Source organism: Schistocerca nitens, chromosome 5, assembly GCF_023898315.1.
Source record: "Schistocerca nitens isolate TAMUIC-IGC-003100 chromosome 5, iqSchNite1.1, whole genome shotgun sequence".
NCBI lineage: Eukaryota > Metazoa > Arthropoda > Insecta > Orthoptera > Acrididae > Schistocerca > Schistocerca nitens.
Genome location: NC_064618.1, coordinates 252,522,784 through 252,811,141, shown reverse-complemented (window position 1 = coordinate 252,811,141; position 288,358 = coordinate 252,522,784). Strand labels below are relative to the sequence as shown.

General features: G+C 41.8%; 3 protein-coding genes across 7 annotated transcripts; all 3 read left to right on the top strand.

The window, feature by feature from the left end:
• The first annotated feature begins 11,010 nt into the window (after positions 1-11,010).
• On the top strand, positions 11,011-20,342 carry LOC126259880 (uncharacterized). Its single transcript, XM_049956948.1, has 2 exons — positions 11,011-11,042; positions 20,008-20,342. Exons 1-2 carry the CDS (start codon positions 11,028-11,030, stop codon positions 20,242-20,244), a joined length of 252 nt encoding a protein of 83 aa, XP_049812905.1. The 5' UTR covers positions 11,011-11,027; the 3' UTR covers positions 20,245-20,342.
• Positions 20,343-55,835: 35,493 nt separating this feature from the next.
• On the top strand, positions 55,836-192,831 carry LOC126259879 (uncharacterized). Of its 5 annotated transcripts, XM_049956947.1 has the most exons (4): positions 179,451-179,573; positions 192,372-192,498; positions 192,547-192,570; positions 192,643-192,831. In XM_049956947.1, exons 1-4 carry the CDS (start codon positions 179,559-179,561, stop codon positions 192,726-192,728), a joined length of 252 nt encoding a protein of 83 aa, XP_049812904.1. In that variant the 5' UTR covers positions 179,451-179,558; the 3' UTR covers positions 192,729-192,831. The 5 variants fall into 5 exon arrangements, with proteins under 5 accessions (XP_049812901.1, XP_049812904.1, XP_049812902.1 ...); XM_049956944.1 differs by lacking the exon at positions 179,451-179,573 and adding an exon at positions 55,836-55,860 and having other exon boundaries at positions 192,372-192,570; XM_049956945.1 differs by having other exon boundaries at positions 192,372-192,570.
• A 23,791-nt stretch (positions 192,832-216,622) lies between these two features.
• Positions 216,623-232,463, top strand: LOC126260369 (ctenidin-1-like). The gene is made up of 2 exons (XM_049957698.1): positions 216,623-216,700; positions 232,206-232,463. Exons 1-2 carry the CDS (start codon positions 216,623-216,625, stop codon positions 232,461-232,463), a joined length of 336 nt encoding a protein of 111 aa, XP_049813655.1.
• Positions 232,464-288,358: the final 55,895 nt, after the last annotated feature.

Here is a 288,358-nt window from a genome sequence, read left to right as displayed (position 1 = left end):
CCATAAGTGCTACAGAGTGGCTCAAGGAACACTCTTCTGAGCTTAAACACATCCGCTGGCCACCAAACTCCCTAGAAATGAACATAATTCAGCATATCTGGGATGCACTGCAACGTGCTGTTCAGAGGAGATCTTCACTTCCTCGTACTCTTACGGATTTACGGTCATCCCTGCTGGATTCATGATGTCAGTTCCCTCCAGCACTACTTCAGACATTAGTCGAGTCCATGCCACATCATGTTGCGGCACTTCTGCGTGCTCGCGGGGACATTACACGATATTAGACAGGTGTACCAGTTTCTTTGGCTCTTCAGTGTATATGTGTCTCACTCGGAGTGTATTTAACAATAACGTTCATGTTATGTTCCATCGAAGACACTGAACACACTGCTGGTCTACTTGAAGACGACGCTGTCTTCTTAGCCCATGATCCCCGACTGGGTAGAGCGGTCCTGTGCTTGGCCGTAAGTAGAAGAGCAGTTGCAGTGACATAGCAAAACTTTTCCGTTGTGGCTGTGTCGGTGTCGTTACTCGTCGATGAGTTACAAGATACCGAACTTTGAACGGCAGCACACGTACGAAAAACAATCCTTTAACGTTCTTTCAGCTCGTCATCAACGTTGAAGTGTTGACCACCACCAAGGACAGACTTTATGTGTAAGAAGAAATGAAAGTCGCTAGGAGCGAGGTCCGAGCTGTACGGAGGATGATCAAACGCGACCCATTGAAATTCCCGTAAGAGTCGTTGGTCACATTCACCGTGTGAGGTCAGGCATTATCGTGGAAAAAAATAACACCCATCTTCTAACCATTGAATCACTCATAGCATTTTGTCCGTAAACCTCGCAGATTTTCCGATGAATTACGTTTGGTTTAACTTTCTTTTCATTTAGAAAACGAATCACAGACCTGATTTCACACGCGGTGGAATTTTCAATTACGGCTGACATTACAAAGGAGCACTACAAAGCAGACGTCGGCAGCAGCGATCTGAAAATGGCGTACGTGTCTTCTCCTTGAGTCAGAGTAACTGCCGCGCATGCTCGGAACTGCGATCGTAGCGCTGCCGCGGATAGAAATAGAAACGGAATTTACTATGTGGACGAGTTGCTACGCAACAACGTATTTGCTTAAAATCGTTTAGTCCCATGCGTTGAAGGCTATGCATACCAGCTTGTGATGTTGATATGTGTTCCTGAACTCTTGTTGTTGGCGTTGGTTCATTTACATACTTTCTAGAATCACAACCACGTTCTGACAATCCACACTTCGAAGTCTATAATGTTACTGATTCGTTGGTTATTCAGTCTTTCTTTCTTATCAATCGTGTCCTGGATATCCGCATGGGGGAATAAACCGTAATTTTTTTAGTAGTGGAGAGGTCATCAGGAAACTTTTGCACGTGTAGGCCACAAGTACTCTGGATACAACTTACGTATTTTTATTACTGCTGTTTCCATCGCGTCCTGTATCCTCATGCGGTTGATCATTCCTGACTCTTTCGCTTATACAGGCAGTCACCCATCGCAAGGGCAAGAGACTGCCCTGAAGCTCTGCCCGCTCCTCTACACTCTTTGACAAGACTGTTGACAGAGCCAAGATGATTCCTTTTACCGGAACTCGTTGGCCGCAGATGCTGATGGTTGTTCAAATGGTTCAAATGGCTCTGAGCACTATGGGACTTAACAGCTATGGTCATCAGTCCCCTAGAACTTAGAACTACTTAAACCTAACTAACCTAAGGACAGTACACAACACCCAGTCATCACGAGGCAGAGAAAATCCCTGACCCCGTCGGGAATCGAACCCGGGAACCCGGGCGTGGCTGATGATTGTTATTGAAAATCTAAGTATGGACTAGGTTCGAACTTGCTACACAGTCGAATAATTTAGGCCACACTTCAATGCCCAGAAATGTATTTAACTATGACTGTTCAAATAAATGCCTCTTACTTCGGCCTAGTTCCTCTACGACTTTTCCTTGTTGAATAGTGTTGTTTATCACTTTAGTAAACCATTTTTTGGGGGTTTTCATATTGTATTTTTCTCTTGTCGGACATTCTCATGCAACATTTTTAACTAACCATGCACATTGACGATTATCTTCTCTTTTTTATATTTGATGTCGAGAAAAAATTATCTTCATCAGTACATCAGGCTCCTTGTCAAAGTGGTGCCTTAATTTCAGGGAAAAGCAACATTAACTGCGTGCCACTTGATGTTACTTCTTTGTAAACCGGGAGAAATTAAATTAGAGATATTGTCATGCTGGAGATCCCATCGCTTCAGATGTATGCCGAGTTCAGTATGGCACGCGACTCTTTTGTGTAGCGGATGAAACAGTGTCGAGGAGTGACATTAATCGAGATGTTCGCACATTTGACAGAGGCCAGATATTCTGCCGCCGCCACAATTGTCGTCCGGTATGGTCAGCAGCTGGTAGATGACGAGATCTTTCACCAGCAAACCTGAAACAACGCATCAGGTCATTCTGCTGTTCAGCACTGGGCAGAAAACATGTGACAGCGGCATCAACACTGATAACTCCTCCCTATTCTATACCGGAAATACCGGTTCTCTGATGAACATCAGCTGAAACATTACGACTGAGCGTGCAAAGCGTAAGAACAAAAAAGCAGCAGGATTGCTATTTAACGTCCCGTCGACGACGAGCTCAATAGTGGCGGAATACAAGCTCGGATTGTTTCAAGGATGGGGAAGGCAATCGGCTGTGTCCTTTTCAATGAATCCATTCTGGTATCTACCTAGAGCGATTCAGGGAAATCATGGAAAACTGGAGCTAGATGGCCGGACGGGTATTCGAATCGTCGTTTTACCGAATGCGAGTCCATTGTGTTAACCGCTGCGCCACCTCACTCGGTTCGTTTAATAACCGATTCTACACTCCTGGAAATTGAAATAAGAAACCGTGAATTCATTGTCCCAGGAAGGGGAAACTTTATTGACACATTCCTGGGGTCAGATACATCACATGATCACACTGACAGAACCACAGGCACATAGACACAGGCAACAGAGCATGCACAATGTCGGCACTAGTACAGTGTATATCCACCTTTCGCAGCAATGCAGGCTGCTATTCTCCCATGGAGACGATCGTAGAGATGCTGGATGTAGTCCTGTGGAACGGCTTGCCATGCCATTTCCACCTGGCGCCTCAGTTGGACCAGCGTTCGTGCTGGACGTGCAGACCGCGTGAGACGACGCTTCATCCAGTCCCAAACATGCTCAATGGGGGACAGATCCGGAGATCTTGATGGCCAGGGTAGTTCACTTACACCTTCTAGAGCACGTTGGGTGGCACGGGATACATGCGGACGTGCATTGTCCTATTGGAACAGCAAGTTCCCTTGCCGCTCTAGGAATGGTAGAACGATGGGTTCGATGACGGTTTGGATGGACCGTGCACTATTCAGTGTCCCCTCGACGATCACCAGTGGTGTACGGCCAGTGTAGGGGATCGCTCCCCACACCATGATGCCGGGTGTTGGCCCTGTGTACCTCGGTCGTATGCAGTCCTGATTGTGGCGCTCACCTGCACGGCGCCAAACACGCATACGACCATCATTGGCACCAAGGCAGAAGCGACTCTCATCGCTGAAGACGACACGTCTCCATTCGTCCCTCCATTCACGCCTGTCGCGACACCACTGGAGGCGGGCTGCACGATGTTGGGCGTGAGCGGAAGACGGCCTAACGGTGTGCGGGACCGTAGCCCAGCTTCATGGAGACGGTTGCGAATGGTCCTCGCCGATACCCCAGGAGCAACAGTGTCCCTAATTTGCTGGGAAGTGGCGGTGCGGTCCCCTACGGCACTGCGTAGGATCCTACGGTCTTGGCGTGCATCCGTGCGTCGCTGCGGTCCGGTCCCAGGTCGACGGGCACGTGCACCTTCCGCCGACCACTGGCGACAACATCGATGTACTGTGGAGACCTCACGCCCCACGTGTTGAGCAATTCGGCGGTACGTCCACCCGGCCTCCCGCATGCCCACTATACGCCCTCGCTCAAAGTCTGTCAACTGCACATACGGTTCACGTCCACGCTGTCGCGGCATGCTACCAGTGTTAAAGACTGCGATGGAGCTCCGTATGCCACGGCAAACTGGCTGACACTGACGGCGGCGGTGCACAAATGCTGCGCAGCTAGCGCCATTCGACGGCCAACATCGCGGTTCCTGGTGTGTCCGCTGTGCCGTGCGTGTGATCATTGCTTGTACAGCCCTCTCGCAGTGTCCGGAGCAAGTATGGTGGGTCTGACACACCGGTGTCAATGTGTTCTTTTTTCCATTTCCAGGAGTGTATAATATGATCATTCGTATCCATGTAAGCGTAAGGTGGTGTAATAATGCTAGTACATCTATACAGAAGTCACTATTAAGATTCTTGATATCTCTGAATGGAAAATTCATTTCGGTTGAAAAAATAAGGAATATTCCTGCTTCAGCCTCTTTAGTTTCATGAAATTCCGACAGGTGGCAGAACTATACATATCCTTCAAAACTGTTTCCGTTACGGCGGTGCGTTCCAACTAGAGAACTGCCACTGAGTTTCTTTTAGCGGAAATATAGAGCTTCGAATATATTCATAGGCGCTTGCAGAATGTCTACGAAGTCTGAACAGAAGCACTGTGAGTCGTTGAGCGAGGCGTCTGTCATCATCGCAACGAGGATGCGCAAACCTGTTCGATTTCCCGCGCGTCGGTCGGCCGCACACAACTGTGACCCCCTCAGTGCTGGAATATGCGGATAATCTCATTCTAGACAGAGCACATTGAAACACCTCTCTGCTCAAGTGGACGTCTCTGCTGGAAGTGCATACACACTCGTCCACCAGTTGGGGTACTCAGAGGTTATGTGAGCACTGGGTTAATCCCCGCTTACTGGAAGTCTATAAAGAGCAATCTGAACGGAACTGCCTGAGCGTTACGACGTTGGTCATGAAAATATTTTGCCGAACATCGTCACAGGTGATGAAATGTGGTTCATCACTTCGAACCGGAAACAACACGGCAGTCCATCGTGTGGTGCCACTTCACGTCTCCTCCGAAATAAACGTTCAGACCCATACGTTCAGCTTATCAACTCATGGCGACGGTCTTCGGGACTTTGAAGGAGTTATTCCTCCCTCATGGTGCAACGATAAACTCTGAGTGAATTGTGCCACCAACAGAAAATTGAAGAAGACTTCAGCATGTTTGTCGTCAGAAAAATACAATCTTCTCCTTCCCAACAACAACGCAAGGCCTGACACAGGTCTGTGCGTCCCAGAGGATATCACAAATTCTCACTGGACTGTTCCTTCTCATCCAATCCACGGCCCAGATCTCACACCTTCCGACTTCCATCTTTTGGTTCAATGAAGGATGCACTCTGCGGAAAGCAGTGCACGTATGATGGGGAGGTTACTGATTCAGCAAGACGTTGGTCCCGACGTCGACCAGTAGAGTAGTACCATGCACGCATACAATAAGGTGGCTTAAAGCCGCTTAATTGAACATAGATTATATTGAAAATTAGGGTTTTTTAGCAAAAAGAGTGAGAAATAATGTGACTTATAGGAATCCTGAACAGAACCAACCTGCTTCCAGGAAAAAAAAAATGGGTCGCAATTGTATAAGTGCAACGTAAATCGTGGTACCTCTACCAACGTTCGTTAAAAGTTAGCTATTTACTCGACTATACTGCCTGTTATTGAAGAGCTGTGCAGCATGAAAACAGAACGTTCTATTGCTCTTGAAAAGCATCGGAGTGGTTCGATGAACTCTTCACATGGATGAAGATGCTTGCCTAGTACTGAAGGTCAACGATTTTGATCATACATGTGGCATTAGCGAGAAGAAAGTTACGTGACTTGAATTGTACTGATATATGTTCGCGTAACTTTAGTGACTGTTACGCGACAAATCAGCATGGAATGCTAAAGTTTTCTTTTGTATTTCGGATTCACTATTGTAACGAGTCGCTGTCGTCAGTGAATGTAGTGTTGCCGTAGGTCTCGGCTTATCATCAGTGAACTATTGAGACCAACATGGAAAATCTATTGTAAGAGATCAATCACGGTTCACTTTACTCTGCTTATGGGACAGACAGCACTTGAAGCAGAGGCATAAGGAACCCAGCAGTGAACTTCATGACAGCTTAAAATTTTCAGAATCAGTCTTCACTCTGGATGGAGTGTGCGCTGACGAAACATCCTGGCATATGAAAACTGTGTGCCGGACCGGAACTCGAATCCGGGACCCAGAAGTTAGGAGATAAGATACTGGCGGAAGTAAAGCTGTGCTGTCGGGTCGTCATTCATGCTTGGATAGCTCAGCTGGTAGAGCACTTGCCCGCGAGAGGCAAAGGTTCGAGTGTCAAGTCTCCATTCGGTGCACAGTTCCAATATGCCACGAAGTTTCGCTTAAAATTTGTCACTGATCTAGTCATCTACGGCACCTCCCACACTAACATGCAAAGACCCCTCACGTAATTGGTACAGGAGAAAGATACTGACTGAATGTTGGATCCAACAGTGACAGATGCTTAGTTGCCTTAGCTCGTCTGAACTTTGGCCCCAAATAGTAAGTAACTACAAAGCACAGTCTAGTTTCAGCTACAGGTGTATAGGTCTGACATCCGGCAGTTAATTTTCTAATTTTTTTAAATCTTTTTCATGTCCTCCAAGACAGAGTGGTCGGTTCGAGTAGTGACCCATTGGAGAAACAGGGCAGTTTCTGTTAAATACGCGAAGGGCGGATGGTGAGGCAGAGGGAATCACAGTTGAGAATATTTTAGAGGGGCTTTTCAGTCCTGGCATATATCTTAAAGCCAATGGAAACCTTCAGTAGGCCGGTCGGTGTGGCCGAGCGGTTCTAGGCGCTTCAGGCTGGAACCGCGCGACCGCTAAAGTCGCAGGTTCGAATCCTGCCTCGGGCATGGATGTATGTGATGTCCTTAGGTTAGTTAGGTTTAATTAGTTCTAAGTTCTAGGTGACTGATGACCTCAGATGTTAAGTCCCATAGTGCTCAGAGCCAGTTGAACCAGTTGAAACCTTCAGTAGACCTTAGGCAGAACTGAGGAATAGAAACTATTGTCATTCTGGGACTAAACTTCCACATAAAAAAATGGAAGTCTAGTCTATGCGAAAGTGTATTTATTTATGTGTATAAAAAATACACTCGATTTCTTGGTCGTCATATGCAGAATTCCCAAGATTGAAGAACGAATCTCTTTGGTTCTGTCCCTTTTTTTCCCTTCGTCTTTTCTTTCTCCCCTCCTGGAAGTTGAACGAGCTGTTCGAGATCCGACTTATTAACAGTCGCCGGCCGCGGTGGTCTCGCGGTTCTAGGCGCGCAGTCCGGAACCGTGGGACTGCTACGGTCGCAGGTTCGAATCCTGCCTCGGGCATGGATGTGTGTGATGTCCTTAGGTTAGTTAGGTTTAAGTAGTTCTAAGTTCTAGGGGACTGATAACCACAGCAGTTGAGTCCCATAGTGCTCAGAGCCATTTGAACCATTATTAACAGTCGTGACTCTATTCAGCCAATTATTAGACAAGCTGATTGTGGGGCAAATGGGGGATCCCAGTTGTTAACAAGCGGGAGAGGCTTACCACTTACGGCATACGCCTTACAACCAAGGGAAACCTCCGAAAACCGTGGTCGGAAAAGGGGGATTGGAACCATATTAATTTATTTCATCATTCATCATCATTTGTTGACGATGTTGTCCCAGCCACAAATTAAAATGATGGATGTGAGGTGCGTGCGTGAATGTATGTATGTATGAACGTATGTGTGTGTGCGTGTGTGTGTGTGTGTGTGTGTGTGTGTGTGTGTGAGAGAGAGAGAGAGAGAGAGAGAGAGAGAGAGAGAGAGAGAGAGAGAGAGAGAGTGTGTGTTTGTGTGTGTTACTAAAAAGTGACGTGCTCTGTCTCGTTTCGTTAGACGTTATTTATACGGGAATGTACTACAATTCAACCCTAAGACAACGTAACTTCTGGACTAAGACACAAGCTTGGACCTTCCCTTTTGGGCGGCAACACCAATTAGAGTTACGGCACTTGAGCACCTCTCACGGCTGGAATCAACCTATAGTCTGACAGTACTTGTCTCCTTTAGACGAAGCCTTCTTGGATACATAAGTTGGAGTCGGATTTCTCATAGATGCCAAGATCAGATCAGTTTATGAACTGAAAGCTCCAGAATGCGTAAACCGCTCTGTTGAGGGAAAAATTTGTTTTGGAAACCTTAATTTTAATTCCAAAAATAAGGAACAGTGTTAGAGTCGCTCTTCCGATATTCGTTTCCGAAACTGAATGTCTCTAAGAGACCCTAGCACTGTGGTGGTAGACTCAAGTACTTGTGTTAGTCCATCCTTGTTGTGGACGTGAGACAGTGGCTGACAACTTAAGTAATGGAATCTGAAGACCACAGCCTTACTATCACAGTATTTATTGTTCAGACGACTAGTTTCAACACAGCATTTGCGTCACCTTCAGGTCCTGTTTATCAAAACACTACTTATATAGTTACAAAATCTATCTCTAATAAATTAATTGATGTAAGATGTACGATACCACACTGCTTAAAAATGACTAAAGGAACAAAACGCAACTACACACACACACACACACACACACACACACACACACACACACACACACACACAGTCTTGAATCATAAAAAGGATAAAAGTATATAAACATAAAAACACAAAGTATCAAAATGCTTCAGAGTAACCATATATGTGACTATTAGCATATGTGAGAAAGCTGGAATCTTCTAAGTTAAATATTGGCCTTACAACAATATAAAACAACACAGTATCAAACAACTGTGACTTTTGAAAAGGGAAAAATATCAAACATCATCCAACGTAAAATATACAGAGCTGTACAACAAACGTGTTACGTAAAAAGTTATAGAAACGGTGTAAGACATGTAAAAAGGCAGCAAGGAACCCGTAGGATGCAGGTCACCCGCAAGTAAAGTAAAAATCCATAACAGCATACGTAAATACGATATTTCGGATAGACGACCTCCAAGGAACAAAAGTAGCAAGCTGATTTGAAGCCCTTCGCTTAATGTAAAAGAGCCGTAAGCAACTGTGAATGCTGAAATCTCAGATGTCACGTGCACAATCTGATCTATACATAATAAACAAAAAGTGATAATGGTAAGAAAACTGAAATTATAATAAAAGTCCAAAAATCATCCTTTTGTATCTAATCTAAATTTAATAAAAATCATTAAATACTGCTACAGTCAACGTACCTGCAGCAGTATTAGGAGGGAGTTTTATCATTGTATCTGGCTGCCAACTCTTTACCATAAGTGAGGATCAAGTATGGAACGCTATCCGGTACCCCAATAAACGTTTATCATACATGGCATACACAAAAATGATCAGTCATTTGTATAACAGCATACTCTCGAATAAAGGTGTAGATGGCAATAAAAAGAAAAAAAATGGGAAATACTGATGATGGAATAGACTGTCGTCATTTTCCGAAATGCGGCAGGTGTTAATGTGCCGTTCCTGTTCACCAGATTGTGTACTAATTTTCAGGATTAATAACTAAACTTCTCTGCAGGAGCCTGTCGGTTGGACCCATGCGTCACTGTTGATAATGATCAGAGTCTTGGATGGAGATGCTAGTTTGGTAGCCTCCTCGTCACTAATCGCTAGTTGTTTCAGTACCAAATTTCTCCCTATCGATCAAAACGATACCGCCTTGTACTCTCATAGATAGAATTAACTGTTACACATAAAACACAACACTTATGCAAATATAGGGAAGGATGCTAACATACAGTCAGCAAGTATGATCGTGGTCAGGTCAATCAACAGAAAAATGTATTTGACAACAAACTAAATCATATACATACATAATATAAGAAGGAAAGAATGATGCAATTATAAATAATAATACGTCCAGTCACCCACAATCGCAGGCATGCTGGAAAACAAGTTTTCAGTGTATTCACATGAAAGAGACCTTCAAATGAGACGATTTTGCGTTGACAGCTTTTTTCAAAATGCATTTTGCTTGCGCTTGTTGCATTGTTAAGAATGGTATTCCCCAAAAAAGGTTAACAATCATATTTTTCCGATTTTGAAGTCACTTCACCGATTGAGACACGTTCTTCAAAGACATGTACGTTTTTAATCAAGTTATTGCGTGTTACCCTCTTTTGTACAAATGACTTTGATTTCCCCATATATTTTGAAGCTGCGGCATGACTTATTTTCGGACCTTTGGGGTGGCTGCAGAGCATTCCAGCCCCAAAATGCGATGCGTAAGCTATACTAATGTCTCCTCTTGTGTATCTCAGCAAAAAAATTCGAAGTAAACTAATTCCTTTATGGACAATTCATGAAGGACAAAAGTTCCCCCCAATTCGGCTAGGAAAGAACTAAGGCAATATCATTTACCATCTTTGTGTAATTCCAACGACGCTCTTGCTTAACAATCTGTAAAAGAAGAACGAAAATCTGTCAGCATACGCGGCCGCATACTATAATTTTTGCGTTCTTCATACTGCAGATGATCTTTAAAATGTGGAGCACCATTCACTTTCCTAAACTGAGTGAACCCCGTCACAAACTTCGCACAACACTTGAAATAGAATTTTAAAACCATCTGCTCTAGTTGTTGTAGAAAAATCAAATATTTCATTGCAATTTCTACATATGTAATGTGTTAGAAAAGGTGTTTTATCTCGATGATCATAAATTTCGAGAGCCGCTATCCTCAAGGAATGAGCTCACAATAGCTCTTACCACACACGTCAGTGGAAATGGCTGCTTTTCCACTATACAATGAAACTCTTCTTTGACACCTGCTGCCTCCGGAAAGCACCACGGCTAGGAAATCCCCGCTGAAGTCGCGAAAAGAATCCGCCCGGTACACTGTTAGAACAGTTAATATTTACTAAACAGCCTACAAGGTTACGATACTGTATATAAGCCGGGTCCGGCCGCCAAACGCCACACGGTGTTGCTAGCTGCGGACCACGCCATGGCTAAACTACTGGTGAGTGCCTCTGCGACTTCGCCACGCATACACGAATAAGTTTTCGTTGCCGAGACTGTCAACACTTCGCTTAGAGTTACAGATCGTTGATTACAGTCTTTAGTGGAGACGAATCTAGAATGGCTTTCCGGGTCGAGAGTCTTTAGTGGAGACGAATCTAGTATGGCTTTCCGAGTCGAGAGATGAAATAGTCACCATCTGACCATTTCAAGAGCGTTAAAATTATCGTTTTATTATGATGAACTTATTTTTAGACTTACTTTGTAGCAGTCTGGCGCTACAGTTGAGCGTCTGCTACTGCTCCATAGGTATTGATCACCAGCTCACAGTAGTTACTGTCCTAAACCACATTATGTCTTACAAAAAGAAAGCTTTTTCCTCTTAATATCGGAAAAAATTTCTACTTGAAAGAAGAAATAGGAAAATCATATTCCGTAACCAGTAACAGTTTGTTATAGGGTACATAAAGTCAGATCTAAGATATGTTATACCTGTCAGGTGTAACTGGGTATTTCGCATATTTGAAACCATAGGCATTTCAGAAGCTAAACACTGACAACACTTCATTTGGTAAAAAGAATCTTATTTAACATTTTGATGATACATTGATAGGTTTTACATTATTAAAAATAATAATCCGGATTTAATACATGTTAAATAATTATTTGTAACAAAACATAACCGTATTCGTCGAATTCTTGGAATCACTTTATTCTCTTGTTTAGACACAGACGAACATTAGTTACTTTTACTGCACACGAATATTGTCTGTCTTTTACAATTTGGTTCAAATGGCTCTGAGCACTATGGGACTTAACTTCTAAGGTCATCAGTCCCCTAGAACTTAGACCTAATTAAACCTAACTAACCTAAGGACATCACACACATCCATGCCCGAGGCAGGATTCGAACCTGCGACCGTAGCGGTCACGCGGTTCCAGACTGTAGCGCCTAGAACCGCTCGGCCATCCGGCCGGCTTTTACAATTTGGTTTTGTGGCTCTAATGTGAGGCCAATGACGTATTGCACTAATTTGTACGGAACCGATCTTGTTAGGCCCTGATGCTTTTTGCGTAGTAAATTTGGCTCTGTACTGGCTGAAGGCCTATTTCTCTTCATTTTTGATTTCTTTTCCCTACTTACAAACTGCTACTGCTATTCAGAATTTTAATTATAACAGACAATCGTTTTTATTACGGTGAATTTTGGAACTGCCACGTCCCTCTCCGCATGTGGTACTTACTTTTGAAATTTCCATTTCCATTTCCTGGAGCATAAAATCTGGGGATCCATCGCTATTAAAATAAAAGCTTCAGAGTACTAGCAGTTGATTAGAATTTACACATCACAATAAAGGTGAAAAGTAATCAGTCAAAAGAGTGTTGAAATCGAATATTCAAACGGATTATTGGAAACTTTTAATAAATTGAAGTATATGATGGTACAAACAAACAGAGATATTTGATTTCACTTCACATGATTTCATCTCTTTCATGCGCTGACGGTGACACACAAACACCCACTGATGCGTATTTTAAACAGAAAGTTTTCTCCTGTTTACTTACACGTGCAACTAGTTTGTTACGTTAAAATGTGATTCACTTCTTGTCACGGGTACTATAAGCAAACAATTTTCAGAATTGAACTTACTTCTTTATCTAGCTGTATTCGTCCAAAGAAAGGCGATTACTTCTCGTTTACGTGCGCGCGGGTGTGTGTGTGTGTGTGTGTGTGTGTGTGTGTGTTTGTAGTGAACAATGGCGCGAACGGCAAGTCGCTCAAGGAGATCCCAAAACACTCAGGAGACGGTAACACAGAGGCGTTGGTAATATCGCCTAGAAACAGCACACACTCACTGGCACTCAAAAACAATTAACCTTCCACTCATTAGCGTCTCTTCGGCATGATGCGGATTCGCGACGCTCGTCATTAAGGGTTTACGCATCAGCTGATAATGCAAAATGTAACTGTACTAAAACGTTCCACCGCGTTATTAAAAGTATTAGTAAGGGCACAAACCATCGTTTGCGGAGAATACGAGGGACATTTTGACAGTGCTTAGGAAGGAATCTTTTGTGGCAGTGCGGAAAGAGAAAATGCTGTTGCATAGGTGAATAAGACCAACAGTTAACAGCCTACAATTTTGTTAGTTTTTTCTGGTTGTTGGTTTGGAAATCTCTGTCTAACCGTTTTACGGAGTGATTTCGTGACTATGTTAAAAACTTTCAGGGATGATAGAAAAGTGCAAATGTGTCAATTTGAGGTAAGCGATCCTGGTTCGGAAACGACCGAACAGGAAGTTACAAGCGATACTCGTGCTGATAACTCTGATAGTGGACCTAATCTGCTCGAAGTTCTTTGCTTTCCATGTTTTGGAAAGAGGGATTACGGGTCAAAACAAGGAAGAATTATCTATCACACATGAGTTCGAAAATGAATGCCCTAAGAGCTGCGAGCACTTGTTCTGTAGAAGAGATAAGTTTCGCAGTAATAAAGTTGGGTGAGTGCTCTTAGCTCTTAACTTATACACTTTAGAGGCCATGTTTACAGGACATTTCTTGATTTGGTCCATACTCCCTCCTCCCAAAATGTGGAAATCAAAGAGCTTGTATTAGAAGAGATGTACTGTCAGGGCCATTAGAACAACTATACCGGCAACTTTCGACATCGCTGACATTTTGTTATATCATAACTGAATCATCCTGTACAATCTATTAAAAGCTTCCGGTGTCCCCAGGTGTTTTCTCCCTAATTGCCCTCATTTGATGATTCTTAAACTATCAGTAGCCATGTAACTCTTCTCCGTACCCGCCAGGTTAGCCGAGAGCGCTAATGCGCAGCTTCCTGGACTCGGGTAGGCGCGCCAGCCCCAGATCGAATCCACCCAACGGATTAACGACGAGGGCCAGTCTGCCTGCCAGCGTGGATGTGGTTTTTAGGCGGTTTTACACATCCGAATAGGTGAATACTTGGCTAGTCCCCACGTCCCGCCTCAATTCCACGACTCGCAGACATTTGAAAAAACGTTGGCAATATTTCATGGCTTGCACTAGACGCAGACAGTTGGGGTACTGGGGTACACTAATTCCGTTCCGGGGGGAGGGGAGGGGAGGGGAGGGTATGGGTTGGTGACAGAAAAGGCATCCAGCCACCTTGCGACACTAACATCGCCAAATCCATAGTAACAAGGCCGACCCCGTGTTGCAGTGGGACAAAGGACCCAGCAAACGATGATGATTTAACTTTTCTCCATGCATAATTCTACTAGGCTGTTTCCCCTTTCATTCCCTTCTCCCAGTCCATGTATTCCTACTATGTTGCTTCTTTTTTCTGCTATTGAATGATAGTCCTCCATTAGTATTAAAATGTCGTCTCCCTCAAAAATCTACAAAATTTATTTTACCTCATATATTATTTCAATTTCTACATGATCTGCGAACCTAGTAAGGATATAAACTTGTACTATAAGGAATGGTGCTGCCTTTGTACCTAACTTCGCTACAGTAATCCATTCACAATGCTGATTATTTTCTTATTCATTATTAATCCACTCCTGCATTACCCTTATTTGATTTTGTAAACATAATCCTGTACTCACCTGTTCAGATGCCCACTTCGTCGTGTCAACAACACACACTAATTCCTACTGTGGTATCACCGCCACACTTGCTAGGTGGTAGCCTTTAAATCGGCCGCGGTCCGTTAGTATACGTCGGACCCGCGTGTCGCCACTATCAGTGATTGCAGACCGAGCGCCGCCACACGGCAGGTCTAGAGAGACTTCCTAGCACTCGCCCCAGTTGTACAGCCGACTATACTAGCGATGGTTCACTGTCTACATACGCTCTCATTTGCAGAGACGACAGTTTAGCATAGCCTTCAGTTACATTTGCTACGACCTAGCAAGGCGCCATATTCTGAACAGATAATATTGTGAATCATGTACCGTCAAGAGCGACGTTCATCATTAATGGATTAAAGTTAAGTATCAAACTAATTACGTCCGTTTTCTGAATTGTAATTCCTTGTCATGTTCCAGACCTCACGTCAGTATAGTTCTTCCCTCCTCACGCCAGCCTGCGTGAGCTAAAACGCCTCCCCTAGTAACACGGTGTTGGCTCTTCTGCCAACACAACACCTACAACACATTCCAGTGAGCTATTACACATTTTGTTTTCTGGTAGTATGTAGCTATTCCCGAAGTTCTATCCGACTTCATTTATTCTTAAAACAGTGCTACTGATATGTCAAATTGCGCGCCAAACATAAGTTCATACAAATCACAACTGTTTTGCTACGAACATTAAATGATTAATTTTAATAATGAACGACGAATAATGGTTGTCTACTGTACAGAAGACGAAATTTTTGCTACTGTTCTCACACAAAGAAAATGTTTCAGTGATAAGCGTCTTCAAGCATGGCAAGCATTCGTGATCAAGCGCTTTATGCAAATATGTACATATTCATTGTTATCCGTATGGATTCCAAACACGGGTAGAAAAGCGCTTATTTGTACTTGGCATATGTAGAGGTCGGATGACGACGATGTATTAGTTGAGACTGGTGTTATTGCTGTTGTACCATAAAGAAAGAAACTGGATGTGTGGCGTACGGAAGTGCCGACATAAACATAGTAAGAAGAAAATAGATACTCATAGTTGCCGTAATTGAGAAATGTATGTGAAATATATGTGATTCGCCTAAGAAGCCCAGTTATTTCACCAGGCAAACTATAATACCAGGTGAAAGACGTATTGCAATACTGGGAAATCTCATTAACATAGGTAGTTAAGGAGACTGCAAACACTCGTGTTACATACGTAACACCGATGTATTGGTTTATGTAGCTCATCTGTAGCTGCCACAATTTGATAAACTTCTTCATTCTTTTATCGTCTCTTTGTAGTTAGTCTGCAGGAAACGTATCTGTTGTGGCGTAACAAGCGCGCTACGCCACACTGAGAAGGAAGCCGAAAGGCACACGTACACACACGCCGACTGGCGTCAAGTCTGGAACAGGATACGTTATGACTGCTATAAAGAAAATACGTACCTTTGGAATAAACTTTTAATGCTTCCTTTGGTACATCTCTCTTGACTATACAGTTGAGACTCGTAAGATACATGCACTGTGACAATTGGCGCCTTGCTAAGTCGTAGCCATTAACTTAGCTGAAGGCTATTCTAACTGTCTCTCGGCAAATGAGAGCAAAGGCTTCGTCAGTATAGTCGCTAGCAACGTCGTCGTACAACTGGGGCGAGTTCTCGTACGTCTCTCGAGACCTGCCGTGTGGTGGCGCTCGGTCTGCGATCACACAGTGGCGACACGCGGGTCCGACATGTACTAATGGACCGCGGCCGATTTAAGCTACCACCTAGCAAGTGTGGTGTCTGGCAGTGACACCACAGTATCGTATTAATAACGACATATTTGTCTGCACCATGTTGAGTAACTGTTGTTTGAAGTAGGTATTATACCACGTATCTGTTTGCTTTGACGTAGACTTCCTATGCAGGGGGTACCGTCATCAAGGCTGCGTTTCCTGTGTTGGAACAAACACTCCCAGCAATTCAGTACTGATATACTTTATGTCGCTATATGTAGTGTCAGTAAGGAAACTGCATCACAACTGACGTGTGCATAGTTGATAAATTATGTTTAACTATGCGCGTCTTGGGAAGAGTATGTAACTGAAAATCCGTCATTCCTGAAGCCAGTTTCAGTTACTTGCATAGCCTCGTTCATAGGTGAGGGTCCCTAACTGTTAACAATATATAGTCAGTATGACATAATTATCTGAATGTAGTGTGTTCTGGAGAGGAACAGCCGGCTTGCTGCCAGTGTCCGCACCAGCGGGAAACGTTGAAGCCGCGCAGAAAGATAAGAATAAAAGCCACTGATGAACTGGGATGTTTACGCGAACGCATTATTTATAACGACTTTCATTCGTTTCGTTCAATGCGAACTACAACTCATACGTTTTTGGTGAGAGAAATGTAACGGAGATTACAGTTTGCACACTGCACAAACGAGGAAGAGGCTATGTTACAACATGAGAGTTTTCCGATGATGACTACTTTTATGTGAGTGGTATAGCAAGGGAATATAGCGCTCCATTCTGAACGAAGTACATCCTACACGAAAGAGATGAGCCAACGAAACGTAACGGTTTAGGTCGCGATGTTAAATAATGAAATGTCTGGTTACTTTCTTGCAATGGCACTGTAACCACAAAACAGAACTTCTCCATGTCTATCTCCAAACCACTGATGGTTTTACTCATTTGTGGACGAGCTATTGCACTTAGTCGTGATGTTCGTGTAATGTCATAAAACTGGCCAATTATGGAAGGCTCGCATCTAAGTTATTAACCAATGTGTGAACCCACATTGGCGTTTTGTCGAAGGAAGGTGAGCTGTGCATCTCAGGAGCACAGTTGTGTGACGATGTAAAACTACTTAAGACTTTTTCTGCTGAATCGTCGAAAATTGGCAGCTGCACCTAGAAGAAGTTGAGAGAATAAACGCAATATTTGAGATACGTTATTCGATAGGGAGCAATTCCATGCTGGAGTGATTACCGTAGTTATGGTCTTGAGACCAAAGACTTATTTGATGCAGCTCTCCACGCTGATCTATCTACTCAATCCTATTTATCTATACGTAGCTACCATTTGTACGTTTGAATCTGTTCATTTAAGTCGAGCCTTTTTTTCCTCCAAAAGCTATGCCTCCAAAACCTCCTTGTATTACCAATATAGCCGCGCGGGGTAGCTGTGCGGTTTGAAGTGTCCTGTCACGGTTCGCGCGGCTCTCCCAGTCGGAGGTTCGAGTTGTCCCTCGGGCATGGGTGTGTGTGTTGTCCATAGCATAAGTTAGTAGTTAGTTTAAGTTAGATTACATACTGTGTAAGCTTAGGGACCGATGACCTCAGCAGTTTGATCCCATAAGACCTTACCACAAATTTCCAAAAATTACCAATATGACTATTCCCTGACGGTTCAGGATGTGAACCTCTCCTGTTAGTAAAACTGTACCATAATCTTAATTTATCCTCAGTTTGATTCGGTACCTCTGCTTTACATGTTCGGCCTACCTATCTAATATTCAGCATTCTTGTGTAGAGCATTACAGAAGCTTGCTTTCTCCTACTGTCTGAACCGTTTATAGCCCACTTTTTACTTCTCTACAAAGCTATACACCAGAAAAATATATTTTCTACTTCTTGTAGTTCATTGCTTGAGAAAGCTATTGTTTTTTACTTGAGAACTTATATGAGAGGCACTAAGCTGTAACTCTATGTACTGAATCTTTTTGAAATCCAAGGATGATTCATTTTCAGCCAAACATCTGCTGATGTTTTCGAATATTTCCACCATTATTCATGCACTGTACCCAAAGTACACATAGGAAAGAATTTACTATATTTTTATTGTTTTTGCGATGAATAGCAGTAGTGGGAAATCCTATTAAGAAGCAAATAATACACACTAAGACAAAAGAAAGGACGCACCACGAAGAAATTATACAATTGGGACGAAAATCAGTAGGTGTCATATACCTATATAGACAAACAAATGATTACAGTTTCAGAAAAAAACTGGATGATTTATTCAAGAGAAACAGCTTTACAAATTGAGCAAGTCAATTACGCGTTCATCCACCTCTGTCCGTTATGCAACCAGCTGTTCGGCTTGGCATTTATTGATACAGTTCTCGGACGTAAATCTGAGAGATGTTGTGGCAAATTCTGTCCACTTGACTCAATGGGACTTCAAAATTCCGAGCTGGTTGGATAGCCCTGCCCATAATGCTCTGAAAGTTCTCAGTTGGGGAGAGTTCCGGCGACATCACTGACCAAGGTGGCGCTTGCCAAGCACAAAGACAATCAGTCTTTTGCCCTGTGCGGGAGGACATTACCTTGCTGAAATGTAAGGGCAACAAAACAGGACGTAGAATGTTGTTGACATACAGCTGTGCTGTCAGGATGCAGCAGATGATTACCAAAGGCGTCACACCCCTGTCTGAAGCGTCTTCATGCACTTCTCGGACGGTCATCAGGCTCAGTGGGAAGGGAATTAATCACTGAAGACAACTGTACTTCAATCAATAAGACTGCAGGCCGACGACGTGTCGGGAGACACAGCGGACAGCGCCGAGATACCAACCTTTCTGCTGGCTGGCATATGGCCCAACAGCCAGGAGTGATAGCATGTCATTTCTTTTCATGGCAGGACACTTTTTATTGTCATGCACGGCATTCTTATAGCACAGCGATATGACAACGATGTTCTACGCCGAGTTTTGTAGCGCTTCATGGCAAGCCATCCTGGGCTTACATTTCAGCAACATAACGCTCGTCCGCACAGGTCGAGAGTTTCTACGGCCAGTCTTCGTGTTTGCCAAACCATAGTTTGGCCAACAGGGTCTCTCCACAACTGAGAATGTTCGGATTTTGACGATCTAACGCTCCAACTGCTCAGAAACTGGCACGATATCCCTCAGGACGACATGCAAAAACTCAGTCAATACAGAGCCGAATAAATGTGGACCACCATGTTATTGATTTGCCCAATTTGTGAAGCTCTTTCTCTGGAATAAATCATCCAGTTTTTCGAAAAGTTAATCATTTGTTTCTCTGGCGATTTCCATCCCACTCAGATGATTCCTTCATGGAACGTTGTTTTCTTTTTTCTTAGAGTGTCAAATCGCACGTAAGTGGACGTTAGTATTACACGTTAGTGTTATGTTGTTTTTACCACACCTGAGAAACCGCTCAGAAGATAACCGACCTCTCACGTCGAAATCAGTAATCATTTATAAAACAGTAATGAAGACAAGTTTTTTTGTGTGGCCATCCTCCGCAGCAAGCATATAAATACTTGTTTTTCAATCATGTTGAAACACAACTGGATTGAATGTACTTGATTCGATGACGCATTCACTATTCCTCTGTCGGCAGGCACTGTTCACGCTGCTGCTGTGCGTTGCCGCCTTGGCGCATGCGCAGTTTGGCCAGGGCGGTTTCGGCCGTCCTGGCGGAGGTTTCGGGAGGCCCGGTGGTGGTGGTGGATTTGGCCCTGGAGGAGGCGGCGGCTTCGGCCCTGGAGGAGGTGGCGGCTTCGGCCCTGGAGGAGGCCGTCCTGGATTCGGCGGTGGCGGCTTCGGACCCGGTGGTGGTCGCGGCTTTGGCGGGTGAACGAAGTTTCCTTCACGAAGCTCCTTCACCACCAAAAACTGTCCAGAAACTACATCACTTCTTGGTTTTTGTTAATTTGTGCGCACTTTAACAGTTAATAAAACATAACAATCGTCACTGTATTAATCACTTTGTCGAAATTTCATTATAAAGAATATTTAACTGAGAACTGAAATAACCTAACTGATGTATCTGCAAGGTGAGAATGGTAAGCCATTGCTGGTGACGTGTTGTAGTTGAGTCCATGACCAAAGCTTACATGTATCCGCCAAGTCAAAGCCTGAGGGCTTTTCAAGAACGTTGGAGTGGTCCCTTCACCACAGAACTGCTATGGAAACATGAGAGACAACAGCAAAAGTGCTTTCTTCTCCCATAGTGGGTCAAGACTTCATTCTGCACTTGAAGTATCCTCCCCGCAGAGCTGCAATACAAAACTGTTAAGGCTTAAATCCTAGCTATAGGTGAAAAATTTTTGTTTGTTGTGGTTCAAGCATCCTTATAGCACAGAGACATGACGACGATGTTCTACTCTGAGTTTTGTTGCACTTCATGACAAGCCATCCTGGGCTTACATTTCAGCAAGATAACGCTCATCCGCACAGGTCGAGAGTTTCTACTGTCAGTCTTCGTGTTTTCCAAACCCTAGTTTGGCCAGCAGGGTCTCTCCACAACTGAGAATGTTCAGATCTTGACGATCTAACGCTCCAGCTGCTCAGAATTTGGCAAGAAATCCCTCAGGATGACATGCAGCAACTATCAGGTAATTTTGAAAAGGCTAACTGTCATTACTACAGCCGATGTCAAACCTGATTAATTCACGTAGTACCGACAGCAAAGACGAAGCATTTTAATAACATTCCCGCAGCTGGTAGCCACAGTCTTTTAATCTTGTTTATTCAACGAATCACTTTAGTGCGTTACTTTAATTGGTCTCGCTGACTACAGTTTGTTACACTTAAGTGTATTGCTTCTGGATTTTGATATGGTTAACTTAAATTAGCTACTCGTACCACGTTGCCCAAAGTCCTCAAACAAACTGAACTGGTAATGAAATGGGATCTAGAAATAGAAATTCGCTGAACAAAAATAACATAATATTAGAAACAAAATTCTTTATTATTATCCTAGAGGGTGATTTTTTAATCACGAAACAAGTGGTACCAGCTCGCCATAGAGACTAAGTTTGAAAACAAATTTTTAGGTTCTGAGAAACCAAAGTTAAGTAACACAGGAAATAACACTTATACATATGTCTGTGAAGCAGGCAGGATACAGAATAGACTTGCATGAAAAATACCAAAAATTTAAAAACTTCCACACACTGCTGAAAGAAAAACAGAAAGAAAATGTTACCTAACTTGTTTGGACAACCAGGGAAAGCAAAAATTTTAATTAATGTACATGTTCGTTAAGCAGTCTCTTACAACAAGTAAAATCAGTCCTCAGATCGGAAAATTAGCATTAAGATTTTTGAAACTTTACTTACTTGGCGGGGAAGTAGCAAAAGGAATTACAATTCCTTGATACGCATGTAAAATAATGTACACGTCCTTGAAGCAGATTTTAACACCATCAACCACAATGTTTATAAATTCACTCAAAACTTATAACGTTGTATTTACAGCTGCGAAACAACCAAAAGAGAACTTCTGTTTCACTAATACACATACTCATAGTAAGCAGAGATTTTATACATCTGTGAAGCAGATTTTCACTTTTTGACTTTACACACACAGCTGTGTAGCACCCTATTTCACTAATATGGGTAATCACAGAAAGTGAAAAATTTAGCATGTACTCATCTGTGAAGCAGACTAAGGGGTTAACCAAGTCGTTTCATGAGCAATGAAATGTCAGGCAATTAAAAGGCCTGAAGCATACGAAATAGGCAAATACAGTAAGAGATCCATTTCGGTTGACTTCCCAGACAGTTACTCGACAAATTATAAAACAAACACACAGAAAACAAATTAAACTGACAAAGCAACTGAACACTATGGAAACATGGGAGTCTACAACTAAGTCCATTAGGTCAGATCTTTCAAAAGAAGATAAATATTAAGAGGCATTTAGACCATAGGGAAAAAGATACAAAAAAACTTCAATTTTAAGAAACAGATACGCCTCCTGAAACTGATACCCTCTTACAATTAAACGAGTATTTGGCTTAGACAGATTCCTATCGCCAGAATAATGATCCACACAAAAGCATCGGCCAAACACGGTCCGTAGAAAATGTCGAAACAGTTTAACATCAGAATAACACATGACACTCACAGGTGACTCCATACGGAGAGGGTGTTGTCTCGCAAATTCCAATCAACACCTAAAAAGGAAACCAAAGCTGTTCATCGACGTTTTTGCATCAGGCCGAAGCGAATTATGGACAATGTATGAGGCCATATCTCCAGCTATGGCTTCTGGAGCACTCCCAAAGTCTAACTGCAATATATGGACCATCACGACACAGGCAGCGTACAGTTGCTCGAGCCACGAAAGAAACATGAGGCGTGCAGATGACAACAGCTCTGAGGTACCAGATGGTATACTGAGCGAGGTAACATCGAAACAGCCAGACCCCAGCGATCTTGTCTAAGCTGCCTACTTGCTCAAATTTCTTGTACAGCTGCCTCAGGCACCACCATTCGAAGCTGAAGAAAGCCATAGCTAAGCAACGCTAGGCGAGTTTATTCAAGCAAGGAATCGATATCGCCGCTCACACGGCTTGCAGAGGGCAATATAAAATGGAACCCAACGTGCACTAAAAAATATTCGCAACAGCCTTGAGAATTTGTGTTCACGCTACGTAATCATTTTCTTCATGGGGTCACCACAGTCACATATTTGTTGATGGACATTTTGAAGTTTTCCACGTCAGCTTGTTTTCACAAGCATTTAATTTGTGATACCTCGCACCATTGGCAAATTTCGCCTTTATAGGCAAAGAAATAGATCAAAGATACAACAAGTATATGTTCGGCTTACTGAGAATCAGAAATAATAATTTACAAGAAACAGCATAAAACTTTGCTTATAAATGTCGAAGTGTTTTTCTATCTTTGTTGTTATTTCATACCCCCACACCCCATATGAGTGAGGAGGCTGTAAGTGGTACAGCCAATCCACTCCTCAAACAAATGGCAAAAAAACTAGGTGAAAGAAACAGGAAGGTGAGGTATTTACAATAAATTTAAAACTTATAAAGGTGAAATTAAAATGGAAGTTTTGATATGTACAAGAGATATGACTTCTTGCACTCACAGTTAAAAACACCAATAATATAAGGTAAAACGATACACAATAGAGCACATCATGCTGAAACTCTGAGAACTAAAACAAGTATTTTCCTAGCACTCAAAACTGGAAGTACCTGTCCTGCAGTAGGTCGTATGTTGTTAAAGGGGAAAAGGTTGGTCGGTGGAAAGGGTAGGAATGTGGTGGTATAAGGATGGAGGACTGGTGCATAGTATCAATGGAATAGGAGTGGTTATTGTGACAAAAGACAGGATGGACTAGAGGTGGTACTGGTGAGGCTGAAAGTTGACAGGGAAAGGCAGGGATATTAAGAAAGGCAAAAGGGGAAAAATATGTAAGGGAATATGGGGAAGGGAAGGTAGGGGGAGCCCTAAGGAGTTAGGGGTGGGGTGGACTTAGAGCTGGTAGGATGGTAAATGTTGGAGGAGGAGGAGATTAGTGTTTAACGTCCCGTCGACAACGAGGTCATTAGAGACGGAGCGCAAGCTCGGGTGAGGGAAGGATGGGGAAGGAAATCGGCCGTGCCCTTTCAAAGGAACCATCCCGGCATTTGCCTGAAGCGATTTAGGGAAATCACGGAAAACCTAAATCAGGATGGCCGGAGACGGGATTGAACCGTCGTCCTCCCGAATGCGAGTCCAGTGTACTAACCACTGCGCCACCTCGCTCGGTGGTAAATGTTGGGTCTGGGTTCATGACCTGGGAGGGGGAGGTGGTTGAAGTTGCTTTGGGGGATCACATGGACGGTGTGTAGGTTTGGAAATGGTGAGTGTCTTGGTAAAGGTGCAGCAGCATATGAAGATTGGAAACTAGAAGAAAAACAATAGGATTATTCGAGCTGAGGTTTCAGATGGCATAGATTGTTGAGGTGTGTTCATTCTAAGGAGAGGGAAGAATTTGATGAGCTGATAAAGGATCCTTTTGGGGGAAGTAAACAGATGCATAAAGTGAGGCGGAGTGTCTGGTGTTCCAGGATTTGGAAGGAGTTACAGAAATTGGGTGAGGTAGAGATGGAGGCAACGGTCAGATAACAAAAGATGGGTTGGATCAACGTTTTGTGGGTGTGGGGGACAGTGGAGGGATGCAATCCCAGTTTTGGCCATTTAGTAGATTTAGTAGATTCGGTCTATTGAAGCCTTCCTGTTGGATGGCTAGTAGGTGAGGTTTCCATGTTAGTTGCTGGACATTGGTTAGTCCAAGATATTTTACTCTATTAGTTAGCTGGATACGATAGTTATAAATGGTAAAGCAGAAGTCGTGGTGACAGGAGGTGCTGGTGATGTGCCCAATAATTAGTCTGGATTTTGAAAGGGTTGATTTTGAGGTACTTTTGGTTACACCAGGAGGTAAACTAATTGTGGTAGATCTGGAGAGATCATTGCGATTTCTGGAATGTAGGACAGAGAGTGAGGGAAGTGGTGTCTTCAGCAGAATAAGGGATGTGAAATGGTGAAGGTTGTTTGAGCATGTCACTCTTTAGAGGAGACAGAGGAGAACAGAGGAACAGAGCTTAACAGAGCCTTTGGACCAGCCTGCAATAGAATAGAAGGTGTGGGAATTGGTGTTGTTAATGGTGACAAAGGATAGGGGGACATAATTAGGGGAAACTATCATAGTGGATTTACTGGTATTGATCTGGCGGGATAGGAGATGAGATGCAGGAGCTCGTCATTAGAAGAGAAGGAGAGGCGGAAGCCACACTGGTTAGTCGGAAGGAGTTGGTGTTGGTTCAGGTTTTGATGGATGTGGTGGGAGAGGATAGATTCAAAGACCTTGATAAATGCTGAGGTGAAACGTATGGGATGGTAGGTGGAGGTATTGGTTTGTGCTATTTGAGGAAGATTTTCCACACTTCACAGCAGTAGCCATTGGAAAGGACATTGGTTTAATGGTTGCAAGTGTCACTACGAGGAAAAGGGCATACTTTGTGGTGTCAGTATGTAATGTGGTCATGACTAGGAGATGTGATTCGTTTTCTGTGAATTACGTGTTTCACATCATGTGCTGTGATTGGAGTGTTTAATTCTGTTTTTGGTATCTTGTCCAAGTTCTGAAAGCTGGGCGCCAGGGATGAAATGGTGGAGTTTGTTCATTCATTGACGATAGAGAACAGGGAGTAATCAAAATTAGGGTCGTTGTGGTTGGAGAAGATGTTGGAGAGATAGGATGCAAAATTGTCAGCTCTGCACAGTTTGTCAGGTAAGGGCCGACTGTTATGGAAGAGCAGGTAGTGAGAGGTGGACTGACGGCCAGTGGGACAGTGGAATGCTTTGCAGTACTTGGAAAAGTTAATTTGGAGCACAGACTTTGTCTGGTACCAGCTTCAGTGACTTTTTTAGATGTCTCTCTGTATTTGTCAGTGGCAAATGAGTGTATCCTCGTTATCAGTCCTTATGAAGAAGCCATTTAAGCAATGGGATTCTTAGAGAATGAGTAGGACTTGTGGATGGAGAGTGAGCGATGGGGCTACATGGCCTTGGTAGGGATTTGGGAGGATATTGCACCTGATGAGGTCTGCTGCGGGAAGGTAGTGGGATGGGAAATATTATCAGTCTGTTGGAAGGTTAGGGGTGGCTTCCAGTTTGGGTTCCTATGGATTCCTGGTACACATTTAAGTTGGGAACGGAGTAGTTATGTATGGTTTCCGAATGGAGATTGGGATGTGTTACATGGGTATAAGGTTATGTGTAGCAGATGGTGAGTAGAATAGGCAGGTGGTCACTTCGAGAAATATTGAGGACTACTGCTGTCAGGCATCCATTGATTTTGGGAGAAGCTAGGATGACATCTGGGGTGGTGTAACTTTCAGTACAGTGTGTTGTAGATTATGGACAGTGTCACCTTGGAGAAGTCGGAAAACAGGAGGACATTAGGACTGGGGGAGAGATTTAGGAGTTTGTCTTTCTGACAGCAGCTGTAAATCAGGACTCCTTCTGTAAATATGTGATTGAAGGAGGGAGCAGACTCTGTGAAGACTCAAATGAGATAGATGGGACCTCAGTCATTGCAGATATAGTGGGCTGTGCAGGTCCAAGTACTCGCCATGATCTCAGGACCAGCCTTCACTATGATGGCAGGAAACCTGTTGTTTCTATGGGGTAGGTAGTGTTGAAGAGAGTGAGGGAAGGATGAGGAAAGTTTATGTGAGGATTCGAAGAAGACCTGAGTGGAATTTGAGATCTGAAGATTTAAGGAGGATGGAATCTTTGTGGGGTATGATCTGGGTGAAGGGAATGTGAGGCATATACTTTGTATTTCATTTGGGAGGGAGTTGACATATAGAAATTTGGGGTCAGAGAGGGATAGGACAGAGGTGTGAACAATTGGGAGAGAAAGTGCAGAGGGGTGAACAGTGCCCACATGTTAAGTAGGATGGGGAATTGATTGTGATTGTTTGGTTACAGTGCTGGGAATGGGATATGTACTAGAGCGCTTTGGAGGTTTTTGAGAAGACAGTAGTATCGAGGGAAGGTTGAGGAACTAGAGAAGATGGGTTATCACCTGGGGTAGGTCTTTCCAATAGGCTTGAGTAGGTGCAGTTACCTGTTGATGGTAATACAGTTTCAGGCATTGCGATGGCAGCTCGGTGAGTTGCTATTTTGGCTGGACTTTCACGGGAGGTTGTTGGCGTCAGAAAAATTGGGAGTGGCTGGTAGGTAAAGGATGTGGTAGAAGACGTGGAAAAGTTTGTGGGAAGAGTAGAGTAGACAAAGGAAGCGACTGCAGATGGGATGAGACTTTTGAAGGGGAGGATGGACGTAAGGTGGTGGACCAGCGGATGTGCTCTGTATAGTGAGAGCGGCAGCAGGGAAAATGGTGGTACAAATTTATGTATGTTTTCACGAGGGGATATTCAGCCGCCGAATAATTTTTATAATTCATTTTGAAACCTTCACCTGTCATTTATTTCGCGCAATTTACTACTAGTTTCGATCAATGACCATTATCAAACTTAGCTGCCCGGTATAATTTTCCTACCGTTTATGCCAGCTATGCTTGATAATTGTCACTGACCGAAACTAATAGCGAATAGGCCGAAATAAATGACAGCTGAGGGTTTCACCATGAATTTTAACAAGACGGTATAAGTGATGGAGATGGCGGGAAGATCTGTTCTGGCGTAAGACGAAAGGGAACTGAGTTGATGCTTCTCAACGGCGAAGTGTTGCCGAGATGGTAGAGGATGACGGCAGCGACTTCTGGTGTGATGAGGTGGCAGATGAGGATGGCGACGGCGGCGATGAAGACGGAGGCGGCGAGTAGACCGCGGCTGCGGCAGTGGCAAAGACGGCGAAAGCCAAAGCGACGATGTAGGGGAGGCGGAGGCTGTGGCAGCGGGAAGATGACTGGAGCGGCGGTAGCAGCGGGGGCGGTGGCGGCGGTTGTGCTACAAGGGTGAGGCAGCGACAATGAACCATGATAAGCAAAATGATGATGTCCAACTGACTTGCGTACAGACGCAGAAGACAGTCTCGGCGACGTAAGCAAATTACACAGACGAACAGATAACAACGCAAAGCATAGGGGAGAGGCACCTGCCAATCTTTGCGATGACGATAGCAGTAAAGAACGAACACTAAACTGGCCGAATCTGTTATACAACTATATACCATTAAAAACGGCGATACAGCAGATATAAAAGTGAGCATATAACGTACCAGCTTCAGAATTAAAAGCAGAAAGCTCAATGCATGCATTAACAGTTATCTTATTATTAATGCTACGTCATAGGATACTGCATGTGTCCGCATCGTTACTGAACACCAAATGTCATATCTGCCCACGGGGGGCCGGCCGAAGTGGCCGTGCGGTTAAAGGCGCTGCAGTCTGGAACCGCAAGACCGCTACGGTCGCAGGTTCGAATCCTGCCTCGGGCATGGATATTTGTGATGTCCTTAGGTTAGTTAGGTTTAACTAGTTCTAAGTTCTAGGGGACTAATGACCTCAGAAGTTGAGTCCCATAGTGCTCAGAGCCATTTGAACCATTTTTTTGCCCACGGGGGAAACAATTACCGCACAGATACAGCAATATCAATCAGTATGTCCATAGATCGATACAGAAGTCAGAGATTTCGCGTATTGTGTGCTATTATAAGCATATAGAAAGTTGGACGTTAATATTTCTTAGGAAACTTGGCCACTGATTCTGTTTGGTGTGCACAAGCGAACTCTGAATCTGACATATTAGTATAGCGAGTAGCGAACAGGTACTGCAAGTACTCGTAGTTGGTAGTAGTCGGACGCAGTCTGCCGTGCAGAGAAGCCGCAAGACAGATGTCACTGAGACCGTGCTAATAGCGCCGGAGGAGACTGGTGCTAACTGAGGATTTCTGGTAATTTGCCTTTTTGGTGCATGTAGTTGTTGCTTGGTTGTACACTGGAGGGATTTTGTCACATCTGTGTATGCAAACACTGAGTGTAATATTTGTACCTCTGTTGTGAGCAGGTATGTGATAACTGGTTGTAAACACTGTGGAATAAATAAAGTTTTTGCCAATCAATTTTTCAAAGAGAAGGAAAGAGCTGTGTAAAGTTTGTCAATGTTAAACTCTTCAATTTTCTGAAACAGTAAATTATAAGCTATTATTGTTTTTTTTTTCATTTTTTTACTCCGCTTAAGCCTAGTTCGCCAAACCCTTACTAACCATTCATTTTCTGTATAAAAAAGCACAGTAGTTGTAGTTGTGACCATGCATTGCACTCTGCATGGACCGCAGTATTTCTTTTGAATTAGTTTAGCATGTTGTTGGATGCCGAGTATTCACGCAGTTGCTGCGGCAAGACGAGGTAAGTTGTCTGTTGCATGCAAGAGCATTGTTGGTTGGTTGCTTGGTTTATTTTGGGGCGAAGGACCGAACCGCTAGGACATCGGTCCCATCAGGTTAGGGAACGATTCGGAAGGAAGTTAGCCGTGCCCTTTAAAAGGAACCATCTCTGTATTTGCCTGAAGCGATTTAGGGAAATCATGGAAAACCTAAATAAGGATAGCTGGATGCGGGTTTGAACCGTCGTCCTGTCGAAACGAGTCCTGTGTGCCAATGACTGTGCCACCTCGCTCAGTGGACAATTATTCTGTCAGGTTTTAGAAGATGTTCGAAAATATTTTTACAATCGTAGTAAGATACAAGAGAATTTTATTTTTCATAACTAATAAAAAAATAATAAGTGTATGAATTTCTTTTGTTCTCAGTCAGAATACTCATATTGTCAGAGATGGAGCTTTACACATTTCTGTACGTATTTCCCCAGAACAATAATAATTACAAATACTCAAATAAACCATTTTCAGTATATGAAAAGGTCGACATTGTGCCAAGGTATCAAATGCGTCTGCAGGGTGTGCTGAAATCTGGGAGAGCAGGGAGAAAGAAGTCTTTATTAAATTTGGAACGCAAAGAACTTATGAATACCCTCTGTCAGACGGTACATCATTGGAAATATAACCTGTGATAACATAACTACACATGTATAACAAATAACGTTTACTGTAGCTAGAAAGTGACATTCATGACTGGCGATAGCTTACATTCGGAGTCAGAACAGTTATGTGATACATGGCACACTAGATGACGTACAAAAGATTTTTTTAAAGAAGAAAATACAAACGTAAAGAAATGTTTAAAAAAGTGACAAGAGTGTTCGCTCCAGCATAACAATGATAAGTTGAAAAGAAAAAAGAAAAAATAACGAGTTTACAATTTAGCATCATGACCTAGGGTCATCTTACGTAAAAGGGGCTACTTGCAGGAACAGAGGCAGCAAAAATTAATTCCATGGCAAGACACGTGACAGTAAAACGCGTAACCTATGAGAATGGTATTTTACTCTCGTATTGTGGTTTAGGAACATCTTATATAAAGTGTTACTAGCGGTAAAAAACAGCGAGAGGGGGTGATAGAGGTTAGTGGTAAATCTATTAAAAAGCATAACAAGCAAAATCATAAGGTTATAGACATTTCAATAGTAAATAAAATATGTTTGATGCAGCAGACGATCTGACATGAAAGTACAGTGATACAATACACAATAAAACGATTAATATTTGATTTATAATCATTGTCTAATGTGAACTGTTCTATCAGTGTCAAACCAAAAAGAGGACAGATACTCAGTCATCTTATAGTACAAGTCAAAATGTAACATACTGGTGACATTATTAAATATACGAAAATATAATGATACCTTATTTAGCACATCGACATCGAACAATTTATGATGTATAGAGCTAAGGAGCAGTAAAAAGCAAACACAGGCTAAGAGATCTCTGGAAATCTATATGTAAGTCGCAAATACGATTTTCATCAGTTACAAGACGGCAGATCATGACAGGAGACATCCAACGCCCAGTCTCTGAGCTGTTACTGCAATAAATGGCTTTTGCCAGACGGCAGCCGAGTAACGAAGAACAAACATAAAACAGTAGTGTGAAAAGTGGAAAGAGAAGTTTGCTGTAGCAAACGAACGACATGCTGAAGAATATAATATAGCATAAGGTCGTGATCAGTTTATAATTTAGCACCATAGACCTAAGGGCAGCTTAAATAGAAGGTGGCGCTGGCAGAAAAAAATATGGCAAATGGTCCATCAAGTAAAATAAATATAACAGCCTAAAATATAATTATATAAAATGTGAACAGGGGTAGGTTGGAACAGCAAAAATGTGTCACTAGGTGTGATGCTCAAGTGATGGTAAAATATATAATATATAACATTCCTGCATATATGACATATATAACATGACACTTATTCTCGTACTATGATTTGAGAAAATGTTACATAAATTGCTTGATGTGAGTAAAAAGAGAGCACTGAGACACTGGTTAAAAGGTGTAACAGGCTAAGACATAGGGTTGGAATAAAGTAGCGTTTAAGAAAAGTGAACAATAATTGTTTGCTGCAGCAAAGGTAAGCAATTAGGTGTGAGTCGCATAGCGTTAGAATACACAAAGTGTGCGCCAGTCGCAATGAAGAAAGAGAATGGGGGACTAAGTGATGTTATAATGGCAATATGAAGGGTAACATACAAGTGATGTTGTAATATACTGAAAGTATAAAGATACATTATTTAACTTATAAACATAATAATATCTTCATGGACAAACTCATAAACGTTAAAAGCCACACATAGCATAACGGATCACTCAAAATTAGACTATCGTTAACATCCTTGAAAGTGGGCTAATTAAGATAATAAGACAACCATCGATTTATAAAGAGCATAGGTCCATAAAGCTGATGTTAAATATAAGATGTAAATGAATGTTAGAACCAAAAGAGGTAACAAGGGGAGGGAGCAGAGACTAAGAAACAAGTAAATGTGTGAAAATAAGCTGAGGTCTTGCCGAAGTGTAACGATTGGTGCATGAGTACCTGGGGGTTCGCTTAACCTTATATTAATGAGACTGTAAATTACATTTCAATTTAACAGTAATCTTTGTCAGATATGATTGAAGTTACCCAATTTTTTGTTGTTGTTTCATAGATCAGTCTGTTCATTAATTATGTGTTCTTGTTGTGTTTAAATGTGATTTCATATTTCAATTTCTTCTATTATATTCTATTTCTTCACTTTCTTTCCACAGTTTAGAATTTTTAAAGATTTGTGTGTACCTGAAACGGTATGTTTATTATTCCTGAGGTGAGAAACGAAACTACATTAATTGTTTTCATTAAGTTTTGCATGTTCGTTGAACCAAGTCTGAAGGTTCCTCCCTGTCTACCCTGTACACACAACTTCATAATGGTCATGATTTATATACCCTTGATGTTAGCGGGTCTGTCCTGTTGGTATTCTGAAAAGTTTACCAGTCTGAAATCCTATCCTGACTTTGGTATTTTTGTACAAGCACACTATTTTGTTAGTGTATCTAGGTTTTTCTTTAATTAATTTAATTTTTGGTAATGTTTCGTTGGTCTTTCAGATTGTGGTTATGTATGTGGATTACAGTGTCAGGATTCTAACCGTCCACTGGGGCTAAATGGTGTAAAGTCGCGAGTTATTTATAAATTTCACCTTTGTCAACTTTAATAAACTAGGAAATCATGAAAATGATTGTTTAAGGGGGTTAGGCTGGCAAGATTCATTGTATATTAATGAGTCTGTAGTAGTTGGCTTCCAGTAGATGCCATATTTGCGCTTGTAACTATTGTTCATGAATGTAATATCTAAGCCGGCAGGAGTGGCCAAGCAGTTCTAGGCGCTACAGTCTGGAACCGCGTGACCGCTACGGTTGCAGGTTCAACTCCTGCCTCGGGCATGGATGTGTGTGTGGTCCTTAGGTTGGTTAGGTTTAAGTAGTTCTAAGTTCTAGGGGACTGATGACCCACAGTACTCAGAGCCATTTCTTTGTAATATCTAAACATACTAAACTGCTTTCAACCTCTAATTCATTAATGAAATTTGTGTTTGGGTGCAGAGAATTAAACTATGACTGCAGGAAGCCATTTGGTAGGTCCAATGTGTCATCAACATTCTGCTTGTAGATGGTAACCTTGACTGAATTTTTTTATACTGCTTGAACAATTTCCCTTCCAAATGACTTATGAATTTGTCTCGTGGTTCCCTGAAGGATCGCCAAATTCTAATGCTGTTTGTATATCTCACCATGAAAACGGCAAGAGTTGTATTACAAAGTTACCTGCAGAAACTCGACAAATTCGCTTCTTTCACCAAAGCAGGCCTTTTTATGTCTAATTAGATTTTCTTTTATAATTTCACTGGTGTTGGTTACTGGTATATTGGTATATAGATGAGTAATATCAAGGTAACCAAATTTACCTTCCTCTTGGATATGGATGTTTCTGCTTTGATCTACTAGTTTTCCTGATTTATGAACTGTGAATTTTCCTTCATAAGTGTACCACTCACTTTTCACATATTCAACTTTTTCTTTAATACAGATTCTGAACTATCCATACCGTTAACAATAGGATGAACAAGAATATCGTTCATGTGACATTTTGGTTGTAATCTAAGTGTATGAGTCCTAGGCTTCAAAACCATACACTCTATAGTCTCTTTCTCAGCGAAAATGAAGGTACACTTCATAAGTCTTTTGTTGATTAGGGTGTTAAATTTGTTAGTTGGATCGTAATTTAGTTTAGTAATGTTGTTACTGCTAAAACGCATGAATGTTCTGTTCATAGTTACTAATTGGAATAATAACTAGGGCGTTGGCCATCTTCCCTTACGATCCTATGGCTGGATTGGTTTTCAATTTATAGTTAATGTTACATAGAATACAACCATCATTCATTTAGTCTCTAACAGCTACAGTATCGCGCTTAATCTCCTCAGGAACCATTCTGGCGATTTTAGCTCTGAGTTCCTTTTGTTGTAATATACTGCACTACTGTCTTAGAATCGATGTATGTTAAACAAATGTATAGAAAAGTGGCGCATATGATAGAGAATATTGGTGCTGCTAATGTGAAAATTATTTGTAACACTTACATGGTTATGTTAACGACAGATAGTCGACCGATATACTGGGATTTGGAAACCCGTTAATACATCAGTGCATTTCGTTGGATATCTACTAAGTCACCAGAAGTTAATCTGTACCTAACAAACAGGCTCCATATTACATCACACTATGCATGGGACGGTAATGTGCATATACACAGTTCATCAACATGTTTTCATCATATCGAACGAACGTAGAGAGTTAAATGAATTCTGAAAGGGTTTGATGGCTGAAGCTCATAAGTTTGAACTTCCCGTCAGTCAGATATCTCCGTAACTGCAAGTGGTCAGAGTAGCTGTTGAAGTGACGTTATTGTGAAGAGATATTCTCAGAGAAGCACTATCCCAAGCTATGTCCGAGATACTTTTGTATCAGTCTTTAAGCACGTGAATAACCCAATCAACAATTATCGTTTCGCATTTAGTACATTCGTGAATGCCAGTTCTTAAAATACACTCCTGGAAATTGAAATAAGAACACCGTGAATTCATTGTCCCAGGAAGGGGAAACTTTATTGACACATTCCTGGGGTCAGATACATCACATGACCACACTGACAGAACCACAGGCACATAGACACAGGCAACAGAGCATGCACAATGTCGGCACTAGTACAGTGTATATCCACCTTTCGCAGCAATGCAGGCTGCTATTCTCCCATGGAGACGATCGTAGAGATGCTGGATGTAGTCCTGTGGAACGGCTTGCCATGCCATTTCCACCTGGCGCCTCAGTTGGACCAGCGTTCGTGCTGGACGTGCAGACCGCGTGAGACGACGCTTCATCCAGTCCCAAACATGCTCAATGGGGGACAGATCCGGAGATCTTGCTGGCCAGGGTAGTTGACTTACACCTTCTAGAGCACGTTGGGTGGCACGGGATACATGCGGACGTGCATTGTCCTGTTGGAACAGCAAGTTCCCTTGCCGGTCTAGGAATGGTAGAACGATGGGTTCGATGACGGTTTGGATGTACCGTGCACTATTCAGTGTCCCCTCGACGATCACCAGTGGTGTACGGCCAGTGTAGGAGATCGCTCCCCACACCATGATGCCGGGTGTTGGCCCTGTGTGCCTCGGTCGTATGCAGTCCTGATTGTGGCGCTCACCTGCACGGCGCCAAACACGCATACGACCATCATTGGCACCAAGGCAGAAGCGACTCTCATCGCTGAAGACGACACGTCTTCATTCGTCCCTCCATTCACGCCTGTCGCGACACCACTGGAGGCGGGCTGCACGATGTTGGGGCGTGAGCGGAAGACGGCCTAACGGTGTGCGGGACCGTAGCCCAGCTTCATGGAGACGGTTGCGAATGGTCCTCGCCGATACCCCAGGAGCAACAGTGTCCCTAATTTGCTGGGAAGTGGCGGTGCGGTCCCCTACGGCACTGCGTAGGATCCTACGGTCTTGGCGTGCATCCGTGCGTCGCTGCGGTCCGGTCCCAGGTCGACGGACACGTGCACCTTCCGCCGACCACTGGCGACAACATCGATGTACTGTGGAGACCTCACGCCCCACGTGTTGAGCAATTCGGCGGTACGTCCACCCGGCCTCCCGCATGCCCACTATACGCCCTCGCTCAAAGTCCGTCAACTGCGCATACGGTTCACGTCCACGCTGTCGCGGCATGCTACCAGTGTTAAAGACTGCGATGGAGCTCCGTATGCGACGGCAAACTGGCTGACACTGACGGCGGCGGTTCACAAATGCTGCGCAGCTAGCGCCATTCGACGGCCAACACCGCGGTTCCTGGTGTGTCCGCTGTGCCGTGCGCGTGATCATTGCTTGTACAGCCCTCTCGCAGTGTCCGGAGCAAGTATGGTGGGTCTGACACACCGGTGTCAATGTGTTCTTTTTTCCATTTCCAGGAGTGTACATAAAGAGACCACAGCCGGTTGGAATTTAGTTCCATTTTTTATATTAAGAGAATCGCTTCAAACAAAATGCCTAATATAAAATGGCTTACCACAATTTTACATAACAAAAATTATAAAAATTATTCAAATACCAAGATTGCACAAAATATTTTTTTATTCAAGACAAGCGGTTTGAAATGTCTGAGTTGTCATCTTGTGGTCGTAAACACTTTTTGTGGTAAAAGACGTTCATTTTACACCGAACCTCGTGCACGAGATGCCAAGCGGATAAAATTTGGCACACTAAAAACGTTTGTAGTCGCTAAAATATTTAAAAAGTTTAAAAACACGCAAAACCTTGCCCAAAATGTTATGTCCATAATACATATTGCACACACATACTTGTTACATGATTCAACTATGGTATGTAACAGCACATCTGTTTACATATGCTGGACACATAATAAACAATGCGTTCCACTATTTCAGTGGATTTGCAATCAAAGAAGTTCCTTCAACTGAATGACGGAAAGGCACTACATACATCTTCAGAATAAAGCATATAAATAGCCAAAGACGCTAGCACACCTGTCTAATATCGTTAGGGCCTCCACGAGAACGTAGAAGTGCCGCAATACGATGTGGCGTGGACTTTGCTAATGTCTGAAGTAGTGCTGGAGGGAATTGCCGCCATGAATTCTGCAGGGTTGTCCACAAATCCGTAAGAATACGAGATGGCGGAAATCTCTTGTGAACAGCACGTTGCAAGGCAACCAGATATACTCAATAATGTTCATGTCTAAGCAATTTGGTGGCCAGAGGAAGTGTTTAAACAGAGAAAAAATGTTTCTGGAACTACTCTGTAGCCATTCTGGACGTGTGGGGTGTCGCATTGTCCTGCTGGAATTGCCCATGTCCGTCGGAATGCACAATGTACATGAGTGGATGCAGGTGATCAGACTGTATTCTTACGTACCTGTCACCTGTCAGAGCCGTATCTAGATGTAACAGGGGTTCCATATCACTCCAACTGCACACGCCCCACACTTTTACAGAACCTCCAACAGCTTGAACAGTGCCCTGTTGACATGAAGGGCCGAAGGATTCGTAAGGGTGTATCCATAACCGTACACATCCATCCGATTGACACAATCTGAAACGATATTCGTCCGACAAGGCAACATTTTTCGAGTCATGGACAGTTCAATAACGGTGATGACGGGCCCAGGTGAAGCGTAAAGCTTTTTGTCGGGCAGTTATCTAGGGTATACGAGTGGGCCTTCGGATCCGAAAGCCCAAATCGGTGATGTTTCGTTGAATGATTCGCACACTGACACTTGTTGGTGGCACAGCATTGCAATATGCAGTAGTTTGCGGAAGGATTCACGTCTGTCACGTTGAACATTTCTCTTCCGTCATCGTTCGACCAGTTCTTGCAAGATCTTTTTCCTGCCGCAGCGGTGTTTGATGTGTGTTGTATATCCGGATTCCTGATATTGACGGTACACTAGTGAAATTGTCGTACGGGAAAATCCCCACTTCATCGCTACCTCGGAGGTACTGTGTCCTATCGCTCGTGCGCCGACGAGAACACCTGGCACTGTAGCAGTAGTAACCGATATAACAAATGCGACAGACACATGTTGTCTATATAGGGGATGCCGACTGCAGCGCCGTATTTTGCCTGTTTACATATCTCTGTATTTGAATGCTCATGCCTATACCAGTTTCTTTGGCGTTTCAGTGTAGAAGGCGAAGGACAACGAAGTGTTTGCAATTAATGGAAGACGCCAAGTCGGTGGATTTACTTCAACTGTATGAGAAAAGGCACTATGTAAGTCTTCAGAAAAACTCATACAGTTCCCATTCATTAGACATTTTGTTCTAGTAAATCTTTAGCATGGCGTTTAATTGTGTAGACGGAAAGCTTCTAATAGCAGCCATGGTTTGATGAAAATTCACTTACACATAGTGGCAAATTTACTCACTCCCTACATTACAAGATCATAAATATCACTCTAATGCTTGAATGATACTCGTTTATAGGTATACGTTTTCAACTTTTTTTCTTTTGGAGAAAAGATGTTTGCGTCTGGGAATTCCTCCATCTTGGCCTTCCTCCTTCAGCTGGTAATTTCCTGCATCCTGTTTGACTGTTGCAGACAAAAAAAATTAATTCCCAATTCCGCTTCCTCGCGGTCGCCGGAAGACTGCTTCACCAAAAAATTTCCACATGCTAAAAATCATCTTCGTTCTATTCCAAAAATGTTACTTGTCGAAAATTTCAGTCTATGTTAAGGGGATAATCAGTAAACCTCACTATCTGAATAAGGAGTATTCAGTAATGAACTTCCAAGGTTATGAAACAGTATATAAAAGAGGTAAGACAACCACCCAGAAGCGTTACTTCCCGGGACAACTTCATGACTGGACTGCTGGTGAGTGTTTCTGTATCTTAGCATTTTATGTTTAAGTCCTTGCAGGACGCTCTTAGAAAAGCTATGTTGTGTGTAACGATTCTACTACGTTTAGTAAACCTGTTTTCTACTTCCCTGTGTCTGTTGCACAGTTTGGCGTTATAGAATCTGTGTGTAATCCCTATAGTCGGGATTGATACCATATTTACAAAGGACTCATAACTGAAAAACAGGAACCCTTACCAGTATTTGATTCATATATTCTGTTGTCAGTGACGGGAGAGGTGCAGAGTACACTGACAATACTGAAGGAGGGTTCGAAAAAGAATTTTTAGTGTTTAATGTTGAATAGACTTCTGTGATCATGCATGTGAAACAGAATCGATTTTCCATTGAAGTAACAGTGACAGTAGTTGTTCGCAAGAGTTTTTTGGAAGCTCTATGTGTGCCAAGCATACTAGGTCTGTACTGTGAAAATCACTGTAATATGTGGGAAAAGAATAAATTTTGTGGTGACACTTATTGATGATCTTTTCCCTCCAATTCACAGAAGAGCCTGCGAAATTGTAAATTTCTTACATAGGCAGTATGAAAGCGATTCATACGAACTATAGGATATTATTCGTTATACTATACAAACTAGTTCCTGAAATTGTGTAGGTACTTTTCGAATGAAATTAGATGCGGTTTTTTGTATGTTGTTAAAAGAGTTTTGGTTTTTATGTAACAGATGCAAGCCAGTCAAACCAACATCCATTCCGGTAGATGATTCTAATTTTAGGATTAACGTATCACACATTTTAGCAGTTTTTTCAGTAAAAATGGTGATTAATTATCACGTTTTTAGATAATCTGCATTTCACAATGAAAGTTGATTGTTTTTACTTAATTTTTTAAAGAGAAATATTAACATATTTATTCTTTAACGGATTAGCTTTAAAGTTACTAACCTAAAATTTACTTGTTTTGGAATATAATAGTATGCTTTAAATGAGCTATCTTTACAATTACATTTTGTTTCGTATTTTATATTTTGATTTTATAGTTATTTTAGTTTTTGATTTAAGAGTCTTGATTTAATTTAATAATCTTTCTAATAATGATAGAAATAGTATATTTATTTGTATAAAAAATTTACCTTGTTAACTTATTATAAGGAACTAGGCAAATTGATTTGCGCCTGTTTATAAAATGAGAATTGAAAATGTTTTAAGGTCTGGCCTGCTCAATGAGTGAATTTTTAAAGACGCCCGTTATTTTGAACTTGCAGAGGTAGCATAATCATTAGTCTCTTAATTAGCGCCTGAAATGAATGGCTTGATGAGAAATCAACCGTCTCTTGATAAATTTTTGAATTTTGCTTTTAAGTCAAAAGGCTTAAATTTATCTTTAGGACTACAAGACCCTATAGAGCTTAACAGTTTACTTTCATATAGTTTATTGTTGATCTTTCTATATTTAATGATAATATTTTGTTGGTTTGATATGAAGAATAAATAAACTATTCATTATTATATCACTGATATTTTTTCTTGTTTTGATCCATAATTTATGATCACAAGATTAAGTTACCTTAGGGATAACAGAGTATTTGTTTTCAAGAGCTCATATCGACAAAACAGATTGCGACCTCGATGTTGGATTAAGAAAAGTATTATGTGCAGGAGCCTAATAATTAGGTCTGTTTGACCACTAAATTCTTACATGATCTGAGTTCAGAGCAGCGTGAGGCAGGTCGGTTTCCATCCTAAGATTATTTACCTATATTAGTATGTAAGGACCATATGGTTAAAATATTTTTATATTATAATTTATATTAATTAGTTACTATATCGACAGACTAATCTGTTGAATTTAGAATTCATTTATGTAGATTTTTCTACAAATAGTATTGATACTTTATGGTTTATTTATGTTTGTTTTGCATTTTCTTTATTGGTTATTTGTGTTTTATTTTGTGTGGCTTTTCTAACGTTATTGTAGCAAAAGGTTTTACGTTATATTCAAATTCTTAAAGGTCCAAGTAAGGTAGGGTTTGTTGGGTTTCCTCAACCTTCTAGTAATGCTATTAGATTGATTTATAGGGAGGAGTCTACTTCTATTATATCTAATTATTTACTTTATCATTTTTCTAATGTTTTTAATTTAAAAATTTCTTATGCTGTTCGAGTGATCTTTTCTTATTTAACTCACAAGTGTTCCTTTTCTTATGGTTTTCTGTTTTTTTATGTTGTATTAGGTTAGGTGTCTATACTGTAATAATTGTTGGTTGTTTGCATAAGTCAAATTATTTTTTGTTAGGGTTTGCTCAAGCAATTGTGCTTATGAACAGGACTACACTTCCGTTTTTATTATTATCTGTTTGTTTTGATTTTATTTTCTTTAAATATTCGTATTTCTTCCTATCTTTTGAGATATTTAATTGTTTACACTTTATTATTTTTTCCCAGAAGCTTTATTCCTTCTTATTTATTCACTTTTTCTTTGTATTATATGTAAGTCCTGTTAAACTAAATGTTCTTTTTGCAATAATTTTATTTAATTATCAAGTGATCTTGGACTTAGCAATATTTAATTGTTTACACTTTATTATTTTTTCCCAGAAGCTTTATTCCTTCTTATTTATTCACTTTTTCTTTGTATTATATGTAAGTCCTGTTAAACTAAATGTTCCTTTTGCAATAATTTTATTTAATTATCAAGTGATCTTGGACTTAGCAATTGATTTAGTATCACCAGAACTCGTGCCAGCAGCCATGGTTATACGATAAATACAAGTGAATATTATTGGTTAAAACAATTATTTATATTATGTGGAATAAGATATAAACTTGTAACGTGATTTTTAAAAATTGATTTATAGCCCTTTTATGAATCTGTGTAATTTAAATAATAAACTAGGATTAGATACACTATTATTTTAAATATTAATTATACTTCCCCTAGGGTAGTGTTAGTTAAGGTCTATAAACCATAAGAATTTGGCAGTATCTCACTCCATTCAGAGGAACCTACCCCATGATTGATAATACATGATTTACTTTATGTACATTACTTGTTTGTGTATCTCCATTGCCAGAGAATCTTTTTAGAGTTATAATTCTCAGGATTTATAATTATAATATATTTCAGGTCAAGGTGTAGCTTATAATTAAGAGGAGGTGGGTTACAATAGATTTTTGTTTACAATGGCTTTGATGGTGAAATACCTGTATTGTTGATTAAGGTGGATTTTATAGTAATTTAATTTATTTAATTTAACTGACATTGTGTCTGATGTGCGTACACATCACCTGTCACTCTCATTATTGATTATTCTAGAGAAATTATTTTAAGGTAGCTTGACTTTACATTAGAAGTTGTAACATAGTAGATGTACTGGAAGGTGTGTCTAGGAAGAAGTTCAAGATATAACTTACTAGTAAAGTATTTCACTTACAGTGAAATTTTTCTGTGCAAATCAGGATGTCTTGATTATTAAGTATATTATATTGGTTTTTTGTTTATTTAATTGTTTAATATTACTAATATTCCTACTCCTGTTTCTATATGTTTGCTTGGCATCGAGGACTCCAGTTCTAAGTCGTGAACCCTGTATTCAACCAACTTACATTAATGAGTTATTACATTCTCTGTGTTTGAGCTCGTCTTTCGTGTAACGTTAATGCCTAATAATATTTTCTTATTTTTTTGTATCAAAGAAGTTACCAGCCATTACACCATGTGATACAAAGGAAACATATAGCTGCATGTTAATTAATTTTTAATAAGTATTACTTTCTCATAAATAATGGTGCTTCTGTGGGAAGTCTCAGGTGTAGTTCGTTAAACAGCTAATGAAAAATAGTAGTTTTATCATACTTATGTATGGAACACCGCGAAATCATTACCATGTGCCTAACTGTTCGTTCATTCCTGTAGTAGTTGGCGTCTGTGCTGCACTTTTTTTTTTGATTGAGATCAACTGCTAGGTATACCTGCTTGAAGGAGGTCCCTCTAGCTAATGAATGACCTTCAGAGGACGTATTGTTTCAAATTAGAGAACGAATTAGCATATTTCATCAAAATATAAGAGATGTTAGAGGTAAAATTAGTGAACTACTTATAGATATTGACTGTGAGATTATTGGTATATCAGAGCACCACTTAAATAATTCGACAATTCAGACGCTTCCTTTACCAGGATACAGATCAGCTGGCTGTTTTCCAGGGAGTTCCCTGTGGGTTGGGGGAGTGGCCATGAACGTAAAAGATAGTATTACATTTGAGTCCATAAACGTATCACAACACTGCATTCAAAAGATATTTGAATGTAGTGAAACTAAACTTCTAATTTTGATCGTATATAGGTCCCCTAACTCTGACTTCAGACCACTTCTGCTCAAGGTAGAGAGGTTCACTTTATGGGATGTACCAGAAATTAATTACATGTGGTGACTTCAATATTAATTTTGTATTTCATTGTGCAAGAAAAAGGATGTTGGTAGGTCTCCTAAATTCATATGATCTGATGCAGACTTTGTTTTTTCCAACTAGGGTGCACAGCCATAGCCAAAATTTTTATTCATTCTTCATTACTAGAAGATTATTCTGTTAGTAAAAGTGTGAATGGCCTTTCACACCATGATGCACAAATTTTAACACTAAAAGGGTTATGTATTGAAACAAATCTCACATATAATTTCAAACTATGTAGCAAAGTTAATCCAACAGCAATAGAGAGTTTTTAAAGCTCGTCAAGGAACAAGTGTGGGAGCATTTTATAGTGCCGATAACATAGATGACAAATATAATGCTTTCCATAACACATTTCTGATGCTCTTTGAGAGTTGCTTTCCATTAGAACGCTCTAAACGGGGTATTATCAGTGAAAGGCAGCCTGGGTGGATGACTAGTGGAACAAGGGTATCATGTTGAACAAACTGGGAATTATACCAAAATGTTAGTAATCACGATCAAGCTACAGTCCCCTATTACAAACGGTATTGTAAGGTGCTTAAAAGCATTATTAGGAAGGCAAAGAGTATGTGGTATGCAAATAGAACAACTAATTCATAGGATAAAATTAAAACCATATGGTCAGTTGGGAAAGAAGTTTCTGGTTAGCAGCTCAAGGTCTATGATATGAAGTTAGTTTGTAGTATAAAATTTCTGTTACTGACAAATCAGATATATGTACATTATTTAAGAATAGTTTTTGAGCATTGCTGGTGAATTAATTAAAGATTTAGTTTCTACAGGGAATTATATAACTTTTTTGAAAATGCCTTTCTGTGAGCTGGCCGGAGTGGCCAAGCAGTTCTAGGCACTTCAGTCTGGAACCGTACAACTGCTATGGTTGCAGGTTCGAATCGTGCCCCAGATGTGTGTGATGTCCTTAGATTAGTTAGGTTTAAGTAGTTCTAAGTTCTAGGGGACTGATGACCTGAGATGTTAAGTCCCATAGTACTCAGCGCCATTTGAACGATTTTGAATGTTTCTGTGATTGATGTCTGAAATACTCTTCTATGATACAGACAAGGGGGAGATTGAGTCAATAATTAAATAACTGAAGACTAAGGATTCTCATCGATATGATTGAGTGCCTAGCAGAGTATTAAAGTACTGTGCTGCACATGTTAGCCCTGTAGTTAACCATATTTACAATTTCTTCTTTAAAAAGATCACTTTATTGAACGATTAAAGTTCTCAGTAGTAAAGCCAATTTTCAAAAAAGGAGAAAGGGATAATGTAGACAATTTTAGACCTATTTCTATGCCATCAGATTTTGCTAAAGTTATTGAAAAATCTGTGTACATAAGGATAATTGATCATTTTGTATAACATAATTTGCTATCAAATGTACAGTTCGGCTTTCGAAGTCGTTATATTCTCTTTTCTCTTTGAGGTACTGCATGGGTTAAACAAAAGGTTTCGAACGCTAGGCATATTTTTTGATTTAACTAAGTTGTGGTGTTGATCACAAAATATTGTTCCAGAAGATGGACCATTACAGAATACAGGGAGTAGCTCACAACTGGTTCACCTCATACTTTAACAACACACAGCAAAAGGTCATTATTCAGTGTTGAGAAGGGCTGTGAGGTGGGGTCTGAGTGGGGTACGATCAAATGGGGGGGGAGGGGTTTCCAGGGATCAGTGTTGGGGCCACACCTGTTCCTTATTTATATAAATGATACGCCCTTTAGTATTACAGATAACCCTAAAATATTTCTGTTTGCTGATGACACTAACTTGGTAGTAAGGGATGTTGTGTGCAACATTGTAATTTTTTGAAATAGTGCAGTTCATGACATAAGTACATGGCGTATAGAAAATGAACTAACGTTACATCACAGTAAGACTCAGGTTTTATAGTTTCTAATACACAATTCAACAAAACCCTACGTTTCAATTTCACAGAATGGGCATATGACTAGTGAAACTGGACGGTTCAAAATAGTTAATTGTCGTGGAAAGCCCATGTTCAGGATCATGTTCAAAGACTTAATGCTGCCATTTTTATTATTCGGACGGTATCTAAAGTAAGTGATTGTTCGACATGAAAATTAGTCTACTTTGCTTATTTTCATTAACTTATGTTGTATGGTATTATATTTTAGGGTCGTCTTCCCATTCTAAACAGATATTTTTGGCTCACAAACAGGAGGTTTATGCACTAAGTGGTGTTAATTTGCGAACCTCTTGTCGACCCCTGTTCACTAGTCTGAGTATTTTGACATTGGCCTCTCACTTCATATATTCTTCATTGTCGTTTCTTGCTAACAATATCAGCATATTCGCAAGGATCAGCATATTCCCAGTCAGAAATCCAACCTGCATTTGTATCGGGCTTCGTTAACTCTTATGCAGAAACATGTGCAGTATACTGCTGCATCCGCTTTCAGTAAGTTACCACACGAATTAAAAAACCTTAAAAGAAATCCACGCGTTTTCAAATCGAAACTGAAGAATTTTCTCATGGGTCACTCCTCCTACTGTGTTCCTTGAAAAATTAAGCTAATTCTTATGTTATATTGTCGACTTCGTGTACTTACACTTATGGCTTTACTTTTTTGGTTTCATAAACATTTTATTTTTATCTGTTATTTCTTTTATGTTGTAATTTCATGTATTGACGTGTTCCATGACCTTGGAGATTTGGTCCTGAATTTAGTACTACGGAATTTGATACATAAAAAAATAAAGGAATAAATGATAACTTACTGCAATATGTCTTTTCGAATTCCTGCAGATCAGTGGTAAATTTGCTAACAATGTCCATAGCAGCGTATAATACTGGTAAGATTGGGTCTGACACTCATGTGGAAGTTTTCTGAAGTACATAAATCCGAAAGCCTAGTGTTTTCATCTGCAACGACAATAAGTACTTGATTTTTTTTCTTTTAGAGGGAGCTGAAGGGCGCTCTGGTTATTCGATAGCCAAGATCGCATAAAATATTCTTTTATTTAATACAACCGGTTTCAACAGACTACGCTGTCATCTTCAGGTCTTAAAATCTTTTTGTTGTAAGACTTTTTCATTTTACGCTGACATCACACACAAAAATTGTACAAAAACAGCACATTATAAAAGATTTGTCACTGCTAAAATACTTAAAAAAAACATAAAGCACCTTGTGTAACAGGCTATATACATATACAAATTTCTCACAGTTGCTTATTGCATCACAAAAACACAGAACACTAAAACACAACTGTTACTGCTGCTGGACATATTCTAAACAGTGCAGATCCACTTTAAATGGTGTATAAGGTACCTTACAGACCATTTAAAGTGGGCTGCTCTGTTTAGAATAAGTCCAGCGTATGTAGACAGTGTGATAAGGTACCTTATACACAATTTAAAGTGGGTTTGCACTGTTTAGAATATGTCTAGCATATGTAAGCAGTTGTGATTTTAAGATCTCAAGATGACAGCATAGTCTGCTGAAATTCATTGTTTTCAATAAAAGAAAATATTTTATGCAATCTTGGCTGTTGAATGGTTTTCACGTAATAAATACATCATGTTCGAACGGTTAGCTAGTATAATTCATGAAGGATACAGAAACAGAAAATAAAGGTAACATTGAAGATAAAAAAACCTGAAAATGTTTCTTCTGTATGCTGTTTACGTGTGTTGGGAAATGACAATTAGTACCACTGGAGACAGTTTCAACAAGAAAAACATAGAAACGTTTTGAGTGATCCACAACAAGCGTGTTAATAATGACTGTTGCTTTCTCTTCTTTGACGAGGGTTACAGTGGATGGAAGATAATTTTCTACTAACGACGTTGAGTCCTATATCAAGATTAGGAAGAAGGTCCAACCATACTTTAGTGCTTCATATAAATATCGAGTATGTATACTTTGCTTACATTAGATAAGAGAAACCGGCTTTAGATTAAATGCACTAACGTAATTTCACTATACGCTAAGCCTTCATTCTTGAGAAGCAGAAAGACAGCTTTCCTACCACTAGAGCAGAGGCACACTAACTTTTCCCCTGACAGAACACTATGAGAATCCTGGTAGTTCGATGGAAAAGCTTGTTTATTTTGAAAGTTAATAAAAATGAACAAAATTTTAAAACATCAGAAAACTTGTTTTTCATACTCATTGTTTCAATTTTAAATCATAACTAACAACATGGAAATCATCATAATATTTTTAAAAAATAATTATTTATTTCAAACTGCTAACTCCAAGTCAATAAATTAACCCCCACTCTATTGCAGCCGAAATATCTCTGATGCATCGTGAAACAGTATAGTTAGATATTTGTAACACTTCTATTTTTTGACAATCTGCTCATCAATAGCCCATGCCATTATATCTTTTACACATGGCTTAATAAGTTTCTATACAGTTGAGTTAGCTTCATCATTAAGCGCAATATGGTAACTTACATGTTAAAATGCTTCGGTTACATGTTCATTTTGAGTTTTTGTAGAAGTAGTTATCTGATGTTCAGATTTTCCTATTGAGTCCTGCTATATTTTAAAATAGTATCGTTTCATTTGTGATCAGCATGCATTGTTTCTAAGTGGCTGGGGTAGAAGAACTACGAGTTTTCTTTGACACAAAACACACTGCAGCAGGAGCATCTGATTCGGCAGTGCAAATAAACGGAAATTTTAAATCGTACTCTCTTTTACGTCTATTTATATGTGACATGTCTTCGTTAACGCTTCATTTTGAACAAATCGCTCTTGCCGTATCTTCTTCAATAGTAGATGTAACAGCTGAATTACAACCTCTATCCATCAAAGTTACGTTTAGAAATATGAATACAGGAATGTAATTAATTTTAATCGCAGAAACAACAAGTATTTACTTGTGAATCAGTTATTACTACCACAGATAATTTTCCTCCAGAATGTGGACGTATGTGTGCTAAACACTGAACAAGAAATTTACTGATTTATTTTAATGGAATAATATTTCGGAAATACTGTCAGCAGTAGGACCTACTTATGCTGCCACGTGCCACACTAATTAGCTCTTTGCCATGTGTAACGCTGGCAACAGAAGAGAGAAAACCAAAGCGATTGTAATAAATTGTAGAGTGGATTGGACGTGCGGTGAATTGACTTTCCCCGATCTTCATCCTATGCCAACACAATCGCACCTTACAGATCACCTGGATCCCGTGAAAGTGCATCACAGGTACGTTCTTGTTGAAATATGGTGCATATTTGTGGTAATTATTATAAAATTAATTATATGGAGGCTGTTGTAACTGAATGATCCAACAAGTGAAAGAGGAATACATTTTGAACATCTATTCAACATGCACGCAGACAGGTAGGCAGAGCAAACGACTATGGTTACAATATTAGAATGCATAGTTTGGCAGTTGTTCCAATAACGACGACTTGCAGCTTCTACTGAGCATTATTAGTAAGAAGCAAGGACCATGTTAATGGTGGTTCCGCAATATAAGCTACTTTCATGAAGGATTAAACTTAAAGAAATATCTAATGTTATTGGTAATTACAAGAATATGATGTGTCAGCAGCGCTCAATTATGAAATTTACATCCGTATATATATATATATATATATATATATATATATATATATATATATATATATATATATATAAGCCAAGGTCAAGTCCATTTTTGCAAATGATAACCTCTATTCTTTATTCCATAATCATATTCTACGTCAAAAAATACGCACTGTTTGTAGTAGAACATTTTTTTCGAAAAACCAATTGTTTATCTCCAGGGGCACTTCATTGTAACTTTCCCAGGTTACCAGTATCTCGAGAACGAAGCGAGAGCGGGATGAATTTTCAGTGAAAATTTGTATGGTTTCTGAACTCTTTCCACTGGTGAAATTTTTGTTACTTTGAAATGGCCTTGAAATTCTTCAATAGTGACTGACCAGGAAGAAAATATCGTCGGAATTAGCGGAACACAGTGAGCACCATGTGGACGTTGCCCAGCAGACTTCGTACACTGTTAGGCCTGGAAAGGGCTGATTAACATGGTTTTCACTAGAAATTTAGGATCTCAGATGCTCGATCATCTGCCCATTTTGCCTAATGCACATTTGCACTCTCTGTCGGAAACTGGTCTCGACATCATTCAATGTTTGATGGGTGATTGCCTGGAAAAACGCCACAATCATTTCTCTCGTATCTTCTTCTTCTGGCGTCGCCGGGAGAGTGGAGTACATCTTCTGCTCCAAAGCTCCCCATAAAAAGAAGTCGAATGGTATTAAGTCTGGCGATCTTGGCGGGAATTCATGAACTGCGCTACCAATACCAATCCATCGATTCGGGTAAGTTGCATTGAAGTACCTTCTGACAGGTAAGGCCTGATGTGCAGGGGCGCAGTCACATTGAAACCACATACGTGCTCGTATTTCTGGGAAGATATTAGTAAAGAAAGCACCAGATTCCGGAGCATATGAAAATGGCGCAAGCCGTTCAACGTTACACCATAAAAAACAGGACGTATCACGTAGTCTCCAACAATGACCGCCCAGACAGTGATTGATCACAGTCTCTGTGTAAGGTTGGTTGTTTTGGGGAAGGAGACCAGACAGCGAGGTCATCGGTCTCATCCGGTTGGAGGAGGACGGGGAAGGAAGTCGGCCGTGCCCTTTGAAAGGAACCATCCCGGCATTTGCCTGGAGCGATTTAGGGAAATCACGGAAAACCTAAATCAGGATGGCCGGACGCGGGATTGAACCGTCGTCCTCCCGAATGCGAGTCCAGTGTCTAACCACTGCGCCACCTCGCTCGGTTTCTGTGTAAGGTGATCTCGTAGCCAGCGAGGAATTGCTTCCGCCCAGTAGTGTGCATTATGGAGATTGTCTCCTCTCATATTGTCGAAGTTCGCCTCGTCTGTAAAGAGAATGGGTGCGAAGAGAAAGGGATCACAACGTATGTGCTTATCGACCCATTTTCAAAATGCCTGGCGTCTCTCAGAATCCCCATGCTCAATTGCTTGCGTGATATGTGGGTGGAATTTAAAGTAACTTAAAACACGAGATACCGTCGATCGAGGCACGCCATGCATTCTCTGAATCTGACGAGTGGAAAGTTGTCGATCTTCAGCGACGATAGCACGAACTCCCAGCGCAGTCGACTCTCTTGGGCCCGTCTTTCGTCCGTGCCTTTTCAAAGTCTCTCGTTCAACTCGTCTTACCTAATTGTAACCTTCGTGGAATGACGGGCATCGGGATACCTTTCGGCATACAATCTTCGCGCGGTTGCATAATAATCGCGACACTCGCCAACAATTTTTATAATTCTCACTATTTGTTCAAATGGTTCAAATGGCTCTGAGCACTATGGGACTAAACTTCTGAGATCATCAGTTCCCTAGAACTCAGAACTACTTAAACCTAACTAACCTAAGGACATCACACACAGCCATGCCCGAGGCAGGATTCGAACCTGCGACCGTAGCGGTCGCGCGGTTCCAGACTGTAGCGCCCAGAACCGCTCGGCCACCCCTGCCGGCTCACTATTTGTAACGGCGTGTAATCAGCCATTTCGGGCAGATTACAGTCGGAAAATGAATTACACTGTTCACTTTTACTATTATAGGTTTTCTTAGGTTTTTCCTTAAACGAAACATCCAGCAAGCTTGTTGCAGGACAACTGACTTATTACAGTGGACACTGTTTACGCCACAACGTGAAGCCAAAACATACAGTATTCAAGTCCGCTCTTTCAGAAAATGTGTCTTTCAAGAGGGCAAATTTACATATCTCGATACAGACGTTAACAATAAAATAATGAAATACCCCACGTTAATCCGTCCATTTCAAATATGGAGAGAAGCAGAAACGAAAGACGGGTCCGAAAAGTTGGTTGCGAGACAAGGTGACTCAGATAAATTTTTCTCTTGTGGAGTCCAAATGTTCGTTGAGAATAATTTTGCTTGTACGGATTTGGAAAAATTTCACTTCGCAGGAACTCATTAGTGTCTCGAGAGACGAGATTGTTGTGAGTTCCACGAGACTAAATTCATCAGAGTTTGAAGAGGTGGAATTTTTCTAAATCCCTTAGCACAAAGTCCATAAGAGAAAAATTTATGAGCCAAGCCAGTCAAGAATCGTTCTAAGTGAGCACAGCCGAGAAATTTTCAGTGTCTCCAAAGGTAAAATTTCTCTGAACCGCAGTCATGATGCCAAATTCCCCGACGGTGACACTTATTAATTATCCTCAAAGCTCCACCCGTCTCTTCTCTGATTGTGTCGGCGAAACCACAATGCTGGTCCTAATTCTGCACCCTCCAAGTAGTGCACATTGGGTTCTGTTAATGCCTATGGTATTTGCTTTAGGTTAACTCCAACTGAAGAATTTCAAGGCCATTCCTAGTCCACGAGAATTTCACCAGTGGACGGATTTCATAAACCGTACGAGACTTTCACTGGAAGGTTTTCCCGATCTCACTTCACTCTCGAGATAATGGTAAGCTGCGAAAGTTACAATGAAGTGCCCCCTGGCGAAAAGCCAGTGGTTTTTCAGAAAAAATGTTCCCTACCAACAATGCGTTTTTTTTTCAACTGAAAACTGAAGTTTTGTGCCCCGTTTCGTTAGATGTAATTTATACATAAATGTACTAAAAGTCAAATCTAAGACAATGTAAGTTCTGGGCTGAGATACAAGCTTGGACCTTCCTTTTTGGTCGGCAACCCTGAGTAAGCTAAGGTATGGCATTTGGGCACCTCTCACAGCTAGAATTAACGTACCTACGTACCTATTCTTTGACAGTACTTGTCTGCTATCCAAACGCTTTAGGCGAGGCCTTCTTGGATGCCTAAGCTAGCGTGGAGGTTCTCATAGAGATAAGTTCATTTTATAATCTGTCTGGAAGCTCCAGATTGTGTACTCAACCCTATCGAGGGAAACATTTCTATTGTGAACCTTAATTTAATTCGAAAATAAAGAACACTTTTCCTTTAAACATTATAGTCAGTATTAAAGTTCCTCTTCCACTATCCGTTTCCGAAACTGAATGTCTCTAATAGATCCTAGCACTGCAGTGGTAGACCCAAGTACTTGTGTACTGTGTATTGTGGACGTCGGACTGAGGCTGACAATGTAAGTAATGGAAGCTGAACACCAAAGACGTATTTTCAATGTATTTATTATTCGGACGACTATTTTCGACGCTGCATTTGCGTTGTCTTCATGTCCTGTTTATCAAACTTGTACTTATATAGGTACAACACCTGCGTATAATAATTTAATTGATGTAAAATGTACGATACCACACTACTTCAAAATCACCCTATGAATGTACACATCAATACATGGAAAGGTTTCAAAACATATAATTTTTTACAGAACCTCGAATCATAAAATGGATAAAAGTGCATAAACATAAAAACACGCAGCAGGAAAATGTTTCACAATAATCATACGTATGGTAATTACCTTGTGTGAAAAAGCTAGAATCTTATACGGCAATTACTGGCTTATTTTAAACCCGTGACAGTGTAAAACAACATAGTCTCAAACATATGTAAATTTTGAAAAGGGGGAAATATCAGACAGGATGCAACTGAACATATGCAGTGCTGTACAACAAACATGATATATAAAAACATATCTAAACGGTATAATATAAGTAAAAAGGCAGCAAGGAACCCACATGGTTTAGGTCGCCCGCAAGTTAAATAAAAAGTAATAACATCTGTAAATACGGGGATACCTCCAAGGATCAAAAGTAGCTAACTGATCTGAGGCCCTTGACTACTGTAAAAGACCTGTAAATAACTGTGAATGCTGAAATCTCAGGTGTCATGCATGTTATCTTATCTATATACGTATAATAAATGAAACATAATAATAAATAAAAATAATAAATAAAAGAAAACTAAAATAAAAATAAACGTAGAAAAACCATCCATTTTTATTTAATCCAAATTTAATGAAAATCATCCTAAGTAAAATGGGTTAAATAATGCCATTGTCAATTTACTTGCAGTAATACTAGAACAGAGTATTACCATTATATCCGGCTGCCCATAGTCAACGTCGCATCAAAAGTAGATATCAAGTGTGGAACATTTGTCTGGTAGCACACTATACTCCTGTCGTATAAGGTATACATATGATGTCATATGTATAACAGCATGTTCTCCAAGAAAGGTGTAAATGACAATAAAAATTATAAGAATTTAGGAAGTACTGATGATGGAACAGACTGTCGTCTTTTTCGAAATGCGGCAGATATACGAGTAAATGTGCCGCTCCTGTGAACCATTTTTCTGGATTCGCATCTAAATTTCGCTGCAGGGGCGTTTCCATTGGAGTCATGTGTCGCTGTTGACAATGATCGGAGTTTGGATGGAGATGCTAGTTCGGTAGCCTTCTTGTCACCTAATCGCTAATTGTTTGAGCAACAAATTTTGTCCCTATCCATCAAAACGACACCGCCTTATACTATCAGAGATACAATTAACGGTTACACATAAAAATACAACACTCATGCAAAGATAGAGAGTGATGTTAATGTACAGTTTGTCAAGTAAAATCGTGACCGGGTTAAACAGTAAAAAATTATACACACATCAACAAAAGTTTAGCATCACCCCGGCTCCCAGAAATCCTGACGACAGACACAGTCCCTTTGACTGTTCAGAGATGTCACTAAATCCGCCCAAAGATGTAAACAATCATGCATGAGCAGCGCCTTGTAGACGGAGGGCGTCAGTCAGCCTATCGGTTCCAGTCATTCCACCAGGAAGGAGGTACACAAGTCGTGTTGCCTGTAGTTCAACCATGGCTAGACGTTCAATACCGGTTCGGTCGAGTTGTTACTTTGTACCAGGAAGGGCTCTCAATAAGGGAAATGACTAGGCGTCTGGGAGTGAACCAAAGGGATGTTGTTCGGACATGGAGGAGATACAGAGAGACAGGAACTGTCGATCACATGCCTCGCTCGGGCCGCCCAAGGGCTACTATGGATTATGGCTCGGAGGAACCCAGACAGCAACACCACCATGTTGAATAATGCTTTTCGTTCAGACACAGGACGTCGTGTTACGACTCAAAGTGTGCACAATAGGCTGCATGATGCGCTACTTCATTCCCGGCGTCCATGGCGAGGTCCATCTTTGCAACCACGACACCATGTAGCGCGGTACAAATGGGCCCAACAACATGCCGAATGGACCGCTCAGGATTGGCATCACATTCTCTTCACCGATGAGTGTCGCATATATATTCAACCAGACAATCGTCGGAAACGTGTTTTCAGGCAACCCGGTCAGGCTGAACGCCTTAGACACACTGACCAGCGAATGCAGCAAGGTGGAGGCTCCCTGCTGCTATGGGGTGGCATTATGTGGGGCCGACGTGCGCCCCTGGTGGTCATGGAAAGCGCCGTAACGGCTGTACGATGAGTGAATGCCATCCTCCGACCTATAGTGCAACAATATCGGCAGCAATTGGCGAGGCATTCGTCTTCATTGACTACAATTCGCGGCCCCATTGTGCACATCTTGCGAATGACTTCCTTCAGGATAACGACATCGCTCGACTAGAGTGGCCAGCATGTTCTCCAGACATGAATCCTATCGTACATGCCTGGGATAGACTGAAGAGGGTTGTTTATGTACGACGTGACCCACCAACCACTCTGAGGGATCTATGCCGAATCGCTTTTGAGGAGTGTGACAATGTGGACCAACAGTGCCTTGATGAACTTGTGGATAGTATGCAACGACGAATACAGCCATGCATCAATGCAAGAGGACGTGCTGCTGGGTATTAGAGGTACCAGTGTGTACAGCAGTCTGGACAGCCACCTCTGAAGATCTCGCTGTTTGGTGGTACAACATGCAATGTGTGGTTTTCATGAGCAATAAAAATGATGTTTATGTTGGTCTCTGTTCAAATTTTCTGTACAGGTTCCAGAACTCTTGGAACCGAGGGATGCAAAACTTTTTTTGATGTGTGTATTTGACAACAAAATAAATTTTATAAATCTTGTACATACATTATATATGAACGAAGGAAAGATACAATTACAATTAATAATATGTCCAGTCAATTGCAGCGTCAATAATTGTTTGGAATCTCCGAGACATGCTTGAAACCAAGTTTTCCGCTTATTCACCTGAAAGAGACATCCAAAGCGTCGAATCTGTGTTGACAGCGTTTTCAAAGTGAGTTTTGCTTTCACATGACGCAATGTTACGAATGGGTTGCCCAAAAAGAATTAAAATCTTTTTTCCGTATTTGGATTCACTTCACTGACTGAGCCACGTTTTAAACCAATTTGTAGCGCGTTACCCTCTTTTTTAAAAATGAATTTGATTTCCCGGTACATTTAGAGGTCGCGGCGTTACTCATTATCGGATGTTTGGCGTGACAACCCCAAAAAGCTACGCGTATGCTGTACTCATATCTATTCGTGTACCTCAGCCAAGAATTCAAAGTAACCTAAAGCTTCTATGGATATCAAAGACAATAGTTCCCTCAATTTGGCTGGGAAAGAAATAAGGCCATATCTTTTACCATCTGTGTGTAATGCGGACCACGCTCATACTTAACAGACTGTAAAAGAAGAATGAAAATCTGTCTGCATACGCGGCGGATTTAATCTCTTGCGATCTCCATTCAATAAATCCATATGTTATTTTTTGCTTTGTCCATAATGGAGATGATGTTTTGAATGTGTAACACCATTCACTTTCCCTGACTGATTGAGCCCCGTCACAAACTTCACACAATACTTGTACAACTGGAATTTTAATACCATCTGCTCTAGTTGATGTAGCCAAATTAAATATTTCATTTACAATTCATCCACACGTAATGTGTTAGAGGCGATGTTTTATCTTCCAGATCATAAATTTCAGTGTCCGCTAGCCTCAAGGAATTGGCTCATAATAGCGCATACCGGACGCGTCAGTGTCAATGGCTGCTTTTCCAGGAAGCAGTGAAACTCTTCTTTGACACCTGCTGCCTCCCGAAACCACGATGGCCAGGAAATTCCCGTTGAAGACGCGAAAACAGTCTTCCCCGTACAGTGTTTGGAAAACTAATATTTACTAAACAGCCAACAAGGTTACGATACTGTATATAAGCCACGTTCGGCTGCCAATCGCCACACGGTGCTGCCAGCTGCAGACCACGCCATGGCTAAACTGCTGGTGAGTGCCTCCATGTCTTCGCCAATCGTATGCGAATAAGCTTCCGTTGCCGTGATTGTCAACACTTCATCTGGAGTTCCTTACTGATCGTTGTGTACAGGCGCTAGTGGAGAGGAATCTAGTATGGCTTTCCTCTTCGAGAGATGAAATTGTCACCATCTGACCATTTCAAGAGCGTTAAAACTATCGTTTCATTATGATGAACCTATTTTTAGATATAGTTTGTAGCGTCTGTTGCTACATAGCTATTGATCATCAACTCAAAATAGTTAGTTCTAAACCACATCATATCTTACAACAAGAAAGATTTATCCTCTTAATACACTGAAAAAATTTCTACTTGCAAGAAGACAAATCATATTCTGTAACCAGTAGCTCATTGTTATAGGGTACATAAAGCCAAATCTGACATACGTTATACCTGTCGGGAGTAATTGGGTACTTCGTATATTTGCAACCGGAGGAATTTGAGAAATTAAACGCTAACAGCATTCCATCGGTAAAAAGAAATTATTTAACATTTTTAAGATACAGTGATAGGATTTACATGATTAAAAATTATGATACAAGCTGGCATTTCAAATTATTGTATATTAAAAAAATATAGCCATATTCGTAAAATTCAGTTTATTCTCTTGTTTAGACACAGACGAACCTTAGTTATATTTCCTGCATACGAATATTGTCTGTCATTTACAATTTGGTCTTGTGGTGGTAATGTGAGGCCAATGACGTACTGCGCTAGTTTGTACAGAACCTGTCTTGTTGGGCCCTGATGCTTCTCGCGTAGTAGTTCTGCTTCTGTACTGCTGAATGCCTATCTCTCCTTATTTGTCATGTCTTATCTCTACTTGTGAAGTGGCACTGCTATTCCGGATTTTAATTATAGCAGACAACTGTTTTTATTGCGGTTAATTTTGAAACTCTTACAGTCCCTCTCCGTATGTGGCACTTAGCTTTAAAATTTCCATTTCCATTTCGTGGAGCATAAAATTTGGGGATCCGTCGCTACAAAAATAAAATTTTCAGAGTAATAGCCGTTCATTAGAATTTGCAACTCGCATAAAAAATGAAAAGTAATCAGTCGAAAGAATGGTGAGGTTGCATGTTCATACCAGTTATTGGAAACTTGTAATAAATTGAAGTATGTGATGCTACGAATAAATCAAGATATTTGATTGCACTTCTCATGATTTCATCTCTTTCACGCGCCGGCGGAGGCACATAAACGCCCAGTGGTGCATGTTTTAAACAAACAGTTTTTCCTATCTACTTGCACGTGCAACTAGTTTGTTACATCAAAATGTGATTTACGTCTTGTCACAAACACTTTTCAGAAACGAACTTACCTTTTTATCTAGCTGTAATTGCCCAAATAATGGCGATAACGTATTTGTGTCTGTGTGTGTGTGTCTGTGTGTGTGTGTGAGTGTGTAGCGAACAATGGTGCGAACAGCAAGTCGCTCTACGAGTACCCAAAACAAGCGGGAGAGGGTAACATGTATCACAGGCGTTAGTAGCATCGTGTAGAACCCGTACCTACCGCCACTGGCACTCAAATACAATTAACCTTCCATCCATTAGAGTAGCTTGGTCCGCAGCTCGTGGTCTACTGGGTAGCGTTGCAGCCTCTGGATCACGGAGTCCCGGGTTCGATTCCCGGCCTGGTTGGTGATTTTCTCTGCACGGGGACAGGGTCTTTGTGTTGTCCACATCATTTCATTATCATCATCATCATTCATGACAGTGGAAATATTGGACTGTGTAAAAATAGAACTGTGTCAAAATTAGGAGTTTTTACGGGAGCTAATGACCACGCCGTTGAGCACCCCACAAACCAAATATCATCATTATCGTTAGAATAGCTTTGGTATGACGCTGATTCGCGACGCATGGCATTTGGGTGTAAAGTATCATCAGCTGCCGAAAAATGTAAGTGCACTAAAATGTATCTCCACATCAGTGGAAGTATTACTAATGACACTAATGACACAAACCATAATTTGCGGAGAATAAGAAAGACATTTTGTCAATGCTTAGGATCGAAATCTTTTGTGGCATTACGGAAAAAAATGCTGTTGCAGAGCTGAGAAAGACAGTTAATAGCTTAGAGTTTTGTTAGCTTTTTCTGGACGCTTGTTTGGAACAGATAGTGAATACATTTTGAGATATGACTTTTACGCATTGGTGTATCAATGGGAAGAACTTCGATTGTCTCAGTAGTTTGATAATGGACTACTACAGCTTTGCTATGAAGTACAAGCGCGCGCGCGCGCGCGCGTGTGTGTGTGTGTGTGTGTGTGTCTGAATGTGTAGTAGACAGGGAGAGAGAGAGAGAGAGAGAGAGAGAGAGGGTGGGCGTGAATAGAGCGCATGATATTTTGTAACACCTTCATACCTCATTATTGCCTTGGTGAATAAAAGTCTGGAACCACAAATGCAGAGTGCGTAGAATATGTTTGATTATGTTTACGGTCAGTGGTCTTGGATGTTGTCTTTAATATTGCAGGCAACCTATATCTTGACTTCAGCACCACCCGGCAACCTGAAGATGTTCGGAGAAACGAAACGAGTCACAAGACGTTTCGAGCGAGGTTGCGGAATGGTTAGCACATTGCACTCGCATGTGGAAAGAGTACGTTCAAGCCTGTGTCCAGCCATCCAGATTTAGGTTTTCCGTGATTTCTCTTATTCGCTCCAGGCAAATGCCGAGATGGATCTTTTGAAAGGGCACAGCCAATTTCCTTCTGCTCCTTGATTCAACCCAACCATGCTTGTGCTCCGTCTCTAATGACCTCGATGTCGACGGGATGTTAAATACAATATTCCTTCTTTATTTCCTTTGGTCATGACACAATAAGTGTGTTAAAATACAGCTAATATGGTTTTCCTTAATCATTAACAAAATGCCTGAATGAGATTTTCACTCTGCAGCGGAGTGTGCGCTGATATGAAACTTCCTGGCAGATTAAAACTGTGTGCCCGACCGAGACTCGAACTCGGGACCTTTGCCTTTCGCGGGCAAGTGCTCTACCAACTGAGCTACCGAAGCACGACTCACGCCCGGTACGCACAGCTTTACCTCTGCCAGTACCTCGTCTCCTACTTTCCAAACTTTACAGAAGCTCTCCTGCGAACCAGGTACTGGCAGAGGTAAAGCTCTGCGTACCGGGCGTGAGTCGTGCTTCGGTAGCTCAGTTGGTAGAGCACTTGCCCGCGAAAGGCAAAGGTCCCGAGTTCGAGTCTCGGTCGGGCACACAGTTTTAATCTGCCAGGAAGTTTCATTAACAAAATGGTTCGGATAAGGCGTTTTTCTCTGTCACTTACAAAATACTAAATGAAACGAATATTTATTTAGATAGATAAAGGTTAAATGATTACTCAATCTGCAGAGTTAAAACGTAGTTTATATAGTTATTTTCTAGGGAGCTACAACAATGAGCTCAATTTTTTTTTTAAAATAGAACATTACTATATTCCAAAATGCAGTTGGTGTTTTGAAAACGCATACACATTAACTTAACTCCAATTTCTATCAATGTAAGTTATCGAGCAGGAAAAGTTCAAAGTTTTAAGAGTGGATGCAATATGCTGTACATAATTGCTGTTCAGAAGTATGCTCTGATGTTGAAATTTTCGTTTAACTGAGATGTCCATAGGATTGCCTATTTTCCTTAATGCTACTCCTTCTAAATAACCGACGGAAGAGATGCAAAATTGCTTGTGTCAGGAGCGACAAGTTTCATCGATGTGCTTTCCGAAGTAAACTGGGGTTGATAATTCCACGTGGCTGACAGGACCTTGTTTATGCATGCTTTCCGACTTGTCCTACGTACATTAGTGTAAGGATACATTCTACAATCTAACCAACTTGAAACAGCTAATCGAGCTTATTATTTTGTAAGTTACACAGGAAAACACCTTATCTGAAACTTGTTGGAGACATCGCGCACAACAAGAATTTCAGCCGGAGACCAGTGGCGCACTTGGCGATCTGTCACGGGATTATTACATGATGTAAGATACTTCCTGCTTTTGTTCACTGAAATCTTTCCTGATAATTCTAACAGAATGTCGTCCACTCCATGAGACTTTTTATGACTTTGGCCTCTCAGCGCTCTTTCAAATCCTTCTCCCACTACCACATCTCCCGCCTCATTTTCACTATTTCCTCTACCCTATCCATAATAGTGCCTTCATCTTCATTTCACATGTATAATCCTTCTACATATTCTTTCCACCTTTCAGTCGTACGTTATCTACTTGATACTGGGGTGCCATCTGAACTCCTTAATACCGGCGATGGTACAGCTGCTTCTCCTTCCTCTAAATGGCTCTGAGCACTATGGGACTTAACATCTGTGGTCATCAGTCCCCTAGAACTTAGAACTATTTAAACCTAACTAACCTAAGGACATCACACACATCCATGCCCGAGGCAAGATGCGAACCTGCGACCGTAGCGGTCACGCGGTTCCAGACTGAAGCGCCTAGAACCGCACGGCCACACCGGTCGGCCCTTCCTCTAAAGATATATTATATTTTCCTATAGGCTCCATCCACCTTTCCCAAAGACATGCACTTTCTTCTACCTATTCCTGCTGTGCAGCTTTGGAATTCCAGTCTCACATTTAAACGTTTGTATTCCTTTTGCCAGCTTTACTTGATAGGTTTTTACGTTTCCTTCTTTCGTCAGTTAAATTAATTGTCTTGTGTGTTATCACAGAATTTCTGCTCGATCTTGTCTCTCTATAAAGTTGATTCTCTACTCTCTTCACTACCCATAGCTCAAAGCTACTCATTCGTCGTCCCCTGTATTCCTTTCCAAAGTTGCAGTCAGTTGTTTCCTAATACTTTCTTTGGAAATGTCAGTAGCACCCGGTTGTTTTGACGTACACGGCCCCTCTACTCAACTTCCTATCCAACAATTTCTTTAGTTTCAAAGTTCATTTCGCAACCTGTAAAGCATGGTCAGATGTTTTTCAATTTGAAATGTGGTTTAGAAATCTCTGTCTTACCATTATACAGGGAGATACCTTGACCATGCTACGAACTTCCAGCTATTTCCATTCTGAAAACATCCCCAGGCTGTGACTAAGCCATGTCTCCGCAGTATACCTTCTTCCAGGGGTGCTAGTTCCGTAAGGTTCGCCGGAGAGCTTCTGTGAAGTTTGGAAGGTAGGAGACGTATTGACGGAATTGGAGCCGTGAGGACGGGTCCTGAGTCGTGCTTGGGTAGCTCAGTTGGTAGAGCCCTTGCCTGTGAAAGGTAAAGGTATCGCGTTCGACTCTCGGTCTGGCCCACAGTTTTAATCTGTTAGTTAGTTCCATATCAGCACACACTCCGTTACAGAGCGAAAATTTAATTCTGTGAACGACAAGTGTGTCTGCCGTCTGCTGAGTGGCTTTTGTTTAAGTTTGGTAATACACCATGTATCTGTTTGCTTCGAAATTATAGACTTCATATTCAGTGCACCGTCATAAGGGCTGAATTTCCTGTGTTGGAATAAACACTTCCAGAAATTCACGATTGATATGCTCTGTGTCGCTCCACGTGGTGTCCCTAGGAAAACTGCATTACAACTGACATGTTCATAGTTGGTAAACAGTGTTTAACTAGGTGCATTTTGAAAAGAGTATATAACTGAAAATCAGTCAGTCCTGAAGCCATTTTCAGTTACTTGCATAGCATCGTTTAGGTTGGGGCCCTTACCTGTTTACAATATGGAGTCAGTTCGATATACATATCCGAATGTAGTGCGTCTGCAGGAGAACAGCCTGCACGCTGCCAGTGCTCACACAAGCAAGGAACGTTGAAGCCGGCAGATGGTTTTGGTTCGATGTCTTCAGAAAGTCAAGAATAAAAGCCAATGGTGAACTGGAATGTTTACGCCAACGAATTATTTATTACGGCTTTCATTCGTTTCATTCAACACTATAGCAGCCAATAAGAATTTGGTGAGGGATATGTAACTGCGACTACAGTTTGCAAATTGCATGAACGAGCAAGAGACTGTATAACAGAAGAGATAATTTTCCGATGACTATTTTTATGTTAATGGTATAGCAATGAAATACCGCGCCCCATTCTGCACGGAGTACATCCAACACGAAAGAGATGAGCCAACCTAACGTAAGAATTTAGGTCGCGATGTTACATAATGGATTGTCTGGTCACTTTTCTGCAACGCAACTGTAACCACAATACAGTACTTTACCATACATACCTCCAAACCAGTAATGGTTTTACTCATTTGTGCACGAGCTGTTGCACTTAGTCGTGATCTTGGTTTAATGTCATGAAACTGGCCACATCTAAGCTATTTACCAATGTGAGAATTTACAGTGGGGTTTTGTCCAAGTAAGGTGGGGTGTACATCTCAGGATCACTGTTGTGTTATGATGTGAAACTACTGAAGACTGTTTCTGCGGAATCGTCAAAAATTGACAGGTGCTCCTAGAAAAAGTTAAGACAAAAATCCAAATATTTCTTTGTTGGAGTGATTTCTGTAGCTGTGGTCTTGAGTCCGAAGACTTGTTTGATGCAGCTCTCCACGCTAGTCTACCTATTCAATGCTAGTTATCTCTGTGTAACTACAGTCTGTACATTCTAATCTGTTAATTTTATTCGAGCCTTGTGGTCCTCCAAAGCCTACGTCCCCAAAACCTACTCATATTACCAACATGAGTATTCCCTGACGCTTCAGGATCTGAACCTCTCGTGTTAATAAAATTGTTGTATAATCTTAATTTTCCCCTATTTTGATTCGGTACCTCACCTTTACATGTTCGATCTACCTACCCAATCTTCATCATTCTTGTTAGGGCCTCATTACAAAATCTTGCAAATAGCTATTTGCTTGGAATTGTTGATGGAGTCCTAGGATATCATCCTGACAGATGTCGTGCCAAATTCTGTCCACTTGGCTCAATGGGACTTCAGAATTCCGAGCTGGTTGGAGGAACCTGCCCATATTGCTCCAAAAGTTTTCAGTCGGGGATAGATCCGTGGCGACCTCGCTGACCAAGTTGGGGTTTTCTAAGCACAAAAACAAGCAGTAGAAACTCTCACGTCGTGCAGGAGGACATTACCATGCTGAAACGTAAGCCCAGGATGGATTTCCATGAAGGGTAAGAAAACGGGATGTAGAATGTCACTGACATACCTCTGTGATGTTAGGGTGCAGTGGTGATGTTAGGGTGCAGTGGTGATTACCAAAAGGATTCCACCCCTGTCTGTGGCGTCTCCTGAAGACAACTATACTCCAATGGACAAGACTGCTAGCCGAGGACGTGTCTGGAGACGCTCGGGACAACAGTAAGATACCAACCTGACCGTCGCTTGCCATAGAGCCCAACAGCTAGGAGAGATGTCCTGAGGAACCATTTTTTTCATAACAGGACCGTTTTGGTTATCATCCAAGGCATCCTTAAAGCACAGCGATACGTCGGCGATATTCTACGCCGAGTTTTTTTGCCCTTCATGGCAAACCTTATTAGGCTTACATTTCAGCAAGTTAATGGTGGTTCGCACAGGACGAGAGTTTCTACTGCGAGTCTTCACGTTTGTGAAACCCTAACTTAGCCATCAGGTTCGTAAGATCTTCCCCAACTGAGAAAATTTAGAGCATTATGGGCAGGGCTCTCCAATCGTATCAGGATTTTGACGATTTAACTCGCTAACTGCAATCTTGTACGATATCCCTTGGGACGACTTCCAAGAACTCTATCAATCAATACCACACTGAATAACTGTTTCCACAAGGGTGAGAGATGGACCACAGTCACGACTGTGTTATTGACTTGCACCATTTGTGGAGCTTTTCCTCTGGAATAAATGATGAAGTTTTTCTGAAAGTTAATCACTTGTTTGTCTGTACACCTAGATAGCCTCTGCTGATTTCCGTCCCATTGGGACATTTCCTTCATGGTATGTAATGTTTTTTTGCCTTTGAGCGTCAAGTCATACATAAGTGCACGTTAGTATTATGTCATTATTACCACTACTGAAAACCGGATCTTGCAGCACCAGATCTGAAGATGATTGAAATCAGTAATCATTAATGAAAAGAGTAATCCAGACGATGGTTTTGATTCATTTTGACACAGTAGTCGATCGAATATACTTGATACGATGACGTTACTATTTCTCTGTCAGCAGGCACTGTTCACGCTGCTGCTGTGCGTTGCCGCCTTGGCGCACGCGCAGTTTGGCCAGGGCGGTTTCGGCCGTCCTGGGGGTGGTTTTGGCGGCCCTGGTTCCGGGAGGCCCGGCGGAGGCGGCGGCTTCGGCCCTGGAGGAGGCGGCGGCTTTGGCCCTGGAGGAGGTCGTCCTGGATTTGGCGGTGGCGGCTTCGGAGCCGGAGGTGGCCGCGGCTTTGGCGGCTGAACGAAGTTTCCATCACAGAGCTCCTGCACCAGCGACAACTGTCCACAAACTACTTCACTTCTTGGTTTTAATTGACTTGTGCGCACTTTAACTGTGAATAAAGCATAATAATCGTCATTGTATTAACGACGTTTCCAAATTTCATTAAAAGCAATTGTTAACTGAGGACTGATCGAACCTAATTGACGGATCTGCAAGATGAGAATGGTAAGCCATTACACGTGACTTATTGTAGCCGAGTCTATGACCAGAGATTCTATGTATCTGTCGAGCCAACGCCCAACGGCATTTCAAGAACTTTGGAGTGGTCTCTTCACTCCAGCACCGCCACAGAAACGCGAGAGAGTACAGCAAAAGGGCTTTCTTCTCCCATAGTTGGTCAAGGCGTCGTTACAAACTTCAAGTGTTGAGGTTTCAGTCCCCACTTGTTGATGTATTGAGATTTGGCTTTCGGTGCAGGATCGATATCTGTAGAAACTTTCAGAACATCACCTGACTAAGGAAAGAGATATGACCGGTACGCTCGTAACGTGCAGACGGCGAATATGTCAGCTGCAACGCCTTACGTGCAAAACAAAACACCTAGAATGCGTTCTAGGGAACAATGTGTACTCCAGCAGTTATATGAAAAGTGTCATGAAATCTAACACTGGACGAAGTGAGACGTCATACAGTCTTTCACTTAATTGCCATGCTGTGATTCTACACGAATTCTGACCTTACGTATTTTTGTCCGTATTCAAAAGCAAGCCACAAATAAAAAAAGGCAGTTTTAAGTATATTCAATAGCTGTTACGGTCAGGAATGGGCCATTAGAGCTTATTATAATTTAATCACTGCTGCTGCTGTTCCATCTACTGCAGATAATTGTTACAGTTGGTACCTCTTCAAGGATCAAGTCGTTGTCCTTTAGAGTCCCTCGGGTTATGTGAGGATAAATGTGTTCTAATTTTTTTACTGATATTAGAACCAGGATTGCAGCCTAAAATTTCTGTCACATAAACATTTCTTTTCTCTGCCTTCGATAAATGATAATGTGTTTGAAATCTTATGAGACTTAACTGCTAAGGTTATCAGTCCCTAAGCTTACACACTACCTAACCTAAATTATCCTAGGACAAACATACACACCCATGCCCGAGGGAGGACTCGAACCTCCACCGGAACCAGCCGCACAGTCCATAACTGCAGTGCCTTAGACCGCTTGGCTAGCCCCGCATGGCTCTGCCTTCGAATCTGTGTCTATGCCGATGCAGATTCAATCTGTGCTAGCTTTGCTGCACTCTAAGAAAACGCTGCAGCAAAACAGTGAATGATAAATTACTGATATATTCGAAATTCTGCGGATGGAAGTAGCAGTCAGTTAATGAAACAACAAGTGGTACAGCGACAATTCGAAAATGTGGGTTGAATAGCATCCAAGAACGGTAGTGCTCTATGGGGAAGTCACAGCTGTGTCCAAGAGTCATACAACATTGCAGCATGCAGCAGTGCTCGACGACATGCATTTTTCAAGTCCTGGGGGAGACGTGGGACGACTATTACTTGCAAATCTTGTTAGAAGAAAATTTTTGAGGTGACTATGTTTTGAAGCATGTGGAATGAGGACGTGAATAGTAACGGAAGTTGTTAATATATCATTTGATTGGCAGAACTAGAAACCTAAGCTATCCAGTGAAAAGCAAGGACACACAGAGTGTGAAATTTTGATGTATATCAGTTGTGACAGGAGACGTCTGTACCTTGGTGTAATGCCTGAGATGAGACTCGTCTCTTTACTGTACGGTCGCTCAACATATTGGATATGAGTGTAAACGATGAGTACCAGAATTACTGCTGTTGGACGCTTGAGCCAGTCTGCCACGACTGTAAGCCACATGTAAGCAACTGCAGATACTGCTTCCTCGATTCCAGAATGCCACGCATCCCTAAATGGTATCACGAAGTACGCCCTGGTAGTGGTAAACAATAAGAAACGCCTGTAAGAATCCACTTGACAGTCAAGTAACGTTCAAGAAAGTGAAATTGTGATTATCATCAACAGAAAGGCCGTCTTACTGTTTTTAAATCGTGACTTTAGGCGGAAAATTTTTGGTTGTTGTGGTTTAAGCACTTCAGAATGAGGGGTCATGTAACTCTGAAAAGGCTAACTGCCATCATTACAGTCGATGTCAAAACTGAATAATTCATCTAGTAACAAAAGCAATATGACCCATTTTAGTAATTAATCACTTTAGTGCATTACTTTAATTAGTGTCGATGACAGCAGTGTGCTACACTTTAAGTGCGCTACTTTTCAATTATTTTAGTTACTAAACAATAAGAAATTCGTCACCACATAAGAGGTTAGCCCATAGTCCTCAAACAACGTCAACTGTTAGAGAACTGGGATCTGCGAGTAGTAGGGTTCTGAACTATAATAAAATAATATTAGAAGTAAAATTATTATTTATCCCAGAGGAGGATTTTTTAATTATAAAATGAATGATACCAGTTCGCCAAAGAGACTAAGTCTGAAAATAAATATTTATGTTAGGAGAAACCAAAGTGAAGTGGCAAAGGAAATTATATATATATATATATATATATATATATATATATATATATATATATAAAGCAGACAAGATACATAATAGACTAGCATGATTAAATGCCAAAAGATTTAAAAATTTTCACATATAGTTGATAAGACAAAGAGAAAGAAAGTATTATGTAACTAGTTTGGACAATCAGGGAAAGCAGAAATTTCAGTTAATGTACACATTAGTAAAGAAGTCTCGTACACCAAGTAAAATCAGTCCTCAGATAGGAAAAATAGTATTAAAATTTTAAAACTTAATTTACTCGACAGGGAAGCTGCAAAAGGAATCCTATTTCGTTGATAAGCATATAAAATAATGTACATTTCTGTGAAGCAGACTTTAACACCACTAAACAGAATGTTTAAAAAATTCACACAAAAATTCGGCTGTTTTGAAAATCCGCCTTATGCAAACACAATTACTTCATTTTTATGTATAAAAAATAAACTAATTGTGTTTGCATAATCGGATTTTCCAAAGAACCCAATTTTTAAATCGCAAACACGGAAGAACACCAAGAAACGCTTCAAATCTTGGGTAAAATGAGTAATTCAAACAAAACTTATAATGCTATATTCACAGCAGCGAAACAACCATAGGGAAACATCTGTTTCACCAATAAGCATAGTCATAGCAGCCAGAGAATTTTAACTAATGTATATCTCTGCGAAGAAGGCTTTTGCCTTCCGACTTCACACACAGGGCTGTGAAAAAAAAAAAAAACGATGGGGACCCTCCACGCCCGCACCAACGTGGTGACCAAACCAAAAGTTCTACTGTCACCTCCGTATAACATGTTAGTTTTTTTGAATCAGGAGTCACAGGATGCGGGCTGTGATGTTATCCATGCGCCTGGGTAAGATTACTCATTAACATGGTCCATCAGGAGATAGAAAGTGGACGAAAGCGATCGAAGGGTAGCGGTTGTAAGTGCAGAGGAAAAAAAGTGCCAAGGCAAGCGCCAAGGGAAAAAAAAACCTCTGCGACAGTAGGACGGGTAGTAAGGGCAGTAGCGGCTTGCTATCTGCGACAGTGCATGCAAGGTGTGGTTATGTTAGTGCGAGGTATCGTGCATCGTTACCTTTGTCGTTGCTGGAGCTCGTTGCGGGGCTTGCTACAGTTGCTGCGTCCCTGCAACAGTTCAAGGTCGTTGTACATTATTGGGCGATCGGTCATAGATAGGCTCACAGTGTAGGGGGTGTGTGTGGTAAGTTTGCGTGCTGTGTACAGTACGGTTTCCCTGCGGTTGCCTGTTTTACGGCTGGTCGAACATCTGGGGTTACCAGTAGTAGCTGTGTTGCAGGGGCTCGCCAGTACTGTCGTGTTAGCGTGCTATGGACCATAGATGTTAAGTTCTTAGCCAGTAGTGTCTTTGGTCTGTTATGCTTCCATGTATTGTTGTGGTCGTAGTTACCCAGAGAAAGGATCAACGGGTTGCGCGAGTGTCTCGTGTTATTGTACAGTCGTGTGGAGCAACTATTTCACTAATATACGAAATCATAGCAAGTGAAAAATTTAACATTTACTCATCTGTGAAGCAGACTGAGGGGTTGACGAAGTCCTTTTATGAGCAGGAATGTGGTGGTATAACGGTGGAGGACCGACATGTGGGACAGACATGCTAACTGCATCCGTGGTCCAGGTATAGCGTGTTTGATTCACAATCAAAACGTTCTTGGTCCTGGATTCGAACTCTGCCAGCGTTTAAAATTTGCTTAATAATCAGCAATGGCAGCCAAAAATTTCTGGCATAGGAAGTCACCCTCATTATGGCAACCGTATTGTCAAGGATCGCACAGGAGCAGGCGGAGATTCAGGGCACTCTCTTGTCCTTGGGGTGGGAAACTGCCCTAATGGTGGAAGAATCAGCAATGATCAACGGCATGAGAATGCAGAAGGCAATGGAAACCACTGCATTAAAGACACATAACCTGTATCACAGAACATGTGGCATGTAATTGAAAAAGTATTATGATGATCTCTCCATTGTCAAAAGAATTAGGAATAGACCCCCATTCGGATCTCCCAGAGTATCTGTGAAGTGGGAGGTGAGCATGAGAAAAAGACTGAATAATAAACTAGAGGATAACGTTCTACGAGTCGGAGTGTGGAATGTCAGAAGTTTGAATGTGGTGGGGAAGCTAGAAAACCTGAAAAGAGAAATTCAAAGACTGAATATACATAGAGCATGGGTTAGCGAAGTGAAATTGGCAGAAGACAAGCATTTCTGGTAAAATAGTGTAATATTAACAGCAGAAGAAAATCGTATAACGGGAATAATATTTGTTATGAACAGTAGAGTGGAGAGTACGTTACTATGAACAGTTTAGTGATAGGGTTGATCTTATCAGAATTGACTGAAGACCAGCACTGACAACGATGCTTCAAGTATATATCCTGATGTTGCATTCTGAAGGTGAAGAGACAATGAAAGTATAGGAGGATACTGAAACAATGCACAGTACATAAAGGAACATAAAAATGTAATAGTCGTGGGAGACTGGAGTGCAGTTGTATAGGAAGGAGAACAAGATAAGGTTACAGGAGTATGTGGGCTTCGGTCAAGGAACAAGAGAGGAGAAACACTAATTGCGTTCTGTAACAAATTTCACCTACTAATTGGAAATAATCTGTTCAAGAAACACAACAGCAGGAGGTTTACTTGGAAAAGGCCAGGAGATATGGGATCATTTCAGTTAGACTACATCATAGACAGACAGAGATCCCGAAATCAGATTCTGGATTTTAAGGCGTACCCAGGAGCAGATGTAGACTCTGATCGCAATGTAGTAGTAATGAAGAGTAGGCGGAAGTTTAAGAAATATGTCAGGAAGAAGCAATACACAAAGAAGTGGGATACATAAAAATAAAGTGGGAAGAGATAGGCTTGAAATTCCCTAAGGCTGTAGATACCGCAACAAGGGATTCAGTTGAAGAGCAATGGACATGTCTAAAAGGGGCAGTCACAGACGTTGGAAAGGAAAACACAGATATAAAGATGGTGACTCGAAGAAACCATGGGTAACAGAAGAAATACATCAATTGATTGATGAAAGAAGGAAGTACAAAAATGTTCAGGGGCATTCAGGAATACAAATAGACAAGTCGCTGAGGAGTGAAATAAATAGGAAGTGCAGGGATGCTAAAACGAAATGGCTACATGAAAAATATGAAGAAATCGTAAACGAAATGATTGTCAGAAGGACTGAATCAACATGTAGGACAGTCAAAATATCCTTCGTTGAAATTAAAAGCAACAGTGGCAATATTAAGAGTGCAATGGGGATTATATTGTTAAATGCAGAGAAGAGAGCGATTAGGTGGAAGGGGTACACTGAAAGCAAAGGCGTTATTGTGGGGAGGGTGGGGGGAAAGTTGTGATGATGTGACAGAAGATGTGGCGAAGATGTGATAGAAGAAACAGAAGTCGATTTAGAAGAGATAGTGCACCCAGTATTAGAATCAGAATTTAAGAGAACTTTGGAGGACTTAATATCAAATAAAGCAGAAGGGATACATAACATTCCGACAGGATTTCTACAATCATTGGGGGGAAGTGGTAACAAAACGTCATCAGTCCACTGACTGGTTTGGTGTGAAATACCAAAAATTCCTCTCGTGTGCCAACCTCTTCAACTAAGAGTATCACTTGCAACCTACGCCCTCAATTATTTGCTGGATGTATTCCAATCTATGTCTTCTTCTATAGTTTTTGCCCTCTACAGCTCCATCTAGTAGCATGGAAGTCATTCCCTGATGTTCTGGCACTCTGACCCTTTTCCTTGTAGGTGTTTTCCATACTCCTTTCCTCTCTGATTCTGCTCAAAACCTCCTCATTCGTTACCTTATCAGTCCACCTAATTTTCAACATTCGCCTGTAGCACAACATCTCAAATGCTCCGAGTCTCTTCTGTTCCGTTTTTCCCACAGACCATGTTTCATACTAGCACTGACTAAAAGGGCCATCCTGGCGGAGAGGAGTCTAGTAGTATCAAACATACGCCTTAATTTGACGTAGATATTTCTGAGAATTTGGAGAACAGCATTGTGTGGCAGTGAAACAACGACTATTGGAAAACCAGAACAGAAGATAATCGAAGCATTTGAGATGTGGTGCTACAGACGAAAGTGGAAAAATAGGTGGACTGATAAATTAAGGATTGAGGAGGTTCCACGCGGAATTGGAGAGGAAAGAAATATGTGGAACACACAGACAAGAAGACTGGACATATTTATAGGATATCTGTTAAGGCATCAGGGATTGACTGCTAGAAGGAGTTGTATAGGGAAAAAACTGAAGAGGAAGACAGAGTTTGGAATACATCCAGCAGATAATTGAGGACGTAGGTTGAAAGTACTACTCTGAGATGGAGAGTTTGGCACAGGAAAGGGATTTGTGAGAGGACTGATGACTTAAAAAAAGGAGAGAAGAAGGGACATATGCCACACTGGTTAGTCGAAAGGAGGTGGTGTTGGATCAGGTTTTGATGGATGCATTGGGAGAGGATGGATTAAGAAACCTTCATAAATGCTGATGTGAAACATATAGGACGGCAGGTGGAAGTTTTGGTAGGAAGTCTGTGCGATTTAAGGAAAAGTGGGATTCTGAAGGTTTTCCATAGTTTATGGTAGTAACCCTTCAGAAAGTACATTGGTATAAATGCTTGAAAAGGTGACTAGAAAGGAGATGGGGCTTCCTTTAAGGTGTCAATACATAACCCAGTGAAGAGTAGGCGATGTAGTTCGTTTCCTGTGAAGCACTTGTTCTACACTCCTGGAAATTGAAATAAGAACACCGTGAATTCATTGTCCCAGGAAGGGGAAACTTTATTGACACATTCCTGGGGTCAGATACATCACATGATCACACTGACAGAACCACAGGCACATAGACACAGGCAACAGAGCATGCACAATGTCGGCACTAGTACAGTGTATATCCACCTTTCGCAGCAATGCAGGCTGCTATTCTCCCATGGAAACGATCGTAGAGATGCTGGATGTAGTCCTGTGGAACGGCTTGCCATGCCATTTCCACCTGGCGCCTCAGTTGGACCAGCGTTCGTGCTGGACGTGCAGACCGCGTGAGACGACGCTTCATCCAGTCCCAAACATGCTCAATGGGGGACAGATCCGGAGATCTTGCTGGCCAGGGTAGTTGACTTACACCTTCTAGAGCACGTTGGGTGGCACGGGATACATGCGGACGTGCATTGTCCTGTTGGAACAGTAAGTTCCCTTGCCGGTCTAGGAATGGTAGAACGATGGGTTCGATGACGGTTTGGATGTACCGTGCACTATTCAGTGTCCCCTCGACGATCACCAGTGGTGTACGGCCAGTGTAGGAGATCGCTCCCCACACCATGATGCCGGGTGTTGGCCCTGTGTGCCTCGGTCGTATGCAGTCCTGATTGTGGCGCTCACCTGCACGGCGCCAAACACGCATACGACCATCATTGGCACCAAGGCAGAAGCGACTCTCATCGCTGAAGACGACACGTCTCCATTCGTCCCTCCATTCACGCCTGTCGCGACACCACTGGAGGCGGGTTGCACGATGTTGGGGCGTGAGCGGAAGACGGCCTAACGGTGTGCGGGACCGTAGCCCAGCTTCATGGAGACGGTTGCGAATGGTCCTCGCCGATACCCCAGGAGCAACAGTGTCCCTAATTTGCTGGGAAGTGGCGGTGCGGTCCCCTACGGCACTGCGTAGGATCCTACGGTCTTGGCGTGCATCCGTGCGTCGCTGCGGTCCGGTCCCAGGTCGACGGGCACGTGCACCTTCCGCCGACCACTGGCGACAACATCGATGTACTGTGGAGACCTCACGCCCCACGTGTTGAGCAATTCGGCGGTACGTCCACCCGGCCTCCCGCATGCCCACTATACGCCCTCGCTCAAAGTCCGTCAACTGCACATACGGTTCACGTCCACGCTGTCGTGGCATGCTACCAGTGTTAAAGACTGCGATGGAGCTCCGTATGCCACGGCAAACTGGCTGACACTGACGGCGGTGGTGCACAAATGCTGCGCAGCTAGCGCCATTCGACGGCCAACACCGCGGTTCCTGGTGTGTCCGCTGTGCCGTGCGTGTGATCATTGCTTGTACAGCCCTCTCGCAGTGTCCGGAGCAAGTATGGTGGGTCTGACACACCGGTGTCAATGTGTTCTTTTTTCCATTTCCAGGAGTGTATATTTGGTGCTGTAATTGGGAGTTTGAATTTTATTTGTATTGCATTGTTCAAGTACTAGAAGCTGGGAGCCAAGGATGGGACAGTGGTGTCTGGGCATATATGAGTTGCAAGAAACAGTGAGTAATCAAAATGAGGGTCATCAGGGATGGACAAGAGGCCAGACAGATAGGATGCAGAATAGTCAGCTAGCTCAGGTTGTCAGGAAGGCGTTGACTGTAAAGAAAGGGCAAGTAGTGAGGGGTGGAATGACAGCCAATGGGATGGTGGAATGCCTTCCAGTACTTAAAAGAGTTAATGGGGAGCATTGAGTTTGTCTCCAGAATGAGATATTCACTCTGCAGCGGAGTGTGCGCTGATATGAAACTTCCTGGCAGATTAAAACTGTGTGCCGGACCGAGACCCGAACTCGGGACCTTTGCCTTCCGCGGGCAAGTGCTCTACCACTGAGCTATCCAATCACGACTCACGCCCCGTCCTCACAGTTTTACTTCCGCCAGTACCTCGTCTCCTGCCTTCCAAACTTTACAGAAGCTCTCCTGTGAACCAAGCAGGACTAACACTCCTGAAAGAAAGGATATTGCGGAGACATTGCTTAGGCACAGCCTAGGGGATGATTCGAGAATGAGATTTTCACTCTGCAGCGGATTGTGCGCTGATATGAAACTTCCTGGCAGATTAAAACTGTGTGCTGGACCGAGACTCGAACTCAGGACCTCTGCCATGTCTCCGCAATATCCTTTCTTTCAGGAGTGTTAGTCCTGCTTGGTTCGCAGGAGAGCTTCTGTATAGTTTGGAAGGTAGGAGACAAGGTACTGGCGGAAGTAAAGTTGTGAGGACGGGGTGTGAGTCGTGTTGGGTAGCTCAGTGGTAGAGCACTTGCCCGCGAAAGGCAAAGGTCCAGAGATCGAGCCTATGTCCAGCACACAGTTTTAATCTGCCAGGAAGTTTCATAGAGTTTGTCTGATACCAGCTGTATTTGTCAGTGACAAATGAGTGCATCCTAGTCACAAGTCCTTGGGAACGAGCTATACAAGCAATAGGATTCTTCGAGGGGGCCTTGTGGATGGAGAGTAGGTGATGGAACTATATGGCCTTGGTAGGGATTTGGGCGGATATTCCACCTGGCGAAGTCTTCTGCATGAAGGTCACAGTATGGGAGACATTGTCAGTTTGTTGGAAGGTTAAGGGTGGTTTCCAGTCCAGGTATCTTTGGTTTCCTGGTAGGTATGCCAGTTAGCAAAGGAGTATTTGTGCATAGTTTTTGGATAGAGACTAGGATGGGTTGTAGGGATATGACGTTGTGTGTAGCAGATGGTGAGGAGAACAGATAGTTAGTCACTTCAAATAATATCGAGGACTGCTGCAATGTGGCGTCCAAGGTGTTTAGGAGATGCTCAGACGATCTCTGGAGTGGTGTAGCTTCCATGACATGTGTGCTGTGGGATGGGGGCATTGTCACCCCTGGGAGAGAGTCTGCAGGCTGATGCCACCACCAGAGTTCCGCTGGGGATCTAATATGGATGCTAAGCTCAGTGGGAGTAGTATTGGTGGAAAAGGTACAGTCAGTGTGGTTGAGGAAATCATAGGAGATAGGACTATCACCCAGGATGTAGATAGAAGGAAAGGTAACAGTTACGATTTGAGGTTAGGGAGAAGACGTTCACTGGGATTACTGAGTAAGGATTGTGGCTCAGTAGGGATGTTCTTGTGGTGGCTGAATGGAACTCCAACTCTGGCCAGTGGAAGGGGATTATCTCTGCCGTGGAGGATAAAGGGAGAAATGTGAAGCATGTGATATGTTTCGAGCAATGTTTCATGAAAACTGAAGGCAACGACATTGTGTTGGGACGGGGTATGTTTGAAAATGGGCTTGTTGTTTGATAGGAAGCGGATGCAGTATAGAAGTATAGAATTGCTGTCACACCATGATAGGATTGTGGGAATTGGTTGTGTAGATAAGGGGGGCGGAGAGGTTCTAAAAGAGGGCATTAAGACATACGAAAACGAAGCAGACGTCGTTTCAGAATAGGTGACTTGATTATTGAGGTGGAAAATGGAGGCAAGAGAAATTTGTTGTAGAATATGCAGTCACTGGAAACAGTAGATATTTTGGTGGATGATGGAGAGGAAGCTGATGGTGTCTTCAGCTGTGGGAGGTTGGCAGACTGAGTCATTGGTATGGATAAGATGATCAATGGGACAGACAGGGATAGTTAATTCTGGCTTGATGGCTGGGGGTTTGGGTTTACATATGGCAAAGTAGGTCAGGCGGATATCATTGCAGGTTTGCTGGTAGGAGGAGAGATGATGCTTGGATGTTGGTTGAGGTAGTGGGAGACCTTACAGTCAGGTTAGGTGGATGGAGTTTTACTATCAAGAGTGACATGGTCATTAAAAACCAGATATTTTTGTCAATGTTAGGACTTGGGGAGGGATTTGCGGTTTGAGTTTACCACAGCAGCTGTAAATCAGGGATCGCTCTACAAACAGGTGACTGAAGGAGGGAGCACTCTGTGAAGGTGGGACCTGAGTCATGGTAGATATGGCAGGGTGTGCAGGTCCATCTCATCTGCCATGATCTGAGCACCAGCCTTCATTATGATGGCAGGACACTAGGGTTATTTGTATTGGGGAGCCAGTGTTGAAGACAGTGAGGGAGGCAAGATGGTCAAAATTTATGTGTCGGATTTTTAGGACGAGAACTGAGTTGAAGTTGAGATTTGAGGATTTGATAGGGATGGAATCGTTATGGGGTTGGATTTGGGTGTGGGGAGTGTGAGGGATGTATTTGTGATTTCAGTAGTGAGGGAGTTGGCATTCAGGAACTTGGGGTCAGGGTGGGATAGGATGAAGGTGTGAACAATTGAGAGAAAAGGTGCAGAGGTGTGAGCAGTGTCCATATGCTAGGTCAGGTGCAGATTTGATTGGAATTTTTTAATAACAGTGCTGGGTATGGGATCTGTATTAGACCATGTTGTACATTTTTCTGGGGACAGTAGGTTGGAGGGAGGTTGAGGAATTGGGGAAGGTGGGAAATGTAACGGACCAGGTCCTTCTAGTAGGACTGAGTAGATGCAGTTACATGATGGCTGTAATACAGTTTTAGGCATTCCGATGGAAGTCGCTGTTTAGGCTGGACTTGCAGGAGAGATTCTTGGTGTGGGGAAAGCTGGAAGTGGGGGACAGGTAAAGGACGTTGTAGAATACAAGGAAAAGATTGTGAAAATGGCAGGGTAGCGACTGAAGATGGGGATAAAATTTAGGAAAATGGGGGTAAGCATACAGTTGTGGACCAGAGGATGTGATCTGTGTAGTGAGAGCTGCAACAGGGAAAAGGGTGGTAGAAATTTATGTATGTATGCATTGGGGGGGGGGGGGGAATATTCAGCAGCTAAATAATCATTAAAATTCAAGGTGAAACCTTCAGCTGTAATTTATTTTGCACAATTCACTACTAGTTTCGGCCAATGACCATTATCAAGCTTAGCTGGCTGGTGTAACTTCCCTGCCATTTACGATAGCTAAGCTTGATAATGGTCATTGACAGTAACTATAGCACATTGTGTAAAATAAATGACAGCTGAAGGTTTCACCATAGGTTTTAACAAGGTTGTATTAATGAAAGAGATGGTGGGAAGATTCATTCTGGCACAAGACGCAAGGGACATGAGTTGATGCTTATCAGCGACGAAGATGATAGAGGATGATGGCAGCGACTTGTGGTGTGATGTGGTGACGGCAGCTGAGGATAGCAGCAGCGGCAATGAAGACAGAGGCAGGGAATAGACCGCGATGGTGGTAGTGGCAATAAGGATAAAGCCACAGCAACGAAGAGGAAGATGACTGCAGGGGAGGCGGAGGCTGTGACGGCGAGAAGATGACTAAAGTAGCGGTAGCAGCGGTGGCGGTGGCGGCGGTTGTGCTACAAGGGTGAGGCCGCAACAGTGAACGATGATACGCAAAGAGACAATGTCGAACTCACATGCATACACAGACCAGGTTGGTAGGTACTCAGAGAGTGCACAGAATAAGGTTATGATTGTGGATGGGGCCGTAAACAGTTACTGTGAGTTGCACAATCAAATGCACAACTTTATTTTTCTAAGAACCATTCATTTACACATTGCTTTATAAGATTACAGCTAAACAAAACAGATGAAGGCCTAGTTAAAGAACTTGAGATGCTTTCTGAGCTGAAGGCCAAAAACCCCACCAAAAACTAGAAAAATAATTTCAGATAGAATCAATTTTAAGCAAAAAGTACTTTTTTCTGTTTTTTAAAAAATTAAATCAATGATCAAAATTTTAATTTAACACAACTGAAGGCCTTTATGTAAAATTTCAAAGAACTGAATTAAAACAAGGCCGAAGGCCTCACAAAATACTTCTAACTAAAATGAAAATCACAATCTAGAACAAACAGAACAAGTGGTTCTCAGAAGTGTTCCTAGGGTCAGTCTGAGGAGGTAGCTCCAACGTAAGGTAAGGTAAGACAGGCAGCCTAAAGTTAAATAATCGGATGGCAACCCAAACTAGGGACAGCCCAGGGACCGACCAATAATTTAACCAGTTCCCTTCAATCTGACCAACGGCACAACGATGGAAAATGTCGGCCAACGACGAGACTACGAACAGCACTATGTCTTCAGAAATTGGCTATTAGTAACAGCCAAGGGAACATAACCGCTCTACGGCAATCTGAATCAATATGTCTATAGATCGATACTGGAATATTATAAGTATATTGAAAATTGGACATTAATATATCTTGGGAAAGTTGGCCACTGATTCTGTTTGATGTGCATACATGAACCCTGAGTCTGAGATATTAGTATTGTGAGTAGTAGCGAGCGAACAGGGATTGCAAATAGTTGGTGGTAGTCGGAAACAGCCTGCCATGGGGAGAAGCATTGTGACACATGAGGTCGCAGCCCACTGTGACCATGCTAAGAGCGCTGGAGGGGACTTTGGTATTAACTGAGTATTACTGGTAATTAGCCCTTTTTATGCATGCAGTTGTCGCTTGCTCGCACACTGGAGAGATTTTGTCAGATGTGTGTATGGAAACGAGCTATACAAGCAATAGGATTCTTCGAGGGGGCCTTGCGGGTGTAGAGTAGGTGATGGAACTATCTGGCTTTGGCAGGGATTTGGGCGGACATTCCACCTGTAGAGGCCTTTTGCGTGAAACTCACAGTATGGGAGATATTATCAGTTTGTTGGAAGGTTATGGGTGGCTTACAGCCTATGTATCTATGGATTCTTGGTAGGTATGCCAGTTGGCAAGGGAGTAGTTGTGCATAGTTTCTGGTTGGAGACTGCGAGTAATATCGTGGTTGTGACCAGATATGTGATTATTCATTGCAGACACTGCGGAATAACTGAAGTTATAGCTAATCAATCTGTAGAAGAAAAGGAAGAGTTCGTGTAAAGTTTGTCAGTGTTTAAATCGTCAGCTACCTGAAATAGTAAATTAAAAATTTTTATCGGTTTCTTTCATTTTTTTACACCACTTAAGGCTAGTTGAGAAAACCCCTACTGGTCATTCAGTCTCTGTATAGAAAAGCCCAGAAATTGTATCAGTAGTTGTGATCATGCATTGCACTCTGCATGGACCGCAGTATTTCTTTTGAATTAGTTTAGCATGTTGTTGGATGCAGAGTATTCACATGCAAGAGTATGCAACAAATAATTTGGTTGGTTGGCTGGTTCGCTGATTTTAGGGGCATAGTACCAAACTGTGAGGTCATTGGTTCAATCAGATCAGAGAATATTGGGGAAGGAAGTTAGCTGTTCCCTATAAAAGGGAACCATCCTTGTATTTGCCTGAAGCGATTTAGGAAAATCGTGGAAAACCTATAACATGATAGCTGGATGCGGGTTGCAACTGTCGTCCTGCTGAATGCGAGTCCAGTGTGCTAATCTCTGTGCCACCTCGATCAGTGGAGCATTATTGTATCAGTTTTTAGGAGAAGTTAGAAAATATCTTTATAATCGTCGTCAAATACAAGCGGATTTGATTTTTCATAACTCATAGAAAAACTAATAAATTTATGTCTTTCTTTTGTACTCAGTCAGAATACTAACATTGTCAGAGATTGAGCTTTACACACGTATATACTTCTTTCACCAGAACAATAATAACTACAAATACTCAAATAAACAATTTTCAGTATATCAAAAACTCGAAATTGTGCCAAGGCATCAAATGCGTTATCAGATTGCGTTGAAATCCAGGATAACAGGAGGACAGAGGTATTTATTAAATACCCTCTGCCAGATGATACAGCACTGGAAATATAACATGTGATAACGTAACTGTACATAAATAACAAATAATATTTACTTTAGTTAGAAAGTGACATTCATGACTGACGATAGCTTACATGCAGAGTCACAATAGTTATCGTAATATATGTCTGGCTAGATGACGTACAAAAGATTTTCTACGTAAGAAAACACCAGAAGTAAACAAAATGTTAAGAAAAAGTGACGAGAGTGTTTGCTGTAGCATAACAACGAGAAATTGAAAAAAAAGAAAAATAACAAGCTTATAATTTAGCATCATACCCTAAGGTCATCATATGTAACAGGGGCTACTACCAGAAACAGAGGCAGCAAAAGTTAATTCCACTGTATGACACGTCACAGTAATATGCATCACCTATAGGAAATATATCTTACTCCCATATTGTGGGCCAGGAACATCTTATGTTAAGTGTTGCTAGCGGCAAAAACAACGAGAGGGAGTAATAGACGATAGTGGTAAATCCATCGCAAAGCATAGCAAGCAAATTCGTAAGGTTGTAAATAAAATAAAATCATATCATAAGTAAATAAAAAATGTTTGATACAGCAGACGATGTGACATTATAGCATAGTGATACAGTACACATTAAAGCAACTGATACTTGATCTATAATCATTGTCTAATGTGAACTGTTCCATCAATGTCAAACCGAAAAGAGGAGAGATACACAGTCATCTTATAATGCAAGTGAAAATGTAGCATACTGGAGATGTTATTAATGTAAAAAATATAACGATACGTTATTTAGCGTATGGACATCGAACAGTTTATGATATATAGCGCTAATGAGCAGTAAAAAGCAAGCACTACCTAATAGATCTCTGGAATCTACAAGTAAGTCACAAATAAGATTCGCATCAGCTAGAAGGCAGCAGTTCACGACTGGAGAAATCCAACGCCCAGAATCTGAACAGTTAGTGCTATAAATCTCTTGGCCAGATGACAACCAATTAACGAAGGACAAACATAAAAATATATTATGAAAAGTGAAGAGAGATGATAGCTCTACAAAAGGAATGGCACGCTGCAAACAAAGAATACAATATAAGGCCATAATCAGTTTATATTTCAGCACCATAGACCTAAGGGAAACTTACATGGAAGGTGGTGCTGGCAACGAAAATGTGGCAAATACTCCACCAAGTAAATTACACTCCTGGAAATTGAAATAAGAACACCGTGAATTCATTGTCCCAGGAAGGGGAAACTTTATTGACACATTCCTGGGGTCAGATACATCACATGATCACACTGACAGAACCACAGGCACATAGACACAGGCAACAGAGCATGCACAATGTCGGCACTAGTACAGTGTATATCCACCTTTCGCAGCAATGCAGGCTGCTATTCTCCCATGGAGACGATCGTAGAGATGCTGGATGTAGTCCTGTGGAACGGCTTGCCATGCCATTTCCACCTGGCGCCTCAGTTGGACCAGCGTTCGTGCTGGACGTGCAGACCGCGTGAGACGACGCTTCATCCAGTCCCAAACATGCTCAATGGGGGACAGATCCGGAGATCTTTCTGGCCAGGGTAGTTCACTTATACCTTCTAGAGCACGTTGGGTGGCACGGGATACATGCGGACGTGCATTGTCCTGTTGGAACAGCAAGTTCCCTTGCCGGTCTAGGAATGGTAGAACGATGGGTTCGATGACGGTTTGGATGTACCGTGCACTATTCAGTGTCCCCTCGACGATCACCAGTGGTGTACGGCCAGTGTAGGAGATCGCTCCCCACACCATGATGCCGGGTGTTGGCCCTGTGTGCCTCGGTCGTATGCAGTCCTGATTGTGGCGCTCACCTGCACGGCGCCAAACACGCATACGACCATCATTGGCACCAAGGCAGAAGCGACTCTCATCGCTGAAGACGACACGTCTCCATTCGTCCCTCCATTCACGCCTGTCGCGACACCACTGGAGGCGGGCTGCACGATATTGGGGCGTGAGCGGAAGACGGCCTAACGGTGTGCGGGACTGTAGCCCAGCTTCATGGAGACGGTTGCGAATGGTCCTCGCCGATACCCCAGGAGCAACAGTGTCCCTAATTTGCTGGGAAGTGGCGGTGCGGTCCCCTACGGCACTGCGTAGGATCCTACGGTCTTGGCGTGCATCCGTGCGTCGCTGCGGTCCGGTCCCAGGTCGACGGGCACGTGCACCTTCCGCCGACCACTGGCGACAACATCGATGTACTGTGGAGACCTCACGCCCCACGTGTTGAGCAATTCGGCGGTACGTCCACCCGGCCTCCCGCATGCCCACTATACGCCCTCGCTCAAAGTCCGTCAACTGCACATACGGTTCACGTCCACGCTGTCGCGGCATGCTACCAGTGTTAAAGACTGCGATGGAGCTCCGTATGCGACGGCAAACTGGCTGACACTGACGGCGGCGGTGCACAAATGCTGCGCAGCTAGCGCCATTCGACGGCCAACACCGCGGTTCCTGGTGTGTCCGCTGTGCCGTGCGTGTGATCATTGCTTGTACAGCCCTCTTGCAGTGTCCGGAGCAAGTATGGTGGGTCTGACACACCGGTGTCAATGTGTTCTTTTTTCCATTTCCAGGAGTGTATATGTAACAGCCTAAAATATAAGTTGTCAACATTTAAAATGTGAACTAGGTTAGGTAGGAACGGCAAACATTAGTAACTGGGTGTGATGCTCACGTGATGGTAAAATATATAATGTATAAGACTCCTGCATATCTGACAAACATAACATAACGTTTATTCTCGTACTATGATTTGAGAAAGTGTCACATAAAGTGTTTCAGGCGAGTAAAATCTGAGCAGTGAGGCACTGGTTAAAAATTCTAAAAGGCTAAGACACAGGACTGAAAGAAATTAAAAGTTTTGAAGTGGTTAAGAATAGTAAACAAAAACTATTTGCTACAGCAAAGGTAAGGACACAGGACTGAAAGAAATTAAAATTTTCGAAGTGGTTAACAATAGCAAACAAAAACTATTTGCTACAGCAAAGGTAAGCGCTTACATGTGACTCGCATAGCATTAGAATACACAATAAAACGATGCACAGTTACTCTTGCATCATAGTCTGGCGTAGTCTAACGTAAAAATGCGCCAGTGACAACCAAGAAAGGGGAGGGGGAACTAAATGATCTTATAATGGCAAGATGAAGGGTAACAAACAAGTGATGTTATAAAATATTAAAAGTATAAGGTACATTATCCAACTTATTAACATAGTACTATTTTCATGGGCAAAGTTATAAACATTAAAAGACACAGATACCATAATGGGTCTCTGAAATTTAGCTATCGGTAACAGCCTTAAAAAGAGGGCTAGTTAAAGTAGTAAGACCAGCATCGGTTATAAAGATGATGTTAAAACGAGCGTAGGTCAATAAAGATGATGTTAAACATAACATGTAAGTGAATCTAAAACCGAATGTGGTAGCAAGGAGGAGGGGACAGAGATTAAGAAACATGGCATCTGTGAAAACAAGTGCAGTGCCTTCCTGGAGTGTAAGGACTGGTGCATGAGTACCTGGACGTTCGCTTAACGTTACGAGAATGACTTTGTAAATTATGTTTCAATTTAACTTTAATGTTTGTCAGATATGGCTGAAGCTACCCAGCTTTTTATAGATCACTATGTTCATTAATTACGTGTTCTTGTTGTTGTTTGAAATGATTTCATATCTCAATTACTTCCAGTACATTCGATTTCTACCCTTTCTTTCCACAGTTAAGAATTTTTGAAGATTTATGAGCATATCAACCGGTATGTTTATTATTCCTGAAGTGACAAACGAAAGAAAATGGATTGTTTTCTTTAGGTTTTGCATCTTCATTGAAACAAGTCTGAAAGTTCCTCCCTGTCTACCCTATATACACATTTTCACAACGGTCGAGATTTATATAGCCTTGATCTCCTTAGTTGGTCTGTCCTGTTGGTAATCTGTATGAAATCATATCCTGACTTTTAAAAAGCGCCCTATTTTGTTAGGAAGATTCCCAGTGGACTGGAGAGCAGTGGATCTAAGCTTTTTTTAAAAAATAATTTCATTTTTGGTAATGTTTCGTTGTTCTTTCGGTTTGTAATAATGTATGTGGATTACAATGTCAGGTTTCTAACCATCCACTGGGGCTAAATGGTGTAAAGTCGCGAGTTCTTTATAAATTTAATCTTTGTCAAGTTCCATAATCTGGGAAATCTTGAAAATATGATTTCTTAAAGGGGTTATGTTGGCAAGATTCATTGTGTATTATTGAGTTTGTAGTAGTTCCAATGAATGCCAAATTTGTGCTTGCAATAATTGTTTATTAATGTAATGTCTAGACAAATGACGCTACTTTTAACCTCTAATTCACCAATGAAATTTGTGTTAGGGTGCATAGAATTAAGCTATGACTGCAGGGATATGCAGGACAAGTATGTCATCAACATTCTGGGTGTAGATAGTAACTTTGTTTGAAATTTGTTCACATCGCTTGAAATATTTGCTTTCCAGATGATTTGTGAATATGTCTGGTGGTTCCCTGCAGGACTGTTACCTGTCGCTAAACCTTATGCTGTTTGTATATCTCGCTGTGGAAACATCAATAGTTGTACGACAAAGTTACCTGTGAAAGTTCGACAAGCTCGCTAATTTCACCTAAGCAGGACGTTTTTTATTTAATTAGATTTTATTTCATAATTTCAGTGGAGTTGGTTACTGGTATATGGATATACAGACTGGTAATATAAAAGGTGACAAATTTACCTTCCTCTTGGAAATGGATGTTTCTCGTTTGATCTACAAGTTTTTGTCAGTTATGAACTGTAAATTTTTCCTAATAAATGTAACACTATTTATCAAATGATTGAATTTTTTACTTAATACATATGCTGAACTATCCATACTGTTAACAATAGGATGAACCAGAATACGATTTTTGTGAGACATACACTCTCTAGTTTCTTTCTTAGCGAACATGAAAGTGCACTTCATAAGTCTTTAGTTGATTTGCGCATTAAATTTGTTAGTTGTATTGTAATTCAGTTATATTGTTACTGTTAAAAAAACTTATGAATTTCCTGTTCATAGTCACTAATTGGTATAATAACTAGTGTACTGGACATTTCCACTTTAATTCCTATGGCTGGGTTGGTTTTCAGTTTATAGTTAATGTCACAAAGAATACAAACATCATTCATTTAGTCTCTAACAGCTACAATATGGCGCTTAAACCTCTCGGCATCCATTACTGTCTTAGAGTCGATGTATGTTAAACAAATGCTTAGAAAACTGGCGCTGATGGTAGACAACATTGGTGCTGCTAAAGTAAACATTATTTGTTACACATACATGGTAATGATAGCGACAGCCGGTCGAACGATATACTGGTCTTTGGAAACCCATTAAAACATTAGTGCAGTTTCGTGGGATTCGTACCAAGTGACCAGAAGTTATACCTGATAAACAGGCTCTGTATTACATCACACAATGCATACGACGGTAATTAGCATAGACATAGTTCATCAACATCTTTTCATCTTATCGAACGAACGGAGAGAATTACGTGAATTCCGAAAGCGTTTGATAGTTGAAGCTCATAATTTTGAACATTCCGTCTGACAGATATCTCAATAGTTGCAGGTGTTCAGAGTAGCTGTTATAGTGACGTTATCGTGAAGAGATGTTCTCAGAGAAGCATTATCGCAAGCCATATCCCAGATACTTTTTGCATCAGTCTTTAAGCATGTGAATAACCCAGTCGACAATTATCGTTTCTCATTTAGGAGTAAATTCGTAAATGCCAGTTCTTGGAAGACATAAACAGACCACAGCCATTTAGAGTTTAGTTCCATTTTTTATATTACGAGAATCGCTTCAAAAAAATGCTTAATATAAAATTGCTTACCACTATTTTGGATCAGAAAAATTTTAAAAACCATTCAAAAGCCAAGATGGCAGACAATATTTTTTTTATGCAACACAAACGGTTTCAACAGTCTTAGCTGTCATCTTCCGGCCGTAAAAACATTTTGTGGTAAAACAGGTTCGTTTTCCGCTGAACCTCATGCACAAGATGTGAAGTGATCAAATTCAACATATTATAAACGTTTGTCTTCACTAAAATAATTAAAAATTTAGAAACATGCAGTACCTTGCCCAAAAATTCATATCCACTTACATATTGTTCAGAGATACTTATTACATGATACAAATACGGTAGCTAATAGCACATCTGTTTACATGGGCTGGACACACACAAAACAGTTCAATTCCTTTTTCTCAGTAAATTTGCATTTAAAGGAAGACGTAAAAACGTTGGAGTTAGTTCAACTGAATGAGGGTGATGCACTACGTAAGTCTGTAGAAAAACTCATATAAATAGCCAAAGACACCTGCCTAATATCGTATAGGGCCTCCGCGAGCACGGAAAAGTGACGTAACACGATGTGGAATCAACGTGACTGGTGCTTGAAGTAGTGCTGGAGGAAATTGACACCACGAATCCTGCAGGTTTCCGTAAGTCCGTAAGAATACGAGAGGGTGGAGATCTCTTCTGAACAGCACATTGCAAGGCATCCACATATGCTTAATGTTGCTCTGTCTGGGGAGTTTGGTGACCAGAGGAAGTGTTTAAACTCAGAAGAGTATTCCTGGAGCCACTCTGTAGCAATTCTGGACGTATGGGATCGCATTTTCCTGCTGTAATTGTACAAGTCCGTCGGAAGCACAACTCTTTACATAAGGTGGACATATTTTAAACTGTGCAAATCCACTTTAAATGGTCTTTAAGGTATCTTATAGCCATTTAAATTGGAATTGGGGTGTTTAGAATATGTTCAGCACATGTAAACAGTTGCGCTCTTAGTGTACCGTGTTTTTGTGATGCAACAAGCAACTGTGAACAATAAGTATAAGGACATAGCCTGTTGCACAAGTTGCTTTATGTTTTTAAATATTTTAGCGACGACAAACCTTTTATAATGTGCTGTTTTTATGCACTTCACTTCTCGTGTGCGACGTCAGCTTAAAATGAACAAGTTTTACAAAAAAAAGATTTAAGACCTGAAGAAGACTGTATGTTGAAAGCGATGGCTTTAAATAAAAGAAATATTTTATGCGATCTTGGCTGTTGAATGGTTTTTCACGATAGTAAATACATCATATTCGAACGGTTTCATAGTATAACTGACGCAGCATACAGAAACAGAAAATAAAGCTAACACTGATGATAAAAAAAAACCTCGAAGACCCCGTGCAAAATATTCCACTGACCATTGCATGGTACAGAAAATTTTCTCTGTGGCCACTGCGGGTGCTACTAGAACCAATGATGTGTGAAGAGTTAGAAGTTGTTTAAATGATCGTGACAAAGTAGAGAGTGCTTTAGATAGTTTCATATTAACTAATGGTACATTGTCTAACAAGTGAAATTTTTCACACTACAGTGTGGTACACCAAAGTAAATCTTTTAATTAAAAATGTACATTAAAAATTGAAATTACGAGGGCAGTTCAATAAGTAATGCAACACATTTTTTTTCTCGGCCAATTTTGGTTGAAAAAACCGGAAATTTCTTGTGGAATATTTTCAAACATTCCCGCTTCGTCTCGTATAGTTTCATTGACTTCCGACAGCGCTGTACGGAGCTGTTAAAATGGCGTCTGTAACGGATGTGCGTTGCAAACAACGGGCAGTGATCGTGTTTCTTTTGGCGGAAAACCAGGGCATCTCAGATATTCATAGGCGCTTGCAGACTGTCTACGGTGATCTGGCAGTGGACAAAAGCACGGTGAGTCGTTGGGCAAAGCGTGTGTCATCATCGCCGCAAGGTCAAGCAAGACTGTCTGATCTCCCGCGTGCGGGCCGGCCGTGCACAGCTGTGACTCCTGCAATGGCGGAGCGTGCGAACACACTCGTTCGAGATGATCGACGGATCACCATCAAACAACTCAGTGCTCAACTTGACATCTCTGTTGGTAGTGCTGTCACAATTGTTCACCAGTTGGGATATTCAAAGGTTTGTTCCCGCTGGGTCCCTCGTTGTCTAACCGAACACCATAAAGAGCAAAGGAGAACCATCTGTGCGGAATTGTTTGCTCGTCATGTGGCTGAGGGTGACAATTTCTTGTCAAAGATTATTACAGGCGATGAAACATGGGTTCATCACTTCGAACCTGAAACAAAACGGCAATCAATGGAGTGGCGCCACACCCACTCCCCTACCAAGAAAAAGTTTAAAGCCATACCCTCAGCCGGTAAAGTCATGGTTACAGTCTTCTGGGACGCTGAAGGGGTTATTCTGTTCGATGTCCTTCCCCATGGTCAAACGATCAACTCTGAAGTGTATTGTGCTACTCTTCAGAAATTGAAGAAACGACTTCAGCGTGTTCGTAGGCACAAAAATCAGAACGAACTTCTCCTTCTTCATGACAACGCAAGACCTCACACAAGTCTTCGCACCCGAGAGGAGCTCACAAAACTTCAGTGGACTGTTCTTCCTCATGCACCCTACAGCCCCGATCTCGCACCGTCGGATTTCCATATGTTTGGCCCAATGGGACGCACTACGCGGATGATGAAGAAGTTATTGATGCAGTACGACGTTGGCTCCGACATCGACCAGTGGAATGGTACCGTGCAGGCATACAGGCCCTCATTTCAAGGTGGCGTAAGGCCGTAGCATTGAATGGAGATTACGTTGAAAAATAGTGTTGTGTAGCTAAAAGATTGGGGAATAACATGATGTATTTCAATGCTGAATAAAACAACCCCTGTTTCAGAAAAAAAAATGTGTTGCATTACTTATTGAACTGCCCTCGTAGATATTTCACTTCCAAACCAAGAATCGCAGGTAAGAAATGATAAAAGTCCTTCTAAACATAGTTTCTCACACTACAAAGACTTTAGTTTCATTGCCTCATTTATTGCTAAACAGAAGAAAATTGCTTACCATCAAGACACGTAGCGCAGTGTATGAAAACGTTTCTTCTGTTTGCTGTACATGTATGTTGGGAAATGACAACAAGTATCAGTGGAGACACAGTTTCAACAAGAAAAACATAGAAACGTTTTGAATGATCGGCAAGAAGCGTGTTAATAGTGACTACTGCTTTCTCCTCGTTGAGAAGGGTTACAGTCGAAGGGGGATATTGAAACTGTGGATGCCAGTCTTTATTTAGTTTAGATAAGTGAAACTGGCTTTACATTAAATGCACTAACGTAATTTCACTATACGCTATGCCTTCGTTCTTAAAAAGCAGAAAGACAGCTTTTCTATCTCTAGAGCAGGAATACCCAAACTTTTCCTGTGACGGAACACTACGAGAACCCTGGTACTTCGATGGAAAACCCTGTTTATTTTGAAAGTTAATTAAAATCAACCAAATGTTAAAAAATTAGAAAACTTGTTTTACTTAGCCATTATATCAATTTAAAGTCGTAACTAACAACATAGAAACTATCATAAAATTTTTAAAAAGTAATTATTTATTTCAAAGAGCAAAACCCAAGTCGATAAATTAAATCCCTCTCTATGGCAGCAGAAATATCTGTGATGCTTGGCGAAACAGTATTGTTAGATAATTGTAACACATCTATTTTTCTACAATCTGCTCATCAATAGCACATGACACTATATCTTTTACACATGGTTTAATAAGTTCTTATCTATTTGAATTAGCTTCACCATTAAGTGCAATACGGTAAATTAAATGTTAAGATGATTCGGTTACATGTTCATTTTGAGTTTTTATGGAAGTAATTATGTGATGTTCAGATTTTTCTTCTGACTCTAGCTATCTTTTAAAAAGGTGTATTTTTCTTTGTGATCACTATGCATTGTTCCTAAGTGGCTGCCGTGGAAGACATGCGAGCGAGTTTTGTTTGACATAAAACTCACTGCAGCAGTAGCATCTGACTTGCCAGTATACATAAAACGAAATTTTAAATAGCTTTTATCGTACTTTCTTTCATATGTATTTATATGTGACATGTGTTCTTTAACACTTCATTTTGAACAAATAGCAGTCACTGTATCTTTTCTTCATCAATAGTAGTTGTAACAGCTGAATTACAACTTCCTTCCATCAAAGTTCCCTCGAAGCTCAACTTACGAATACAAGTACAGGGAAGTAATTAATTTTAATTGATGAAACAACAAGTACTTGGTTGTGAATCAGGTATTAATCCTGCAGATTAGTTTCTTCCAGAATGTAGACGTATGCATGCTCAACACTGAACACTGATTTATTGTAATCGAATGTATGAATAATATTTCACCAATACTGTCAACAGTAGGGACTACTTGTGCTGCACCGTGCCGCGCTAATAAGCTCTTCACTGTGTGTAACGCTGGCAACGGAAGAAATAAAACCAAAGCGACTGTAATAAATTGTAGAGTGGATTGGAGGTGCAGTGAAATGACTTTCCCCGGTCTTCATACTCTGCCAACACAATCGCACCCTACGGATCAGCTGGATTTCGTGAAAGTACATGACAGGGACGTTCTTGTTGAAAGATGGTGCATATTTGAGGTAATGATGATGAAATGAATTATATGGAGGCTGTTGTAACTTAATGACTCAGTAAGTGAAAGAGGAATACATTTTGAACATCTATTCAACATGCAGGCAGGTAGGCAGTGCAAACCAGTGTGATTACAATATTAGATCGCATAGTTTGGCAGTTGTTTCAATAACGATGACTTGCAACTTTTACTGACCATTATTAGTAAGAAGTAGGGACGAAGTTAATGGCGGCTGCACAGTATAATCTAATATCATGAAGGATTAAACGAAAAGAAATGTCGAATTTTATTGGTAATTACAAGTGCATGACGTGTCAGCAGCGGTCATTTATGAAAGCTAGTCCGTTAAATTAGCGTAATCAAATTATGGAGAAAAACGTGTTATCAATATTAGGGGCGATCAAAAACTTTCAGTTCGATGACCATATATTCCAGAATCGGTAAGTCAAGCAAGCAAATGGACCGAGAGCATCAGTTTGAAGATCCCCGTTTGGTAAAACACCGTGGCCTACTGGTTGAAGAAGTCTGTAACTGAGAGCTTTACTTGTACATCCTCGTAAGACAGAAATCGTCGACCTTTCACAATCTATCATGAGAGACCGAAGGCGTGATAATCGCATGGGGACAACAGATCAGACTAAAGGGAAGATGTTCTAGAGTCTCCCATTTGAGTTGGCAAAACTTCTGCGTTACGACATTTGCGATATGGGGGCGTCTGTTATCATGAGGCAGCAGCGCTCCTTGTTGCAGTTTCGCTGACCAGGTTTTCGACAGACATGCAGCCCTGTACACATTCTTCATTCTCAGGTGAAAATCTACCGGTATTTGTTTTTCGGCAGCCAAGAAAACAATAACAGTACCTTGGTCCTGTTTCGACGCATTTTTAATAACGTCGCCAGAGCTGATGTTCGCATATTTACCGCGCAAACTTCTGAGAGATAGGAGTGCCACACTAATTCCTTCCCTTCATAATGGTGCTTGTAGAGCCGCTTCCGAGTCTCGATACGTGCAGTAGCGCCAGCAAACGGAAACTTTTTGGTCACCCCTCATAGTTTTTCGTGGAACACTTATTCATTTGCCACAGAGCACCAGTTTTCCGGGGAACATCGTCTGGGAAACCCTACTCTAGAGACAATGTAATAACCCACCTTCACCCTTCTATAAGTGAAAGACGTTACTCCAATTTAAGTGAAAGCGGAGAGAATAGCTCTCTTTCTGTTGCTTTAATTCCTTTCGAATTATTTTTTAAGTGTTCAAGAGACGTCACTTAATTACATAGGATCAACTATAATTTCGTACTATGCAACACCGCGTATGAAACTTGGTGATGTGCACGTGTACCACATGACGAAAATCATATCATAGTCGGGCAAGGAAAATAATAAATCAGTAACCACTGTGTAGGTCACGAACATTTTTTTCGTTTACTGTGCAGCAACTGTGAAGCGTTTTATGGAAAAAATCACAAGATAATTGTGTTAATGTATTGCAGGAGTGGCTTGGTGAAAGATAAGCCTCGAATACAGTCATTGACATCTCTAGCAGGTGTCACTAATTTATTCAGTTTAAAAAAAAATAGTTCAAAAGGACGACTGCTCATTTGATGAATGGAACTTTATACGGAATTGATTACTGATACTGGAACATGCGAGATATTCGGAAGTCTATGCTTCGTAATTCTAAAACAGCTGGCAGAAAACCGTACAACTGTCTTCGTCAATTGGGCGAACGTAGCATCTTCAGTCACTATTCATTATGAGTCCATATAATAGAGAAAATGGCTTGAGAGACAGTGAAATGTCTGCGAATATTGGTATGAAAACATGCCTGAGAAAAAACTAGAGAAACTATTCAGATTGTATCGTGAGCGCTTGGAAATCAAGGGTAAGGACTACACAGCCAATGCAACGTCCAGAATTTTTTTTATTTTTTTATTTTTTATTTTTTTTTACCATCGCTCTCCTGACTGGTTTAATGCGGGCCAATACGAATCCCACTCCTGTCCCAACCCCTTCATCTCAGAGTAGCACTTACAGCCTACGCCCTCAATTTTTCCCGAATCTATTCCAATTTTCTGTCTTCCTCTACAGTTTTTATCCGGCACAACTCCCTCTGGTACCATGGAACTCGTTCCCTGATGTTTTAACAGACGTTCAACCATCCTGTCTCTTCGTCTTGTCACTGTATACCACATATGCCTTTCTGATTCTGCGCAGAGCTTCCTTGTTTCTTACCTTATCGGTACACCTCATTTTCAACATTCGTCTGTAGCATCACATCTCAAACGCTTCAATTCTGTTCTATTTCTCGTTTTCGCATAGTCCATGCTTCAGAGAGTCAAATACATGTTTTACTACAGAAATCTGCCGCACTCTAAGAAGTGCTGGAGATGTGACTTCGATCTGTGAAAATCTGCTTGCAATCTCATCATGGGAAAACGCACAACAGACTTACCCCTTTTATAAGCCACCATTAAATGTATCGCATCAAGACAGGTTACTGTGAGTCGAACTTTCCCATGTTACGTCAGTTCCCAACTTCACGCACGTGAAAGATTTCTGTAAAATCGGAATTGACTGTGTGTCTCATGTCAAACAAAGATTTATTCTGTTTGATATAGGGTGGTATCCGGCACTCGTTGATACTGAGCAGACAACTAAAAAGACATGAAAACTGACAAGTCCTTCACAATGTATCTCATTCGCAGTAAACATACGTTCTGAAACCTTTACGGTAAAGTGCATGCGAAGCTAGGGAAGAAAATGAATATTATAGAGGAAATCGAAATTTTTTGTCAGTTTGAAAATCAGTCAGATACATTTATTAACAAACAAACCGGTCTACAAAACAAAAGGAGTCTCGACCATTTGACTGCTATTCTGCTTACAGCTAATCAAAACCAAAATAAAAATGACATTCGTTGTTCTTATACTAGCAGATAAGATTCACAGCTAGAACGAGTCACTGTCACCTAATGCAGTGTTCCCAAAGGTATCAGTCTGTCGCTAGTGAACTATTGAGACCAACATGACACACCTATTATGAGACATAAATCACTAAAGCACGGTTCACCTTGATCAGCCATAGAAGCAGAGGCAGAAGAACACCAGGGGTGAACTTCATGATAGCTTGAAATTTCCAACATCAATCTTCACTCTGCACGTAGTGTGTGCTGATGAAACGTCCTGGCAGATAAAACTGTGCGCCGGAACATCACATGATACCGGGACCCAGAAGTAAGGAGATAAGGTACTGGCGGAAGTACAGCTGTGAAGGCAGTTCGTCAGTCATGCCTGGATTGCTCGGTCTATAGAAAACTTGCCCACGAACGGCAAAGGTCTCAGTTTCAAGTCCTAGTACGATACACAGTTTCAGTCTGCCAGGAGGCTTCACTTACAATTTGTTGCCGATGTAGTCACTTATGTTAACTCCCACACTAAGGAATCCAAAGAGGCTTCACCCAATGGGAATAGGAGATAGGTACTGACAGACTGAATGTTGGGCCCAAACGTGAGAGGTGCTCAGTTGTCTTAGCTCGTCTGACGTTGGCGGCAAATAGGCAAGTGATTCCAAAACACCGCCTAGTTTCAGCTACTGGCTTCTAAGTTTCACATCTGGCAGTTCATTTCCTAAATTTTCCCCGTTTTGTTGTAATCGTTGTCATTTCCACCAAGATAGGACGGTCGGTTTGAGTCATTAGCCATTGGAGACACAGGGCTGTTTCTGTCAAATACACGAAGAGCGGACAGTGAGGCAGACGGAATCCCAGTTTAGAACGTTCTGAAGCGGTTTTTCAATCCTGGTGTATATCTTAATATCAAAGAAAGCCTCCAGTAATCCTTGGTCAGGAGTGAGAAATATGAACCATTTTCAATGTAATTCTGGAACTAAACTTCCACATCAAAAAACGAAAGTGTAGTGTGTGCGGAAGTCTATTTGTTTATGTGTATAAAAAATTAATTGATTGCTTGCTCAACATGAGCAGTGTTCCCAAGACTGATCAACGAATCTGCTTTATTCTGTCCCTTTTTTTCTCCCCCTTTTCATTCTCCTCTCCACAAATGGGGGTTTCCAATTGGAAATAAACGGAGAGTCTGACCACTTCCGACATGCGCTTTACAACCAAGGGAAACTTCTCGAAAACCTTGGCCGAAACTGGGGGGTTGGAACTACGTATATTAATTTATTTCATCAGCTATCATCCCTTGTTAATTTGTTGATGATGTTGTCCCAGCCTCAAAATAAAATTATATGTGAAGTGCGTGTGTGTGTGTGTGTTTGTGTGTGTGTGTGTGTGTGTGTGTGTATTTTACTTAGAAGTGAATTGATATGTCGCTTTTCGTTTGTTGGATGTAATTTATACAGGAATACGCTAAAATTCAAGACAATGTAAGTTCTTGGCTGACAGACAAGTTTGGACCTTCCTTTTTGGGCAGCAACACCGAATAGAGCTAAGGTAAGGCATTCGAGCACCTCTCACTGCTGGAATTGATTTATAGTCTGACAATACTTTTCTCGTAACCAAACGCTTTCGACGAAGGCTTCTTCGAAACGTAAGCTAGCTTTGAAATTCTCGCAGATGCCAGGAGTAGCTCAATTTATAATCCACGCGGAAGCTCCAGAATGTGTACAACACCCTGTCGAGGGAAATATTTTTTTCTGGGAATCTTAATTTAATTTTAAAATAGGGCAACACTTTTTCTTTAAACATTATAGTCAGTGATAAATTTGCTCTTTCACTCCCTGCTTACGAAACAGAATGTCTCTATCACTGAGGTGGTAGACTCAACTATCTGTATTAGTCCTTCCTTATTGTGGACGTGGGGCAGCGGCTGATAATGTAAATAATGGAAGTTGAGTTCAATGGCCGTATTTTCAACACTGCATTTGTGTTATCTTCAGGTCCTGTTTATCAAATTACTACTTATAAAGTTATAATGCCGCTCTCTAACAACTTAATTGATGTAAAATGTACGATCCCATACTACTTCAACATCATAAAAGGAACAAAACACATACTAAGCACCCTACGAATGTATACATCAGTACATGGAAAGGCTCCATGTATATATACAGGGTGGGTCACTAACTATACCCACCAAGAATAACTCCGAAAGTATGATAGGAGCCGAAAAGTCTGTGGGACGAAAGTTGCATGGGACAATGGGGGCCACGATATGGCGCTGGTTTTTTGATGCTAGGTATGGTCGCGTCATAGATATGGAGGCCAGCTATAGGGTGCTATAGTTTGGTACTTATTTTCTGATAGCTGCTATAGAGACGAATCCAATGATGTGTAGCAGTAAGGTCTTTGAAGGTCAACGAAGGTCACAACGGATGCATGAACGTCCATTTACAGAGGGTGTTGGAAGTGATGACCATTGGTATCAATGCAGTACTGCAATCTCCTTGTCATGGATTGAGTGGTATTCCTTATCACATCGGCACTCATCGAAGCACGTGCTCTGACAATTCTCTCTCGCATATCTTCAGGTGCAGTTGGAACGTCTTTATAAACAATGTCTTTCACGAATCTCCAAAAGCAAAATTCCAGAGGCTTCTAGTCTGGAGAACAAGCCGGCCACGACACATCTCCTCCGCGTCCAATTCAATGATTTGGGAATTGTTTCTACAACTCATTTCTAGCCATCAGCGAAAAACGTGCGGGACACCCATCATGTTGATACCACATTCATTTCCTTGTTTCTGAAGGTATTTCATCCAATAACAGACCTAATGTTCCTTGCAGGAATGTGGTGTACTTCCTGCCATTAAGATTTCCTTCGTTTAAATGGGGGTCTATAATTCAGTTCTCCAGAATCCCACGCCATACATTCACCGAGCACCGTTTTTGGTGTGCAACTTGCCGCAGCCAACACGGATTTTCAGTTGCCCAATAACGTATGTTATGCAAATTAAAATTTCCATGGTTCGTGAATGTAGCCTCATCAGTAAATAAAACCAAATTTACAAATGTGTCATCCCTCTGAAGCTGATGGTGAGCCCATCGGCAGAATTCAATGCGATGCATACAATCCGTACCAGTTATTTCTTGGTGGAGACTGATATGGGAAAGATGATATTTATGGCGATGCACAACACGAACAACACTACTCTGTCTCACTCCAGATTCCTTTGCGATTTGACACGAACTAACACAAGGATCTCGAACCACAGAGGCAAGAGTACCTATTTCCGTTTCCTCGTTAGAAACTTTCATTTGCCGGATATGTTTCCGATGCGTTAAAGATCCCGTTGTTCTCAATTTAACATACACATATTTAAATGTACGACGTTTAGGTTGAGTACGTTGAGGATAGCTTTCAGAGTATAAGTCTCTACCTCTCACTGAATTTCGTTGGCATTCTCCGTAAATGAGAAGCATATCGACTTTTTATTCGAAGGAATAAATCATTCTCATTCGCTTGGTTCGACGATACTAGCCTTACCGTTCCTATTAGTGTTTTATTGTGAAACTGTCGAATGGTGCTTACATTCCAATGGCACGTTAGATGGACGCGACGTATTCGGTGAATATTTACTATTTACGAGAGAGACTTGTCAGAGCATGTGTTTCAATAAGTGCGGAAGTGATAAGGAATACTACTCAATCCATGATAAGAAGACTGCAGCACTGCATTTATATCAATGGTCAGCCGAGCCGAGTGGCCGTGTGGTTTGAGGCGTCATGTCACGGATTGCGCGGCCCCTCCGACCGTCGGTTCGAGTCCTCCCTCGGGCGTGGTTGTGTGTGTTGTTCTCAGCATAAGTCAGTTTAACTTCGTTTAAGTAGTGTGTCAGTCTAGGGACCGATGACCCCAGCAGTTTGGTCCCTTATGAACTCACACACATTTGAACCAATCGTCATTGCTTCGAACACCTTCTGTAAATGGACTTTCATGCCACCTTTTTGACCTTGGTTGACCTTCAAAGACCTTACCATTACACATTATTGGATTCGGCTCTAGCAGCCATCAGAAAATAAGAACCAAACTATAGCGTCCCATTAAAAAAAAAAAACCAAGTTGACCTTCATATCTCTGACGCGACCCCACCTGGCAACGAAAAACCAACGTCATGTTATGGCCCCCGTTGTCCCATGCAACATTTGTTCCGCAATCGTTTCAGCTACTGTCATACTTTCGGTGTTATTCCAGGTGGCAATAATTAGTGACTCAACATATATATATATATATATATATATATATATATATATATATATATATATTCTTTACACAATCTTGCATCATAAAATGGATAAAAGTACGTGAACATTAAAACACAGAGTAGGCAAATGTTTCACAGTAATCATACGTGTGGTTATTAGCATATGTGAGAAAGCTGGAATTTTCTATGGTAACTACTGGCTTACTTTCAATCTAAGTCAGAATAAAACAACACAGTCTCACACTATTGAAAATTTTGGAAATGGGATAATATCAGATATTATCCAACTGAAAATATGCAGTGATGTACCACAAACATGATATGTAAAGTGTTACAGGAACGGCGAAGATACGTAAAAGGGCAGCAAGGAGCCCACATGATGCAAGCTAAGTAAAAATCCGTAACAACATATGTAAATACGATATTTTGGATAGATAAATATGGCTGGATGGCCGTGTTCATTGGAACTACGCATCAATTTTGACAGTGATCAGAGTATTAGATGAAGATCGTTGTTCGGTAGCCTCCCTTTCGCTAATCGCTAGTTGTTTCAGCATCAAATTTCTCCCTATCCATCAAAACAATAGCACATTGTACTCTCAGAGGCACTATTAACGGTTTAACATAAAAACATAAAGATAGGGAAGGATACTATTATACAGTCTCTCAAGTAAGATCGAGGTCGGATTAATCAGTAAAAAAATGTATTTGACTACAAATTAATCAGATACATACAACATATGAGAACTAAAGAAAAATTCTATGACAATTAAAAATACGTCTTGTCATCCGCAGTATCGATAATTTCTTCGCATCTCTGAGGCATGCTTGAAACAAAGTTTTCCTCGAATTCAGCGGGAAGAGACCACAAAGAGCCGAATTTGCGTTGACAGCTTTTTCAAAATGAATCTTGCTTGCGCTTGTCGCAGTGTTACAAATGTGTTTCCCGCAAAAAGGTTAAAAATCTTTTTTTCCCTTTTTGAATTCACTTAGCAGGTTGAGCCACATTCTTCTGAATCGTCCACGATTTTATCCGATTTATAGCACGTTCCTTCTATTGTACAAATGACTTTGATTTCCTGATACATTTAGACGCCGAGGCATGACTCAATTTCGGGTCTTTGGGATGGCTGCAGAGCAATGCAGTCCCAAAACGCGAAGCGTAAGCTTTGTTCATGACTGTACTCTTCTTGTGTGTCTCAGCCAATAATTCAAAATAAACTAATGCTCTTATGGACAATGGGCTGGGAAGAAACTAAGGACATTACCATCTGTGTGTAATGGCGACCTCGCTCTTACTTAACAAACTGTAAAAGAAAAATGAAAATCTGTCTGCATTAGCATTGCCATCTCCCAGTCAATATATCCAGACGTTATTTTTTGCGTTCTCCGTACTGGAGATCATCTTTTGAAACCGAGTGGACCCTGTCACAAACTTCATGCCATACTTGCACTACTCGAATTTTAATACCATCTGCTCTTGTTGTTGTACCCAAATTAAATATTTCATTACAATTTCTCCATACGTAATGTGTCAGAGTCGATGGATTTCAGTGTCCACAGCCTTAAGGAATTAGCTCACAATGGGGCTTACCGAATGCGTCAGTGGTAATGGCGGCTTTTCCACAAGGCAATGAAATTCTTCTTTGACACCTGCTGCCTCCCGAAACCACCACGGCCAGGAAATCCCCGCTGAAGTCGCGAAAACTACTCGCCCCGCACACTGTTTGGACAGTTAATATTTACAATACTGTATATAAGCCACGCTCGGCCGCCAAACGCCACACGGTGTTGCCAGCTGCGGATCGCGCCATGGCTAAAGTGGTGGCGAGTACCTCCGCGTCTTCGCCACGCATGTAAGAATAAGCTCTCGATGCCATGATTGTCAACACTTCACATGGCGTTAATTTCTGGACGTTGTATACAGGCGTTGGTGGAGACGAGTTTTGTGGGGCTTTCCGCGTCAAGAGATGACATCGTCACCATCTGACCTTTTCAAGAGCGTTAAAATTATCATTTCATTATGATGAACTTAGTTTTAGAATTACTTTGTAGCTATCTGACGCTCCTGATGAGCGATTCAGGCCGCTACATAGCAATTGATCACCAGTTCGCAATAGTTACTTCGTAAACCATGCCATAATCTACAAAGAGGAAGCTTTATCCTCTTAATACCTGAACAAATTTATACTTTAAACAAAAAAAATAGAAAAATCGTGTTTTTAGCAAGTAACGAAGTGTTGTAGGGTACGCAAGGGGAAATCTATGTTATACCTGTCAGGTATAATTGGGTATTCCTCATGTTTGCAACTACAGGCATTTGAGAAATTAAACGCTGACAACATTCCATTTGGTAACAAACAAACTTATTTAACATGTCGATGATACGTTAATAGGATTTACTTTCTCAAAATTAAAAAAAAAATTGGTGACCTACCTTTTAAATCATTATTTACAGCAAAATATAGCCCTATTCGTGAAATTCTTGGAAATAGTTTATTCTCTTGTTTAGACGTAGACCAACGTTAGTGACGCTTACTGCACACGAATATTATCTGTCCTTTACAATTTGCTCTCGTGGCTGTGATATGAGGCCAATGACATACTGCATCAGTTTGAGTGGAATCGGATTTGTTGGATCCTGATAATTCTTGTGTAGAAATTCTGCTTTTGTACTGGCTGAACGCCTGTCTCTTCTTATTACTCATATCTTTTCCCTTCTTTCAAGGTGTCTCAGATATTCTGAATTTGAATTATAGTAGGCAGTTCTTTTCCTTAATTTGAATTTTGGAAGTGTCAGCATCCCTTTCCGCATGTGGTACTTAACTCCGACACTTTCATTTGCATTTCGTTGAGCATAAAATTCGGGGGATCCATCGCTAGTGATATAGAAGCTTCAGAAAATTAGCAGTTCACTACAATTTCTGCATCACAATGAAACTGAAAAGTAATCAGTCAAAACTATTGAGTTCGTACGTTCATACAAATTATTGAAAACTTGGAATAAAGTGAGGAATATTGTGCTATGAATAAACCAAAGTATTTGATCGCACCTCGAATAATTTCATCTACACTCCTGGAAATTGAAATAAGAACACCGTGAATTCATTGTCCCAGGAAGGGGAAACTTTATTGACACATTCCTGGGGTCAGATACATCACATGATCACACTGACAGAACCACAGGCACATAGCCACAGGCAACAGAGCATGCACAATGTCGGCACTAGTACAGTGTATATTCACCTTTCGCAGCAATGCAGGCTGCTATTCTCCCATGGAGACGATCGTAGAGATGCTGGATGTAGTCCTGTGGAACGGCGTGCCATGCCATTTCCACCTGGCGCCTCAGTTGGACCAGCGTTCGTGCTGGACGTGCAGACCGCGTGAGACGACGCTTCATCCAGTCCCAAACATGCTCAATGGGGGACAGATCCGGAGATCTTGCTGGCCAGGGTAGTTGACTTACACCTTCTAGAGCACGTTGGGTGGCACGGGATACATGCGGACGTGCATTGTCCTGTTGGAACAGCAAGTTCCCTTGCCGGTCTAGGAATGGGAGAACGATGGGTTCGATGACGGTTTGGATGTACCGTGCACTATTCAGTGTCCCCTCGACGATCACCAGTGGTGTACGGCCAGTGTAGGAGATCGCTCCCCACACCATGATGCCGGGTGTTGGCCCTGTGTGCCTCGGTCGTATGCAGTCCTGATTGTGGCGCTCATCTGCACGGCGCCAAACACCCATACGACCATCATTGGCACCAACGCAGAAGCGACTCTCATCGCTGAAGACGACACGTCTCCATTCGTCCCTCCATTCACGCCTGTCGCGACACCACTGGAGGCGGGCTGCACGATGTTGGGGCGTGAGCGGAAGACGGCCTAACGGTGTGCGGGACCGTAGCCCAGCTTCATGGAGACGGATGCGAATGGTCCTCGCCGATACCCCAGGAGCAACAGTGTCCCTAATTTGCTGGGAAGTGGCGGTGCGGTCCCCTACGGCACTGCGTAGGATCCTACGGTCTTGGCGTGCATCCGTGCGTCGCTGCGGTCCGGTCCCAGGTCGACGGGCACGTGCACCTTCCGCCGACCACTGGCGACAACATCGTTGTACTGTGGAGACCTCACGCCCCACGTGTTGAGCAATTCGGCGGTACGTCCACCCGGCCTCCCGCATGCCCACTATACGCCCTCGCTCAAAGTCCGTCAACTGCACATACGGTTCACGTGCACGCTGTCGCGGCATGCTACCAGTGTTAAAGACTGCGATGGAGCTCCGTATGCCACGGCAAACTGGCTGACACTGACGGCGGCGGTGCACAAATGCTGCGCAGCTAGCGCCATTCGACGGCCAACACCGCGGTTCCTGGTGTGTCCGCTGTGCCGTGCGTGTGATCATTGCTTGTACAGCCCTCTCGCAGTGTCCGGAGCTAGTATGGTGGGTCTGACACACCGGTGTCAATGTGTTCTTTTTTCCATTTCCAGGAGTGTATTTTATGCGCCGAACTCTTTCATGCGCCGTCGATGACACATAAACGCCCAGTTGTGCTTATTTTAAACAAACATTTTTTTTCGAATTCACTTACACTTCCAGTTATTTTATTACATCAAAATGTGATATACGTCTTGTTACGGATACTATAAGTAAACTAATAGTTTTCAGAACTGAACTTAGCTCTGCATCTAGCTTTAATCGTCCAAACAATGACGATAACTTCTCATTTGAGCGAGTGTGTATGTGTGTGTGTGTGTGTGTGTGTGTGTGTGTGTGTGTGTGTGTGTGTGTGTGAGTGGCGAACAACGGAGCTTCAATTCGATAAACTAGCTTCGGTACAATGCGGATCCACGACGCAAGTCATTAAGAGATTAAGTATCATATGCGACTGAAAAATATAATAGTACTAAAATCTAACAGTCTAGAATTTTTTCTGTGTGTTTGTTTGAAACAGGAGGGAATACATTTCGAGATTGCATTCTTACACATTGACCCATAAATGGGAAGCATTATTCGAAAGGCTGTCTGATAGTGTACTGCTAATACTTTGTTGAAAATTACAAGCGTATGTGTGCATGTAATAGGCAGTGAGTGAGTGTGTATGTGTGTGTGTGTGTGTGAGAGAGAGAGAGAGAGAGAGAGAGAGAGAGAGATAAAGAAAGAGGGAGTTGCATATAGTGAGTGAACAAAAATCACATTGAATGTATATATTTTGTGCCACCTTAATGCCTCATTATGACCATGCTGAATGTAACCTGTGTGGAACCACAAATGCTCAGTGTTTCGCATAACCTTGATAGTGTTTACGATCGGTGCTCTTAGATGTTGTCTTTAATAGTACAGACCATCTGTATCTTGACTTCAGCACCATTCGCCAACCTGAAGATGTTCAAAGAAACGAAGCTCGTCACAACATTTACCGAGCGAGGTGGCGCAGTGGTTAGCACGCTAGACTCTCATTCTGGAGGACGACGGTTCAAACCTGAGTCCAGCCTTCCAGACTTAGCTTTCCGTGATTTCACTAAATCGCTCAGGCGAATGCCAGGATGGTTCCCTTGAAAGGGCACAGCCGAATCCCTTCCTCTCCTTGACACAATCAGAGCTTGTACTCCGTCTCTAATGACCTTGACGTCGACGGAACGTTAAAGCCAATCTTCCTTCCTTCTTTCCTTCGGTCGTAGCACAATAAATGTGTAAAAATACAGCTGAGGCGGTTTTCATTGATCGTTAATAAAATGTTTCGCGTAAGGGGTTTTCTCTATAATTTACAAAATAATAAATAATAAAATTATTTACAAAATAATAAAAATATTTAGATATGAAAGCGTAAGAAACGTTAGTATATCTGCAGAGTTAGGAACATAGCTTATGTAGTTCTTTTATAGGGAGTTACAGCAATGAATTTTTTTAAAGATAGAACAGTATTGTTTCCCTAATTGCAGTTGCTATATTGAAAACGCATACAGATTAATATAATTCAAATTTCTATCAATGTAAGTTATCGAGCTAGAAACGTTCGAAGTTTTAAGAATGGATGCAACATGCTGTACATAATTGGCTGTTTCCAGAAGGAAGATGCGAGTCGAAGTGTTCATTTAAGTAAGATGTCCAAAACGACGCCCATTTTCCTTAATGCATAACTCACTACTCCTTCTAAACGACCTACAGACGAGATGAAAAATTGCTCGTGTCACGAGTGACAATCTTCCTCGATGCTCTTTTCGAAGTAATCTGGGGCTGATTATTCCACGTGACAGACAGAACCTTGTTTGCTCATGCATTGCGCGGCGTGCCTTATGTACAGTAGTGTAAGGATACTTTCTAGAGTCTAACCGACTTCAAACAGCTCATCGAGCTTACTATTTCGTTATTACAGAGGTAAACACCTCTTCTGAAACATCTTGGAGACACGCACCGCACACAGCAAGAATTACAGCCGGAGATAGGTGGCGCACTTAGCGAACAGTCACAGGATTACTACATGATGTAACACACTTCACGTTTTTCTTCACTGAAATCTTTCTCAGTGACTCTAAGAGAATGTCGTCCATTCGACTAGCCTTGTTACGACTCTGGTCTCACAGCGCTCTTTCAAATCCTTCTCGTAGTACCATATCTTCCACCTCAAATTCACTACTTCCTCTTCCCGTTCCCTAACACGAGGTCTGTTCAAAATATTCCGGAACTTTGTAAGCAAATTTTTCTACACTTACTTTTTAGCAGATGTTGAATATACCGCTTCAGCTGTAAATTTCTTTATTTTCACACTATCGGTTTCAGACTGTTATAAGCCCATCTTTAGGTGTCGTAGCTGTGCTGTGGTCCCCGAGCGCCGCGTGTACCAGGCGCGGTGTGCTGCCTATGAGCGTTTTGTTTACTTACCTTTTACTTACTGTGCGTGGTCCACTGCGAAACACTCTCCTCCACAATTGTTACTCCTCTTCCAACGCAGCTTCCACTTTCGGGCGTACTCTTGGTGCGCCTGTTTACTGGATGGCACGAAGCGCCGTCTGCGAAGTTTCTTTTATGGCGTCTGCCGTTGCATATATTCGTCCCTACAACAGGGTTCTCGACTTTGAATATAAAAAGAAAAGTCCGCAGGGGCGAGGTCTTTAGAGTACGGAGGATGGGGCAGCACAGTGATTTCGTATTTGTGCGATAGTTACGCACCAACGGCGATGAATTTGCAGGTGCTTTATCGTGATGCAAGAACCATGAATTATTCCACCACATTTCAGGCCGTTTCCTTCTCACATTTTCTCACAGGCTTCGCAACTCGTGCCGATTCACAGTTTGTCTCTGTACCACGACTTTCACAATCGAAGATAACCATCAGCATGGCTTTGACAGTTGATCTGATCTGACGACCTTTTTATGGCCATAGAGAACCTTTCCCGACGCATTATGAAGATTGCACCTTGGTCTCAACATGATAACTATAGATCCAGGTCTCATCGCCAGTTGTGACTCTCTTAAGGAACATCTCCTTTTCATTTGCGTGATCGAAAAGCTCTTCACAGAAAGCGCGGAAAAGGCCTTTCTGGTCTCGACTCATGAGCTATAAGACATACTTGGCGGCAACACGATGCGTTCCAAGAAGCTGTGTCATGATTTCATGACATGATCCACCTGAGATGTTACACTCTTCTGAAATCTCTTGCACAGTCTTCGAGTGGCACGCACCATTTCGTTGACTTCCGTGGCGTGAGCGTCGTCGGCAGACATCGAAGGGCGATCTGAGCGAGGGTCACTTTTAACTTACACCAGGCCATTTTTAAACAGTGTGAAGCATTCATAACACCGAGTACGGCTTAAGCACCCATCACCGTAGGCTTCCTCCGTCATTTGGTGTGTCTCTGTAAAGGTTTTCTTGAGTCTTACACAAAATCTGCCATATCGAAATTCGCAAACTGTGCGACACAACGTTCCACTCCATACAGCACTGAACAATGACTAGCAGACACACAACAATGAAACTTCCGAAAGTTACACATTCAACAGAGCCATATGCTGGGCTGCCATCCGAATTTCGCTCCAACACACCATTGGCGCAAAATTACGAATGTTCCGGAATTTTTTCAGCTTACCTCGTATTGTCTTCTTATCGTTTCACTTGTATAACCCTTCTGTATATTGTTTCCACCATTCACTCTTATATTATGTGCTTGATACTGGGTTGCCATCTGAATACTCCTTACGCTAAAGGTTTCTTGAATTTCCCTATAGGCTTCATGTATCTTTCCCAAATACATACATTTTCTTATACCTATACCTGCTGTGCTACTTTGAGTTGCCAATCGTTCCCTTTTGCCTGCTTTAGGTGATCGGTTTTTATATTTTCTCCTTTCACCAATTAAAATATGTGTCTCTTGAGTTGTCACAGGATTTCTGCTGGGTCTTGTCTCCCTACAAAGGTGTTTCTGTGCTCTCTTCACTATCCATCGCTCAAAGTTACTCATTCGTCGTCAGCTGTGAGCCTTTCCAAAGTTGCAGCCAGTTGTTTTCTGATGGTCTCTTTGGAACACCTACTTGTTCTGACATACACGGCTCATCTCGTTAATTTTCTACTCAGGAATTTATTGAATTTTAAAGTTCATATCACATCCAGATGTTTTGCAGGTTAAAATATGGTTCCGAAATCTCTGTGTTAACGAAAAACAAGGTGATTTTGTAATGATGGTACAGACGTTCAGGGATGATAGAAAAGTGTAAATCTATCAATTTGGGGTAAGGGACCCACGTCTGGAAACGACCTTGTTGGAAGTTACAAGCGATAATCGCACTGATTACTCTAATAGTGGATTTCTTCTACTGCAAATTCTTTGGCTCATTGGTTGGAGGGAGGAAACCAAACAACGAGGTCATCGGTCCCATCTGATTAGGGAAGGATGGCAAAGGGAGTCTGCCGTGGCGTTTTAGAGGAAACATTCCGGCATTTGCCTGAAGCGATTTAGGGAAATCACGGAAAATCTGAATCAGGATGGTCGGCCGTGGGTTTTAACCGTCGTTCTCCCGAATGCGAATCCAGTATGGTAAACACTGCGCCACCTCGCTCGGTGCACGTTCTTTGCTTTCTATGGATCAAAACAAGGAAAAATTATCTATTGAATACGAGCTCTAAAATGAAAATCCTAAGAGCTGTGAACACATGTTAAGTACATGAAATAAGTTTCACAGTAGTAAAGTTGAACTAGTGTCCTTAGCTCTTAAAATTATGCAGCCCGCCGGTGTGGCCGAGCGGTTCTAGGCGCGTCAGCCTGGAACTGCGCGACCGCTACGGTCGCAGGTTCGAATCCTGCCTCGGGCATGGATGTGTGTGATGTCCTTAGGTTAGTCAGGTTTAAGTAGTTCTAAGTTCTAGGGGACTGATGACCTTAGAAGTTAAGTCCCATAGTGCTCAGAGCCATTAGAACAATTTTTTGGATATATTGCAATACCAAGAAATTTCACCAACGTAGGTAGCTACGAAGACCCCAAACACGCTTGTATACTCACATGTAACAGCGAAGTAATGGCTTATATACTCCATCTGCAGCTGGCACAATTTGATAACCTGCTTCATTCTTTTATTTCCTCTTTGTAGTTTGTCCGCAAGGAACATATCGAATTAATTAGGACACATTTGTCTGCAGCCTGTTAAGCAACTTGAAGTAGGTAGTAACTCAAAGTAGGTATTATACCACGTATCTGTTTGCGTTACGGTTATAGACTTCGAATGCGGCACACCGTCATCAAGGGTGAATTTCCTGTGTCGGAATAAACACTTCCAGCAATTCACTATGATATGCTTTATGTCATACCACATGGTGTCATTGCATCACAACTGAGGAGTGGTAAGCTGATAAACAATGTTTAACTGTGTGTGTCTTTGTAACCGAAAATAGACCAGTCCTGTTGCCAGTCTCACTTACGTGCGGATCCTCGTTTATAAGTTGGGGGACCTACCTGTTGACCTGGAGAGGAACACCTGCAACCTCCTAGTGCTGGCACAAGCGGGAAACGTTAGAGCCGTGCGGAGAGTTTTGGTGCGATGTCTTCAGAAAGTCAAGAATAAGAGCCACTGATGAAATGGGATGTTTGCATAGCTCTTTAGAACGCCAATGCATTATTTATTACGACTTTCATTCGTTTCATTTAGTACTAACTGGAGCCCATTAGAATTTGGTGAGAGATATGTAACTGAGACTACAGTTTGCGAATTGCACAAACGAGTAAGAGATTGTGCTGCAAAAGAGATAGTTTTCCGATTATTACTACTTATATGTGAATGGTATAGCAGTGGAATACAACGCCCCATTCTGGACGAAGTACATCCGACACGAAAGACATGTGCCAATTAAATGTAAGAGTTTAGGTCACAATGCTAAATAATGAATTGTCTAGTCACTTTGTTGCAATGGCACTGTAACCATGGAACGGAACTATGTCATGTTTACCTCCAAGCCTTGTGTTCCCCCAAAGTTTTTGCCCCCAAACCTTCTTGTAATACCAATATTCCCTGATGCTTCAGAGTGTGGCCTAAAAAATCTCCTCTCTTAGTAAAATTGTACCTTAATCTCAATTTATCCCCAGCTTGATTCGGTAGCTCTCCTTTATATGCTCGATCAACCTATGTAGTATTCAGCATTCTTGTGTAGAACCACAATACAAATGCTTGGTTTGTCTTCCTGTATAAACTTTTTATAGCCTACGTTTCACTTCTGTACAAGACTATACTGCAGGAAAATATATTTTCTAGTTCTTGTATTCCATTGTTTGAGGAAACTATTTTTGTTACCTGTGAAGTTATATGAGAGGCACTAAACTGTAACTCTATGTAGTGAATCGAAATTCAAGGAGCATCCACTTACCACGAATCATCTGATGACGTTTTCGAATATTTCCACCATTCTTTATGTACTGTATCCAAACTACACACAATAAAGAATTCTCTATAACGTTTATTGTTTTCGCTATGACCAGCAGTAGTGGGAAACCCTATTAAGAAGCAAATAATACACACTAACACAAAAAAAGACGCACCACGAAAACATTATACGATTGGGACGGAATAGGTAGATGTGATATATATATGTAGAGACAAACAAACGATTACAGGTTCAGAAAAACTGGATGATTTATGCAAGAGAAATAGCTTCACAAATTGATCAAGTCAATATCACGATGGTCCACCTCTGGCCCTTATGCAAGCAGAAATTAGGCTTGGCATTGATTTATGGAGTTGTGCCTGTCGTACTGAGGGAAATCATGCCAAATTCTCAACAGCTGAAACATTAGTTCGTCAAAATCGCGGTGCCATTGGAGAGCCCTGCCCATAATCGTGTAAACTTTCTCACTTGGGGAGAAATGGCGTTTGGCAAACACGAAGGCTGGCAGAAAATACACACTCCGTGTGCGTTATCTTGCTGAAATGTAGTCCCAGGATGGCTTTCCTTCAAGGGCAACAAAATGGGACGTAGAACATCGCTGACATACTGCTGTGCTGTTAGGCTGCAGCAGATGATTACCAAAGGGCCCTCACCCCCCGTCTTGGCTTGTTATCGGCTCTGTTAGAAGGAGATTCATCTCTGAAGGCAGCTCCACTCCAATCAATGTGACTCCAGGCCGAGGAAGTGTCTGGAGACACTCTGCACAGCTGTGAGATACCAACTTAACTGTCACCTGCCTTATGGCCCAGCAATCAGGATCGATGGCCTGGGCCGCCATTTCTTTTCATAGCAGGACTCTGCTCAGAATCTGGCACGATATCCCTCAGGACGACGTGCAACAACTCTACCAATCAATACCAAGCTGAATAACTGTTTGCATAATCCCCAGAGGTTGGCTTTCTCAGTTTGTAGAGCTCTTCGTCTTGAATAAATGATCCAATTTTTCTGAATGATAATCGTTTGTTTGTCTGTACAAGTTAACATCTCCTGATTTCCGTCACATTCAGATGATTCATTCATTGTGCATATTTTTCTTTTATCGTAGAGTGTCAAAGCACACATAAATGGATGTTAGTATTATGTTGTTCTTACGAGTAGTGATAAACCGCGCCTTGCAGCAGCAGATCCCAAGATTATCAGCTAGTCAGCTCGAAATCAGTAATCATTGGTAAAAGAGTAATCGAGACAATGTTTTTCATTCATTGTGACACACAAGTGGATCTAATGTACTTGATACGATGACGCATTCACTATTCCTTTGTCGGCAGGCACTGTTCACGCTGCTGCTGTGCGTTGCCGCCTTGGCGCATGCGCAGTTCAGCAGCCAGAGCGGTTCCAGCCGTCCCGGCGGAGGTTTCGGCGGCCCTGGTTCCGGGAGGCCCGGCGGAGGCGGCGGCTTCAGCCCTGGAGGAAGTGGCGCCTTCAGCCCTGGAGTAGCTAGCGGCTTCGGCGCTGGAGGAAGTGGCGGCATCAGCCCTGGAGTAGCTAGCGGCTTCGGCCCTGGAGGAAGTGGCGCCTTCAGCCCTGGAGTAGCTAGCTGTGCGTTGCTGCCTGGGCGCATGTGCAGTTCAGCAGCCAGAGCGGTTCCAGCCGTCCCGGCGGAGGTTTCGACGGCCCTGGTTCCGGGAGGCCCGGCGGAGGCGGCGGCTTCAGCCCTGGAGGAAGTGGCGCCTTCAGCCCTGGAGTAGCTAGCGGCTTCGGCCCTGGAGTAGCTGGCGGCTTCAGCCCTGGAGTAGCTAGCGGCTTCGGCCCTGGAGTAGCTGGCGGCTTCAGCCCTGGAGTAGCTAGCCGCTTCGGCCCTGGAGGAGGTGGCCGCTTCAGCCCTGGAGGAGGCCGTCCTGGCTTTGGCAGTGGCGGCTTTGGCGCTGGAGGCGGTCGAGGCATTGGTGGCTGAACGAAGTTTCTATAACGAATCACCTGCACCAGCGACAGCTGTCCCCAAACTACTTCACTTCTTGGTTTCAGTTGACTTGTGCGCACTTTAACTATGAATAAAGCATAATAAACATCACTGTGTTAATTACTTTTTCCAAATTTCATTAAAACGGTATTTCAGTGAGGATTGATCAGAGCTAACTGACAGGTTTGGAAGGTGAGAATGGTAAGCCATTGCTGGAAACTTATTGTAATCGGTCCACGACCAGAGGTTATGTGAATCTGCCTAGCCCAATGCCCTGCACTTCTTTGACAATGTAAGAGAGGACAGCAAATGGGGGTTTCTACTCAGTTAGTTGGTCAAGTTGTCGTCAGACACTTGAAATATCCACTCTGCAGAGCTGTAGCAGAAATACTGTTGGGGCTTCCGTGGCCACTTTTTTTATATATTGGCATTCGGCTTTCAGTGGGGGATCGACATCTGTAGAAATTTGCCAAACGTCACCTGAATAAGGAAAGAGATATGACTAGTACATTCGTAACGCTCGATAGGCGAATATGTGAGCTGTGGCACATCGGATGCAAAACAAAACACCTGGCATGCATTCTGGGGAACAATTTGCTCTCTAGCAGTTATATAATATGTGCCATGAATCCTAACACCAGATGAAGTGAGACGTCATATATTCTTTTACTTAATCTGTGTACTATGATTCCACACGCTTTCTGGGCTGACGCATTTCTTATCAGGTTCAAGAGCAAGTCACAGAGAAAAGAAGTTAGTTTTAATATATTCTGTACATGTCGCAGGCAGGAAAGGGCCATTATAACTGACTGTAATTTATTCACTGCTGCTGCTGTTCCATTAACTACAGGTAATTGTTACAGTTCGTACCTCGTCAAGGAGCAAGTCGTTGTCCTTTAGAGTCCCTCAGTTTATATGATGATAAATGTGTTCTAATTTTTTTTACTGAGATTAGAACTAAGATATCGACTCGAAGAAAATACTGTCGCAAAACAGTGAATGATAAATTACTCAGATATTCAAAATCATTTCCATTATAGCTAGTAGAGAAGTACGGATGAAACTAGCAAACATTTAATGAATCACCCAGTCTTACAGCGACAATTCGAAAATGTCATCCAACTACGATACTACTGGAGGTGTGTCCAGGAGCCACACAACATTGCAGCAACGGTTGACATGCTTTTTTTTCGAGTCCTGACATGGAATGACTATTACTCGCAAATTTTATGACAAGAAAATTTTTGGGGCGACTGTGTTTTGAAGCATGCGGATAAAGGACGTTAATAGTAACGGAAGTTGTTATTGGCATAACTGGAAACCTGAGCTCTCCAATGAAAAGTAAGAACACACATATACACAGTATGATTTTTTACTGTATGCCAGACGAGACAGTAGATTTCTGTAGAATGCTACTACAGGCCACCTTCTCGTCTGTTTGCTGGAAGGTCGCTCAAGACTTTGGATATGATGGTAAGTGATGGCAATCAGAATCAGTGCTGTTGGACACTTGATCCAGTCTGCCACCAGTGTAATCCACATGCAAGCAAGAGCAGATTCCACTGTCTGCTGGGCTAAAGGCCACACATCCCTAAATGGAATCACGCACTCATCATTTACTGGTTGTGGTACACACTAATGAACGCTTGTAAAAATCCACTTTACAGGCAAGTAACGTTCAAGACAGTGGCCTTGAGATTATCATTAGCAGACTGGCCATCTTACTGTTTTTAAATCCTGGATTTAATCGGAAAATCTTTGGTTGTTGTGTTTTAAGTACTTCAGCGATTCAAGGAAAAAGCGATTTGGAAAAGCTAACTGCCATAATTACAGTCTATTTCAAAACTGAATAATTCATGTAGTAACAAAAGCAATATCTAGTCGTTTTGATAACATTCTTGATGTTCGTAGCTGTAACCTTTTAATATTATTTACTACAAATTAATCATTGTATTCCATTACTTTAATTAGTCTCGCTGACTTCAGTGTGTTATATTCAATAGCGTTACCCTCGTATTATAATGTGATTAACTGAAGTTAGCTACTAAAAAATAAGAAATTCGTTACCACATATGAAGTTAGCCGAAAGTTCTCAAGCAACGTCAACTGGTAGGGAACTGGGATCTAAGAGTGGTAAGGTGTTTAGTAAAACTAAATTAATATTAGGTGTAAAATTCTTTATTATTATCCCAGAGGTCGATTTTTTAAATTACATAGCAGGTGGTATCAGAACGCCACAGAGGTTAAGTTTGGAAACAAACTGTTAGGTCACGAGAAATCGAAATTAGGTGGCATGTTAGTGAAGCAGACTCTTACACCGAGTAAAATCAGTCCTCGAATAAGAAAGTTAGTATTAAAATTGTAAAACTTTACTTATGCGGATTGGAAGTAGCAAAAGGGATTACTGATTGGTTGAAATGCATATAAAAAAGGTACATATCTGTGAAGCATATTTTAATATCACCAAATAGAACATTAAAAAAGTTTACACACACACACAAAACTTACAACTTTACATTCACAGTAGCTAAACAACCAAAGGCAAACGTCTGTTTCACTAATACGCATAATCATACCAATCAGATAATTTTAACTAATGTTTAACTTTGCGAAGAAGACTTTTGCCTTTTGGCTTTTCACGCAGAGCTGTGAAGCAACCTATTTCACTAACATATGTAATCACAGAAAGTGAAAAATTTAACTTGTACCCGTCTGTGAAGCAGACTGAGGGGTTTACTAAGTCCTTTTATGAGGAACGAAATCTCGGGCAGCCGAAAGACATACAAACTAGACAAAGTAAGGAATCGATTTCGGCGGACCTTCTAGACACTTGCTCGACAAATTCTAAAACAAACACACAGAGTGCAAATGAAACTGACCCAGCAATTGAACACAATGTAGACATGAAGGCATGCAACTGTGTCCATTTGGTCTGATAGTATCAAAAGAAGAAAAATATTAAGAGGCACTTAAAAAAAGCAGAAAAAAGATGGTAAAACTTTAATTTTAAGAGAGAGATACGCTTCCTGAAAGTGATACTCTCATACAATTAAACGAGTATTTGTCTTTGACTTTTATCGCCAGGATGTTGATCAACATAACAGCATCGGCCAAACACGGCCAGGAGAATAAGAAGAATCAGTTTAACGTCAAAATAAACACAGGACAATCAGAAGTGACAGTTCAGCGCGGGGGTGATGCCTTATAAATCCCGACCAACGTTAAAAAAAGAAAAGAAACCAAAGTTGTACACCGTCGTTTTTGGATCAGACCGAAGCAAATGTGTGGACATGTACGAGGCCACAACCTCAGTTAAGGCAGCAGGAAACCGCCCAAAGTCTAACTGCAGAATATGACTCATCACCACACAGGCAGCGTAAAGCTACAACTTCCCAGTAAGCGACAGCTCGGGCCGCGTAGTAAATATCAACCGTGTGGACCGCCACATCTCCAAGGAACCAGACAGTATACTGAGCGAGATTCCATCGAAACGGACAAATCCCCATCCCCCGATCTTAACAGAGCTGCGTGCTTGCTCAAATCCCTTGTAGAGCTGCCCGATTAGGAACGTAAAGAAAGCCATAGCTGAGCAATGATAGGCCAAGAGTGTACTGGAATAAGGAATCGATATCGCCTCTCGCACGGCTCGCAAAGAACAATATAATATGGTAATTAACGTGGGGCTAACAAATATTCGTAACAGCCTTGAGAATTAGTCTTCACTCTACATAACCATTTTCTTCATGTGGGGCACCACAGACATATATTTGTTGGAGGATATTTGAAGATTTCCACGTCAGCTGTGTTTCACAAGCATTCAGTCTGTGATACCTTCCACCACTGGCCAATTGCGGACTTACAGGTCGTTTTCAGGTGTACTCTGCAAAGAAAGAGATCAAAGATACAAATATAAGCTTGGCTTACTGACAAACAAAAATAATACTTTACAACTGACAGCATAAAACTGTAGTTACATGTGATGTTACTTCATACCAACTCACCATATATGAGTGGGGAGGGGAGGTGGGGGAGGAGACTGCCAGCAGTACATTCAGCCCACTCTCCAACCAAATGACAACAAATTGAGAAGAAAAACCACAAAGGTAAGGTATTTATTATTAACGTAAAACTTTTTAAAGTTGAAAATATAGTGGCACTTTTTATATGTGCAAGAGATATGACTTCTTGCAATTGTAGTTAAAAACAGTAATAATATGAGGTAAAACGAAACGCAACTACAGCACATTTAAAAGCATTTAAAATATGATTCTGAAACACTGAAAATTAAAAGAAGTACTTTCATGGCACTAAAAACTGGACGGACTTGCCCTGAAGTAGGGGATCTATTGTTGGAGACGCGAAGTTTAGTCGGTGAGGAGGGTAGGAATGTGGTGGTATAACGGTCTAGGACTGACACATACGATATATGGGCTACGACAGCACCCATGGCCTAGAAGTAGCACTCTTTGATTAGTAACTAAAATGTTTTTCGTCCTGGGTTCGAAACCTACCCCCACATACATTTAGCTTAATGATGAGCATTGACGACCAAAGACTTCCGGCATAAGAAGTCACCCTCATTCTCCCAACCATCTTGTCATATAGGGTGGAGGAGTGGGCAGAGGTTCAGTTCACTCTCTTCTACTTGAGGTGGGAAACTGCACCTAAAAGCGGCACAATCAGCTATGATCAGCGGCATGAGGTTGCACAAGGCAATGGAAACCACTGCGTTAAAGACACATAATGTGTAACCACAGGACGTGTGGCCTCTAATTGAAAAAGTGTCATGATGATCTCTCCGTTGCCGGAAGTTTCCGGAATGGTCCCCTATTCGGATCTCCGGGAGTAGCTGTCAAGTGGGAGGTGATCATGAGAGAAACACTGAATAACCAATGAAAGGATAACGTTCTACGAGTCGGAGTGTATAGTGTCAAAAGTTTGAACGTGGTAGAGAAGCTAGAAAATCTGAAAAGGAAAACGTGAAGGCTCAATCTAGATACTACAGGGATCAGTGAAGTGAAATGGAAAGAAGAAGAGGATTTCTGGTCAGATGACTTTAGTGTAATAGCAAGAGCAGCAGTAAATGGTACAACGGGATTCGCTATGAATAGGAAGGTAGGGCGGACTGTATGTTACTGATAGGGTTGTTTTTATCGGAATTGGCAGCAGAGATAGGAAAAGTATATAGGAATATTGAAAGAGTTATACAGTACATAACGGAGACGAAAATCTAATAGTCATGGGGGACTGGATACAGTTGTAGAGAAAGCAGTAGAAGACAGGGTTGCCAAAAAGTTTGGGCTTGTGACAAAGAATGAGAGAGGAGAAAGACTAACTGAGTTGTGTAACAAATTTCAGCCAGTAATAGCGAATACACTGTTCTATAATTACAAAAGGAGCACACATACTTGGAAAAGGCTGGGAGAAACGGGAAAATTTCAGTTGGATTATATCATGGTCAGACAGAGATTCCGAAATCAGATACTGGATTGTAAGGCGTACCCAGGAGCAGATATAGACTCAGATCACAATGTAGAAGTGGTGAAGAGTACGCAGAAGTTTAAGAGATTAGTCATGAAGAAATTCTCTGAAGCTATAGATGTGGTGTCACCGCCAGACACCACACTTGCTAGGTGGTAGCTTAAATCGGCCGCGGTCCATTAGTACATGTCGGACCAGCGTGTCGCCACTGTCAGGATCGCAGACCGAGCGCCACCACACGGCAGGTCTCGAGAGACGGACTAGCACTCGCCCCAGTTGTACGACGACGTTGCTAGCGACTACACTGACGAAGCCTTTCTCTCATTTGCCGACAGACAGTTAGAATAGCCTTCAGCTAAGTTAATGCCTACGACCTAGCAAGGCGCCATTTGTACCATTGCATGTATCTCAAGATAGTCTCACTTGTATCATCAAGAATGCTGTATACCAAAGGACGATCTAAAAGTTAAGTGTTCTAGTAGCTACGTTCTTTTCTTTATCACATTCATTACGAATCCTGTTCCAGACTTCGCGCCAGTCGGCGTGTGTGTACGTGTGCCCTTTCGGCTACCTGTCTCTGTGGACTGGCTGCCTTGTCAGTCCACTACATTGGCGACGAGTCTAAAAAGGGACTTTAGCGTTCGTATTGTATTAATTTGCTTGTGTCATGGCTTCGCCACACTCTCCAGATGTACTGTCCGAATTTTATCGCTTGCAGAATCAGCAGACGCAGGCGTTATTGGATGCCCTTGGACAGCTCGTCCAGGGTCAACGTGCACTGCAAAACGATGTGGCCGCCGCCGCTTCATCGCTACCGCAGCCACACCATGCTGTTGCACCTCAATTTAGGCCCTACGAGGCGGCCACCGAGACATGGCCGGAATGGTCGCGACAATTTGGATTTCATCTCGCCGCCTACAGAATTCAAGGTAATGAGCGGCAGCCTTTTTTGCTTTCGTGTGTAGGTGTGTCCACCTACCGTGTGATAGTGAAATTGTTTCCCCGGCGCGACGTAGCAACTCTGTCATACGAAGAAATTTTGTCTGCTTTAGATGCCTATTTCAAAGAAACAGTAAATGTCGTTGCAAAAAGGTATACGTTCTTTCGTACAAAACGTACGGCCGGTCAGACTAATCGGGAGTGGGTTGCAACATTGCAAGGACTTACTAGGGATTGTGATTTTGAATGTGAATGTGGACTCCCGTATTCAGATACTATGGTGCGTGACGCAATTGCACAGAACGTTTCTGATGTTCGCATACGGGAACAGATTTTGAAACTCGTCAATCCCTCCCTTCAACAAGTGATAGACATTTTAGATAGGCAAGACACACTTGACTTTGCTCAGGAATCATTTGCAACTTCGCCAGCAGTGTGTCACATTAACCGGCCCGCCGGGCGCGCAGCATGGGACGCTAACTGGCCCTCGCGCACGTCCGCGCAGCTGCAGCCTAGCTCGCAAACATGTGTGCCGCGTAGGCCAGCAAATGCAGTGAAATCATGCCCGCGGTGTGCAACTAGACATTCGCGTGAAAACTGCCCGTCACGCCAAGCTATTTGCTTTTTCTGTATTAAGAAAGGGCATGTTCAAAGTGTTTGCCAGAAAAAGCTTAGATCAGACAATCACAACCATTCCAGGCCCTTTGCTTCGCGCCGGAATCGAACCAAGGACAATCGGGCTCGTGAACCTTTGCCCATGGACATTCATGTCGTTCATGCCACTCCGTCCAGTGTTCCTCTCGCTAACAGTGACTGTGTTCGTCCCACAAACAGTGTGCGTCGACGTCGACGCAAATCCCGTCACGTCGCACGTGATTCTGTACCAGTGTCTGTTCAAGTTGCACATAACAGTCGCTCTTGTCGTCAGCAGGACAATAAACTTTTTGTAGATTTGGACTTTGCCGGACAAGTGATGCCGTTCCAGCTCGATACCGGAGCTGCAGTTTCATTGCTCAATCACGCCACGTACAAACAACTGGGTGCACCTCCGTTGCGTGCCGCAAATGTTCAGCTCACGAGTTATTCCGGACAAGCTATCCCTGTGTTAGGACAGTGCACTCTTCTTGATACATACAAGGAACAAACAAAACTTGTGTCATTTTACGTTCTTCGTTCTTCTACTGCAGTGAACTTGTTTGGTTTAGATTTATTTCAATTGTTTAACTTGTCTATCGTCAATCAGGTCCTATCAGTGAATCAGACTGTGCCTTCAGCCAGTGTTTCTAGTCTATGTGACGAATTTGCAGACATTTTTGCACCGGGCCTTGGTTGCGCTAAGAACTATGAAGCCCATTTGGAACTGACAGTGAACGCACAACCGAAATTTTACAGAGCGCGCAATGTTCCCCACGCATTGCGTTATGAGGTCGCCAACCGCTACGATATCTTGTCTCGGTCCACTGCTAAGCACGGAAACGCTGATGCGTTGTCCCGTTTGGCTGTTGCTGAGGATCGAGCTTTCGATTCTTCCGACCTTGCTTGCATGTTCATTGATGCGGAAACCGATCACGTGGTCGAATCGTTTCCGATTGATTTTCGTCGTGTAGCTACTGCCACAGCTGCTGACCCTGTCCTTGCTACCGTTCTGCGTTTTGTTGCTACGCAATGGCCCCTGTCCAAGTCGCGGATCGCGGATCCGTTGGTTCGCCGATTTTTTGCTCACAAGGAGAGACTTTTTGTACGATGTGGTGTTTTGTTGTTGCGTTCTGATAATGATCAGTCGAGAGTCGTGGTCCCACGTTCGTTACAGTCCTCTGTCTTACGGCTTCTTCACCAAGGACATTGGGGTATAGTGCGCACGAAACAACTTGCTCGTCAGCACTGTACTTGGTTCGGAATCGATGCTGCGATTACGAATATGTGCTCTTCTTGCATGGCGTGTGCCGAACAACAATCCGCACCGCCGCGGAAATTCTTTGCATGGCCACACGCCACTTCCCCTTGGCAACGCTTGCACATAGATTTTGCTGGTCCTTTCTGGAATGCTCGATGGTTGGTTGTGTTCGATTCTTTCAGTAATTTTCCTTTTGTTGTCCGGCTGTCTTCCACGACGTCATCTGCCACCATACAAGCGTTATCCGCTATTTTTTGCGTTGAAGGTCTTCCGCAGACTATTGTTTCCGACAATGGCCCACAATTCATGTCCGCAGAATTTCAGTCATTCTGCAAGGCCAATGGTATTCAACATCTGACATCCGCGCCGTTTTCGCCTCAGTCACACGGTGCCGCTGAACGATTGGTCCGGACTTTCAAGTCACAGATGTTGAAGTTGAAAGAGTTGCATTCTCGGGAGGACGCGTTATTGCTCTTTTTGTCCTCGTATCGCTCTCAGCCCCGCGATGGTCGCCCACTGGCTGAGATGCTCCACGGTCGTCCTCATCGAACCTTGATGTCTTTGCTGCATCCGCCGCGTCAGGTTCCTGTGCAGCGGCAGACTCCTGCTTTTGCTCCTGGCGACATCTTCTATCGCAACTATCGAGGTTCACGGCGTTGCCTCGGCCGTGCGATGTATTTGGTTTTGGGGGCCTCTGGTGAGGTGCGTCGGCATCTCAATCAGCTGCGCCTCTGTCGTCGCACGGGTTCTGCCGCTCGCCGTCTGCTTTCAGCGACGGTGCCGTCCGGTCAGCGCCCTGGGGACCCATCTACTGGCTCGCCTCATCCCCAAGTGTTACCGACGATGCCTTCCATTTTGCCCCATGGCGTCGCGCCGCCGCCGCGGCCGCCGCAGCCGCCGCCGGCGCCGCCCGCAGTGGACGCTTCGCTGCAGCCGCCAAGCGCCTCCCTGGGTCACGCGCCGCCGTCCGCTTCCCGTGACCAGCTGTCCTCCGCCATGGAACTCTTGCCCGCTCCGGACCACATGGTGTCATCGCGCGTCGGATACCCCGACGCAATGGAGGTCGACCCTTTGGCCCCTCCTGTCTCATTACGGGCGCATACACCGCATGTTGACGTGCACCCTGGACTAGGTTTCCAGGCGTTTCCTAGCTCCCCTCGGACCGAATGGCAGGGTGCGGGTGGCACAGCCTCGCCTGTTGTTAGGCTCCCCACTTCATCGCATACGTCAACAGGGGTCCTCCCCACGGCGGGCGGAAGCCTTATCACACGACCGTTCGCCGATTTGCGGGGGAGGAATGTGGTGTCACCGCCAGACACCACACTTGCTAGGTGGTAGCTTAAATCGACCGCGGTCCATTAGTACATGTCGGACCCGTGCGTCGCCACTGTCAGGATCGCAGACCGAGCGCCAGGTCTCGAGAGACGGACTAGCACTCGCCCCAGTTGTACGACGACGTTGCTAGCGACTACACTGACGAAGCCTTTCTCTTATTTGCCGACAGACAGTTAGAATAGCCTTCAGCTAAGTTAATGCCTACGACCTAGCAAGGCGCCATTTGTACCATTGCATGTATCTCAAGATAGTCTCACTTGTATCATCAAGAATGCTGTATACCAAAGGACGATCTAAAAGTTAAGTGTTCTAGTAGCTACGTTCTTTTCTTTATCACATTCATTACGAATCCTGTTCCAGACTTCGCGCCAGTCGGCGTGTGTGTACGTGTGCCTTTTCGGCTACCCGTCTCTGTGGACTGGCTGCCTTGTCAGTCCACTACAATAGATATAGCAATAAGGGATACAGTTGAAGAAGAATGGACACGTCTTAAAAGGGCAATCATAGAGGTTGGAAAGGAAAACACGGATACAAAGGAGGTAACTCGAAGAAACCATAGGTAACAGAAGAAATACTTCAGTTGGTTGATGACAGAAGGAAGTACAAAAATGTTCAGGGAGATTTACGAGAACAAAAATAGAAGTCATTGAGGAATGAAATAAATAGGAAGTGCACGGAAGGTAAGGCGAAATGGCTGCTCGCAAAATGTGAAGAAATCGAAAAACAAATGATTGTCGGAAGGACTGACTCAGGATATGAGGAAGTCGAAATAACCTTCGGTGAAATTAAAAGCAAGGGTGGTAATATTAAGAGTGTAAAGGGAGTCCCATTGTTAAATGTAGAGGAGAGAGCAGATAGATGGAAAGAGAACATTGAAGGGGGAAAATTTGAAAGATGTGATAGAAGAAGAAACAGGAGTCGATTTAGCAGTAGAATCGAAATTTAAGAGAGCTTTGGAGGACTTAAGATCAAAAAAGGCAAAAGGGATAGATAACATTCCGTCATAATTTCTAAAATTATTAGGCGAAGAGGCAACAAAACGACTTTTCACGTTGGCGTGTAGAATGTATGAAACTGGCGATATAGCAACTGACTTTCGGAACAATATCATCCACACAATTCTGAAGACTGCAAGAGCGAGAATTATAGCACAATCATCTTAACAGCTCCTGCATCCTAGTTTATAACAAGAATAATACACAGAAGAATGAAAAGAAAATTAAGGATGTATTAGACGAAGATCAGTTTAGCTTCAGCAAAGATAAAGGCACCAGAGAGGCAAATCTGACATTGCCGTTGATGATGGAAGCAAGACTAAAGAAAAAGCAATACATGTTCGTAGGATTTATCGACCTGGTAGAAGCCTTTGAGAATGTAAAACGGTGCCATATGATTGAAATTCTAAGAAAAATAGTGTTAAGTTAAGGGGAAAAACGGTTAATGCATGATATGCGCAACTAACAAGCGGGAACATTAAAGAGTGGAAATTAGAGAAGAAAGTCCTCAGAATGAAAAGGGCATTAGACAGCGATGTAGTCTTCCACCCCTACTGCTCAGTCTGCACACTGAAAAGCAATTATGAAAGTAAAAAAAAGATTCAGAAGTGGGATTTAAGTTCAATGTGAAAGGATATCAATGAGACGATTCGCTGAAGACATTGGTACCCTGAGTAAAAGTGAAGAAGAGTTGCAGGATCTGCTCAGTAGAATGAACACTCTAACGAGTGTAGAATATGGACCGAGAATGAATCGATGAAAGACGAAAGCAATGAGAAGTAGCAGAAATGAGAACAGCGAGAATCTTAACATCAGGATTGATGGTCACAAAGTAGATGAAGTTAAGGAATTCTACTATCTAGGCAGCAAAATAACCAATGACGGATGGGGCAAGGAGGACATCAAAAGCAAACTAGCACTGGCAAAAAGTGCATTCCTGGCAAAGAGAAGACTACTAATATGCAACATAGTCCTTAATTTGAGGAAGAAATTTCTCAGAATTTAAGTTTCGAGCACAGCAATGTACGGCAGTTAAACATGCGCTGTGGGAAAACTGGAACAAAATCGAAGCATTTGAGCTGTGGTGCTACAGACGTGTGTTAAAAATTTGGTGGACTGATAAGATAAAGAATAAGGAGGTTCTGCGGAGAATCGATTAAGAAAGGAATATATGGAAAACACTGACAAGAAGAAGGGACAGGATGATAGGATATATGTTAAGACATCAGGGAGTGACTATTAGAGGGAGATGTAGAGGGCAAAAACTGTAGAGGTAAATAGAAATTGGAATACATCCAGCGAATAATTGAGGATGTAGGTTGCAAGTGCTACTCTGAGATGAAGAGGTTGCCACAGAAGAGGGATTCGTGGCAGACTGTATCAAACCAGTGAGAAGACTGAGGACTGAAAAAAAAGGGGGTGGAGTAGAGCGGAGTATTGGTGAGGCTGAGAGTTGATGGGGAAAGTTGGGAAGGGAAAAAAGGCAGAAGGGAATAAAAGGAGGCAAAGGAATATGGGGAACAGAGGGCGAGGAAGCCCTAATGTGGCAGAAGGAGTGGGGTGGACATAAAGCTGGTAGATCGGTAATGTTGGGCAAAATTCAGGATCTGGGAGGGGCAGAAAGTTTCTTTGAGAGTGTGTGTGGAGAATGTAGGTTTATCATTGGTTGGATGTGTTGATAAAGTTGTAGTAGTAGATGTAGATTTGAAAATAGAGTGGAAACCTAGAAATATTGGAGACAAATCTGCAGATGTTGTAGGTTGTTCAGGGGTGTTCAGTGAGAATGAGGAGAGACGGGAATTTGATAAGTTTTGGGGAAGTAAACAGAAGTGGGAAGTGAGGTGTATTGTGTGGTGTTCCAGGATCTGGAGGGAGTTGTAGAAATTGCATGGGGTAGAGATGCATGCAATGCTCATGTAACAAAAGATAGGTTGGATCAACGTTTTGTGGGTGTGGAGGACACGAGAGGGGTGCAGTCTCCAGGTTTGGCCATTTAGTAGTTTCGTTCTATTGAGGGCTTTTATTTAGATAGTTACAAGGGGAGGTTTCCAGATATGTTGCTGGTCGATGGATAGTACAAGATATTTTAGTCCATTAGTTAGCTGAAAGGGCAGTTGTAAATGGTAAGGCAAAAGTCATGGGGATGGAAGGTGTTTTTGATGTGTCCTGTAATTATTACCTGGATTTTGGGGTTGATTTCTTGGAGCTTTTGTCTATACCATGAGGTAATCTAATTGTGGTGGTTATGGAGCGATCGTTTAGATTTCGGGATTGTAGGATAGAGAGTGAGGAAAGTGGTGTCATCAGCATACTGAAAGAGGTGGAATGTGGAGGTGGTTTGGGCATGTCACCCTTGTAGAGGAGAGGAGAGAGAACAGAGCTTTGGGACAGACCTGAAGTAGAATGGAAATAACGTTTGTTAATGGTAACAAGGGATTGGCGATTAGAGAGAAAGAATGCAGTAAGGTGGACATAATTATTTGGAAGTGGGGTAGTCTGGAGTCTGAAAAGGATATCGGAATGTCATACACGGACATAGTACTTCTATAGATCGAGGGAGATAAAAATAGCGGATTTGTGGGTGTTGAGCTGGTGGGATAGGAGATGAGGAAGATGCACGAGCTGGTCATTGGAAGAGGAGGGGCAGAAAGCACACTGGTTAGTGGAAGGAGGTGTGTTGGTTCAAGTTTTGATGGATGCATTAGGAGAGGATGGATTCAAAGACCTTCATAAACGCTGAGGTGAAACATATGGGATGATAGGTGGAGGTACTGGCAGAGGGTTTGTGTGATTTGAGGAAAAGTACGATTTTGGATGTTTTCCACAATTTACTGAAGTAACCAGTGTTACGAGGCGGTAGTATAAATGGTTGCAAGGGTGGCTAGAAACAAGGCAGATTATACATTAAGGTGTCTGTATGTAACACGGTCAAGACTAGCGGATGTGATTTGTTTTCTGTGAAGTACTTGTTTTATATCATGTGCTGAGATTGGTTTGTCTAATTTTATTTGTAATATATTGTCCAAGTACTGAAAGCTGGGTGGCAGGGATGGGACAGTGGTGTTTGTGCATCATGGTCGGTATGAAACAGGGAGTAATCAAAACGAGGTTCATCGGATTGGAAGAGATGTCGGAGAGATAGGATGCAAAATAGTTAGCGTTGCTCAGGTTGTCAGATAAGGGCTGACTGTTATGGAAGAGCAGGTTGAGAGGGGCGGAATGATGGCTAGTGGGAAGGTGGAATGCACTCCAGTACTTGGAAGAGTTAATGGGGAGCACAGAGTTTGTTTGGTACCAGCTCCATCGTTTCTACATCTACATCCATACTCCGCAAGCCACCTGACGGTGTGTGGCGGAGGATACCTTGAGTACCTCTATCGGTTCTCCTTTCTATTCCAGTCTCGTATTGTTCGTGGAAAGAAGGATTGTCGATATGCCTCCGTGTGGCCTCTAATCTCTCTGATCCTCATGGTCTCCTCGCGAGATATACGTAGGAGGGAGCAATATACTGCTTGACTCCTCGGTGAAGGTATGTTCACGAAACTTCAACAAAAGCCCGTACCGAGCTACTGAGCGTCTCTCCTGCAGAGTCTTCCACTGGAGTTCGTCTATCATCTCCGTAACGCTTTCGCGATTACTAAATGATCCTGTAACGAAGCGCGCTGCTCTCCGTTGGATCTTCTCTATCTCTTCTATCAACCCTATCTGGTACGGATCCCACACTGCTGAGCAGTATTCAAGCAGTGGGCGAACAAGCGTACTGTAACCTACTTCCTTTGTTTTCGGATTGCATTTCCTTAGGATTCTTCCAATGAATCTCAGTCTGGCATCTGCTTTACCGACGATCAACTTTATATGATCATTCCATTTTAAAACACTCCTAATGCGTACTCCCAGATAATTTTTTGGCATTTGGTAAATTCCCGATGTCTCGCTGTATCTGTTGGTGGAAAATGAGTGCGTCATTGTCACTAGTCCTTAAGAAGTAGGTATACAAGCAATGGGATTTTCGGGGAAGGAGTAGGGCGTGTGGTTGGAGAGTGGGTGATGGGGCTATATGGCCTTGGTAGGGATTTGGGCGGATATTGCGCCTGACGAGGTCTTCTGCATAAACAGCATGGGAGATATTGTCAGTGTACTGGAAGGTTAGCGGTGGCTTCCAGTCTGGGAAGAGAATAGTTGTGCGTAGCTTTTGGATGGAGATTGGGATGGGTTGCATGGGTATGAGGTTGAGTGTAGGAGATGGTGAGGAGAACGGATAGGTGTTCACTTCGACTTATATCGAGGACTGCTTCAGTGAGGCCTTTAGGAGGTACTAAGACGACATCTAGGGTGCTGTAGCCTTCAGAACTTATGTTCTGTGGGATGGGGACAGTGTCACTTTAGAGGGAGTCTGCAAACTGATGCCATCAACAGAATTCAACAGGGTTGGAACACCTCAAAACTGTATTCTGGAGAAACGGGTACTCGGAATGACAGATCAGACGTGCTCTCCGCCCCACCTCTACAGTACAGCGTATGGAGACAGAAGAAGTCGAAATGGTTCAAATGGCTCTAAGCACTATGGGACTTTACATCTGAGGTCAACAGTCCCCTAGACTTACAAATACTTAAACCTAACTAACCTGTGGACATCACACATATCCACGCCCGACACAGGATTCGAACCTGCGACCGTAGCAACAGCACGGTTCCGGAGGGAAGCGAATAGAAGCGCTCGGCCACAGCGGACGGCGGAAGAAGTCATGGAGGAAGAGACAACCTCTGCCTATATACCGTATACTCGGACACTACCGAGGAAAATAGGACGAATATTGAGGAAACACCGAGTAGGAACTGTCTTTTGCCCATCCAGTAAAACACGAGCATTATTGGAAAGTCCGCCCCTGGTAGCTGAGTGGTCAGCACAATGGGGTGTCATACCCAACGGCCCGGGTTCGATTCCTGGTTGGGTCGGAGTTTTTCTCCACTCAGGGACTGGGTGTTGTGTTGTCCTTATCATCGTGATTTCATCCCCATCGACACGCATGTCGCCGAAGTGGCGTCAGCTTGAAAGACTTGCACCAGGCGAACCGTCTACCCGATGGGAGGCCCTAGCCACATGGCATTTCCATATTATTGGCAAGCGTCAAAGACGATCTCGGGTTGTAGAAGGCCGCCATATACCAGATTCCGTGTCAGTGTGGGAAGACTTATATTAGACAGACAGTGCGCACCATCGAAGATCATTGCCGAGAACATCAGGGGCACACTCGACTTACATACCCCAACAAGTCGGCGGTCGCAGAGCACTGTTTGTCCGGAAATCACAAAATGGGCTAACAACATACCAGGGTCTTGGCACAGACATCTAATTACTATGACAGCGTCGTTAGAGAGGCTATCGAAATTCCTACCAGGGACGGACTCATCAACCGAGATTGCGGCTATTACCTCAGAAAGGCATGGGAACCAGCATTGAGTCTAATTAAAAAGACATTCAGCAGAGAAAACGAACGGGCGACCAGGGCGAACGAGGCAATTACACCGACGCCACCACAGACGCCGACGCTTGCGTCTCAGCGACCGCCGACGCGCGGCCGCGGGCGCGAACCGCGGAGAGATCGCCTCGAAGGGGGAGGGGATTTAAGACGGTCGCCGGCTCTCAGGAGTTCAGTTTTTCAGCGCACCTGACGATGGCGACATGTCTGATCGCCGAAATATTGTGCCTGTTGGACACTATGGACCGGCAGAACACCCGTGGACTGTTCGAGCAAGATATTTTATTCCGCACAGTCTATCTGAATTACTCCGCGTTTGTTTGACTAAATTACCTATCAGATTACGCAACGTAGTCTTGACAGGCCGTCGTAAAGATGACTTCACAAGCTCTTCTTGCAATAATATGACTGGTATACACATCTCAGTTACGCTCACTTAGGTGCTAAGAAATGTTTACAGAAATTACGTGATCTATGTTATTTCAACAATATGAAAAAGCGAATTCTTACTGTCTTGGCATAACGCAAACTCTGCAAAAAAAAAGAACCAATCACCTGCGGCTACGATCAGAACGATACTATTTTCGATCATCTCTGTGACAATAATTCCTGTGAAACTAAGATATTTTCGGTCCAGTAACGATATTTAAACGTCGTTATTCATCTGTTTTTGTAGCTGTTGAGCTTACCTCTAAATTTGTGTCATTTACACTTTACAGAAAGCAATTGCAAAACCTGTTTCTTTAGCATTCGTAAAGAATTTTCTGAAAGTGGGGCATGTTGGCAAAGTAATTTCTGGTAATGGCCCACAATTCGTTCCAATACATGAGAACAAATTTTGAGGCGTAGTACAATTGAAACAGTATTTACATGAATTTTTATGCCATCTTTTAACCTTTCGGAACGTATTATGAAAGAATTAGGTAAACTTTGCAGACTGTGTTGCTGTCATTAGCACAGAAAATGGGATTTACACTTGTCGGGTTTTCAGAGTATCATTAACGAACTACCGAATGATTCTACAACTTCGCCTCCACTCCATTTAATAAGGAATAAATCAACATCAGATAACATAAAACAATTAACAGCCTTTCATACACAACGACGCTTAAGACTCCGTGAGGTAATCAATTTAGCACTGGAAAACGTCAACAAAGCCGCAGAGAAAAGGAAGAAGCTACAGAACCCACGAGTGAACACCTGGAGCTTACCAGTAGATCAGAAAGAGTTGCTTAATAGTCCAGGCAAATTAGGAAAAATGGGGGAAAAATTTAAAAAGTTTTGAAACTAGGAAAACACTCTTAGGTGATGAAGGAGTGAAAACAGAAAATTTCCGTGCCCTATCAGGGGAGCTTCCCCCTTAACGTAATTTACTTTTCTTTTTGCAAACTTTACGGAATACGGTTCATTGAATAATGTTGTCTTTTGATAGAAAATATTTCTGGTGAAATTCAACTCCGAGAAGGTCAAATACATGTTTAAGCAAGGTAATTAGTTTATGAGTGACAAAATTTGTAGGTAAAAAAAGTGAAATTTATTTTAAAACAGACTTTTCTTTATATAGAACAATTTTGCTTTATAGTTTTTCACTTTAGATTTATGCAACTTAAATTATTGGAATGAAAATCAATTTTCATGAAAATTAAGAATCAGTGTAAAAGTAATCAACAATTACTTTTCTTGAAATATGTTTACAACATGTGGACAATGAAAATACCATAATATCTATCGAACAAATAGATTCGTGTAATTTTTTTTACATAAAACCATAATCCAAATCTGTGAAATCACTGCGAGGCACAATAGTGCAGCTTTGTCGACGACAGTATTTGCTCTTTGTTGTGCAAGGTAGGTCAGCCGTCACACGTACATACTTTCATCTGCTGCCTTGAGTGCAGCAGCTTGAAACCAGTAGCAGTATTTTCTTTGGAGCAGGTGGGCGTTTCGTGTGAATCATGGAGAGGGATGATTTTGATTCCCTCCAGCCCAAGTTTCTGGGATCCAACTTGTTCCCCAGCCATAGCTGGATTTTTAGGTAAACTCGGTAAGAGTGGAGGCGTCCTGCATCATTAGGGAGTATGACAGCATTGTTTGCCTGACCCACATGTACGTTAAAACATTTGAATCGAATGGCATTTAAGGTATTATCAGTACCCTATACTGTTTCTGTGTAGAGAGAGAGAGCATAAATTTCTCTTCTGCTTTTGCAGTGGTATCAGGAGAAAAAGCAGGCTCGTTGAATATCTGTGGAATATTATGAAGTTGGGGATACCGATTGAATAGTTGGAAATCTTGCAGCTTTGCCTTCCCAAACAAGGCTGAAGTGCTTTCGCAGCCACGTACTGCATGAAGAAACAGTACTGAATTCTTGCATCCATGAACGAGTGAGGAGTTACACATATCTTTAGAATTGTAACATCTTGACCTGATGCTACCTTTACCTTCCTTCATCAGGATTATGTCTTTGTCGTCTGGAGCAAGAGCGATAAGTAGCACAAGGAGATCTACATCTCGAACCACTATAATTACTTGCTGGTAAAATTTTGAGACATTTATTGCTTTTTCAATAATTTCAACATCTCATCATCATCCGCAATCCTGGTTTCAGTACCAAAACTGTCCAGGTTTTGCACAAGCCGTGTAATAAACATTTCCTTATTGTTGATGTTACTAAGAAAGGCAGACTGTGATTCAACTCATAACATCTCGTCATTAAGGAAAATTTCTCGTGAGGTCCGCTACACCGTTCACCTTTGGCGTTTAATAGTTCTTATGTTCAGGGAGCTTTCTAAATATCCGTCAAATACAACAGCAACATCATCTTTATAATTTCTCTGAATATAGTCTATTAAGGTTTATAAATGTCACCAAAAGTTCCATTCTCGCGCCACACAACGTGGTGGATAAGAAAGCCTCCATCTATAACAAAGAACGTCGATTCATTGGCAATATTCCTTTCAGGTACTTGATTGAAAAGATTGTACAACGACGACTTTTTTGTTTTTCTTATCAATCCACTGCTGTCAAACAGAGACATTGGTACACTCGATAATTCGTACGCGAAGCAATCGTTTAAATCATTATGTGAATGAAATGTGTACAGTATTCTCTGAAATAACTGAGTTGTATCTACTTCAGTTATATTTTTTTAAGCATAACTTTTGAAATTCACATTGTCCTTACCATGCTGGATCGCTGAAGCTTCAGAGAACCACATTTTGGCAAGACAGTAGCTGTTTTTCGAAGAGATTCTTCACCAACAGACACAGCTTTGTAGCAGTTTACTTCCTGAGAAGTTGCTAAACCAGATCGTAATGAATACAATTGCTCCTTATAAGCAAACGGAGTGTGTTGTTGCAACCATAGCTGAAATCTTCTGCGAATGTTCTCGTCAATTTCTATCCTCCCACTCCACAGTTCAACATGTTGATCACTCGAAACCGAATGTAAATTGCAGAACTGTTCCATAGCTTCACATATGTGATGGGCTATCGGTGTACCGCAAGTCCATCAGTTCAACACACAATCGGTGAAACCTCTTCCGTGTAGAACACCTCCAACACCCTTCAGGTTCTTCATAAGCGTTTATTCTATCGTCATGTCTGTCCATACTACGTACCAATAAGAAGCTGTCCTTGGTGAATTTATCTAACTCCACGAGTTTCATGGTTTCTTTCAGTTTTTCCATGTCTTGGAGGCACAAATGACATACCTTAGCGTAAAGAAAGTGTCCAGTTGCATTCTACATGGAGCTCCCAATTCCCCACACACTCTGCTTGGATGAAATGCAATGTCAAGATGACAAGCTGAATGTATTGTATCCATAACTGGGAAGTTTTCCCTCTTTGTTTAATATCACCCATTGTGTTGAAAAATTTATTTTTCAGCTTTTCAATCACTTAATCTTTTTACAAATCACCGAAAGATTCACCATTTCCATTCATATCATACGGTCTTTAACATGTTGTTTATCCGTCTCCATGCCTGCCATTTCCATCAGTATCGTGGTTGAAAGAGCACACATGACTGCAGAGTGAGCTTGAATTGCCCTCGTGTATGCACGACGAGACAGTATATGGGGAATAGAAGCTGCAGCATATACAGCCTCCAAAAGTTGAGACAGTCCTCTGTTTCTCATGAAGAATCCTATACCTCCTAGAAAAGACATTATCAAGTGAAAGCCTCCTAATCAAATAACTATGTTAGTGAATAGTTCATTACCTCCATTAGCCTCCACTGCAACTATATCTTTAGCTTTTATGTAGAGTGGTTTGTAGTACGTCACGATACGTGTTTACTGTGTGAGTTTCTTACTCTCCGTGATGGCACAAGTTAAAGCAGTTATAATAGTGTTGTAATCTGTGGCCAGGTTGTTGATGAATGGAAGCCATAATACACTTGATTGTGTACAAGATTCTCCAGTTGTGATTGTCTCCATATAACCTGCCATGCAGGAACAGAAATCTGTAAGAGCTTTCCCATCATCCAAGTAAAATCGTGACTGGTAGGCACTGTTGCTTTAATGAATGACTGTTTTTCTTTTTCAATTGCAACTCTGTTCTGCCTCTGGAATGTTGCAGACTAATTTTTTGTGCACTTGCTTTTTCATTAGAGCTCGGCATCCCAGAGAGTTTAATTATTTTCTGACGTTCTATCGCTCTCCCTGGAGTCACATACCTGATTCCACCCATACCGCGGAATATACAGTCGTGGACAAAATGAGCGAGACCCCTCGCCTTTTCGTTATGCTGATCCGCACGGCTTTAAAGTCTGCTACACAGCATAACCGGCAAGGCGACGAAGTGCTACCAACATACTATGCACAGGCTGTTTTCAATAATTTGTAATACTATATTAATGCTGATTAGTGTGTTAAATACAACACGTAAATATAAGACAGAATGAAAGAAGAAACGCTAATTGGTATGAACTGTACCAATAAAAATGAATTTCAACTTATCGAGATAACATAACTGTTTTAGTAAGACAAAGAACCCCGGATCGTTACGAATTAGCAATATATTATCCGCTTTCGGCCGCGAAACGGTCTGTGTCAACGTTCAGACCAGTCATACTGCATTACCGTTGCTGACCTACCATGAAAGTGTGCAAATTTAGCAATGCGTGAAGATTCTTAACGAAATTCAGTTAAAAATCATTCAGTGCCACACTTAAGTCAATTCCATTATTGACAGAAGCGGAAAAAGTAGGCAGTAACATGTATGAAATTCTACAAGAGTGTCATATTGACATGCACAGGGGGCCAGTACAGAATAAAGGTAGCGATAAAAAGCACTGGGGGCGCGAGAATTTCTTAAAATTGCTTTACTGATATTCTACCTGCCTCCATCGAGATTAGAACCGAAAACAAACCAGACCTTCCTTTCACTACGCTAGCAGACAACCCAGGCACCCCTCTATTATTACCCCAGACATGAATAAGCCGGCAATTTCGCAATGAAAATGGCAAAATGATCTGCAGTTTCTGTTGCATAGAGCTTTCTGGACTCAAAAACATGAATTTTCTTCCTTTATGTCACCGCTTATGTGCAACCATTCGAGATGTTTATCGAAATAGCAAAATACTGTTATTAGAGAGTAAATTTAGTAGGATATTTCTGCACCACCCCAGGAAATAAACGGCCACACAGCTGCCAAACGTATTCTACACTGTTTCGAATTCTCCACTAGACTCGCCATAGCCGGAAAACGTTCATTAGCCTAAGTGTTTCTTAAGCTAGCTAGCAATGGGAATGTTCGCACTTCTAAAACGCGGTAGCATTAATACTGGGATGTGAATTACCACGTGTATAGGCAAATACATTCTATTTGCATTCCTGTAAACGTTATTTGGATCGAAAGCGTAGCTACGATTAATATGCTGATGTATCGACTACAACTAGCACATTTCGAATAAAGAGTAGGGGGTGTTATTTATGCGGCCCTCATCTTCAGTAGCTGTCGTAGCTGTTTTCGTTGTTAGGATTTCGTCGCGTAAACCGGTAAAAACGGAACCCTACTAGTCTCACTATCTTGACCGTCTATCGGTCTACCCAACCTTTAAAACCCGTTTACCGCCAGAACGGGTAGACATAATAAGCGGAAATGTATCGCACTTCTTGCGGTAACCGGTCCCTTGGTGGTGTAAAAAAGTGAGGTTCTATGTCAACGCAATCTAAAGATACGGCCGTTTATGAAAAGAAAATTTACGCGAAAGGTCAAAAAATGGCTTCAAGAACTATGCGACCAAACTGCTTATGTCATCAGCCCCTAGATCTAGAACTACTTAAACCTAGCTAGCCTAAGGACATCACAGACATCTATGCCCGAGGTAGGATTCCAACCTGCGACTGAAGTAGCCGTGCGATTCGTGACTGAAGCACCTGGAACCGCTCGACCACAGCACCCGGCGGAACCCTATTCACCTCATGTATAATGATAAACTGTATTCGCCAGCAACTCAGATCGTTTGATCACGGAACATTTACGAAGCTACATTCAAACTTTGTTCTAAGTCGTCTGCAACATCCATTTATAAACACCCTAGGAACGTCGTATGCGATATCCACTTCTGAAGACGCTGGCAGATACTGCAGTACCATAACAAGTAGGCAAGAATTTATTGTTATTGGTCCATGCATCACACTTTATTTCAATATCAATTTAACGCGCCTAGGTGTTCGTATATGGCTGAAACTAAAGAACAAAAAGTAAATAAATAGCAAACAATTTCGATATTCAAATCAAATGAAAGTCACATGTCGCAATTACAACATAATTTCGTTGTTACATCTACATGACTACATCAACAAGATTTCTTTGCAATCCAGACTTACGTGCCTGGCAGAAGGTTCGGACTATTTCTCTACCGTCCCAGTCATTAACATTGTGCGGGAAAAAGGACCACTTAAATCTTTTCTTGCGAGCCTTGAATTACATTACTACTATGGTTTCTTCCTGTGTAAGTTCTCGAGGATTGGCATTCAGAACAGATGTTTGAAATTTCGTGAAAAGATCTCGCAGCAACGAAAAACGCTTTTATTTTCATGAATGTTACCCCAAATCGATTATCAAATCTGGGACCCTCTCTCCCCTATTTCGTGACATTACAAATCGTGCTACCGTTCCTTGGACGTTTTTTGCGTGCGCAGTCAATCACGTCTGTCAAGGATATTATAGCAGTGGACGGACAAACGTAGTGTAGGCAGTGTTTTCAGTTGGCCTTTTGCGTATTCTTAGTGTGAGGCCAATAAAACGCAGTCATTTGTTTGCCTTTCCCACAAAAGTATGTTTTCGATCGTTCCAGTTTGAGTTTTACTGGGTACTGAGATGAACTGACAGTGCTTCGACTTGTGTTTTGTCATATAACCGAAAGTTAATTATTGTTATTGGACGCAGCTTTCGTGTTTAATGTATTCCTCGTTCAACAGAGTACACTCCTCCTACACCACTTATAACTGTTTCCAAGTATTAAATTGTTACTGATGTTACCAAGTTGCAGTTGTCATCTTCACTTGCCGTTTTGAAACAAAGGAAAATATTATAGCGAAATGTAGCAACTAAGAAGCGGAGTATCCAAATAAATAAACATTTCCGGTTTAAGAAGTTGCAATAGGTCTACTATACAGGAACGTAAATTAGGAGCAAAGTCCATTAGTAGATCGTTATCAGGAAAATCAGCCCTCATAATGCAAAGTGTCACTACAAGAAATAAAGTTTCCAAACATGTCAATGAGTAGTCGAGGAAAGTGGACGCATTCTGTCTACTGAATCCCAACGCACGCCACTTACGAGGGGACACGCCAAGCGTCATACCCCGATCTTGCTGAAACTTCGCTCAGTGAAAGAGGGGACAAAATAAGCGAACACGTGTCTTGGCTTATCTGCTTACACTCTACCGCTTCTGAGAAAACGACGGTCAAAGTTATCAATGCGCTGTTGCTATAGTGTAGATACCTCTTAGCGGGTAAGGATTCAACTGAAGCGGTGGCTCTGCGGCTACCATAGCGACTTCGGAACTTTGCGCTGCGAGTTCGAAACCCGGTTTTTCCTTCCCCCCCCCCCCCCCCCCCCCTCACTCTCTGAATTATGTACGAATGTTTATTCCAATTTATGTTGAAACACTGTTGTCGTTATTCGTCAGTTAATTTACTGTGTAAAGAAATAAATTAAAAAGGGAACACATAGTGCGTAGTGGGGCGATCACTCTGTTGTAGAAATAATTCAGAAGCCAAGATCGCTTAAATACTGTTTGCTGGATAACCGGTTTCAACACACTAAAGGTGCCATAATCGGATCTGTATGTAGATTAACATTTATAAACCATTTGGATATAACGATACATGAGGCAGACCAGATGATTTTAGATCAGCTTGTCTCATTCGTTTATTATTTTTTTAATTAATTTATTACACATAAAGTTAATTGGCGAATAATGACAACATTATTTCAACATAAATTAGAAAAAAACATTCGTAGATAATTCTGATAGAGAGGCAGGAAAAATAGTAATAAAAAACCCAATTTGGTCTCGAACACGGGAATCAAAGTTAAAAAGGAACGACGGTAGCCACTGAGCCACCGCTTCAATTGCGTTCTCGGCTGCAGAAGGTATCTACACTATAGCGCGTTGATAACTTTGACCGTCGTTTTCTCGGAAACGGTCGAGTGTCTGCAGATAAGTCGAAACACATGTTCGCTTATTTTGTCCTCTCCTTCACAGAGCAAAGTTTCCGGACAATCAGCCTATGACACCTGGCGAGTTCTCCTCGTTAGTCGAGTCGCTTCTTACGCCCGGCGAGAATTATGTATGCCTCAGAGTAAACTGCGCCACTTGGAAACACGGCGAGCGAGGATAAACACGTTTTCCTTCTTATAAGGCAACCTTCTACAGCTAAAATTCACGAAGTGTTCTTCAGGTTGCCTCATATATTTCAGAAATGTTTCTTGCTTTAGGCCTGCCGCATATGCAGTACGTAAACATTTCATTTCATGTAATATTTATCAGGATAAGACATGACAAGAGTGGACCAGTCCCTTCTGAGAAAAATTACAGATTCTAAGTTGCTCCACTATGTAATGACACGGGTACGGGCTTGCGACGTCTCGTTTATGCCATCGATTTCCGTATTACACATACTTGGCAACTGCGTTGTGGCTGCTGTCGTGGAGGAGGCAGTCTGTTTCCTACAAGCGCTGTTTCCGCAGCAGATATTAACCGCGACGAATCATTCAGTCAACGCTAAATGGCCCACCTGGCTGAGGAAGACAAGGGAGCTATAATAGCACTCCATGCAGAGGGATCTTCAAATGGCTATATAGCATGAACTATGGGTCTTCCCAAGTCGACGATAGCCAGGTGGATCAGACGAAAGGAAGAGAGTGGTAACCTGAATGGGAGGCCTCATGGCCGTCGCCGCAAAACAACAGCAGCTCAGGATCAGCAGATACGCCGTTTCAGTGATAACCACCCATTTGTCATCGCACGACAAATTCAGCAGACTTTGGGTCTCAATGTTAGTAGTAAGACCGTCACTTGTCGTCTAAGGGAAGGTGGACTGAGAGCAAGAAGCGCTGCTGTGAAAGAGACATAGACTGTTTCCCACAGAGAAGCTCGCCTTGCTTTTGCTGCTGAAAATGTCGACAAACCTCTCCAGTTTTGGAGGCGAGCGATTTTCACGGACGAAAAAGTTTTCTCTACGGCATCAACCGGAAAAGTACTTGTTTACCGGCCTGAAGGTGCTAGGTATAATCGAAAATATATTACAGTTGCCGAAGGAATGGCAGGGAGTCGGTAACGGCATGGGCATGGATATCGGCCGAAGGGTGTGGGCTCCTGTGGGAAGTGGAAGGAAGATTCGATGCGCGCAATTACATATCAGTTCTGGAGAACGTGATGTAGCCTTCTGTGACAGCAAGATTTGGCGATGATCAGATCATGTTCCAACAAGATCGCTCGCCTATTCATATGGCACGTGTGGTTAAGAGGTGGTTCGACGACCATAGTAATATTACTGTAATGGAATGGCCACGTAAAGGAGCTGACATGAATCCCATTGAGAATATTTGGGCAGAAATGGTCAGAGTAATACGAGAAAAGGGGCAGTCACCGTCGACTCAAAAATGGTTCAAATGGTTCTGAGCACTATGGGACTTAACATCTGTGGTCATCAGTCCCCTAGAACTTAGAACTACTTAAACCTAACTAACCTAAGGACATCACACACATCCATGCCCGAAGCAGGATTCGAACCTGCGACCGTAGCAGTCGCGCGGTTCCGGACTGCGCGCCTAGAACCGCTAGACCACCGCGGCCGGCACCGTCGACTCACCTACAGCTTTCTGATGTGATTCATGACGCTTGGAATGAGTTACTTGAATCTCCTAATTATGTGGCTCGAGTTGTGGGCTCAATGCCCAACAGACTTCGAGCTGTTGTGGAAGCCGAAGGAGGCTATACGCGATACTAAGCAGCATCAGCGGAGGTGTTTTTTTTTTTTTCAGCCCTTCACCAATCGCCGGCCGCGGTGGTCTCGCGGTTCTAGGCGCGCAGTCCGGAACCGTGCGACTGCTACGGTCGCAGGTTCGAATCCTACCTCGGGCATGGATGTGTGTGATGTCCTTAGGTTAGTTAGGTTTAAGTAGTTCTAAGTTCTAGGGGACTGATGACCACAGCAGTTGAGTCCCATAGTGTTCAGAGCCATTTTTGAACCTTCACCAATCAGCTACAACAGCTGTTTCAAGTTTTTTCTTTATTTACAGACGTATATTTTATGTAATTTCAAGGAAACGCAGTAAGTGGAATGTGGACAAACAAATTAATTCAGAGCAAGATATGTAATATTTAATTTGACAAGAGAAGAAATACACACCTTATATATTCATGCAGTCTGTAAAAAATACATGACACACGTGTATATGCAAGAAGGGTACAAAACAATTCAGCACAAATGAAAAATATTGAGGAGAAGCTCGCCGATGAAGGCGTAATTGGAGAACAAAGGTTGGGCTAGAAGGAGAGGTAAGGAGGCCCGAGAAAGCAGAGAAAAATCGAATACCCAGTAGACTTTGAGTCGTTGTCGGAGCAGAGGGCGGTTGGTATATGCGATTCGGAGCAACAGTAGAAGAATAGTTTTATTTACTGATTTTTGAGGCTTTACTTTGTGACGGTTAAACAGTGCTGCATCATGAGACCCACTATTTGTCCACATGTGGCTAAACATCAGAGGTGTAAAAAATTTTGAGACATGCCGAAGTTCTCTGGAAGAGTAACGTGTTTTAGACAAGAAGATGATTTTTAGTTCATTTCATTTTAACCATTCACACTATGCTTTGACATTCTAATCTTTGATTTCATTTTATTATCATGTATCTTTTCTTCAGTGAAAGTCAACGGTAGTAAGTTTCAAGATATGAAGAATAACTGGAAGTTTTTAATTTGTGGAATAGCGTATTTAACAGATAATATTTTCAACAAATCTGTAGTTATAGGACATATTAAGAAGCAAGTCAAAATGGCATTGTGGAAAGATCAGGTTGGTTTCTAAAGGGTAACGACGGTAAAATAGCAAATACGAAACTATGGGTAACAACTATTGTTGATGGTGAGGAGCCATAATCGATATGCCACTATTCTGTAATTGTTTTTCTGAAGTATATCGTCAATCCTAGGACTGAAACCGATACTCTGTTTTACGTAAAGAATATAAACTTCAAAATTTATTTAGCAGCGCAGAATATTAAATCATAGTTTATAGATCAGGAACCTAATCCAACTGCCTTTAATTTCATTCTCACGGATGACATTGAGACAGTAAATAACAAGAGAAATAACAAAACTCTCAGAATCAATATAGAGAATTCAAGTGTCCAGTGGATTCAAAAGTTTGCTATAATAGCGAATAATTGCTTTTACTGACTCCTTCGTGCCTACGTCTTCTGTCAGACAATATTTGAAACTAGGACAAGCAAGGTAAACAATTTTTCCACAAATTGTCAAATTGGAAGTCGGAGAGCCAGTTACATAAATTACGATGACAACAAACGTTTTTCAAATAAACTGATCACAGGAGGCATCCAACACATTTATTGTGTGTTACATGCACAGTATGTAAACTGGCAACGCCACCAGCACACAATACCACTAACAAGGGAACATCCCCATCGCACCCCCCCTTAGATTTAGTTATAAGTTGGCACAGTGGATAGGCCTTGAAAAACTGATCAATCGAGAAAACTCGAAGAAGTTGTATGAAAAAAGTAAGCAAAATATACAAACTGAGTAGTCCATGCGCAAGATACGCTACAACAAGGACAGTGGAAGCTCAGGAGCGCCGTGATCCCGTGGTTAGCGTGAGCAGCTGCGCAACGAGAGGTCCTTCGTTCAAGTCTTCCCTCGAGTGAAAATTAGAATTTTTTCTTTTCAGACAATTATTATCTGTCCGTCCGATGCGAGGTAACTGCGCCGTATTATGATGACGCTACACCGAAACAAACATCGAAACACATGACGTTAGTCGACTACAGCGCACGGAAGAGAGAGTATTCCTGCTAACGAGGCTCCCTGGCTGGCAGTTGACTGTTCGCTACTTTGGAAGAGAGTGCATTAAATACGTGAGATGCATTCCGTGGGCAATATGAATCCAGCAAATAGAGCTCGCGACTTCAGTAACAATGTCAATGAATATTTTCCGAACTGTAAGGCATCGGAAAGTTCCTTAAGGGATCGAACGATTGTCGAAAATTTGTATGATTATTTCCTACATTTGTTGATAAACAGTACGTGTGGTGATGATTGTCTGAAAATTAAAAATGAAACGACTCACTCGAGGGAAGACTTGAACCAAGGACCTTTCACTTCGTAGCTGCTCACGCTAACCACGCGGCCACGGCGCTCCCGAACTCACACTATCCCTGCGCATGGACTACTCAGTTTGTATATTTTGCTTATTTTTTTTCATAGTTCCACACAACTTCTTCCTGTTTTCTCGATTGATCTGTGTTCAGTTTTTCAAGGACTATCCACTGCGCCAACTTATAACTAAATCTGAGGAGGGTGCGATGGGGAGGTTCCCTTGTTAGCTATGAAACAACTGTAGCAAAACGGAGCATCCTCGTTATCCATGTGATGAATAATACGACTAATTCGCAACATAAATGTCAATGTAAACATCAATTTATGTTGGAACGTGCTTCCTGGACCAAATAACATACGTTTCCTACGTCTTCAATACGAATCATGAAGCAAATGTAATTTAAAGGACATAAAAATATCGAGTGATTTTACTACTATAATTATGAACCACTCACGAACGTAAATCGATGGTCACATAGTTGTCAAAAAGTACTCTACAGTATTGCCATTGTCCATTAGACTAGCAGCAGGAAGAAAACGTTCGCTCAGCTGTGCTGAGATATCTTGCACTGACGAAGCTCGCGCTTCGAAGACGCCACAGCATCGTCTGCCACCATTTCATGGGAAACGAAATATCTCAAGTGTACAGCCTTAGACATGAAAACACCGCCGGCGCAAGCACCGTGCGATCCGCGATATGACGCCGTTGAAAGCACGGCTAACCCGCGCCGGCAAGCTGTTAATATCATCTGATGTTGCTAACAAGTTATTTACTTCTGGTGAATGATTTTCTGCGCAGTTCATTTAAAATCGGATAACTTCTGATGTTACATTCGCAATCTGAGCATACGTATTATCCATAACCACACTTTAGCGCCACACAGATATGTGAATGAAACACATTGGCGTACAGTTTTAGACATAAAAACTGACCGCTGGCCGCCTGCCACAGAGACTAATTCCGAGTCTATTCACTTGACGTAGCCAATAAAACTGACCGGCCATCTGCACAATCTGGCAACACTGTAAGATGCGGAAGCGTTAGGAGGAAGTGTTGTCTACTTCCGAGATGTTCTCGGATTGTGTGAGCCCGTGGTCTAGTGCTAGCCGGCACGGTAGCTCAGCGTGTTCGGTCAGAGAGCCAGTTGGCCTCTGTAATAAAAAAACTGAGTGGAAGGATCAACCACCGAACTTGAACAGGATGTCCTGCGACGTCCGCAACAACCAAACACACCGATCAATAATGAACAATAAGAAAAAAAAGAAAAAAATGGTAATCGTCTTGCATTCTAAGTTTATGGTCGCCTGTTCGTGTCCAACTATTTTTTTTTACCACAATTCGGTCTAAAGTTATGATTCTGATTGAGCATTGAAGATAATTCGCTTAACATTCTACCCACCAGCAACGACAAGTATTCCAGAAACAACTCCGCAGGACAGCTCATGGCTGCGCCACGATCATAACAGCTTACGCCCGAGCGTTTCCTCGCGCTGCAGCGGCTACCGGCCACCGGCCAGACGCCACCCGCCGCCTGAAATCCGGCGCCGCCCATGTGAACGCGGCGCCACGCTGTCAGTGTATGTATCAACTGTCATTTTCGAATTTGAAGTTCTAGTTATCATCTTGCAGTTAAACATTCGATTTTGCATACTTGAAAATCATGAACTACAGTTAAGCATTGTAAAATTGAGTCGCAAGTGGAAAAAGGTGTAACACCTGAAACACAACGTTTACTTTTGGTATAACAGAGGTGTGAATGCAGAGGAGGCAGCTAGAAAGATTTGAACTGTGTTTGAAGCGAGTGCTTTTGGTAAAAATACGCCAGAAAAAGATATTCGTGTTTCAACAAAGATCGTTCTGGCATGAATGATTTTCCACATTAAGGAAGTCTCGACTACTGATATATGTGATAGATTACCATTTAACCATCATGCGACATTTGAATTCAACAGGCAAAGTTCAGAAGTCTAGTGTAGGAGTACTGCATGCTCTAATTCGAAACAACAAAAATCAATGGAGTGACTATAATTGAACGTCATCAGGTCACTCATCGAGCATTCCTATGCAGTACTGTTACTGGTGACGTATTTTGTTGCCTTTATTGTTAACTTCCTAAGAAGGAATAAAGGCTGAGCCCCACCAAAAGACGTAAACTCGAGGAAAGAGTAACGTGAACATGGTATTTTACATCTGATAATTCCAAAAGTGTGTTTTGGGCTACGAATTCTGCCCCCAGGGTGTGTGCAACACAGCTGGAATTTGTTGCCAACAACTGAGACACCTTTCTTTCGCAGTGTATGAAAATCGAGCAACAAAACTACATCACCTGTACTACTGCTTGATAACTCACTCTGTTGATTTGAGTAACAAAACTATCCAGGAGATTGATAGGAAAGTCGTCTCTCAGGCACTTGTATTGATAGGGAAGTCCTCTCTCAAGCACTTGTCCCTCTCGTCATATATTTGTAAAAATTTACCTTTCCCGCTCTTGATCGATCAACCGTCAAGGCAATTCATTTCTAGACGGAAATACTCTTAAAACTACTCTGGTTTAATGACATCGTTAGAACCAGTAGGTTTCTACAGGCGTAGAATTTGTAAACAACTTTAGCATTGTCAGATCGTTTTAGATATCGTGAAAGAAAATTCTGCTGCTGATTAATTTCTCTTTGATAAATACTGTTGCGTTTAGTAAACTAATGGAAAATGCAATTAAAATATTCACTGTACTAATACAAATTAAATTCAGCTTACTACAGAAACATCACGACGGCAGTCTATCTTAATAAAGCATTAAGTGTCTGTGAGACGATTGAGCCTATTTTAACACGAATTAGTAGGACATTACCGACTTTTGACTTCGAAAAGATCTGTATTTATTTCATTTCCTGTACCATTCGTAAGTATTATGAAAATGTGACATTTCATAGATGAAATTATGCATTCACAACAACAAAAAATACTTCGGCAGAAAACAAAAGTGGCATTATGAATTTGGCAGTACCGTAAGGTTTTCGCTCTGACACTAAGAGTTACTGAAAGTAGCAAGACGAATTTTGCTCGAGTGTTGTCTTACGATTCCCTTATTGATTTTTTATCAGCCTGCTTGTAGCTGTGCTACAAAAGAATTAAAAATCTGGCTTTCTGCGAGTCTCGAAAGGCGAACGAAAGCAGCTTGCACCTGTTAGCTAAGCATGAACTGGTTTTTTCCTAAAGTGGGAAGACATCCTTTTGTGGTTGAATTGTTGGCAAATGTCAGTCAGACGTGTGCCGTTGGTCTAAGCGTTTCGGTGTGTTGAATTTGTACCAAAGATTTTTCTACAGGTTTTTTCTGCCCAAATAGAGAGTTGAAGTTTCCCATTCGTATTTTCACGTCATCCTGGTGAATTTTGCTCATAGTATTTTCGAGTGTGTTCCAGAATTTTTCCCATGCGGTTCTAAGCGCTACAGTCTGGTACTGAGCGACCGCTACGGTCGCAGGTTCGAATCCTGCCTCGGGCATGGATGTGTGTGATGTCCTTAGGTTAGTTAGGTTTAATTAGTTCTAAGTTCCAGGCGACTGAAGACCTCAGAAGTTAAGTCGCATAGTGCTCAGAGCCATTTGAACCATTTTGAACCAGAATTTTTCAACATTTTCGGTGTTTTTCTTATTTTCGATGTTGGTGGGGACACGTGCATTGATGAGTGTATATATTTTACTGGGGCTGTGAATGAGCATAGTACCTAAGCTTACACACTACTTAACCTAAATTATCCTAAGGACAAACACACAAACTCATGCCCGAGGGAGGACTCGAACCTCCGCCGGGATCAGCCACACAGCCCATGACTGCAGCGCCTAGACCGCTCGTCTTATCACGCGCGGCTACTTAAAGTATACTCGTCCACAAAACCCATGTGGACAATTATCTGATAATCGGTCAAGCTTTGCTTTGTCGCAGCTCTTTAGCATACAAGTCCATTTACTTTCAGGCTCCTCCTTACAATTCTTGCAATGCAAGGTAATTGAAAAATCCCATCCACTCGACGCCAACTGAGGAACTGACTGGTGCATGTGTTGTTCAACGTACAGTAGTTGTCAGCCTCACTAGAATCAATGACTGTGTGTGTGTGTGTGTGTGTGTGTGTGTGTGTGTGTGTGTGTGTGTGTGTTTTCGTGTTCATGCACAATCTGAAACAATACTATTAACATTAGACAGACAACCAACAATAAATAATTCATCAAATATGACTGTAAAGTATTTTAATGCGATGGGAAGTTACTAACTGAATTTTCACCCAACCCACGTCCTGCATATTACGTTAAGTAAGATGTATTAACTCCATAGTATCGTTAGCAGAGACAGTGCGCTCTTGTTGTCGAGGCTCGCGACAAGCGCAGCGATCAGCAGTGCCCAATGCCGCCGCGATTTGTTTATGTTGGCTGAGCGTGGACACTGCAGCAGACGCTTCGCCATAAACAGACAGAAATCACCTTGGCTCTGACCGCAGTGAGCGGATATCACTGCCTGCGTGTTCTTATAGTAACCAACGTGAGACTCTACCCACAGGTGCCATGGAGCAATTGCAACAGGTATCATGTCATTAGTCATCAGAATATTAACCAGTGATGAAATGTCCACTCTATTTGAATCCCAAGAAAATAGGAACCTTCTCACAAAGGATTGTGAGGTGATATCAAAATTTATCCAACATACAAAAATTAACTGCAGGGCTTTCATGTATGCAGTAGTAGCACACAAGGAAATATTATGTCTTGGAAGCGTATATTCCATTTCCTCTTCTCATATTAACGCCCTTGTTTTAGTATGAAGTGGGAAAATAAACACGAAAAACTTAAGTTCCTGAGAAGCATATAAGTCATTTCCTCTTCTCATATCATAAATTTTGTTTTAGTATGAGGTAAAAATAATAAACAGTTTAGGGTTCTGAAACATAATATGACACCAGATTCTTAATGTAGGCGCTATCGGAAACGCAAAAAGCAGGGAGCTGTCCATTGTTTTGTCCAAAAGTCTGTTTCCTTTCATGCATTACTCACGTTAGGAGAACCGGCCGTGGTGGCCAAGCGGTTAAAGGCGCTACAGTCTGGAACCGCGCGACTGCTGCGGTCGCAGGTTCGAATCCTGCCTCGGGAATGGATGTGTGTGATGTCCTTAGGTTAGTTAGGTTTAATTAGTTCTAAGTTCTAGGCGACTGATGAACTTAGAAGTTAAGTCGCATAGTGCTCAGAGCCATTTGAACCATTTGAACCACGTTAGGAGATTCTTATTTAAGGACTTGTGGGCATCAAGTTCTTCAGCAGAACAAGACTTATGTTATTGTGCTAATTACGGTATAGAAAAAATGCAACAAAGACCAGTTCCCCTGGAGCAGTGAGGATATTTGCACATGTCTGTATTCAGCTATGACCGCCAGCTGCCACAACACTTCACAGAATCCTTGCGGCAGGCAACACAACTGTGCGTGCACTTCAGACCTCATTCAGTAAGACGTCAGGAGTTGGATGGAAACGTCAAAGTCGTATTCAATCCAGAATGAGGTGTTATTAAGGTAGTTGAACATTCTAGCAATTACACTTCTATAATTCCCATATGCGTATTCCGATAGCCAAAAGAACCCGTTAGTGCGAAACCATCTGGAACTGCATTAACATCAAACTGCAAGAACTTGAGACAATACGTGGACTCTTCTCTTTGCTAAGTGACCTGTTACTGATATTTAGGCCGGCCGAAGTGGCCGTGCGGTTAAAGGCGCTGCAGTCTGGAACCGCGGGACTGCTATGGTCGCAGGTTCGAATCCTGCCTCGGGTATGGATGTATGTGATGTCCTTAGGTTAGTTAGGTTTAAGTAGTTCTAAGTTATAGGGGACTGATGACCTCAGCAGTTAAGTCCCATAGTGCTCAGAGCCATTTGAACCATTTTTTTTTAACTTCAGAGGAGCTTTCGCTATTCTTGACAAACATGAGAAACTTGTAATCACTGCGAGTTACAACTGCGTGATGAAAATGGTTTAGGTTGTCAGTAGTTTTGGTGGTGTTATGCTGTCAAACTGCTTACAGCAACGTTAATGGTGGCGCACATAATTTAGCGCTGACTACCTACTTAAGTAAAGATATTGTTGTGGCGTCGTCGCTTGTCTTTATTTGGCCTCAGCTTGAGTAATCCGATTTAACGAACATAGTACTACATTCGCGGGCTGCTATGATACAGTATGACTACAGAGATGATCGTGCGGGTATTACATTAATTCTGCAATGAATTGCTTAAAAAATATTACCGTCAGCTATGCAGCTGGAAAGACTCAACACAGGTACTCTATGTTGCACTTGGTTAAGTGATCAGTTCGCTGCAATCCTGCTTCTTCTGTTTGTAAATGCTTGTATACGTCGAAAATGGTTCAAATGGTTCTGAGCGCTATGGGACTTAACGTCTGAGGTGGTCAGTCCGCTAGAACTTAGAACTACTTAAACCTAACTAACCTAAGGGCATCAGACACATCCATGTCGGAGACTGGAGTCGAACCTGAGACCGTAGCTCTCGCGCGGTTCCAGACTGTAGCGCCTAGAACCGCTGGGCCACACTGGCCGGAATACTTGTATACTGAACATTCGTTATTTGACTAAATATGAACTACAATCTAATTCGCATGTATATGGCATGGGTTAGCTCCGGCACGAAGGTATGACTAACGGTTGGATTCCGTTGGAGTCCCGTTATTTTGATGGCAAGACAAATGTTCGCAAATCACCTCTATTGCTTCAAAAAACAATTGCATCTTAAATATCGAAGGACCGACGTACACACTGTCACAGCGCGTTGAAATACAGCAACGGCAGCAGAAGAAAATTTGTGACCGACCGAGCTTCGAAGCTAGACCTGCTGCTTACTAGACAGACGTGCTGACCACTGCACTATTATTTTTTTTTAAAGTTTGAGAAGTCTTCCAGCACCAGGTAGGCGGAGGCGAAGAGGGCAGGGGTCGAAAATCCGAGGCCTGTCCACAATGTCTCCCCCATACCAGTCACTGAGCAGCTGCATTATTCACATGTATTCCATGTTTGCACCCATATATTCCTTTAAATTGTTGAACAAAATTGAAGTAGTAATTAAGGTAAAATAAATTATAGATTGTCGCCTCCAATGGCGTGCGTTCGTTGTGGAACATAACTTATAACAGTGAACAGGGTGACGGAAAAATAAATAACAAACATTCATTCAGAAATATATTCACAATTTAAGTTATTATGCACTGGATGCTTATGAAGTCCTAAAGGAAGACATATATTTTTCAACAAATGGAAGAAGTTTCGGAGCCGGAGGGGTTTTGCCAAATTAGAACAGTTCTGATTTAAGAACCGACGTAAAAGAATATTCCAGGAATAAAAAAAGTGAAAGAATAGTATTCTGCTTCTAATCAATAAAACTGTCCACCTCTTTGTAGCCCACATAAAGCAATAGATAAAAAAATTTTAAACCATTCCTTATATTTGTTATTCTTCTTCAGCTTAAAATGTTCTTCTGCAATATAAAACATGCACGCTTCTAAGTTCTAAGTTTTGTTTATTACGACCTAAAACAAAAACTGTCCCAGAAGCCACGAATAACTGTTATTCTTTGCGCATGGGAAACATTTCCAGTCAGGTTTAAAGCTTCAGTTATCGGTATATGACTTTCTGCGGTTCTGTGGATAGTGCTAATTTCTTCCTAGTCCAGTTCCAAATTCTGATTCTATTTTCACATAAGAAGGTGTGCGCTACAGTTTCTACAAGCCCACATTTGTCGCAGTATGAAGATGGTCTCAATTTGATTTTTCATAATCGTTCCGCTGTGGGTATGGTTTCGTTTACAACGTCGCACCATACGGCACTGACTCTAGTTGGTATAATTTTATTGTTGATATTTTTCCAGACGATCCTCCAGTTTTTTGTAGGTTAATTCACCGGAATTGGTTTGTGTAGACGATGTCTGGTAATATAATCATAGACGGTTCTAGTGTTGGTTTGTGCTGGTGGAAGTCTTATACAGCTCCAATCGCCATAGTACTTTCGGACGTAATCTAGGCTGGCGTGCTACATTAACAGGAGCGTTCCTATCTCCAGGATCTAACGAGAGGAACAGAAGTTTCGTGATGCTTATCTTAGTGGCATGTATTAGTTTAAAGGCACGTCTTTAATTCCAAGTCCTCTGTTTTGCCTCTGCAAAGTCGCCGTGTGGAAGGGTACTTTGAAGATGTTTTGTTTCCACACATACCAAGAGGCTACAGCTAATATTTTATGTGCAGTGACCTGCAGTATCGGTAAGACTGCTGTGACATGATAAATTTTGCTAAGTATGTATGTATTTATAAACTGAACTTTCTGCAGTCAGTCTAACGATCACATGTCATGGTCCTTCAACACGGTTCCGATGACATTAAGTTTCCGCTCCCAGTTGTTCGTGGCCATGCGCTTGGGGGTCGCCCTTAACCACAATCCGAGATGGAGACTCACTTCAGTTACATCTAACCAGTGCGCACTTATTGCACTATTGTAGGAACCGAGATGCAGTATTTTGGATTTAAAATTTTGTAAATTTGTGGTGAGAACGTATGGGACGAAGTAAGCTTACACACTACTTAATCTAACTTAAAATATGGACAATGCCGGAGGGAGGACTCGAAGCTCCGACGGTGGGCACTGTCGGGACACAGCAACCAACCTCTCTGCAGCACATATCTACACACGCTCCTCATCAGACGCGAATTCCCATCTTTGCCGTATACCACATGCGCGGTACCCCCCTCCCCCCCCCCCCCCTCTCCTCTCCGGCCATTATTCCACTCGCTCGCGGCCACACTGTATTCCCGCGAGGGTTCGGACGATGTCGTGCGTCAGGGTTCGGACGATGTCGTGCGTCTAGCACTGAAAACTTTAGATGACCCGTCGAAAGCCAAATAATTATACAGGATGTTTCAGGAAAAATAGTAATTATTGTAGGAGATGGTAGTATAGACAAATTGCAGAAACAATGACATATAACATGTGTCGAATTTTTATTGAACATACATATAGCTGGGTTGTAATGAATCTAGAGGTAGCTCTGGATGGAAAAATATTATGAACACCTCACATAAATAATGTGTTCCACTGCGAAAGACAATCTTATTAGCACTAGAAGCTGCTGTAGGGTAAAATGGGGTCTAAACCCAGTACTTACTGGATATACACCTCTGTAAAAAGACCATTGGCAATTTATAGGCCTATAATATGAACAAAGTGGAACAGAAGGTGGCTGCTAGGGAGTCTGGCAAAATGCAGAGACTGATCTGCTTTCACAAACAGATGGAATTAGCAGGACATCCACTCTTGGGATTGATATTACGCTAGACATGCCAGCCTTACACCTGTGGCTTAAAATGGAGACAGCGGCAGGGACATAAAGGCTAAAAATTGGAAATAGCTGGATGTAGTTAGAATATACGGAATCCCAAATCAGTATGGCGCTGGCTCGGGAAATGCCGACTAACTACACTCCTGGAAATGGAAAAAAGAACACATTGACACCGGTGTGTCAGACCCACCATACTTGCTCCGGACACTGCGAGAGGGCTGTACAAGCAATGATCACACGCACGGCACAGCGGACACACCAGGAACCGCGGTGTTGGCCGTCGAATGGCGCTAGCTGCGCAGCATTTGTGCACCGCCGCCGTCAGTGTCAGCCAGTTTGCCGTGGCATACGGAGCTCCATCGCAGTCTTTAACACTGGTAGCATGCCGCGACAGCGTGGACGTGAACCGTATGTGCAATTGACGGACTTTGAGCGAGGGCGTATAGTGGGCATGCGGGAGGCCGGGTGGACGTACTGCCGAATTGCTCAACACGTGGGGCGTGAGGTCTCCACAGTACATCGATGTTGTCGCCAGTGGTCGGCGGAAGGTGCACGTGCCCGTCGACCTGGGACCGGACCGCAGCGACGCACGGATGCACGCCAAGACCGTAGGATCCTACGCAGTGCCGTAGGGGACCGCACCGCCACTTCCCAGCAAATTAGGGACACTGTTGCTCCTGGGGGTATCGGCGAGGACCATTCGCAACCGTCTCAATGAAGCTGGGCTACGGTCCCGCACACCGTTAGGCCGTCTTCCGCTCACGCCCCAACATCGTGCAGCCCGCCTCCAGTGGTGTCGCGACAGGCGTGAATGGAGGGACGAATGGAGACGTGTCGTCTTCAGCGATGAGAGTCGCTTCTGCCTTGGTGCCAATGATGGTCGTATGCGTGTTTTGGCGCCGTGCAGGTGAGCGCCACAATCAGGACTGCATACGACCGAGGCACACAGGGCCAACACCCGGCATCATGGTGTGGGGAGCGATCTCCTACACTGGCCGTACACCACTGGTGATCGTCGAGGGGACACTGAATAGTGCACGGTACATCCAAACCGTCATCGAACCCATCGTTCTACCATTCCTAGACCGGCAAGGGAACTTGCTGTTCCAACAGGACAATGCACGTCCGCATGTATCCCGTGCCACCCAACGTGCTCTAGAAGGTGTAAGTCAACTACCCTGGCCAGCAAGATCTCCGGATCTGTCCCCCATTGAGCATGTTTGGGACTGGATGAAGCGTCGTCTCACGCGGTCTGCACGTCCAGCACGAACGCTGGTCCAACTGAGGCGCCAGGTGGAAATGGCATGGCAAGCCGTTCCACAGGACTACATCCAGCATCTCTACGATCGTCTCCATGGGAGAATAGCAGCCTGCATTGCTGCGAAAGGTGGATATACACTGTACTAGTGCTGACATTGTGCATGCTCTGTTGCCTGTGTCTATGTGCCTGTGGTTCTGTCAGTGTGATCATGTGATGTATCTGACCCCAGGAATGTGTCAATAAAGTTTCCCCTTCCTGGGACAATGAATTCACGGTGTTCTTATTTCAATTTCCAGGAGTGTATACAATAACTTGTAGCTGTTTCAATAAACCTTGCCATGTAACAGTTGGAGGCAGGGAGCAGTGGAAGAACGAACCACTAAACCGTGCAGGAGACATAATATAGTGGTTTGCTGACAGGTCGAAAACAGATGAATGCACAGGGTCTGGTGTACTGCCTAGAATCTCTTTAGGGAAGATGGCCACAGTATTACATGACATCTTCTATCAGCAAGTGCACGGAGGAGAATTAGAGTAGACCCTACAAAAATCGTAGCATCTACTTTTATTCAGACAGCCAAGCAGCTCTGAAATCTCTATCAGCCCGTACAACTAGATCGAAGGTCGTTGCAGAATGCCATGAAACATTTTCTTTCGGACATGTCCGAAAAAACAGACACCACACATATATCCATATACAGGGTGTTTCAGGAGGAATAGTAGATACTTTAGCACGTGGTAGTACAGACGAAATGCATAAAAAAATTCCATATAAATGCGTCCACTTTTTATTGAGGACAGAGATACAGCTGTTAGTATGTAACCGTAACAAACTCAAATCAAAGGCAAATGAGGACGTTCAAAGTTGATTTTCAAAAATTTCCCCACCAACTTCAATGCACATTTGACTTCTCTTGATAACACCTGTGGTGTCACCGCCAGACACCACACTTGCTAGGTGGTAGCTTAAATCGGCCGCGGTCCATTAGTACATGTCGGACTCGCGTGTCGCCACTGGCAGTGATCGCAGACCGAGCGCCACCACACGGCAGGTCTCGAGAGACGTACGAGCACTCGCCCCAGTTGTACGACGACTTTGTTAGCGACCACACTGACGAATCCTTTGCTCTCATTTGCCGAGAGACAGTTAGAATAGCCTTCAGATAAGTCCATGTCTACGACCTAGCAAGGCGCCATTAGCCTTAGATAGCTTGTATCTAAAGAGTCTCACTTGTATCGCCACAATCTCCCGATGTCTCATCAAGAACGATGTATACAAAGGCTGGATTAAAGTTAAGTATTCCAGGAGCTACGTACTTTTCTTTATAGCATTCATTACGTATCCTGTTTCAGACCTCACTCCATCCTTCGTGAGTTAGCGCGTGCATCTTGGCCGCCTCTTTCAATTAGTGTGCGTAGTGTTGGCAAGTCTGCCGACACTACAACACCACGTGTAGCTCTTCTGAGGTCGTCTTTGCGTTCTTTTATGAGGGCTGCACTATTCATAATCCGAACGATCAAATCGGCTCTAGGGTTTACTTTTTCTTTGTAGACTTCGCCTTTAACCATCCCCACAGGCAAAAATCCAAAGAGTGAACGTCCAGGGACCTTGAAGGCCAAGAAAAGTGCACATATCTAATGATCGATCTTCCAGAAAATGTTAGGTTTGGATAATGTGTCACCTGACGACTAGAATTTGCAGGAGCCCCGTCATGCTGGAGGAACATAGGCATTCCTGTAGCCAAATAAACCTCTTCCAATAACGCTGGAAGTCATTTTCAAGGAAATGTAGACACCGGGGTCCTGTAAGGACCAACATACGAAACGGAAATGCATTGAACCCAGCTGTATGTACGAAATAAAAATTGGACACATGTTATATGGCATTTCTTCTGCAACTTGTCTATACTACCACCTCCTACAATATTTATTATTCCTCCTGAAACATCCTGTACAATTATTTGGGTCTTGGCGGCTCATCTAAAGTTTACAGTGCTAGGCGCACGACATCGTCCAAACCCTCGCGGGAATACAGTGTGGCCGCGAGCGAGTGGAATAATGGTCGGGGGGCTTGGTCTCATAAGTTAGATTAAGTAGTGTGTAAGTTTACTTGGTCCCATACGTTCTCACCACAAATTTACAAAATTTTAAATCCAAAATACTGCATCTCGGTTCCTACAATAGTGCAATAAGTGCGCACTGGTTAGATGTAACTGAAGTGAGTCTCCATCTTGGATTGTAGTTAAGGGCGACCCCCAAGCGCATGGCCACGAACAACTGGGAGCGGAAACTTAATGTCATCGGAACCGTGTTGAAGGACCATGACATGCGATCGTTAGACTGACTGCAGAAAGTTGTGACAGTGTGGACGTCGGTCCTTTGATATTTAAGATGGAATTGTTTTTTGAGGCAATTGAGGTGATTTGCGAACATTTGTCTTGCCATCAAAATGACGGGACTCCAACGGCATCCAATCGTTAGTCATACCTTCGTGCCGGAGCTAACCCATGCCGTATACATGCGAATTAGATTGTAGTTCATATTTAGTCAAATAACGAATGGTCAGTATACAAGTATGCCAGGTTTGACTCCAGTCTCCGACATGGATGTGTCTGATGTCCTTAGGTTTGTTAGGTTTAAGTAGTTCTAAGTTCTAGCGGACTGACCACCTCAGACGTTAAGTCCCATAGAGCTCAGAACCATTTGAACCATTTTCGACGTATAAAAGCATTTACAAACAGAAGAAGCAGGATTGCAGCGAACTGATCACTTAACCAAGTGATACATAGAGTACCTGTGTAATGAGTCATTCCAGCTGCATAGCTGAGGGTAATATTTTTTAAGCAATTCATTGCAGAATTAAAGTAATACCCGCACGATGATCTCTGTAGTCATACTGTATCATTAGCAGCCCGCGAATGTAGTACTATGTTCGTTAAATCGGATTACTCAAGCTAAGGCCAAATAAAGACAAGCGACGACGCCACAACACTATCTTTACTTAAGTAGGTAGTCAGCGCTAAATTATGTGCGCCACCATTAACGTTGCTGTAACCAGTTTGACAGCATAACACCACCAAAACTACTGATAACCTAAATCATTATCATCACGCAGTTGTAACACGCAGTGATTACAAGTTTCTCATGTTTGTCAAGAATAGCGAAAGCTCCTCTGAAGTTAAAAAAAAAATGGTTCAAATGGCTCTGAGCACTATGGGACTTAACTGCTGAGGTCATCAGTCCCCTATAACTTAGAACTACTTAAACCTAACTAACCTAAGGACATCACACACATCCATGCCCAAGGCAGGATTCCAACCTGCGATCGTAGCGGTCGCGCTGTTCCAGACTGTAGCGCCTAGAACCGCTCGGCCACCCGGGCCGGCGCCTCTGAAGTTCCATTTCCACTACGCCTAGGACGGAGAGAATCCTAAATATCAGTAACAGGTCACTTAGCGAAGAGAAGAGTCCACGTATTGTCCCAAGTTCTTGCAGTTTGATGTTAATGCAGTTCCAGATGGTTTCGCACTAACGGGTTCTTTTGGCTATCGGAATACGCATATGGGAATTATAGAAGTGTAATTGCTAGAACGTTTAACTACCTTAATAACACCTCATTCTGGATTGAATACGACTTTGACGTTTCCATCCAACTCCTGACGTCTTACTGAATGAAGTCTGAAGTGCACGCACAGTTGTATTGCCTGCCTCAAGGATTCTATGAAGTGTTGTGGCAGCTGGCGGTCATTGCTGAATACAGACATGTGCAAATATCATCACTGCTCCAGGGGAACTCGTCTTTGTTGCATTTTTTCCATGCCGTAATTAGCACAATAACATAAGGCTTGTTCTGCTGAAGAACTTGATGCCCACAAGTCCTTAAATAAGAATCTCCTAACGTGAGTAATGCATGAAAGGAAACAGACTTTTGGACAAAACAATGGACAGCTCCCTGCTTTTTGCGTTTCCGATAGCGCCTACGATAAGAATCTGGTGTCATATTATGTATCAGAACCCTAAACTGTTTATTTTTTTTTTACCTCATACTAAAACAAAAGTTATGATATGAGAAGAGGAAATGACTTATATGCTTCTCAGGAACTTAAGTTTTTCGTGTTTATTTTCCTACTTCATACTAAAACGAGGGCGTTAATATGAGAAGAGGAAATGGAATATACGCTTCCAAGACATAATATTTCCTTGTGTGCTACTACTGCATACATGAAAGCCCTGCAGTTAATTTTTGTACGTTGGATAAATTTTGATACCACCTCACATTCCTTTGTGAGAAGGTTCCTATTTTCTTGGGATTCAAATAGAGTGGACATTTCATCACTGGTTAATATTCTGATGACTAATGACATGTTACCTGTTGCAATTGCTCCATGGCACCTGTGAGTAGAGTCTCACGTTGGTTACTATAAGAACACGCAGGCAGTGATATCCGCTCACTGCGGTCAGAGCCAAGGTGATTTCTTTCTGTTTATGGCGAAGCGTCTGCTGCAGTGTCCACGTTCAGCCAACATAAACAAATCGCGGTGGCATTGGGCACTGCTGATCGCTGCGCTTGTCGCGAGCCTCGACAACAAGAGCGCACTGTCTCTGCTAACGATACTATGGAGTCAATACATATTACTTAACGTAATATGCAGGACGTGGGTTGGGTGAAAATTCAGTTAGTAACTTCCCATCGCATTAAAATACTTTACAGTCATATTTGATGAATTATTTATTGCCGGCCGCTGTGGTCTAGCGGTTCTAGGCGCGCAGTATGGAACCGCGCGACTGCTACGGTCGCAGGTTCGAATCCTGCCTCGGGCATGGATGTGTGTGATGTCCTTAGGTTAGTTAGGTTTAAGTAGTTCTAAGTTCTAGGGGACTGATGACCACAGATGTTAAGTCCCATAGTGCTCAGAACCATTTTTGAATTATTTATTGTTGGTTGTCTCTCTAATGTTAATAGTATTGTTTCAGATTGTGCATGAACACGAAAACACACACACACACACACACACACACACACATGTTTCAGATTGTGCATGAACACGAAAACACACACACACACACACACACAGTCATTGATTCTAGTGAGGCTGACAACTACTGTGTGTTGAACAACACATGCTCCAGTCAGTTCCTCAGTTGGCGTCGAGTGGATGGGATTTTTCAACTACCTTGCATTGCAAGAATTATAAGGAGGAGCCTGAAAGTAAATGGACTTGTATGCTAAAGAGCTGCGACAAAGCAAATCTTGACCGATTATCAGATAATTGTCCACATGGGTTTTGTGGACGAGTATTCTTTAAGTAGCCGCGCGGGATTAGTCGAGCGGTTGCCGTCACGGTAGCTCAGCGTGTTCGGTCAGAGGGTTACGTGCCCTCTGTAATAAAAAAAAACTGAGTTACTTGATCATCAACGAACTTAAAACGGATGACTTACGACGTCCGCCCCGAGCAGACACAACGAACAAAAGCGAACAAAATTACACTGAAAAAAAAAGCGGTCTGGGGCGCTGCAGTCATGGGCTGCGTGGCTGATCCCGGCGGAGGTTCGAGTCCTCCCTCGGGCATGAGTGTGTGTGTTTGTCCTTAGGATAATTTAGGTTAAGTAGTGTGTAAGCTTAGGTACTGATGACCTTAGCAGTTGAGTCCCATAAGACTTCACACACATTTGAACATTTTTTTATACTTTTAGTAACCAACCCACCCACGATCATTACGTAAGATTTCTCGAAGGCTTAGGGAATTGATTTCATTAAGTCGTCGACAGTGTAGCGTGATGGTTTACTTCCCAACATATGTTTTCTATATTTGTCCAAAGGTCGCTTGCTTTTGTAGATCCACGTGGCAATGGCCTTGTTACCTCTGCCCACATATTCTCTATGTGGTTGATGTTTGGTGATCGTGGAACAAACGGCAACAGTTTTATCCTCTCTTGGGCCTGAAACCAATCTCGCACTGCTCTGCTATGATGGATGGGGCTCTGCTTCTGTAAATAAACTATTATCTCGTTAGTCCATGTATTTATATTTAAATAACGTATTTGTAATAAGCACATTGGATTATTATTTTCCACGGTGTTTAAGAATTCAGGCCCTGTCTTAGGTAAGTGATCTATATTCAACAGTCCGATTAAGAATGTGATTTGCCCAGTCTATCACATGGTGAGAGTCGTAGTCAGATATCCACATTAAGACTGCCTAGCTGAATCCGATTAGAACTATCTGGTATCGAAACGAAATTACAGAAATCGGATAATTTGAACGTCTGTATTGCAACAATGCTGCGCACATAAATTCCTATATGGAGTAACAGGTAGCAACTGTCTAAGAAAAAGTGAGAAATATGTCTTCTAGCAGCAATGTAACGTAATTATAACCCACATTTATGTGATGGAAATACTGAATCGAACAATAAACATCTATTTCAGTGGTGGGAAGATACACCATATCGGATTTGCTGATGACATAATGACAATAATAATAATAATAATCGCGTGTGGCGGATAGGGGAAACCCTCCCCCATATGGGTGGTACCGAGGAAATCAAATACTAGGGGTGAACCAAATACTAACACAATCCTGAACGGCTACCAAATCCGTTGAACCCAAAATCCAGACACGTCTGAGTGATAATCACCGCTACTCTGGTCACCGTCTCTTAGCTCAATGAGCTTGGCCGAAAATATTTGCTTTCAAAGGCTTCAACACCCTCTGGTCCTGTCCGGTCCTGGTATCACCCAAGCCAAAACAATGAAACACAAGCAAACATGAACTATGCAAGCAAAGTCAACTTTACCCCAGGTGGTACACAACCCGGCTGTAGACAGGCGGCAGTTGGATTTTCGGATTCTGGGGAGTCCAGGCTAGCACGGCAGAGAATATCGAAGATCTCTGGTAAATTTCCCTACAAGGAAGAAACATGCATTTAAAAGTAAACATCGATACATTGATCCAAACACGAAAACTAAATAATCTCACAAAAGAAATCCACCGACAAAAAATTCTCATCCTTGCTCTTCAAGAACCACGACTAACTGACAATGAAACCTTGCATTAGGGAAACCATTGCGTCTTCAAAAGCAAAATACAACAAAAGGTAGCGAAAGGCGTACCAATCTTCGGCATTGCATTTCTCGAACACAGATCTATCATCAACTCTGTCAAAGAAATCATACCCATCAACAATGAAAAGGTTCAAATGACTCTGAGCACTATGGGACTCAACTGCTGTGGTCATCAGTCCCCTAGAACTTAGAACTACTTAAACCTAACTTAACCTAAGGACATCACACACATCCATGCCCGAGGCTGGATTCCAACCATCGACCGTAGCAGTCGCGCGGTTCCGAACTGAAGCGCCTAGAATGGCTCGGCCACCGGGGCCGGCCCATCAACAAGCGACTTATGACTATGCTCATTCAGAGCCACAGTAAAAAATATACGCTCATCAATGCACGTGTCTCCACCAACAACGAAAATAAGAAAAACTCCGAAAATGTCGAAAAATTCTGGAACACACTCGAAAATACTATGAGCAAAATTCACCAGGATGACGTGAAAATATTAGTGGGAGACTTCAGCTCTCTATTTGGGACAGAAAAAACCTGTAGAAAAATCTTTGGCGCAAATTCAACACACCGAAACGCTTAGACCAACGGCACACGTCCGTCTGACATTTGCCAACAATTCAACCACAAAAGGACGTCTTCCCACTTTAGGAAAAAACCAGTTCCCAGGTAACATGCTTAGCTAACAGGTGCAAGCTCCTTTCGTTCGCCTTTCGCGACTCGCTGAAAGCCAGATTTTTAATTCTTTTGTAGCACAGCTACAAGCAGGCTGATAAAAACTCAATAAGGCAATCGTAAGACAACGCTCGAGCAAAATTCGCCTTGCTACTTTCAGTAACTCTTAGTGTCAGAGCGAAAACCTTACGGTACTGCCAAATTCATAATGCCACTTTTGTTTTCTGCCGACATATTTTTTGTTGTTGTGAATACATAATTTTATCTATGAAATGTCACATTTTCATAATACTTACGAATGGTACAGGAAATGAAATAAATACAGATCTTTTCGAAGTCAAAAGTCGGTAATATCCTACTAATTCGTGTTGAAATAGGCTCAATCGTCTCACAGACACTTAATGCTTTATTAAGATAGACTGCCATCGTGATGTTTCTGTAGTAAGCTGAATTTAATTTGTATTAGTACAGTGAATATTTTAATTGCATTTTCCATTAGTTTACTAAACGCAACAGTATTTATCAAAGAGAAATTAATCAGCAGCAGAATTTTCTTTCACGATATCTAAAACGATCTGACAATGCTAAAGTTGTTTACAAATTCTACGCCTGTAGAAACCTACTGGTTCTAACGATGTCATTAAACCAGAGTAGTTTTAAGAGTATTTCCGTCTAGAAATGAATTGCCTTGACGGTTGATCGATCAAGAGCGGGAAAGGTAAAATTTTACAAATATATGACGAGAGGGACAAGTGCTTGAGAGAGGACTTCCCTATCAATGCAAGTGCCTGACAGACGACTTTTCTATCAATCTCCTGGATTGTTTTGTTTCTCAAATCAACAGAGTGCGTTATCGTGCAGTAGCACAGGTGATGTAGTTTTGTTGCTCGATTTTCTTACACTCCGACCGAAAGGAATGCTCGATGAGTGACTTGATGACGTTCAGTAATAGTCACTCCGTTGATTTTTGTTGTTTCGAATTAGAGCATGCAGTACTCCTACACCAGACTTCTGAACTTTGCCTGTTGAATGCAAATGTCGTATGATGGTTAAATGGTAATCTATCAGTAGTCGAGACTTCCTTAATGTGGAAAATCATTCATGCCAGAACGATCTTTGTTGAAACACGAATATCTGTTTCTGGCGTATTTTTACCAAAAGCACTCGCTGCAAACACAGTTCAAATCTTTCCAGCTGCCTCCTCTGCATTCACCCCTCTGTTATACCAAAAGTAAACGTTGTGTTTCAGGTGTTACACCTTTTTCCACTTGCGACTCAATTTTACAATGCTTAACTGTAGTCCATGATTTTCAAGTATGCAAAATCGAATGTTTAACTGTAAGATGATAACTAGAACTTCAAATTCGAAAATGACAGTTGATACATACACTGACAGCGTGGCGCCGCGTTCACATGGGCGGCGCCGGATTTCAGGCGGCGGGTGGCGTCTGGCCGGTGGCCGGTAGCCGCTGCAGCGCAAGGAAACGCTCGAGCGTAAGCTGTTATGATCGCGGCGCAGTCACGAGCTGTCCTGCGGAATTGTTTCTGGAATACTTGTCATTGCTGGTGGGTAGAATGTTAAGCGAATTATCTTCGATCAGAATCACAACTTTAGACCGAAATGTGGTAAAAAAAAAATAGTTGGACACGAACAGGCGACCATAAGTTTAGAATGCATGACGATTACCATTTTTTTCTTTTCTTTTTTTTCTTATTGTTCATTATTGATCGTTGTGTTTGGTCGTTGCGGACGTCGCAGGACATCCTGTTCAAGTTCGGTGGTTGATCCTTCCACTCAGTTTTTTTTATTACAGAGGCCAACCGGCTCTCTGACCGAACATGCTGAGCTACCGTGCCGGCTAGCACTAGACCACAGGCTCACACAATCCGAGAACATCTCGGAAGTAGACAACACTTCCTCCTAACGCTTCCGCATCTTACAGTGTTGCCAGATTGTGCAGATGGCCGGTCAGTTTTATTGGCTACGTTAAGTGAATAGACTCGGACTTAGTCTCTGTGGCAGGCGGCCGGCGGTCAGTTTTTATGTCTAAAACTGTACGCCAATGTGTTTCATTCACGTATCTGTGTGGCGCTAAAATGCGGTTATGGATAATACGTATGCTCAGATTGCGAATGTAACATCATAAGTAAAGAGAGGAAAATGAATTAGGCGTCCTTCGTCTTCCATAACATCAAATATATTTTAGTTATTCTATTTTAAATGAACTGCGGAGAAAATCATTCACCAGAAGTAAATAACTTGTTAGCAACATCAGATGATATTAACAGCTTTCCGGCGCGGTGCTTTCAACGGCGTCATATCGCGGATCGCACGGCTGCTTGCGCCGTCAGTTCGAATCCTTCCCCGGGCATGGATGTGTGTTAAGTTAGGTTGGTTTAAGTAGTTCTAGGTCTAGGGGCTGATGACGTAAGCAGTTTGGTCGCATAGTTCTTGGAGCCATTTTTTGACCTTTCACGTAAATTTTCTTTTCTTAAACGGCCGTATCTTTAGATTGCGTTGACATAGAAGCTCACTTTTTTACACCACCAAGGGACCGGTTACCGCAAGAAGTGCGAAACGTTTCCGCTGATTATGTCTACCCTTTCTGGAGGTAAACGGGTTTTAAAGGTTGGGTAGACCGATAGACGGTCAAGAAAGTGAGACGTGTAGGGTTCCGTTTTTACCGGTTTAGGTGACGAAATCCTAACAACGAAAACACCAACGACAGCTACTGAAGATGAGGGCCGCATAAATAACACCTCCTACTCTTTATTCGAAATGTGCTAGTTGTAGTCGATACATCAGCATATTAATCGTAGCTACGCTTTCGATCCAAATAACGTTTACAGGAATGCAAATAGAATCCATTTGCCTATACACGTGGTAATTCACATCCCAGTATTAATGCTACCGCGTTTTAGAAGTGCGAACATTCCCATTGCTAGCTAGCTTAAGAAACACTTAGGCTAATGAACGTTTTCCGGCTATGGCGAGTCTAGTGGAGAATTCGAAACAGTGTAGAATACGTTTGGCAGCTGTGTAGCCGTTTATTTCCTGGGGTGGTGCAGAAATATCCTACTAAATTTACTCTCTAATAACAGTATTTTGCTATTTCGATAAACATCCCGAATGGTTGCACATAAGCGGTTACATAAAGGAAGAAAATTCATGTTTTTGAGTCCAGAAAGCTCTATGCAACAGAAACTGCAGATCATTTTGCCATTTTCATTGCGAAATTGCCGGCTTATTCATGTCTGGGGTAATAATAGAGGGCTGCCTGGGTTGTCTGCTAGCGTAGTGAAAGGAACGTCTGGTTTGTTTTCAGTTCTAATCTCGATGGAGGCAGGTAGAATATCAGTAAAGCAATTTTAAGAAATTCTCGCGCCCCCAATACTTTTTATCGCTACTTTTATTCTGTACTGTCGCCCTGTGCATGTCAATATGACACTCTTGTAGAATTTCATACATGTTACTGCCTACTTTTTCCGCTTCTGTCAATAATGGAACTGACTTACGTGTGGCACTGAATGATTTTTAACTGAATTTCGTTATGAATCTTCACGCATTGCCAAATTTGCACACTTTCATGGTAGGTCAGCAACGGTAATCCAGTATGACTGGTCTGAACGTTGACACAGACCGTTTCGCGGCCGAAAGCGGATAATATTTTGCTAATTCGTAACGATCCGGGGTTCTTTGTCTTACTAAAACAACTATGATATCTCGATAAGTTGAAATTCATTTTTATTGGTACAGTTCATACCAATTAGCGTTTCCTCTTTCAGTTCTGTCTTATATTTACGTGTTGTATTTAACACACTAATTAGCATTAATATAGCCTTACAAATTATTGAAAGCAGCCTAAAAAAGTTCAGATAGTTTGTCAATTTCACGCCTGTGCATAGTATATTGGTAGCACTTCGTCGCCTTGCCTGTTATGCTGTGTAGCAGATTTTAAAGCCGTGCGGATCAGCATAACGAAAAGGCGAGGGGTCTCGCTCGTTTTGTCCACGACTGTACCTCTAGTACCTTCCGCCGTGGAAGTCGAACATGCGGCAGAACAAATGGACGTGGTCTGCCCATAGACGGCTCCGCCTCCGCCCCGGCTATTCCGCGCAGCGGCTCTCGCGCAGCGAGGGCGCCACCGCTACGCCACGTGCAGACCGCGGCCAATAGCCGCTCCCTCCGGTTTCGTATACAGGGACCCGCTCTGCCCTAGTCCAACGGGTTCAGAGTGTTGGATCCCCTCATTTTAAGGCGCCAGATTCCAAAGCCTGGGCTACTCTCTGGTTGGAATCACCGCTTTCGAAGATTGTGTCTGTCTGTCTGTCTGTCTGTCTGTCTGCCCGTCTGCCCGCCGCTTACTGTTGTAGCAGTTCGTTCGTCCGTCCGTCCGTCCGTCCGTCCGTCCGCCTGCCTGCTCGCTGTCCGTCTCCGCTGCCGCCTGCTGTCCGCCCCTCTGTTCGCCGCCGACGTCGCCGCCGCCGCCGGTGCTCGCCGCCGCCGCCGTCGCCGTCCGCCCTGGTCGTCCGACCCTGGTCTTCGTCCGTCTGCGTCTTCGCCTGTTCGCAGTTTGTGTCATTTCCTTTTCGTGCTGTGCGTCTTTTCTTCCTGTCGTCATGTCCGCCCCCACCACCACCGTCACTACTACCACCACCGCCATCGTCTATACATCCCCTTCCGCCGCCTCCACCACTATAACTTGGTGTGCCCAGTCCCACCCCTCTCCTTCCATCCCACCTCTCCTCACTCTCCCTTCACCCTCTATCTTTTTCGCCCCCTCTCCCGCTTCTTCCTCTCGCTCCTCTCGTTCCGACCTTTTCCCCCCACTCCCCCAGCCTGTCACTGCAGCTCCGGCTCGGGTGGTGGCCCGTCGGGCCACTGTCCACGCCCAGCTCTCCCCGTCGCCTTCGCCTTCGCCTTCACCGTCACCGTCACCATCTCCGGCACCGACTCCAGCCCCGGGACCTGCCCCTCCCTGCCATATTCCAGTTGTTCCCATCCCCCACACCTCCTCCGCCGCCGTCAAGTGCCCCAGTGGCACTCCTGTCTCGTCTGCTCCAAAAAAGGCTCCGCCTCGTCCCCCTTCCCCCATCCCTGATGCCATGGATGTCTCCCCGCCCGTCCCTGCCCCCCCTCCTCCTCCTCTACCCCCTCCTCCTACCGCTACCTCCTCTCCTGTCCGGATACCTCCCTCCTTGAAGCCCGGAACCTCACCCTCTTCCTTCGCCAGAATTGTCCTGGTGCCCCCATCTCCCTCCTCACTCCTCGCCGTGATTTGGCGCTCATCTCCTTCCCCAGCCCTACCCTCCACACGGACCTCCTTTCCCGCATCCCTATCACCCACTTTGGCCCTCTTGCCTCTCTCACCCCTGCTCCCTCGCCACCTCCCTCCCGCCAACCCCAACCTCCGCGTTGCCCGCCGACCCTCACTGCCGTGATCACTCGGCTCAGTCCAGTGATCACGGAGGAGGAGGTGTTGGCGGAGCTTCAGGCCCATCCCCATCTGGAGGTGCGTGCGGTTCGCCGGATCCATAACGCTGCCGGCCCCACCCGCCTTATGCGCGTTTTTTCTGAGCACGCCCCCTCCATAGACCGTCTCCTGAAGGGGGGTGCCCTCCTTTTTAACCAGCGTTATAAAGTTGACCCCTCCCGTTCCCCTCCTCAATCCCTCCGCTGCCAAAGGTGCTTGCGATATAATGCGCACCCAACATCTGAGTGCCGCGAGGCCCACACTTGCCCGCACTGTAGGCAAGCCCACTTTTTACGGCAGTGCCCCAATCTCCAGTCCCCCCCCCCCCTCCTGTAATACCTGTAACCTCCCTCATCCCACCTACTCCCAGAAGTGTAAGGCCTGACCCCCTCCTACCACTCCTGAACTCACCGTTCCTGTCCGCCCTCTGGACGCCCCCACCCCTCCCGGCAACTCCCTTCGCCCACCCCCTACCGCTGAGGACATCATCCGATTCCTCACCATTGTCCTGCAGAATGTACATCCTTTTCAGCGCCCACACACCCTCCAACAGATCTCCCTCGCCGCCCGATCCGTTTTCCACCTCAAGATGTACGCCACCTACTCTAACAACCAGGCCCATTTCACCTTCTCCCATCTTGACACCCTCGTTTAAATCCCTGTCATGGCGCGACAGCAACGTATCCTTTTCAACAACACCCGCTCCCTTCCCGCCAACAAGAACCTCTTTCTCCATACCCTTGCCACCCACCGCGTGGACGCCTCCCTCCTTAATGAAACCTTCCTCCAACCCCACCACACCGTCCACACTTCGCCCTACATCCTCCACCGCTCCGATAATCCCCTCCCAATTGCGCGTGGCGGAGTTGCCATTGGGCACCATCGCCAGATCCCCGTTCGGCTCCAACCTCTCCTTCCCGACCCCACCGAACACCTGATCCTTAGTCTCTTCTTCCCTGGCCTTACCGTTACCTGCGCCACCATCTATGTCCGCCCTAACGCTCCTATTCCCTTCGATTTCCTCTCCTACATTGACCGTACCTTCTCCTCCTACGTGATCGCCGCCGACCTCAACATCCATAGTCGTTCCGCCGCCCAGTTACGGCGGTGGCATCGGTTCCTCTCCTCCCTTCAAGGCGACCTTATTCCCATCCCCCAGCACACCCGTCCCGAATCCAACTCCAAACCTGATGTTATCCTCTCCTCCCCCAACCTTCTTGGCTGCATAACAGTGGATGTCCTGGAGCCTATTGGTAGCGACCATCTCCCTGTCCTCCTCACCGTTTCAGACGGTCGTCGCCCTCGCCCCGACCCTCGTACTGACCCTCCCCCTAAGTATGTCCACAACTATTCCCGAGCCGACTGGAATGCCTACCGGGATACCCTTTCCACCAAGGTCGATAGCCACCCTCTCACCTACCACCACCCTGACGATGTCACCCATGCCGCCTCCTTTCTCCAGCAGACCTTGTCTGAGGCCGTGGAGGCCCACGTCCCTACTGTCGCCATCCACCCCCACTGTCCTACCTTACCCCCACAGGCCGTTCCCCTCCTCCGTGAATCCCGTCGTCTCTACCGTGCCTTCCTCCGCACGCGTGACCCGGACGCACTACGACGCCACCGGCAACTCCAGTGACACATTCGTAATTTGCTCGCGGCTAAGAAACGCCGGGACTGGCGACAGACATGCACCCGTTTAAATGCTACCCTACCAATCAACTCGTCCAAGTTCTGGTCCGCCTTCCGTCGCCTTACCGGAACTAAACCCTCCCCCTATTATCCTCTTCTCCATGATGATCACCCTTTCCCTGACTCCCTTAGTAAGGCCAATCACTTTGCCTCCTACCTCTCCGATGTATTTTCCATCCCCGATGATCCCCAGTTCGATTACTCCCTCTTCCCGGATATCCGCGATCGAACTGACACCTCTGTCCCTCCCCTCACTCCTGGTTTCCAGTACTTGGACAACATTGCACACACGGAACTCAATGCCCCTATCACTACACAGGATCTCATTGCTACACTCCGCACAAAACGTAACACCGCTCCTGGTCACGATCGTGTCACCTACCGTCACCTTCGTGAAGCTCCTGTCTCTTTCCTCTCCACCCTGGCCAGGCTCTACAATGTAGTCCTGTCCACCGGTTACTACCCCGACCTATGGAAAACCTCCTGTATCATGTTCCTTAAACCCGGCAAACCGCCGTCCGCCGTCTCCTCCTACCGCCCCATCAGCCTTACCTCGGTCTTCAGCAAGGTCCTGGAATCTATCCTCACCCGCCGCATCCACCAGCATCTCCGCCAGCACCGCCTCCTTCCCGATACCCAGTGTGGCTTTCGGCCGTCCTTCTCTTCCGACGACCTTCTCCTTCACCTCACTCATCTCCTTTCCGAACAGCTTAATTCCCGTCACTCTGCAATCTTCCTCTCCCTGGACCTCGAACGTGCCTATGACCGCGTATGGCATTCCGGTCTCCTCTTCAAGCTCCAAAACTTCGCCCTTCCCATTAACTACGTCCGTCTGATTGGCTCCTTTCTCTCCCACCGTCCTTCCTATGTCACCATCCATAACGCAGATTCCTACACCTTTTTCCCCTCCGCCGGTGTGCCCCATCCTCTCCCCCCTTCTGTACCTTCTGTACACGGTGGACATGCCGCCGCCGTCACCCCCCGTCCACCTTCTCCAGTTTGCCGATGACACCGCCTTCCTTGCCCTTGCCCCCACCCTACAGCGCTCCCAACACCTTCCCCAAACCCATCTTGACCGGTTCACCGCTTGGTGCAACCACTGGTTGCTCAAGGTCAATCCCTCCAAAACCCAGGCCATCATTGTAGGCAAAACCACCCCTTCCTTCCGCCTCCTTGATTTCTATCTCACCATCTATGGCCGTCCTATCGCCCTCACTCCCACCCTTAAGTACCTTGGCGTCACCCTTGACCGACGCCTCTCCTGGACTCCCCACCTCCGGACAATCCAAGCCAAGGCACACTCCTGACTCAGTCTCCTCAAGCTCCTCTCCGGCCGTATGTGGAGTCTGGACCCCTCCACCATCCTCCACACCTATAAATCCCCCATCTGCCCTATCCTTTGTTATGCCCATCCGGCTTGGATCTCTGCCCCCCCTACCTTTTATAAATCCCTCCAAATCCTTGAACGTCATGCTCTCCGCCTCGCCTATCGCATCCGTCTCCCCTCCCCCACGCGGATCCTGTACGATCTCATCCCCTTTCCCCACCTCCTCCTTTTCCTTGAAAGGATACGGATCCTGCACATCTCCTGCAAACCCGATCTTCCTCATCCGCTTGTCTCACCCATCCTCTCCCACCCCCGTCCGCTGCCGCACCTATATTCCCACGTCCCACCCGGTCTCCATCTCTCCACCCTCCTTACCCTCTCCGAAGGTGGCTTCCGTCAGCTCCCCCTCCCTGATGATGTCCTCCTCCCCTCCATCTACCCGTCCTATCAACTTTGATTCTCCCCCCCCACTTCCTGTGTCCTTTCCTTTAGGCACCCTCCCTCCCTTCTCTCTCCTTTTCCCCCATCCCCCTTCCTCCATCCCTCTTCCCCTGGGCTTCCGCTCCCCCTTCCTCCCTTCCCCTATCTCCTCTGCCCATGGCATCTCTGCTCTCCCATCTCCCTCTTTTTCCGCCCCTCCTCCTCTCTTGGCAGGTCCCCGGACTCGCACACGCTCCGTGGACTTTCGCGCGCCGGAGAATATCGCCATCAGTGTCTCGTGTGTGTCGTCGTGTTTAGTGTTTAGTGTTCACCGTCGCACTCCCTCGTTCACCTGTGCCATCGCCATCTTCAGTGTTTGTGTGTCGTATCAACAGTTTGCAGTGTGGATTATCGTCGAGTGTGAACGGCTCCGTGTTTGTCTCTATGTGTCTACTGTTTTATTGCCCACTTTTCTGTAACCTATGTGTATTCTCACTGTTTTTTTCTCATTGTGTATTCTATGGCTGAAGAGCAGCGTAGAGTGCTGCTGACAGCCTGCCTGTTGTACAGGTTTTCAAATAACAATAAAGAAAAAACCTAGTCCAGTCAGTCTGGTACTCGCTCTGGATTACGTTTCTATCTCGGCGGTACTGCGTTCTGGTCGTTGCTCGTTGTTGACATTTGCCTGGCTCTGGTTCCGAGTGGATTTACTGTTGGTGTTTGGTGTTGTGGTTTCCACAAGCCTCCGTTGTTTATCTCTTCCTTGTTGTGTCGGTCGTGGTCGGTCGTTGTCAGTGGTCGTTGGTCTGTCGTCCGACTCGTCCTTGTGTTTACCCGGTGGTGCGTGCTCCACCGCTGGCGGCTCCGATCCGCAGCCCAAGGCGTTCCCGCAGTTGGTTTTGGTTACTACAGCACCTTTGCCTGTCATTGTTGCTGTGAGAACAAATGATTTGAAATATTTGGTTTCCACTACTGAACGGCAGAAGCCTCAAATAAAGCCACAGTGCTACGTGTATAGCAGAAACCCATATTCGAGACAATTTCAACAATGATTTTTGTTCGCACCTCACAAAACAACTACACTGCAGGACCAAGTTGCAGTCGGGAGATACATGAACGAGGCCTGGTAGCTGACACAATCGCATGGGATACTGCTGTACATTTTTAAAGGGGACTGTTCACTACTTTTCTTTTTTGAGAAAACCACGTCCTTCACAATTTCGTGTAAAGTGTCAGGAACCATAACTTCAGCATTCTGTGTCAAGTCATTGATATCTGGATAATCGGCAGTACTGCAAGGAGTCATACTTATATCTTCACAGATGATAGTTGCTGCTGCTTCTACTATTCTCTTTGTCTCATCTTTTTCATTAACGGCTCGTTCATTGTACCTTTGATTCAAAGGTTTGTGGTCACTGCCACGAAAACATAGAACTGGGAGATTCATTGGCATTGTGGAAACAAGACCCCATCACCGAAGTGTTCAGTCAGTTTATTTTTCTTTGTTTTTATAGTCATTGTCTCTCCTAGTGGGAGACATTCATTATCCTAATGCAACAAATCGAGCAATGAAAATTGACATTTCTCTGAACTTTCTATAAATCTGCATAACTCTTGAAAATCGGCATCGAGGTAGGTATCTTGAGGGCGGTTTCTTTTTCGAACAGAGATGGCATTTGACACTAATTTAGCATAGCAATATTGATGATAACGGGCTTCTGCAGCTACTAAACACAAAACACTGTTGATGCGTTCGGCAACCTTTCTATCGAAATCATCATCGCGTTTCTCTGCTTTCTCAAGCAGCGTATGTTTCACACTTAAAGAGCGAACTTCAAACACTCCACGGAGTTCGTGGAGCGGGTTTTTTGTTTTCACCTCTGTGCCACACTTTTCAGCAGGCATGAAACAGTCTTTTTTGAAACTGAATGGATAAGAGGAAGAGGATCTCAAACTTTTATCATCTGCTCATGCAACATTCCGATTAATTAGTTTCCTTATATTACGTTTCTTAATATATTCACGTCGACATACCATTTGCACTTCAACCAGTCCAGTGTTCTGTGAAAGATTGAGCCCCATCCTTCCGTTCCTTGCTGACGTGTATCAGAGTTCGCAAGCTCTTCGTCACTATTGATGTCTCTCCTTCCGAAACAGATTTAAAAAAAAAAAAAAAAAAACAGGTAGTAGGGTCCAGTATTATTGTTTCCTCAGTCCAGAAAAAAGAAATGAGACTAAGAAGAAGCACTTCATAACACCACAAACTGATGACTACTGTCACAAAAGCAGAACTCTCTGCCACTAGTTTGACAGTTCACAATATTAACCCAGGTGAAATGGACACTGGGTAGGAAGAAACGGCAGCGACAAAAGTGGTAGGAGAGCGCTGAATGAATAGGAAGGGGTTCCTGACGTTTTCATTCTTGGCACGTACTCCTGATTTCAACAATATTGATCGCAAAAGAAATATCGCCAAGTAGAATATATAGGCTACGAAATATTTCCACACACTTAATTACGCTTGTCATTTAAATGTTTTGCTAAGCAACAAAAACTGCAAATTATTACGTTAACAGAAATCTCTTCCAATTCTTATACCTCAAACACCTTCCGTATAAATGAAAAGATGCGCAAGATCTTTTTCGTGTAAAATTTTGCGAAGAATATATTTACTAATAAGAGCTATGTTCGAAAAATTAGCCTTTTTGCGTATAAATTTAAAATATGGTAGAAATTGATTTTTGAAGGGGATAAAAGGGGGACGTGCCCCCTCTACGAACAGGAACTTTTCTGTTTCTTATTACTATACCCTATACGAGTATTTCCCTGAAGTTTTAAAACTTAATAAATTTTTTATCCCATTTGCTCATTTGCTAACTTTCTTACTAATTTGCCTGGGGTAGGTAGTTTGCACATATAATGACGTTTCTTGTGACTTGTGATAACTTATGATGTGCATTTTACTTTACGTTTACCAGATATACTATGTTATTTTGGAGTTAAGTGCATGAGATGACAGTTATTTGGTGGTATATATTTTGCGAAGAGGGTCATGAATTTTAGAGGCAGAGATATCTACTGGCTCTATTTTGGATAAGAGGTTATGTATGAATGGTTCTGAATGGAGAAAGGTATTTCTGATTGGCAGTAGTTTAACTAGCAACATTTCTGACTGACTGCTTGTTGTGCTGTTTATGAAGTATCTTGAAAAGTGATAATTTCAAAGTTCTTTCATTCACAGTCAATTTATTGGAATACTATGCTACATGGATATGGAACATGATGAGGAATTTTGTTTAAGGATTACCATTTGAGGCTTATGACGTATTATGGTTTATTATGGTGCTACTATGGTATATTATGGCGCAATTATGGTATAGTATGTGAGGTGGATTCCGATTTGTAGGACATCATGCTGAAGGTTAATGAAATATGTTGTTCTAAGCAAGACGCACGAGGCATTGTACATGCTTTAATTAGGAAACATTTTATTTGCAGCTATATATGGAATAGGACAAGATAAGGAATGTGAAGAGTTTTACAAAGATTTTTTTTCTTTACTGCTGAATTATGTGATGTAAATGTGAGATGCAGTTTCTAGCTTTGTGAAGTTATGAGATGACATTGTCTCAGTGAAAAATTTTCTTTCTCTACGTATTACCGTTTACACTTGTACTTTACTTTTTGTGGATGATGAGATCATAATTGAATTTTTCTCTATTGCAGAGATGGTAAAAAGCAAAGAACTGTATGCGTTTGTGTGAAGTAAATAATATTTTCCGATCGGAGTGTAACGTAGATAGCGAGCGAGTTACATTATAACAATGCAAATGTTGCAGTGGTCTGGGAGAACTTGACATTCCAGAAGTACCTGTTCATGTTAAAAACGTTGATCCATGACTTTTATATAAATATCTTATGCAATTTCACAACTTTTTCTTTTTAGCCTGATAAATATGTTATGCAGTTTGGCCACTTTTTCTTTTCAGCTTGTAGTATTTGTATGCCTTGACGCCAATTGACCTGCTACATTTTTATACATGTTGTTAATAATTGTGTAAAATAAGTTCCATCAGTACTTTAGTGTTTTTCTGTTTAAACACCTTTATCTCTGAATTTCTCTTGTTGTTGTTGTTGTGGTCTTCAGTCCTGAGACTGGTTTGATGCAGCTCCCCATACTACTCTATCCTTTGCAAGCTTATTCATGTCCCAGTACTTACTGCAACCTACATCCTTCTGAATCTGCTTAGTGTATTCATCTCTTGGTCTCCCCCTACGATTTTTACCCTCCACGCTGCCCTCCAACGCTAAATTTGTGATCCCTTGATGCCTCAGAACATGTCCCACCAACCGGTCCCTTCTTCTTGTCAAGTCGTGCCACAAACTCCTCCCCAGTTCTATTCAATACCTCCTTATTAGTTATGTGATCTACCCATCTAATCTTCAGCATTCTTCTGTAGCACCACATTTCGAAAGCTTCTATTCTCTTCTTGTCCAAACTATTTATCGTCCACATTTCACTTCCATACATGGCTACACTCCATACAAATACTTTCAGAAACGACTTCCTGACACTTAAATCTATACTCGATGTTAACAAGTTTCTCTTCTTCAGAAACGCTTTCCTTGCCATTGCCAGTCTACATTTTATATCCTCTCTACTTCGACCAACATCAGTTATTTTGTTCCCCAAATAGCAAAACTCCTTTACTACTTTAAGCGTCTCATTTCCTAATCTAATTCCCTCAGCATCACCCGACTTAATTAGACTACATTCCATGATCCTCGTTTTGCTTTTGTTGATGGTCTTCTGATATCCTCCGTACAAGACACTGCCCATTCCGTTCAACTGCTCTTCCAAGTCCTTTGCTGTCTCTGACAGAATTACAATGTCATCGGAGAACCTCAACGTTCTTATTTCTTCTCCATGGATTTTAATACCCACTCCGAAATTTTCTTTTGTTTCCTTTACTGCTTGCTCAGTATACAGATTGAATAACATCGGGGAGAGGCTACAACACTGTCTCACTCCCTTCCCAACCGCTGCTTCCCTTTCATGTCCCTCGACTCTTATAACTGTCATCTGGTTTCTGTAGCCTTTCTCTCCCTGTATTTTACCACTGCCACCTTTAGAATTTGAAAGAGAGTATTCCAACCAACATTGTCAAAAGCTTTCTTTAAGTCTACAAATGCTAGAAACGTAGGTTTGCCTTTCCTTAATCTTTCTTCTAAGATAAGTCGTAGGGTCAGTATTGCCTCACGTGTTCCAATATATCTACGGAATCCAAATTGATCTTCCCCAAGGTCGGCTTCTACCAGTTTTTCCATTCGTCTGTAAAGAATTCACGTTAGCATTTTGCAGCTGTGACTTATTAAACTGATAGTTCGGTAATTTTCACATCTGTCAACACCTGCTTTCTTTGGGATTGGAATTATTATATTCTTCTTGAAGTCTGAGGGTATTTCGCCTGTCTCATACATCTTGGTCACCAGATGGTAGAGTTTTGTCATGACTGGCTCTCCCAAGGCCGTCAGTAGTTCTAATGGAATGTTGTCTACTCCTGGCGCCTTGTTTCGACTCAGGTCTTTCAGTGCTCTGTCAAACGCTTCACGCATTACTGTACCTCCCATTTCGTCTTCATCTACATTCTCTTCCATTTCCAGAATATTGTCCTCAAGTACGTCGCCCTTGTATAGACCCTCTATATACTCCTTCCACCTTTCTGCTTTCCCTTCTTTGCTTAGAACTGGGTTTCCATCCAATCTCTTGATATTCATACAAGTGGTTCTCTTTTCTCCAAAGGTCTCTTTAGTTTTCCTGTAGGCAGTATCTATCTTACCCCTAGCCTCTACATCCTTACATTTGTCCTCTTGCCATCCCTGCTTAGCCATTTTGCACTTTCTGTCGATCTCATTTTTGAGACATTTGTATTCCTTTTTGCCTGCTTCATTTACTGCATTTTTATATTTTCTCCTTGTAACGACAACTGTACATATAATAATTTTTTCTTTATGAATTTAGATAAATTAATGTAAGCAATGTTTTGAACTTCTTTTTTGGTTCGTATCGTGATGTTAAAGAAACTGTGAGTAACTTTTGAAATGAATATTATTATTTATGTTGGATTTCAAATAATGTGGTAATCAAAGGGAAGTGTATTTAATGTTAAAACTATTGTAAGATGTGAAAATTGTAATTTATACACTTGGTCCATACGTAGGTAATGCATTAGGATATGTGTAGCAGAAAACCTGTGGTGAATACCCTACCTGTAGGGGAGCGGGAAAAGGTGGAGGCAGGCGAGGCGGGAAAACGCACACTGGCCGCGGTTCGGCACAACGGGCTCAGTAGAACAGTCGGAGGCGAGAACAGTCGGAGTTGAGAATCGGTCAGAGGAACACGTACTGTACCGAGGCGGCTACCCAGGAAAAGTGGATTCCATTGAGCCTCGGATACACCGATTCCGACGACTACTTGGCATGGCTATATTCTGAGGCACAAAGTTGGAAAGGTTACGACGCTAAGAAGATGGAAAGTGCCGATGTAGTGTGAGCCTTAGCCGTGCTTGTAAGTGTGCCGTGCTGCCCGCTATCTCGCTGCCCGCCAACCGCCGCACCGACTTGCACAGGTCAAACATTTATGTCATCTTTAGAAGTGTATTTGTGTGGACCAGTGTCGAAAATGTTTCTAACTGTTCAATAATAACGTGACTTTTACCAGAATTGCTTTAGCCATGACTTATCCTGATCACTGACCTAGACAGGATCCTTACCTCGTATTGTGCAACCCGAGTATCCCGAACTGAAAGTTTAAAAATTAGTGTTAATGAGAATTATCAGTAGATCAATCCATGCTATAAAGAAGTTTAAAAGTTCTATGTGTTATTGCAAATGTTGGTAAAGAACAAAAGTATGACTAAATTGGAAGAGAGTTTTTTTGAATTGAGTTAGCGATGTTATTTAATTAATTTGAGACAGAAATAATGACAGTTAAATTATTCAGAAGTAAGACAAAAGAGTAGTTATCCATAGATTAATAATTTTGAGTGTTAATTTGCCTTCAGTACTTAATAGTTTCAGTATAACGACCATAGCAGTTTCAGCCCCCCCCCCCCCTTCTCTTGACCATTCTTTCAAACCTTGAAATGTGCTGATCAGATTTGACCAGTAAAGTTAAGTTCTATATTGAACCTAAGGGTATTAGTGTTGTTTTCCAATTTTAACAGTGACATTGTATGTGTGCTTTCAAAACTGCTCATTCTAGGACAATCTATTTCAGTCTCATCAATATACAAAATGCCGTTCGTAGTAATCATTGCTGTGTGGTGTTGTGTAAATTTAGCTCGTCCAAATTAGTACAAAAAACAGAAAGCTTTAGTTCAGTGGATTTTTCTGGTTCCAAACTTTTCCATATAACGCATCATTACTACGTGTTACTATGCTTGTACATGCACCCACTTGTACAAAGAAAAAACTCACTCATTGCCTAAGTAGGCTGGCGATCGAATTATTAATTATAGGTAGCATCTACTGTGTATACTTCTTGTCCATGCGAACGAGCAATTATACTTTACATTTGCTTGATGCATCATTGTAGTTATTGACTGAGTACAAGTCCGATCTTGCTTCTATTAGGTACACGCGGTCAACTTATGTACTAAAATCCTTGTTTATAAGGTGAAGCCCGTAAACTTATTACAGTACAGGCTTTATAGAGCTAACGTACATCCGATTAGGGCGGGAGCGTTACATCCTTTCATCAAATAAATTCAATATTTCTTCTGTTACCCAAGGATTTCTACTAGCCCTCGTCTTTTTATCTACTTGATCCTCTGCTGCCTTCACTACTTCATCCCTCAGGACTACCCATTCTTCTTCTACTGTATTTCTTTCCCCATTTGTGACAATTGTTCCCTTATGCTCTCCCTGAAACTCTGTACAACCTCTGGTTTAATCAGTTTGTCCAGGTCCCACCTCCTTAAATTCCCACCTTTTTGCAGTTTCTTCAGTTTTAATCTACAGTTCATAACCAATAGATTATGGTCAGAGTCCACATCTGCCGCTGGAAATGTCTTACAATTTAATACCTGGTTCCTAAATCTCTGTCTTACCATTATATAATCTATCTGATACCTTCTAGTATTTCCAGGATTCTTCCATGTATACAACCTTCTTTTATGATTCTTGAACCAAGTGTTAGCTATGATTAAGTTATGCTCTGTGCAAAATTCTACCAGACGGCTTCGTCTTTCATTTCTTTCCCCCAATCCATATTCACCTACGATGTTTCCTTCTCTCCCTTTTCCTCCTCTCGAATTCCAGTCACCAATCACTATTAAATTTTCGTCTCCCTTCACTACCTGTTATCCCATGATACATTTCTTCAATTTCTTCATCATGTGCAGAGCTAGTTGGCATATAAACTTGTACTACTGTAGAAGGTGTGGGCTGCATGTCTATTTTGGCAACAATAATGCGTTCACTATGCTGTTTGTAGTAGCTTACCCGCACTCCTATTTTTTTATTCATTATTAAACCCCTCCTGTATTAACCCCTATTTGATTTTGTATTTGTTACCCTGTATTCACCTGACCAAAAGTCTTGTTCCTCCTGCCACCGAACTTCACTAATTCCCACTATATCTAACTTCAACCTATCCATTTCCCTTTTTAATTTTTCTAACCTACTTGCCCGATTAAGGGCTCTGACATTCCACGCTCCGATCCGCAGAACGCCAGTTTTCTTTCTCCTGATAACGACGTCCTCTTGAGTAGTCCCCGCCCGGAGATCCGAATGGGGGACTGTTTTACCTTCGGAATATTTTACCCAAGAGGACGCCATCATCATTTAACCATACAGTAAAGCTGCATGCCCTCCGGAAAAATTGCGGCTGTAATTTCCCCTTGCTTTCAGCCGTTCGCAGTACCAGCACAGCAAGGCCGTTTTGGTTAGTATTACAAGGCCAGATCAGTCAATCATCCAGACTGTTGCCCCTGCAACTACTGAAAAGGCTGCTGCCCCTCTTCAGGAACCACACGTTTGTCTGGCCTCTCAACAGATACCCCTCCGTTGTGGTTGCACCTACGGTGCGGCCATCTGTATCGCTGAGGCACGCAAGCCTCCCCACCATCGGCAATGTCCATGGTTCATGGGGGGGGGGGGGGCGGGAATTTCTCTTTTGGTGATGAATAATAATGTCGATTCTGCTACAGCAGTGAGGCAATGCTGATTCTAGCATGTTAATGACTGTAAGATGATGACTTTTACTCTTACCATTAAGCAATACAGAAGCTCAAGAGAAGCAATTTACTTCATTTTCGATTAGAAAACAATTTCTTTCAGCTAATATTGAAAAGTTTGAGGATAAATGTTTTTGTGTTACATCTTAGAGTAAGTTATGCCATTACTAGCTGCTTTATAAGATATGTATTTTGAATTTTGTATTTTTTTACTGTTGTGATTGATTACATATAGCTCTACAGTTCTGATTTCACACACAGACAAGTGGACATTCGGCATCTGACGATTTTCATCTTGTGATGCTACTTGCTATTTATTATTTGTACTGTAATAGAAAGGGAGTACTTGTGATAATGAGTGATCCAATACTCAATGACTGAATGTGTAATATGTTTATAAAACTGAACTAACTACATGAACTTGAGCTCATGTCCCTTCCAATCTGCAAGAACGAACTGCTTGTATACTCACATGTATTTTTTGTTAAATATCTACCACAGAAATTGGAATGTACGATCTTCATGTTTTGATTATGGACTTGTAATTTTTCTGTATACGTGAATGCATCTTCGATCAATGCAAATTTTCTGTTGTATGACAATTTAAATCACTTGTAATTACTACGTTTATATCAACTCTGGAATTTATGTTTAACTGTAACATTTTCTAAAAATATGTCAACATTAATGTCTTTAAGCAAATCTGTATGGCATTCAGCGGAACATCACGTATTTTGCATGTTCTGGATCAAAACATGTACTTCATGGTACACTGTGCACTGTACCATCAGAAAGTGAATTTGTATAGAACAAGTGTACCACCATGTGGTGGTGAGCCTGGACCTAATATTTACAACTGTACTTCAAGAAACTTGTCACACTTATGCAATTATCTGTGGCTCTACATATTTTGAGTTTTTAACTAGCGCTGAGCTGATGTGGCTATTCACATGGTGTAGATTTTATATTCAGGTGTTTGATCCCCTAGGTCAGTTGCAAGAACCTGTTTTGTCAAAGTGATGCAACTTCAATGCTTTTATGATTTTATCGTGAATTTTTGATACTAAACTCGGTATAGTTGTGCATTATACAGCCAGTACGAATTCTGCAGAGTCTCTTTATCTCAACATGAAAAGGAGGGAGACACAACGAATCCCTGAGTCTGCTTTCACCTTAAACTATGTGTTCTCAAATGAATATACTAATATTTTGGTGCAGTTGTCAGCAAACAAAATGTATATTTCTAGTTCAAATGGTTCAAATGGCTCTGAGCACTACGGGACTTAACTGCTAAGGTCATCAGTCCCCTAGAACCTAGAACTAGTCAAACCTAACTAACCTAAGGACATCACACACATCCATGCCCGAGGCAGGATTCGAACCTGCGACCGTAGCGGTCTCGCGGCTCCAGACTGCAGCGCCAGAACCGCGCGGCCACTTCGGCCGGCTATATTTCTAGTCCCTGAGTTTTATTGCATCTGAAACTTGTGTGTCCTCAAATGAATATATTAACACTTTGCTGTGGTTGTCAGTGTACAGTGTGCGATTTGTCAATGAGTGTGCTGTCCTTGAAACACGTGTTTCTTTACCTGGTGTTCTATTGCCAGATGATATTTTACTCTCTTGAATAACTGTAAATAATATTTTGTTATCGTGTGAAATGAACTACTGCTTAATATAAAATGACTTAGCACAATTTTAGATATAAAAATTATAAAAGTGACTCAAAAGCCAATACCGCACAAATTTTTTTTTTTACTCAAGACAAGCGGTTTCAACAGTCTGAGCTGTCATTTCCCGGTCGTAAACACTTGTTGTGGTAAAACACGTTCATCTTACGCTGAACCTCATTCACAAGATGTCAAGGGGATAAAACTCAGCCGGCCGAAGTGGCCGCGCGGTTCTGGCGCTGCAGTCTGGAACCGCGAGACCGCTACGGTCGCAGGTTCGAATCCTGCCTCGGGCATGGATGTTTGTGATGTCCTTAGGTTAGTTAGGTCTAGGGGACTAATGACCTCAGCAGTTGAGTCCCATAGTGCTCAGAGCCATTTGAACCATTTTTTTTTTTTTGATAAAACTCAGCACAATATAAACGTTTGTTAGCGCTAAAATAATTTAAAAACTTAAAAACGCTCAGCACCTTGCCCGAAAGCTTATGTCCGCATAAATGTTGTACACAGACGCTTGTTACATGATAATAATACGGTGCTCAATAGCATGCCTGTTTAAATATGCTGGGCACGTGCTAAACAGTGCAATTCCACTTTTTCAGTCGATTTCCAATTAAAGGAAGACGTCAAATCGTTGGAGTTGCGTCAACTGAATGAGGGTAAGGCACTATGTATGTCTTCAGAAAAACGCATATAAATAGCCAAAAACGCCGGCACCTGCGTAATGTGGTTAGCGCCCCCGCGACTCGCAGAAGTGCCGCAACACGACGTGGCTTGGACTTGACTAATTTCTGAGGTAGTACTGGAGGGAACTGACACCATGAATCCTGCAGGGCTGTCCGTAAATCCGTAAGAATTCGAGAGGCTGGAGATGCCTACTGGACAGCACGTGGCAAAGCATCCCAGATATTCGCAATAATGTTTATGACTGAGGAGTTTGGTAGCCAGCGGAAGTGTTTAAACTCAGAAGAGTGTTCCTGGAGCCACTTTGTGACAGATCTGGATATATGAGGTCGCACTGTCCTGCTGTAGTTGTCCAAGCCTGACGGAATGCACAATGGACATGAATGGATGCAGGTGATCAGACAGGATACGTACGTACGTGTCACCTTGCAGAATCGTATCTAGATGTATCATGGGTCCCATATCACCGCAACTGCACGCGCCTCACACCATTACAGAGACTTCAGCAGCTTGAACAGTCCTCTGCTGACATGCAGGCCCCATGAATTCATGAGGTTGTCCCCATACCCGTACACATCCATCCGATTGACACAATTTGAAATAAGGTTCGTCCGAACAGGCACCATTTTTCCAGCCATCAGCAGTCCAATGTCGGTGTTGACGGGTCCAGGCGAGGCGTAAAGTTTTGTGTCTTGTAGCCATCAAGGGTACACGAGTGGATCGTCGTCTCCGAGCGCCCATACTGGTGATGTTTCGTTGAATGGTTCTCACGCTTACACTTGTTGGTGGCCCAGAATTGAAATATGCAGCAATTTGAGGAAGGGCTCAAATCTAACGTGTTGAACGATTCTCTTCAGTCATCGTTCGTCCAGTTCTTGCAATATCTTTTTCCTGCCGCAGTGATGTTGGATATTTGATGTTTTACCGGATTCGTAATATTGATGGTACACTCCTGAAATGGCCGTACGGGAAAATCCCCAATTCCTCGCTACCTCGGCAATGCTGTGTCCCGTAGCTCGTGCACCGACTATAACACGACGTTCAAACTCACTTAAATTTTGATAACCTGCCATTGTAGCAGCAGTAACCGATCTAACAACTACACCAGACACTCGTTGTCTTATATAGGCGTTATATGTTCTGCCTCTTTACTTATTCCTGTATTTGAATACGCATCCCTATACCAGTTTCTTTGCCGCTTCAGTGTAGAAGGCCAAGCACAACAAAGTGTTTGCAATTAAAGGAAGACTCCAATTCGCTGAAGTTACTTCAGCTCAATGAGAGTAATCCACTATGTAAGTCTTCAGAAAACCTCATACAGTTCCCATTCATTAGACATTTCGTTTTAGTAAGTCTTTAGCATGGCGCTTAAATGTGTAGACGGAAAGCTTCTATTAGCAGCCATGGTTTGATGAAAATTTAGTTACCCATAGAGGCAAATTTACTCACCCCCTATATTACAGGATAGTAAATATTACTCTAATGCTTGAACAATACACGTTTATAGCTATGCGTTTTCAAGACTTATTTTCGGACAAAAGCAATTCGCGTCTGCTGATTGCTTCATCTTGGCCTTCGCCTTTCAGCCACTAATTTCCGGCATCCTGTTTTACAGTTGCACAGAAAAAAAATTAATTCCCAATTCCGCTTCCTCGCGTTCCCCAGCAAGACAGCTTCACCACAAAATTTCCACATGGCTACGAAACCTCTTCGTTCTCTTCCGAAAATGCTACTTGTCGAAAATTGCCGTGGATGTTACGGAAATAATCATTACGCCTCACTATCTGAATAAGGAGTGTTTAGAAATAATTTCCAAGGTTACGAAACAGTATATAAACGAGGTAAGACTACCACGCAGAAGCGTTGCTTCCCGGGACAAAGTCATGACTAGACTGCTGGTGAGTGTCTCTGTATCTTAACATTTTATGTTTAAGTCCTTGCTGGTACGCTCTCAGAAAAGCTATGTTGTGTCAGTGGTTCTAGTAGATTTAGTACACCTATTTTTACTTCCCTGTTTCTGTTGCACAATTTGGCGCAATAGAGTCTGTGTAAAATCTCTATAGTCCGGATTGGTACCGTATTTACAAAGGACTCATAACTGATAAAAGGAAACGTTACTAGTATTTGATTCATACATTCGGTCGTCAGTGACGGGAGAGGTGTAGAGTACAATGACATTAGTGAAGGATGTTTCTAAAGTGATTATTAGTGTTTAATGTTGAATAGACTTTGGTGATCATGCATGTGAAACACAATTGACTTTCAATTGAAGTAACAGTGAAAATAGTTGTTCGCAAGAGTTTTGCTTAAGCTCTATGTGTAGCACGTAAACTAAATCTAAGTCTGTACTGTGAAAATCACTGTAATATATAGGAAAGGGTAAATTTTATGGCGAAATTTATTTATGGTCTTTTCCCTCCGCGTCACAGAAGAGCTTCCGAAACTGTAAACTGCTTTGATAGTCATTAGTCATTATGAAAGCGATTAATACGAGCTATTGAATATTATTCGTTACACGCAACAAACAAGTTCCTGCAATTGCCTAGGTACTTTTCGACTGATATTAGATGCCGTTTTTCGTGTATTTTCTGTGAGAGGCGAAGCCAGTCCAACCAATATCCATTCCGATTGTATTTTTGGACTAACATGTCACACATTTTAGCAAATTTTTCCGTAAAAATGGTGCTTAATTACCACTTTTTGAGATAATTTGCGATTTCGCAAGATCTCAGCTATGAATTAAGATCCCTGTTGAGTATATGTACTCAGGTCTTCTTACTCCTGTTTCCATATGTTTGCTCGGCGTAGAGAACTCCAGTTAAAAGTTGGAAACCCTGTATTTAACAAACTTACGTTACAGAGTCGTTAAGTAACAGAGTTGTTATATTTTTCTGTGTTTGAGCACGTCTTTGGTGTAACGTTAATCCCAAATCATATATTCTTCTTTTTTCATCGAAAAGGTTGCCAGCCGTTACACCAGGTGATACAAAGGGAGGTTCTTGCTGCATGTTAATTAATAAGTATCACTTTCTCATCAATAATGGTGTTTCTACGGGAAGTCTCAGGCATAGTTCTTTAAATAGGTAATGAAAATTAGTAGTCCTATCATACTTATTTAAGGAACAAGCCGCAATCATCCATGATTTTTGAATTCCAGTAGATCAGTGGTAAATTTGCTAACAATATCCATAGGAGCAAATAATACTGGTAAGATTCGGTCTGACACTCATGTTGGAGTTTGCCGAAAGACATACATCCGAAATCCTAGTGTTTTCGTGTGGAATGGTAATTAGTACTTGAATTTTCTCATTTTGAGAGAGCTCAAGCGTGATCTGTTTAATTGTAAAAAATCATTCGACAGCCAAAATGTGTGTGTGTGCGCGCGCGCGCGCGCGCGCGCGTGTGTGTGTGTGTGTGTGTGTGTGTGTGTGTGTGTGTGTGCGTGCGTGTGTGTGTGTCAGTGTGTGCGCGCTACTGAAAAGTGAAGTGTTATGTACAGTTTCGTAGATGTAAGTTCTACAGGAATGTGCTAAAAGTCACCTCCAAGACATTGTAAGTTCTGGGCTGAGGCACCAGTTTGGACCTTCCTTTTTTGGTCGGTAACATCGAGTAGAGGTAAGGTGAGGCATTTGAGCATGTCTCACAGCTGGAATCAACCTACAGTCTGACAGTATTTATCACTTACCCAAACGCTTTAGACGAAACCTTGTTGGATACGTAAGTTGGCGTGGGAGTTCTCATAGACACCAAGATCATCTCAATTTGTAATCTATCTGGAATCTCCAGAATACGTACACCACCCTGTAAAGGGAAGCATTTGTTTTGGAAACTTTAATTTAATTCAAAAATCTGGGAACAATCTTTCTTTGAACATTACCGACAATGTTAAATTTGCTGTTTCGGTATCTGTTTCCGAAACCTAATGTTTCTGAGAGACTCTAGCATTGTGGTGGTATGCTCAAGTACTTGCGTTAGTCCATCCATGTTGTGGATGTGGGACAGCGGCTGACAATATAAGTAATGGAAGTTGAACACCAGAGCCGTATTTTCGGAGTATTTATTATTCAGATGACTAGTTTCAACGCTGAATTTACGTTATCTTCAGGTCCTGTTTATCGGAATGCCTCTGTCTAATAACTTAATTGATGTAAAATACACGATACTACAGTACTTCAACATTATTTATTGATGTACACGTCAATATATATATTACACAACCTTAAATCATAAAATGGATAAAAGTACATGAACATAAAAACAAACAGTAGGAAAATGTTTCACAGCAATCATAGGTGTTATTATTAGTATATGTGAGAAAGCTGGAATCTTCTAAGGTAACCATTGACATACTTTAAACCTATGACAACATAAAACAACACAATCTCAAACAAATGTAAATTCTGAAAAGAGGAAAATATGAAACAGTGCCCAACTTAAAATAACTGACATGTGCAACAAACGTGATAGGTAAAAAAATTGTAGAAACGGTGTAAAAGACGTAAAAAGGTAACAACGAACCCACGTGGTGCAGGTCACCGGCAAGCAAAGTAGAAATCCGTAACAACATACATAAATACGATATTTTAGACGAACGGGCTCCAAGGAACAATAGTAGCGAGCTGATCTGAAGGCCTTGAGTAATGTAAAAGACCCTAAATAATTGTGAATGCTGAAATCTCAGGTTTCACGTGCTCCATCTTATCAATACACAGTAAACAAAAAAAGTGAATGGTAAGAAAATAAATTAAAAATAAATGTCCAAAACCATACTTTTGTATCTAATCCAAATTTAATAAAAATCATTCTACGTAAAATGTGTTAAATATTGCCCAAGTCAACGTACCAGCAGCAGTACTAGGACAGAGTGATACCGTTATATCCGGCTGCCCGTAGTTAATGCTGTATCGAAAGTGGAGACCAAGTACGGAACACTATCTGGTACCCCACTAAACTCTTATGATATACGGCATACACAAAAATGCTGAGTCATATGTATAAGAGCGCATTTCCTAAGAAAGTTGTAGATGACAATAAAACGTCAAAGAATTTGGGAAGTAGTGATGGTGGAATAGACTGTCGTCATTGTCCGAAATGCAGCAGACATCAATGTGCCTTTTCCAAGTACCAGTTTTCTGGATTAATATCTAAATTTCGCTGCAGGGCCGTGTCGATTGCAACCATGTGTCGCAGTTGACAATGATCTGAGACTCGGTAGCCTTCTTGTCACTAATCGTGAGTTTTTTCAGCACCAGATTCCTCCCTGTACATCAAAACGACACCGCCTTGTACTTACACAGACACAATAAACGGTTACACATAAAAACACAACACTCAAGCAAAGACAGAGAAGGATGATGATATACAGTCTGTTAAGTAAGATCGTGGTCGGGTTAATCAGTAGAAAAATGTATTCGACAAAAAACTAAAACATATACGTACACTAGACATATGAACGATAGGAAAATGCAGTTACAATTAATAACACGTGCAGCCACCCTTAGCGTCGATAATTGCTTCGCATCTCCGAGGCATGATTGAAACCAAGTTTTCCTGCAAGAGACTTCCAAACCGTCTAATTTGCGTTGACAGCTATTTCAAATCGAATTTTGGTTGCACTTGACGTAGTGTTACGAACGGGTTTCCCGAAAAAAGGTTAAAATTCTTTTTCCCGTTTTTCGATTCACTTAACAGACTGAGCCACGTTCTTCAAAATTCTCCACGTTTTTAAGCAATTTATAGCTCGTTACCCTTTTTAATACAAATGACTTTGATTTCCCGATACATTTAGACGCCGCGGCATGACTCATTTTCCGATCTTGGAGGTGGCTGCAGAGCAATGTAGCCCCAAAACGCGATGCGTAAGCTATATTCATGTCTCTTCTTGTGTATCTCAGCCAACAATCGAAAGTAAATTAATGCATCAAGGACAAAAGTTCACTCTATTGGGCTGTGAAAGAACTAGGGCCACGTCTTGTACCATCTGAGTGTCATGCCGGCCACGGCTAGACTTAACAGACCGTAAAAGTGGAATGGAATTCTGTCTGCATTCGCGGTGAATTAATCTCTTGCGATCTCTCAGTCAAAATATCCAGACGTTGATTTTTATGTTCTCCGTATTGGAGGTGATGTCTTGAATGTAGAGCACCATTCACTTTCCGAAACTGGGTGAATCCTGTCACAAACGTCATACAACGCTTTTACAACTAGAATTTTATTATTATCTGCTCTTGTTGTTAGAGCCAGATGAAATGTTTCATTATAATTTCTCCATACATAATGTGTTAGAGACAATGTTTTACCTCATAGATGATAAATTTCAGTGTCCGCTACCATCAAGGAATTAGCTCACAATAGCGCATACTGAATGTGTCAGTAGTAAAGGCTGCTTTTCGACAGGGCAATGAAATTCTTGTTTGATACCTGCCGCCGAAACCACCACGGCCATGAAATTCCCGCTGAAGTCGCGAAAACAATCCGCCCGGTACGCTGTTTGGACAGTTAATATTTACTAAACAGCCTACAAGGTTACGATTGTGTATATAAGCCACGTTCGGCCGCCAAACGCCACACGGTGTTGCTAGCTGCAGACCACGCCATGGCTAAACTGCTGGTGAGTGCCTCCGCGTCTTCGCCTCGCATATAAGAATAAGATTTCGTTGCCATCATTGTCAACACTTCGCGTGGATTTACTTACTGGGCACTGAGTACAGGCTGTAATGGAGACGAATCTCGATTGGCTTGTGGCGTCGGGAGATGATATCGTCATCATCTTATCGTTTCAAGAGCGTTAAAATTATCGTTTCATTCTGATGAACTTATTTTTAGATTTACTTTGTAGCTGTCCGACGCTACTTATGAGCGTCTTCTGCCGCTGATGCATAGCTACTGATCATCATCTTACAATAATTATTGGTCCAAACCACACCTTAACTTACAAAAAGAAAGCTTTATCCTCTTAATATCTGAACAAATTTCTGTTTGGAAGAGAAAATGGAAAAATCATATTGGGTAACTAGTAACGAAGTGTTTAAGGGTACGTAAGGTCAATTCTAACATGTGTTATACCTCTCAGGTGTAATTGGGTATGCCTCACGTTTGCAACCAGAGGCATTTGAGAAATAAAAAGCTGACAACATTCAATAAGAAAAAAAAATTATTTAACATATCGGTGATGCATTGATAGGATTTACATTGTTAAAAATAAAAAAAAGTGATGGGATACAATTCAAATAACTGTATATTACAAAATATAGCCGTATTCGAGAAATTCTTGGGATGAATTTATTCTCTTTCATACACACAGAAGATCGTTAGTTACAGTTACTGCACAAGAATATTGTCTCATCCCTAAAATTTGGTCTTGCGGCTGTAATGTCAGGATAATGTCGTACTGCATCAGTTCAAGCGGAACCGGTCTAGTTGGGCCCTAATGCTTCTTGCGTAGTTGTTCTGTCTCTGCACTGGCCGAATGCCTACTCCTCCTTATTTCTCATGCCCTTTTCCTACATACAAAGTGGCACTGCTGTTTTAAACTTCAATTATGGTAGACAACTATTTTTATTATGGTTAATTTTTCAGCTGTCACTGTCCTTCTCCGCTAGATGTACTTAACTTTCAAATTGTCATTTTCATTTCGTGGAGCATATATTTTGGATGATGCATCGCTAATAAAATAAAACCTTCAAAGTATTAGCAGTGAAAAGTAATCAGCCAAAAATGCTGAGTTCGACTGTTCATTTGAATTAATGGAAACTTGTAATAAATTGAAGTATATGGTGCTTTGAGCAAACCGAAATATTTTATCTCATTTCACATAATTTCATCTCTTTCATGTGCCTATGAAGACACATAAATGCCCACTTGTGATTACTTTAAACAAATAATTTTTTTGAAATTAACTTGCACGTGCAATTAGTTTATTACATCAATATGTGATTTACTTCATGTCATAGGTATTATAAGTAAATAAATATTTTTTAGAACTGAACTTCGCTCTGTATCGTCCAAACAATTACGATAACTCCTCGTTTGCATGTGTGTGTTTGTGTGTGTGTGTGTGTGTGTGTGTGTGTGTGTGTGTGTGTGTTCGTAGCGAGCAACTGCGCGAACGGCAAGTCGCTCTAGGAGTATCCAAAACACTCAGGAGACAGTAAAATGTATCATAAGCGCTGGTAATATCGCGTAGAAACTCCACCCACACTCACTGGCACTCAAAACCATTTAACCTTCCATCCGTTAGAATCGCTTCGGTATGATGCGGATTCTCAACGAACGTCATTAAGGGATTAAGTATCAGCTGATACTGAAAAATGTAAGTGTACTAAAACATACCTCCGCGTCAGTACAAGTTTTAGTAATGACACAAACCATCATTTGCGGAGTATAAGAGAGTCATTTTGTCAGTGCTTAGGAAGGAAAGCATTTGGAGTAGTATGGGAAAAAGAATGCTGTTGCAGAGGTGAATAAGACCGACAGTTAACAGCCTAGAATTTATTCCGTGTGTCTGTTTGGGACAGGTAGGGAATACATTTCAAGACCACGTTCCCATACATTGACCTATCAATGAGAAGCACTTTTCGAATTGCTGTCTCAGTAGTTTGTCAGTGTACTACTATAGTTTTGATGAAAAGTGCAAGTGTTTGTATGTGTGTGTGTGTGTGTCTGTTTGTAATACACAGTGTGTGTGTGTGTGTGTGTGTGTGTGTGTGTGTGAGAGAGAGAGAGAGAGAGAGAGAGAGAGAGAGGGGGGGGGGGCAGGGATAAAGAGAGAAAGTGAAAGTTGCATATTGCGAGCGAAAAAAATTCACATTGAATCTATATATTTTGTAGCACTAGTTTTACGATCACTGCTCTTGGATGTTGTCTATAATATTATACACCATCTGTATCTAAACTTCAACATAACTCGGCAAACCTGAAGATGTTCAGAGAAACGAAACCGGTCGTAACACGTACCGAGCGAGGCGGCGCAGTGGTTAGCACGCTAGACTCGCATTCTGGAGGACGACTGTTCAAACCTGAGTCCACATTCAGGATTCCCGTGATTTTTCTAAATCGCTCCAGGCAAATGCCCCGATGGTTCATTTGAAAGAATACGGCCAGTTTCTCTCCTCTTATTAACCCAATCCGAGATTGTGCTCCGTCTCTAATGACCTCAATGTCGACGCGGCGTTAAACCCTATCTTTTTTCTTTCCTTCGGTCATACCACAATACCTGTCCAAAAGTAAAGCTGACAAGGTTTTCATACTCATTAAAAAGTGTTTCGGATAAGGAGTTTTTCTCTGTAACTTACTAGTTAATAAATGAAAGGAATATTTATTTAGACAGGTAACATAAGAAATGTTGCTCTATCTTCAGAGTGACGAAATAGTTTATTTCGTTATTTTCCGGGGAGTTCCTGCAAGAAACTTTAATTTTTGTTACATAAAACATTATTGTTTCGCAAAATGCAGCTGCTGTATTGAAAACGCATACAGATTAACTTAATTCAAATTTCCATCAATCTACGTTATCGAGGTAGAAACGTTCATAGTTTTAAGAGGGGATGCAACATGTTGCACTTTATTGGCTGTTTTCAGAAGGATGATTTGTTATCGAAATGTTCATTTAAGTGAGATGTCAAAACGAGTGCCCATTTTCCTTGCGTCATAAGTCGCTACTCTTTGTAAATGACCTACAGACGAGAAGCAAAATTTATGATATCAAGAACGAAAATCTTCCTCGATGCATTTTTCAAAGTAATCTAGGATTAATTATTCCACGTCGCAGACAGAACCTTGTTTTTTCATGCATGCCATTGGGCGACGTGCCTTATGTACAGTAGTGTAAGGATATGTTCTACAATCTAACCGACTTCCAACAGCTCATCGAGCTTATTATTTAGTAAGTTGCAGAGGTAAACACCTTATCTGAAACATCTTGGAGATACGTACCGCACACAACAAGAATTACTGTCGGAGACTGGTGACGCTCTTATCGAGCATTCACGGGGTTATTACATGATGTAAGACACTTACTGTTTTTCTTCACTGAAATCTTTCTCGATAATTCTATGAGAATGTCGTCCACTCCACGAGCCGTGTTGTGACTTTGGCCTCTCGGTACCCTTTCAAATACGATATCTTCAGCCTCAAATTGACATTTCCTCTCCCCTTTCCATAATATTGTCTTTATGTTTGCTTCATTTGTATAACCCTTCTATATATTCTTTCCACCTTTCAGACTTACATTATCTGATTGATACTGCGTTGCCATCTGAACTCTTTAGTACCGGTGTTGGTACAGCTGCTTCTCCTTTCTCTAAAGATTTCTTGTATTTCCCTATAGGCTTCATCTATCGTTCCCGAAGACATGCATTTTCTTGTCTATTCCCGCTGTGCACCTTTGCATTGCCAGTCTCATATTTAAACGTCTGTATTTCGTTTTACATGATTTACTGAATAGGTTTTTACATTTTCTCCTTTCACCAATTAAAATATATGTCTTTGGTGTTATCACAGGATTTCAAAATCTGGCTCTGAGCACTATGGGACTTAACATCTTTGGTCATGAGTCCCCTAGAACTTAGAACAACTTAACTCTAACTGACCTAAGGACATCACACTTATTCATGCCCGAGGCAGGATTCGAACCTGCGACCGTAGCAGTCGCGCGGTTCCGGACTGAAGCGCCTAGAACCGCTCGGCCACCGCGGCAGGATTTGTACTTCGTTCTTGCCTCTCTTGCCTCTCTATAAAGGTGCTTCTATGCTCTCTTCACAATCCGTCGCTCAAAGTTACTCATTCGTCGTTTGCTATAAGCTTTTTCAAAGATGCAGTCCGTTCATTCTAATGCTTTCTTTGGAAATCTCAGCTACACCCGGCTGTTGTGACTTACACGTCAAGTCTCTCTAATTTTCTGCTCAGAAATTTCTTCCGATTTAAAGTGAATTTCACAACCAATAAAGGATTGTCATATGTTTCGCAGTTTCAACTATTGTTTCGAAATCTCTGCCTTAACGTTATGCCGGGTGATTCCGTGAAGGTGTTACAAACTTTCAGGGATGATAGTAAAAGGTAAATGTACCAGTTCGTGGTAAGGAGCGCTGGTCCGGAAACGACCTTGTCGAAAGTTACGATCGATAATCGTAATGATAACTCTGATAGTGGACCTCTTCTACTGCAAATTCTTTGGTTAATTGGTTGATCTGCGTGGGGGGGGGGGGGGGGTGGAGGAGGAGCAAACAGGGTGGCTATCGACCCCTTCGGACTAGGGAAGTATGGGGAAGGGAGTCTGCTGTGCCCTTTCGAAGGAACTATCCCGGCATTTGCCTGAAGCGATTTAGGGAAGTCACGGAAAACCTAAATCAGGATGACCATACGGAGGTTTGAATTTTCGTCCTACCGAATGCGAATCCAATATGGTAATCACTGTGCCACCTTGCTCGGAGCAACTTCTTTGCTTTTCATGTTTTGGGAAGAGGTATTATGGAACAAAACAAGGAAGAATTCTCTATTGAACATGGGATCCAAATGAATTCCCTAAGAGCTGTTGATGATGATGATGTTTGGTTTATGGGGCGCTGAACTGTGCGGTCATCAGCGGCCGTACAAAGTCCAAAGTTTTACACTGTCCAGTTTTTTTTCTCAGCCCAATCTAGGCACTGTCAGAAATGATGATGATGAGGATAAAATGATGAGGACAACACAAACACCCAGTCCGCGGGCAGAGAGAATCCCTAACCCGGCCAGGAATCGAACCCAGGGGCCCCGTGACCCAGGGGCAGCAATGCTAGCCACTAGACCACGAGCTGCGGACCCTAAGAGCTGTGAACACTTGTTCAGTAGTAGAGATAAGTTTCACATTAGTAAAGATGAACTAGTGCTCTTAGATCTTAACTTATGCACTTTAGAGGCCATGTTTACTGGACTTTTTTGTTTTGATCCATAATTCCTCCTCCCAAAATTGGAAAAGTAGAGAGCTTGCAGTAGAGAAGATGCACTATCAAATGCATTAGGACGACTGTTGCTTGTAACTTTCGATTCGGTCGTATTTGGACCTGGTCCCTTATCCCAGGTTCATAATTTTACCCTACTGCATCATCGCCGAAATAATGTAACGTCATCACGGAATCATACTGTGCAATTTATTAAAAGCTTCCTGTGTCCCCAGGTGTTAAACTTGTATATGGCTCATTTGGTGATTCTAAAATGATCAGTAGTGATTTAACTGTTCTCCGTGCAGAGTTCTACTAGACTGCTTCCCCTTTCATTACCAGCCCATGTATTCCTACTATTTCAACTTGCCTTCCTTTTCCTACAATTAATTTACACTCCTCCATCACTATTATAATTTCATCTCCCTTAACAATCTAAATAATTTATTCTACCTCATCTATTATTTCAGCTTCTTCATGATCTGCGGACCTGGTAGAGAAATAAACTTGTACTATAAGGAAGGGCCGGCCGGTGTGGACGAGCGGTTCTTGGCGCTTCAGTCTGGAACCGCGCAACCGCTACGGTCGCAGGTTCGAATCATGGGCATGGATGTGTGTGATGTCCTTAGGTTAGTTAGGTTTAAGTAGGTATAAGTTCTAGGGGACTGATGACCTCAGCTGTTAAGTCCCATAGTGCTCAGAGCCATTTTTGTATAAGGAAGGGTGATACCTTTTTCCTTCTTTTGGCTGCGGTAATCCATTAAATATGCTGTTTACTCACATTCCAATTTTCTTATTCATTAATAATCCGCTCTTGCAGTACCCTGTACGGGACATATAATATCGTACTGTTAGGCTGCAACGGATGTCTATCAAAGGAGCCCCCTCCACACACCACCAACCCGCGTCTTGGCTGGTCATCGGGCTCAGTTCAGAGGATATTTACCACTGAAGACAAGTGTACTCCAATCAATGAGACTCCAGGCCGAGGACGTGTCTGGAGACACTCTGGACGGCAGTGAGATACCAACCTGACTGTCGCCTGCCATATGGACCAGCAACCAGGATCGATGGCCAAGGATTTTGGCATGATATCCCCCAGTAAATCTGACATTGCCGTTGATGATGGAAGGACGACTAAAGAAAAATCAAGACATTTTCGTAGGATTTATTGACCAGCTAAAACGGTTAATGCATAACATGCCCAACTACCAAGCGGGAACATTAAAGAGTGGAAATCCAAGAACAGATTTAAAAGGGCATTAGACAGCGATGTAGTCTTTCACCCCTACTGTTCAATCTGCACACTGAGTAAGCAATTACGAAAATAAAAGATAGGTTCAGAAGTGGAATAAAGGTGAAAGGATATCAATGAGACGATTCGATGATGGCATTGGTATCGTGAGTAAAAGTGAAGAAGAATTACATGATCTGCTGAACGGATTGAACTGTCTAATGAGTACATAGTATGGATTGAGAGGAAACCCAAGAAAGACGAAGGTAGTGAGAATAGTTGAAATGAGAACAGCGAGAAACTTTACATCAGGATTGATGGTCACAAATCAGATGGAGTTAAGGAAGTCTGATACATAGGCTGCAAAATAACCAATGACGGACAGAGCAAGGAGGACATCAAAAGGAGACTAGCAATGGCAAAAAGAGCAATCCTGGTCAAGAGAAATCAACCAATATCAAATATCGGCCTTAATTTGAGATAGCTATTTCTGACAATGTACGTCTGCAACTTGGAAATTTGTGATAAGGTCTTAAGCGACCAAACTGCTGATGTCATCGGTCCTTAAACTTACACACTACTTAATCTAATTTAAACAAACTTATGCTAAGGACGACACACACACGCCCATGCCCGAGGGAGGACTCGAAACTCCGACTGGGGAAGCCTCGCGGAGCGTGACAAGACGCTCAATACCGCGCGGCCACCCCATGTGACTGTACATCTAGAGTACAGCATTGTATGGTAGTGAAACATGGACTGTGGGAAAACTGGAACGGAAGAGAATCGAAGCATTTGAGATGTGGTGCTATAGACGAATGTTGAAAATTAGGTGGACTGATAAGGTAAGGAATGAGGAGGTTCTGCGCAGAATCGGAGAGGAAAGGAATATGTGGAAAACACTGATAAGGAGAAGGGACAGGATGATAGGACATCTCTTAAGACATGAGGGAACGACTTCCATGGTCTGGAGGGAGCTGTAGCGGGCAAAACACGTAGAGGAGATTGGAATACATCTAGCAACTAATTGAGGACATAGGTTGCAAGTGCTACTCTGAGACGAAGAGGTTAGCACAGGAGAGGAATTCGTGGTGAGCCACATCAAACCAGTCAGAAGAAAGAAGAAAAAGAAATCCCCCTGGACCACATGGAACAAATATATCAATCAATACCAAGCAGAATAAATGCCTGCATAAGGCCCAGTGTTGGAGCACCGTGTTATTGACTTCTTCAGTTTGTGAAGCACTTCCTCTTGAATAGATCTTCCAGTTTTTCTGAAAGTTAATCATTGTTCGTCTGTATAAGTCAATAACATCTGCCAATTTCCGTCCCATTCGGATGACTTCTTCAAGGTGTGTATTTTTCTTTTGTCTTAAAGTGTCAAATCACACATAAGTGGACCCTAGTAAAGATGATCGGCTAGTCAGATCAAAATCAGTAATCATTAATAAAACAGTAATGAAGACGATGTTTCTTATTCATTGTGACACGCAAGTGGATCTCATGTACTTCATACATTGATGTAGTCACTATTCCTCTGTTGGCAGACACTGTTCACGCTTCTCCTGTGTGTTGCCACCTTGGCTCATGCGCAGTTTGGCCAGGGCGGTTTCGACCGTCCTGGCGGAGGTTTCGGGAGGCCCGGTGGTGGTGGCGGCTTTGGCCCTGGAGGAGGTGGCGGCTTTGGCCCTGGAGGAGGCGGCGGCTTTGGCCCTGGAGGAGGTGGCGGCTTCGGCCCTGGAGGAGGTGGCGGCTTTGGCCCTGGAGGAGGCGGCGGCTTTGGCCCTGGAGGAGGTGGCGGCTTTGGCCCTGGAGGAGGCGGCGGCTTCGGCCCTGGAGGAGGCCGTCCTGGTTTCGGCGGTGGCGGCTTCGGACCCGGACGCGGTCGCGGTTTTGGCGGCTGAACGATGCACCTGCACCAGCTACTGCTCTCCACAAACTACTTCACTTCTTCATTTCAGTTGACTTGTGTGCAATTTAACTGTGAATAAAGCGTAATAATCATCATTGTGTTAATTACTTTGTCCAAATTTCATTAAAATCAGTGTATAAGTGAGGACTGATCGTAGCTAATTGACGAGTTTGCGAGGTGGGAATGGTAAGCCATTTGTGGCAACGTATTGTAGTCAGTCCACGACCAGAAATTATATGTCTCTGTTGTTCCATTACGGCCAAGGAACATCGGTAGGCATGGACTTAAAGATATTTTGTTTCATTCTGAATTGCCAAAACTGGTTGCTTTGAGAATAAAATAAAATATCATAAAGTGTGCGGCTGTTGGTAAAATTTATTGATTTGAAAAGAGATTCTATGTATCAGCCTAGCCAATGCCCAAAGGAGTGATCTCTTCACCACGACACTTCTATGAAATGCGGGAGAGGAGAGCTAATAGGCTTTCTTCTCCCACCTGAGTAAGACAAGAGATATGATTGGTACGTTCGCAATGCACGAAATGCGAATATGTGAGCTGCAGCACCTCTGCTGAACAATGTGTACTCTAGCAGGTATGTGTAATGAATCCTAACAACAGACGAAGAGAGATGTCATATAGCCCTTCAATTAATCAATGTACTATGAGTCCACATGCGTTCTGGGCTTATGCATTCCTGACAATGTTCAAGAGCAAGTCACAGAGAAAAGGAGGCAGTTTTAATATATGTCTGTACCTGTTACGGGCAGGGAATGGCCATTATAACTTATCATAATTTATTCACTGCTGCTGCTTTTGCATTTACTGCAGGTAATTGTTACAGTTAGTACCTCTTCAAGGAGCAATTCGTTGTCCTTTAGAGTCCCTCGGGTCATGTGATGATAAATGTATTTTTTTTTACTGAGGTTAGAACCAGGATTTCAACCTCAAATCCCTGTCCCATAGGCATTTTTTTCTCTGCCTTCGGATCTGTGTCTCTGCCGATGCCGGTTGAGTCCTTGCCAGCTTTGCACCACACTAAGAAAAATACTGTCGCCAAACAGTGAATGATAAATTACTCAGATATTCGAAATCCTTTCCATAATAGCTAGTAGAAAGAAAGAACTGCGGATGGAACTAGCAAACATTTCATGAAACATCCAGTCTTATAGCGGAAATTTGAAAATGAGTGTTAAATGACAGTCACGAACGATACTGCACTATAGACTTGTAACAGGTGTGTCCAGGAGCCACACAATATTGCAGCAATGCTCGACATGGATTTTTCAAGTCCAGGGGGAGACATGGGGCAAATATAACTCACAAATTTTGTTACAAGAAAACTTTTGGGACGACTGTGTTTTGAAGCATGCAGAGAAGGACGTTAATAGTAACGGAAGTTGTTAATAAATAATTTGATTGGCAGAACTAAAAACCTGGGCTATCCAATGAAAAGTAAGAAAGTACACACAGACACACAGCATAAATTTTTGCTGTATGTCAGACGAGAAAGGAGATTTCTGTACAATGTTACTGCAGGTAATGAATCCAGTCTGCCACGACAGTGACCCACACGCAAGCAACAGCAGATACTACTGTCTCGACTGCTGAATGTCAGACATCCCTAAATGGTATAACGCACTCATCATTAGGTGGTAGTGGCACACACTATGGAACGCCTGTAAAAATCCACCTCACAGTCAAGTAACGTTCAAGAAAGTGACCTTGACATTATCATTAACAGAATGGCCATCTTACTGTTTTTAAATTCTGGCTTTAATTGGAAAGTTTTGGTTTGTTGTGGTTTTAAGCGCTTCAGAGTGAGGGATCAGGTAATTTGAAAAGGCTAACTGCAGTCATTATAGTCGATGTTGTAACTGAATAATTCATGTTGTAGTAACAACAGCAATGACGGTAGATAGTAATAACACTCCAGCAGCTGGTAACCGTAACCTTTTAATATTACCAATTACAAATTAAACACTTTAATGCAACACTTTGATTGGTATCGGTGACTGCACTGTGTTACACTTAAGTGCACTACTTTAGATTAACTGAAATTAGGTTTTCAAAACAAGAAATTCGTCACCAAATAAGATGTCAGCCCAAAGTCCTCAAACAAAGTGAACTGGTAGGGAACTGGCATCTGGGAGTAGTAAGGTGCTGAGCAAAAACAGAACAATATTAAAAGTAAAATTCTTTATTGTTTATCCCAGAGGGCGATTTTTTAATTACAAAACAAATGATATCAGTTCGTCAGAAAAGCTAAGTTTGAAAAAAATCTTTGAATAAGAGAAACCAAAATTAAGTGATTCGTTAATGAAGCAATCTCTTACACCAAGTAAAATCAGTCTTCAGATAGGAAAATTAGCATTAAAATTTTAAAACTTTACTTACTCGGATGGGAATCAGCAAAAGGAATTGCTATTTCGTTGGTATGCATATAAAATAAGGTACTTGTCCGTGAAGCATACTTTAACACCACCAAACAGAATTTCAAAAAAGTTCACACACACACACACACAAAGCATATAACATTACATTCACAGCAACGAAACAACATAAGGGAAACGTCAGTTTGACTAATATGCATAATCAAAGCAATCAGAGAATTTTAACTAATGTATACCTCTGCGAAGGAGACTTCTGCCTTTTCACTTTTTCGCACAGAGCTGTGAAGCAACCAGTTTCACTAATATACATAATCATACAAAGAGAAAAATGTAACATGTACGCATCTGTGAACCAGACTGAGGGGTTTGCCACGTCCTTTTATGAGCAACGAAATCTCAGGCAATCGAAAGGCCTGACGAATACAAAATAGGGATATAAGGTAACGAATCGATTTCGGCTGAGCTCCTAGACACTTGCTCGGCGAATTCTAAAACAAACACAAAGAGTACAAACTAAACTGACACAGCAATTGAACACATCGGACAGATGAATGCATACAACTGAGTCGATTTGGTCCGCTAGTATCAAAAGAAGATAAATATTAAGAGGCACTTAAATACGAAGGGAAAAAAGACAGTAAAACTTTAATTTTAAGAAAGAGAAACGCTTCCTGTAACTGATACCCTCTTACAATTAAACGGGTATTTGTCTTAGATTCATATCGCTAGGATGCTGATCAGCACCAAGGCACAATTCGCAAAGTACAATATAAAATGAGAGTCAGTGTGGTGCTAACAAATATTCACAGCACCCTTGAGAATTAGTCATCACTTTACATACTCATTTCCTTCATGTCGGGCTCTGCAGACGGATATTTTGAAGTTTTCCATGTCGGCTGTTTTTCACAACCATTCAGTGTATGATACCTGGCACTATTGGCAAATTTCGGATTTATAGACCGTTTTCGATTGCTCTCTGGAAAGAAACAACTGTAAGTTTGGATTACTGACAAACAGAAATAATACTTTAGAGGAGGCAGCGTAAAATTGTACTTACATGTGCCAACGTGTCTTTTTTTGTGTATTATTTCATACCCCCACATCTCATATGAGGGGGGATGGAGGTAGATTGTTCGTCGTACAACCAACCCCCTCTCGAACCAAATGGCAAAAAAATTAGATGAAGAAAACCGGAAGGCGAGGTATTTATAAGTAATTTAAAACTGTATAAAGCTGAAAATAAAATGGAAGTTTTCATATATACAATAAATGTGACTTCTTACACTCGTAGTTAAGAACAGTAATAATAAAAGGTAAAAGGAAACACAATAAGAGCACATTCAAAAACACTGAGAATTAAAAGAAGTATTTTCCTGGCTCTCAAAACTGGAAGTGCCTGCCCTGGGGAAGGAGAGCGGGGGTCTGTTGTTGAAGAGGAAAACGTTGGTCGGCGAGGACAGTCGGAATGTGGTGGTATAAGGATGGAGGACTGGTGGATAGTATCAATGGGGTAGGAGTGGCCATTGGGACAGAAGATGGGGTGGAGCAGAGGGGGTATTGGTGAGGTTGAAAGTTGATAGGGAAAGGTCAGGAGGGTAAGAAAGGCAGTTGGGGAAAAAGGAAGTAAGGGAATATGGGGAATTGGTGTTGTTAGTGGTGACAAAGGATGGGTGATTAGAGAGGATGGTCGATGTCACAAACGATCATAAGCTCTCTATAGTTCGAGGGAGACAAAAATAGCGTATTTATGGTTGTTGAGGTGGCGAGATAGGAGATGAGTGAGGTGCAGGAGCTGGTCATCAGACGAGAAAAAACGGGTGGAAGCCACACTGGCTAATGGGAAGTAAGTGCTGTGGGTTTAGTTTTTGATGGAGGCATCAGAAGAGGATGGATTTAAAGAGCTTGTTAAACGCTGAGGAGAGGCATTGGGATGGTAGGATGAGGTATTGGTAGATGATTTGTGTAGTTTGAGAAGTAGGATTTTGGTCGCTTTTAACAGTTCAGGGTAGTAACCATTGTGAAAGTTTGTGAAGGACGTTGGTATAAATGGTTGCAAGGGTGACTAGAAAGGAGACAGTACGTACTTAAAGATGTCAATATGTAATACAGTTGTGACTAGGGGATGTATTGCATTTTCTGTGAAGTACTTGTTTTATGTCATGTGCTGTGATTAGGTTGTTTAATTCTGTTTCTAATATACTGTCCAAGTACTGGAAGCTGGAAGCCAAGGGTGGGACAGAGATGTTTCTCCATTAATGGATGGAAGGGAACAGGGAGTAATCAAAATGAGGTCATCAGGGATGGAGAAGAAGTCAAAGAGATAGGATGCAAAGTAGTCAGCTTTGCTGAGGTTGTCAGGTAAGCTCAGATTGTCATGGAACAGCAGGTACTGCGGGGTAGAAGACGGACAACGAGATGGTGGAATGCTTTCCAGTACTTGGAAGAATTAATGGAGAGTGTAGAGTTGAGCCTGATGCATGTTTGGCGCCAGCCCTGGCGTTTATTAGCATTTAGTGAAGTCCTGATATTTGTATTTGTCAGTGGTGAATGAGTGCATCCTAGTCACGAGTTCTTAGGGAGGAGCAGTACAAATGAGAGGCTACTCAGAGGAGTAGGGCTTGTGATGGAGAGCGGGCAAAGGTTAGAGGTTGGCTTCCAATCTGTCTATGGAGTCCCAGAGGTAGTTGTACATGTCTTTTGGGTGGAGATTGGGAGGATGAGGTTGTGTGTAGGAGATGGTGAGGAGGACAGATAGGTGTTCACTTGGAATAGTATCGAAGACTTCTGCAGTGTGGCATCCAAAGAGGTTTGGAGATGCTATGATGACATCTGGGGTAGTGTTATTTTCAGGACAAGTGTGCTGTGGGATAGGGACAAAGTAACCGTGGAGGGAGTCTGTAAACCGACGGCACCACCAGAGTTCTGCAGGGAATGTAGAGGTCAGAGGCAGTAATATAGGTGAAATTGTACAATGTATGGTTGAGGAAATCATAAACATTATTTGTTACGTATAAATGGTTATGTTATCACAGGTTATATTTCTAATGATATACCGCCTGGCAGAGAACATTTCTAAGTTTTTTACTTACAAAATTTAATGAAGACTTTCTTCCGTCCCCCTTTTACTGGATGTCACCACACTCCCCAGGATCAGTTGATGCTTTGGCACACTGTTGATTCTAGATATGGTTTTTTACAATTTCAGCCTTTTAATATATGCTTATCGTAGCGCACAATACGTTACGTCTCTGACTCATGTATCGACGTGTGGTAACACTGATTCAAATTGCTCTATGTTCGCTGTAACTGTTTACCGTGTAGACGGAGGTGACCGATGGTGTTCCACGACGAAGGCAAACATATAGTGTCCTACAACGTGGTGTTAGAAAAAATGACTATTACTGCATGCACTAAATATTCTGGTTTAAATTCTGACGTTCGCACGTTATGTGCTCTCTTTCAGATTGGCAATTCGATGTTTATTAACAGGATGATTGTACTACATATTAATATCTGTAAGTGTAATTTTAGGCTGTTCACTGTAAAATATTATTTTTGTATGTGAGTTAGTTATACTTAAAACTGTTGTATGTGCAATCTGTTTCTTCGTAGGGGAGGTATAATAAACTAGATACTTGTGGGAAACGGCAGAGGTGGAAAATTTCAAAATGTCATTGGTCTTCATAGTGATAACTATGTAAGCTACAGGTACAATTCCTTCCGTTAAACCTTAGGATGTTACCTTGTCATTAATTCCTTGTTTCAATAAAGAAATTAACGCTTATGTAATATCATTTTTTCGTTCAGTAGTTCTTAAATTAAAATAAAGTTTCTCATCTTTCGGCAGATAAGCTTTCGAAGTTACCCTCATCCGCTCTGGACGTTTCTGGACAATCTAACCGCAAGTAGATGTTTCAGAACCCAAAGCCCTATGGCAAACTGATCTAATGAAGCAATGTATACAGTTTGACAACGAGAGAGCTGTTGTTCAAGTTCCATCCACCCCTTGTCTATAATATAAAAAATCGTTTAAATTCTAGCAGACCACCACATCTGTCGGTATAGAGGAATCAGTCTGACATTCACTGTATTCCTATGAAAATACATCTGGAAGCAAATTCTATCAGCAGTGTACCCCATCTTTTATTCAAAATTCTGAGAGGATTATACTCTGACGCTTTTTAAATAAAACAGACGTTATTTTTAACATTCTACATCTTTACTATTCATGCCTGCATATTTGCAGACCTCTGTCGCTAGAGGGATCGGAATTGGAACGTGTAACATGATGGCGTGTAACCTAACAATGTCGGTGCGTAAGAACAGAGTGCTGTAATCGAGTTTCTTTGAGGAATTCGTCCGCACACAGAGCATCCTCATCTTCAATATGATAATGTGATAATGTCATATACGATAATGTGATAATGTCATATACGAGCACTGCGACATTTGCAATAATCCGGTCTTGGATCCACTGTCATCAATTATTCCTCATACAGTCCCGAGTTGGCCTCATCCGCTTTTGATTTGTTACCAAAAGTTAAAGAACGCCTTCGAGAACTTCAGTTTGACAGCGATGAAGAGGTGTAAGCAGATGAAAGGTTGTGCCTCCGTCAACAATGTGAAACATTAAACAGCGACAGTGTCAACAAATTGGTCTCTCGTCGCGAGAAACGTGTTTGACCTCAGGGTGACTATGTAGAGAAATAACTATGAAGACATGAAAAACAAAGATGTAGAATCTTAATAACGTTTGTCTTATTTAAAAAGCTGTAATAGTTTTCACATTACCAATCAGGAGGCATTGCTTTTCAGCACGGCCTCGTATATACACAGCTTGTGAACAATTTTGATAGTCTTAATGGATGACTATTTTTGTGGAGGTCACACTGACGTTGACAATGAATTAATAGATCATGTGCAATTTTACCTCTTTGAAGAGTCGGACGTATTCTCGCCAGGTACCAATAACGGAAAATCAATCAATTCGTCTCCTTTTTCTCGTACTGCTAGGAAGTATGGAACGTCACTTCTGTCTCCTGTGAAGGATGCTTTATTCAAGTGCTCTGTACTCCACTTGTAATGCGCGTTCTGACGCAGGTTTGTTACGTCAGAATCCAGGCAGATGGGACAGCATATAAGCGAGAAGCAACGAGGGCTCAGCTCAGTTGGTTTGGCGGATACAGTACCACCGAGTCATTGCCGTATGGTGATTCGGGCGGAAAAGCTAGAGTCGTGTCCGAGACTTAACACTCTTTGGCATCTGTTGGGTGCGACAGTAAAAATCGAAGGTTATTTTGAGCAGCAAACGGAATCTATGAAGGATAAAATTAGTTTGCTGGAACTTTGTCAGTATTTCTTTAAACGCACAGTGCAATTTTGCTAGGTGGACCTAAGTAGGAACCTTAGTGTTCAGTGGAACTGATCGTTGGTGTTTTATTGTGCTCCTGCTTATAGCTAGTCGATGCTCCCTTGTTTCGATGAATCACGCTAATGTGAATTCATGTGTAGTGGAATAAACTCTGTTTAAAATCTACGTCGATCCAAATGCTACGTAACATATTCAAGCTGATCCACCTATTTACTCAACGTCATAAACTTTTAAACTCGCGACTGTAATTTTAGGATCAGATAATTATGACGGTGTCCCAGTACCCTTTGTTGACGCAGAAAAATTTATCCGCATACTCAGCTGTTCGAGTTGGTTACGATCAAGTGGTAAGCTAGAGAGCAGTACTCATTCATTATCTGCGTGTCTCTGTGAAATTGTACAGTGACTGGCATAAAATTATCACGCAGGTAAAAGAGAAAATTGACGTCTGGGACACGCAATCATGTTAACATCTGTTTTCCTTGTAACAGGATACCTATTAGTGCATTAGTTCCACGCCACAATTCGAGGTGGACAGATGGACGCTGCACAGCAATAGGGGCAAACCGAAAAAAATAACGATTATGTCATAATGATTACTTAAGTGAAACTGAAGTTTTGAATTAATTAAAAATTAATAAGAAATATTCTATGAGTTTAACATAGTTTTCACTTAGCTTCTATCTGCAAAGCATTGAGAAATGATTTTAAAATTACGAAATAAAACAAGGAAAAAAGCAGGGCACAAAGTATTGGTCTGGATCATAACGAGATATATTCAACAGAAAATAGGAAAAATACAGGTAGCTATTGAGGAAATTAAAATATATGTTGCATGAGATGAAAGTGGGAAGAGGAAAATTATGACAAAGTGCAATGTACTTCTCAAAGAGTTGAAGCAATACTGCAGAAAATTGCTAGATGGGTAGAAATGTTTCTAGGTTTTTGTAGCAGACTGAACAATTTGTAGCATGTACTCTAGGTTCAAAGACATAATTACTTTCAGCTAAAAACAAAACAAAAATAAAAATCGGAGCGGAACTTACGCTTAAACAAGTATGAAACTCAGGAAGATACGTTGCCGCATAGCATAATTACATGTTTGATAGGAGATAATGAAGCGCATATAAACTCATGTATTGACTGTGGTCATAATAGTAAACAAGTATAATATGAAATTCAAAGAACTAAGAGGAGGCATCACCCCACAAAACGTCATAAGAAATCATAAGTTGCAATAGTAAGTACATAGGTAAAAAATTCATTGTTCAAATGGTTCAAATGGCTCTAAGCACTATGGGACTTGACATCCGACGTCATCAGTCCTCTAGGATTGGAAATACTTAAGCCTAATTAACCTAAGGACATCACATACATCCATGCCCGAGGCAGGATTTGAACCTGCGACCGTAGCAGCAGCGCAGTTCGGAATTGAACCGCCTAGAACCACTCGGCCACAGCGGCAGGCAAAATTAATTGTATTTAGCGGCAGATGAGGGGAAGGTAAGAAAGAATCAGATAATTTAGACTGAATTGCAGGTAGGAGAAAGGCAGACATCCAAGTGTAATGGTCAGCTTAGATCTTGTGTTTATATTTGAAAGAGATACATGAATATGTAGGATGTGATATCAGCCGAGGAAAATATGGAACATAGAAACCACATTAAATAGCAAGGAATAGGAAAAAGGCTAAAAGAAAAATATGAAGAGGATGAAGTAGAAAAGAAATTTTTGAGGTTGTTGCGTACAAGAAGATCGTAAACTATTTTAAGGAAAAGTCGGAAATGTCTTCTCATATATGATGTCGGAAAGTGCGGTGGAAATAGCAGACAGAATCAGTGCATAAAAAGCTTGCATACATTGTGTGTGTAAAAGAGAGAAAATGTGGTATTCACAAATATAACTGATGCTAAAAATACGCGATTTAGTTCTGTGTTTCATAAGTAAAGGGATATTTGAATTAAGGCAAGACAGCGAATGTCCGCCCGTATCTGAAAGCGGTAATGGGCTGCATACCTCGCCAAGCTATACATTCTCTTCTTCAACACATACAACGTGTCAAATTAACAAATAAAAGTACATTTAAGTATCTATTTTTGTCTATAAGGAAATTCGCTGTTCAGAAGAGGTTCTTTTCAGTCATTTGTATACTGCTTTGCCGTCTCCCTTCCGTGAGACGGAATCGAGAGTGACAATTAATGTTAGAAACGTCCTGATAATACGAGGTGTGGCTAGAAAAAAACCGGACTAGTACTGGTGAAACAATGAAACGAATGCAATAAGGCTGAAAGTCGCGTGGCCTGTCACGTGACTCTCGCTCCGCCTACTGCTCGAGTTTCATCTGCTTCCTGCACTCAGTCTGCCCGTGGCGTCTGTTTTAAGTAGTTGACGTTTTGTCTGTGCGTCGGAAAATGTTGAGTGTACAGAAAGAATAGCGTGTTAACATCAAATTTTGTTTCAAACTAGGAAAATCTGCAAGTGAAACGTTTGTAATGTTACAACAAGTGTACGGCGATGATTGTTTATCGCGAACACAAGTGTTTGAGTGGTTTAAACGATTTAAAGATGGCCGCGAAGACACCAGTGATGACACTCGCACTGGCAAACCATTGTCAGCAAAAACTGATGCAAACATTGAAAAAATCGGTAAACTTGTTCGACACTTTCCTTGTCAACTCCTGTTAACTCAGACACTGCTCTGATTGTTAAACGGTGATCTTGTCGAACAAGTTTACCGATTTTTTCAATGTTTGCATCAGTTTTTGCTGACAATGGTCTGCCAGTGCGAGTGTCATCACTGGTGTCTTCGCGGCCATCTTTAAATCGTTTAAACCACTCAAACACTTGTGTTCGCGATAAACAATCATCGCCGTGCACTTGTTGTAACATTACAAACCTATCACTTGCAGATTTTCCTAGTTTGAAACAAAATTTGATGTTAACACGCTGTTCTTTCTGTACACTCAACATTTTCCGACGCACAGACAAAACGTCAACTACTTAAAACAGACGCCACGGGCAGACTGAGTGCAGGAGGCAGATGAAACTCGAGCAGTAGGCGGAGCGAGAGTCACGTGACAGGCCACGCGACTTTCAGCCTTATTGCATTCGTTTTATTGTTTCACCAGTACTAGTCCGGTTTTTTTCTAGCCGCCGGCCGCGGTGGTCTCGCGGTTCTAGGCGCGCAGTCCGGAACCGTGCGACTGCTGCGGTCGCAGGTTCGAATCCTGCCTCGGGCATGGATGTGTGTGATGTCCTTAGGTTAGTTAGGTTTAAGTAGTTCTAAGTTCTAGGGGACTAATGACCACGGCAGTTGAGTCCCATAGTGCTCAGAGCCATTTGAACCATTTTTTTCTAGCCACACCTCGAATATTTAGGTTAAGAAATAAAACTACTTAAACGTTATCTGTAGTTATTTCATCTCCCTGCAGACGTAGATAACATTAGAATGCCGTGTGATGAATAGCGGACAAACGATGAAACTATCAATGCAGTTGTACGGATAACACTTACGCGAGCTAGGAGTCATCATCATTATGGACAAATGATTTGGCAGAAACGTATCCACGGCTATACATTACGTAACTAGGCATGTTTCCACAGTGATTAGTTGCTCCGCTACACCAAGGGAGACATCGTGAAGAGTTTGGGTACGAAATCGTAAGTGCTGTACGTACCCATTATAAAGGCACATTTGCATGCCGAGCGTGAGTTTCCGCGGAAACGCGAAATATTAATTAAATAAATAATCAGTGACTAATAAATAAAGCCTATGGCACACAACTGCAGCGCTGTGTCGCTGATAAAGACAAAAGAATAATTACGTTACTCTTATGTCTGTTTAAGAGAGGAGAGAGCTCAGGTAGAAGTGGTGCGAGAAGCACGTATTTTATTTTATTGTCTGGCACACCGCCATATTTTCATGTTATAGAAGAATACTGCGAGTTGCAACCACACTAGGCACTCGATTCTGTAATGAATTTATATTTATAAAAGTAAGTAGGATTATGAACTGTAGGCTATTTCATTGAATATATCTGATTTAACTAACTGTGTAACTTTTTTATGTTTAGTAGACAATCACCTCTGTACGACGTATTGGCATGGCTGGCAAATCATTGTAATATTGAGATTAGATCATGAGTCCGTACCTACCGCAGCAGTCTTTGGAAACGATTTAATTACGAAGTCCGATTATTTCAGTTTTCTTTCACGGTCAACTACGAGTTACATTGCCTTTTCCAAATAGCCATTGTCAAGCGTCTGATACCGAATAATTAAACGTCCACGTTCCAGATAAGCAAATACCAATTACAACCAATCATCATACATACAGAATAATTAATCATTAATATTTTATTCCATTTTATTTTTTATTTATTTTATATTGGCGACCGTGACAGGACTTGTTATTTTGTCATTTGTTACATTGTTCTTTTTGTTTCATGTCAAAAATCAACTTTCTGGACCAGGACGTGAATGTATGAGAGATAATGAAAATCTGAAGATATTTTCCAATTCTAAAGTTTTGCCGGAAGACGCAATGAAGCTTCCAGCAAAATAAGGTAAGACGCAGCATCTTTGCATTAGCAGGCTTGACCAGACGTATAATTCAGTGTATTAGCTTTTCAGTAAATTCTGTAGTGTTTCTTTCGCGCATAACAGTTTTCAGTAACAAATTTCATTCTTAGCACTTTTTCCTAAACAATAACGTATCCAACAATACCAATACACGAGTGTACAATATGGCCGACTTCTGTACGATATGATGTAACATGGCCAGCAGCCATTACCAATAATCTCAAATTCAGTTTATATTTTTAAATTAACGGGACAGCCATTGTTGCTACGAGCGATTCATGCTCAACTGCATTACATTTTAAAATCAGTGTCAAATATTTTCTTGAAACATAAATCACGTGTGGCATGGTAATGACTAGAAATCAATACGCAAAAATGGAACAGCAAAGACGTACTATTCACACACAATCCGACTCGGACGAGAGACAAATGTTAGAAAATGACTTTACGACAGCAACCGGTAGTGACGATTTATCAAACATTGACGCAAGTGTTGACGGAAATTTTGACAATAGGCCGTCCACCGCAAAAATTTCAAAGTCTCAGTCAGAGCCCATGTTAATGCATGACGTCACGTCTAATGACGCGGCGCGGGCACAGACGTTGCAAACGGTAAACATTGCCGACATGTTACAAATGATAATGAAACAGAACGCCGAAAACATGGCAACCTTACAGACACAAAATGACGAAATTAAATCTGACCTCATAGCACTCAAGACGAGTAATGACACTTTATGTAAACGTGTGGAACTTATAGACGCCACACTGACCAAACAGATGACTGAACTCAGTACTAAATTTTCCCAGCTTAATACGACACAAGAAAAGACTACAACTGACGTAGCACTTTTACAGACACAAGTAAAAAATCTTAATGTCACGTGTGAAGTTCTTACTGAACAAATTCAAACATATCCTTCAGTACACGACAACCTTGAAAAACGAATTACTGACGTACAGAATAAATTTGACAATGTTGAGCAACACCTGACTGACATCTTACAATCTGATGCTACAGCTCATTTTCAAAACATTAATAAAGAATTTCATGATTGGGTAGTGAACAAAGACAAACATTTTGATAGATGCCTACGTGAAAATTTACCAACAATTGTGCACGACTCCGTAGCGCAATACATTACTAATAACAAACAGCTGATCAGTGACGCAGTACAATCCGTCACTGGACCAATGACACAATTCACCGATCGACCAATCGACCACAGTCTGAATGTAACGAAAATATCAGTCAAAATGTACAGTTCAGGAACCAATATACATTCGAGTATGACACACACATACCGCACACGACAAACACACAAGAACAAAACACACCACGACTACAACACATACCACGATGTACAAACACAAACACAAGCTATTATCATGGTAAACCACAGCAACATTATTGTAATTACTCGCCAGCTGAACATTGCAGTAATTACAGTGGAACAAATCCATATCACAATGCGAAGGAAGAAGAAAGCTTAATGAAACACAGGCAATTTCAGATTTTTATCCCAGAAAAACGAACCATTCATCCGGTGATTTTTCTTAAATCTTTTAGTAACGCATTTCCACGCACTTGGAGTGACCGGAAAAAGATTTCATATATTGTCGGTTACATCCAAGGCATTGCAGCTGTCTGGGCATACAGTCAAGCGGACGTATGTACCACGTACAGTGAGTTTGAGCGTGCTTTTCTGAACAAATTCTGGTCGCAATCCGTCCAGGAGCGACTCAGAAGACAAATTCTAGAACCTGAAACTTTTAACAGTAAAAATGGCAACTTACGCCGATATTTTGAAAAATACTTGAACATGGGACACTTTTTAGACGAACCAGTCGCAACACGCGATATACTCCGTGCGTTGAAGGCCAAATTGCCTTTCAACATTAAAGAAAAACTCCTACATATCCCGGATGACGATTCAGATTATTTTTTAACAGCTTTAGATTCGGTTGACATGTTACTTGAAGATCAGCGCTTCGCGCGGCAAAACAGCAGCCACAATGTTTACACTAGTGGAATGCAAAACATGCAGGCTTGCCAACTCAATTCTGGCGCGCCCACAGTTGGATACGCGGTACAACAAAAACAGCAAACTCACATGCCGTCTCAATACGGAAATCAAAATCAACACGCGTATTCCAATACAAACAATAGTTACAACAGTAATAACACTTCATGCGGCAATCCATACAAAAGGCACTGCGGTAATAACTACAACGGTAACAACGGATACATAGGCAACAACAAAAACACAAACAGAAACAGAAATAATAATAACTACGAGCCAAGACAGCGTCAAGGCTGGACTCGTAACTATCAGTACTTTCATTCAAACACTGCTTTAACACAGCAGCCACCAGGACAAAATTGGAGCATACCTTATGACCGACAGGTAAGTTATAATGCGCAACAGCAACAACAACCGCAAAAGTTTGGAGATCACAATAGGCAATATCCGAATGTGAATATAATAGAAATGACACCTGACACACAACCTCAATCTGTGTCAGTACCTAGTACAAATGCTAATCCAACAAACTAGAAACAGTCACTTCTATGCCCCAGGTCGTGGCTGAGGAATTCTTGGGGGGCGACTTCAATGTTAATCAGTTATTTGGCACCACAGTTGAACATCAGAATAATGATATGCCGAATAATTCTAAACAAAAATTACCTGTTTTATTTATAAGATACAACCACAATAACAATATATCAGATGAACTTTTACAAGACAGTACACAATGTCGTTCAAACACAAATGAAATTGTTTTAGCATCTACCACTGGTGTAGTAGGTGGGATTCCAACTTCTATTATTCTAGATACAGGTGCAGCTGTGAGCGTTTTGTCTTTTAATTTCTATAAAAAGATGTGTGAATTGGAACCTGTGCCTGAGTTTCCTGCCCAAAACTGTAAAATAACTACTGCACTAGGTAATAAGTCATGTAGGGTTACGAAGCAAGTTTTTGTAAACATTAAAATAGGTAATGGAACCGTACAATGGCCATTCCTGGTTGTACAAAACCTTGTGACAAATTGCATATTAGGAATAGATATTATGAGCGAGAAGGACTGCATTATAGACTTCTCCAACGGTAAATGTACTTTAAATGATAAAGGCAGTGTAATTATTATTGATTTGGACAGGAGAACTCTTAAGCATGACAAACACTGTACAGGGTACAAGGTTCAGTTAGTACTTGACAATGACATTCAAGACACGCACACACACTCATACGACACAGAGCTAATGGACTTGAAAACATTGCTTGATCATAAGATAAATGAAGCTACAGCTCTCAGTGCACATGAACGTATAAAACTACAGGAAGTGTTATCCAAATATTTACAAGTTTTTGCCAAACGAATAGGTGTTATCAACACGTATGCGTACAAGATTGAAGTTAAGCCTCACAAGATCTTCTACCACAAGACATATAACGTACCGTTATCTCAACGACCTGCTGTGTGGCAAGAATTAAAACAAATGTTAGACTGGAAGGTCATTGAACCATCCACCTCACCTTACTGTAGTCCTCTACTTGTTGTCAAAAAATCAAATGGAAGCATTGGGTTAGTGTTAGACGCACGAGCAATTAATGAAATAATTTTACCAGTTCACACAAAACCCGAAAATTTAGAAGAGCAATTACAGAAATTTCTAGATGCAAAGTATTTTTCCACAATAGATCTCGCTAATTCATTTTGGCAGGTGAGTATCACTCCTGATTCTCGGAAATATACTGCATTTATGTTCGGGGGGCGAACCTATCAGTTTTGTGTTCTACCTTTCGGACTGAATGTCAGTTCTGGGGTATTCATTACAGCCCTGGATACCGTGCTTGGCGATGATTTAGTTGAGACAGTCACACACTATGTTGATGATATACTGATAGCTACACAGGCTTGGAATGAACACCTTGACACACTTCAAAGAATTTTAGAAAAATTTGCACAAGCTGGAGTCACAGCCAATCTTAGAAAATCAAAGTTTGGTTGCAGTGAGATAAAATATTTAGGACATATCATTAATTCACAGGGCATACGTCCTGATCCCAGTAAATTAGATGCTATCAGAAACTTTCCTAGTCCTCGAACTAAAAAGCAGTTAAAATCATTCCTTGGGCTATGTTCATTTTTCAGACGTTTTTTGCCACAACCACTTTTGAACAGTAAACATCTGCTAAATCTACTCAGAAAGAATCAAGTTTGGATCTGGTCAGAACAGTGCCAGAATGACTTTAATACAATTAAACATGCTTTAGTGAATGCAAACTTATTGAGCCATCCATATTTCAATTTAGATTTTTGTATGACTTGTGACGCTTCACGTACTGGTTTGGGATGTTGCTTATTTCAAGTTGTAAAGAATAAGGATAAGGAACAGATAGGAATTATTGGGTTTGCGAGTCGTACTCTATCTGAATGTGAGCGTACATACTCCACTACTGAGTTAGAAACACTTTCCATAGTATGGGCATTCAAGAAATTCAATTATTATTTATTTGGAAAACATACAGTAATTTATACCGACCACCAGGCCCTGACATTTTTGTTAACTTGTAAACTTGTACATCCTAGACTATCACGATGGGCAGTTACACTTCAGAACTACTCTTTTGAAATTAAGTACATAAAAGGTAAGGACAACACCATTGCCGACGCTTTGTCTAGACTTCCACAAGGTATGAATGAAACCAACAGTGACTTAGAAAATATAAATGACTACAGGATTCTCTTAATGCAAGACAAGCAGTATCACCAATATTATATTGATATGTGCAGAAACATGGCTAAATTACAAAAATCTGATCCTCACTGGTATAAGATAATAACATTACTGGTAGAAAAACACAATCATCCTTTGACTAAGTATTACAAGTTACACAATGATGTGTTATTTTATCGCCGACATTCAAATGCTACTAACTGGTGTGTATGCATTCCCAAAGAGTCTGAACGTAATCTAATTTGGCACACACACTTAGTTTGGGGTCATTATGGGACGAAGAAGTGTTTAGCAAAGCTCAGCACATACTGTTATTTTAGCAATATGAGAAGAAAAATTTACAGGGAACTGAAAACATGTGTCATATGTCAAAAATCAAAACCTCAGAATTTATCCACAAAGACAGATTTACATTCTATTTTACCCAGTAAACCCCTGGAAATTCTGTGTACTGACATCAGTGGACCGCATCCAGCAAGCTCTGGAGGCGTCAAATATATCTTGGCTTTTTACGATATATTTTCTAAACATGTAAAACTTTATGCTTTAAAATCCGCCACTGCAAGTGCTATAATACGAAGATTCTCAAGTGATTACCTGACGCACGTGGGAAAACCAAAAGCAATTCTGTCAGATAATGCAGCATACTACTCTGGGTACAAATGGACAAATTTCTTGAAGGACAATAACATTAGAAGTATATCTATTTCAAAGTTTAGTCCACAATGTAACGCGACTGAGAGACTTTTCCGAGAATTAAACCGATTCATGAGGACCTATATTTCATCAAAACATACTAATTGGGTGTCCTACCTAAGTCTTTTCGAAGACGTACACAATAACTTAAATATTTACGATACAAATTACACACCTAACGAGATCATGTTCAATTGCAAACAGAACGATCAGTGGATAGAACCATTACCTAAGTTGTCAGACAAGGAAATCACACCTGAACAGAAAATAAAAGCAGTTTTGACTACGCTGACACATCACGCACAGATACGAAACAAACATCACAGAAACATAATAAAAAGAAAACAAAAATTCGAGGTAGGAATGCTTGTACTACTTCGTACTCATCATAAATCTGTAGCACTCAAACGACGCAACGCTAAGTGGCGTCTGCTATATGAAGGACCTTATATAATTGTTAACATACCGCATCCTGGTGCGTATTTGTTACAACATCGTAGAACTAACAAAATTATTGGGCTATACGCACACCGAGATCTTAGAGCATTTCATGCGGAATAATGTCAAAGTCACATCCATCAAAACATTGCTAAGCAACTCCAAAAAACTCTGTTGCTACAACACAGATAGTAAGTAATATAGAAATTTTCATTTCAGCGGTTCCAGTGACGCAGTTGAAGGCAGAAGAACTCTTCTTTCAGCGCGCGCTACCACCTGGAAGACGGAATATTAAAATAAAATTTATGTTTACGTAGCAGTGAATGATATATTAATTTTTTCACGGAACATTTGTGACTGTAGGTATCACTGACTTGGTGTGACACCTGACGAACCGACAGACGTCATCTGTGAAGCGAACTTTTACTTTGAGAAATAGATTAGACGCACATCTCTCAACACGAAAAGCATCTATCAGTAGTCAAGGCCACACAGACACTATACACACACGCACAAAACGCGAGGAATCAAACATTTTCTCTCTTACTATTTTGAATATTTATTGAGTAGTGAAAATGCCTGGTCTTGCCTACTGATGTAATGAATGTTGTGTCTAACCTATCTTAATTTCAGATGACATCACAAAATAAACATCGATAAAATCCCAGCAAAACCTTTAAAGAGGACGTAATTATCTGCAATTCATGTAATCAAATGTGACACAATGTAATAACCCATAGCTATGTAATAATGATGTAAACATGTTTATGTGCAACTGTATTATATTTATGCTAAGAAATATGTGACGTGTGTATGTATGATTACTTATATTTTTTTTTCTCTTTCAATGATGTATAATGTAACTGTTACTATGTAAAAGAAATTTGAACAAAACGAGTGCCAAAAGGACATTGCATAGTGAACCATTGTTCACGGACATTAATGAACATTACTAACTCTGCAACTACGCAGAAACCTATGTGAAAGAAACTGTTAATGACATTCATTATGCATCGTACCTATGTAAACGCGATGAACCATTTCTTTGATTAATAACTACGAACATTTAGGTGAGCTATATTCAGCAAAAAACTGAAAATGTGAAGTGCATAATTCGTGCATCGTCTAGTGACAATACTACAGTACCTAACTTCAAGACGTTAACTGGATTAAACGGACACAAAGTGCCTGTCCAGAAAACAACACGACGGGAGGAAGAATTTTGGTTGGAACTTCAGGGAATGAAATGTTCTCGAAATGTGACGGACACTCTTACCTGGACTGTCCAAGGATCCACGCCAGCTATGTACCGTCCGAGGTTCTGCAACCAAGCTTCCACGGAATGTAAAAAACGAACTGCACGTGGACCAATTACTAACGGGTCACGTCAAATCTGTAATAAACAATGTTTTTTAGTCACAACGAACTGCATCACAACGACTATAATGGAAATGGAAATGGACACGCTTATGTTTTAATCACGTTGTTATACAACGATGATACTAACCTGTGAAAAAATTATTGTGCAGCAGATGAATATGAACTGTAATAACGACACGATGTGAATAGGTCGACGCACCTGAAACATACGGACATTTTTCTTTGAAGTATTTCAAAACAATACTATGTAACTAAGAACATTCAACAATCTGAGTTGTATTGTGATATAACAAATATTGTAAATTTAAAACTAAGTTACCTGTTATAGAATGTAGTCTTCATATGTAATCTTGGTTGAATATTTTCTTTGTGCAACGACTAAGATACGCGCGCACACGAACAATATGAACTGCATTACTGTGCCGCGTGATCTAACTGTATGATATAACGCCACTGCCGGAGTCACACAGACGCTTCTGCGCATGCGCGCACTCTATCTGCCAACATAAGAACTTTTACGGCGCACCCGCGTCATTCAAATTTTGTATATAATGTGTATAATGTGTGTAATGTAAGTCATGTGAATAGTTGTAGATAACTTAGATTTACTTGTGCCTTTAGGTGAATTGCTCGCCTGCAGGTGTGTCCTTTCGCCTCGCAATTCAGGGGGCAATATAAAGGCACATTTGCATGCCGAGCGTGAGTTTCCGCGGAAACGCGAAATATTAATTAAATAAATAATCAGTGACTAATAAATAAAGCCTATGGCACACAACTGCAGCGCTGTGTCGCTGATAAAGACAAAAGAATAATTACGTTACTCTTATGTCTGTTTAAGAGAGGAGAGAGCTCAGGTAGAAGTGGTGCGAGAAGCACGTATTTTATTTTATTGTCTGGCACACCGCCATATTTTCATGTTATAGAAGAATACTGCGAGTTGCAACCACACTAGGCACTCGATTCTGTAATGAATTTATATTTATAAAAGTAAGTAGGATTATGAACTGTAGGCTATTTCATTGAATATATCTGATTTAACTAACTGTGTAACTTTTTTATGTTTAGTAGACAATCACCTCTGTACGACGTATTGGCATGGCTGGCAAATCATTGTAATATTGAGATTAGATCATGAGTCCGTACCTACCGCAGCAGTCTTTGGAAACGATTTAATTACGAAGTCCGATTATTTCAGTTTTCTTTCACGGTCAACTATGAGTTACATTGCCTTTTCCAAATAGCCATTGTCAAGCGTCTGATACCGAATAATTAAACGTCCACGTTCCAGATAAGCAAATACCAATTACAACCAATCATCATACATACAGAATAATTAATCATTAATATTTTATTCCATTTTATTTTTTATTTATTTTATACCATGGAGCAAAGTAACAGTTGTTTCAGTCCTCATTTACTCTAGAAGCTCGTGGTTTCTGTCTATTTTTTAGATTACTAAAGCGTACCTCGTTTATTCCCCAGTTATTTCATCTCGTATGACAGCCAGTCAAACGATATGCTGGAATTCGGAAGCCCATATAAACATGAGTGCAGTTTCGTTGGATAGATACTAGGTGATCATAAGTGAGCCTATACCTGACAAACAGGCTCCGTATTACATCACACTATGCATGCTACGGTATATGAGCACAGACACTGTGCATCAACGTGTTTTCGTCTTAACGAACGAACGTAGAGAACTAAGTGAATTCTAAAAGCGTTTAATAGTGGAAGTTCATAAGTTAAACATACCATCAGACAGGTATCTCAATAGCCGGAGGTGTTCAGAGCCGCTGTTAGAGTGATGTTATTGTGAGGAGATATTGTCAGAGAAGTACTATCCCAAGATATATCTCAGACACTTTCTGCATCAGTGTTTAAGCATGTGAATAACCCAATCGATAATTATCGTTTCTCGTTTAGAAGTAAATTTGTAAATGCCAGTTCTTAGAAGACGTAAATGGACCACCGCTGCTTGGAATTTAGTTCCATTTCTGACGGTACGAGAATTGCTTCAGACAAAGTGCTTAATCTAAAATGGCTTACCACAATTTTATATTAGGAAAATTAATTGTAGCTTTATAACATTAAGTGTTTCTGACAAATTAATAGGTATATATTTTTCAAAGTTCGATTTAGCTGTCTTGAGTTAAGGTAATTCATTTTTATTCAAATATTCTAGAATGTTAACTGCAGTTAACATATGATACACACGATAATTTTGTTAGTTTGTGTCGCAGATTTGATCTATTTCCGAATCAGCGATTTTATACGAAGCGTGTTTCAGACTAAGTAGTACTTCTTTACAGGCGATCGTTGACTTTCCTGATATATATAGTTCTCAATTTTTTTTCGAGTATACCAGTAAACAATTTATTCTTTAAAGAATCGGGCTCGTGTCTATTAAATACTTGAAAAAGCGTGATTACTTTATAAATGAGATACGTTGCTAAATACTTGATTTAAGGATGTTGGAGAGAAAAAAGTATAGATAAAAGTTTGAAAGTATGCTTGAAGGTTGTTGGAAGTCACAAGGTGCTCACATTATCGAACACAGGATAAGTATAGTTTGGGTAATTTGAGGTCTCTTCTACGCAAACAATTTTTTTTCACGGGTCACAATGTTTATGACGATATATCTCCTTAACTATATGTCTACAGTGAAATAATTTTGTAAGTTCATTCAGTAGTAAATGTGGCTACTGTCAGCAAAATGTGTTGGAAATAGAGTCAGTAGGAAGGCCTGGCTGAAGCGGCAATTTGACTGCGTGAACGGAGAAAATGTAGTGAGCGATTTTTCCTTACATCACTTTGAGAGGGGGGGGGGGGCGGATATTGGGGGTGAGGGGTCAGCAGGGTGAAGTTTTGTGTGTCAAGTTTGTTGCAAGTGCCCTCACTCTCAAATACTGGCTGGATGTATTCTGGATATTTAGCGGACTGTGAGTTACGCTGCCGTTAGATATAATAGATATAATCACAGTTTGCAACAGTAATGCTTGCCTTACTGCGTTAAACGTTTAACTTAAGATCATACCTCTTAATGGGTAGTTTGTGACAGTATTTATATTTTTAAATTAGGTCAACTATGAAATATTGAAAATCAAATTTTTGTTGCCCCTAGAAGCCATTAGGTACGTAGTTTGCAACTGGAGCCTGTGCTATGAACCGAGTTAGTCATTTGTAATGTAGATGAATTCTAAAATAACTGGAGCTGTAGGCCCTAATCAGCATTAGGAACTGTTCTTCGAAAGGATCCTTCCTGGGTTAGCAATGTAGGAGAAGGTATGGTAAAGTGGGCAGGACACGAAAAGTGGCCATTGCATTACCTTTGTACGTTAACAGTGCTCTCGCTTGTTGAGAAGTGTCAAACTAGTTCCAATATTCACATCAGTGTTGTCAGTGAGTTTGACAGAGGAAGCGAGCTCCATTATTTTTAGTAACCATTTTTCTGATTTTCATAATAATTGCTACGTTCTGCTCTGGCGCGGTGCTGCAACAGCGGTTCCATGTTCCGAATAAAATAGAGACTCTGTTGAAACGTTTTTTAATTAATGACGCGTTTCACACTCTTAGGGCATCATCAGATTAACTTAAAAAGGCAGCGGAGGCGGCGATATAATTAAAAGCCGAGATCACAATCACCTTAGTCAATATGGTTTTTTTCCAGGTTTTAATACTGACTAACGTGATTGTAATCTCGGCTTTAATTCTGACACAGCCTCCACTGCCTGATGGAAAACTAAGAGTACGAAACGCATTATTAACCAATAGACACTGCAACATAGAGTCTTTTATTTGGAACTTTCTAATTGTTAGTCATATGATGCGAGTGAAAACTACTTTATTATTCTTTTTACCTCACTTAAAAGTATACTAATAGCTTTTATGTCTTACATATGTAATTACTTGTTGTTTCTTGCACTTCGGCAGTTTCCTCTGTGAGCCGTTAATGGCGAACAGGCGTCTGATCCGAAAAATGGCCACACTACATGTTGGGAAAAGTGAGCAACGTGGCCAGTCTTTCCCAACAGATGATTTACCCCATTAAAAATTAGTTACTTCTACATATCACTCCGAATACTACAGATTGGCTACTAAATTCTTTTACATACAAAGCTAAAATCCGTAATTTTATCACTTTGGGACGATTTTTAATTAATTAATCAATATTGTATGAGACCAACCTGCTCTGTTGTATTTCACCTAACGTGAAGTTTCGACTGAACGTGGTCTGCCCCAGGCATCAATATTCCTGGAAAATACGTCCAGAAATCAGAGCAACAAACATGGGCCCTCTTGCCGTGGAAAATCCAACTGAGGCAGTAAACAATGATATGACGTCTTCTTCTATAGCAGCAAAGCACGTAATACGCTGAAAAGAAGATCACTAAGATAAAATAAAGATGTGGTAGGTGGTAGAACTATTATGGGAAGCTTATGATGTGTGTTTAATAAAGAACGAAAACCTGAAGGAGAAGCAAAACAAAGTGTTTGCAATTAAAAGAAGATGCCAAGTCTTGGCAGTTACTGCAACTGAATGAGAGTAAGCCTCTACCTAAGTCTTCAGAAAAACTCAGAGAGCTCCCATTCGTTACATATTTTGTACCAGTAAATCTTCAGTATAACCCTTTATAATAGGTAAATTTGAAATGTGTAAGCGGAAACCATCTATCAGTAGCCTTGGTTTGGTGGAAATTCAGTTTTCCACCGCGGCCAATTCACCCACCACTCTCCTTCTGTATTACAATATAATAAATATTACTCTAATGCTTGAATAATACACTTTTATAGCCACACGTAATCAACATTTTTTTCGACAAAAACAATTCACGCCTGGGGATTTCTCCATCTTGGCCTTCGTCTTTCAGCCGGTAATTTCCTGCATCCTGTTATACTGTTGCGCAGATAAAAAATTAATTCCAAATTCCGCTTCCTCGCGTTCCCCAGCAGACAGCTTCACCACAAAATTTCCCCATAACTACGAAACCTCTTCGTTCTGTCCCGAAAATGATACTTGTCGGAAATTCCCGTCGATGTTACGGAAACAATCATTACGCCTCACTATCTGAATAAGGAGTATTTAGAAATAATTTCCAAGCTTACGAAACAGTATATAAACGAGGTAAGACTACCACGCAGAAGCGTTGTTTCCCGGGACATAGTCATGACCAGACTGCTGGTGAGTGTCTCTGTATCTTAGCATTTTATGTAAAAGACCTTGCCGAAACGCTCTTACAAAAGCTATGTTGTGTGTAGTGATTCTAGTAGATTTAGCACACCTGTTTTCTACTACCCAGTGTCTGTTGCACAGTTTCGCGCAATAGAATCTGTTTCAAATCTCTATTTTCCGGACGGGTACCGTATTTACAAAGACTCATAACTGAAAAAAAGGAAACCTTACTAGTATTTGATTCATACATTCGGTCGTCAATGACGGGAGAGATGTAGATTTAGCCTACATTAGTGAAGAGGAGTTCGAAAACGATTTCAGTGTTGAGTAGTTAATTGTGATTATGCAGGTGAAACAGAATTGGCTTTCGACTTAGGTAACAGTGAAAATAATTGTTCACAAGAGTTTTCCTGAATCTTAATGCGTAGCACGTATTGTAAATCTAAGCCTGTACTGTGAAAATCACTGTAATGTGTGTGAAAGGGATAAACTTTATGTTGACATTTATAAACGATCTTTTCCCTGTGATTTACAGAAGAGGTTGCGAAATTGTAAATTACTTTCACAATCGTTGTGAAAGCGATACATAAGAGGTATAAAATGTTGTTCGTTACACGCTACAAACTAGTTCCTGGAACTCTACGAGTATACGTGCTTATCGGTTGATATTAGATGCCGTTTTTGTTGTTAAAATTGTTTCACCGTTTCTGTGACACTCAGACTCAAGCCAGCCAAACGAACTTCCCTTCCGGTTGATGATTCTAATTTTGGGATTAACGAATCACACGTTTTAGCAAATTTTTCAGCGAAAGTGGTGCTTAGTTAACACTTTCTTAGATAATCTGCCGTTCCCCAATCTCAGACATGAATGAATATCCATGTACTTATGCCTTCTTACTCCTGTTTCCATATGTTTTACATGGCGTGAAAGACTCCTGCTCAAAATCGAAAACTGTGTATCTAACGAACTTATTACATTTATCTGTGTCTCAGCTCGGTTTTGGCGTAACGTTAATCATGTTTCCTTCGTTTCTTGGCGTCCTTCGTTTCTTGGCGCACTAGTGTTACATTTATCTATGTATCAGCTCGTTTTTGGGCTATCGTTAATCATGGTTCCTTCTTTTCTTACCGTAAAAGTTGGCAGCCATTACACCAGGTGATACAAAGGGAAAATTTGGCTGCTTGTTAATTAATATTTAATAGGTATCATTTTCTCATAAATGATAATGCTTCTGCGGGAAGTCTCAGACGTAGTTCGTTAAACAGGTAATGAACAACAGTGGTACTACACACTTATTTAGTGAACACAGCGAAATCATTACCGTGTGGCTAACTGTTCGTCTATTATAACTCGCTGAAAAATCAGTGGTAAATTTACTCGTAATATTCACAGCAACGCACAATATTGGTAGGCTAGGTTCTGGCACTTTTTTGGGAGTTTTCCGAAGGACGTGCATTCCGAAATCCTAATATTTTCATCTAGAATAATAATAAATACATCATTTTCGAACCGTTTGGTAGTACAGCTGACGCAGCATATAGAAACAGAAAATAAACGTAACACTGAAGAGAAAAAACCTATAAGATGCCGTACAGCATGTACCACCGATCCTTGTACGCTACAGACTACTTTGTCATTGGCCAGTGTGGGGTGCAACTGGAACTAATGTTGTGTGTCGAGTTAGAAGTTGATTATATTGTGATAACAAAGTAAAGAATTGCTTTAGAAGGTTTCATATCAACTACTCGCCCATTGTCTTACAAGTAAAATTTTTAACCCTGGAGTGTGATAAACCAAAGTAAATCTTTTAATTAAAAAAAATTATAAATAGAAATTAGATATTTCACTTACATCCCAAAAACCGCAGCGAAGGAATGATAACATTCTTCTAAATATAATTTCTTGCACTACAAAGACTTCAATTTTACTGCCTCACATATTTCTAAACAGAAGAAAATTGCTTACCCTTTAGACATGCAGTGCAGTGTATGAAAATATTCCTTCCTTTTGCTGTTCAAGTGTGTTTAGAAATAACAACAAATGCAGCTGAAAAAAATAAAAACATTCAGAGTGCTCCACAACAAGCGTGTGGATATTTATTGTAAATTTTTGACTAAGTGCGATGTGTCTTAAATCGAAATTAGGAAGACGGACCCAGCACCCATTAGCTTATTACATAGATATCAGGTATGTATGTCATTATTTACATTAGACAAGCGAAACTGGCTTTACGGCTACGTTAGGCATCCGTTCTTCAAAAGCCGAGATACAACTTTCCTACCTCTAGAAAAATGGTTCACAAACTTTTCATCTGTCGGAACACTACGAGAATCCTGGTACTGTGATGGAAAATCTTGTTTATTTTGGAGGTTAATAAAAATCACAAAATTTTGAGAAACTGAGAAAACTTGTTTTATTTAGGAATTTCTTCAAATTAAATCATTACTAACAACATACAAATCACAATAAAACTTTAATAAATTAATTATTTATTTCAAACGTATTTAGTAATTGTTTTATATTTTTTCCTTAACACTAAACAACAAATTTGAGTAAGGTTTCCAGTGGCTAATGTAATTCTGGGTGCATAAATTACAAATTAAAGTTTGCAGTGCCTTCATTGATTTTGGGTCCTTAAACTAGACATATTCTCGACACCCAAATATAGGAAGATGAATTCCAATATTTGGTGCGGTGTCAAGCCTGTCAGTGAATTCAGACTTGGTTACAGCACAATAAAAAATCTTGCTTCACATAAATATGTAGTGGAAAACGGAAGTAAAAAGTTGCAACATGTTTTAATAAATTTCAATATTCGTCTGACAAATTCGTCCAGAAATTACATAATGGCTGATCTTTGTGCTTTTGCTTTAAATGAGAGTCACTTACTATGTCAAATAGTTGTTCATACTATCTTGCATTTAAGGCTGTTGGCTTAGTTGTTATAGAAAATTGATTGCCAACACAGAAATTATCTCACCAATCTTTGGATAATATGGTAGAAGAGTTTTCTTTAAGTCGTAAATACTTTGGAAACTACTTCATCTATTTTAAAATTGTTTTCAGTGGAACATTCGTGGAACGCAGGAAAGCAGTAGAAACTGTTTTCTTGAACTGAAGAAATAAGAAATTTTAGTTTTCTCTAAAAAAAAACGCAATTTTATCTCGTTTATTAAAACTGTAATGTTCTTGCCTAACAATGACAAGTTCATTCCGTTGCACTTTGTAAAACGTCTTCCAGATAGACGAGTTTATCAACGATAAATGTAATGTGATATCACAATTTTACAACAAGTTCCAAGAGATGAAATAATGGCAGCGTAAGATTGTTGGAACAATAAACGTTTCTGCACTGTGATCGCGACGTCCGATGTATGCTCTTCACATCCAAGCTTGTTGATATTGTTGTGGTCTTCAGTTCTGATAGTGGTTTGATGCAGCTCTCCATGCTACTCAATTCTGTGCAAGCTTCTTCATCTCCCAGTACTTACTGCAACCTACATCCTTCTGAATCTGCTTAGTGTATTCATCTCTTGCTCTCCCTCTACGATTTTTACCCTCCACGCTGCCCTCCAGTGCTAAATTTGTGATCCCTTGCTGCCTCAGAACATGCCCTACCAACCGGCCCCTTCTTCTTGTCAAGTTGTTCCTCAAACTCCTCTTCTCCACTATTCTATTCAATACCTCCTCATTAGTTACATGATCGACCCATCTAATCTTCAGCATTCTTCTGTAGCACCACATTTCGAAAGCTTCTGTTATTTTCTTGTCCAAACTATTTATCGTCCATGTTTCACTTCCATACATGGGTACACTCCATACAAATACTTTCAGAAAGACAAATCTAAACTCGATGTTAACAAATTTGTCTTCTTCAGAAACGCTTTCCTTGCCATTGCCAATCTACATTTTATATTCTCTCTACTTCGACCAATTTTGCTCCCCAAATAGCAAAACTCCTTTACTACTTTAAGTGTCTCATTTCCTAATCTAATTCCCTCAGCATCACCCGACTTAATTCCACTACATTCCTTGATCCTCGATTTGCTTTTGTTGATGTTCATCTTATATCCTCCTTTCAAGACACTTCCAAGTTCTTTGCTGTCTCTGAAAGAATTACAATGTCATAAGCGAACCTCGCAGTTCTTGTTTCTTCTCCATGGATTTTAATACCTACTCGGAATTTTTCTTTCGTTTCCTTTAATGCTTGCTCAGTATACAGATTGAATAACATCGGGGAGAGGCTACAACAGTGTCTCACTCCCTTCCCAACAACTGCTCCCCTTTCATGCCCCTCGACTCTTATAACTGCCATCTGCTTTCTGTTTCAAATTGTAAATAGCCTTTCGCTTCCTGTGTTTTACCCCTGCCACCTTTAGAATTTGAAAGAGAGTATTTCAGTCAACATTGTCAAAAGCTTTCTCTAAGTCTACAAATGCTAGAAACGTAGGTTTGCCTTTCCTTAATCTTTCTTCTAAAATAAGGCGTAAGGTCAGTATTGCCTCACGTGTTCCAACATTTCTACGGAATCCAAACTGATCTTCCCCGACGTAGACTTCTACCAGTTTTTCCATTCGCCTGTAAAGAATTCGCGTTAGTATTTTGCAGCTGTGACTTATTAAACTGATAGTTCGGTAATTTTAACATCTGTGAACACCTGCTTTCTTTGGGATTGGAATTATTATATTCCTCTTGAAGTCTGAGGGTACTTCGCCTGTCTCATACATCTTGCTCACCGGGTGGTAGAGTTTTGTCATGACTGGCTCTCCCAAGACCGTCAGTAGTTCTAATGGAATGTTGTCTACTCCCGGGGCCTTGTTTCGACTCAGGTCTTTCAGTGCTCTGTCAAACTCTTCACGCAGTATCGTATCTCCCATTTCATCTCCATCTACATCCTTTTCCATTTCCATAATATTGTCCTCAAGTACATTACCCTTGTATAGACCCTCTATATACTCCTTCAACCTTTCTGCTTTCACTTCTTTGCTTACAACTGGGTTTCCATCTGAGCTCTTGATATTCATACAAGTGGTTCTCTTTTCTCCAAAGGTCTCTTTAATTTTCCTGTAGGCAGTACCTATCTTACCCCTAGTGAGATAGGCCTCTGCACCCTTACATTTGTCCTCTAGCCATCCCTGCTTAGCAGTTTTGCACTTCCTGTCGATCTCATTTTTGAGACGTTTGTATTCCTTTTTGCCCGCTTCTTTTACTGCATTTTTATATTTACTCCTTTCATCAATTAAATTCAATATTTCTTCTGTTACAGAAGGATTTCTACTAGCCCTCGTCTTTTTACCTACTTTATCGTCTGCTGCCTTCACTATTTCATCCCTCAAAGCTACCCATTCTTCTTCTACTGTATTTCTTTCCCCCATTCCTGTCAATTGTTCCCTTATGCTCTCCCTGGAACTTTCTACAGCCTCTGGTTTAGTCAGTTTATCCAGGTCCCATCTCCTTAAATTCCTACCTTTTTGCAGTTTCTTCAGTTTTAATCTACAGTTCATAACCAATAGATTGTGGTCAGTCCACATCTGCCCCTGGAAATGTCTTACAATTTAAAACCTGGTTCCTAAATCTCTGTCTTACCAATCCAAGCTTAGAGGAATTTTTAAAAATTCAATAAAATTTTGTACTGAATTATTTTGCGGATTAAATAAGGCCATTAACTCGTTACGAAGTTCATGAAGCCCCAATAGCGTTTTTGCTCTGGACGGCCGTCTAACTTTTGCAACTAATACAAGTAATAAAAGAGCGTTATGTTTCACCACCCAGTTTGTAACACAACATTTTAAACAATATGGACTGCAGTGGTCAAGATTTTACGTACTTTATCATTTTGACGGCTTCATTCGTAAGATATTTTAAACCAGTAGGCATTTTTTTGTTACTAGAGCTTGCTTCTGCAAAATACAATAACTACTGGTGGTTCATGTAAGTACCTACAGTGTAGACGATACAGCTGCTTTGGTTTTTCGTAGAACGGCTGTAGAATCATTTGTGCAAATATCAATACACATCTCCCAACTGATATTTTATAATGTAATCATTAATACGACTTAATGTACTCGCTATTTTTTTAATGTACCCGCTATTTTTTTTCACGTAAATATGAGCTCATGAGTATATCTTCAATACTGTTATCAAAATTGTAATGAACTAATATTAGTAGTACAGCCTGTACTGCAACATGTGTGGATTCATACATTTATAGTGCACACATACTCACTGCAAAAGCCCAAGTCGATGAACTAGCCCTCTCCCTATGACAGCAGAAATATCTCTGATGGGTCACGTTCATGACACCCACCTGATCTGTATGGCGCAATTGTCAGATAATTTTACGACATCTATTTTTTGACAATCTGCTTATTAATAACACATGACCCTACACCTTTTACACATGGCTTAATAAGTTTTTATCCATTTGAATGAGCTTCACCAGTAAGTGCAAATACGGTAACTTAAGTAACTTACACTTCGAGATATTTCGGGTACATGTTCATTTTGAATTTTTGTAAAAGTAATTATTTGATGTTCAGATTTTTACATTGAGTCCTGCTGTGTTTTAAAAAAGGATCTTTTCCTTCGTGATCAGTAAGCATTGTTCCTAAGTGACTGGGGTGAAAAAAGTGCTTGCGAGTTTTGTTAGACATAAGACGCGCTGCACCAGTCCACATAAATCATAATTTTAAATAGTTGTCGTCGTACTACCATTTACGTCTATTTGTTTATGACATGTGTTCTTTAATATTTTGTTTTGAAGAAATCCCGGTTTATGTACCTTTTCTTCCTCAGTAGTAGATGTAACAATTGAATTACATCTGCCTTCCATCAAAGCTCCCTCGAAGCTCAACTTAGCAATACGAGTACAAGGACGTGATTCATTTTAATCGATGAAACAACACATACTTGTGAATGAGGTAGGCCCTATTACTTCCGCAGATTAGTTTCCTCCAGAACTTAAATGCATGCATGCTGAACACTGAACAAGAATTTTACTGATGAATTTTAATCAAATTTATGAAGAATATTTCAGCAATACCGTCAACATCATTTTGCTGGCACGTGCCGCGCTAATTAGCTTTTTTCTGTGTACACTGCTAGCTACAGAGGAAAGGAAACCAAAGCGATCGCAATGAATTGTAGAGCGGATTGGAGGTGCCGTGAAATGACTTTCCCCAGTATTCATCCTGTGCCAACAACACAATTGCGCCATACAGATCAGCTGGGTGTCATGAACGTGCATCACTTTGTTGAAAGATGGTGCTTATTTGTGGTAATGATTATTAAGTGAGTTATACTGAGGCTGTTGTAACTGAATAACTCAGTGGATAGAAGAGAATATATTTTGAATGTATAGTCAACATACAGGCACGCAGGTAGGGAGTGTAAACCAATGTGACTACAATATTAGATCGCATAGTTCGGCAGTTGTTGCAATAACGACGACTTCATACTTCCACCGACTGTTATTAATAAGGAGGAGGAACTAAGTTAATGGATGCAGCAGAATATAAGCCATTTTTATCAAGGATGAAACTGAAAGAAATGCCTAATGCAATTGGCTATCACACGCACATACGTTTTGCTGTGTCAGCAACGGTCATTTATGAAATTTACACCAATTAAATTAGTATAAAGAAAATATCGAAAAAAACATAAAGGACGATCAAAAAGTTTCCTTTCTAAGGCCGCACATTCCAGGATCGGTATGTCAAGCAAGCAAATGCGCCGTGAGCACTGAGGCAATAATCCCACCGACGCATCAGTTTGAAGATCCCTGTTTGGTAAAACACCGTGGCCTGCTGGTTGAAGAAGCCTGTAACTGCCAGCTGTATTTGTACATCCTCGTCCGACAGGAATCGTCGACCCTTCACAGTCTACTATGAGAGACCGAAGGCGTGATAATTGCATGGGGACACATCAGACTATAGGGTGGGTATTCGAGAATCTCCCACTTGAGCTGGGAAAACTTCTGCGTTACGAAATTTGTGATATGGGGGCGTTTTTTATCGTGAGGCAGCAGCGCCTCTTGTTGCAGAGACGCGCACTTGGTTTTAGACAGACACGCAGCCCTGTACACATTCTTCATTCTCCGGTGAATATCTACCGGTGTTTGTCGGCAGCCAAGAAGACAGTAACAGTACGTTGGTCCTGTTTCGACACATTTTTAATAATGTCGACAGAGCTGATGTTCGCGTTCCACCTGATGAAAATGAAAGATCGCAATTAGTGGCGCAAGAAAAAGAATACAATTAGTAACAGCTGTGTAAGCCACGAATATATTTTTCGTACAGTGTGTAACAGCTGTGTAGCATTTTATGCAAAAAACCGCAAGAGAATTGTGATTCTACACTCCTGGAAATTGAAATAAGAAACCGTGAATTCATTGTCCCAGGAAGGGGAAACTTTATTGACACATTCCTGGGGTCAGATACATCACATGATCACACTGACAGAACCAAGGCACATAGACACAGGCAACAGAGCATGCACAATGTCGGCACTAGTACAGTGTATATCCACCTTTCGCAGCAATGCAGGCTGCTATTCTCCCATGGAGACGATCGTAGAGATGCTGGATGTAGTCCTGTGGAACGGCTTGCCATGCCATTTCCACCTGGTGCCACAGTTGGACCAGCGTTCGTGCTGGACGTGCAGACCGCGTGAGACGACGCTTCATCCAGTCCCAAACATGCTCAATGGGGGACAGATCCGGAGATCTTGCTGGCCAGGATAGTTGACTTACACCTTCTAGAGCACGTTGGGTGGCACGGGATACATGCGGACGTGCATTGTCCTGTTGGAACAGCAAGTTCCCTTGCCGGTCTAGGAATGGTAGAACGATGGGTTCGATGACGATTTGGATGTACCGTGCACTATTCAGTGCCCCTCGACGATCACCAGTGGTGTACGGCCAGTGTAGGAGATCGCTCCCCACACCATGATGCCGGGTGTTGGCCCTGTGTGCCTCGGTCGTATGCAGTCCTGATTGTGGCGCTCACCTGCACGGCGCCAAACACGCATACGACCATCATTGGCACCAAGGCAGAAGCGACTCTCATCGCTGAAGACGACACGTCTCCATTCGTCCCTCCATTCACGCCTGTCGCGACACCACTGGAGGCGGGCTGCACGATGTTGGGGCGTGAGCGGAAGACGGCCTAACGGTGTGCGGGACCGTAGCCCAGCTTCATGGAGACGGTTGCGAATGGTCCTCGCCGATACCCCAGGAGCAACAGTGTCCCTAATTTGCTGGGAAGTGGCGGTGCGGTCCCCTACGGCACTGCGTAGGATCCTACGGTCTTGGCGTGCATCCGTGCGTCGCTGCGGTCCGGTCCCAGGTCGACGGGCACGTGCACCTTCCGCCGACCACTGGCGACAACATCGATGTACTGTGGAGACCTCACGCCCCACGTGTTGAGCAATTCGACGGTACGTCCATCCGGCCTCCCGCATGCCCACTATACGCCCTCGCTCAAAGTCCGTCAACTGCACATACGGTTCACGTCCACGCTGTCGTGGCATGCTACCAGTGTTAAAGACTGCGATGGAGCTCCGTATGCCACGGCAAACTGGCTGACACTGACGGCGGCGGTGCACAAATGCTGCGCAGCTAGCGCCATTCGACGGCCAACACCGCGGTTCCTGGTGTGTCCGCTGTGCCGTGCGTGTGATCATTGCTTGTACAGCCCTCTCGCAGTGTCCGGAGCAAGTATGGTGGGTCTGACACACCGGTGTCAATGTGTTCTTTTTTCCATTTCCAGGAGTGTATATTCTAGGAGTGACTTAGGTATAGGATAAATCTCGTATACAGTCATGGACTTCTCCAGTAGGTGTAACTAATTTATTCAGTTAAAGACACACATTTAGTTCAAGAGGTTGATTACGAATATGCTGAGTATAACTTTAAACGGACTTGATGTAGAGCTACTGATATTGGAAAACACATCCTCAAAGTAATATGAAGTATTTTCCGCTGCTAATAATTATTCTGGCACAATTTTTTAACATTATTGTTTAACGATGTATGTAAACGTGAGGTGTTATAGGAACGATCTTGTTGTGGCTTGACTTACAGTATTCTGATGTTGAATCTGGGTGTAATATTATTTCAGGTGTTATTCGGAAAAAATAATTCTAACATCCAATTTTGGCCAGGATAGGCAGTACAAACATTTACAGGTAAACATTAATGTTAGCGACGCGTTTGCACTGTCTGTTTCTTTTGATCAAACTGACGTATGTTTGAATGGGATTGGAAATTTTGACCTCGTGTACTTGACGGATTTTCTTATTCGTGAGAGGCATATCTGTGAATTGCGTGATCCACTATTAGGATTACTAATTAGCTACACTCAGATTGTCGTTACTGGATAGCGATCCTAATGTTCTGTACTAAATATTCTGATTTTTGCTTTTTTTTTGGCAAATAACGAACACGTCTATTGCTTCAACCTTATGGTGATTTGCACTATATTTCATCAAAATCAGCACGTATTGTGTTCTTAAAGTCATCTTTAACAGTTAATGTACATTTTACAGTCTCGTATGGACTGTAATTCGGAATCGAGTACCTTACGTCCGAATTGTTAGGCTTGTGATAAAACGGTAATTGTGATTAGACAGATCGGGATGTGCGGTTTAAACCGTGTATGGATTGCTGGCAGCAAGCAAACTGCGTCGAACAAATTCACTCGGGTACTTATCCAGAGTCTACTGATTCTGTACAGTGATAGTTAAATACCCTGATTGCAGCATGTACGGGTTTTCACTATACTACAGAGACTACGTATAACTGAGTGGCTCTAGTCAATTTCATACTGCCACGTTCATTTTGTTTTTATATTTGTCCTCAGTCTCCTCTCACCACGACTTCGTCTCCTGTAACAAGCTCTTCATTTGATAGATGCATTTGTAACTAACGTCCTCAATTATTTTTTAGACACATTCATATCTCTGTCTTTCACTACTTCTTTATGCTCTACAGCTCCTTTACGTAACATGGAAGTTATTCCTTGACGATTTAACACATGTCCTATAATCCTTTCTCTTCCCAGTGTTTCCCATGTGTTCCTCTTTTCGCGGATTCTGTGCAGAACCTCGTTTCTTACCAGTCCACCTAATTTTCAACATCCTTTCATACTATTTACTCTTTTTCTGCTTTTCCCACAGTTGATGATTCACTTCCATACAATGCTGTGTGGCAAACGTATATTCTCAGAAGTCTCTTGCTGAAATTAAGGCATATGTCGGCTACCAGTAGACTTCTTTTGACCAAGCATACCTCCTTTGCCTTGCCGGGCTGCTTTTATGCCCCCTTCCTTCAGGCGTCAATTTCTGCAGCATAATTTCTTTATTTTGTCTCCTTGTTACTACCTAATTTTGATGTTAAAATTATTGCTAATCTCATTTCTGCTATACCCCATTACATTTCTCTTTCTCCGGTTATTCTCAATTTAGATTGTGAGCTGACCAATTGTTCATTCCATTCAACAGGACCTGTAAATATTGCTCAGTTTCACTGAGGATAACAGTGTGATCAACAAATGCTGCCGCTGTGGCCTAGCGGTTCTAGGTGCTTCAGTCCGGAACCGCGCTGCTGCTACGGTCGCAGATTCGAATCCTGCCTCGGGCATGCATGTGTGTGATGTTCTTAGGTTAGTTAGGTTTAAGTAGCTCTAAGCCTAGGGGACTGATGACCTCAGATTTTAAGTCCCACAGTGCTTGGAGCCATTTTTAATAAATGTTGTTATTCATACCACTTCACACAAAATTTTATTCCACTCTTGAACATTTATTTGATTCTTCGGTGTATAGATAAACAACCCAAAAAGCCTACAAGCCTGTCTTATGGTTTCTCTAAACATGTGAACTTCAGTTCTTGTCTTTTACTCTAGTTTCTTAGGCATATTGTGTAGTTCGCGATTTTCCCTACAGCTTACACCTGTTTACCTGCTCACTTCGAACATTTTTCGTCAAGCTACATTACTGAATGCTGTATCAACGTCGATGAATGCTATGAAAATGTCTTGATTTTCATTAAGTATTACCTCCATTACCAAGTGCAACGTCAGAACTATCTCTCTGGTGTCGTTACCTTTTCTAAAGCCAGATTGATCATCGTCCAACACATCTTCAGTTTTCTTTTCCATTTTTCTGTATGTAATTTCAGTCAGCATCTTGGACGCATGAGTTGTTAAGCTGGTTGTACGACAGTTATCACATTGTTATCTTTTGGACTGTGTGAATGATTCTTTTGTGAAAGCTTCATGATCTGTCTCCAGTTCCACACCAAGCGAGATGGCGCAGTGGTTAGCACACTGGACTTGCATTCTGGAGGACGACGGTTCAACCCTGTGTCCGGTCATCCTGATTTAGGGTTTCCTTGATTTCCCTAAATCGCTCCATGTAGTTGCCGGAATAGTTCCTTTGAAAGGGCACGGCCGACTTCCTTCCCCGTCCTTCCCTAAGCCGATGAGACCGATGACCTCGCAGTTCCTTCCCCCAATCAACCCAACCCCAGTTTCACAGATTCTACAATCCAATTTGCATAGCCATTTTGTTGCCACTTGCACCAAGGATTCTAGAAATTCGGAAGGACTGTAACCTGTACTTACTGCCTTACTTGATCGTAAGTCTACCAATGCTCCACTGAAATGATGCCGGATGCCCTACATCTTCCACATTGAGTCCATTTCTTCTCCCCCCAATCCCCCCTCCCCCACTTCCCACGCCTAGCTCGAAGAGGCCTAACGCTCTCGCCACTGCGTTTACCAGTGGAATTTTCCGAAGAGTACTCATGCACGCATTTGCTTTTAATTTCATCGAAGGTTGTTTTCACGTTTTCCTACAGCCATTTCACTTTGGCCTCCCCTGTTCTTCCTATTTATTTCATTCGCGAGTGACTTATATTGCTGTATTCCTGTCTTAGACTGAACATTTTTGTACTTTTACCTTTCGTAGACCATTTTACGTCTTTCTTCTGCTGTCTGTTTTCTTCGCTTAATCATATCTATATCTGTCTGTCGAACTTCTATATTTTTCCGTTTTAGGAATGTCCAATCCTCTTCCACCGAACTGCGTAGTGTGATATTCATTACCGCATTATCTACAGCCTTACAAAACTTCAAACATATTTCGTCACTCCTCAGTACCTACATCAGAATCGCACTTTTTCCCTTCTTCTCTCTCAAACGTCTACTGTTCATCATTACTGAATTGTGATCCGAGTCTGTATCTACTGCTGAATACGTCTAAAACCATACGCACACTGATTCCGCCGCGCTGCGCAAGGATAGGAAAGGTGTTCAGTGCACCGGGGCGAGGTTGGTGTGGGCGTCAAACGCTACAACGAACTAATTCCATGCTGTGCCGGTGCATCAAAGGAAACGGTTCGTTCGCCCATGATTTTCTGGATTGCGTTTCCCTTATTTCGTTTTTATTGATGAGCGTGGGCACACTCTGGAACACTGGTGCGCGCCTACGAACACCGTGCTCCATTCCGCGCAGTTCCGCATTGGTCTTCGTTGTTCGTCGCTGCTGTGTACAGCGCATTTGTGAGTGGCGCGGTACGTTTATATGGACGCGCCTTTACAATTCAACATCTGATATCGAAATATCTATAGGACTACGATTTAATCATACCGGCATCTTCCCATGTCACTAGACGAATATATGGGGAAAATATGTGATTTTCGTAAGAATTGCTCAATTATGGTATATTGATAATTTTTACTTATGGACCGTCTGACAGCAACTGAATAAAACACAATTTTAGTGCCATACGCGTTTTGCCTTTATTTTCTGCGAGGAATGATCAGTGGCTGGTTGCGTGGACGATTTCCTACATATTACGCTCCTGTTGCATTTTTGATGTTGTTCTTCTTATGAATGCCAATTTGCGGTTTTTTTTCCACCCTGTTTTATCGTCCACCTTATTGCTTTCCTTGTATATATTTCTCATTTTGCTTAAATTTCGTTTTATTTACAAATAAATCTTCGTCTGCGTTATTTTGTCCGTCGTGCGGTGGGTATTTAAGTTATGATTTAAATGTTTATGTCGCGACTACCGTGCAAAAATTTTCACATCTGATAAAGAAAAATACATTTTTCATATCGTTCCACAGTTAATATAAACAGATTATTTTGCCTATTTTTTTAACTGATAGATCAGAATTTTGAAGTACTTGAATATTACAGTAGGTAAATATAATGAAATTCCCAATGGGAAAAGAATGATATAAAGAAAAACGAAACAAATGAAAAAGTTTTATTTGTTGATTAAAATGATGTGACAGGAGAAAAGACATGAAAAATGACATTTAAACAAAATAATTTATAAACATAATGATCAAAGTAATTTCGATAAACATTTAAAAATAAAAAAATTATGCACTTAACGAGATTCAAACCGAGGATATTTTATATGTTGTTCACTACCCCACACTACCCGTGTATGTAATACAACTTTCCTTAACGTTACTGAGGATCATGCAACCTTCCGAAATCTTTTTTCGTCAATCACTCATAGACGAGGGCCCACCAAGGGTGAATGGCTGCAGGATGTGCTACCTGGGATCTTAACCAACATCACAAGAATATTTGCTTTCAAAAAGTCATTGCCACGGCTGGGAACCTCATGTTGTGAGAGGAGACTAGAAAACCGAAGTGAACAGCTCCCTTGTTCTGTCTGCAGGTAATCTTGCCGCTGCTGCTGTGTCTGGCCGCCTGGGCAACCGCGCAGTTCAGCGGCGGCTACGACAGGCCTGGCTTTGGTGGCGGTGGCTTCGGACGGCCCGGCTACGGCGGCTACCCAGGCAACTACTGGCGTTACCCGGGCAACTACTACAGCGGCGGCTACAGGCCGGACTTCGGTCCCGGGGGCGGCTTCCCGCCTGGATATGGATACGGCGGTGGATACAATGGATTCGGTGGCGGGGGCTTTGGCCGCTGAACACACTGCCAGCCACTGAACATCTGAGTCCAAGGATCCTGACCAAACAATTTCACATTATTTCGTTATTGTGGACTATTGTATACTATTAACACAAATAAAGCTGCATATTTAAGTAGAATGGCAACTTTATTTCTGAGAATTTAGTCAGTCTAATGAGGATTTTTAGTAAAAATTTAGTTATGTGTACGAAATATAGTAACAGTTTGCCTACTATCCTTCGCTTATAATAATGAATTTTGGCAGCCGCTGTGGCCGAGCGGTTCTAGGTGCTTCAATCCGGAACCGCGCTGCTGCTGCGGTCGCAGGTTCGAATCCTGCCTCGGGCATGGATGTGTGTGATGTCCTTAGGTTAGTTAGGTTTAAGTAGTTCTAAGTCTAGGGGACTGATGACCTCAGATGTTCAGTCCCATAGTGCCTAGAGCCATTTGAACCATTTGAATGAATTTTGTCACACAGTTTATAATGCTCTACGGCCGGGAGAGCGGCATGCTGACCACATGCTCCTCCACCTCCGAATACTGTGACGCCTGGAGCTGAGGATGACACGGCGGCCGGTCGGTACCGTTGGACCTTCCAAGGCCTGCTCGGACGGAGTTTAGATTTTTATAATGCTCAGTAAGTTCACTGCAGGTAATGACCTGACACGCAGATACCTTACTATGAATAAAATCTGTTGTTCGCTGATGAATTGAAAACTTCGTGTGTGTGCTGGTTTTCTTGCTATTACCAGTCGTTCTTATTGAAAAGAGACACTACCCCCACCAGAGGCTAAGCCCATAACTAAAGTGCATAAGCACTCACTTTTAAAAACCATAAACCTGAAATTAATCAACACGATTAGTCAATACCAATTTGTTTGCAAGTTCTGCATCTCGCAGATTGATACTGCGATAAACTTACCTCATACACCAATAGAAAACACATTTTTGCACCTGTTTATGTAATGTAAACAGCTCAATTGGGTACGAAAAGGCAATATTGTCAGCACAAGAAAGATAGAGGATTACGGATGATTATGCAGAAGTTGTTTAAAATAAGTAACAACAATTTGGAATGAATGTGTATTGAGACGTAAAGAGCAAAAACAAGTGGGTTCCAGTCACTCAGAATGTAAGTATAAACATGGTGAAGGTTTCCTCCCGTGATATGGTAGTATTTACACAATTTAAAATAATTTTCGAAAGGAAGGAGGCCAAGAATTATATGAAACTGAAATTCTTCGTCTAATGGGCTGGTGCAGCCATTTAAATCTAGGATTTTATTTTTGATGCTTTCTGTTAAATTATTCTCCTTTGTTGAAGTTCCATATACAGTACAGGCTAAAGTGCAGTGTTAGTCGGCTTGATGATATTTGTGTAAGATAACTAATATACTCACAAAAAAAAAAAAACAAGGCTATCAGATTTGGTGAGAAAATTCAGGTTAAGTTCAAAGAATATAAGCGTTGAAGCCACCTAATCGATGCGTCATCAAACCTGCCTTCTCCAACTCAGTTTGAACTGTAGAATATTATGATTTCATATGCCATTTTGTCAGGAATGATCAAGACTGAAATAAAAGTTGTTTATTATTTTAGATAACGACAGACTGCATTCTACTTCATCTGCTCTATTTGGCTTGCAGAAAGAGAAGAAATACGAAACAGTGTCGGAGCGTCGATGACTGGCACAGATACTACTTACATGAAGGCTGGTTTGTCTTCTATCGTTGTTTCACATGTTCGACATCGATAGCAAGACATTGCAAAACACACACATTATTTACTAATGAATACAGAAAAGTAGATCGTTTGTGAAGTGGATAATGAAGCACTTTCTGTAGTATTACAGGAACTACGCGAAAAGTGAGATATTTAAATCTATGTGATGCCTATCTCAATTCTACTGTCACTGATGTATGGTACAAAGTATGTATTTTGTTGGTGGTCTGTGGGAGAAAGGTGCTGTTCAGATATTCGTTTCACAAGCTGTAGCCACGATGACATTGTGTCACGTGTTAATGCTAATGTTTAAAAAAAACTAATTGTTTTTAACTTATGGAATCAGTATTTCTGTCTTAAGAAATATGATCATAGCAATGATGTTTCAAAAGTAATTAAGTTTCATGACCAAAACACAATCGAACCCTTTTGGCTTTTACCTCTCACAAAATTACATTTGACTCTAAGTGGTTATTTACCCGCAGATTTTACTGAGAAGTTTAAAAATGTACCTATACAGGGACAACCTCCAAAGTTGGACTAGGCAGCTGCTGGCTAGCAACCCCTTGACACTGCTCCGAATTTAGGTGACTGCCTGAAGGTCCCTAGGACTACTTTGCGTCTCTGTAAAGAAACATTTCTTTAAATATGTCAGAAAAGGTGGGCAGGTGCCACAGAGAGTGTTGCCCAACTGGGGGTCTTAGAGGGATCATTTGTTATCTTATGACGCATGTGTCAACGTCGCACCTCACAGTAATCGCACCACAAGAGCAGAAGTCTTACGACGCCACGCATTTAATCCAAATGTCGGACTTAAGCGTCGCAGGTGGACACAATTAAAGGATTTTGACGTTTAATTAACGCTGAAAGTTCAGTACGTACTGAAAGCTGAATAAAACATTTCAATAATGCCGCCAGGCGAAAATAATAATATTACACAATCGAATTCACTTCACTCATGCGAAAAAATAACTGGTAACAATTAATATAAGTTCCTTTGCAGAAATTGACAGCGAGAAATAACTAAACTCATTATTCATGTTGTCATATAAGGTACGTAACTCCTCTGATACACTTCATGTTTCAGAGGATATCCGAACATCAATCCGGAGTTATGTCCTCTGACGATTTTGATACTTGTCCCACGTACCACTTCTTTCAGCTCTACCATTGATTTAAGCGCCTCAAAAGTTGTGATGCTGTATCGTGGCTGGGGGCCTACGTTAAAATATATGGTTCAAATGGCTCTGAGCACTATGGGACTCAACTGCTGAGGTCATTAGTCCCCTAGAACTTAGAACTAGTTAAACCTAACTAACCTAAGGACATCACAAACATCCATGCCCGAGGCAGGATTCGAACCTGCGACCGTAGCGGACTTGCGGTTCCAGACTGCAGCGCCTTTAACCGCACGGCCACTTCGGCCGGCGTTAAAATATAGATTCAAACTAGTTGAGTACGTCAGCCCAAAGTTCAGTAGCGTCCCCAGGATTGGGACGGGGTGCGACTTGACACTACAACGTCAGTTTATGTACTACCGTGCTCCTAAGATGCTCTCTCCGGTTATGGGATGTCCCTCTACTACTCATTATTGCCAGCCCTAAAAAAAGGAACAGCCCGTTATGGCCAGAGTAAACTTACTTTGTGAAAATGCCTCGTACATCTCTCCCCACACCCACCAAACACCATGAACCATGGATCCCGCCGACTGGGTTAGCGTGTGTGCCTTAACGGTACAAAGGGCTGTACCGTACATGAAACCACAGTGGAGTGCTATCTACGGATAGGTCAAACAAACGTGTGGTTCCTTAAGAGGACCAACAACCTTTTCAGCAGTTGCACAGTCAACAGTCTGGATGATGGACTGAGCTGGCCCTGTGACATAAGCCAACGTGGTCTTGCTGTGTGGGTAGTGCGTTGAAGAAACTGCAACAGATATTTTTTTCCGAGGACTTGCAGCTCTACCATGTGGGTAAAATAGTCCTCTATTCAGATCTCCGAATTACTTAGGAAGATGTCACCATCAACAGTCGGTTAGTGCTGCTACAATGGTAGGTTATCAAGATTTAAGTGAGTTTGAGTGTGGTGTTATAGTAGGCGCACGAGCGACGGGGCACAGCATTTGCGAGGTAGAGAAGAAATGGGGATTTTCCAGTACGACCATTTCCCGAGTGTACCGTGAATATCAGGAATCCCGTAAAACATCAAATCTCCGACGTCGCTTCGGCCGGAAAAAGATCCTGCAAGAACGAGACTCGTTCTACGTGACAAGTGCAACCCTTCCCCAAACTGCTGCAGATTTCAATGCGGGGCCATCAGCAAGTGTCAGCGTGCGAACCATTCAACGAAACATCAGGCTCACCTGTGTACGCTTGATGACTGCACGACACAAAGCCCTACTCCTCGCCTGGGCCCGTAAACACCGGCATTGGACTGTTGATGACTTGAAACATGTTCCTTGGTCTGGCGAGTCTCGTTTCAGATTGTGTCGAGCGGATACACGTCTACGGTTATGGAGACTACTTCATGAATCCATGGATCCCGCATGTCAGCAGGGGACTGTTGAAGCTGGTGGAGGCTCTGTAATGGTGTGGACGTGTGCAGTTGGGGTGATATGGGACTCCTGATGCGTCTGGATACGGTTCTGACACGTAACATGTACGTAAGCATCCCGTCTAATCACCTGCGTCCATTCACGTCCATGGTGCGTTCCTGCGCAACTAGCCATTATAATTCTTCAAGGTGTCTTGGAGTGCGAACTGATATCCATCTTCATTTTATTTCAGATGGTCACCAGTGAAATTCACCCATCACCATTTGGTCGTTCAGGGCTATTGTGAGTTGTAACGTCAGATTTGAAAAATCTTTTTCCTCATTTGCTGTGGTATCTGCATTCAATAACAACATGGTATTCGGTGTGCCCTACTCGAAGTTTTATTTACGTCCAGAGTCATTATTCCAATTTGTCACCATTTACATTAGGATTTTAAAAATATGTTTGTAACGTCACAACCAACATAAAACAAAATCGATTTCTTCTCTTTGTTTTACATGTAATCCTGTCATGTGTCTCTCCCACAAAATAAAAAGTCCCTTTTAAGACAAAATTTTTGGAAGTGACGGTTCATGAATGTGGGATTTATTTTACACAGTACCCATTCTAGCATCATGATTTACCTAATACGAATTCCTGCACTTTTCATGAACAACAACCGTACAGGTCACCAAAATAAATGTTTACCTTCCTTTCTCGTCTTACTTCCTCAATACCCGTTTGTATGTGATTTTCCTTCTCTCCCTGTCAGATATATTTCTTCCATAACACTTTCAATACAAATAAAACATTCAGACTTCCGCTGACTTCGACTGACGAACATAACCAAACAATGGCCAGTTGACGACTGATGCCTCCTCCACAGCCAAATTATCGGTTGTCAATAAAGGAACCAGGAGAATAGCACACGGTTTCGACAGCGGAGCAGAAAAGTACAGAGATGGATTGTACTGATAAATAAGTGAAATACCAAGAGTTGGAACAGCATGGCAAGTAAAAAGTCTACGGTCATTAACCACTCGAGTCTCAGAAAACTGCTAAATGGCGATATTTACTAACCAACTAGGTGTTTCGAGACTTCCTTTAACTTTAGAAGACACATTTTAATGCAGTACAACATTTCTTCTAGAAATATTTTCGTCAAATTGGCTAATTCTCAGATACTGCACGTTCTGTGGCGACGAAACATGCGTTTATCGAAAGGTGAAGAGCTGACCTTTTCTATTTCTATAGCGAACAAAGACTGGAAGTTACAATGTTTCATGACCGATCGAGGTGGCGCAGTGGTTAGCACACTGGTTTCGCATTCGGCACGACGACTGTTCCAATTTGTGCCCAGTCTTCTTGATTTAGGTTTTCCGTGAGTTTCCCAAATAGCGTCAGGTAAATGCCAGGATGGTTCCTTTGTAAGGACACGGCAGACCTCCTTCCCCATCCTTTCCTAATCTGATGGGACCGATGACATCGCTGTTTGATCCCTCCCAGAAATCAACCGACGAACCAACCATCTAATGCTTCTTGAAGGCGTATTATAAATACGTAAACATTAAAATATGGTGCTTATTTGAAGTAATGAATATGAAAGTAAATTAATCGTGTTCTAACACAATTATTCACTGACTGCTAAGGTTGGCATGGACCTCAAACAGAACACTGATGGCACGACAATTTCCCTCGTCACCGACAACTACCGATGAGAAAAAGTGGACAAGACCACCAATAAAATTTTTACAAGTTATAGCTGATATCAGTAGGCCTATGTGTCGACAAAATTCGAAAACATGCAGTAGCCGGCCACAGTCGACTTTCGTCACTAAACATTTTTCACAATTAATAAAATATTCCGGGGTATTATGCCGTGGTCTAAGAGCATTCACTTCAAAACCCGAAGCAAAAACGAAGTGGAGTTCCTTGGAACACTGCAAAATAGCCCGGTATATTTTATCAATTGTGACAATTCCAGTCGCGAATGTTTACTTTTCAAACATTTTTACAGTATGCTTAATTTAATTTCATATTCATTACTATTAACACACTATGTGATCAAAAGATCCGGACACCTGGGTGAAAATCACTTACAAGTTTGTGGCGCCTTCCATCGGTAACGCTAAAATTCAGTATGCTTTTGGCCCATCCTTAGACTCGATGGCAACTTCCACACTCGCTGTCATACGTTCAATCAGGTGCTGGAAGGTTTGTTGCGTAATGACAGTCTATTCTTCACGGAATGCTGCACTGAGGAGAGGTACCGATGTCCGTCGGTGAGACCTGGCACGAAGTCGGCGTTCCAAAACATCCCAAAGGTGTGCTATAGGATTCAGGACAGGACTCTGTGGAGGCCAGTCCATTAGAGGGATATTATTGTCGTGTAACCTCTCCGCCACAGGCCGTGCATTATGAACAGGTGATCGATCGTGTTGAAAGATGCAATCGCCATCCACGAATTGCTCTTCAACAGCGGGAAGCAAGAAGGTGCTTAAAACATCAGTGTAGGCCTGTGCTGTGGTAGTGCCACGCAAAACAAGGGGTGCAAGCCTCCTCCATGAAAAACACGACCACACCATAGCACTACGGCCCCCGAATTTTATTGTTGGCTGGCAGATGACGTTCACCGGGCATTCGCCATACCCACACCCTGCCATTGGATCGCCACATTGTGTACCGTGATTCGTCACTACACATAACGTTCTTCCACTGTCCAATCGTCCAATGTTTACACTCCTTACAGCAAGCGAGGAGTCGTTTGGCATTTACCGGCGTGATGTGTGGCTTATGAGCAGCCGCTCGACCATGCAATCCAAGTTTTCCCACCTTCCGCCTAACTGTCGTAGTACTTGCAGTGGATCCTGATGCGATTTGGAATTCCTTTGTGATGGTCTGGATAGATGTCTGCCTATCACACATTACGATCCTCTTCAACTGTCGGGGTTGTCCGTCAGTCAACACACGAGGTCGGTCTGTACACTTTTGCTCTGTACGTGTCCCTTCACGTTTCCACTTCACTATCACATCGGAAACAATGGACCCAGGGATTTTTAGGAGTGTGGAAATCTCACGTACAGACGTATAACACAAATGACACCCAATCACCTGACCACATTCGAAGTCCGAGAATTCCGCTGAGCGCCCCATTCTGCTCTCTCACTATGTCTGATGACTACTGAGGTCGTTGATGTGGGGTACCTTGCAGTAGATGGCAGCACAATGCCCATAAAATGAAAACGTATGTTGTTGGGGGTGTCCTGGATACTTTTCATCACATTTTGTATATACCACATATGAACGTAAACGCTCCTATTCTGCCCTTCCACAAAACCTTATGTTTTTCGTCTACCATTTACAACATGGCACTAAGCTGGATGGCGTAGTGCCTAATGCACTGGACACACATTCGGAAGACCAGAGTTCAGTGCCAGAGCCGCCATCCAGATTTAGGATTTCCGTGGCTTCGTAGTTCACTCTAGGCGATTAGTGGGATAGTACTTTGAAATGGCCAAGCCGCTTCCTTTCACCCCAGTATCTGAAAATGGGACCAATGCTCCGTGTCCAGTGATCTTATCTGTCGATGAGACATAAAAAACTAAACCTACGTCCTTATTTCACCCATAGCGGACGATCAATGGGCCTACGAAATGAAAACGGTGAGTGCGTTGTCAGCACTGCACATGATGGAAAGCCTTTTCCGTGTACTATCATACCCAAAAGTATCCGAACGACCTGAATTGCGTTTCGCCTGATGTGCGTACAGCCCACATAACGTAGCTGTCTTGTAGGTCCCCTAAATCTCTCTTCAGTACAGTCGTTTAACTATAGAAAATAGATAGAAGAGATCACCAGAGAGCACAAGTAATCCGTCCAGATCTAAATCAACAACACAACACTAGGAAACGCGTCATTAGAGGTGAGACCGTCCTTAACGCTTGCAAGCTCAACTGTGTTACAGTAACTGACATTTCAAATACAATACCACACTCATTTGAATTTGAGTTAATTAATTCCATCAAAAGTCATTCCAGAAATCTTTAGGCCGAATTAAATATTTTTATGAAGAAGAGATTTTGAAACAAGAACTGGACTCCTAAAGCTCTGTTACAATTCTAAGTATTTCTGTTCTTTAAAAAGATTTTCCATACCTCTGAAAAGTCGTTCCGGGTACAAATGTTTGTCCATGTACTGGTGGTTCAACTAATCAGCTAAAGGCAAAGTGATTAACAACAAGAAAGGCTTTATGGAAACCTCAAAAAAGCTCAACTCTGCCCGAACAGGCTATGAAAACCCAACGGTACCGACCGGCCACCGTGTCTCCCTCAGTCCACAGACGCAACTGTATGAGGATACGGAGGGACATTTGGTGAGCGCACAGCTCTCTCTGCCGCATATCAGTTTACGAGAACGGAGCGGCTACTTCTCAGTCAAGTAGCTCCTCAATTTGCCTCACAAGGGCTGAGTGCAGCCCGCTTGCCAACAGCGCTCGACAGACCGGATGGTCACTCATCCAAGTGCTGACCCAGCGCGGGAGCGCTTTAACTTCGGTGAGCTGACGATAACAGATGTTACCATTGAGGGAAGACCGTTAGCTCGAAATCACAAAATTAACATCGTATCACCGGTAATTTGTCTGTGCTCATGAGCGAGCAATTATTTGTGCACATTTTGAACTTTAAACGATATGACGAACACTTTTGTTATGAATCTGGATTGAAATTAAGCACCTGTCATTTTAACCAGCCAGAGCCTAAAATTATCTACATCTACATTTATACTCCGCAAGCCACCCAACGGTGTGTGGCGGAGGGCACTTTACGTGCCACTGTCATTACCTCCCTTTCCTGTTCCAGTCGCGTATGGTTCGCGGGAAGAACGACTGTCTGAAAGCCTCCGTGCGCGCTCTAATCTCTCTAATTTTACATCCGTGATCTCCTCGGGAGGTATAAGTAGGGGGAAGCAATATATTCGATACCTCATCCAGAAACGCACCCTCTCGAAACCTGGCGAGCAAGCTACACCGCAACGCCGAGCGCCTCTCTTGCAGAGTCTGCCACTTGAGTTTGTTAAACATCTCCGTAACGCTATCACGGTTACCAAATAACCCTGTGACGAAACGCGCCGCTCTTCTTTGGATCTTCTCTATCTCCTCCGTCAACCCGATCTGGTACGGATCCCACACTGATGAGCAATACTCAAGTATAGGTCGAACGAGTGTTTTGTAAGCCACCTCCTTTGTTGTGTGTGTGTGGTTTGAAGTTTTCGGGCGCTAAACAGCGTGGTCATCAGCGCCCAAACGCATAGAAACAGGAACACATGCAGTGAAGGGACGAAGACGGACAGCGAACAAGGAGAACGGCTAAAAGACACAGACCTGACGCAGTTACAAATCCTCACATACAGAGACAAAACAAGAGGAGAAGAAACGCCCTAAAAAAGGAAAGGAAACACAAGGAAAAGAGAACAGCAATCGAAGTGAAACAAGTAGGTAATCGTGACTGGCGGACCTCTGACCTAAAGCCTGGGTGAGCCAGTCACCCAGCAGCACATTAAAAACCTCTCCCTAAAATCCGAGGCAACAAACTGGACAGGACACAAAACCGTAAGACCTTAACCACAGTCGTTGCATCGTCGTGCAAAATAGAGGGCAAATCCGGTGGCAAAGAAACCACCGCCCCCTGGTCAGAGAATAAAGGACAGTCAAGTAAAATGTGGCGGACAGTTATCTGGACGCCACAAGCACTGCAGATTGGGGGGTCCTCCCGCCGGAGTAAAAAACCGTGCGTTAAGGGACTGTGCCCGATGCGGAGGCGAGTGAGGAGAATCTCATCCCGCCTGCATGACTGGTAGGACGTACGCCATGGCCGTGTACATGGCTGTGTACATAGGAAAACACAGAATACAATCACGTTATATGGATGCGTCGTCCGAAAACAGTACTTATGTCCTCAGTTGTTGTGAAGGCAGTTGCATGAGATGCCTGTCTAGTGTTAAGTAGTGGACACATAGGTAGGATTGAAGTGCCTGCAGAGACTAGGCCTCCATCCAGGTGCATTCACTCTGAAGGTACTCAGCCAAGCATCGATGAAGAGCGACTGGACAAAGCTCACGAAGCAGAAGAAAAAAATGCAAAAGTTGGCCAGGCAAAGGAGGCACGGGAAGAGATTATTCCAAGAACGCGAGGAGAAGAATAAGGATTATGGATATGCGCAGCATTAGTCACTAGAGGTATAGCAATACTGTCAAAAATACATTGTCAAAAACTGAAATAAAAACTTTAAGTGCGAATTCGCGTAAACTGACTTTCTTGACCTCTAGTGTACCTACACTCAGGAACTATAATACCTAACATCCTGGAATTTGGCTTAGTTCTTAAGAATTGCTTACTGATTAATCCTGTGCAGCACTTTTTCGTTATCATTTCTCTGAGAAAAGTTCTCCTTTAAAATTTGAGAAAAATAGAGCAGTCCTGGGTAACACAAAGCTGATAAATTAATTTCAACGCAACTATGACTTTAAACAAAAGTATATTCCACACGTTTCATTAGCCTCTTGTGGAGGTGTAAAATGCGAAATTCCTGTTTTATTGCTTGAACAGTTTACGACAAAAGGTACATTATAGAAACAATGGTAATAAAAAAATGGTTCAAATGGCTCTGAGCACTATGGGACTTAACATCTGAAGTCATCGGTCCCCCAGAACTTAGAACTACTTAAACCTAACTAACCTAAGGACATCACACACATCCATGCCCGAGGCATGGACTGAAGCGCCTAGAGCCGCACGGCCACCGCGGCCGGCAATGGTAATTAAAAATTCAAATTCTTATAAAATGTAGGTAGCTGCGCACTTTCAAACAAAAATTGCACATAATATCAAGTATTATTGTGCACATAATAGTCTCAAGTTTTTCGATTTTAGCTGTAATATATTTGGAGATATATACGTTTAAAAATAAGAATGCATTGTGCCCTACGTCTGTCTCTTCAGAGCAAAGGCAAAATATCCTGTCAGAAAAGCTGATAAGAAGCTGGGTAATTTAGGTATAAATCTGTGTTCGGTGTCATAGGTTATGAGATATCCACAGTGGGAGGGGCGGGGTGGGAATGCGCATGGACGATGGTGCGCGCGGCATTGCGGCATGCCATAAAATATGTTTATCACCCCGGTTAAGGGGTGACGGCCCTGTGGTAAAAGTTAAGTCATTGGCAGTAAGATGTGAGCGTAGAGCATTTTGCAGCTGGGGCTGTGTTGTGTGTAGGGTCAGGGGTTTAGTAGTGCTTATGCTATCCACCCATTGTTGAGTAGCTCTGTCTCAGGTAGAAATTAAGTATGAACTATAATCTGCTGTACAGGTGGTTCGGCGTTACGATTTAGCGGCATATTCTACGTATAACTGTCTGCCCATCTCTGCTAAAAACTCGACAATTCTCGTATGACTGTTGTGATAGATTAGAGGCGTCGTTAATACTAAAACGTTAGCGGATATATTAATCAAACTTTGCGCAAGCGATGCACAGAGTCTCAGCACCTCGTCCAGTTTGGTGAACCTGTTGTTATTTCGGATTCTCTCTGTCTTAACCATACTGCTCTTTAAAAACTGTTTTACCGACGAAACATCAGCAACCGATAGATTTTAATCACAGCGAATCTTTCATTTTAATCACAATAAATCATTGATTTTGTATTTATGGACTGAATGACAGTTTTACTCAGGGATGTCTTATTCTAAACAATAGTGTCAGCGTTTTTTGTTCGTGGTTCCACTTTCTCTTAACAGTTGTTGGTCCTTTCGCGTTAACAGAAGCTAGAATCGAATTTGTGCTGCATACATTGGCTAATTTAATTTTCAACTGAGTCTGCATTGTCTCTCGTTTCTTATGGTTTCGCGCCGGCCGGTGTGGCCTTGCGGTTCTAGCCCTTCAGTTTGGAACCGCGTGACCGCTGCGGTCGCAGGTTCGAATCCCGCCTCGGGCATGGATGTGTGTGATGTCCTTAGGTTGGTTAGGTTTAATTAGTTCCAAGTTCTAGGCGACTGATGACCTCAGCAGTTAAGTCGCATAGTGCTCAGAGCCATTTGAACCATTTTTTTCTTATGGTTTCCTGCATAGCAGCCTTTCTTGATTCGGAACTTGGTGTTATTCTTAGCTTATGAGGTCTCCTCAAGATGTTACATTTTGCTGTCGGCACTGTGTTGTTGTCTCTTCATTTGTCTGCCTGTCTTTCGTGGATAGTGCCATTAACATCGATCTCAAGAAAAATATTTTTCAAGTCAATTACTATACAAGAGGTGTGTTGCTCACTCATGACGTGCACAGTGTAGATAGTGGATATGCTCTAAAAATGTGAAACATGTCTGGTGATGAGCTTTTTAATTTCAACATAAATACTTGAGGCCGCGGCCGCGAGCTCGGCTCCAGTTCACCACCGGCAATGGAGGGTGAAGCTTTGACAATGCCAGCCACTCGTGCTGGCGAAACGTCAGAAAAATCATTAGATGAACGTCGGCCGAAGAACCCGAGACAGAAGCCAATAGGCAGTTTGTCAACAAGTGGCCACGAAAGCCTTAACAATTTTGTACTTGTGGATATGATGGTACTTCTTCTTGAAATGGGGCTGTCCTATTTACCATGACGATTTTCATGGCTTTGGCCGTAAAAGGAATGATGTTGCGAATTTGATAAGTGTACTCAACCTCTGTAGTATCGATATAATCATACTCTTGGTAAGACTGTGTTTGAAACCAGACATCTTGGTCATGATAAGGGTATACGCATAGTGAAAGCTACGACGTTAGCTGTGATGAGAGCACAGACAACAAAAGAGGCGTAGAGCGTATGGAAGTGATGCGATTAAAGCAGCGCTGAGGAAACACCATCACTGTGGAGTTAGTGTTGGGGACACACAATCATTGTGCTCTTGACGCTATTTAATATGTCGTCCTCGGACACTGATACATAATATCTGGTCAGTAAAACAGTCAAGTGGTGGGTTCCAAACCCCCACTAAAGGCGTGAATGTGTCCATACTACTAATCGAAGAAGGAAACAAAAAGGTAAATACCACAAACTGTTTCCGAAATTGGAGCCTTACCCTGAAAAGTTTCATTTGTATCCGAGAATGTCACAATCAGCATTTGAGTACATATTGGAGATGATAACACCTAGTTTGCCAGAAAGATGTTAATGCAGTTTCCACAATCAATCTTCCTAAAGGAAAGGCTAGTGATCACTTTGAGGTAAGATTGAATACACAAATTACTAGGTACAAGACACAAACCCTTGATTTGTCAATTTTATTTATTGAACAAAGTTTATAGTAACATACAAAATAGCTAGTTAAGAATTTTAGGATACTTCATGATCATATTAAAATTTTTGGTTATTATTATCACTCAGATCTAAAAGTGCAACGATACTTCCATTGTTACCAACGAAATACCTGGATGATATATTCGAGATATTTGAAGCCAAGTCCACCAGTTGCACGTAAATCTGTTTTCATTTGTTGAAACAATATTCCAATAACAATTTATATACTTGCGTCTTGATCTGCATCTTTTTTGTGGGTTTAGTGTTTTCACGTGTGGAATTAATTAATTAAAAGAGGACACACCTTCATCTCTTTCGAAATGCTGTACCTTTGTTTCTTGTCTCGTTCTCAGAAGGTTTAGATTTTCGTGTTCGATCGCTACTAACTCGTTAGCAATTGCATCAGAAGCCCTACCATCTCGCATTCTTCTGTAAGCAGAGGATGAAGCATTGGAATCTCGTGTCGACGAATTTTTTGGCTACTGAGTATCTGAAGTTCTAGCAGACTCACCTGTAATACCTGAATAATCTTGCTCACCTGCATGGCAGTTCTGCGAATTTGTTTTATCAGCTGCTAAAATTGTTTCCATATTTCTTGGTGTTCATTGACCGCTAGAGAAATAAGGTTGTTGAGTAAGACCAGTCTTGTTCCGTGTCATCTGCTGTTGCAGAACCACTTATTTTTGACATCAGCTCTATGTACCTTTTCTTGGATTCTGTAAGAAGATTCTTCCATTTGTTTCTAGCATCTTTATTTACAACAAGTAATATAATATTTCAGAACTATCAACAGAGGACATGAAGCTTGAAATTAATTTATTTTCGTATTTTTTATCTTGCAACTGGATATCCATTTAGAAGTATGTCTTTTTTCTTTTCGGATGGTACATTCAACTGTCGGATGCATAGTCAAAGAAGTTGCGGCATGTTTATGACTGGTTTTTCAGTCTCTGCATATGTCAGTACCTACAGCTGAAGACGTTATTGAGATTTCAAAGAAATATTATGAAAAGTGGGGTATTCCAAACTGTGTAGGTAGCCTGCACGGCAAGCACGTAAGGGTGAAGTGTCCATGTAAATCGGGCACTATGTTCCCAAACTACAAGAATTCCCTTTGTGTTGTACTTCAAGCCCTCTCAGAGGCAAATTACAGATTTACATCAGTTGATATAGGAGCTCCTGATCCAGAAAACAATGAAATTTCAGACTGTGAAATTATCACATCATTTGTTTTTGTTGCTGATGAGGCATATCCTCTCTTACCTAATTTATTTACGAAGAGGGCTTGGTGAGAACAAGGAAACATTCAATAGAAGATTATCAAGAACACGAGAAACTGTGGAATACAGCTCTGGCAATGCTTCTTCAAAGTGGAGGACACTTGGAACAGCGATTAAAACTGAAGCAAATGCACCCAATATGATAGTGAAATCGGTATGTATGCTTCACATTACAGTTATGGATAGGGAAGGTTGTCCAGATTTAGCAACATTCGAGATGCTGACGATACACGGATGCTCCAGTGTGCTGAGAGGCAGAATTAACAACCCAGACACTCCGACAGTAATATCGATCAGGGAGATCAGATTGCATCCCAGACGCAACTGTTTTGCATAGACATTTTCTGATGCTACTATTTGACATGCGGCTTTCTAAAATGAATGTTTATGTAACATTGTTGTTTAATACGTTTGATTACGTATTGTTGCAGTTTTATATACGTATATCCATCAACATTGATCGTTTTCACTGTATTATAATATACATATAAACATGCACACGAAAGTGGACGCATAAAATCTTTCATTTGTTATAACGCAAATCTTCCAAGATTTTGCGCTCATTAAAATAAAATAAAATACTCGTTTAACCGTTATTTTTATTTTATATTAATTTAATATGTGGCAGGTAAGTTATAGAACATTGCTCGGATACAATTAAAAGATATGTGTATGTAATTTTGCATCACATGTAGTCAACGTTTCTTCCATTTATCATAACTTTGCACTTGAAAATTAACGGAAACACTAGTTGCCGATCTGTGATGCAAGTATAAACTTTCAGCGGTATCGTTTCTTAACATCTGGCACGAGGCTAAACTGTAATACGAGCCTCTTGCAATAAATTTCACTTTGTTCAATAAAACAAATCAGAAACTCATTTTTCATACATTTCAGGAAAGTTGTTGTAATGCGTACGTAGCACGAAACACCTTTGTTGATAATACAAGTGGAAACGTCTGTAACGAAATAAATACAAACTTCGTACAACATGTATTTTTCACATGTACTTATTGTTTTTCCGTGTCTGCTTACTTGAAATCTCCACAGGTTGTTGTGACGATTTCCCAGCATTAGTAAAGAACGTATCGATTGTGATGCCACTTATCCCTTTGATCCCAAATTGGCGTTTGCTTAAACACTTCAGAAATTAATAGTTCATGCAAGTCTGCCATAAGGTTGCGCTTGTCAGGTGACGTTTTGCTTCCTGGTTTCATGAAAGAAAGAAGTTTATCCCAGCGCTGTGTAGAAGCAGAGAACAAATTATAAAGGTTTTGCGCTACACTGAAAAATGAACACGCTTCCCAACAACAGCTTGCTGCACTAGTGCCGACTAAATTCAAAGAATGTGCTGCACAAAGCCCATAATGCGCTTTCGTATTTCGTTCTGTAATGCATGCCTGCAAACCAGTGTAGGTTCCTGACATATTGCTTGTGTTGTCGTATGACTAGCCTCTACAATCAGTAATACAAATGGCTTCAGCTAACTTTTTGTACTTGTATCCTGGGTTTGGTAAGAACAGAAGGAAACGTCGAACAAGTTCACCATTCTCTTTCATGTATCTCATCATGAAAGATGATTGATCAATATGTGAAGTGTCTGCAGTAGAATATACTATTATAGAGAAATATTTGATCTGTTTTATTTCACTTATGACAACTCTTTTTCTCGTTCAGAAAGAAGCTCTATTATTTCATCACAGCTTGTTGAAGGAAGATAAGTTGTACGTCCCTGCCCTGGATTTCCATATCGTTCAATGTGCTCTGGGAGGAAAGGATCAAACTAGGCTATAAGTTCAAGAGACATCATAAACTGACCATTATGTAATGAATGGAATCTTTCAACGTGTCCACGTAGGGGAAGTCCACGACTTATCAGCTTCTTCACTAATGCAAACACCCTTGTCAACACCCGGCTCCAGTACATTTTTTCTGTCTCAACATATCACTCGTAATGGTTCGCTATTGTTCCAACTGACCTTTTTCTTGTTAAGAGTCACAGAATTCCTGTGTGCAAGTGAATTATCATGATGAGATAAAGTATTACAAAAATTTTTTCCGATCTGCAATACCATTAGTAGAAATCGCGGCCTTACCTCCGAGCATTTTACATGGTGCACAAAAAACAGCACTGGTGTCATAGGAGCATACTAGAAAATCATGCAAAGTTGATTCACCATTTAAAAGTTTATGGTAAAATACATTTTAGCGCAAATATCTGGTTTTACCGCCTATTGAACTCCTTGATTTAGAAAACTCACCGTTACAATTTTGCTTAAAGCTGCGTTGTAAGAGAATGTCGATTGTTGCTTCATTGACACACCATTTTGCAGGTTCATCACTAACGAGGTTATTTCTTTTTGTAATGTCTGACTCGACACTTAGTTTTTCGTGAAAGTAGAAATCAGGAACAATTGGTTTTCTTCATTTTTATCTTTTGTTTCGTCTGTATTTACTTCTTTTACAACAGCTGCACTGCCAGAAATATCATCCGTACTACTTGAACTCGAAGTCGAACCAGCAACACTTTTTGCGAAAAATTTGTCTACTCTGCCAAGCGCTTTTAGAACATCGCCTTCTCGTTCACGCCTTTCCTACGATAATTTCCGAAATGCCGCCCCACTTAATTTTGAACGTTCGCTCTTTTCACTCTTATTCATGTTAAGGCACTTACAAAATCGTCAACGAACAGTCAAACCAAAAGAAAAAAATGTAAAAGGAAAGTAACAAAGACTGTATCCAGTTCCTATCGTACTACACCGCACATGAGCACAAAGCTTTTTACTTTAAACACGGTACATGAGCACAAAGACTTTTTCTTTAAACACAGAGCGATGAACTGACCAACTCGGATTACTCGACGTAACTGTGCTATGAAAGAACGACAACTGAGAATAATTTAATTTCATTGTCGCCTGTTTCTCTGTTGTCACTGAACAGTAGAAGCACACCTGCCGGCTGGAATTCGTCTCGTAAAGAAAACGGGACAGTCCCTTTTTTGGCTTCTGTTTCCCGCTTCGCCTGAATTTTATCTCCGACGCAAATATGTTCTGAATATCCTTGATGCTCTCTTTCTAAATTAAAAAACAAATCATTTTTCCAATTTCTTGCAGTGAGGTGTGACTGCTGTTCTGTCTATATGCAAATGCAACTTTTGTTCCAACATAAAATAAAAATAGCCTTTCCTCGAAGAAAAAAAGCATAGTTAAGAAGTTTAATATAAAATTTGCAATGCCACGTACTATTCGATTGCACAGAGTGTGAACATTGATATCGTGCAGACTGTAGAACAATAAATGAGACAAACCAAAGGTGGTTTCTTGTTCTTTTTTCGCCAAAAAAACTAAGAAAATAATTAAATAAAATTCTTAAACTGCTGTGAAGTGTTTCACACATTGTTAGATATTCCACTTATGCTCTTTTCGTATAAACATTTGTTTAAAATTGTAAAACATTCCCAGTATCAACATGTTTTGTTAAATGGGTGACATTAAATCAAAGCTCAGGTATTGAAGACCACAGATCTTTGACATTAATTATAATAATGGCGGGTTGACTGGATACTTCCCCGTAACTTCTACAAGAAATTTAAGTAGAGTCAGGTTTTACATATTGAGGCCCACACATGTTACACTATTTAAGAATCTGCTGATTAGTTTATCACAGCTTTTCAGGGGCATGGTATTTTGACGGGGAAAATATGGTAAGGTTACATAGAAGCCGACAACATTCTCTGAATAATAACGTTTCAAACATTGTATTGTAGATTGACATCCTGACAGCTTACTTCAAAATATTTTCGACAATCATGAAGATGATACCAAACAGAAACCCAATGTTAAATTTCCATTCAGACACCAAGTAAACTATATATATTTCGAATCTTATATTGTCGAATTTCGTTCTTAAGGCTTATTTAAATTAGCAAGTTGTTTAACAGTATTAAAATTTTTTGTCATTTGTAAGTGCAGTTATTTTAAAATGTAAAAGGTTATAATGAGTACAGAGCAAAAACTGCCGCCCCCCTTAAGGTGCCGCCCCTAGGCCCGTGCCTAGTGAGCCTGTATATAAATCCGCCACTGAATAACACTGCTCGGCATCGTAAATCAAATACAGAGTACAAACCAAAGACAAAAAATAATCAACAATCAAATCAATGGAAAACAAGGCGGAGCATAAGACAGCCGATGAACTGTGAAAGAATTTTGTACAAGTTAACTGCGATGCGCCAAAAAGTTTAACTACTATTATCGCTACTGAGTGGTTGAGAGAAGAGAATATACAGGGTGATTCAGAAAGAATACCACTCTACAACGACAAAAGGCAGAGCTAAGCACTATCTGTCGGCGAATTAAGGGAGCTATAAAGTTTCATTTAGTTGTACATTTGTTCGCTTGAGGCGCTGTTGACTAGGCGTCAGCGTCACTTGATGCTAAGATGGCGACCGCTCAACAGAAAGCTTTTTGTGTTATTGAGTACGGCAGAAGTGAATCGACGACAGTTGTTCAGCGTGCATTTCGAACGAAGTATGGTGTTAAACCTCCTGATAGGTGGTGTATTAAACGTTGGTATAAACAGTTTACAGAGGATGGGTGTTTGTGCAAAGGGAAAAGTTCTGGACGGCCGAGAACGAGTGATGAAAATGTAGCACGCATCCAGCAAGCATTTGTTCGCAGCCCAGGAAAATCGACTCGCAGAGCTAGCAGAGAGCTGCAAATTCCACAATCAACTGTATGGAGAGTCCTACGAAAAAGGTTAGTTATGAAACCTTATCGTCTGAACGTCAACTACCCGAGGCGATGGATCGGCCGCCAGGCAGCCCGTGACAGAGTACTTCATCACTGGCCTCCAAGAAGCCCTGATCTTACCCCCTGCGATTTTTTCTTATGGGGGTATGTTAAGGATATGGTGTTTCGGCCACCTCTCCCAGCCACCATTGATGATTTGAAACGAGAAATAACAGCAGCTATCCAAACTGTTACGCCTGATATGCTACAGAGAGTGTGGAACGAGTTGGAGTATCGGGTTGATATTGCTCGAGTGTCTGGAGGGGGCCATATTGAACATCTCTGAACTTGTTTTTGAGTGAAAAAAAACCTTTTTAAATACTCTTTGTAATTATGTATAACAGAAGGTTATATTATGTTTCTTTCATTAAATACACATTTTTAAAGTTGTGGTATTCTTTTTGAATCACCCTGTATATATTCGACTATTTTAATATCAAAAATTTCACAAAGCGAACGACAGCATAGCTTTCGCCAAGTGTAACGCTCTTTCATAATATAAACTCTCTGTAATACATTGAATGAAAGTATAACAATTTTCAAAAATTTTAGAATACATTGAATGAATGCCTGAAATCGGAAATAACACAAAACTGGAGTAATCGTGTAGCGCGTTGAAACTGGAAGTGGTGTACTCTCTCTGTGTTATTGTTAGCAGAAAACTTTATACGAACAGATTGGGCAGTGCTAGTACCAATACCAATAAAGAAATACAGTCACAGCAAAATACCTTCAGCCCCTTAGGCACTGAATCCTCTGGCCCTGTTCAAAACTGGTAACTTTAGCCCCCGTGCACATCACAAATAAATAACTCTTACCTCTAAAGCAGCAACTGTGGATCGCAATATGTTCTGCTCCGTCATGAAGAAAAACAAAATACACTAGCTACAGGCTCAGCAGTGTGCAATTCAGGCCGTATTACTTTGAAATGTACATGAAATTCCTATGGCTGATAAATGGAAACATTTAAGAAAAATTCAGTGTCTTTAAAAAAAAACATATTACCTGGACATGGAGGCCGCACGGATTTGGATGAATTACTAACAGTGACTCTTTCAATAGTGAAATTGTATTTGAAGTTACGTTTGGCTTTCCAAAACATCTTACAATTGAAATTACATTATTCAGAAAAATTACAGCATTTCTACTAATTGAGTCACGAACAATGACATTTATACAACAAGTATTATCTAACCTCACTAAATTAGCAGGAAGGAAAATCATCAAATTACGTATACCTTAGAAACATTACAAAAGGGAAATGTCTAATTAGCCTTTACATCAAATCTGTTTACGTACATTCTGGGGTTACTCGACGATTGCCGATTATCAGCCAACTCATCTACACCAACTCGCTGGCTAAACGAAAGCTATAAATATTTAACATCTTTACCTGGCGTGCGAGAAGACTTCTGCTTCCACATTTGTATTTCCAATAATACATGTACTCGTAATTCCTACATTATAATCTAACACTTGGCGACTTCACAGAGCACACCGCAAGACCGCCTGCTGCATTCTCTTTGCCTCACAGACAGCTACCAACTGCAGTGGACCAAGCGCTCTCTCACTCTAACACTTCAACCTTAGACCAGAAGCAGTAACTTTGGCTCTGCGTTGGTGCACAGAGATCCGCTTTATACAGCCCATCGGAGACATATTCAGTACTTACATCTTATTTTACGTTACTATCATTATAATATGTATGTGTACCCCAGTAGACTCCTTTCAACACAAAAATTCGAACACAAAAAAATTAACCTCAGTCAAAACTCAGCAACTTCTTGTAAACGTTCGGTAGTCAAAATTGGCTTGTGAAGCTGCGAAAAGAAACATGGAACTTAACCAGGGTCACTATAGTGACCGTATAGAAAACAAAATCGGTCCTATCTGAACCTAGTTAAACGACAGCAACACTAACTCCAGGGACAATCTCATAACGCTTCTGATAAATCACTAAAAATTATAGAAACTTCCTAACATGAAAATCTGAAATAGGCCCCTATGAAAATCACCTTCCAAGAGCTCACAGAAGCGGCAAGTCATACTCACTAGACCCCAGCACAATGACTGCCTAACTTTGTGCAAATGCCAACCTGCCTCGCTTCCGTGTAAAGGTATTGAAAGAAACCAGTCGACTAGACGTACGATGGTTGCCCAGAAAGTAAAGCAGCGCATTTTCTTCTATAACAATTCTTTACTGAACATAATAAGTATTGCAGACACGAAAGAACGGTGTTTATCTACACACTCTATTTTTCTTCTAAATCTCCATGCCGTTCTATAGCCTTCCTCCAGCGTGAAACAAGGACGTGCATGCCCTTTCAGTACCAATACTTGTTCTGGTGGCGGAGCCATGGCTTCATTGTGTGAATCACCTCCTCATCGTCCTCAATGTGTCTTCCACAAATGGAATCCTTTAATGGCCCATACAAGTGGAAGCTCACTGCAACATGTCAGGTGTGACGGCTGTGGATGGTTTCTCCCGCCGCTGCAAATCGTGGAGCTCCGCCGAGCAGCCCTCTGATGACCTCACCCTCCGTGCCCAGCGACTAACTGTACTTCCGTCACAGCAGACGCTCCATAGACTTTGTACAAGCGTTTGTGAATATTCTCAACAGTTTTCTTCCTCTGCAGTGAGACATTCAATGACGGCACGTTGCTTGTAACGTATATCATCTACAGACTGTCCTACAGCTACGCTATCTGTCGGAAGTGACGGAATCTTGGCTCGCTCACTCAGGGGACTTCAGATAATTCATACGTAATCGAATTTCTAACATTGTTTTCGTCTGAGAAAAAGCATGCGGTGCATTACTTTCTGGGAAACCCTCGTATTTTTCAGTGGTACTAGGTGTCTCCTCCAACCAAAACATTGGAGAAACACGAGGCCAATCACGAGGCTGTACGGTAATGCCGACTGCGTTTGCAATTACACTCACATTCATACAGTCTAGCAATCATGCATGTTTGCTCAATATCAAATGTAATAAAAAATGAAAACAAAAATTAATGGTATCGGTTCCCGGCTTGATCTTCCCCCATGGTATGATAAAAACAGGAGAAGAAACAGGCAGAGAAAGACTACACAGAAGTCCAAAAAACTAGAAGATGACACGGAAGATGGGCTGATGGCAGCCTTAAGAAGTCATTAATCGGATATTTAAGTTTGCTTTTGATAGCTGGCACAGTTTCCTATAGCTAATATTGCTAAAGATGCTACTGATCACTTTCGCGAGCGAACACGTCACCGTTCCGTGTCGCGAGATCAACAATCAGTCTCGAACGAAGCTATCTCCACTCGTGAATTTTAGTTATATACTGTTTATAAGTGTCTCTCAATAGAGTATTCTCTGAATTACTATCAAATCCACGACTGTTCATCTCGTAACCATCACGACGCGGCTGATTATTACCATGGTTACACGACACAAGAATGTGTAAAGTATAGTTTTCAAAATAATTTACAAATATTTTTGCTAATGAACATTGATATAAAACATAAAATTTATTTGGTGAATTTTTAACCATTTTATGGACGCAAAAGTTGGTGTTCTCGGGTACCACGCATCCAGCAACATTCCTGGCTCCACGCAAGATACACTGAAAATAAACTCCCCCCCCCCCACGCCCACTCACTCCAGAGTCTCGGGAGAAGCAACAATCGGTTCTGAGGCGGGAAGCGATACTACGGTATGCTTAAAACTTTACTTAGATTATTTCCCAAAATATACCAACTCAACAAAAACAAAATTTCATCCATATCAAAGATGTCACTGCGCCGACAGAGAACTTTTCACGTTGTTCTCTTAGCTTCAGAAATATGTTCAGGAACATCGGTGAAACGTGTATCTGTTGCTATTTTAGTCCTGCACATACAGAGATCCTACCTACGTAAAGTGTGGTGAACATAAGACTAATTTTTATTCTGAGGTGTCTGTAGAGATAAGATACATCAGAGACGTAATTCCAGATGTATATCCAGGATAACAAATGTCAGTTGTGTAAGAGATATTCGAAATGCTACTACAGAACAAACAGAATAAGGAGTTCTGCAATGATTACAGAATGATAAAAAAAAACGTTTTAACAGTTTATAAAATGAACTCTGCAATGATTTCAGAATGATTAAAAGTTTTAACAGTTTACAAAATGAACTGATAATGGTATACGAATTTATGAGATTTGCTGCATTATTTGCTAGAAATATCACACACAATTTTCTTTTCTCTGGAGATCTACTAAGCAAGGAATCTGTTACATAATTCAAAGCTCCCTGTACAGTGGTTAATAAAGTGTTATCGAAGCTGGTATAATGTTTGTGTGGAGTTTTCATCCAGTTCGTTGCGAATAAGTATGCATTATGAGTAAGGGCCTTGACTGAGCAAATGCTAGGTGATGACAAGAAATTCCAAATCTGGTGGGGTAACTGCACTGTGTTGCGAGTTTATTTGCGAGAAACGTAAATAATATACCAGTTTTTACGTCTCTAATAAATTTATATCAGGAAGTATTTTTTCTATCTAGAATTATGTTTTGTATTTTATTTGAAAGGTGTATATACCATGAGAAATGGTAGTTCGTTTCAAATGTTTGCCACAATGAGTGTCTGTTTATGCGTGAACACGTATGTGATACGAACTCTTCGGCTACCAGAGACTGCATTACTAGCAAGCTCGAGCGAGTGAGTGAGTCGACTAGAGACAGATAGTCTCGTTTCTTCACTGAGTGAAAACCTTTGATGGCGGACGTGCCATACAACGAAGGAATTTTATTTTAAATGCTCCATGGCGTGAGTGAATATAGAGGATGAATTTTTGAGATGATTTTATAGACAGATAACACTTTTGGGAAAGTTACTATGAATCGAGTTTTTATTTCCTGTACTCTTTTATCGAGTAATTATTGTAAAGATTACATTGTGTTTAAAATATTTTCATTTTAGTACCCAGGGCGAATTATCAGTCATGTGTTCAGAATCCTAATTATTATTCTTCATTCTCCACTTTCAGCTAAAAGTACTTACTTGAAAAAGGAAAGATTAATTTTGGGTGATTTAATGTTGTTTGTATGAATTAATTATTACAGTGAATGACAGTGATAGGAAAAAATCATAGTTCTTGTTAGTACGGGTCACTTCTGTCTTATTAAAAGGACTATAATAGAATTATAAAATACCCTTTTGCTCATTTGCTAATATTTCATTGAAACTTATCCTAGCTGTTTGAATGAAATGGGTAACTTTACTGCACTGGCACGTCTTGCACTATTACGAGGAGCTAGCTGCATTGTGGAAAGGAAACGAAATTATGTTTGGCCAAGCAGCATAAAGCAAGTGATAAGGCAAACAACCCCGCAATGATTTATTTCAGGGTCATGCAGTTCAGTACTTCATATTTCTGTATTAAACAGACAGAGCACAGCTACATTACCCGTTGCACAGGTAATAAACAATTGTAGGGCCTAAATGAACCTGTGAGATGAAATTACCAACTGTTTTCATTTGCGAAGTTTCCATATTACTACAGTAGACGCTTTTTCTAACATTTTGCCATTGTGTGTACGTCTTATTGATAACGATCCATAGTGTTTAATTTCATTTACAAATAAAATCAGTTTGGGTTAACTGGGATCACATCCACTGAAAGTAATTTTCATACCTAAAGTTTGTATTCAAAATTAGGGTAGATAAGGGTGTTCTAGATCAGAATACAATGGCGGCACTGAAATAGGAATTTAAAGCACTTGCTCTCAAATTGCTAGTGAGAGCTTTTGGCACACAAATTTGCCAAATTTAAGCGTGGAAGTTTCATATTTATCACGTATTCACGTGTGGAACGTGTGAACTATATTTAATCACATTCACCACCAAACTTTTTTATAGATTATGTTTCTAAAATTCGTCCTCTGCTGATGAAAACGTTGGTAGGGCCTATGCTATTTTAGTGTATGAATACCTAAACTATCATTCGTAAGTAGAAATTGGTGTCTTCCCAAAGGATGTATTAACATATTTTCGTGAAGCGTAAGTTATTGACTTAAACGTGACAATGATGGTGGAGCACAGCAACAACTTGTAATGAGAAGTCGTTTGCTGCCATGTGCCTGCACGTCGTGAGACGTTGTACAATGTTTCTGGGTGAGAAATCAGGACGATACGCAAGACAATAGGGACAGGAACATTGAGAGACTAAGTCCGATCTTTCATTGGCTTCAGTGTCCAGAATCTTATTTCAGGTTCTGGAATTTTTGGGGCGTCAGCTGGTTTGGTGAACAAGTTGCTGATAAGAGGAGACATGATCGATTGCACTAGACTGTAAAACATTTGACCAATAACGATATGTGAATTGTAGTGTTGTGAAAAATCATTTCTTTTGATTCTTGCACACAATCTCCGCCATGTCGAATTTCCCTAATTACTGCAAGTAACTGGCCGTAGAAATTAGTGTAAAACTTCATTGGGTGCTGAAACTACAATAAGCATGATACATGTTAGCATATTTATGTGGGTATGGCTGACAGTCGCTGAGCCAGATGCCGTTGCCTGTTCTGTTTCAGAGCAAATCTCTCAGCCTACAATATCCGGACAAAAATAAACGAAAAAGTACCTAGTCAAAAACGCAGATAAAAATTCACTTGACGCCTTCCTCAGAGACAATATCCACTCCTTCCAAATGAACAATATAAGTGTAGACCAGATGTGCTTGAATTCAAAGAAATAGTAATGGCAGCAGTTGAGAGGTTTATACGAAATAAATTAACAAACGACGGAACTGATCCTCCTTGGTACACAAAACGGGTCAGAACACTGTTGCCGAAACAATGAAACAAACATGCCAAATTTAAACAGACGCAATATCCCCAAGACTAACAATCTTTTACAGAAGCTCCAAATTTAGCATAATGCTTCAATGCGAGATGCTTATAATAGTTTCCACAACGAAACTTTGTCTCGGAACCTGGCAGAGAATCCAAAGAGATTCCGGTCGTATGTGAAGTATGTTAGCGGCAAGAAGCAATCAATGCCTTCTCTGCACGATAGCAATGGATATACTATCGGAGACAGTGGTGCCAAAGCAGAGTTACTAAACACATTCTTCCAGAATGCCTTCACAAAAGAAGACGAAGTAAATATTCCAGAATTAGAATCAAGAACAGCTGACCACTTGAGTAACGTAGAAGTGAATATCCTCGGAGCAGTGAAGCAACTTAAATCACTTAATAAAAGCAAGTCTTCTGGTCCAGACTGCTGATACAGTGGCTCCATACTTAACAATCACATAACAACCGTACGCTCGACGAAAGATCCGCACCCAAGGACTGGAAAGTTTCACAGGTCCCACTAATATCCAAGATAGGCAGTAGGAGTAATCCACTAAATTACAGGATCATATCATTAACGTCGATATGCACCAGGATTTTTGAACATATATTGTATTCGAACATTATGAATTACCTAGAAGGAAACGGTCTATTGACGCACAGTCAACATGGATTTAGAAAACATCGTTCTTGTGGAACACAACTAGCTCTTTATTCTCATGAAGTGTTGAATGCTATTGACAAGGGATTTCATATTTATTCCGTATTTATAGATTTCCGGAAGGCTTTTGACACTGTACCACACTAGCGGCTTGTAGTGAAATTGCATGCTTATGGAATATCGTCTGAGTCAGAGAAGTCACAGTTCGTTGTAATTGACTGCAAGTCATCGAGTAAAACAGAAGTGATTTCTGGGGTTCCCCAAGGTAATGTTATAGGCCCTTTGCTGTTCCTTATCTATAAACGAATTGCGAGACAATCTGACCAGCCGTCTTAGGTTGTTTGCAGATGATGCTGTCGTTCGTTTATCAACAAGTAAAGTCACCAAAAGACCAAAACAAACTGAAAAACGATTTCAAAAAGATATCTATATGGTGCGAAAATTGGAAATTGTGTAATTAGGCTGTTTAGGTTATAAGAAGATATAAGAAAATGGTTTGGCCAAAAAAAAAATAGTGTAGCGTGGAGAAAAACTATTTTTGAAAGAGGACGTGAACAGAATACAGAAAGCAGGCTTAGATAGGACTTTTGGGAATAATGATGAACAAAGGGAGATCTCCATGCAAAATACTGCAGTAAAACAAACCCTGTCCTTTCCTTTTGTGTCATCCCTCTATATGTTTGTGTACCCTTGTGTATTTGTGTTTTTCCTGTCTTTATGTGTTTAGCTGATGAGAGCTATGTTGTAGAATTTTTCTAATACTATGTTATTTACTTTGTAAAGATGTTGAGACATTATTTATTCTGTTTTGTTGCTCATATGTGAAGGTGATGTTTCAAAAGTTATTCTGATCTTTTAGGTATTTACTTATGTCATAATTCCTGTAACACTGATGTATATGTTTATTTCTATTCTTTTGTAAAGCCCCTATTACTACAAATGTTATCTGTATTATTATGTTTTTAATGATGTGTTTTGTACCTTTGTTATTGTGTTCTTATGTTATAAAATTGTACTTGAAACCAGTTCATCAAATTAAGTAACTTGTAAGTTCCATTTCACTGCACACATTTCTGTTGGTCATAGCATATGGACAATATGTGAGAAGTAGGGACTGTTAGTGTTTGCACGTGTGTTAATAATTCAACAAGGGACTGGATAACAGAATTGCTGGTTCTAAGGACAATTCCAAACACTTTGTGAGTGCACAAGTGGTGGTTATGGACTTGCTATATTATCTGCAAGACTCTTCATTGGTGATTGTGTACCTGCACGGTCACAACAGATGGCTGCTGGCCATCTCTACAAGGACTACAGTGGGTCTACACCTTTGATGATCCACCAATACCATTATTTCTACAAGGACTGCAGTGGGTCTGCACCTCTGGTGGCCCACCAATACCGTAATCTCTACCAGGACTATAGTGGGTCTGCTCTGTGATGACCTACCTACCAATAGTCTTCAACACTTTGACTGACTCTGCTGTGGGTTTTCTCTGTTGTGGCCCATTACTTGTCTGCATGTCAAGAGTCAGCACTGTCTTTTCGTTGGAAGGACAATACTACTTCTTCAAGACTGCGTGGAAATCCACTACTTCGTGTGCATTTTCTTTTACTGCTCAGACTTTGAGAAAAACACTGATATTTTACTGTGATGAACGATTAGGACTGTCTTTATGGACTGTGAGAAAGTTTAGCTTTTGACCAACATTGTATCAATAAGTGTGTGCATTTGATTTCTTTGTTATTGTAATTACGATTATGAAAAATTTTAACAAGTATGTATTGCCCAGTGCCCAAAACAATTTGTAAAATTTTTTGTGGGGAGCATGGGGGCTATGTAAGTAGGCTGTTTAGGTTTTTTTTATTGGTAACGCCACCTCTGTATGAAAATCACTGGCTGTGCTGTGTGCAGTCTGAGGCTGCTTTGCATTGTTGTAATACTCGCCATTGTAGTGTTAGTCAGCTGGCTGTGAACAGCGCGTAGCGTTGGGCAGTTGGAGGTGAGCCGCCAGCAGTGGTGGATGTGGGGAGAGAGATGGCGGAGTTTGGAAATTTGTAAGATGTACAATGATCTGTTATGTATATTATGAGTTTTCAACATTATTCAGGTAAATACATTGTTTGTTCTCTATTAAAATCTTTCATTTGCTAACTATGCCTATCAGTAGTTAGTGCCTTCCGTAGTTTGAATCTTTTATTTAGCTGGCAGTAGTGGCGCTCGCTGTATTGCAGTAGTTCCAGTAACGAAGATTTTTGTGAGGTAAGTGATTTGTGAAAGGTATAGGTTAATGTTAGTCAGGGCCATCCTTTCGTAGGGATTTTTTGAAAGTCAGATTGCGTTGCGCTAAAAATATTGTGTGTCAGGTTAAGCACAGTCTTGTATATTTGTTCAAAGGGGACGTTTCAATTGACCCTAAATAACGAAAAGTGTGAAGTCATCCACATGAGTGCTAAAAGGAATCCATTAAACTTCAGTTATACGAGAAAACAGTCGAATCTAAAGGCTGTAAATTCAACTAAATGCCTAGGAATAACAAGTATGAACAGCTTAAATTAGCAGGAACACATAAAAAATGTTGTGGGTAAGGCTAACCAAACATTCCATTTTATTGGCAGAACACTTAGAGAGTGCAATAGATCTACTAAGGGGTCTGGGTACACTACCCTTATCCGTCCTCTTTTAGAATACCGCTGCCCGGTGTGGGATCCTTACCAGATAGAATTGACGGAGTACATCGAAAAAGTTCAAAGAAGGGCAGCACGCTTTGTATTATCGCGAAGTAGGGGAGAGAAAGTCACCGAAATGATACAGGATTTGGGGCGTACATCATTAAAACAAAGGCGTTTTTCGTTGCAGCGAAATCTTCTCATGAAATTCCAATCACCAACTTTCTCCTCCGAATGTAAAATATTTTGTTGACACTGACCTACATAGGTAGAAACGATCATAATGATAAAATAATGGAAATCAGAGGTCGTAAGATACAGGTGTTCGTAAATTCCGCGCGGTTGGAATAACAGAGAATTGTGATGGTGGTTCTGTGAACCCTCTGCCACGCACTTAAATGTCATTTGCAGAGTATCCATCTAGATGTAGATTTCGTTGCCACAGTCCGTGTGCGTCACGAAGTACATGAAGTAATGGATTACTCATGATAGTGAGGTAAAATTTAGAAAGTTGTTGATAACGTCACTGATGCATATTTGCGTGGGTGGAAGAAAGGAATGATTAGGGTTTAAATTTCCGTTGATGAAAATTTCACTCTGGAGAGAACAAAAGCTCTGACTGGCGCAGGATGTGGAAGGAAACATTCATCCATTCCTCTAAGCGAGATAGAAAACTCTCAGGAAACATACCTGGATGGTCGGAAGGGGTACCGAACTAACGTCCTCCCGAATATTATGCCACTTCACTCGGTATCGGGGATGGATATCATATACATCAACATTCCTTCATCATAATATTAGTGTATAGGGAACTGGTAGAGAAGTATTATTGCAAAGACAGGAACGGAAGTGTAGAAATTCAGAAAAAAGTTTTGTGTAACGAAGTATTTTCCTTATGCGAAATTCACTCATTTTTGCATTCTAAAGACCTTTACATTACGTAATTCAGAATTGTGTGACGATGTTGTACACTGTGTCAGTCGCATCAAAATATTTGACTTCGTCTGTAGAACATGATCGGGATAAATTCAAAGAGGAAATAGCAACTAATCACAGCGTTTCGTATTTCTTTTAGGTGTCATTACTATTAGAGATCTTTTACAGAGAACGTTTTCAAGGGTGACGGAGAAAGGAACGCTGTGTTTAACATTTGGTGAGCAAACAGCAAGAGTGTATCCCGGCGCTGAAAGTTCTTCACTTCTTTATCTGTGTCTACTCTGTAAGTATTTTTTAATCTTTTTCTTGCCTGTTTTACGATTTCTGCACACAGGCGTATGTGAGCGAAGTGTTTCTATATTTCTCTTTGTCGATTGCCTCTTTACTTCTCCATTTACGAATGCAAGTATGTTTACACGTAAGAATGTGACAAAAAGTTAAGACAGAATAAACAGCGACGGAATAGGTATATAAATTTACAAAATTAAATAATGTTTACGTCGATCTAGATAGTTATTGAAATCAAATTAGTAATGCTACCTAATACAATAGTCCGCAGCTCGTGGTCTCGTGGTGGCGTTCTCGCTTCCCGAGCACGGGGTCCCGGGTTCGATTCCCGGCGGGGTCAGGGATTTTCTCTGCCTCGTGATGACTGGGTGTTGTGTGCTGCCCTTAGGTTAGTTAGGTTTAAGTAGTTCTAAGTTCTAGGGGACTGATGACCATAGATGTTAAGTCCCATAGTGCTCAGAGCCATTTTTTGAACCTGATACAATAGATAAAAAGGTCTGAGTTCAATTTTCACAGTATGGTGTTCCATCAGCGAATCACGAGGCCATGTCTTCTATAACAACGTCCAGTCTTTGCCCACCACATAGCAGCTAAAGTTTTTTCTTCGATGAATCAGTTTTAGCAAGTGAGAGTCTACTGCCTCAAAGAATGCCCTGTAGCTTTCTCGTTTAGTTCTACGTTTGTGACAATACACAATTACTCTTTTGTTGTAAGCACTCTGTACGTAGTAGTCGTTCGATCGTAACAAACAACGATTCAGCTACATTTTAGACAGGATGATTACGCTGTTGTAGGTTAAATTGGTCCACTTCGAGTTTGCCTGGTAATCGATGTAATAAGTATCCGTATAAAAAATATTAATGTTACAGGAATAACATTCAGCTTATTCTCTAAAAAAATGAAATCAGAGCGCTCGCAGTTAAAAGAAGCCGTTAATAATCTCTGATGTGTTGCTGCTGTATGTATATACTTATAGGTTTGCAGCTTGGCTTTACCCCATTTTAAAGTATTTAAAATATCGTATGGCTTTTTACTTGTTATGAACTGTACCTTTTAAACATTTGATGTAGCAACTTTACGTAAAGATTTTTGTAATGACAGATGTGAGAATTACCGAACAATCAGTTTAATAAGCCACAGCTGCAAAATACTAACACGAATTCTTTACAGACGAATGGAAAAACTAGTAGAAGCCGACCTCGGGGAAGATCAGTTTGGATTCCGTAGAAATACTGGAACACGTGAGGCAATACTGACCTTACGACTTATCTTAGAAGAAAGATTAAGGAAAGGCAAACCTACGTTTCTAGCATTTGTAGACTTAGAGAAAGCTTTTGACAATGTTGACTGGAATACTCTCTTTCAAATTATAAAGGTGGCAGCGGTAAAATACAGGGAGCGAAAGGCTATTTACAATTTGTACAGAAACCAGATGGCAGTTATAAGAGTCGAGGGACATGAAAGGCAAGCAGTGGTTGGGAAGGGAGTAAGACAGGGTTGTAGCCTATCCCCGATGTTATTCAATCTGTATATTGAGCAAGCAGTAAAGGAAACAAAAGAAAAATTCGGAGTAGGTATTAAAATCCATGGAGAAGAAATAAAAACTTTGAGGTTCGCCGATGACATTGTAATTCTGTCAGAGACAGCAAAGGACTTGGAAGAGCAGTTGAACGGAATGGATGGTGTCTTGAAGGGAGGATATAAGATGAACATCAACAAAAGCAAAACGAGGATAATGGAATGTAGTCAAATTAAATCGGGTGATGCTGAGGGGATTAGATTAGGAAATGAGACACTTAAAGTAGTAAAGGAGTTTTGCTATTTGGGGAGCAAAATAACTGATGATGGTCGAAGTAGAGAGGATATAAAATGTAGACTGGCAATGGCAAGGAAAGCGTTTCTGAAGAAGAGAAATTTGTTAACATCGAGTATAGATTTAAGTGTCAGGAAGTCTTTTCTGAAAGTATTTGTATGGAGTGTAGCCATGTATGGAAGTGAAACATGGACGGTACATAGTTTGGACAAGAAGAGAATAGAAGCTTTCGAAATGTGGTGCTACAGAAGAATGCTGAAGATTAGATGGGTAGATCACATAACTAATGAGGAGGTAGTGAATAGGATTGGGGAGAAGAGGAGTTTGTGGCACAACTTGACCAGAAGAAGGGATCGGTTGGTAGGACATGTTCTGAGGCATCAAGGGATCACCAATTTAGTATTGGAGGGCAGCGTGGAGGGTAAAAATCGTAGGGGGAGACCAAGAGATGCATACACTAAGCAGATTCAGAAGGATGTAGGTTGCAGTAGGTACTGGGAGATGAAGAAGCTTGCACAGGATAGAGTAGCATGGAGAGCTGCATCAAACCAGTCTCAGGACTGAAGACCACAACAACAACAACTTTGTTATCACGCGTAGCAAGATAACCCCTGTAGTATCTGGTCTTCTAAAACCATGCACGAGATTTTCATATTCTCTCTCTCGCTAAGAGCAGAGTGTTAGTCCCACAGAATAACTAAGAGGACCTTTTTGTAGGAAATTTACTTTTGTTAAAAAACGTACAAAAGTGATCTTCGAACGCGCCTTCACCCCCACACTCATCTCTCACCATTCGGGGTTTCTAGTATGTTGTTCGTGGCACCTCCTCCTACCAAAGTACAAAATGTTTATACAACTAGGCAGGTTGTAACTTTATTTCATTTTAATTCACTACACCCACTGTAATCGAATTCCAGTGCAGCACCAATCCTAACTTGGCCCTGCCTCTAAAGAAATGTTAATGCTACCGCCATTTGGTCCCTGCCGTTTTATAAATGTGGAGCAGTTCTCATTCTCTTCAGGTGTTGGCTTCTAGGTAAATTACTTCACCCAATTATAGGTTACAAGAATAGGTGCAAACTCTATCCAGCTTATGAAACAAGTGACTAATAACTCTGCACTCTGGGTATTAACGCTTCTGTAACGCCACATACAAAAGTGGAGAATTCAGTTACATAAAATTTTAGTTGAGTCCATCAGCAATTTAAACTATCAGGTGAGTCAAAAGTAGTCCCTGTTACAGTCTTAGATAAGCGCTTGAGTGTCACCAGCATCCAAGGGGATTAGTCAAATTCCTTCATACTTGATTAGCAGATACCACTCTCTGAGCTATTGTCGGAGGATGACACGGTGGTAGGTCGGTGCTAATGGACCCACCATGGTCTGTTGACAGTGTGTATGTTACCAGTTTACTCTCAATAAATGGGGCTCTGCACAGGGGAAACTGCTTAGCACCTGTAATCAACTGGAGATCTTTCCGACCAAATTCTCTCTTCTGTTCACCACAACTGATCCAAATCTGAGTTGGTCTCAGCTAAAAAATCAGTACATGATCTCTATGGGTTTTCTCGTCCTAAATGTGCCTTACTTGTACAGACCTCACAAACTGCCGTATCAGTCGATTTCGATTCCCTGATAGCTGCGTAAATTAAGCGAATATACCGTTTATCAGACAGCGTTAAATCTGTAGTCTGAGGTACTGCGTTGACCTGATCTGGTGACTGATCTAGTACAACTTTAAGCAACACTATGAAGTCGACTCACCCATGTGGTAGTCAACTATCCGTTTAGCTCTAAACCAAAATCTATACACAACTACTATAACGACGACACGAAAGCCTTTGGAACCATTAAAGATCGACAGACAAAGAGAATCATTAGCACATTTTAACATTAATTGAAATGTAATCGATGGCTGTCGGAGATTCGCTTTTTTGCAGTTGTTCTTTTATCGCCATGGAGCTTCCAGGAGCTTCCACACTGCTGGCTACTATCAGCATACGTTTCTTACAGCTTTTACCTCCATTTCATACACCTGCAACACATTTTGCACAAAATATTTATATAAAAATGTCGAAAGTCCATAAATAACGAGGAACAGGCTACAAGGGCGTGTACCCATGTCATAGAGGAAGAGATGGGGAAAACCGTTGCCCATCATTTGTTATTAAGTAGCGGCTCCAAAAGTTATCAAATAATTAACTAATACTTGTGCTTCTAAACTGAAGAATCACCGCTACTTTCAAATAACATGGTTCTTACCTATTATTAAAAAGAAGAAAAAGTAGCTGAAATCGATATACAACAAACCGATTAAAAATTTACGAACGGTGCTGCCCTTTCTACCATCTTGGATCTCATTAATATGTTCGTGGAGCACGCTGTTTCTAATGGAAATAAACCTGAATATATATACGCACCGTTAGCCACTTACTATTGACACAGGACTGGGTTAGTGCTATTACAGGCATTTTACTCTTGACACCAACCATTCAACTTTGGCGCGTTACAACCATCAGAAAGAACCGCAGATTGTTTAATCATTTATTAGTTGTCTGATCGCTGGGCTGCGACAAGTTAAGACCGCAGACGGGAGCACACCCAAACCCTCGTCGTGGAAAACCTGCCATTAGCTCCGACGGTGATATGGTCAGATACACATTTCTGCTAGTTACTCACTCACTGTATTTCTTAGGTTCATTTCATGGTGCAGCATACTTAACTACGCTTGACGAAACTTTCCCGATTCTATTGGAATGTTGCTAGATTGGTGATAATTGAAGAATCCCTGAATAATTGTGGCCGTGTTTACTAGGTATTTTTTCTTGGGCATTTTATGAACCTTTAGACCGGTAAAATATCAATTGTGCTTAATCGTTAGGAGGAACCTTAATTGAAAATTCGCAGCGAATCTGACCTAGCAATAAGGTTCTGAACCCACATCAACATCAGCTGGTTGTTCTGGTAAGACAAGTTGAAGGAATTAGAGAATTTCTTTAACAAGTTCGCGATTACTGTCTCACCACCATTGTCTTTTTTACATTATGCTGTATCTCTAAGCATATTTCAAAGGAACATTCTGTTCAACTAAATCGTGAGAGTATGTTTAGGTGCCTGAAACTAGCTTTAGAAGTGTAAAGGCCACTAAAATGTAACATCTGTTTACATGGAAGCCATTAGTTCCGTAAAAATTATTTTGTAAATTTGTTATCCAAGATATGCTAATAACGACTGCAAATATGTTCAACAGATTGCGAAAGAAATGGTCAGGCAACATCTTCTAGGTTGTCAATGAAATTCTACGTTATTGCACATTTATTCGTTCGTCGCAAAATGGTATCTACTAATGTGTGTCTATTCAGTAACGCTTCTGCTTCTCATCAGTTTTAAATAGACTGTTGCTAACAACTTGTACTATCTATATTCACAGTGCTACATTGCACTTGACGCCTAAATCCTGGCAACACACTTAACAGCAGTGACTCCACAGTTGCTTACTTTAAACTAACAGGCGCTTACTGTATACTGTCTAAGCAGTAGTAATGAATAACTAGTTTTAGAAACCCATTTTACGATTCTTCTAAATATATGCCTTACAAATGGCTTCAGATGCACAATATTGTCACGAAACGTTCTATTTATGCTGTTTCATGATCTCTTATTCGTGAAACGTCCAAGATACTGGAACTTTTACATGGCGACGGTGATGACAATAACTTGAGCAGTGTTCATGTACACAGTCTGTGAACCATAAACGATTGCGAAAATAGTTTCAAAAGTTATGTTCTTGTTGTTGGTGCTATTTATCGTCAATGTTTAAATTACGTATAAGGTTCTTTTCCAGACGAATCGTTTTACATGATACGTGATAAATTCACTCGCATTTTTTTACGTATCTACAAGTGCTATAAATGTGGATTCACCTTTCCCAAGACTCATTCCATTCTTCAGTACACAGTTCACCTTAATATTTTGCAGTCAGAGAGTTCGGTAATATTCACACATGCATTTTTTGCTGCTGGAATTACTTACTCTTTGAAGTCTCTGAGTATTTCGCCTGTCTCACATAACATGCTTCCACACACGGAACAATTTCAGTGGGTGTCTTCTCCCAAAAACGTTATTAATTCTGAGACGATTTAGTCTAAAGTGTTTTTATTTATTTCAAACAATCATCCCTAAATTTTTTCTCACAGTATCGCATCGCCATTCTCATATTTACCCACTTCCTCTTCCCTGTCCGTAACATTTACTTTTCCCTTTGCACCCTTTCTGTGTATTTATTCTTCCTTTCCTTCGTACGGACTTCCTACAAGTGTTCTTAATTGTTATACAGCTCGTTCTGTTTTCTCAATAGGTTTTATTGATTTCCCTATTAGCAGTATATATCTTTCTAATAGTCATATACGTTTCTGTTGCTCTGCGTTTCTTCTCTGGCCTTTCCTGCTCTGACACTGTACTTCTGCCACTCTCATTTTCAGAGTTTGTGTTCCATTTGCGGCATTATTTTTGTAATAAGATTGGAGTCTCAATTACATGTCGCAAAAGCGTCTTCATCCAACTGAAATTTGCGCTGTAGTTTTTAATCTGCAAGATGCACGACATAAATTGTAGGTAAGACATCTTATAAAATTCTACCAGTAAGATTTATTATGCTTATAGTATCTAAATTTTAGTTTCTAAATGACATAGAATTGTTCACAACTGTGATAATTCATCCAGATTCATTCTACAGCACAGAAAAAGAAAAACCCAGAAGACGTTTATTGAATCTAAGTTCACAATCTAAAGAAATCACCAAATATTCTACCATATCTTTCTAAGAAAGGCAAGTTTTAAAGTAAGATGTATATCATGAAAAAAGCACTCCGTCTTCAGGCCACGAGTGGCTACCGGGACCATCCGACCGCCGTGTCATCCTCAGTGGAGGATGCAGATAGGAGTGTGGGGTCAGCACACCACTCTCCCGGTCGTTATGATGGTATTCTTGACCGAAGCCGCTACTGTTCGGTCGAGTAGCTCCTCAATTGGCACCACGAGGCTGAGTGCACCCCGAAAAATGGCAACAGCGCATGGCGGCCTGGATGGTCACCCATCCAAGTGACGACCACGCCCGACAGCGCTTAACTTCGCTGATTTCACGGTAACCGGTGTACCCACTGCGGCAAGGCCGTTGCCCAAGATGTATGTCATTGGACAATAACAATTATTATCGCGTTTATTAAACATAGCTTACTGCTACAACGACATTCTCGAAAAGGATGCTGAGAAATGTTGGAATAAAATCCATTTAAGACTGCATATTCGTACCAGCAGATACATACCACATCCATAGTAAACATACACTCTAAGAAAAGGAAACGAAAAAACTATCCGAATGGTACAGAAATCGGTAGGCGTGATGAACAAGTACAGACAAATAAATCATTTCAGTTTCAGGAAACTGGATGATTTATTCCTAAGAATGAGCTTCACGAATGGAGCAAGTCAGTAACTCGTCAGTCCACTTTTGGCCCATAGGCAAGCAGTTATTCGTGATGGTATTGATTGAAATGGATACCATTTCTGTATTCCAGCGCTGCCCAGGGAATCTCTAAATACGACTCCGTCCTGGAATCTCAATGAATGGAGTAGAATTATTTTCAGTGCTCAGTCCCGCTTCGATGTGAGCACCGAAGACCAGCAAAGAGGTGAATGGAGATGCTCCGGACAGTAGTGGGACACCGACCTAACTGTCGCCCGCCATACGCTCCGACAACCAGAGGTGGCACTTCATTTCACAGCAGGACCCCTTGGTTGTCATTCGCGGCACCCTTACATCACAACGGTACGTCGACGATATTCTATTCTCCGTTTCGTTGTCCTTTATTGTAAGCAATCAGGGGTTACATTTCAGCAAAAGATGTCCGCCCGCATACGTCTTCGTGCTTGCCAAACCCAACCTTGGCCAGCAAGGTCGCCTGATCTCTCCACAATTGAGAACGTTTGGAGCATTATAGGCAGGGTGCTCCTACTATCTCGAGGTTTTGACGATCCAGTGCGCCAATTGGACATAATTTGGAACGAACGATATCCCACAGCAGGACATCCAACAACTCTGACAATAGGGGGGGGGGGATTGGATTGGATTGGAATGTGGATGTAGGGGCAGGAGTAGGATAAAGGGTTAGGAGTAACTGTGGGCTTGAGACTAGCAGTGAGAAAGGGGAAAGATTAATTGATAATTGAATTCTGCAATAAATTTCGGCAAGTAATTGCAAATATGCTGTTCAGGAATGGCAAGAGGGATAGGTTTACTTGGAAAATGCACCGCGATACGTGAAGATTTCAGTTAGATTACATCATTGTCAGGCTGAGGTTCCAAAATCAGATAAGGATTATATAAACTCAAATCTCAATTTAGTATTGCTATAACGCTGAGAGTAGTCAGGAAAAATCAAAGTACAAAGAAGTGGGATACGGAAGTACTAAGAAATGAATACGTAAGTTTGAAGTTCTCTGAGACTGCAGATACTGCGGTAAGGGACGCCTCAGTAGGCTGAAGACGGATTGACACCTCTAAAAGGGCAATCACAGAAGTTCGAAAGACAAAACTAGGTACAACGAAGGTAACTGAGGAGAAACCAAGGGTAACAGAAGAAATACTTCACTTTAAGTGCAAAAACGTTAAGGGAAATTCAGGAATACAGAAAGAAATGTTACTTTGAAGTAAATAGGAACTGCAGCGAAGCTAAGGTGAAATAGCAGCGTGCAGAAATCGAAAAAAGTGATTGTCGGAATGAGTGACTTAACATATAGAGACATCAAAACAACCTTCGGAGAAATTAAAAGCAAGGGTGATAAGACTGAAACTCCAGTAGGAATTTCATTGTTAAATGCAGAGGAGAGAGCGGATAGGTGAAAAGCATTCATTAAAGGCCTCTATGAGGGGAAAGACTTGTATGGTGACGTAATAGAGGAAGAAACAGGAGTCGATCTAGAAGAGATAGGAGATAAGAATTTAAATTAACTTTGGAAGACTTAATATCGAATAAGCCAGGAACGATAGATAACATTCCATCAGGAGGGGTAGATAACATCAGAATCTATAAAATCATAGCGGGAAGTGGCATTGAAACGACTATTTACGTAGGTGTGTAGAGTATATGAGTCAGGCGGTATACCATCTGACATTCGGATAAACCTCCCCCACATAATTACGAAGATAGCAAGAATCGACAAGTGCGAGAACTATAACACAATCAGCTTAACAGTTCATGCACCCAAGTTGCTCACAAAGATTAATATACAGAAGAACGAGAAAGAAAAGTGAAATTGTGTTAGATGACGATCAGTTTGGCTTCAGGAGAGGTAAGGGCACCAGAGAAGCAGTTCTGACGTTGCGTTTGATAATGGAAGCAAGACTAAAGAAAAGTCAAGACACATTCATTGGATTCGTCGACCTGGAAAGCGCGTTCGACAATGTCAAATGGCGGAAGATGATTGAATTTCTGAGAAAAATTGGCTTAAGCTATGGGGATAGGCGGGTAATACATATTACTTACAAGAACCATGAGGGAACAATAAGAATGGAAGACAAAGAACGAATTACTCGAGTTCAAAAGGGTGTAAGATAGGGATGTAGCATTTCGCTCCTACTGTTCAATCTATTCATCGAAGAAGCAATGACGGAAGTAAAAGGAAAGTTCAAGAGTGTAATTAAAAGGGTATCAAAGATAGGATTCGCTGATAGCACTGCTATCCTCAGTGAAAGTAAAAAAGAATTAGAGGATCTGCTAAATGGAATGAGCAGTCTAATAAGTACAGAACATGGATTGAGAGTAATTCGAAGAAAGACGAAAGTAATGAGATATAGCAGAAATGAAAACAGCGAGAAACCTAACATCAGAATCGGTGGTCGCGGAGATATGAAGTTGACAGATTCTGCTACCGAGGCAGCAGACTAACGCATGACGGACGGAGCAAGGAGGACACAAAAGATAACGCCGCAAATAGGGCATTCCTGATGAAGAGAAGTCTTCTGGTATCAAACATAGGCCTTAGAGAAGAGAATCGAAGCTTTTGAAACGTGGTGTTGAAAATTAGGTGGATTGGTAACGTAAGGAATGAGGAGGGTCTCTCAGAATCGGGGAGGTACGTATGGGTATGTCGATGCCGTACTTCAATGCGTCGCACTGTGCTCTTAGTCTTCCACAGTGATAGTCGTCGACTCGCGCCTTAGCTAGCTGTGAAGGAACGTTAATCATTGTGTATAGTTGTAATGTGGAGACCGACAAGATTCAAGAAGTAGTACATGATATTTGATTGCTGTTAACCACAGAACTTCAGAAGGGGCATCGTTGAAGTTAAGTACTCTATTGGTTCCTGTAATAAAGTGTGTCTTAACCACGTGTGCATTTTGTGCTGACTGTCACACCACTCTCTTCTCATCCAGCCAGGAACTACAAAACATCACAAGAGGGCACAGCCACAGCAATGACACTTTAAATACATCACGGAATTGCTTCCATGGTACTAGAGGGAGCTGCAGGGGATAAAAAGTATAGAGGAAGACAGAGACTGGAATATATCCAGCAAATAATTGAGGTCAGAGGTTGTAAATGTTACTCTGAGATGAAGGGGTTGGCACAGGAGAGGAGCCGTATCAAACCTGTCGAGAGACTAAACAAAAGATGACAAGGTAAGGAGAACAGGACCAATCAATGGAAAAAGACCATTCATAAAAACTGTCATTGTATTGGGTCGTGAGATATAAGTGGATCGAGTAAGCATGACCAAATTACACTATTAGATCACAGTATCGCATGAACACTTCTTCTTCCTAGGATAAATCCAATTTCCTTCAGAATCTCTCAATCTAACCTGAGGTTGTCGCTCCATCTTTCCCTTGGACGGCCAGTATTTCGTTTACCAGCTGGTGATTTACTTCTTACAATTTTCACGCTCTTCCTTTTATCGTCGTGTCTATGTGTTAATCCGGTTCTTGCTTTCCCTTATGTACTGACTAATTAATGGAGTCCACTTTACGTTCTTTTCTAATTCTTTCACTTCTCTCTCTCTCTCCCTCCTTCTCTCTCTCTCTCTCTCTCACGGTGTCTTCCCTGTAATCCTTCGCATAATTTGCATTTCCGTGGTTTCCAAGAGTCTGTTTTTGATGCTTCTGGTCTTGTCTCAGCTAGATATGTCATAAACGGCCTCTCTGTTTTTTTTTTTTTTTTTTTTTTTTGTATATTCTTGCCGTTGCGTCTTTTCCTATATGCTTGTTTTTCCAAACAGTATTATTTAAACACCTTTCCACTTTGTTTGCATTCCCACTGACGGACCGTTGAATACCTAGATATTTAAATGTTCTTAGCTGTTGAATAATTTTTCCATCCACTTCCTGTTTGCTTCTGTTTCCACAGATGTCGTCATATATTTGGTCTTTTGATTTGATATGACCATACTTAGGTTTTTGGCTGCCACGGTAAATATATGTAAAAGTTTCTGCAGACTGTCTTCACTGTTTGCCAGCAAAACTGCATCGTCAACTTAAAAACTTATTTTTATTTCTTCGTCCCCCAATCTATAACCACTACCAGCCAATACTTTCTTTATCACCTCGTCCATGACTGTATTGTCTAATATTACTATTAACTACTACGCAGCTAGTTAACCTGGAACCAATTTTCGTCTCGCAGCTAGTTAACCTGGAACCAATTTTCGTCTGGATGTTGTTGTTGGAGTAAATGGCTTTAGCTGTTTTTATTCAGTTGGAAGGAATCCCCCAATGGTAGAGCAGGTTTAGAACATCGGTTAACTGACTCTTATCGAAAGCCTTCTGCATGTCAATAACACTAAGCTAATGTTCAACCTATCTAAGAATGAATACTACAAGGTGAAAATCTACATTAATATGCATTAATGGGTATACGAAATACAGAAGTCTTAATGTGGGATGGGGCTGATCAGGGAATACAATAAAATACACGTATGTCCATACGAAACATGTAAGACACAAAATGGGACAGGATTCTCTTCTCCCTGTCTTGTCTTCACAGAAGCTTCGCTAGGCCTATGATAGGTTCGTCCTTTATGTTGATTTACACCTGTAGATGTTTTATTTTAGTTTGTGTATTGTGTACCGAGGTGACAAATGTCATAGGGTAGTGATACACACATATACAAATGGCGGCAGTATAAAGTACGCGACGTACAAATAGGCAGCACATGGGCGGAGCTGTCATTTGTACTCACGTGATTCACGTGAAATTATTTTGGGCGTGATTATGGCCGTACGACGGGAACTAACAGATTTTCAACGCCGAGTCGCAGTTAGAGCTAGACGCATGGGACATTCCATTTCGGAAATCGTTAGGGAATTCAGTATCCCGGGATCTACAGCGCAAGAGTGTGCCGAGAGTACCAAATTACAGGCATTACGTCCCAACACAGGCAACGCAATGTGTGACAGCCTTCACATAACTACCGAGAGCAGCTGCGTTTGCTAGAATTGTCAGTGCTAACAGGCAAGCAACACTGCGTGAAATAACCGCAGACATCAATGTGTAAACTTAAATGTTATGGCAGCGTGGCGAAATCTGGCGTTACTGGGCTACGGCAGCAGTCGACCGACTCGAGTGCCTTCGGTAAAAGCACATCGCCTGTGCGCCTCTAGTGGGCTCGTGACCATATCGATTGGACCATAGACGAGTGTAAAACCGTGGCCTGGTCGGATCAGCCCTAATTTCAGTTGATAAGAGATGCTGGTATGGTTCGACTGTGGTGCAGGTCCGAGGAAGCCATGGAACCACGTCGTCAAAAGCTTAATGTGATTTAAGTTTTACTGACCGTGTGCATATTATTACTGACACAGTACAGCGTGACGATTACACCAGATATATATTGTCCTTAACCTTTTCATTTGTAAAATGTTAAATGTTTAAAAATTTGGGAATTTAATACAGTAAACTCTTACTTAAACTAATGCCTTGTGGCTGTACATGTATAACTTCCCTGAAATTTTATAAAAGTGACAGATCAAGTAAAAGGAAAAACAGGTGGTTTTTTAGTCACTACAAAAATTCTCTTCCACTACCGGCCCGTGTCTCTGTAGAAAGATTTTCAGGCTTCGTTGATAAATAACATCACACAAGAAAAGAAAACCATTAAATACATTACTAGATGAACAAAATTCACTAATTTCAAAAATTGTTATTATTTATTTAGTTAACACAGCCGTGGTCGTATATAAGTTGTTACGTTTTATTTGTGAACGACCGGTTTCGATCTACTACAGAGATCATCATCAGATCTACATTCCTAATATCACCAAGGAATGTAGATCTGATGATGATCTCTGTAGGCCTAGTAGATCGAAATCAGTCATCCACAAATAAAACTTAATAACTTACATGCGACGGCGACTGTGTTTACTAAACAAATTATGATATTGTTACATCGCCGTTTCCTGGAACAACGCCCCAAAAAAATCAAAAACCGCTCTTCACTTAATGCAATGATCACAAATAAAATACAATTTACTTTCTGGGTTTTCTCAACCAACATGTGCCCCCTCTTTACATTTTGTACATTTTACTCATTCTTCTTCAAACGATTCGCAGCATATTACATATATTGTGCTCTCGTCCGCTGACATCGTGTCCCCACCAAATTCCAGCTTCTTTTGATGCTTCCTATTTGTCGGATTCCTATTTGAACTATTTACTTATTTACTTCTGTTAGATGCATCTGACGTTTCTGTATTGAGAGCTTGACTTGACTTCAAGTCTCTTTGTGACTTCTCTGCTCTTTGTCTTTTATTTGATCACTTAAAGTGCTCCGAGGAACATGAAAACACTCAGCTACCTGCCTTACTGTCATTTTCCCGTATATTACTTCACTTATTGCGACCCTCATAGTCTCTTCAGACCATTTTCCTTTCATTTTCCCCTTATTCTCAGCCATTTCTCCCTGAAAAGTAAGAGAAGGAGTTACTATTAATTTACCCGTAATGTTCAGACTGGTCGGTACTGGAAGACATCTGGCTGGCTGGTGCTGTACAACGATCCAGTATCCTTTAAGCAATACGGTTAAAATATGTGTAAAGATAAATTCAATCACTTACCTCATAAACGTGTACCACAGCCTTGAAAGTAACTTTTGCGCCCTCCTCTCCCACAATCAACAATAAACGCTAACAACTGACAAACAACTGAAAGCAGGACAAAATAGCCCGACGTATCATGAGGGGAATGATGGCGCCTTTGCGCTCACCCCTTTTATGTGCTACCACCTAATACTATAAACAAGAACTAGCCTTGGCCGATTCCATCGAACTGTCATTACAATATATTATTTCTATGAATGCATGGTGTTTGTTCTTTCGGGCATGTCCGAAAAGACAGACACTACGCATTCATAGAACTAATTAGCCTCGATGGGATATGAAGCCACCATCTTCAGTGCAGATGTACAGTTATGTTCGACCTCTTCCGGCAGTCTCAAAGGAGCGAGCACGGAGGACATGGACTGGGTAGATGTACCTAGGTGGGAGTGTGGGTCAGCCGAGGGGCATAGTGTGATAGGCCGCGCAATTGGGGTAAACGCTCTGTTCGAGTGGCGCAGTGATTGACTCAACTATCTAGTAAAGAGAAGATCCTGGGTTCAGATCCCGGTCCGGCACACATGCTGACGCGTCGCTGCTGATTCCACATCAAGTCCGATGCAAGTGACATCAATTGTTCCATTTTCTTTCCCCCCAGCCACCTTCAATTTACATAACAATATTTTAGAATACACTTAAGATCGTAGATAGATCGGTTTAAACATGAGAATAATATTACATTTTTTAATTCTAGGTACAATTTTGTTTTTGACGTCATGCCGTTGCTAACGTAGCTGTTGTCATATAACTTTCATAACCGAAAGTGTTTGCCAATAGATTGATAATGAAATTACAGCTGACGATAGCGTTAAAAATTGTAATATTACTGTCGGCCGTGGCCCTTTCCTTCTATTTAACAAGGATGGACTTGTTGGCATTAATTGGGAATGGATGATTTGGGTTCGTGTGTATAACTCTGGCAGAGGGCAGGTGACTCTTTCAAAGGGTGCAGTAATACCCACTCTCGAATTCTTGGAAGACTTTGATAGGTTGAATCTAGAGGAAAGCCGCAAGCAAACCACCGACACAGAAGTGTTACGACGGAAAGTGGGTCACTTGAACGGCACTATCGAAGGGTTATGAAAACTTGATGTTGATACTGAATCAACTGTTGAGCTCTGCTTCATAGACGCGACACAGCAGTGGCGAGCCGGGTCCTAAAAATTGGTTCAAATGGCTCTGAGCACTATGGGACTTAACTTCAGAGGTTAACAGTCCCCTATAACTTAGAACTACACTACTAGTCATTAAAATTGCTGCACCAAGAAGAAATGCAAATGATAAACAGGTATTCATTGGACAAATATATAATACTAGAACTGACATGTGATTCCATTTTCACACAATTTGGGTGCATAAAACCTGAGAAATCAGTACCCAGAAAAACTACCTCTGGCCGTAATAACGGCCTTGATACGCCTGGGCATTGAGTCAAACAGAGCATGGATGGCGTGTACAGGTACAGCTGCCCACGCAGCTTCAACACGATACAACAATTCATTATGAGTAGTGACTGGCGTATTGTGACAAGCCAGTTGCTCGGCCACCATTGACCAGACGTTTTCAGTTGGTGAGAGATATGGAGAATGTGGTGGCCAGGGCAGCAGTCGAACATTTTCTGTATCCAGAAAGGCCCGTACAGGACCTGCAACATGCGGTCGTGCATTATCCTGCTGAAATGTAGGGATTTGCAGCGATCGAATGAAGGGTAAAGCCACGGGTCGTAACACATCTGAAATGTAACGTCCACTGTTTAGAGTGCCGTCAATGTGAACAAGAGGTGACAGAGACGCTTAGCCAATGGCATCGCATACCATCATGCCGGCTAATACGCCAGTATGCCGATGACGAATATACGCTTCCAATGTGCGTTCACCGCGATGTAGCCAAACGAGTATGCGACCATCATAATGCTGTAAACTGAACCCGGATTCAGCCGAAAAAATGACGTTTTGCCATTCGTGCACCCAGGTTCGTCGTTGAGTACATCACCACGGGCGTTCGTGTCTGTGATGCAGCGTCAAGGGTAACCGCAGCCATGGTCTCCGAGCAGATAGTCCATGCTGCTGCAAACGTCGTCGAACTGTTCGTGCAGATGGTTGTTGCCTTTGAAACGTCCCCATCTGTTGACTCAGGGATCGAGACGTGGCTGAACGATCTGTTATAGTCATGCGGATAAGATGCCTGTTATCTTGACTGCTAGTGATACAAGGCTGTTGGGATCCGGCGGGGCGTTCCGTATTACCCTCCTGAACCCACCGATTCCATATTCTGCTAACAGTCATTGGATCTCGACGACGGCGAGCAGCAATGTTGCGATACGATAAACCACAAGCGCGATAAGCTACAATTCGACCTTTTTCAAAGTCGGAAACATGGTGGAACGCATTTCTCCTCCTTACACGAGGCATCACAGCAACGTTTCATCAGGCAACGCCGGTCAACGGATGTTTGCGTATGAGAAATCGGCTGGAAACTTTCCTCATGTCAGCACGTTGTAGGTGTCGCCACCGGTGCCAACCTTGTGTGAATGCTCTGAGAAGCTAATCATTTGCATATCACAGTATCTTCTTCCTGTAGGTTAAATTTCGCGTCTGTAGCACGTCAACTTCGTGATGTACCAATTTTAATGGCTTGTAGTGTACTTAAACATAACTAACCTACGGACATCACACACGTCCATGCTCGAGGCAGGATTCGAACCTGCGACCGTAGCGGTCGCTCGGTTGCAGACTGTAGCGCCTAGAACCGCTCGGCCACACCGGCCGGCGCGGCGGGTCCGAAATTTGTCACTGCACGGGTGCATGGAGCAGGAGAGCGACAGACCTCCGCTCTCTGGGCAACGTCGTCCGATGGACTGCAAGCTGCGTCTACAAGGGTGGAGCCGGCACGCGATCTTGTGGCCTCCCAGGTCGAGGCTGTGCTCCGAGCGAGCAGCAGTGGGTGGGCGACTGGAGCTACTGAGGCACTACCACAACTACAGCGGCTCTAGGTGGTGACCACAAGAAGCACTTGGGGGACCAGCCAGCCGCACTCCAGAGGGCAGGTGCGGGACTTAATGCTGGTTCCCACTAGAGCACAGCGCTTCGTGCGGCAACGGCAGCGGCAAGTGTTTTACGCTTTGACGCGGCGGCTTGCAGAATTGGCGTTCCCATCTGGAAGCGGCAGACGCTAGCGGTAGCCAGTGACGGACAGCCGCTGATGTACGGGGCGGGACCCACTGAAACGCCTGGTGCGTTTGAATAACTATATCTTACACCTACACGAAGGAATGACGAAGTTGGGTGAAGACATACTAATTTTTCATTTTCTGTACAATGTACTCTTTCACATATTTCGTTATTCATGTTCTCTCATTTCTCCATAAACAGATTTCATGACTACCGTTCATGATTATTCACTATCTCTTAACACATTGAAACAGTGTAGACAAAAGAGATTATTCAGATAGTTAAGCGAGACAAAAATTTAAAATGTGATACGGTAGCAGGTACAGGAAAACAGTAAGAACACAAAGGCTTGGGGGCAGGGATGAAAGTGGAAGCCACCTGACAGAATTTCGCCAGCACCTTGCTTAAGAATCATGAAAGAATAATACATATTTGGAACAAAGTTTTCGAAACCAGATCTTAAATTATAAGACATTTCCCGACGCAGACGCTAACCTACAATAGTTTATTGGTTATGAGCTGCAGTTTACAACTAAAGAGACAGTAAACAGTAGCAAATTAAGGAAATGGAACTTGAATAAGTCAAGACCCACAGTTTATCGATAATCTTAAAGTTACCGCAATGCAACGACTGACTGAAACAGAGGAAGGAAGCCGCTAGAATACGAATGGATATCTTTGTAAGAAGAAGTGGTGAATGCAGCAGAGTATGTGAATGGGAAGAGGGTACAGTAGAAATCGTTAGATAAAACGTGATATATTAAATTTGAGAAAAGGGGAAAAATATAAAAATGCAGCAAACAAAGTAGGCCTTGGTAAGTAGAAATGTTTAATCATGACGTTGACAGAAAGTCCAAAATTGCAACTTGGAAAACATAGGGGAATGAAAATGAGAAAGAATAAAGAAAACTTTGCTCAAAGGAGAAGCAACTGTCAAGAACTCATTTGGCAAGCCAAAACTAAGCAAGTAAGAGAAGGCTAGAAAGCGGCCGGAATATGTAGAGAGGAGAGGGGGAGGGGTTGTACAAACTGACATAAGCACAATGTTAGATTCCTGTGAGATGTCTGAACACGAAAGGCAATACTGATCCTACCACTTAGCTAAGTAGACACACTGAAGAACTGCAAAACTTTGTTTATAGCATTTGCATGTTTAGAGAAAGGTTTTGAGAATCTTAATTAAAACATTCTTTGAAGCTCTGGAGATGGCATCGTTAAAACACAGGGACACAAGATTATCTACAACTTGTACAGAAACCAAACTGCATTTCTAAGACTTCAATGACTTGAAAGGGAAGCAGTAATTGAGAAGGCAGAAGTAGAGAGGATATAAAATGAAGACTGTGAATAGCAAGAAAAGTGTTCTGAAAAAGAAAATTTGTTCACATCGAATATAAATTCTAATGATTGGGTACTATTTTACAAAGGTATTTGTGTGGAGTGCGGTATTTGTGTGGAGTGCAGCCTTGTATGTAAGTGAAACGTGGGCGATGAACAGTTCTGTCAAGAAGACAATGGACGCTTTCAAAATGTGGTGATCAATAAGAATGCTGAAGATTAGATATGAGGATCGTGTAACTAAAGAAGAGGTTTGGAATTAAGTAGAGGGGGAAGAGGAAATTACGGCACAACTTTGCTACAAGAGGGGTAAGTTGGCAGGACATATTATGAGGTGTCAAACAGTGAGGACAAAGGGTCCAGCATGTGACCAGGTGATGGGAAACGCAGATGTCTGCCAAAAACTCGATTCTCTGTAAGTAATCAGTTATTCACGTAAAAAAAGATGTGAACTGTTTTATAATCTGCAAGTATCACATATCAAAACAAAATTGAATTGTTCTAGATTCCACCGAAAATGCCTTAAATTAAAAGGCGAAACACGTCTTGAACCAATAAAGTACACTGGATAAAGAAAAAAACGTTTGATACTCACCAAAGGAAATAATCAATAGCTGTAGATACTTAGCAAATTACATATTATGACATACCAGCAAATTAGTCTCGGTTTAACTTCTCATTCCACATGCTATTAAATGCCGTTTAAAAAAAATCATCTATCCCTTCTGAGAAACTGTAGTTACTTTCATATCTCGGTAGATAAACAGATTTTGGATATTTATCATGTGACGAAATACATGACTTTTTACAAGTTATTGTTTGCAAAAAAACACATTCGATTTCTTGAACCGTTTACGGAATTTGCAGTTGATAAAACCACGTGGTTTACCACGAGCAGGACGAAGTACCGGTCGCGTCGCGAGCAACCCGCGGGCGGTCACCGCACAGCCCGTCCGCCGACGTATCATTCAATATCTCGAGAACGGTGATAGCCATCGTTCTGCTCTCAGCTTTAAAAACAATTTCGATATGTTGACTAAATTTCATACGCAATAATGTATTACCTAAAATGAACTGTACGCAAAGTCCACGCAATGCGTATTTACCTCTGCACACTCATTAAAATTTCGTGTAAAGATTTACGTAAATGCGATACAGCAAGTACCCACGACGAATAACGAAAAGAAATTCAGTCCTTTATCGAGAGAAGGTATCAGGCTGTAACATGCCCAAGAATCAAATTTTTCTACCGGATAGTTTCCTTGGAATCGGATGATAAGTATTTCATGGCTGCGCCGCGTCCGCGCCAGCGGTTCGGCGAAAGTGCGTGTGGCCCGGGGTTCCGTACCTGACGTCACGCTCAGCGCGTTCTGTGATTGGCGGCGTGCACCTGGAGCGCGGCACGCGGCAGCGGAAGCGGTTCGACATGGTCAAACCGCGACGCAGAGCCCGCCGCGCCGTGCCGCTGACGCCGTTTCCATGGCAACCACGCCGCTGACGCGCGGTTTTGACGCGCGGCAGCCCTAGTGGGAACCGGCCTTTTTCCTCTTTGACGCGGTGGCTCGCGGAATTGGCGTTCCCATCTGGAAGCGGCAGACGCTAGCGGTAGCCAATGACGGACACCCAGTGAGATACGGGGTGGGACCCACCGACACGACCGGTGTGTTTGAACAACTATATCTTACACCTGCATGAAGGAAAGACGAAGTTGGGTGAAGACATACCAATTTTCATTTTCTGTACAGTGCTCTTTCACATATTTCATTATTCATGTTTTCTCATTTCACCTAAACAGATTTCATGACTACCATTCATGATTGTTCACTATCTCCTAACACATTGAAACAATGTACGACAAAAGAGATTATTCATATACTTACGCGAGACAAAAATTTAAAATATGATACGGTAGCAAGTACAGGGAAACAGTAAGAACACAAAGGCTTGGGGGAAGGGATGAAAGTGGAAGCAACCTGATAGAATTTCGCACAGAGCTTAATGTAATCATAGCCAGCACCTTGCTTAAGAATCATAAAAGAATAATACATATTTGGAACAAAGTTTTCGAAACCAGGTTTTAAATTATAAGACATTTCCCGGTGCAGACGCAAACCTACAATAATTTATGGGTTACGAGTTGTAGACAGTAAACGGTAGCAAATTAAGGAAATGGAACTTGAATAAGTCAAGACCCACAGTTTTTCGATAATCTTAAAGTTACCGTAGTGCAATGACTGACTGAAAAGAGGAAGGAATCTGCTAGAATACGAATGGATATCTTTAAGAGAAGAAGTGGTGAATGGAGCAGAGTATGTGAACGGGAAGAAGGTACAGTAGAAATCGTTAGATAAAACATGATATATTAAATTTGAGAAAAGGGGAAAAATATAAAAATGCAGCAAACAAAGTAGGCCTTGGTAAGTAGAAATGTCTAAACATGACGTTGACAGAGAGTCCAAAATTGCAACGCAATTTTGCACTTGGAAAAATAGGGGAATGAAAATGAGAAAGAACAAAGAAAGCTTTGCTCAGAGGAGAAGCAACTGTCAAGAACTAATTTGGCAAGCCAGAACTAAGCAAATAAGAGAAGGCTAGAAAGTGGAAGGAATATGTAGAGAGGGGAGGGGGAGGGGTTATAAAATGGCTCAAATGGCTCTGAGCACTATGGGACTCAACTGCTGAGGTCATTAGTCCCCTAGAACTTAGAACTAGTTAAACCTAACTAACCTAAGGACATCACAAACATCCATGCCCGAGGCAGGATTCGAACCTGCGACCGTAGCGGTCTTGCGGTTCCAGACTGCAGCGCCTTTAACCGCACGGCCACGTCGGCCGGCTGGAGGGGTTATACAAACTAATATAAGCACAATGTTAGATTCGTGTCAGATGTCTGAACACGTAAGGCAATACTGATCTTACCACTTGGCTAAGTTGACACACTGAAGAACTGGGAAACTGTGTTTATAGCAGTTGCATGTTTAGAGAAAGGTTTTGAGAATCTTAATTAAAACATTTTTTGAAGCTCTGGAGATATCGATAAAACACAGGGACACAAGATTATCTGCAACTTGTACAGAAACCAAACTGCATTTCTAAGACTTCAATGACTTGAAAGGGAAGCAGTAATTGAGAAGGCAGAAGTAGAGAGGATATGCAATGAAGACTGTGAATAGCAAGAAAAGCGTTCTTAGAAAGAAAATTTGTTCACATCGAATATAAATTCTAATGATTTGGTACTATTTTACAAAGGTATTGGTGTAGAGTGCGGTATTTGTGTGGAGTGCAGCCTTGTATGTAAGTGAAACGTGGGCGACGAACAGTTCTGTCAAGAAGACAATGGACGCTTTCAAAACGTGGTGATCAATAAGAATGCTGTAAATTAGATATGAGGATCGCGTAACTAAAGAAGAGGTACGGAATTAAATAGAGGAGGAAGAGGAAATTATGGCACAACTTTGATTACAAGAGGGGTAAGTTGACAGGGCATATTATGAGGCGTGAAAGAGCGAGGACAAAGGGGTTGGGTGATAGTATTCTGATAATAATCATCTGTTGAAATGCTATTCTACTATTTTATCAATTAATGTAAGCAGTCCTCCACAAAAAAAATTTAAACCAAAACTGAAATCAGCTGAACACCAAATCTATCAACCACTGTCTGACAACTACTGCATTCACTTTTAACTTTCTATCAAAGAAAGCGGGTATTGACAGAGGTGAAAATTACCGAACTATCAATTTAATAAGTCACAGCTGCAAAATACTAACGCGAATTCTTTACAGACGAATGGAAAAACTGATAGAAGCCGACCTCGGGGAATATCAGTTTGGATTCCGTAGAAATGTTGGAACACGTGAGGCAATACTGACCCTACGACTTATATTAGAAGAAAGATTAAGGAAAGGCAAACCTACGTTTCTAGCATTTGTACACTTAGAGAAAGCTTTTAACAATGTTGATTGGAATACTCTCTTTCAAATTCTGAAGGTGGCAGGGGTAAAATACAGGGAGTGAAAGGCTATTTACAATTTGTTCAGAAACCAGATGGCAGTTATAAGAGTCGAGGGGTATGAAAGGGAAGCAGTGGTTGGGAAGGGAGTGAGACAGGGTTGTAGCCTATCCCCGATGTTATTCAATCTGTATATTGAGCAAGCAATAAAGGAAACAAAAGAAAAGTTCGGAGTAGATATTAAAATTAATGGAGAAGAAATAAAAACGTTGAGGTTCGCCGATGACATTGTAATTCTCTCAGAGACAGCAAAGGACTTGGAAGAGCAGCTGAACGGAATGGACAGTGTCTTGAAAGGAGGGTACAAAATGAACATCAACAAAAGCAAAACAAGGATAATGGAATGTAGTCGAATTAAGTCGGGAGATGCTGAGGGTATTAGATTAGGAAATGAGACACTTAAAGTAGTAAAGGAGTTTTGCTATTTGGGGAGCAAAATAACTGACGATGGTCGAAGTAGAGAGGATATAAAATGTAGACTGGCAATGGCAAGGAAAGTGTTTCTGAAGAAGAAAAATTTGTTAACATCGAGTGTAGATTTAAATGTCAGGAAGTCGTTTCTGAAAGTATTTGTATGGAGTGTAGCCATGTATGGAAGTGAAACGTGGACGATAAATAGTTTAGACAAGAAGAGAATAGAAGCTTTCGAAATGTGGTGCTACAGAAGAATGCTGAAGATTAGATGCGTAGATCACATAACTAATGAGGAGGTATTGAACAGAATTGGGGAGAAGAGAAGCTTGTGGCACAACTTGACTAGAAGAAGGGATCGGTTGATAGGACATGTTCTGAGACATCGAGGGATCACCAATTTAGTATTGGAGGGCAGCGTGGAGGGTAAAAATCGTAGAGGGAGACCAAGAGATGAATACACTAAGCAGATTCAGTAGGATGTAGGCTTCAGTAGGTACTGGGAGATGAAGATGCTTGCACAGGATAGAGTAGCCAGGAGAGCTGCATCAAACCAGGCTCAGGACTGAAGACCAAAACAAAAACAACGGTAAGAATCTCATAGCCAAGGCAACAAATGAGACTGGGGAAGAATTACTAGCAACTTTAAGTGATCGAAGGTGCCAGACCTGGATGGAAACTGTTGAGAGCATGGATATGACGCCACACCGTAAGAACTCTGCACGTAAATGTAACATCCAACCAAATAGCCGGCCAACTTAAATTAAATGCAAAGGTGACCGGAAAAATAAAGCAGCTAGGTCTAGCTCGAACGTAAACAAGGCCAAGAAGGTAACTACTTGAAGCAGATTTTTAAATGGAAGAGCTAAAGGAGATCTTAAGCAGTTTTAAAACAGCAAAAACTGCTGGAATTGATGACATCAGGAACGAAATAATTAAAAATCTCGCCAAAACCGCCAAAAAATGGTTATTGAGTCTTTTCAATTCCCAAAATTTGGAGGGACATAAAGGTCATCGTCGTTCCTAAACCTGGGAAGGTCCCAAATAACCCCAAAAACTGTCGAACTGTATCGTCCTGTGTTTACTGTTGAAACGTTCTGAAAGGTTAATAATATTTAGAATAGATGGATATATTGACAGCTGTCTAAAAGAAGAACAGTTAGGGAAAGACTGTACGGGTCAGGCTCTCAACTTTACTCAGTTTTCTGAAAAACGTTTTGAGAGCTGACTTCCGATAGGAATAGCGTTTGACTTTGTAAATCTGAGAGCTCTCATCCCTAAAGTAGATCAGATGACAATGACGAACTGATAGAAATTCTTAGGACACTATTAATCAATAGGTTATTTAATAGAAGATTCTTTGTCGAATTCCAACAAAAGAGAAGCAGATAAAGAATTCAAAAGTATAGTATGCCACAGTGTAGTGTGCTGTCATTACAGTTGTTTAGCATATATACTAATGACCATAAAATCAGCGGAGAGAGAAAACTTTTATTTACGCAGATTGTGGAGCAATTGCGTACCAAGTACAATCTTTTAATGAAACTGAAAATGGCCTAAGCGATGACCTCACAAACTGCTACAGACGTCGTCTTCTAAAACCAAACTTCAGTAAAACGCAATAGAGAGCCAGGAAAAGAGCTTAATATCATTTGGAACAGTATGCGCTTGAACATATAAGGAACTTATCGAGACAACAAGCACGTAATTGCATACTGAACAACCTGACATCTACAAAGTGTGACACCACCAAGAAGGTATTCCGTTCCACCTGTTTCTCGGTCTCTGAGTCCGGATGTCCAATTTGTGAGTGATCTCGTCACACTAGAAATATATACGTGGTCCTAAATTATGCCTGCAGGAAGATAACTGGCTGCCTGAGACCTACTAGAGTGGTTTCCATTCACTATCGGGTATTGCTCCACCAGATTTCAAAACATCTTTCCTGAGCTTTAAAGGAAAGAATAAACACATGACTGAACAGCGTCAGCCGGCCGGAGTGGCCGTGCGG

Coding starts and splice junctions, on each gene's coding strand:
- LOC126259879 (XM_049956944.1), top strand. Junction 192,571..192,642: donor CGGCTTCGGCCCTGGAGGAG/GTGGCGGCTTTG, acceptor GCCCTGGAGGAG/GCGGCGGCTTCGGCCCTGGA.
- LOC126260369 (XM_049957698.1), top strand. CDS start 216,623: ATGGGCCCTCTTGCCGTGGAAAATCCAACTGAGGCAGTAAACAATGAT. Junction 216,701..232,205: donor CTTCTATAGCAGCAAAGCAC/GTAATACGCTGA, acceptor TTCTGTCTGCAG/GTAATCTTGCCGCTGCTGCT.